Source organism: Pseudopipra pipra, chromosome 2 (genome assembly GCF_036250125.1).
Source record: "Pseudopipra pipra isolate bDixPip1 chromosome 2, bDixPip1.hap1, whole genome shotgun sequence".
Lineage (NCBI taxonomy): Eukaryota > Metazoa > Chordata > Aves > Passeriformes > Pipridae > Pseudopipra > Pseudopipra pipra.
The window spans coordinates 38,285,233-38,573,590 of record NC_087550.1 but is presented as its reverse complement, the minus strand read 5'-3'; the positions used below and the strand labels follow the sequence as shown (position 1 = coordinate 38,573,590).

Here is a 288,358-nt window from a genome sequence, read left to right as displayed (position 1 = left end):
CATCTGCTCTACCCTGCTCACAGTCTTGTCCATACTGATCTGTAGATGTCCTGGCAGCTGAAGCTGGGCCCTTGTTACATATATAATGCAATTACTGAAGGAGTAAACATGACACAAGGATTTTCCAATATAGGGTTTTACAGCCAGAGATTGCTCAAGAAGCATACCCCAAAAGAGGTATGAATTTCTCTTCTGCCACCCTAAATCCATCCATGTCACAGGTGAAGTGAAATACAGGCTTGTTCACAGCCAAAGCAAAGCTTGGCCTAAACAAACCTCACCAGGCAGAGCCAACAACTGGTAGTGTGACCTCTCTAGCTCTGTTGCAATCCAGGCTAATGCTTACAGCTCCCTGGGCGTTCCATGAAAATTAATGAGATTATAATCCCCCCTAGTCTCTGGCAGCAGCACGAAGACTGCATTCCTCAGGAGCTCATGACTTGGCAAGAGAGACACAGCAGTGGCTTCTTGCTGAATGTGCAATTTTGGCAGTAGGAAGGTGTTTGTGTCGCCTCCCAGCTGCACCAGCAGGGATTGGAGGGCGGTAGGGAGCTCCTCAGTGTCCCTCATCTGCTCTCCCATGTCCTGCCAGAAGCTGCAGGGTCCATCTGTATCACAGCAGCCACAATTTGGCTTTGGAGCAGCCCTCTGAGCCCCAGGGTTCACACAGTCGCACACGAGTGCACCTCTGCCCATGTGGGTGAAGTGATGCTCATGTGTCCTCTGCTTTCGAAAACAATTTTGTAGGAGATAGGCAACAAGACAGTTCTCACATTCATAAATTTACAGGGAGATTTTTGAGCCAGTTCTTGACTTTTCTATCCTGCATGTAGATTTATAAGCAAAACAATCACCCATGCATTAAAAAAATTAAGTACAAAATGTTGCTTTTTGAATTAATGGGTTGTCAGTGAAATGTGTATCCATAAGGAAGGAGGGACTACAATCAGAGATATGTGATACTAAGCTCTAACACCTCACAGACACAGACTCCAACAAAAAAAAGCTGGATGGCACCTGGAGAGGTACCAGTCCATCTTCCTGCTGCAAGGCAGGATCAACTGTACCTAAAACCTGGCACATGTCTATACAATCAGTTTACAAAACCCCCCAGGGGTAGGGACTCCACAACCTATCCCGCCAGAAAACTTTTACCCTAATGCCTAATCTGGATTTCTCTTATCCAATTTAAGCAAATTACTTCTTGTTCTGTTTCCAAACTGTGATCTGCTAGAGCGAGAAGCATTTAATTAAACAATTTGCTTATTCACAAGGTCAGCAAACTTGCCTGAACAGTGCCCTTGTCCCAGGGATTAGAAAAATCAAGATGAAGAAGAGCTAAGGCTAAAAAGGGATGATCCAAGCAAATAAATCTGAGTAAAGATGAGTAGGTCTTGGAAAAATATCTACACTAGAAATGTGACTCCAGTTTGAGCAATAGAATTCTATAGTACGAGATTTGAGTGAAAGACTCTTACAGAGATGGAGAACCCACTATCACCTAAGTAGGTTGTTTCAGTGTTCATTACTCTAACTCTTTATTTCAAGCCTGATTTGCTCAGCTGAAGCCCCCAAACACTGCATCTCATTATTTCTTTTTATGTAGTTATATAGCAAAGTTTAATCTGTCTGGGCCGGCCCCGGAAGGCTACAAAGATGATTAAGGGACTGGAGCATCTCTCTTACAAGAAATAGCTGAGGGAGCTGGAGCTGTTCAGCCTCAAGAAGAGACGACTGCGGGTGGACCTCACCAATGTCTATAAGTATCTGAAGAGAGGGGGTCACGAGGATGGAGCCAGGCTCTTCTTGGTTCCAAGCCATAGGAGAAGAGGCAGTAGGCAGAAACTGATGCACAGGAAGTTCCAGCTGAATACGAGAAGAACGTCTTTACTGTCAGGGTCACTGGGCAGATTGCCCAGAGCAATTGGAGCAGATTGCCCAGAGAGGCTGTGGATTCTCCTCACTGGAGATACTTAAGAACCTTCTGGAGGAAATCCTGTGCCATGCATTCTATGATGACCCTGCTTGTGCAGGGAAGTTGGACCAGATGACCTTCTGTGGTCCCTTTTAACCTTATCCATTCTGTGATTCATGCTCATGTGCATGGACTGGAGCTCAACCACCTCTTCACTTTAATTGTTCACAGCAAAGAACAGTTTCTGGGCCCCAGATAAATTCTACAGCTGTTTTCTGAACCCTCTCCAATTATCCAGTCTTCTATCCAAAGCATGGACCAAAAAACACAGTTCCACCAGCAGTCTCCTAAATGACATGTGGCGTTAATGCCACCTACATATTTTTTAATTAAATCCTTCTACTAGTGGGCACTCAGGATAATGCAGATGTACACAGTACACTGTCTTATCTTAATTCAACTTAGTAGCTACTGCTTATTTCTCAAGGCTTGATCTAAAAAGCTGTTAAACTTAATTACATTCTGGTGATAGAAGAAATCTGTGTGGATTTACCAAGCAGTGCATGAGCTAGAGCTCTGTTAACAATAAGTCATTGGATTTGAGTGATATTGTGTTTCCTTCAATATATTCCCAATTATAGTAAAAATCCCTGGTTTAACTTGAAGGTTTAACACTACAGCTATATCTGCTGCATGTGTCAAATTATGACCCAGAAACACTGGATACTGTTGAAAAGTTGCTCTGATTTAGAGATGAAACAGGGTAAAAACAAGGGAAAGGGAGCACAGGCACTTGGGCACATGCCAGCAGCCTCAGATTAACTGCACTTCACCCAAGCTGCCTGATACTGCCTTGAACAATTAAAACATGGCAACTGGGCTAAAATTCATTTGGACTCCCCTTAGAATGAAAAAAACAATTAAAAACTATCAGGTCAACATGGGTTTGTCCAGGCTGAGGGCTCTGTCAGACAAACTCTGGCAAATACTGTTGCGTCACTTTCATATCTGTCACCTCTAAGATCTATCATGTCCCAGGCAGGAGGTTACCCCCTCTGTAACACCTACAGTGCCCCAGGCAGGAAGTTACCACCTCCATAACATCTGCCACGCCCTGGCAGGAGGTTAGGAGCTCTCTAGAGGGGAAGCTTTAATCTCTCTTCCGCTCCGCCAGTCCACAATCCAGGATCCAGCAGAGGTACATTTATGTTGGATGACTAGCCTAAAACCCGGCTACTGCCAAGCTCTCAGAGACAGAGCCCTAAGGCTGCAAACATATTTACTACAACCCAGCAGGCACGAGGTAGATTCTTGCACCACCTGCATGGGAATCGGCATTTATGCTTCTGCCTTCACTAGTGTGTACTCAGCAAGTCAATGTTACCTCCCAACATGACACTGACAGTCTATGGAGCAGACAGGAGCTAAATGTATTTCTTCCCATCCTCTGCATGATGTCATGGCTGTAGGAGCATGTGTTGCCACCTAAAACATTCCGTTATTCAGACATTTTGTAATGAAATGCAAATAGAAAACCTCGAGTTGCCTTTAAGCCAAACAGTGTCAAGTGAATCATGTACAGATTAAAGGTATGCTGCCTCCTGCAGCTGCCCCAAAGGGACTGCCCCAAATACACCAGGGCAGTGAGCAGGCTTTAATCTAACTAACAAAGGAGCAGTTAAATTTAATGTGATCCTCTTCTTGCTGCTGAGTGTATCCACTGGAGGAAAAGGAGTTTTTAAAGTGTTTCTAAATAGGAAGTCAGAATGGTCTAATGATCAGGTACAAAAAGACAATGCCTTCAGGACTTACATATAGTACCATAAATCTTCCAGACTCAAATTAACCATTAGTTAGCCTAACAGGAGGTCTGTCTGCTGGATACCCTGATAGGAAACATTCAAATATCACTGAGGTCAATTCACCCCTTATCTTTCCAAGACAAACAACAGCACCTAAGTTACTTGCACGAGTTTGAGAAAAGCTTTCCCTTCTCCTCACAAGACCCCTTGCATCCATGCACTCAGCAGGATCCCGTGGATTCCCCTTCTGGCCAACCCTGGGGAGGGTGCAGGTGGAAAATGAGGCTCTAAAGCGGAACAGACCTGCCCAAGATTGTGCCAACAGCTTGTGCCAAAACCTGAACCCCTATCAAATCTGCAAGGGTAGAGGTTCACCACTGACCTTTCCCTCACCAGTGACCTGCCCACTCAGATGGTAAAGATTATGTTTCTTTTATTTCCCATAAAACAGTCTCCCTCTTTGTTGGTCCCGTTGACAGACATTTTAGAGCCAAAAAGGCCTGCTTTGACAGTCTTGCCTGGTCTGCTAGAATGCATAGACTTTGAACTAGGTACTAAATCCATACCTCCTGACTGAAGGTCCTTAAGGAATACAATAAATTGAGATATGGTATGATAGGTTCTCTTCAGCTCTCAAATAAAACCTCTAGCTCTCTGTACCTCTAAATCCTGGTCAGTCTGCCCTCAGCCAGATCTTTTAAGATGTAAAGTTACCAAGCCCCGTACTGCTGTGCTGCTGTGCACATCTCAAAAGCCTCCTGGTATTCTTTGGAGAGAAATGGGATGCACCAATATCACATGTCTGTATCACAGTCCCAGGTCAGTTTTTTAATTAGCTTTTTCTGTTAAGTTGTACCATTACCTCAGCCATCAATTAACTAAATGAGTTTGGTCTTGCTCCTGGTTACATGTTGAAGGCTCTGCTCTGGAACCGTCTATGGTTGTGGTCTCCTTTGCTTGCTTGTTTGTCTCAGTATTGTATAACTATGCATTTTCTCTATAAGAGCGCCAATTCAAGCGAAACAGGAAGACCTACCACACTGTGGCTAGAAGAGAATCAGGACTTGGATGGAGAAAGGCCTAATTGCAAGCCACATCTATCCTCAGAGCACAGAAATGTTGTCCATGCCTCACCTCCTCTTCCAGTTTGATGACCTTGGCTTGAGCATTGTTTAGGGCCTGGTCAAGGATTTCAATGTGCCTCCGCTGGTCCTCATTGGCAGAACGCACAGCTGCCAGCTCCATCTCCAACTTTTCCTTCTCCTTCAAGTGCTCTTTGTCTGAAAGAAAGACAAGAACAAGAGCCACTCCATAAGGACAGCTCACAGGCCCAAGATCACATACCAGAGGTAAGCTGCCACCTTCCTAGAAAAGCAAAAATTATGTGAAGCAGCAGCGAGTAGGGCCATTACAACACAAAGCTGAGACACAGCAGGCAAGGAGCTTCTACTGCCAGGGCTTGGCCCCTCAGTGCCCAGCCCTACATGACAACCAGCAGCAGAGACGAGTGGCAGCTTGGGCTGCATCTGCACTAGCAGAGCTTGTGGACGTGAGCACTGCCTCACAGCTTTCCATTCTGCTGAACTGCTAACACGTTGCCCAGCAAATTCTGGCTTGCACCAACTACTCCTTTCCCATACAACACCCAAGCCCTGCCTGAGAACAGCCTACATCAAGGGCTGCTTGTAGCTGTCAGCTTGGATGCTGCTGCCCTTCTGCAACGGGCAAGAAACCTCAGACCCATGGACGTGGGTTGTGCTGTGCCTGGTCCTTTTTATTTGCAAAGACAGAGATCACGACATACAGAAAATGTGGAAAAGCCAAATAATAAACAGCAATCTGTGCTGGACAGCCTGAAAATGTAAAGAGGGGAAAGCAATAAGGAAGAGTAAGATAGAAGGCATCTGTACAGGCTTTCTCTAGGCATGCAGAGAAATGGAGGCTGTGGGAGACATTTCAGCTCCACAGGGGCCCGGGGTAACTTTCCAGATCAGCATGACCTAAGGATCCAGTGATCAGTGCTCCTCTCCTACTAAACACCTTAACACATCACAAGCAAGACTTGTGCCGAAAAATCATCCCTTTTTTGGGTAAGATTTAAAACTATGTTAAAAAAACACAACTGGCTAAATTCAGTCAGCTTTGCTCACATCGTTTTCTTCAGCAACAAACTGCAGGCCCACCACTGACTTCGCTGGCAAGTTGCCTGGGGAAATGCTTGGCTCCATCTGCTTCTGCCCTGACAGTGCTGAGAAGCCATTTCAGGGAACATGAGTGTCACAGGCCAATCACTGGATCCCCCATGTCAGAACACAAACAGTTAATAACTGGAGCAAGCAGGAGATCAAGGTTTCATTCAGGGAAATATGAGATTTCAAAATCTGACCTTCATTCTTAATGACAACAAAAATAGAGCACTTGGAAAGCTTCCAGGAACGAAAATTTCCTCCAAAAATTAATTTGGCATCAATTAAACATTGTTTTGATTTTTGACTTTTAAAACACAGCATTACAGAATTTATTATTTTTTAACTGAAATGAAAAGTTTCTCCTAAAACACTGAAATGTGGAAAATCTGCCCTAAACATCTAGCCTATCCCACCCAAATGTGACCACTCAAGCTGGAAGCCCCAAGCAGGGTCAGAAAACGTCACATGGCCAAACCCAGTCAATTTCAGACCTGAACTACCCCCAGCAAGGCCACATTCTTCCTTAATGTCAGGTGGGATGAGAAGAGATTTAATTTCCACACCATCAGAAGGTGTCTGTAGCAAAGGCAGATGTATATGAGCTGAGCCATGTGGAACAAGGCAAAAGCCACCCAGCCATCTTCCCATTTATCCTTAAAGGAGGAATTCAGCACCTCATAACAAGAAACCCTGGCAGCAACACCGGCATGCTGGTCACTGCAGAGCCCACAAGCAAAGCCCAGTGAGTGCTGCACACACCACGTCACTGACTGCCACCACGGGCTGTCTTGGTAAGACGTGGCCTTGATCTTCCCTTGTTGGAAAGGAATTTTATATATATGCAGACCTCTTCCTTCAATGTAAATACATTTACTTCAATTGGATTGACCAGAAGAAACATTATTATCTATTGTGCAAAAGTGTACATGTGGGCAAATTAACCAGGAGCTAATGTGAGGGTGAGGAAGCTGGAAGATGAATGCTATTTCAGCCCTATGGCACTTCACCATCTCGTGCTGGGATCACACGTGCTCTGCTCCAGATCTGAAACCCATATTTCATATTACAAATGGGGATAACACATAGCAAAACAGGACTTGGGATCTTCACTTTCACTTCCTTTCAGGGAACTTGAAGCACTCAGCCTGCCCTGCTGCATTATGCTTTCTATCCCCCCAAAGGAGGAAAATAATGCTGTACACAAAATAACCACCACTAGAAAGTTGGCAAGAAAAATTTCCTGAACAGCTCCCAACACTTCTCCATGTCAGCTTCAGCCTGCAAAATGCTAGGGGTACATTTTATAAATGCATTACTTGCATTAATTTTTAGTGAAGAAGGAACTTGGCTGAACATACCTTAGGTTCTCTTCAATGCATACAAGGTATCCTTAAAGTCTAAAAATACTGGTTTACTGCACTACCCTTGCATACACCATTTTAACTAAAGGGCTCCAGTTAATAACTGTTTCTATATTCTAGTAGGTCACTGCCACATCCCATTACAGAACAGTTCCCAAGTGGCTTCTCTGCTGCAGTTCACAGTTGTAATCTCACAGTTTTCCACCCACTGCCTCTGCCTGTTGTACCTCCACACACTGTGGACATCTATGTTCTGGCTGCGTAGAAGAAAGGAGATTAAGCAAGAAGCCTGCTTCAGTGCTTCTCAAGTAGGCTTTCTGAGTTGTCAAGCTGGGTAGGTACACCAAAAGTAGATAAGTCTTGACCCTGCTTTGTAGCAGAAACATTAGATAAAAAGATACACTCAATCTGTGTCATCTCTTCCCTATACTCAGATGTGAACTCCAGCTTATTACACATTATATCCGAATATCAACTTATTTGACCAATTTAATGACCATCTCAATACATCCCAAGCTGCCTTTCTCCTTGCTGTGATGTTGCAGAGTGGTAATATGGACATACTTTAAAGACAGTCCTTGTTCATACAAAATGACCACTGTTGGCAGCAGAAAATATATCAAGTTATGGCAGCCAGAGAGTAATTGGGCTGCAGGAGATTTGCTGAAAACAAGACTGGCTTCCATACCACATCCCTTGTGGCACTTCCAATAATTTCTCTTATGCAGGTTTGCATTTTCCAATGGTGGCTCTTCACTTAAGAGTTGCTAATTCCACAGATGCTTTCTGGTGACCGTGCCATTCCTCAGTGAAACCTGAGGGATTTATTTAGCCTTTTGTCAGCCTTGCAACTCCTGACTAGCGCCAGGTCACCAGGTCCAGACATTGAGGTTTCCCTCCAGAGGAGCACCAAAGCCACTGTCTGCCAATCTGTCCACCTGTCCCTCTGCCCAAGCCTCACTCAGCTCTCTGTAGCTGTGGTTTGAAGCTGACTATGCCAGGACAAGGGAGGCCTGGAGCAGCAACACAGATTATTTCCTGATTATTTCCTTTCTTAATACCAAATGGCACTTAGTCTGTCCAAAACCCCACTTCAAAAAACATCTGTTGTGGGCATTTTCTTTGGCTGGATACATTCAATGGGAATATTTATTTGCCTAGGATATTTGAGACAGAGATAGATGCACAAGTTCATAGCACATGAACTGAACATTCCCATGGAGCATGAGGCTCTATCAACACACTGCCAAAACTATCCATGCACCCCCACTAACGGGTGAAGAGCCATGTGGATGGGCATAGACCTCAATCTGTCTCAGACACCCGAAAAAACAGATCCCTGCTCCCAGAGTCCAGAAATCCCACAAAACCACACAGAATTCTCAGATTTCACCAAAACATATTTTCCCATGATATGCTATATCATAAGCTTTCTCTCTGCCCTATACCCTTGAAACCATCTTCAATCTTCCTGTCCCTCCCTTCCCACAGAATCTCTCAGGCTCCTCCCTCCAGTCTCTTCTCTTGTCTGTATTGGCATATATTCCTTCATCAGTTGTTGCTTCATGTCTTTCCTTAAAACAAACTTTTTCCTTGACAAAACATCACATAATTATCAGGAAACTAATATGGTGTGAGTTCTCTCCTACCCAGATACAACAGTAGCATTTCTCTTAGGCACAAATGCCTAGCACTGAATACTTCCAGGCATGTGGCCTGGCTTCACCTATTACTATTATAAAGAATAAGATTTTTTTGTGTCACCTCCAGTCTCCATCTCAGAGCTCGCAACTGCTCTGCACTGTTGCATTGCTAATCGAGAGCTCTGTGAGGAACTGAGAAATGATCCTTGCACATCCTGCTTTGCCAGACTTGTTTTTCAGGGATTTTTTCCTATTACTGGATTTTTACCACATAAAACTTTGTTTTCAGCATTACCAACCTCAAGAATTTTATCTTTCCTTCTTCAATTCATCATGAGAGTGGCTTAAAAATTATAACTTTTAGGAACCTGTCAATGTTGGAGTTTTCTTGTATAACTTGGGTTATACATAGGGACTAGAAATACGCTTTTGCTTCCTAATGAAAATTAAGATTTGCATTTACATACCTGTCTTAATAAGGTGTGACCCTTAGGAAAAAAACAAAAAAAATCAGTTTCATGACAAATTTTTTTCTCTTCTTCTAAAAATGGCTATTTTAATCTCAGTAGACAAGTGTACACATGGCAGACAAAATTCAGTTTTCCAACTCTCCGTTTTCTGCCTGTGTATCCCATTAAAAGATATGAGGAGAGTACAAACTGTGCTTGTGAAAACTCCCATCTTGGCAGTGAGGTGCAACCCAACCTCAGTCATGGTCTGCCCCTGGGGAAGACTCACAATCACTCACAATCATCAGCATATAAATGTAGTCAGCAAGAGGACTTCAAGCAAAACCTTTTAGGGACTCTCAGAAAGGTGTTTTAGGCAGACACCCTGGTATCAAGGTCATTTCTGTGAGAGTCCCAGCAGCCCACAGAACACAACTGAAGAGAACTTGCTTTACACATGCCCATTTTTCTATTCTCGGAAGCACTCTGCATTGCATTGCTAACATTTAGCTCTCTGGCCTAGCCAGGAGACACTCCAAGCATCCAGACTGTCTTATGTGATAGGATCTGGAGAGCTATATTTGTTTGTAAGCTGTGAATTGACTGCAGTAATACGCTGAGTGCACAGCGCAAAGTTTCACTGCTATTTATTTACCAGCAGAAGCACAGAGCATGTTTATGTACTGGAAAGTAACTCCAATTGAGTCCATCTTGGAGATTTAACTCCCCCCTGTAGCCAACAGTATATAGCAACACTACCAGGCTGTCTCTATAAGAAGAGAGAAGATCCCAGTCTCCAATTTCCACTGTGTAGCTTATCCCATTTGAACTCTTCCCAAGGATGACAAGACTTACACAACAATGCTACTTCCTTAACAGATCATCCCCTTGGATTCACAGCAGTATCTACACATCCTTATGCCATCTGCTAATATGGCAAAGCTAACATGTCATGGAAAAGATCACCAGATTCTCTTCTGGTTTGTGCACACATGAACTAAATGATCAGCTGTGCTGGCATCATTGCTGCCAGTGGGAGCCAGGAGAAGGCTCTCCAACACTTGGAGCAGCTGATGGACATTGAAAGGCTGGTGGTGAAGCATTTTGACTAGTATCAAACACTGTACTGCTAATGGAGATGGATGTTCTGCACTGCAGTAGCGGTTCATCTTCCAAGGAAGCTCTTGGTGTGATAAATAAAACAGGTTTAGTTGTATGCAGCATTGAGCTTCAACAGATTTAAGCTCACAAGATACTGCACAGCTCTCAGGTGATCAAGCACTTCTGGATGTGTGCTAAAGATGGTCAGGATACAAAAGAAGTCACACACTGCCACACAGCATCCAGCTGCTTGGGTTTTGGGTTGGATGATCTCACACACATCAGTGCATGGCACGGAAATCTGCAGCACTGTGCCCAGTCATTATGGAAGCCTAAAATTTGTTGGGAACAGATGCTTTCATAGCAGTAGAAGCTGTAAAGCCTTTGTCTCTTCAGTCCTTTGTGAAAGGTATGGTCCAGCTCTGCTCCTTCTCCTGCTGGTTAAACCATGGCACTGATAACTAGTCAGCAGAGGTTGCTCTGGGCTTTTCCCAGCCAAGAGAAGAATTTCGCTTCTCCTAGAAGCAAGCATCTCTAGAGATGACCCTGCAAGCAACACTTCACAATTTCAGATAAATATTTCTCAAAAGTAAGCTAAGTTGTGTTACCATTAACTCACACTGCTTCGTTCTGATGCTCAGAGAGAAAAAAACCCCTACCTACATAATCCAGTCTGCAGCTGAAATAAGAGTATGTGATGAATTAGCTAAGTAAAACCAAGCCACAAGCACAATAACAATTAATAGCTAAGTATTTACCTCCACTTCACCATGTGTATGCTTATAAATACACACATATACATATATGCACCTTCCAAACAGATAGGCACAGTACTCACTCTGAGTGGCATAAAGGCCCTCTGTTGCCTTATCCTCATGCCCATCAAAGTCTCTGCTGGCTAGCTGCCTATTGGCTGTCTCCAGTCGTTCTGCAAAAAACAGGAAATACTTTAAGTATAAATATATGTATATAAAATTGTAGGCCAACCAAGAAAATAAGACGCGTGCCAGCAGAGCAGTATAAATAGACTCTCTGAAGGAGGACATTAAAATGGAGGCTGACACATACATAAAAGATGAAGCCTTTGACCTCTTCCATGAAGCTGTGTCGTTCAGATTTACAGAAACTGGGGGAAAAGCCTCTGCCATTCACAGCAGACATGTCCAGGCAGTTCATCTCTCACACTGTCCAAAATGCAACAAAGCATCTGCAATCTGAATTAACCAGCTTTGCAAGGGGATGGGTGCTTTCCTGCAGTGAAGAGCTGCCCCTGGTGCCTCCTGAGGGAAGGCAGCCCCCACCCCATTAATGCCAATCCTTGGGGATGCCCACAGGAAAGGAGGAGTTTTTTGCAGCCAGGGATAGTTTCCTGGGAAGTTTCCAGGGAAGATCCTGCCTTCAGATTCTTCTCTTCTCCAAAAAGACCATGTGACCCATCTTGCACCATAGCAAAAAGGTAAGTTAGTTTGCAGAAGGCATCTCACTGCATGAGCAGGTACCAAAGTACCCCATCAGGAACCTGGATTGGCAATAACCATCCAACATCCACCTCCTTCCTCAAAAAGATACACCCTCAATATTATGTTTTTAATACAAAAAAGAGATGGCCTTTGATACTCGCTACTGGTCTGGGAAGGCACTGAACTTGGAGATTTATGGGTAGCACACCACTGTTCTACATTGCAATTTGCTCTTCAGCTCATTAGATCTGGACACGACATTGTGACTGGTGGCCTTGCTCTTAAACCCATATTTGCAAGTGCTGAACACAAAGGCACCATCAGGAACTGACTCTCATATTTTGCCAGGCTTTTTTGCCACTAGGGGGGTGACAGCAGTTTTGTCTTATGACAAGGGGCAGGGCCTTATTTCTCATTACATTTATCTAAATAGTGCGTGAAGTCACTGTTTTAAAGCCTGCTGCTCTGGAGCTAGTAAGTGAAACACCATGTCAACCAGAGGAAAAAAAACACACAAGCAACTGTAACGTACCACGGAGATCCCTGTTGAAGTCATGAAGTCTCCTAATTTCTCCTTCAAGTTTGTTTCTCATTGCTTTGTCCAGAGACTCCCTTTTAGTGGTGGTCTTGACCAAGCCCTCGTAAGCTTCTGAAATCCTCTGAATCTCTATTTCAAACTGAAAAGAGAGAGAGGTCCTGTTAAAGCCCTGCAGGATTGTGTTCTGCCCCAAGGTTTGTCCAGTGTGTTTCAATGAGACGTGGGGGTACAGGCCAAGTGTCACACCAGGCACCAACTCTACAAATGACCCATTTCCCTGGCAGAGGATAGTGTGAAGCCCCAACGACGCTGGAGGCTCCTGCAGTAGGGACCCCTGCAAATGGCCTGAGGGGCAGCTCACCATGCCACAACACCCCATTGGACTTGATGGAACTGTTTGGTTGCTTTTCCTCTATGACTGAGGTGGCTGCTTTAATGCCATCCAAGAGGAAAAACAAAGGAAATGGTGTATTTGTGTGGGCTGTATGCTCTCTGAGAAAGGGTTGTAGGAGGCAACATTTATTATTCTGCCAGGTCCCTGATACAAAACTTATCTCTAAGCTGTGTATGCCACCAGAAGATGCTAAGCTCAGCTGTGACCTCATATCAATTTTAAACTATTGTGGTCCATTTCTTTCCATCCTTGACTGAAGACTGCATTATACAAGAAGAAACTCTCTATAACAGACTGAACCAATTGTTTTGGTTTTTCAGTCTTCTTAACTTCATCTCCTCTAAATCTGACAAACTGCAGGCAGAGTATGCAGAGGAAGCCCTTAGCAGTGAACTTGCATCTTAAGACCTGAGCCAAAAAGGCTGACAGGAGATTAGTCCTGGGCAGAGTTTTGCTGTCCAGCTTAATCCATTCAACTAATTTTTTTAATAAGATAATGTCATGTTAAGTGATACAGCTTTGGTAAAATCTTTGCTGCAGGAATGATCAACATTGATGTGGGAATCTGCTCCTGCATGCCTGGCCCTTGTGTTTGTGGAGAAAAGCTTGATAATGTGCACAGGCTGGAAACCACAAGATATATATAGCCTCCCACATACCTTTCTAAATCTGGCACTTTTTTGGCCTCTTGAATCACAGCTGGGACAGATTTGTGATTTCTGAAGCCAGGGTGCGAGCTCATCTCCACTTGCTGTGGTGTTAGGTCCCTCTCATTAAGCTTTAGGTGTGATTTGCCAGGGATGCTGCAGCTGTCACCCCACTGTCTGCGTTGGAACCTGCAGCCAGACTCCAGAAGCTTGGACTTGCACTTTGCATGATGCTGGGGCCACTCTGCCTGGATACGGCCCATGGGCAGGCAGCACCTCCAAACAACACACCAAGGAGAGCCTGGCAGAGCCACAATGGTGAAACCAGGTTATCTTCCCCAATTTCTACTTTCAGCTCACTCATGAGCACAAAAGCTGAAGCAAGTGGGAAGGTTCAAACTGGACATGAGAAAGCATTTCTTTACTGAGAGGGTGGTCAAACCCTGGAACAAGCTTCCTAGAGAGACAGGTGATGCCCCAAGCCTGTCAGAGTTTACAAGGCATTTGAACAGTGCCCTTAACAACATGCTTTAACTTGGCTTGCCCTGATTTGGTCAGGCAGTTGGACTAGATGACCATTGTAGGTTTCTTCCAACTGAAATAGTCTATTCTGGCCTATGACTATGATCTACAATTAAAAGCCTATCTCATGTGAATTTTCCATAATCAAAGCACTTTCCCAAATTGTTAACTACATGATCCCAATCAGACATCATGCTCAGCTGGGTGCCCTGACACTCATCAATTCCCATGCCTCCACTCTCCAAGGTGAGCCACTACATGCAGGAAAAGATGCCTGCTCCCGAGAGCTCCTACCACAGCAAAGCAGACTTGCCAGCACAGCAGTGGGTTTCCGCAGCCCAGCAGTCTGACCCAACACTGCTGGTTACCACAAGGGCTCTGCTTGGCCCTCTATATGCTGTTATTTCCCAAAACACATCACCATGCAAGTCTCCTGCAGCCACAAAGGCAAAAACTTACTGTACGAAAAGAAAGAACCTCCGTCAGCACTGAATAAAATTAAAGGAGAGCAGAACAACAGCCACAAATTGTGTCGGTGTTTCTCAACAGTCTGGGATTTCCTTCTTCTTTTATGGAGAAAAAAACAGTTCAGCCTCTTCTCTGCCTGGTAGCTCCTGGGGCGGACCCACTCAAACAACCCACACACATGGCATGGGGAAGAGCCAGCCCAGCCTGGCAATTAAACTTCAGCAAGATAACACCTCTCAGAAAAGGGAAAATAATACTTTGCTTTTGAAAAAAAAAAAGCTCAAAATGAAATGTGCACAACTCCTCTTCCAACTCCTTTTACGTAAGAAAACCAGGCAACTTGTCAAACAGCACAAGGATCAATCACCACCTTGTACCTCTCTGCAAAAAAGTCTGTTCACACACAACTGAGAATATAACAAGCCTCAGGGCTGATCTGCTCGTCCAAATGCCCAGGGAGCCCTACAAGTCAAGTTGATTTTCTCTAATTTCTTCTATTCTGTTATGAATAAAAGTGATAGGAGGGTGGTCCTACCTAGAATAAAACTGTTATGCACAGACAAACAAGAATTACTCCTCCTGACCCTTCACCTTCCAACAAGAGGGAAGAGTTTTCACACCCAAGGTACGTAATTTAACTCAATCACATTTTCAGAGGTGATGTTCAGCTGAAACTGTGGGAACAGAGGAGCACGTGCCCTGTCCTTGTGTTCAAACACAGAAAAAACAGCATAGGAGGGATACCATGCGTTAAGGATTTGGTTTCCTGAAGAAAGAATGCACTTGAGTATGTGTTTCACTTTAATATTTCGCTTACATTCCCCCAGAGTCAATGGGACTCAAGCCATGCTCTGTTGACTGGAGTGAGACTTCAGCCCGTGCTTGAATACCTTTCTGTTGGTGTCTGATGCAATCGCCTTGCAGTGCATCCAAGATAAAGAGAGAGTTATTTCCAAGAGTGAAAAAGAAAATTGGAATATTTATAGGGCATTGCACTCAAATACCTTTTACTGAACAACGCAGCTTTTGTAAAATTAATAGCTGGAATATTTCTTTTTGCCCGCAAAGGCCACAGGGAAGTTAGCATTAAAGTCTTTGCAGATGTCTTCACAAATAGTTAATGTTGCTGCAAAAATTTTTCAGCTAAGTTTAGGAAAGTCTGTGAATAAACCCAACTCATCTTGTTGCAGAGGAGAAGGCAGAAAAGACAGCAGCTACAAAACAAATGGTCTTTTTTCTAACCCGTTTGACCAGATTGTCACAGATTTTTTCCCCAAGCTGAGGGTGGGACATGGTCTCTCAGAGATGCCTCTTCCCCTGTGAAGGGTGTCTCCAAGAACACCCTGATCTGCACACCATAGAAAAAAATTGAGCTCCTATTTAGATTCCTAAATTCATTGAGAAAAGACCTGCAGCCTAAGCTCCTTGGTGTATAAGTGGTGGGAAAATAGAAATAAAGTAGCAGTGTAGGATCCTAAATAAATTATTTGGTCTGAACCCTTGGGACCCAAAGCCAGCAGACCTGGGGAGCATCTCTGCTTTGCCTTTAGTGAGTCTCAGTTTTAAGCAACTTCTACTTTTTTGATTTGACTCTTCATCTTCTCACCCCAGGCAGTGCTCAAGATATTGCCCTTTTCCACTGAACAAACCTGCATGCATACAGAAAAGAGGGTGCAGGATCTCTTAAAAAAGGGGTTTTGAGCAAAATCTTTACCAAGTGTTCTTTCAGGTAAGGGGGCAGTGCTTTTAAAACCAGCATGTTCAAAGATGGATGTCTAACATCAGTTCTTAAAGACCCACCCAAAGAGCAGTAAGCGAAAGCCTCTAAGACAACGCAGTTAATGCATTTCCAAATAACGAGCAAGCCCATTGATGGCTGCTACACTTCCAAAGGGCGTAGAGGACCACACAAGCTTATTGTGGTGGACAAGACTACTTGGGACTGATGTGCATGTGCTCTTGAAATGGTCCTCTCTTGCAGCTCTAACACCTGTGCAGACAGTGCAGGACCCAGCTGCAACAGGAGCAGACTCTGCCTGTGGGAGACCTCCAGGAAAAGCTTCAGTGAGACCAGCATGGAAGGATGGAAGGGAAAATACCCAGTTGAGAGATATCTGATGAGTTGCCCTGTTTTGCCCTAAAGTCAGGGAAGCCCATAAGCCACAGGATTACAGTTCTGGGAGACCACCATGGAGAGGCAACGGTTATAGATGGCCACTGGTGCATTCCCATTGCAGTGACACAACTATGAAGAACACCTTGGGGAACCCAAAGACATCAAGATGGTTGTTCTGCCCAGGCCCCATCCCCACCTCTCCACGTACCTTCTGCAGCTTGTCTGCCTTCTCATAGTAGCCCTCCAGCTCCTGACGCAGCACGTGGTTCTCCTCGGAGAGCATCTCTACCATCTGCTGTGCCCGCTCCACTATGGCAAAGGCATCAGGTGTCAGCTGCTGGCCCGGCAGTGTCGGAGTCTGGGCAGCAGCAGGGGCCGGCAGCGGGGGCAAGGAGCCCGGGAGCAGAGGGCCTGCAGTGGCCTGTGAGGACATGGGGCTGTGCTGCTGGGCTGGCGGCGGCGGAAAGGGTGGCTGGCATTGTCGGCTGCGGGAAAGCACACACGGACGAGGTGTTAGAGCCGCGCGCCCTCGAAATGCGTGCAGCAGCTTTCACCTAATGATTGCACAGTTTATTAATAGTGTTGTAACTGTGTGGTCATGATTACGGTCTTCAGCCATTCCTAAATACCAACAATCACAGCAGGGACTGGGTAAATTGTCTCCTCGCCTGCCCTTGACAGTGACGTACACATCTGGCATGAACAAAGGAAGCACTGACTCTAAAACAGCATTTTTGCCTAGGTGCACAGCTAATACTTCAGCAGCAGCCAGCCTCTTCCTGCCTCCCCTTGCCACAAACGACACTGCTGAGAAGCAGAAGCCGGCAGGCTTGAAGGAAACACATGGGATGCATTACTCACCCTTCAAACACCACTCCCTGCCAGGAGCAAGCCCAGCTGATTGGCCAAGCTTCGAGGTAAAAGGAAGTGATGTGAGTGACACAGCGTCCCTGAGTGGCTTTAGTAAGTGGCAAAGGGAAGGGCTGGTGGGGAGCTGCTGGAGCCACAACTCTGGTCAATCACGGTGAGCCACAAAACCCGTCTTCCAGTGGGAGACCTCATTGTGTCACTCCCTGACTAAGAGCATCCATCACTCACCAGGCTCATATCAGAGAAGAATAAGAAGTGAGCTGGTGGCAGATCTGCTTGTGACCAAGGATTGCTGATGGGGGAGGGCTCTTTAATCCACCAGAGTCACAATTTGCAATGTCTGGGGCATAACCTAGGAGGATCTCTTAGCAGTGAGGGTAACCCCGCAGCTGGTGGCCAGGTGGAATGGGAGTCACTCCCTTCTGTCCCACATGCCAGCTGTGTAAGCTCAAGAAGGGAGATGACCCCTATTTCAAAAGAAGAAAATTTAGGCAGGGCACAGCTCAAAGCTTGTCTGCTCGAGCAGACATCTCCATCCATTGCACAGGCAGTCTCGGAGTCTCGGCCAGGGTAAGCAGTCCCACGCAGAATCTCACTGTGCACAGGCTGAGCCACTCCTCAGCCCAGAGGCCAAAGCTGTGAAATTTCTACACTGCACTGGTTTAAGAGACTCAGCCCAGACCATGTGGGCCATCGGTGTCAGAGTCCAGTTTGGTTAGAAAATATGCTGCTGGACCCCACCTGAAGTCTGCAATCAAACACATTCTGGAACTTGTATTTTAGCTTAACCACAAGCTATTAGGCTGTAGATATCATTAACTTTATTTCTGTACCCTACACAAAGCACAAGACGTACTGAACAGATGTATTTACCCCACCTGGCCTCAAAGATCCATGAATGCTATTTCTTTGACAGACAATTTTGTGCTATATTAATACATAGTAATTATGGTTACTTGTCTTCAGCACCTATACAGCTTCTTGAAACAGGGCTTTCAAAACCTCTCAGTAACCCACCACTACCTTCAACTGCAGTAGAACAAGCTAAAAAGTGAAGGCAATTTTAAAGTCCTTCCCTAAAAGTGAATAGCGCTGCTTGTCTCCACCAATCCACACAATGGCAAAGAAAGCCAGCAATTTAGTCTTATCTTCTGTCCAAACTAGAGTGAAAGCAAATGAGGCTCTGCAGGCTCCCAGACACAACACACACACAGCCCCATGCTCCCATCCCAGCTTTGCCCAATGCATCACCTGTGGCACTGAAAGGTATTGAAATGGAGTAAAGAGCGTACATATGCACACTGCTAACCTGCCCAGAAGCACAGAGCAGTGCCCTTAGGAAGAAGATTCCATCCAAGCTTCCTGCAGCCAGCATTGAGGAAGCCTGTGCTAAGCTCACTCTGGCCTTGGGATGGCTTTTACTTGCACAGCATAGACATTCCCTAAGGCTGTGTCTCTCCGGGTAAATTAAATATCCATGGAGGTAGCTCAAGAGCACAGGAGAGGCCATTCCCCCTGGGCACCTCCCAGGGCCAGAAGGGTTTGCTCTCAGCCCCAGGAATACCAGTTCTCCAGCAGAGGTGCAGGCTAATAACCAAGGAGCTACATGTCTACTAAAAGTGGATAAAACTTTCACCAAGACAGGAAGTCAAGGAGGTGCTGTATGACACTTCACAACAAAACACATAGGAATTCATAGAATCACAAAATGGTCTGGGTTGGAAGGCATCTTTAAAAATCGTCTAGTCCAACACCCCTGCCATAGGCTGGGGCACCTTCCACTACAACAGGTTGTTCTAAGCCCTATCCAACCTGGCACTGGACACTTCCCATGCTGGGGCATCCACAATTTCCCTGGGCAAACCGTTCCTGTGCCTCATTACCCTCAGCATAAAAAATTTCTTCCTTTTATCTAATGCAAATCTACCCTCTTTCAGTTTAGAACCATTGCCCTTTACCCTGTCACTACAGGCCTTGGTAGAAAGTCTCTCTCCAGCTTTCTTATAAGCCCCCTCTAAGTATTGGAAAGCTGTAGTAAGATCTCCCTGGAGCCTTCTCTTCTCCAGGCTGAACAACCCAACTCTCAGTCTGTCTTCATAGGAGAGGTGCTCCAGCCCTCTGATCATCTCTCTGGCCTCCTCTGGACCTGCTCCCATGGGTCCATCTTATACTGGGGACTCCAGAGCTGGACGCAGTACTCCAGGTGTGGTCCCACGAGAGCAGAGTAGAGGGGGAGAGTGGTCTCCTTCCAGTTACTAGCCATACCATGACACAACTGGCTCTCTGGGCTGCAAGTGCACATTCCTGGCTCCTGTCTAATTTTTCATCCCCAAGTCCTCTGTAGGGCTGCTCTTTATCCCCTTGTTCCCTAGTCTACTGATGATGTGTTTTCCCTGCCCCAGATGGAGTTCCTTGCACTTGGCCTTGTTGAACTTCACGAGGTTCGCACAGGTCCACTTCTGAAGCCTCTCCTGGTCCCTCTGGATGGCATCTCTTCCCTCTAGCAATTCAACCGGCTGCAAAAGGCCTTCCCCTTCAAGGCCGTAGTCTCAAGGTACCCCCAGAGCCTCCAGCTTAATCCACCAGCAATGGATTAAGATACTGCTCCCTGCTCATCTCCTTTTGAAGTGTACTGCCTCTCCAGCCTTATCACTTCTGCCTGCTGCTGAGACCTTGCAGCAGGATGCCCTGGGGGTCACACAGACCTGGAAGGCCTGTTTTACCTTCCTTAGACCAAAATCATGTCTCCTGGCAGTGCTTGGAGACCTGAGGCCATGGGAGCCAGTAAGCCCATGCAGCCTTGTGCCAACCTTCTCTGCAAATCACTAGGACAGCCCACCATAGCTCTCACACCATCCCCACAGTACCCCTTTCCTTCTGATGCTCCAGCATATGAAACATGGCAAGGGACATCATGGCTAGCGTAGGACTTCCATATTTTTTTGCTCAAAAATCTGAACAGTAAATGACATCACGAGTGAGGGATGTCACTCACAACGCGAAAGATGCTCCACAAGCTAATGTGAATACAACCAAGCACGCAGCACCTCCTCAACGCTGCTGACAGCCAGTCTGCACTCACGTGTTTTACCATAGCAATTAATCCAGATCAGCATGAGTTTGTTTGTCTTTACCAAAAAAAAAGGACACAATTGATTTCAAGCAAGAAAAAGCTTGGCTGTTACACCCTACTAAGACACAGATTTGCTGCAGGTAAATATTTGCTCACTTCTTTATGGGAATAGCGGATACCAATAGAATTGAATTGAACTCTGAATCTAAAACAGTAGAGATATCAATTTTTCTCTTTCATTATGAAGCAGAGCAATCTTTGTTCATCGATACACCCTTTAGACCCTTGCAGGAGCTCTTCACACGGCACTTTTGGGAAATCTCAACCTTTCATCAATTTAACATTTTTTCATCACTTTAGTCTGTCTAGCTTTACACTACAGAGGAAGGAAAGATCCCAGGGATCTCCATTTTCTTGAACTGCAAATGACTTCTTGAGCTACTAAAGATTTACACCCTGTAGCAGCAGCCAGCCACCAAAGTCTCAGCAGCCACAGCCGGGATTCTCCAAAGTGTTTTCCAACTTGGAAACTGAACAGGTACAATCAGCTTTATGCCTTTTGAAGCATGACTGTTCAACATAATTAACATGTTTCTTACTTGTAGAAGATTGGTTAGAAATGCGAGGACATATGAACATGGCTAAGGCTATGGATGAGCTGCTAAAGTATAAGACGCAGTCTGACTAGGCCCATGAGAAAGTGTGAGATAGCAGGGCCGTGAGAAAGCAGCAGCGTCCTTGGGTATTCTAAATTGGGCTGAAAAACAGGAGCTAGGCATTACCAAAACAGAGACACTTAACGAGCCACCTGTGTAAACAATGAAAGACAGTTAAGATGATATCACCACCTAACTGAGCACCAATAATGAGCCTAATTTCTGTAATATTCATGAGCCTATTATAGAGTGTATATTAAGCTGTTGTCAATCTACAATAAACGAAGTTCCTGGATTCTCACATTGAGGTGTCTAGAGCTTTCCGTCGCGACAAAATTGGCGCCCGAACAGGGACCAAAGAGGGGTCCCTAGGGGATCAAGTCGGATCTCCTGGGTCGGAGTCAAGTCGGACTCGGAGTCAAGTCGGACTCCCGAGAGCCAAGTCGGGTTCTCGTAGCCACGGTCGGACGTAGGAGTTTTGGTCGGTCTTGCCGTGCAGCACAAGAAGGCGAAAGGGCTGGAAGCAAAAGAGCTCAAAGTTCCGTGCTTCCAGGGACCGGCGCCCGGGACGACTCCTGAAGAAGGAGGCCCGCCGACCAAGCCGCAAAGTCTCGTGGAAAGGGCTGCACAAAGCGTGGTAACACGTTTTTTAGGTAATGGAAAGACAGGCGGCACTATCATTGCTCCAATGCTTTCTGTGAAAGCGGGGAGTTAAGACGACCTGGCTTTGCGGCAGATGCTGCTTTCATGTAAAGGCCAGGGATATGAAGCGAACACTGTAACTGCCTTTACTATCTCTACTTGGAAAGAACTTAGTGATAAACTCTTTACTGCTGCCTATAAGGGAGAAAAAGTTGCTGCTTCCCTCCTTACAATTTGGCGATTGTTATCTGGAACAGTAAAAGGCATTAAAGCACAGTCTGAGGACATTAGGATGCTACTGGATACCATCATACGGAGAAATCGTGTAAAAAGGGAGTCGAGCGGAGTTGAAGGGAGCCGGAGCGGGACCAGAGATCGCGGAGCGGGGCCGGAGACAACGGAGCGGCCCCGCCAACATGAACGCGGTGCTAGCACCTCGGCAGTGCGTATCCAGGACGATCGGAGACGACGGCTGCAGTGTGAAAGTACTGCTGATAGACCAGAGATAAACTTTACGAACACTATGACTGAGTTCCACCTTAAGACATTTCCAGCTTTTCATCTGAACTGTGCAGCGGGACTGCGCTGCGCATTTGTGGCTGTGTTCACGGCGCTGTGTGCTTATGCCGCCGTGTTGAGTGAGCCCGTGCCGGCGCCGGGTCTGTCCGCCTGTGCCGGGTGCCTACGGGGCGGTGCCGAGCAGCGGGGCAGTGGCGGTGGTCGCGCCGCCTGCGCGGCCCCGGCTCGGAGCGGTGCCCCCGCGTGCGTGCACGCCGGCGGCCCCGGGCGCGGCGGGCGGCGGGGGGACTCTGTTTCCCCCGCACTGCTGACAGCCATGGTCCCGGGGGGTGTGCGTTCCCCTTCCCTTCTTTGCAGCGAGTGGTTTTTCCCTGGTGTTGCTCCTCTTCCTAGAGTTAATGACGGTAACAAAAACATTGGGGGGTGCAGTCGGGGGAGGGGGAAAGCTGTTTCTCTTTTTCCCCCGTTACACCAATCACCCCTTCTCTGAAACGTGCCTGTTTGCAGCTGTTCTCTCCCTCTCCTATGTTTTTGTCTTTTCTTAAGCAGACCCTGTGATTAAGTTCCTTCTGCTGATCTCTCTGGGTGAGCCCAGCCCCTCCTTCCCCTCCTTCGTCCTTCGGCAATGAGGAGCGTGGGGGGAGGCAAAGACGGTAAAACACGGAAAAAAGGGAAAAGAGAAAAAACAACTTAAAATTAACAATATCCCAACTTATAAATCAAATAAGATTGCATTGTTTTTACAGCAATAGGTGTTAAGCATGCAGTGTGCTCATGGCATTCTCAAATGTTTTCTTCAAAAACAGAAGGGGAGACTGACGAAAAATCCTTTGAAGTAAGATTAGAAATAACGCGACATCCGTGCTTAGCTTTTGCATATTGCAGAAGGTTGTTAAGAATTTCCTATAGTTTGCCATTTTGCTTCTCTTACATGAAATTTGGCTGTTTCCCCCAGGGGCAGGGTGCAGGTAGAAGATTTGGAGACGGAACGATGAGACAGAAGGGGATATAGTCTTGCCCCCTGCAAAAGTAGCTTTATTGCCTTTATGATAAAATAGCATTGCTCTATAAGAAGGGTTGAAGATTTCCAAGATAATATTCTGTTCTTTCTTGCTGCATTTGTCTTTTACATGGAGAGTTATGCAGGATTTGCAGATTGCTGATGGCAGCTATGCCATAGATTTCCTTTGAATTATGAAACTGACAAGAAGTGCACAGCCAATGACCACTTGAAAATGTGTGTGTGATTGAGGAGCGTGTCTGAGGTGGCCACCTGAATGTTGTGTGAAAGAAAAAAGCTACATGAATGTGTGAATGTGTAAACTTAAAAATACTTTCTGCCGGTGTCAAGATTTTAGAGATGTGTAACGTGATTCTGTTGAACCATAGTGATTCCTTATTCTGAATGGACTCTAACTTATATTAAGGAAGGCCTACGATAGATATTGACAGTTATTGTAATCTTAGTAATAGCTCGTGTTGCCTTTTCTTGTATTACTAGACGTGTAAATACTACGACAAAGAAAGCATTGTTGGCACAAAATAAAAACGGGGGAAATTGTAGAAGATTGGTTAGAAATGCGAGGACATATGAACATGGCTAAGGCTATGGATGAGCTGCTAAAGTATAAGACGCAGTCTGACTAGGCCCATGAGAAAGTGTGAGATAGCAGGGCCGTGAGAAAGCAGCAGCGTCCTTGGGTATTCTAAATTGGGCTGAAAAACAGGAGCTAGGCATTACCAAAACAGAGACACTTAACGAGCCACCTGTGTAAACAATGAAAGACAGTTAAGATGATATCACCACCTAACTGAGCACCAATAATGAGCCTAATTTCTGTAATATTCATGAGCCTATTATAGAGTGTATATTAAGCTGTTGTCAATCTACAATAAACGAAGTTCCTGGATTCTCACATTGAGGTGTCTAGAGCTTTCCGTCGCGACACTTACTTTCCTTTTACTTGTTTAATCTGTCTCAATTTAGTTCTGACTTAACCAACTGCAAAATCTCTGAGTATATATGCAATAAAATCAATACAGCAATTCACATTAACAAATCAACATTTGTAAAAATAGGAGTGTTGTAACATCAGCTTAGTTCCCATCCAACTTCTCACGTAAAGCTCCAAAGAAAAGTAGCAATGAGGATTATCCTGAGCTCCTTCGGGCTTAGTAAAGAATGACATTCTCAAAATGCTTCCACTGTATTTTAAATGCTGATCTTATTCGGCATTACAGCACGTTAGAATCTTTCAGCCAAACACATTCTCATCAAAACTCATCCTTCTTAAAAGCATGAAACTGTGGAACATTATGAGTTTTGGATATCTCTGCAACACCTCAGCTACATTTCTATTAAAAACATTTTTTTTGTTGACATTATTATAGTAGGGCCCCTGAACGCTTCTGCAATGCAATGTAAAGAAGAAAAAAAATAAGGAAACCAGCTTTTTGAAAAGGGAGCACAAGCAGGCAGTGAGGCTTTCAAGGGCTACTGTGCTGAGGTCACCAGGCTCTCTCTCCTTTCAGGAACGTATAGCTTGCAATATATATATAACAGCCTGCTACCTATAGCTTGCAATACAGCATCTTCAGCAAAATACTTCACCATGGACCTCACCTTCATAAGAAATTCCTCAGATTTTGAGGCCACCCAAGACCCCAAATTTAGGTATGGTCTTAATACAGCTCTTATACTGGAAAACCCGGGAGCAAGAACGACCAACATAGAAGAATTTGGGGGGAATTTGTAGCTGTATGTAGGAATAAGAAACCCCAAAATGAAAAGTAATTATAAAGTCCACTTGCTGCTGATGGTCAGGAATACAGAAGAGCTGCTGTTCAATAAAGCCAGGCAGTATAAGGAATAAAATGAAATTGCCTGTGAATATTCTGGAAAGGAAATCCACCTCTGCCCTGCTACAGGTACAGTGAAGCTCTCCTCTATGGAGGGAGGGAGAGGGGTCAGTGGAGAAAGGACTTTGTTTCCAACATACCATGGCATTTACATTCATAATTAAAATGCCCTCCTCTAACCTATTTAGCTCATCTTTCTCTGAATGCTCTGCCTTCCTTTGCCTCTAGGGCAGACTGGCCTATTTCATCTCTCAAAGACTCTCCCAAGGAACTTTATCTCCTAACATGCATCTACTGGGGATGCTCTGGCTGAGTCAGCGAAAAGAAAGAGGCGTTTCTGGGGTGCAGTTTTCAGAAACTGCCTTAGGCTTTTACCTTACAATGCAAGTAAAAAAGTGTGTGAAAGGTGCTTATTCCTGCCCATTGACTGGGAGCATTCAGTCTGTATACTAACCTCAGACTCAGGTGTCTGCCTGACTTCACTATGACTTTTGCAGTCATGAAGCAGACTTCAAATGCTATTCTTTCTCACTGAGAATAACAGAGGAAACTGTTATCACCATGCAGGAAAAAGACAGGATCCTGGGAAAGTCACTAAGCCCAGTCTGATGGTCATGGCGCAAGGAAACACAATTACAAACCCATCATTAAATGTTGCCAAAACTCAAAATGGGATAACATTTACCATAGCTCAGACATGGCCCTCATGGTATATTCTCTGGCTTATGGAACCAGCAATAGTTGCAGCACCTTGTAAACGCAAAGGTTTATTTCACAAACCATTTTGCAGACTTGGATTCACATCTTCTGAATTAACTGTTTTGTTAGTGACATTTGTTAGTGCTGGAAAGATTTGGCCCGGCTTCTTTGGGGCAATTACATAAAGATTTGCAGGGCAAAATGATCATCTGAAAAGACATGCTGTATTAAACACATCCTCCATAGTTAAGAGAGGAACAGGATACTGTATTTCCTCACAGAGATTCACATCCAGAACAGATTCTCTTTCTAAACCCAGCTGATTTTCAGCAAAAGAAAAGTTCTGCACAACTAGAGGAAACAACTGGGATAATAACAGAGAAGGATAAGGAGGAATGACATGGACATCACCCAGGCCGTGGGAATAGCTTCATTTCTTTTTCCTTTATTTTAATGTAAGGCATATTAGAACAGGAGAGGACACAAAACAAAGCTCTTCTGCAGGGCTGCCAGCATCCATGTCAGCTGGAAGTGCAGCCTCCAACCCACGCTGGTGTTTGGGCTATCCTCGCAGAGAAACGCCAGCACAAGTCAGCTTGGGTGTGACATCCCTCGGCTCGGCCACGCTGCCAGCTCACCCGCCTGCCTGGGGTGTCTCAGGGGAAGAAAGGGAGCTCCTTGTAGTCCTGCCAGCAGCCACAGACATGTGGTTGAATTAGTAAATATCAACAGGTTGTCTGAAAACAGCAGGAGTATGTGGGGGGGGGCTAAACACAAATAACCAGAGAAGCCGCAGACTATTCCAGCAGTTAAATATAGGCTTCTACATCCTGGCAGGGTGGAATTTTATGAGGCACATAAAGAAATGGGATGTATTTAAAAACAGCACAGATTTATTCTTTTCATTGATTCTGCATGGTGTCTTTTAAAATGCATGGATTAAATCAGAATTAAAAGCTGCCTCCATGATTGTCTTCTGCATGTAGCCACAAATGAAGCCCCCTCAGTAAGCAGTGGTATTTCCAGCCCAAGGCTTCATTTGCATTATACACGCTTTTTATTAATTAGTGCAGAGAAAGAAATCATTCAGGATAAAAGACATCAGGACCACTGGGACCAATGAAGAGGATTCATTGCACCAAGTGATCTGGATCACTGCTTAAGCAGGACACAGAGAAACAATATGGACTTAAGCAGGTCTAAGTTCATCCACCCAGGAAAAAATACAGCAAGCTACAGTAAAAGGGTGGGAAATACTATCCTGGGCTGTGACAACCCTCACATGCCTGACCGGATAACAAGCTATATGGGGAGATCCTGGGGTGCCAACAGCAAGTGTTAATGAGCTACACAAACAAGGAACATTGAGTCGCATCGCAGAGGTGTTATTACATCTGATTAGCCTCTGGTCCAGCTGGTACTGAAACAGTGTTCAGGTTGGCTTTCCACAATGAAAAAAGGGGTTTTGACAACGGTGAAATAAGTACAGGACTCCAGGCTCCATCTGTTAAATGTATTAAAGGACTGATAACACAGGGCTCCTTGCTGTATCTGACAAAGATATTGCAAAATCCCTGGTAACTAGAAAATACAGACTGAAACTAAGATGCAGATCTATGCCAGAGATGGCAATTAGCTAGTGGAACAAGTCTATAAAGGCCGTGATGAATTCTCCAGACGGAGAGTGTTATAATCACCAGGACTGAATGTTTCACAAACTGGAATTAATTCACGGCATTGTGCAAAAGACTAACTTAGATTAGTTCCAAGCCCATTTACCTAACAAGCTGTAACTTCCTGAACATGCACCTAAGGAAAGATAGCAAAGACACTATTAAGGAATAGCTGCACATCTAGGAAAGGAAAGGGTTTGTAAAGATTATTACACTTGGCCAACTTAAAGCATTCAGAAATTGTGAGTCAAGGCCCCAGGCATCAAGTAACTGGCCTAAAAATATTGGTATTTTAAAAGAAAAAATATTGGTTCATTTTTATTTGCCTTCTGGCTATTTTGTCTTTTGAGCTTCAAGGTTAAAGTTCTGCTCTGCAATTGTGATGTCCATAAAGCAGAAGTCACTAAATCTAATTTATATAAATGCTGAGATTACTGGAGCATCATATGACTTTGGGAGTTCTTCAGGAAAACACCCTTTAGAATAAATTTCAAGATTTCATCCTGATGATTATAAAGGCAATGTTTCCTTTAAAACCAGTCACAGCAAAAAAAACAAAGCCAAGCCAAAAAAGGAAATTAAGCAGCACCTACGGTTATCCCATCTCCTTCGACAGTTCCCTGCCAGTGTTTGCCCATTTCCAGCCACATTTCCTTTGTCAAAGAAGGACTCGGGGGGACCCTATAGGTCTTTTCCATCCCTGGTATCTGTGAGTGCTTCTTCTGGATCAATGCAGCTCTATGCTTCTCTCCTCTCTTTTCTGGAAGGCAGAAGCCTTTCGCATGGTCCCTGTCCAGAAGATGTCAGAAAGGATGGGCTGCGGAACTGATATGATCAAGACAGAGGAATGGAGATACTGGGATACATGAGATTCCCACCTGACCATGGGCAAAGCTGTTTCCATTAGCTTCTTTCCCAGGCCCCCTTGATGAGCTGAAAGCTGGAATTTCACACCTCACTTGCCCTATAAGGAAAAAACAACCCCCACCCCTTCAGTTAACCTTATGAAACCACGTAGTCCCCTACCTCGACATTTTCTATCAAGGTTTTCCATCCCAGCCAGGTGGCTGGCAGGGAGCCTCTCCAGAGCACAGGTAATGGAGGAAGCAGTGAGCAAGGGCAGAGCCACAGGAAGGTCTGTGTTAGGGAGCAACCCAGCATTATAACACAACCCCCATCCCTTCTCCAGCAAGCGCTCAGGGGCTGCCACCCAGCAAGTCATCTAGTAGAGACTGATTTCCCTGGATGTCCCAAGGTTAACCTGTCTTTATCCTCTCCAAAGAGGAATATTTGGAGCAGAGATCACTTTGTGAAATTACATTTTAACCATCCCAGACCTGGGCAAGCCCATCCTGTGATGGAGCCTGACATGCACACAGGGATGCACTGGAGCACAGCTGCTGCAGATGGAGAAATGACAAGTGATGAATGGCAAACAGGGATTACAATTGCTTCCTAAAAGCTTATGTCAGCCAAATCTTCCTGGGTAACAGGACCACAGCAGGAATCCTGCTGACCATCGGGCCAATTATGAGCTGGGATAAGCACAGAAGAAACCAAAACAGTTCATACTGATTGCAAACAAGTCCAGGTAATGTCAGCAACGAATATTTCAGCGCACGCAAGCAACAGGGAAGGTTGACATCCCTGTGTCAAAAAATACAGAAAGAAGCCTGAGATGAGGATGAAGACCACCACTTTGCTGAGACCCAGAGGCTTGCTGTCTGATATCTCCACAGCCAGATTTCCCCCCAGTCACTAACATTGTGCAAAGCAAGGCCTCAAGATACAGTCTGTAAATGAGCAACTGTTCTGCTCGTGCCTCACGGGCAGCCAGCAGGAACACATATGCAGGAAACATCCCCCAAAAATCCAGGCACCATGTGAAAGGAGCCAAGAAGGACCCAAAAATACCCACCTGCACATTAGGACCCAAACTGCCTTAAAGAAAGCATGTAAGAGACCATACACCTTAGAACAAACCTAACTTTGATGAAACAACCCCCACCATGCCAACCTCCTAACCTACATCTGTAAAAGCATGCTGGAGTAGTCAGCAGGAATAAATGCAGAACGAGAGGTATTAAGGCCTTTGCTGAGTTGCAAAAAAGATACCACTAAAGATTGTTTTAATAAGTCTGCAAAACTCAGCAGCTCCCCTCTGCCATGCTGCCAGTCCTCTGCTGCACAGCATATCCCTGCTGCATAGCATATCCCCGCTGGTGCCTCTGCACCTGACTGGAGGGATATTTCTCCACCATCATGCAAAGAAAACAGCACACAGGGGTAGCAGGCATCCTCTCTGCAGTGTGATTTGGGAGTTAAACTGTGCTGGCTTATCAAGAATGAGCAGTGACAACCATCATGAGCTAGTGAGTTACTCCCCATAGCTGCTGGGGTGATCCTGCAGCACCTTGGCAAAGGCTGAGGACTGGCATGGAAGACAGCACTGAAATTAAAGGTTTTCTCAGCATTAACGTTGCTGATCAGGCACCGGGGAAAGGCTCTGGAAGTGGCCACAAAGGGTTTCCCACTTGACATCACAGCTGTTCCAAGTTAGCTGAAGCAGTGTATGTAGCACCTGGGTCTGCTCACTTATATGGACTCAGTAGAACAGACTCTGTGAGTATTGAACCACAGCATTTTCTAAGAGTGATAAAAATACCCAAATAAGTTCATTTGCAGCAGGGATGAATCTGCACGGTGGTGGAGATGTTTGTTGGTACCGCAAATGGCTGCAGGAAAGTACGGCCCCTGTTGCCCTCACATTTGTATAGCTCTTTCTTTGCATAAACAGAATTTTTGCTGAGGTCTTAAAAGTACTGTCTTGCTCTTAAAAAATTGCATAAACTCTGCACATGTTTGATTTGGGAATCAAAACACATGTGTAGCTGAAGGAAGACCAGTGATGCTCAGTGCAGGCACTCCACTTGTTACAGCCACCTTGCAACAGTCACCAAAGCCATGCTCTGAGTTCCTCTCTGTCTTGACACAAAGGCTGTCACTTCTGCAAACATGGAAAGGCAGAGCATTCCCTCCTGCATTTCATGCCTTACATTTTGGAAAGGAAGAGCCAAGTCAGCTGCACCACTTTTTCTATGTGCCTGTGCTGCGGTAAATTTACTGTGTGCAACTTAAGGTGATGCCAACAAAATCTTTGGAGATTCTGGGGTCAGAAAGATCCAATGAGGCAGCTTGCAACATGAAAACTACTCACATTCACACCAAACAACTCCAGCTTTCCAAATCCAGCAAAGTAACTGTCCAGGAGGTCAAAGACACAGCGATGAGACAGAGAAACACTTGCATTCAGGTACTGCAAGGCAAAGGAGCCCTTAATGCAAGGGCTCGCCTCTGAAGGCAGGACCTGCATTGCTTGCAGGGATCAGCGCACAGCCAGCAAACGCTCTGGATTATTTTTAATGCGCTTGGAATAAACCCGTGCTCACGGGGAGGCCTGGCATGAGGGGCCCAGTAGTGTGAAAGCCCCACGTGAGCTCTGTGGGAAGATTTAAGTAGGGCAGAAGTGGCATATAAGCTTTATAGAGCCATCTGGGAGATGTAGGTGCCTCCACCAGCCAGCCCTGCCAGCCCGGCCATGGGATGTTATGTCCCCACCACAGGGTGTGATGTCCACACCACATGGTCTCCACCATGGCTTTGTTTACACAAAGCCCAAGACCCACACATGCTGGCTCCTCCAGCAAGGGCAGGACCAGTTTCCCCTGCAGACCCCCCCACGATGGGCATTACCTGCTGACCCCATACTCTGGGGGAGGCTGGTAGCGGACCAGGGCCAGCTCTGCCCGGGCAGGCTGGGGGTTGGCATAGGCGGCCTTGAGGACGTCCTGTGTCGGCTGCTCGCCATAGAAGAGCCCGTGCTCCTGTGCCTTGCTGCCCGGAGCTGCTGCCTTGGCTTTGTAGGGGTACTCGGGCGGTGGGCCACGTGGGTCTGTGCCCTTGCCAGGTGGTGGGGCTGCCTTGAAGCCCTTCCCGCCTCCCGGGGCTGGAGGGTGCTGCTTAGCCCCATTCCTCTCCAGTGAGAGCTGCATGATCCTTTCGCTCAGCGAGCGGACGTGGCCCTGCTTCAGCTCCTTCAGTGCCTCATCCTTATGAGCCTGCCCACTGTTGGCCCGGTTCACTGTCGGCCTCCCCTCCGTCCTGGACTTCTGGCTGGAGGAGCCATAAAAACCTGAGGTGGCAGTGGTGGCCGGCTGCGGGGGCTGGCCACGGAAAAATTGAGACTGAGCCTTGGCTTCCTCATAAGTGGGGAGCTCCTCGGTGCTGTGCGGAGGCTGTGGGACCCGGGGCTGCTTCTCCATTGCAGCACCGTCCCCCTGGTGCTCCTGCCCCTGTGGTTCCTGCCGCCCTGATGGCTGGACCATTGGCAGGTCTTCGGGAGCAAGGTTTTCTGCGGAGGAGAGAGTGCTGGCAGTGCTGTTGGAGGGGCCGGCGCTGCCCGTCGCCTGGTGCTGTATGGCCAGCAGGTTCATGTTCTCGCTGGGGTTGCCATACCTCAGCCGCTCCTGGATCAGGCGCTGCAGGACGGTGCCGGCTGCCACCTCCTCTGCCCCTCGCATCTCCGTCTCTGGGACCCGGCGGAAGCTGGGTGGACGCAGGGTGCAGAGGGTCTCCTCAGCTGGGCAGGGAGAGAGAGGTTGCCATTAGCTCTGCTGCCCAGGAGTCCAATACCCCCACTCTGTCTTACCTGCTGCCTCCCATGGCTGTGACTCCGTCCCAGATGCACTTCAAGGCCAGTGCCCTGACAGCAGAGGGGGCATGGCTGGAAGCCACCAAAGGAGGCAGGGCCCTCCTCCCTGCTCATCCCCCCAGTCCTAGACCCTAATTCTGTTTGCAGTGAACCCTAAAAATATATTCCAGTCCCCTCCTTGGCCCTCCCTTCAATAATACTCCATGCATCCCATATCCAGAGCTCTGAACTCCCAAGTCAACAAGGGACAGGCCATGTCATAGGGAAATTTGGTATTTTCTAAAATACACATGATAGGATAGGACAGGACAGCATAGGATAAGACAGTTCAATTGGAAGTGACCTACAATGATCATCTCGTCCCACTGCCTGACAATTCAAGGCTGACCAAAAGTTAAAGCATTTTATTAACGGCATTTTCCAAATCTCTCTTTAAACTCTGACAGGCTTGGGGCATCGACTGCCTCTCTTGGAAGCCTGTTCCAGTGGAACAGGAGATACCTGGAGATGCCTTGCATAGCTTAGAGAGGCAGCCTGTATGCCAATACTAAACAAGATGCTGTATTTTTGATGACCAAAGCCATACGTGTACTGCATGCCATAATAAAATAAACCGTAAAATGTGTCACAGAAAAACTGTGAAATGGCACGGAAAATAAAAGGGTCCTAGCAGTCTAAAAAAAGAATAATCTGTGCTTTGGCATATTCCTCTAAAACTGCCATTTCCCTTCTGGCTGATAATGCTGTTTCTAAGGGAGTCAATACTAACTGTTGTAATTTTGCTGGGTCAGCACAAGGAAGACGTTATGGTCGTAGATGTAACACCAGCATTTTCAAAAGAGCAGCTGCACAACCCTAACACAAGCTACTGAAGTAATTCAGAGCCAATGGCACCATCTTTGCACTACAAACACAGTGGAGCTTGCCTAGAGCTAAGCATCTAGAACCATTTGGACAATACTCTCATGCACATGGTGTGATTCTTGGGGTGTCCTGTGTAGGGCCAGGAGTTGGACTCGATGATCCTGACGGGTCTTTTCCAACTCAGCATATCCTATGATTCTATGACATAGGCATGGCTGAGAGGTTTGAAATCCCTCCCTCCTGGAGCCCTCCTTCCACTCCCATCTCAAAAGTGCCGTAAGGTATCTGCCCGAGCAATGTCTGAGCCCAGAGGGATGTTCCTGAAAGACTCCAGTTCAGACAAAAGTGAGAATAAACTCAGCTCCAGAGTCCTCCAATGGCCCTAGGCACGAGGAGGTGGTGTTTCCAGTTCAGTTTTTTGAGATCATTCTTGGTAACTTTCTCTCTCCTGCTGTTTCCAATCCTCACAGGAGTTCATCAGAAGGACTTACATTTGGGTTTTGGCATTTGAAAGTAGTTAAAAAACAAATTTTCTCTTGAGGTCAGGTATATTTCCCTGAGGTTCACCAGTTACTGCACATGCTGTGGGATAAACTACATGCAACCCAGAGGCCAGAGGGAAAGAAAAGCCTTTGACTTGTAACAACGAGAATAGGTCATTGCCACTAACAATTCTGTGGCAAAGCCTTAAAGATGATTGTGGGGCTCAAGAAGGAGAGAAGATTCCCAGACTGCTTCATTACATGCCTGTCCTACAAGATACACCTCTCCTGTTTTCCCTGAAACAACATTATCTGCCTGCCAGCCTGACTCACTGGGGTTGCAGCCCAGTCACCAGCTTTCAGAGGGTCTGTCAGCTCCTTGGAATGGCGTTTGAGCCAGGAAGATACACAGACACACACATCTCCATCAACCTCTGTGCTCAACAGCCAAGTATCCATTTGCTTTATGTATCCCTGCAGTTACAGCAAACTCTTACTGCTTTATTCATGTTATGACAGCACACAGCAGCCTCACCACACTGGACACTTTTGCAGAAAGGCAATAATGTCTCCCTAACATACCAGAAAGCTTACAGTCTAGGTTGTTAGGCAATGCCTGAGACAAGCCTGAGGAAAGTGGATAAAGCCAACATCACGCACTCAAGGCAGCTCTTTATAATACATCAGGATTTCCCCTCCTGTGTTAGTCATGTCAGCATCCTGGGAGATGGACTTTAATTGCCTCTAACTGAGGTCCAAAGGGATCGACTACAGTGAGCTTTCAACAGGGTGCCTGCGGTCCTGCTCCATCAGCAAAAGAGCCGTGGACATTGGTCCAGCTGTGCAGTGAAGAGCAGCTATGCCCTGAAGGACCAGCGGAAATGCTGCACCTCCACAAGCACAGGTGACAAGTTATGATGGGTCATAACACTCTAGTCAAAGGTAACTCCTCTTTGACTCTACCAAGGATTAGAAGCTGGCCTTCAACTCCATAAACGTTATTTGTAAATGGTCTAAACTGCTCAATTTATGCTTTGGGAATTAAATGCAGTAGGTTCATACAGAAGTGTGGCCACGCACTTACCAGCTTTTTCTTTGGCACTGATCACTTCAGCTGTTAGCGGAGAAACGTCATGCCTGCCAGCAAACAACTGGTGATCCTGGTAAAGAAAGCCAGTGTCTTCCAGTACCTGGACGGGGCTGGTAGGCTTGTAACAAACAGATGTGGAGCCTGTAAGAAAAACGAATGGGATGTCAGTAAAGAAACCACTTGAATGATAAAATATGAAGCCACAACTTACGACAGAAATCCAAAAAAATTTTCTTGAGCATGGCTATAGGGGTGGCAAAACCCTTCTGAGGCCATTGAGCAAATCAAGTTTTCTGTCCTTACCTCCCAGATAACACATTAGCTCTGAGGAACAAGAGGCAAACACCAAGTCATCAGTGCTGTTTCATGCACCAAACCAGCCTGATCTTCAAGGTACAAAGCAGGGCTTATAAGAGCTAACAGTGATAAGTCACAAGCTCACAAATCAAGGCATGTCCCCAGAACATGAGGCCAAGAGAGCCAGCATAAAACTGAAAGAGGGAGTGGGTAAAAAGAAGGAAAGGTGAGGACACAGCCACACATTCAATAGGGCTAAAGTCTGTGAAAGGCTTTACCACAAAATCTGCTCATGAGTAATAGTTCAGCAATACAGAAAATTGCTGAGACATAAAATACAACCAGTGCTATCAAGGGAGAGAGTTTATAAATCACTTTGTCCAGATGTTCTTAATAAGGTAAGCAGCGGATGTAGCTGGAGAGCCATGGGAATTCGTCTGGCAGACCAACTGCACAGGAGCTGCATGCCCCAGCTCCAGAATCCCACAGACACTGATGGCTGGACTGCGCTGGTTTTGGTTGGGATAGAGTTAACCTTCTTCTCAGTAGCTTGTGTGGGGCTGTGTTTTGGATTTGTGCTGGAAACAGTGTTGATAACAGAGGGATGTTTTAGTTACTGCTGAGCACTGCTTACATAAAGTCAAGGCCTTTTCTGCTCCTCACTCCACCCCACCAGCAAGGAGTCTGGGGGTGTACAAGGAGTTGGGAGGGGACACAGCTGGGACAGCTGACCCCAGTTGACTACGGGGATATTCCAGACCATATGGCATCACAGTCAGCAATAAAAAGCTGGAGAAGAAGAAGGAAGGGGGGCACTTTCAGAGTGATGGTGTTTGTCTTTCCAAGTCAGTGTTATGCATCATGGAGCATTCCTGTCCTGGGGATGGCTTAACACCTGCCTGCCCAAGGAAAGTCATGAATTAATTCCTTGTTTTGCTCTGCTTGTGCATGTGGCTTTTGCTTTACTTATTAAACTGCCTTTATCTCAACCCACAAGTTTTCTCACTTATACCCTTCCAATTCTCTCCCCCATCCCACCAGGGAGGAGCGAGCAAGTAGCTGCATGGGGCTTGGTTGCTACTGAGTCACTACAGTGCCCCAGCCCCTTCACAATCAGTGAGCAAGAACAAGCCCTCCTGGCAAGGAACAAGGATCATCCTAAATCTGTTCTCAGGGGTACTCTCCAGTGTGCTTGTTTTAACAAGTTGATACAAAATGCATCACAGCAGTGTTAAGCCAAGAATGACATTGGCTTGACCTCATAATTTATGCCACAAATGACATTGGCACAACCCTACAATTCAAGAAAGACACAGACAGGCTGGACAGGGTCCAAAGGAGAGCCACAAAGAGGGCTGTTGAACCTGTCTTATGAGGAGAGGCTGAAGGAGTTAGGTCCTTCCTCCCTAGAGAAGAAGCCTAGAGGGAAGCCCTCATCACAGTGTTCCCGTATTTAAAGGGGACTACAGACAGGACGGAGGCTCTCTCTTCACAAAGAGCCACAAGGAGGAGACAAGGGGCAACAGGTACAAGTTGCTCTATGAGATGTTTTATCTTGCCATAAGAATGAAATTCTTTACAGTGAAAATAATCATTCACTGAACAACCTCCCCAGGGATGTGGCAGACTCTCCATCACTGGAGGTTTTCCAGATGCGACTGGACATTGTCCTGGACAATCTCATCTAAGCTGCTCCCTTTCCTCAAAAGGTTAGACCAGATGATCTGCTGAGGTCCCTTTCAATCTGGGCCGTTTTATGATTCTATTTTTTACTTTCTACTTATTTTTTCTGAGCATTCCCTCGTTTTTGTAAAGAGAAAGTTCTTTGAGGTTCAAATCTCGCAGATGAGCATCTCCTGACCCCAAGAACCTGGCACAGCAGGGATACAGCAAAATCACTTTCCATTTACCCCACTGATTGTCATAGGTTTAGACTAAGGGAATGGCCACTGATCTCTGGCATGGCCACTGCCACTGCCAAGGGACTTGCTTGAGCAGGAGGTGGAGTACTCAAAGTGGCACCAGCAAAGCATCCATCTGTCCCAATGGGGCATCTGTCCACCCCTGTGGGGCAGGAAGCCCACAGACACAGAGACCTGCAGCACCCTACTCTTTAGGAAAAGCAATTGGTCATGAATGACCTGGATTTATTAATCCTGACTGCTTGCTTTGCGCTCAGCTAACTGCATGCTCACTGGCATATATGACGCAGGGAAGCTGCTTTGCTCCCCTCCTTACATACAGGTCATCGCTAACTCCATGCAACTGCATGGAGCAAGGCAGCAGGAGGGTCATGAGGGGGTAGGATCCAGCCTGTCTTTTCTACAGGCACGAAGACACTATTTTCTTCTGTGCCTAGAGGAGAGGAAATAGGCATTTCTGTGAAATGTTAATGAATTCATCACTTTACCATTCATATTATGCATGAATGTTTATGGTAGTTATCTATATTTAGAGAGCAAGAGAGAAAGACTGCTTGCTTGAGTAGATCTAAGCCGAATATGTTTGTGAAAACAAGCATGGTAGACTGGTCTGGAAATTGCGCTGATGCTGACACAGACTCAAGAAAAATCTCAAGAACCCTAATTTCCAAAATTATTGGCCTATTCTGGTAGAGAATAGGATTAAAGACATCCTTCATTGCTTCTCCACATACAGTCCTGCACTGGAACTTGAAATCCTGGATGAAACAAGCGAGTTTTGAACCTGAGCCTGTTTTATGAATAAAAAATAGATTGAGGTGAAACAAAGAAAATCTGCACACCCAAAGAAGATGAGCAGCTTCAAGCATTACAGGCAACCTGAACAGCCTGCAGATACTGGCTTGGCCTCACCACTCACCGAACAGAATTCAAAAGAAATAAACTCTTAGTAAAACTGTATGCTCGCCTTCTGCATTTCGAGTCTGCAGGCACCCTTGAGTCATGGCTTCAAATTTTCCGAGATGGAGAACAAAGACATGCTTTTTCTATAATAAGAGTAGAAATTCTCACCTAAATTTGTCTAAATTGCCTTTGGTTGTTGTGGCAAAGCAATATTCTACCAAAATCAGGACAGGTAAATTCCAGCATTTGCCAAACTGATCGGTTTCTGATCTCTGTTATATCAGAATCAAAATCAAGTAGCTTGAACCCAGCCAAAAACTATCGCACTTTGCTGTACCCATGTTGATGTTTTATCATCATAAAATGATGTCATGATGTTTTATGATGTTAAAAATGATGTAACAATATTTTATGTTCATTCACAGTAGGTTTTAATAAAATGTCAGATGTAACTGGTAAAGAAATGCAGATTTTGTGTAACACAGAAAATAGTCGCCAAAAGATCAGTCCTTGGCACACAGCCACAATCCAGATCATGAGCAATAAGGTACCACTTGCAAGTTTAGTGAAGCCTCGTGAGCCATTTGGAGCACGGCAAAAACCTTTTTTCTTTCCCCCCTTGGTGTCACTGAAGCCTCCCAAATCCCAGCTCCCCTCTCTGAAGGGAAAGGCTTTGCTACACCCAGCTCTATACAGGATGCAAGGTGCCCGTCCCATGCTCAGGCACTTGTTCCTTCCCCAAACGTCCTCATTCCTTCACAATGCTCACCAAAAGAGCAATTTTCATCCCTATAACTGATTCCTGGTGCCAGACCAGTGGTGTCCAGCAGTCATGAGTAAGCAGCCGGTTGAGGGCAACCTAGAATGAAAACCATCATCACTCCAAGGACATGTCCCTGGGGAATGGCTTTCTACCCATATCTAGTCCAAATATCCTAAGACACAAATCACAGCTGCTGCCCCATGTTTTGTGACTGCCACTACCAAAAAGAACTGGCCTCATCATGTCTGTAGGTGCCTGCAGGCAGCTGCCAGCTGTGCTGTGCCCTCTTCCTCTCCCCTCCCAAAGCCAGCCCAGCCCCCCACAGCCCCAGCATGCCAAGACGCAATCCAGTCCATAGACATCACGTCTTCAACTGCCATATATCCAGTGTTCCTTACAGCTAGCTCTGTAAGACATGACCACATCTCTGGCCTAGTTCAGTCCTTTCTAAATTGGGTAGCTGCTCCAGGCCTTCACTTCTGCATCTCTACCAACTCTCCTACATCTAAGTGACTGCCTGACACCAATTCATTTGTTTTCTTTTCCTTTTTCTTTTAGATAAGCATGCATTACACTGTACAGAAGTAGACATATTATCCTGGAGGTTACTGCATAGCAGTAGAATTCATTTGAAGATTCAGAACTATTTAAATGAATCAGTCACTAAGATTAACACCAGACAGTCAGCCAGGACCCAGAGACAGAGGAGCAACACTTAACCATTTCCCATTTCTGATGTGGTTTCAGTCTGGTTTTGAAAAGGATCTAAAGCAAAACCTCATAGGAAGCTCACTGCTGTGACATTAGAGGAAAGCCATGTTTTTAAAGCAATAACAGCATCTCAAGAAACAGATTTATAAAACAGTCAGATAAGATGGTTTTCTTACAGCCAAACTGTACTACTACTCTCGTCTTCAGTAAAACACCAAAAGATGCCCATCGTGCAAAGACAGTTTGCTATTTAGAGGCAACACCTCAAGGCAGAGCCCAGGTAATGAGTTTCTGCGTTTTACCCCACTGCCCACCCAGGTACCATACTGTGGCTGCCTGTAGCACAGCCCATGCTGCCAGCACGTATGGTTCCTTCTCTGCCACATAAAGCCACCCAGCCAAACAAAACCAGAGTTGTGCTCCAAAAAATCCCCTTTCAAGCGGTTCAAAAAAGACTGAGGTATTTCAAACACCATCCAAAGCAATCATCTGAAATTAAAAAGTAAGGCAGCTTTGCACTTTCCTATAAACCCTGCCACAGTTTGTAAGGGAAGTCCAAAAATGACAGAACAAAAATTACATCGTTTCCAAGCCCACATCTGTCCTTCTGTCTCATAGCCAAGCCAAAAAAAGTATAACTACTTTATTCCACATTTAAAATATTTTCTATTCCCTGTTGCCGCATAAAAATCTCAGGTCAACAAAGGAAGATAATTATTTCAGGAAAACAACAAAAGGACAGTCAAAGCATTGCAGAGTTCCAGGGGCTGCATGAAGGCTGTGGCATGAATTGCCAAGGATGGACCCATCAGTCCCTCTGGTGGGTCACAGGGACCTTGTTGAAGCTGGACACCCCAACCTGGCCCGGGAACCTTACTCCCAAGCATTGGCCCAGTCTTAAGAGCAGGGATTGCCATACCTCAGCCACACAGCCATGCCACTCTCCCAAGGCTAGGAGGAAGATCTGAGTTTCCTTTAGCACGGAAAAAAATAACTCATGTGTCCCACTTCTTGGTTTAGGTAAAAAAAATTGGACTTCTAACAACATCACAAGGGATGTTCTTGGTACTTTCAGCAGCTCTCCTTCAGTAGTGCTGCGACTCCTTTGCATCCCCAGCTCCGATGAAGTGCGAAGACTCAGGCAGCCACTGGTGATTGTTTTGCGTCAGCAGGTCCCCAGTCAATGCACAAGTTTTCTAGGTCAGTTCTGGGGCCGACGGTCATTTCTGGGGTGGCTAATTCATTCTCACACCCCAAAATTCTTCTTGTGAACCTCACATCCGCTGCAGGGCTCCCACGCCCTGAGAGGACTAAAAAGTATCACTAATATTATTTTCACAGGAGCAGAGCAACATCTTGCAGGACAGAACTCCAACACATATAATGTACACCAGATGTGAGTGAACAGCACCTCTCATTTCCCACATGAAAGCCGGGAGAAGCTGTAACCCTGTGCCTGGCAGGTCTCACCAGACCAAGCTCCCCCTCCGCAGCTCACCACCCTGGGGAAAGAAATCTTCATCCCAGTATTGGCTCCAGGATCCACATTGTGCTATTCCCTTGCTCAAGAAGAGTTCCTGGAGTCTACCATCCTGGGTACTGTCATTTCACTCTCTAGAAAGTACATCATCCAAGAAAGCACTAGAAAGACTAATAAGAACAGGCAATGGAGGCAGCCAAGCCCCACCTCTCCCAAGGAATCGTGCTAACGCATCCAAATTTAACTGCCTACAAGGATGAACACTTTTCATGAAGCTTCAGCCTCACGTGCTTATTTTCATATGTGCTTCCCCTCAGCAAAAACCAAGGCAGACAAGAAAAAAGGCTACGAGAGAAGCAAAGCAAAAGTGCCTTGCAAGCAGCTCCCAAACCTGGCATGAGATCAGATGGATAAAGGAAAGCAGGGAGCCAAGTCTGCCTGCCCGGGAGATCCTCTTGGATGCCCGCGCTTCTCCGCCCTCCCAATGGAAATCAGGTGCGCGGGCGTGTGGGGGCAAACAGTGCCTATCACTGCTCTTTCATCTCGGACGGTTACAGATTTTATAACATCAGAACAACCCGCTGGATTTTCCCCCGTCTCAGGTTCATCCCAGAGAGGCAGGATGCAGGCAGAGTATTAACATCACACTTCCAGGCACCAAACAGTTATCTGGGTATTAACCCGAAAGAGGAAGGGATGCATATTCCTTAGGCAGCCACGCTAGGCTTTGCACAAATATGTGCATTTTTAAGGTCTCTATGTATTATAAGCTACAAATTTGCCTTTGCAGCTGTAACATTGAGTCTACTGTATGCAGCCAGCCTAAATTTATTCAAAGAATTGAATCAATAATTGAAACTTCTGCTTTGATCAAAGTTGCCAGTGGCACAATGACGACTCATGTCAGTGTTGCTGCTCTGAGATAAAAGGGTAAGTACTACAGAGAGTTGAAAGCAAGGGAAGAAACTGTCAGTAAAAGAGTGAAATACAAAGGCTGAAATGGAGCTCACAAGTGAGACAACGCTTCTGCTACAGCCGCACCACTTGTCAGCACAACGACTGTCTGCAGACATTTTCACTACACCATAAATTCTGATTTCCAAGCAATAAAAAAACCTCCAAGATAAAAATTCATCATGTAAATTCTTAGAGAAGAAATTTTTTCTTCCACTGGGGGGAAAAAAAATCATCAATCAGCTAAAACATACAGACGACAATTGCAGAGCAGGAGTTTAAGCTATGATTAACTTTGCTGTACTTACTGCCTTGAAAAACGATCATGCTACAGAAAAGCACTGGCATGATCCGTGTCACTTGGACATTTAAGCCCTTCCATTAATTAACCAGAAGTGAAATAGGACCTAGGACTGTGGATCATTCAGTCTAGTTCCTTGTTACTTCGAGCAACTACATTATAAAACTCCTTATTTGAATTGAATAAACAGCATCTCGAAGAAGAGGAATTTTTTTCAGCCCATTTGGAGGAGGTTTCAGGATCTCTCTTCCTCAGACACACACAAATATTCCTCTTGCTTCCCACTTGCAGTCACTGACATTGCTCTTTATCCATCTATTTTTTTTGCCAGTGGTGTCCTTTAGGTTAAATAGCTTTCTCCCTGAGTCATTCCCACAAACTTGCAGTGTACAAAGGAGCCTGGGATAAGGACAGAACAAAAATAGTACAAAGACTGTACAGTACTCTCTAACTGAAAAGGCAGACATTGAACTCTATAGTATGGATCTTCAGATTTCTAGAGCTTTTCCATTTTTTTTAACACAAGCAACAAACCATCAGCTAAGGATCCACATTCATCTGATCCGTGTGAAGAATTGCTTGTGATAACCCTACACTGAGTGGAGTCTCTGCACTATCCCTAAGTGTCAAAACTTAAGGCAAAAAGAAATTAGACCTTCTTTCCACCCAATACACATTATGAGTCTTCCCTTAATAAATCATTACATGCAATGTGTACACAGCAACTTTTAAAATGCAGAAATTTAATAAAGGTATTATACGTAGAAATACTAACAAGATAATTGCCTTTAGTTCTTGCTCCCAGATGGCTCAGCTCAGATTTAGAATAGGGAAAATCACAGTAACAGCCAATGACGTGAAGTCATCATCTCAAAAATGGCCCCAAAACGGTGGACATTGCAGGCAGGGGGGACACATCCCAGGTGACAGGACATGTCACTGGCAGGGACTCTCTGTCCATCCCAGGTAGCCATCACGGGGAGGAATGTCCCCTGAGAAGCGCCTCCCTGCTTCTGAGGGACGCAGCAGTCCAGACCAGGTTCTAGGGGAGACCTGGATGCCTCCTGCCCTCCATGCAGTTTGGGGGACCCGCATGTCATACCCTAGCCCAGCAGAGACTTAATTGAAATATCTGCTCACAACATACCAAATAAAGTGGGAGAACAGAGGCATAACAGTTTTTTAATTACTTCAGTTAGTTCGGGTCTTAAATAGAGACTGAATTGCAGTAAAAGCATTTTAATTCATTAAATCATTCATTAAATGAAATTAACAACGGCATTATTTTCCAGCCTGAGACTTGATCACTGGAGTTACCAGTGTGCTAGCCAAATTGGTCAGAGCAGATGAATCCCAAGTATTGCTCAATTATTTAATCCCACGCTGTGTTTTCCTGAGATGTGGCATCCCCCTGTAGAACACCACCCTCCTCAGCAGGTGCTGCCTTGACCTATGCTGGCCATTCCTGCCTGGCTCGCACAAGAATGACACACTACAACTCCAAGATGTGGCACAGACACTCGTCCAGAAAGGCACAGTCACACACCGTGGTGGGACATATCCAAGCTACACAAGGCCACCGAGAGCCAGAAAATGCTGCAGGACCTTCTGCCGCTCACAGGATACACCCTACTGTGTGGCAAAACTCTGTTCTCACATGTGCTGATCCAAATCTGGAGGACCTTCACCAGCTTCTACAGATTTACTCCAAATTTACACTCGCAGAAGCATCTCACCTACTGAAAAAGTCACTAGAAGGACAAAAACAGAAAATATGTAACATTTTAATAGAAAAACTGCCCTAAGATTTTTTTTTTTTAATAGAGGTGATGTTGTTCTTGTTACTATTACTTTTGTTTTCTATCTACTTCCATCTATTTCTACTTCTGCCCTGAGTGAAAGGCAGGCTGCTCCATTTAAAAATTCAGGACACAAATGGGAACCAGATTACATCTATCCCAAAGCTGCCAAAAAGCAATTGCTGTATGAAACCGAAAATCCTCCTGGGATTTTTCTCAAATCCGCAAAATATTCCCGAGCACTAAAGTTTCCACTGGGACTATTACATTAGCAGATATTCTGTGTGTGAAAACCCAAGTATGCAGCCATTCTTCTAATGGTTTCCAGGACAAGGAAGCTGTGCAAGGCACACACTTTCACCTTAATACCAAATATCATATATACCAGATCTAGCCTTTAAAGTGAGTTATACACCTATCAGTGAAAAAAAGAAGGTACTGTGGACTCAGGCTTTCGTTTCCTGAGGAAAGCTGCAATGGTCAGTAGTAACATCTCGGCATAATCCTGAAATTCTGCATGCATACAAAGTCCAATTTTGCCTGTATCCCCTGGGGTTGCTGCTGGGACCCCCATAAACCCTCTTCAGTGTCTCCTCACTGGAGAAATGCAAAGCTTTAGCTCTCTGCTGGTGTTTCCTCACAAAGCAGCTCTTGCACGGAGCACCAGAGCTGTATCTGTGCACCCAACCCTCAATCCAGGATGCAAATGTGCAGAGGGTTTGGTCCAGATCGCTGGGGAGAGGGGGGCAGGAGGACTCAGGAACTGCCCCCATGCTTGTCCACAATGTCACAGGTGGAAATAAAAAGTAAATGAGACCAACCACCAATCCTGCGGATATTTGGGCTTTGGAGAGACAACACTTGCCACTTTGGGTTGAAGCTGCCCTCCTCCAGCAGCTGAGTGCTTTCTAAAAGAAGCAGGAAAACAAAGTTCCCCATGCCAAATGCTGGCAGACATCAGGACTGAGGAGGATGGACATGCAGGTGATGGGGGGGGAGGGTCCCACTGGCCCCACACAGCCTTGGGAAACTGGGAGGCCTAGCCCCAGCAACTGTGGGGCACATATCTCCCTATTTAACAACCTAAAACCAGCTTCCCCGAATTCACCCCCTCACACTGCTGCTCCAGTCAGGGCTGAAGATGAGGAAGGCTGGGCAGGACATGGGGTGGCGGGGCCACAGCTCTTGCCCACCCAATATTCCTTGCCCTCACCACTCCAACATTTCTCAAGAAGGTATTTACAGGACCTTTTGAAGAGCTTTTCTAGCCATTAGCAATGACTACAAATATATGCAAAAATCTATATTATATATAAACATGTATAAAAATAGAAATAAACATAAATATATATTTATGTGGTCTATTATGTGGTCTATTTTTATTTATATATATGTAGCCATATATGACTACATATATAAATATATAAAAATACATAAATATATATCTAAATATATTTTATATATATTTAATATATATATAACTTTGTATCTCCATGTACACCTATGAGCAGGAATGGTGCTGCCAGCTAGCTGTACCCTGGAAAAATCATGGGACTCAGGTTTACAGCCACCCTTCTCTCAGGAAGCTTTTAGGCTTATTTTTATACATAAAAAGACAAAACCTGAGCTCGGTGGATGCTTGAGAAGGGTCTTGCAGACCCCCAGCCACTAGGTCCCGGTCTCAGGCAGCAGCTGCCCACGGCTCTTGGGATGCTCGCACAGCACCAGGAAAGAGAAAAATAACCCCTCTTTCCATCCAAAGAGGAAAAAGCCCAAGCAGTGACCTTCCTGTACTTAAAACTATGAATCACAAAACCTGGCAGAAAGATTTGGGCTAAATTCACGTGTTTTTTTTTTTCTTTCAATGCTGCTTTTTTTTTTTTTAGCCAAAGTTTAGCTTTGCTCGCTGCATGGGTAGGAAGGTGAAGTATAAAAAAGTTCCCTCGCACCATCCCCCTACAACAACGTGAGAAAACGCTCCTCCGGCGTGGGAGGCCCCTCCTGCGTGTCTCCTGTGGCCGGCGCTGCCGCCCCACGCTCCCGCGGACCGAGCAGGACGGGACGGGACGGTGCCGGTCTCCTCGGTGGGTGCTCCCGGCTGGGACGGGCGGTGACAGCCCGGCGCTGGGGACCCACGGGGACGCCGCGATCGCTCCTGCAGGAACGGCAGCGGCCGCTCCGGGTGCCGCTGGAAACATTCCCCGCGGTCCCGGCCGGCGCTTCGCTCTCTTCCCGGGAGCGCCGGGGCGGGGGAGCCTCGGCGCGTTCCTCCTTTAGGATATCCTGCTGACACCCCACTCTGACGAGAGCTGCTCGCCCCGCGCCGCTCTGCCTTCCCGGAGCGGGGAAAATTCACGGGAGTGCCCAGGGAGGACTCCGGGAGCGGAGGAGCAGGAGCGGCTGCGGCCGCCGGGCTGGAGGCTCGGCCCTACCAGTGCGGCGGGGTGGGGAACGACGGGCTCGGCCCCGCTCCCGCACCGCCTGGGGTTTCCACGCATCCCGGGGGCAGCGAGGTGCGCTGGGTCCAGAAGCCGACTGAGGGCTGCCCAGGCCTTCCCGCATCCTCCCGGGGAGCGGCGGGGCACGGTACCGCGCACGGGCGGGTATGAGAAGGGACCTCTCGCACTGGCACTCCCGCACCGCCGGCGTGCTCCCCGGCACACACGCGGACGCGGGCACACGCACCCCCCACGCACCCAAGTCCGCACGGACACCCGTGTGTGCGAGCATGCACGCGCGGACACGTACTCGTGCGCTGACACACGGACACGTACATGGACAGACACACGGACACCACCGCCCTTCCCCGGCGTTACCTCCGGCTCCGCGCCCCGCCGCCCCCGGCAGCACCGCGGCCATCCGCGCCGCTCCCCGTCGCCCCCGGGCGCGCTCCGCCGGCCGCCGCGGGCCGGGCCGGGGCGGGGACAGGCGGGGGCGGGCACAGCCGAGGGGGCGGGCTCGGGGGCGGCCTCGGGGGCGGCCTGGGCACTCCCGGAGCGGGGCGGGGCGGCTGCTCATAGTCGTCCGGGCAGTGACCGCTCTTGCCGGCTCTCCGGGACGGGCAGTGGGGCAAGCGCGCTTGCAGAGAGCTCCGGTCCTCAGGCTGGGCCAAGAGCTCTCTGCTGGAGCCTCGCACCCCCAGACGAGCCACTGAAGACACCTGAGTGCGCCCGGGGTGAGCTTGTGTGGCAGCACGGCCGCCCCGCCTCATGCCTGGTGATGCTCGAGACCTAAATCCCGTCCTCGGTACCACCACAGGCTCCCTGGTCCCTCGCGGGACAGTTGATTGGGGTTACCCCAGGCAAGTGAATCAACCCCGGGCATCCTCCTCGTCTCCTAGGACTTCAGTTGCTCCCTGTGCCTGGAGGAGTGACTGGGCTGTATATCACTGGGGCAGTACCCCCTTCCTAAACCAACCCTGAATTCCTGAGCACAGTCCTTTCCCCTGCTGCCCACTTGCTCCATCACACATGTTCACATGAGCGGCGGGTGCACATCTCCTTCAGTGTCAAAGGATTTACAGCTGATGCCAAACACAAGCACTCTGATAATGGGGACACAGGACATTTGACAGCTCAAGGTGTCTTTGTGGTTTGGCACACCAGCTCCACAGGATAAGTGTTCATTAGGGCTGGAGCAAGCCACTGCTCTGTCTCCTCAGACCACTCCAGCCTTACTGCCAAGGGTCTGATGCAGGGAACATGGAGGGAGAGCTCTTTGGGTGTTGGCACTACACTTTGTTCCTGTCCCTGTAGCCGTGTGGGCACAGACTGGGTTGGGCACTCCCGCCACACCCTTTTCCCAGCACTGCCTCACAGGGTAGGCATCTTTTTGGACAACTGGTGCTGACAGGGCACTCCTTGCGTTTCCCCATCTCAGTGCTTCAACTTCCTTCAGCCCAGCAAGCTGCCCAGTGATCCCAGAATTATCCATTCAATTTGTACTTCTTTCTCCCAAGGGCTGATGGTGGCTTCTGCCCCCTAAATACTGTACCAAAGGGATAAAAGCAGGTAGAAAGAAATGCAGCAACAGGCTGAAAAAGAACACATGAAGTACCGCTACAGCCCTGCAAATAGGCACAGCAGGACAGGAGCTGGCCCAGTGCCATAACCACAGGGCTGGATAGATGCAGAGAGGACTCCCAGCAGCTCCAGGCACTGAGAGAGTGCTATGAATCACAACAACGATGTTTCAGGTGTGAGCTGAGCACCCTCAGATGTGCCCCTCCCTCCATGCTGCCTCACCAAAGTGAGGTGCTGATCTGGTGCTGTCCCTGTGGTGTCCCTGGTGCTGCCTGTGGGTGTCTCTGAAACTGAGGCATCTATTATCTGTCTCCCTGAGGTCACCTACTACAGGCTGGGGTTACACTTAAGCAGGGGACCAGTGAATTGCAAATATGCTGCTGTTTACAGTGAGGGGGTAAGGGGAACCATTGCATCCTTGACCTATTCAGGGGAAAAACTACAGACTAGTAGTGCTTAGGGTACCAGAGTTGGATGAGAGAGGGATGTTCCGTTTCCCTTGTCACCTGCAGATGCCCTGCGTATTTGAGAGTAAGTTAAGCCCAAATTCAGGTTTTTGAATGCCTAAATTCTCTGCAAAAACCTAATGATAATTAGACATCTCCTCTGTCTCCTGGAGGAATTTGCCTTGGATTTTTTAGATTGTATAGCTGGCCTCTCCTAAATTCCCAAGAGATATATGTTGCTTATAGACACAGGTGAACCATGAACCAGCTCAGCTTTTACTGAAAGTGAAATTTTGCCCTTGGCTTGTCAGGTGCCTGTTCACAGCAGTGGATGAAATGGGATGACACAGCTGCTGTCTGAGCCTCGTTCAAAGTAGCAATTCAAGCGCTGCTTTTTGTCATGTTCCGACTTTATCATTAGATTGGGCAAAATGGGACACATTATTTTGATTATTCTGCTTCCCAGTCTCTGTCATGGGGGTACATGTCATCTGGCTGTACTGCCTTTGGCCAAGTGGATCCAGCCTGTTCAAGGGCTTATTTTGTTTCTCATACTGGTCTCAGAGTCTGTACTCTCCTTTCACCTGCTACTGCATGGTGATCAGAGGTTATTTCAATGCTAGAGAAAAAAATATATCAAGAAAAAGGATTATCTGCTGTCTTGTCTTTCAGTAGCATTGCAAGGTCCTGGTGAGCCATGCTGTTACATTTCCAAGGAAAAGATCATTTTTTTTCCTGCTGAAGAACAAGCGTAATTTCAATTTTCTCCCACATTATTCATTTCCTGGTGTGTATTTCCACATGATTTTCAAAATCCTTTTTCCTGTTCAACTCCATTTTGATTCGATAAACTCGTAAGTGGCCACAAAGGACAACAGGCTGGAGAGGGAGTTCTCTAATCTCTTGTGATTTGATACATCTGATAACATCTGGAGAGCTATGTCAGCCCAGGAGGCCAAGGCAACCACCACTCAACCTTCTCCCCTTTGCAGCTCCATTATTTTAATATATTTTTGTATTAATTTATTAATTTGCTTATTTATTTATATATTAAAATATATTGTTTCCCCAATTTGGGAATAGCTCCACTATTTTGATATTTCTTCATCTGTTTGTTTGTTTGATGTGGTTCTTCTAATGAATTTGGGAAAGGAAAGAAATTAAATCTTCCACCCTTTTTGATTCTAACCTGCTCAGCCAGTGCCAGGTGCCACCACAAATCCAGTTGTCAGGTCAGCAGAGTGGAGCTGACAGTGCCATCTCTTTTCACTGCCTCCTTCCTGCTTCTCCCTAGTAGCTATGGATCCGGGAGACACACATCATCCATGCATCCCATGTCTGTTATATTCTGCCTTGGAAAATAAACTCCGCTCATGGATTTCCCAAGCATTTCGGTGAGCTGAATGGGAAGGGAGAAGCATTTCCAGGTGCCACTATAGCTCTGCCATTAGCAGCCCCCTGGATCACTCAGCATCCCTGCACCAACCCAAACACCTGCTGACTGGGGATCTCTCAGTAGTTGCTACTGACAGACTCGGGGCCGGATCCCTGAGGCCCTGCAGAAGGGATGTGCCCATCCCAAACCACGAGTGCATTCGGGTATTGATGCTTGTTACATTTGCAGCCAACCATGCATGTAATCCCACAGATTCCTAATGCTGCAAGCAAACAAATAATTGTCCTGCTCTGCCTGACACTGCGGCAACCCCAAATGCCTGCACACAATTCCACTTCTTGCTGTCACTGCTGCTTTTAACGATGGCTGATGGCCCCGTTAACACCGCTGGTGGGAGGGAACAAATAACTGCCCTGTGATGCTGAGACCACAGCAAGAGCTGAATCAAGAAATACACTGCACAGAAACTTTCACCCAGGTAAATTTAGTAAATAAAAGCCACAAAGCCTTTGACAAGAAAGATGCCCTTACCATTATCTCACGTGGACAATACCCTATCTCTTCTTAGTAGTCATAGGCTTCACCTGCCCCTCAGAGACGCATCTCCCACCCTCACCATCCCCGAAGCATCTCTAACTACTGAGCAGAGGCAGATCCTCTTGCAGCACTGGAGCAGCATTTTCTAAACCACATCTGCAGAAGGTTTTTAAGTAATTTGAAACCTGGAAGCCAGTGAACTTGGTGGTTCGGGGAGCCCCAAAGAAACACATCCTAGTAAATTATTAGCCTCTGTTAAGATTTCTACAACAACAACAACAATGTATATTTATCAGATCTCCTCTGATACACGTTTGACAGGTAGCATTGTATTTGAAGGCAGCAGAAATATATGCACATCTGTTTTTCCAGTTCTGCCAAAGAGCTTTCATTTTTCTCTAATAACTTGACCTCTTTGGTTTCTGGCAGAAGACAGCTAAGCAGAGCACTCGCTCTCTGGATTCTCTCCAATACGGGATGAGGTCAGGACAACAAAGAAAAAGAAACAGCTGGATGGCTACAAAGCAGTGGGAACAAACAGGGCGGGACCAGGGCTTTCTCTTTCCTTCCCTTTTTATTTATCCAATGGGATTTCATTTCTGGGTGTATTTATTCCCCAGGCACACAGTATCACCAAAGCAGTGTTTCCTGCAAGCTGCTATTGTGGGAGCCTCCTCCAGCAGGCTCACCATGCTGAGGGTGAACATATAAGTAGCACAGCCAGCTAATCCCTCCTCTGGTCGGCTGCCGGGAAACGTGAGGCGCAGGTCCTAGGGGTTCCCACTGAGATATTGCATCTCCTACACAAGCATTTTCATCTCGATTTTGGCAGGATGAGGTTCATGCCTTCCCCTCCCACTTTATTATTTTGATTAATCACATTCTCATTACTCTACCCAAGGCTTTCTGGGCTGGGGGCCTTCACCTTGCATTTTTCAATCATTCTTTCTTTTTTCTGATATTCGGTCAAATCATCTTAAAACAGCAAGCAGAAAAATTGCCAGTGGTGTGGGAAGGAGGTGAAAAAGAGGGGAGGGATGAGGGAATGGAAGATGGGGAGAAGACATGCCAAGCACGGGAGAGAGACAGAAAAGCAGTCTGCACATGTTCCCCTCTTGGGAGAGTTTTTCTCTCCCTGACATCACTTTATCCACAGTCAGAAATTCCACCTCAGGATTTGCCAAGGAGACAACACAGCGTTTCTCTGCTGGGCCACAGAGCAAGTGTGAAATGTTCTGTTTTAATGATTCACAGAAAAAAAGGAACACAACAGTCACCATCTGATTCATATCTTCTGAAATCCAGCAGCCAAAGCTGTGGGAAAGGAGAGACAAATGAAAAAAGGAAAGGAAGAGAAGGTGTGGGTTTGTACGGTTTTTTCTTCTTGTTGGACACTGTGGACCTAAGGAAATACAAGAAGGACCACGTTGGACTATTGCAAAGTTTAAGAGCTCCTAGCGTCCTCTGTCTGATGTGGCCTCCAGTAGATGACTGCAGAGAAAATACAAGGAACATTGCAAGTGCTGTTTCCTCTAGTACATGATCCCATTTCCTTTCCTGAGCCAGAGATTTTAGCCACATCATCAAATCTGAGAGCCCTTCATAGACCTTTCTTCTGAAATGTTTTCTAATCACTTTTTGAGCCCATTCATACTTTTGGCATCCTAGGCATTCTGTGGCAGCGAGCTGCACAATGGAATTTTGCACTGCATGAAAATGTACTTCCTTTGGGTTGTTTCAAGCCTTTCCTTATTCCACAGAATCTTGGACTGGTTCAGGTCAGAAGGGGCCTCTGGAGGTCCTCTGGTCTAACCCCCTTGCTCAAGCAAGGCCACCTAGAGCCTGTTTCCTAGGACTATGTCCAGGCGGCTTTGGAATATCTCCAAGAATGGAGAGTCCACAACCTCCCTGGGCAACCCGTGCCAGTGCTTGGTCACCCTTACAGCAAAAAAGTGTTTCCTGATGTTCAAAGGGAACATGCTGTGTTTCTGTTTGTGCTCTTTGCCTCTGGTCCTAGCACTGGACACCAGGGAAAAGAGTCTGATCCTGACCTCTTTACAACCTCCCTAAAAGTTATTTATAGACATTGATGAGATCCCTCAGAGCCATCCCTTCTCTATGCTGATGAGACCCTGATCTTTCAGCCTTTTCCAAGAGGAGGGGTGTCCCAGTCCCCTCACCATCCTTGTGGCTCTTTGCTAAACTATCTCCACTATGCCCATATCTCACCTGCACTTATTTACTTCTATACCATTCATATATCTTGTACTTCTACTGTATCTTCCTTCAAGTATCTCTTTTCTGCAACATCCAGTTGTAGTTTATTCAGTGTCTGTTTTGGAGAAGCTGCTCTCTCCCTCACTCCCCTTTGCCTCCCTACCTGGTACTTCTCCAGGTAACCTCAGAAATGTGCACACTGCTCAAGGTACAGGTGAACCATGCTCTGACTTACACAGCAGCAGCAGACCACAGAGAAGTTTCCAAAGGTTGGGCAGGGCAAGCCAATCTTTAAGACAAGGACAGAAAGAAGAGTTAAGAAATGATTTCTCAGTCTTCTGTCGTTGGAAGTTTCATAATTACCAAAATTTTTGCAAACATGTAGAAAAGGAGAGTATGAATAACATCCTGCACAGATTCAGCAAGAACAGAGCTAGACAGACTCATCTGATCATCTGCAATGAGGTGATAAACCTTGCAGATGAGCAAAGGTGCAGATGCTGTACATGTTGATGTGTAAGTAAGGCTTGTGATACTGTGTCATATGGTATCATTATAAGCAAGAGAGGAACACCTGGACTACAACAAAATATGAAAAGATGGGTGCATGACTGGTCAAAACTTTTTTGACAGGTTAGTTACCCACGTTAGGATGTGACACAAAAGCCCTGGTCCCGATCAGCATTTCCATAAAGGACACAAAATCCAAGCACATCGTTTTACATTTGCAGGGTATAGCAAGCTGGGAGAAGCTACCAGAAAGCTGGACACAGGACTAGAGGTCAAGGAAGACATGAGCAGGAAAAAGGGATACAATTCACTAATCCTCCATTGGATTCCCTTTCAGTGCCTCCAAAATAGGCAAGAAACCCTCAGTATGACCCGTGGAAGGCCTTTTCTCTGCTTACTCCTGCCTTTGGCTTAAATTACAGAAGTCTATTTGAACACTGAGGAAACACTTTCAGTGCAGTGAAGCACTGGGGTGGCTTGCCTGGGAAGGCTGCTAAGACAGGGACACATTGGTCTTCCACACAAGGTGATGAATGAACAAGAGGCAATAGCCCTGCCTTCAGGCAGGAGGGTAGTGTAGCTGTCTTCCTGAAGTCTTGCTCAGACCTGCCTTTCTGTGATTTTTATCCTGATGATCCTTTCTTACAATATTGATGTTTTGTCTCCAGATGTTGTTATTATAATACTCCTTTATTCTCTGCTCCTCTGCTCCTGTTGCTCAGATGGCTGGTTTGACCAAGGGTGTGTATTTTTGACCTGGTATTCTCTGACTACACAATCATTTCAACACAGCATAAATCCAAGCTGCTACTAGGGTGGCGTTATCCTCTTCCCCTCCAAAATGTGCTTGCTCTTACTGCCTGGCTTGCCTGGCACCACAGACCAGTCAGCTGTGCCTGACTTGGGTCAGGGAGACTGATCCAGCTGAAAACTCACCAGCTGGGAGGGAGGCAAGTGGAGAGATCAGTTTTCCATTACTTGTTCTGCTATCTCACATCCTTTATCTGTCTTGTCTACCTTGGATGGAGCAATTACATCTTGTGCTATGTTTGGAAAGCAGAGTGGAAATGTAAGGTGATACAAACACTGGTTTGAATAATCTTTTCCAGATTGAGGGATATCTAAATTGCTGAGCAGAGGAAAGTGGTGTCCAAGGAGATCCTCCTGCCCCTGAGATGGGAGCAGGGCTGTGCAGAAGCCCTGGGAGATGCCAATCACCACCTCAGAAGGCAATGGATCATACTGCATGGCACAGACTATTTCGCTGTTAACACAAGGAGGATGCCAGCAACCAATTGTCCCATGTGTCAGCCCTGATCCCTACCCCTCCAGGGTCCTGTCCCTTGACCAGGGATCACCTCATTTTGTACATCTAAATCATCTGTCTAGCTGCTACTGCATTTATTTGCTACTCAACTAAAATCAACCAAATCTTGATATTTGGGAGAGGGAACTTTTTCTTTGTCACTAAATATATTTGCTAAGACCTGGAGGGTTTGTTAAGGTTAGGAGAAATGAACACATGTCACTGAGGAAAGGGACTGTTCAAGGGATAAGACAAGGAAGATCGAGAGGAAAAAAAGGAGCTGGTGTAAGTTCTGTCACAGAAAATGCATTTTAAAGTTACTTGACTTGTTTTAACCACAGTCAGGTAATGAATGAGGTGCCCAAGGGAAGGCTCTTGGCTTTATTCCCATTCCCTGTAAAGACACTCCTCTGGGTGAATGCATGTCAGAGTAGTCTCTATCCTGACACCAAGTGGAGAGAGTTCACACAGACTCCTTTAAAATACCATCAAGTGTATGGAACTGCCAGTTAGGACAACACAGGATGTGCCACCATTCTAGCACCAGCGAGGCATCATGCGGTTTTTGTATTTATAGGATTTTCTTTCAAGAATCTGTCTCCTAGCAGCAGAAATAGACATTGAGATAGTTATACATGACAAAAATCACTCTCTGGGCTCTTGCGGTTTTACCCTCCTATCCCAAGTTTCCACCAGTGTCATATGTGGTGAGCATCCCAGTAGGTGCATGTGGATCATCTTTACTGGGGACAAAGTGGGTTTCAAGAGTGGTAGGGAAGTCACAGTATCACAGATGGGTTGAGGTTAGCAGGGACCTCTGGAGTTCACCTGATCCAACCCCCTGATCAAGCAGGGCCGCCTAGACCCCGTTTCCCAGGTCCATGTCCAGGCAGCTTTGGAATATCTCCAAGTATGGAGAATTCACTGCCCTGAAAGTGAAGCAGAAGGTGTCTTTTATTTGGGAGGAAGTGCTAGTGCTTGGTCACGTTATGGTGATGGACATTGTGGTGTGCCACAGTGGTCCCACCAGGCTGCTCCATCTCTAGCCTTACCAATTTCCTCAGGAGGGCCTGGGGGCTTGTCTGGTTCTGGACTACTCAGTACAAGAGAGACATGGAGCTCCTGGAGCAGGTCCATTTGAGGGCTATGAAGAGGATTAAGAATCTGGGATATCTCTCTTACAAGGACTGGCTAAAGGAGCCGGACCTGTTCAGCCTCAAGAAGAATGATGGGGGAACCTCACTGATGTCTAGAATTATCTGAAGGGAGAGTATCAAGAGGATGGAACCAGGCTCTTTTCAGTGGTGCCAAGCAATAGGACTAGAGACAATGGGTAGAAACTATGTACAGAAATTTCCACCTGAATATGAGAAAGATCCTCTTTACTGTGCTGGTGACTGAGCACTGGAACAGACTGCCCAGAGAGGTTGTGGAGTCTCCCTCCCTGAAGATATTCCATTCCATCTATATGCAATCCTGTGCAATTGACTGTTCTTGAGCAGGAAGGTTGGACTAGATGACCCCAGTCTGATCCTTTCCAACCTTACACATTCTGTGGTTCTGTGACTTTGCCCTTTCCTTGCACGTCAGAATTCCAGGGCTGAGTGACCAGAAGCCATTCTTCAGAAGCTTCCCATCCTGCAGTTCAAGTCCTCACCCCCACCTTACCTCGAACACCTGTAACATATCCTGAAAAATCTCTTGACTTCGGCCCTGGGATTAGATGGAGATCACTGCCAGGTGGGGTTCCACCATGGATTCAGCTCTGAAGCCTTCAGCTTCCCTTGCCCATCTGAGATTGTTTTCTCCTTGAATGTCTTACTCTTCACTCTTGCTTTGCACACCTCTACTTCTGCCTCCTGGGGTTAAAAAAATCCCTCATCATTTTGCAAGGTGCCAGAAAGTCACAGAAGCTCCAGTGCCAGCTATGGGCTAAGCTCAAACCCCCAGAAAAGAAGCAACACCATCCTATAGTGCTCTGCATCAGAAAGGTGGGAGCTTTTTTCCCAGGGGAAGAAACCTTGCATCAATTTAATGCAGAAAGGTATTAAACATATCTAGCATTGAGCTGTTCCATCCCTCTGATGGATGGCATTCAAAAGCAACACAGAAAGGAGGCACCAGTGCTGATAAATTTATGCAGCAAAAAGTATTCAGCAGCTGCCCTGTTTAAGTCATCTTTTAATTACTCAACATAGAAAAAAACTGGGAGAGGAAAATGTATCATGTATGGACTTACCCAGCTGATCCAGAGCAAAGAGGGCTGGAGCACCTTCGGAGAGCTCATTGTCTGAGGGAAGAAGAACAAATGCTCGGAAAGGTCAGCTGAGAGATAGATGGGGAGAGCTGGGGTGAAAACACTGTTTTAACCACACTGCAGATAAGCTCAGCCTGCTTCCAGTTACCCTGACAGCTTCCATGTATGTGTTGCGGGTTTTCTTTTAAATCTGTTACTGAAAAACCGCAGAATCAGGTCAAGACAGAGGCTTGTCAGGATGAACCCTTATGCCCTTTCTAGCATCACTGAAGAGCAAGAGCACCTCTGCCCTCACTGGGATCCCCAGCAGTGCTCCTCTTTTTGCCATGCCGCAGCTCTCTGCTCCCTTTCTCTAGTTCATCTGGCACTCAGGGCATGGCCAGGAGCATCCTGCCCACAGCAAAGCTTTCCTGCATGCTACGGTCTACTCCAACAACAGCAGCTGGAGCAGGTTTAACCAGCAGGCGCAGGAAAATGCCCTGGCCAGAATTTTTCAGAGGCTGAGCAAACCCTTGAGTCATCTGATAATAGCACTGCTGTAACTCAGTGCCTGTGGCAGGTTAGACCACAGGCTCTGAAAAGCCTTGAGCTGGTGACATTTCTCACCAAAAGCTTGCACAAGATTATTTTGGATCCCAAGACCAATCCCATAATGAGCCTACTCATTCTTGTCTGCTCTCAGCTGCAGAGAACAGCACACACTGATCTCTCACTGCCAGAAAGATCTGTAGCCACAGAGGAATATGTGGCCAAATGTAGAATGCCATTTGTGCCTTGGAGTTGGTGGGAAATTTGTTATTTTCAAACATTTCTTTCCATGTGAAAAATTATGCTAAATTGCAAAAACTCAATGCAAATTAAAAAAAAATAAAAATTGCAGAGGGTGGGGTCTTTTCTGTTGATTTTTGAGGGGGTTGATGTTTCGGGGTTTTTTCTCCTTTATGGCTCATGACATTTTTTCAATGCATGGACCAGATTTAAAAACCTTTTGGTCTGGAATCTGTGGACCCCTATGTTCCTAGGGGTTCCAGGAGAATGTTTAAGAAGGAAAGGTGCATATACCATACAGCAATGCATACTTAAGAGTTCTTGCCCCATGCTATAAAATGCTCATAGGCCCACCAGTTAGAAAAAGCTGTAAGCCACTAGTTTAGGAGAGCAATGGGCTGCATACACCAACAGCCAATGTATATCCAACAGCTAATGTATATCTATCTGTTTTGGATTTTTATAAACTCCTGGTGGCAGTGACTCTGCCATCGTCTGCCTTTACACACACAAGGACAGTGCAATTCTGCATTCAACAGGTATTTAACCACTACATCTATAAACAGTAACACAGACCACGCACTTAGCAAAGATTTATAAGAAATAACAGAAGCAGAGATTGTTCTAATGGGGGGAAAGGGTGGACTGCAGTGGACTGTGCTGGTCCCTTGCAAGTAGCCTGCATAGGGTACCTGCAGAAGCAGAAGATGTGCTATCATAAGGTTGCTGCCCAGTGGTGCTTGTCTGGGGGAGATTGAACCCAGGACTCAACCACATAAATCTACTTTATGGGTTCAAAAGCATAAAGCTACTTTTCTAATTCAGTTCTCGTGGAAAAGGAGACGATGCCACATTTTGGATGATCCCTTTCCCCTTCCCCCAGCATCTGGGCTATCAGCAGGAAGCCAAAGGAAACAGATGGAGATAAGCAAGCACTTTGCCAAAGCAAAATGTTTCCGTTCCCAAGGTGCTGCCATCTGGAAGTCTGTGGTTATTTTGGTTTTAGTCCGGGGCACAACACATTCCAGACAAAAAAAGGAGCTTTGCCCATGGAGGGGCAGTTTGTGCTGGCCCAAGGGACGGGGACCTCTGGTGATAAAAATGAACTGGGGCTGAGCAGGGAGCATTTCTGGCTGCTCCTGCCAAATGTTCAAACAGGGATTAAAAAGCAAATAAAAGCAGCTGGCTGGAAATTAGGTAGAAAGTAATCAGTAGAGGAAATAGGTCTGCTGGCTACTTCCCATTGTATCTGCCCCGAAGAGCTTTCCTGAGACTGGCAGTTTCTGGAGAGCAATAAACCCTAACCTTGAGCTTGGAGGTCTTGTGCCATGCTGAGGTGAGCTGAAATCTTGAATGGTCCTGCACAGGAAGCACCAGTTAGGACAGCCCTCAGTCCCCTTGTCACTGCTGGGACAGCGTGTATCCCTGCAGCCATCCTAAATTGTCCCACACAAATATGACTAAAGAGAGAAGAGAGCATTTTATCAGCTCTCCTGTCACTCTTCCCCAACCACAATCATCTACAGTCCTGCTTGTGGAGAGTGAGGGTGGTCACATCCAGCACAAGAGGCATATTAACTTGCCAAAAGATGGATGATGGGACCTTTTTTTTTTTTTCCTGGTAAATGGCCACTCCAGAAAAGGAAAACAAGCCACAGATCAAGTGTCTGTGTCAATGTGACTGGACCAGAGGTTTCCCACTTTCATACCTAGTACTGCCTTGCTCTGGACATAGCCCAGCAAAACCTCTGGGACCATTGGAAGCACAGTGCATGGTAGCAGCACATTGAGAAGGCTCTCAGCACTGTCACCGGGTGGATTAAAAATCAGCAATTATATCCTACCTCCTTTCACACTGGAAAAGGGGTGGATCCCACCATGAGACAACCAGTTTGTTTCATCCAGCTTCCAGTTTTCACCAAGGTCCATCTCTGATCCACAGCACCACAGATCTGCTTGGAAGGCCTCCTGCTGCTCTCTCTGGGGAATAACCAGAAGATACTCTGAGTGTCTGTCATGCTGCTAGACCATGGTCAGCTGTGAGAACCTTACCTCAACAGAGGAAAATGTCAATATTACAGGAAAAAAAGAAAATTAATAAAAAAATTTGAGAAAAAATCCACGTGCCTTGCAGGGAACTCTTGAATCTGCCAACCCTCAACTTATCACCTTGACAAGTCTCCCTGCTGTGTCAGAAAGCCAACAATGATTGGACCTCTTGCATTTTCTCTTATTGGTCTGACCAACACTTAGAAATTCCTAATCCATTATGATACTTGCAGGGATGGGGGTTTATTTCTGAGCAGGGTGATGTTTCATGAGGGCATCCATCGGGGATGTGGGTCTTGGCTTTACATGCCCAGCCATCAGGTCCTGACCAGCGAAGGGAGTGAGCAGGAGTGGTGGTCCTTGCTCCCACATCCCAGCCCCTCCATGGACAGGAGTTGCAGGCTGGGAGTTATGATCAGTTACACATTACAAGCCAGTGCTACTGCTGGCCATTGGCTCTCACAGCTGCCCCAACCCTGGAGTGGTGCTGTAAGCTATTAGGGAGCAATGGAGATTATTGAGCAGTTTAAGATGGAGATCCCTACCCTAAAACATTCCTTTCTGGTGTATATACTGAATTATTTTCCCAACTATCAGTCATTCAGTGCAACCTACAGGTTTGCTGCACTTGGGAATCCACATGGAGACATTTTTCCTCCCTTAACTCTTTGGACCTGTGCATCTGGGAAATCCCAGACGTGAGTAGAGACTGGGAGAATAACTCATTGAGAACAGCCCTGCAGAAAAGGACTTGGGGGTTCTCCTGGATGAAAAGCTGGACATGAGCCAACAGTGTGTGCTTGTAGCCCAGCAAGAAAACTGCATCCTGGGCTGCAACAGAAGCAGTGTGACCAGCAGGTTGAGGGAGGTGATTCTGCCCCTCTATGCTGCCCTCATGAGACCCCAACCAGAGTGTGTGCTCTGTTCTGCTGTGTTCTGCTCTGGGGTCCTTGGCAGAAGAAAGATGTGGATCTGTTGGAGAGTGTCCATGCTAGAGCATCTCATTTATGAAGATAGACTGAAAGACCTGGGGTTGTTCAGCCTGGAGAACAAAAGGCTCTGGGGACACCTCATTGCAGCCTTCCTGTACCAAAAAGAGGCTTATAAAAAAAAGAGTGACTTTTTACCTGGGCAGATGATGATAGGCCAAGAGAGAATGGTTTTAAACTAAAAGAGGAGAGATTTGGATTGGATGTTAGGGAGAAATTCTTTACTCACAGAGTAGTGAGGCACTAGCAGATGTTGCCCACAGAAGCTGTGGCTGCCCATCCCTGGAAGTGTTCAAGGCCTGGATGGGGTCCTGAGCAACCTGATCTAGTGAGTGGCATCCCTGCTCATGGCAGTGGGGTTGGAACTGGATGATCTTTAAGATACTTTCCAACCCAAGCCTTTCTATGTTTCTATGGTTCTATGATCCCTGCTGGGGTAAGCACACAGGGGCATTTAATGCATCCCTGGATCTTCAGGATTACATGGGTCTGGGAGGCAAGAGAGTCCTTTCAGCATCAGGAAGAACACAACGGTGTTGGGATGCAACAACAGGTTACTATAAAACACTTCTGCCTCTGTGATAAGATATGAAAAGGAGGTTGCAACAAGGACTTTCCCTGGCACTATCTGAAGCAAACCAAGACCCCAAATGGCACCAATAGAGCTGCTCTCATGGTGAGGTGAGTCCAATGAGACTCACCACACTAGCAGCCAGTCATCTCAGCCTCTGATCTTCTTCATCACCTGTTCTAGGAATTATTTTGTAATTTAATGCTGTCACCCTAATTCAAGGCACTCCTGGGAGGGACAGGCAGATATTGATGAAGGGACATCATCACACCAGCACCATCTCCTTGGCAAATGAGGCAAAGAAAGAGATGCACTGGGGCCCTATCTCCACAAGGAAGCAAAGCATGGCTGAGCCATGCCACTGCGTTTCCCAAGCACTGATACCTCCTAGCTACAACCCTGTTGGGGGGAGATGCTGCACCTGGTGGGGTGGGGGGAAGAGCCTGCAGGAAGGGACAGCAGCCCCACATGGAGAGATTGCCCCAATGGCTCCCGGTACGGCACAGCCCAAGCCCTCCCTCAGCCCACTGCCAACTCCCACCAGCGTGAACCATGACTGTGCCAGTGCTTCCCTGGTTGGCCAGACCTACAACAGGTCATTTCATACAGTCTCTTGCTCAACACCTTAATTAAGCAGAATTAAATACTTGTCTGTATGTGTTTGCTGAGCAGCAAGCAGGACAGGTCACTACGTGTGCAGACAGAGCTGGACTGGAGTTTTTTTGATGTAGTAAATTCACCTGAAGTGCAATTAAGAGGTACTGAGACTCCAGGCAAATTCAAGGTGGATATATAATTAGTTTTAGCTGAAAGAGAATAAAAAGAATTCTGAGAAGAGCAGCAAGGCTCCATTTTGACATTTAAAAAATAAAACTTTTTTTTGTAGTTCTTTCAAATGCCATTTTTGGTTTGAAAGTGACCTAGTTTGTTTTTTTTTTCTTTTTTCTTCTATTTTTTTAAGTTATGAAAAGCAGTAAATAATCTCAAACCAGAATGTCTCATGCAATGCTTTTGAAAAGAAATCAAAGAAGAAAAGAAACATTCTCCTTCAGGGGGTGACCCAAACCAAAAAGTATTTTCAATTTTTCCCTTCAGCCACTGAAATGAAAAACCTATTATTTGTACAGTTACACTACTGAAAAGCATCTCATCAATGTGTACTGCTGGCAATTTCTTCTTTTTACCTGCCAAGGGAGGGATTTGTCTGAGAATTCAATATAAGAGAGAAAGAAGTAAAGGGCAATTTAACAACGTAGCATAGAAGAAAAAAATGGCTTTTCCATATCTATTCCTTTCTCTGAAAGAATGAAAAAGCAGACCTACAGACCTCAGCTCTCTGCCTGCTGTCCCACTCTGCTCAGAACCATATAGACATGAAACTCTGTAGACACAGGTCCTGAGCTCCCATCACACAGAAAATTATTTGCAAATGTAAAACCTTCCGACTTCACTGACACATAAGGTCCAACCAATATTAGAGAAAGCAAAGGTCAAAATTTTTGGGGGGCAGTAACACCGGCAATGAGAAACACCTAAAAGACCATAAACCTTGGTCGTTGTTGTTGTTTTGGGGCATCCATCACTTCATTTCACAGCAGAGCCTGGTGCCAGCAGAGCCTGGTGGTGTCAGGTCTTCATAGCCAGCATCACAGGATCAGGGATGGGTTTGTGGTCCCTGTCTCACCACAGAGCATCCATCGTGCCCACCCTCTGCTGTGGCTGCCCAACAGGATGGGATGGGAGGCAAAGGGATGGGTATAAACATGGAATAGGGCCCACTAGCTGCATTGACGTTCATGCAATAGACCTCTCAGTAAAATGCAGAACTGAAGAGGATGCATCACCACTCAACGTGGTGTCTCAAAAGGGCTGGGACATGAGCAGCTCCAGCTGCTTGAAGGGCTTGGCCTTGCTGCATTCGATAATCAACACCTGTTACCTCCGTCTTTCAAAAAGAAGAAAAGTCAAATGTGAGATTTTGACAAAAGGTCTGCATGAAGGTTCTCAGTCTCCTCCTAAGGCAAGGGGGGCTCATTTTACACACCTACAGCTTCCATCAGTCCTCTGAGGAAAAACAAGGTGAGAAAAGACTCACATTCCTGCTCTATGTCATATCATGATACAATATAGAAAGAAAAAAAGGGGGCTGAATGAGTTAAGATCCCTTTCATTCCACAGTTTTTACTATACCTAAATAACACCCATGCAGATAACAAAGCACTGTCCATTTTCAACCTAACCTCAAATCTCTTCCAAACCACAGAAAAAAATTGCATAATATTGTAATGACCATTTCAGCAAAGTTTTACAAGCCCTCTAATCTGACAGAAGTGGCTGTCGGAGCACAAACCCCAGTTAAGCTCCTTTGCTGCAGCATTTCCATTTCAAGACAATCTGCCATGCGGCTCCTCTGGACACTCACCAGCTTCACAGGGAAATTCTTTTTTAATACCATAAACTGCAGAATTCACATGGCCAGAACAGCAGGAAAATAAAAGGTAATCACCTGAGACTAACCCAGAGAGACAAGACATTAAAGTGTCAAACCCTCAATGCTACAGCACGCAGGGGCTTGATCTGGAGGACAAGTAAAGGCTGGCAGTGTTTGCACAAGCACTGCCCTCAAAATTGGCTTCATCCACGTGGCTCACCAAAATCAGGTGAGTTGAGTGGTGCTGAGTGGTGTTGCAGATGCTGTACAAAGGATATCCCATTTCTTCGAGTTGTCGTTTCTCCTTGCATATGGCTCAGCTGTAGAGATTTAATGGCATCCACCTGCTTGACTAGGGGTAAAATTCAGTGGCATCTTCTAGAAGACACAGACTCAGCTACTTCTCCTCTTCTCCATGAGGAACAAAGTAGGGCACAGTTTCACGAGATGCTCAGTCCAGTCTGATCCAGACATTGCTAGAGCTGGTGACCAGCTGGAGGTGGTGATCACTTAGGACTGGTGATACTTACACACCACCTTGCTGGTCTGAGCCCTCTGAGTAGCACATTGGAGCCCTTTGCACTCAGTGATTTATTTGTTTAGATGAACAACCTTTCCAACACCTTGTAGCACCTAGGAAGAGATCATATATAAACCTTTCCGAGCAGAATCTGTCCTGAGCGAGCCTGGCATTGTGGGGTGTACACAGTTGGCTCCTGGGACCATGGCAGCCCCAAGCAACACCACCACATTGCTTGGTGGCCAGGCCAGGGCAAGTGACTGCAGAGCCACCATCAGTCTGTTCCAGTCTGGTGTAAGATTGAGCATTGGCAGGGAATGTGACAAGAAAAAAGGATACACAACAGCTGAGGTGGTCACAAGCCACAGAAGATCTGGCAGATGGGCAGCAGGGAGGACACTGAGGAGAGTGGGTTTGGGTATCAGTTTGGTGAGGAGGCTGGGACAGGAGAAAAAAATCTGTTTCTGTTCATGTTGCAAACCCTACGGTGGGGACTGGCATTGCTAGTGTGTTCTCCAACAAGAGAGGGCACTGACCCTAACCTGTGCCTCTGAGCAATTTGTGGGGTTTGGGATGGATACTAACCACACCAAAGGGACAAGGTGGGCAGCCATGGCAGGACTGAGGCTGAGAGAGGAAGCAGGGACTGAAGAAAAGAGCTTTGTCCACCTAGAGGAGAGGGAGAGAGCTTGGTCAGACCGCGGGAGAAGGACTGGGGCAACAGCCTTTCAACAGCCATATGTGGGATGAAATGCTACCAGAGATCACTTTCCCTGGGATGTTTCCAGTACCCTGCAATAATACAGGGACAGCAACATAGCCTTCTTCTCATCAGGCACGAGCTGGGAATGTCCATCCCCGCAGTCACCAAAGTGATATAGATGTCCTTATGGCACCTACACAATGATCCAGATTCTTCCTACTCACAATGAGTCCAGAGAAGTCAAAGTATCCCCTGATCCACAGTTTTGCTCAGAGTAAAACCTTTGTGTCAAAAAGGCTGTGCGTGCCAAACGTGGGAGCAGTGTTGAGAGGAAGTCACATCACCTGGGCAAGCAGCAGCTGCTCTTGAGCAGGTACGGCTGCCCTGGGAAGGCACTGCCTTCCTGCAGCTGCTCATCTGCCCGAGGGCAACAAGAGCGGGAATGAAAAGGTCTGACAAGCCTTACAGAGCTGAGCAGGGCAGGATCAGGCCTTTGAGGGGACATTACAAATTCATTTAACCTGGAGCACAATGATCACAGCAAAAGGCACAGTGATAAACGGCTTCCCCCATACCCCAGACCTCAGCCTGATGGCTGCCTTTAATCACCCACAGCTGTTCTTTATGCCTTGGATGTGCTCCCCTTTAATTAGCCCAAAAGGTGACTAATGAACTATTTGTTAATGTCATCAATCAAAAAGCTCTATTTGTAGTTAGTCTGAAAGACCGTGTTTTTTTTAAAGCATCAAGTTTCAGCCAACTGGCACAGAGCATGATCACAAGCTAATTACATGATCTCATGGCAGTTATCTCGAACTAATACATCATTAATCTGATTTTACAACAGCTAAAGGAGAAGCCCAGAGTCAAGAAGCACTTGAAGGCTCCACAGTCCCCAGGACCGGAGCCCTTTTTATAAAAGCTGTGGGTTTACACACAGCAGGCACTTGTCAGGGCAAGCTGTAAGTTGTATTGCTCCCCTTGCCCTGACAAACAAAAACATTTAGGATCTGGGAAATACATAGTCTCCTCCAAAGGTAGATTTCCCCAAAGCATAGTCACTGTCCCCCTGCCTTGGTTCAGGCCTATAAGGATGACCAGAGCAGGAAGGGGCTCGGAGTCAGAATCCCAGCATTGCTCAGGAACCCCAAGGCATTTTTTATAAGCTTTCTGTTTGACAAAGCCCTTTCGAAGGACTTGTCCCAGTCTGGTCTCAAGGGGCAAGTGGGTAGTTTCAAATCACCTGCAGTGCTGGGGATGGGTGCTAGAAGCTCCTCTCTATTCTCTATATCTTTTTTGATATAGAGGTAGGAGGCAAATCAATAAATACATTCCTATTTACATGTCATGATTTACTTTGACTAGCTCATCGCTAGCTAGGAACAACCATCTACACACATAACCAGGAACCAGACAAAATCTTGAAAACCTTGGAAAATACTATCTTTCATTTCAGCCAAGCCCTTTCTCTCACCCCTGAGCAAGTGTACCCCCTGAAATGGTCCCAAAGGAGTTCACGAACTTGTCCCAGCCATCCCACAGGTATGGCAGGATGCCAGGGTCTACCTTGCAGTGCTCCAGGACCACTGCTCTGATTACAAAGCACAGGAGGTGCTGGGTGTGCATATCTACGCAGATTTGGGGTGGGTTTAAGATGCTCCAAGTCACCACATGGAATAAAATTTCTTTTTTTATTTCTCTGGTTTTCTTCCAAAATCAGTGAATTGAATTGCAACTCAACAATTCAAACATTAAAGTGCCTGAAGTGAAGCCTGTGTCTCCCTTTGTGTCTATTGCAGAGCTGGCTGTGCTAAACTAATAGCTCCAAACACCACCACACCTCAGCTGTGCCAGTTATCTTCTCAAGCAATTAGCTGCCAGGTTATTTTAGCCATAACAATCACTTATCTACTTAAGAGAGAATAATTTCTCTGTGCTGTTCCCATGACCTCTCAGAAAATACACAACTGCCTTTTTTTTGCAGTCCTAAGAGAAAATGTTCCTGTTCCAGCCTCAGTTCAGACAAGATCTTTAAAGAAATGGTAAAGTAGAAATGGTAAATCTTACCTGACAAAACACCCGTGATTTCTCTGGTAACAAAAAGTGTCTGTGCCTCGGTGCTGCAAGACCAAAGCTTTCCCGGGAAATGTTTGTCCTCTGTTGAGTAAGAGCTCCACAAAAACTATGCAGCCATTGCCTGGACTTGCTTTGGTTTGGGCAGGTAAGTTACGGGAATTCAGCTGCTCCTGTGTGTTCAAAGAGCTTCAAAATGCTGTACACCACCTATCGCATTATGGTTCCCACAAGTATGCAAGGTATGCATCTGTCTTCCTGAGTCACGTAATTATCTTTGGGAAAGTAGCCTGCAGAAGAACGGCAGAGGGAAAAACCCACAAGCAGCCATATAAATCCCTCAATGGTCATCAGTAGCCCTGCAAGAAGATGTCCTCGAACAGAGGCGTTGCTAATCCCTATGTCCCCAATGCCAAGCTAGCGGAGATGCTAGGCTGTCCACTTCCTGCCTTCCTCAGCAGTTTGCAGCACGACATGCAAGAAGTATCAAGGAAAAGGAGCAGCACAGTCTCAAAAGCAACCACAGCACTGGAAGAGTCAATCCAAAGTTCATTGTGCTGCACAGGTTATGGGGTGGCCTCTAGCCAGGAGGAAATGTAGGGTGAAATAGTCCCTGATGACTGCTGTTAATGAAGACTGAGTCATCGGTGACACAGAATGAAAAAATGATGTGATGCAGCAGTGTCTGGGCTAGTTACATCTTGATAAGGATGGTGGGTGTCTTCCTGGGTTTTCTGTTGAGTCAGAAGCACCTGGGGAAAGTGATACCAGGAAAGGAATATCTGCCATGATCATATGCCACCTCAGGCAGTCTCAGAAGGGGAATAAATAACATGAGAGAATGGAATACCACGTAGGTGAGTTTTCCAAAGAAGGCCCTTGTACTAAGCATAAGGAAGGAAATAAGGCCAAAAATGAAGAGCAAACAGTGAAGGGAGCCTTGATTACACCACCTTCTCACAAGGAAAAGCATGGTCTTAGCATGGTGAGAATGGATCTAGCAGATGTTCAACTTCTGCAATGTTTTTTCAGAGTTGCCAGTTTTCCTAGATGACTTACAACAAGGACATCTCAGGAGTAAAGCTCTTAAATCCTACATGACAGCAGCAAGCCCACTTGACCGTAGGCAGCCACGCATTTCTGGCAGATGTGAACAGATCTTGGTTTTTGCTCTATCTCCTGAAAGACCAGCTCCATTTATCATCTCTCCTGGTGACTTATGGTACTCAGGAACTTATTTCAAAATTTTGAGCTCAGCTGTTAAGTACTTCCAGCTACCAGGTTAGACAGAAAACCTCACACCTGGGAGTCAAACAGCTCCCATTCCCAGGGCCAAGGGGGCTTCAAGCACCGATGTGCACTGAATGACAAAGAGAAATGTACTGTGCAGCATTTGAGCCAACTCTGGGGCTTGGTTTTATCACCCTACTCCAGCTTTGGCCAGCACTGCTTAATGCCTCCGTCAGTATCTGGTGAGGGAAGGTTGGGATGCTGCCAGGCATGAGGTGGATTGCAGTCTGCCTCTGTATTCAGGAAGCCAGCAGGTCCAGGAGCAGCAGATATCAGCTGGGTTAACAAAGACCATCAGATATCCTGCATTCCTATACCTCCTCTAAAAGCATATCTCAGCTCTGGCCACGAAGGAAAAAGCATTCAAACTCTTACCAAGAGGCATTTTGGGTACTGCCAGCATGCTGTGGCAGCAGACAATTTGTGGAGCAGTGAAAGATTCTGGCTGTGCTGCCACCTGTGCACAGGTGAGGAGCTGAGAGGAGCCCTGGCTGTGCTGGTATGTCCCAAGGCCATTTTCACATCCAGGCTCACTCCCTGCAGCTGCAAAGCAGCAGGAGCAGCCCTGGCAGTGTCAAAGCTCTCCCACCAAGCCTCTGAGGTGCTGGTGCACTAAGCTGCATCCTGAGGATGGGGATGCCACAAGGCTTCAACTCCATAGTGAGAGAAACTTGGAGAAACCGCTCTGCTTGGGCAGAAGTCAACTGATGGACATTTGTGTAGTGGACACTTTGGGCTAGGCTTGTTTTTTCAAAAAAATTCCTACATAGTGGGCTTGCAATTACAGTAACACCAAGTCCTGATGGCTTTTGCAGGCCTGCTGAATCGGGGCATGCACTTACCCTCCTCCCAGCATGTCTGTGCAGGGCTGTGGTCACCCCACCATGGCACAGGCTCATCTGCTCCTGCGCAAACATCCCAGGGAGCCAAAACTTCCTTCAGAAAGGTGAGCAGCTGACGCCACATAATTCACGGCGCTCCATGGCTCTTATGCTGTGAGTCACGAGCTTCCCAGCAGATTTACAGCCAGTGGCACCGATCTGCCTCAAAGACAAATGGAGTGGATATTTTCAGCCCAAGCAAAGCTCCCAGGTGAGTCGAGGCGAGGCAAAGATGAGCAGTCATTCTCCAGTGTTGCATCTGCTGCAGAAGGGTTTACCCACAAAAGGGGTGCCTTTTCTCTCTTCCTGTCCTGTGCTGAGGACAGGGGATGGTGCTGGATATCACCAGCCTCCTGCTCTTTCTCCAGCCACATCACCCGAACTTGGCACCTGGTGTCCATGTAAAAACTCCCATCCCTCACACCTCATCCTGCTCACCAGTGCTTCTGAACTGATGGGGGAAAGGTCTTCAGAACAGGGTCTGTCTTCTGCTACACATCTGCCCAGATGCAAACACAGCACTCCCCCACAAAAGAGTGGAGCAAATGGAAACAGATGAGAGAGGACATCCTACTGTTGCTGACAAATTCTATCTGAAAACAGATACTTTTTCCTAGGAAAACCTTTCTGGGCTTCACCTCACAGGGCAGCTCAGGGATGAGGCTAGGAGATTGCCCATATCCTGAACACTGGTGGGCTCCTGCACTGCTGCTTCTTGAATAGCAGCAGAGTCTCTTGGCTGAGGGCTGGTTTGTCTCCTGTCCCCATGCCCAGACCATGCCATGCATATAATGCTATTTCATTCAGAAATACTTGCTGGGTTATCTTTGCCAAGACAGGAAGAGAAGGGAAGGATGACTGGTGGTTGGAAGGAGATAAGTTCCAGGCCAACCTCAGGCAGCAGAGAGTCTGAGGTTACTTGTGGGGCAGGCAGAGATGGGCAGCACTTGTGTTACTCAGTGGTGGGAGTCAGAGAGGAGTTCTGTCTCATTGATACCCTGATGGAGAACACAGCCATAATCAGTGTCATTTTCTCCCTGGTGAAGGACAGGGCAGGCTGAGGAAACTTCTTTGCTCCAAAACACAAGTACATCCTTCAATGCAATGGAGGCTCATGCAGGATCTCTGCTGGCAGGTGTGAAACACTTAAACTTCTTGTTTAAGCTGCAGTATTTTTCAGAAGACTGAATTAGACATAAAACATTTACAGCTCTCTCTTCAGAGAAAGCTGCTTTTGGGGCTGTCATTCTGTGGTAAACAAAATCAGAGCTCTGAAAGGAAAAATATAGAGGGAATCCAATAGCATCTCAACGAATCGCTTCCCCAGGATCAGACAAGAGCAGAAAAGGGGTTGGTAAGGTGGTGGTGATACTGGTAGACTGTGGGAAGAATTAATGACCAAACCACACCTCAGTGGCCTGTGTAAATGACACCTTATCCTTCCTTCCTTGTCTGACTTCTTGTAGGGGTTATGGCATCCCACGCTTGGTCTGGCTCCTAATTTTTCCTCTTTCAGTTCAGGGCTGCTTTGGAACCTTTGCTTCCTGCAGCTTCCTGTGTCTCACCCATGCACAGCCCTGATCTCCCCCAGCCCCATATTTTTCCATCCAAGGGCAAGCCCATGCTCAATTCCAGCTCATCCAGCACCTGCATGCCTCTCCTGGCTGCAGGAGCCCAACACTGGACACCCCAATCCCAGCTCCGTCAGCGAAAGATGCTGGCTTTCGGGAGGTGCTGGTGTGGAGGCCCTGGGTCCTGGCTGATTGTCTAGCTGGCCTCATGGTACACGTTTTGGGACAGACACACAGATGGATGTTCACTGATGGTTTCACATAGGTGAAAGAGGAAAAATCAAGTCATGCTTTGGTGGGCTGGAATATTTAAAAAGCAGACCAAATGGGACCCCAATATAACAGTAAGTTGCAAGCTTGCTCACTTCTACCACATTAAATAGAATGTGAAAGTCTTTCTGTGGTGGTGGGGAGAAGAAAAAAAAATCTCTTTTGTCTCCTTACACCCAAGAGTCTGGTGCTGATTTATGAGGGTGTGATCTCTGCCTCTGGAGTCAATCATGGCACAGGCACCTAACATCTTCCAGTGGGATCAAAGAAATGCGGCCACCAACTGTTTTCTCTCAATTTTCTCCTGGCTGCCTGCCCTTCTCCCCAGTATGTGCAGTGGGATGCTGTGGTCACCTTCCACCCCACATCCTCTTCAGGTCTCTCCTCTAGTTGCAGAAGGACCTGGATGCATCCAGGGCTCAGCCCCACCTGATTCAGGGTCCCCTCTGCCCACTGGCACAGGTGAGCCAGGACTGCTCACTGGGCATGAGGATGGTGCAATTATAACCCCCACCACTAATCACACTGAGCAAGGGTTTGGCCAACAGTCTTAGGTACAGCATGGTGGTGGCTCAGTCCCTATCACCAAGCCCCTGCCTCATTCTATTTAGTTCTTGTGAAAAACTGGAAAAGATCTTGGTTTTGTTCCACATCACAACAAACTCAAAAGCTGAAACTTCTAAATAGCTCACAAAAGAGAAATGCCATTTTCCAGCCAGGTCTACTTGCTGCTTAGGAAAAAAATCCTGTTGCCACTGGAAAAATATCAACATTGCAGTAGCATTTGTTCCAGCTGTCATCTCCTTTTCTTTCACATTACTACTTGAGTATTTGTTAGACTTGTGTTTTGCAGAAGTAATGAGCTTCTGGGTTGTGCATATTACTTAAACTTTCATCAAGGAAGCAAAGTAACAACTATCCACCCCATGGCCTGATGATTCACAAGAGACTCTGATGAACACACTGATGCCGTGTAACCAATATGAACTATCGGTGAGGAACAACCATAAACATTGTCTGCTCAGGTCAATTATGGAAGAACAGTGGGTAACAGGATGTGTCCAGCTGCATCCTGGAGACTAAGACACCAGGTGACTTAATCATCCCCTGAGGTAGTGTTACTTTCACATGCATATTACTGAAAAATTCATTAGCAATCCAACAGTGATGGTAGAAATTCTCAAATGGAAACAGCTTCAGGTTTGGGGCAAAGAGAGACCTTGTCAAGTCAATGATGTTCTCCCTGTTGACTTTAAGAGATGATGGACCAAAGTAAGTGGATGGGAATAGCTCTTTCTTTTTACTATATGGTACACAGCAACTGCCCTACACTTCTTAATAGCCAAGAAGACACCTCCATTAGCACTGACATGTTTGTGATGTTGCCAATAAACTAAAAAAGCTTCCTGTGGCTTTACCAGGCACTTCACTCTAACAGTCAGTCCTACCCACATTGGTCACTATAATTCTCTAATCAGAAATATTGTAGATGTGAATTCTTTTCAGAGAGCTGTTTAGGGTTTTCTTTTGCTACCACTCTTAAATGAAGAATAAACTTTAAATTCTATTAAATATATTAATTTTTGCTTGACTCCCTCTCCCTCAAAGAAAGAAATTGCTCTCATGCCTTTTTCTGTTCTTTCTGCAACCCACATGCTGGAAGCATTCTTGGTAGGTCTGAGCAAATTGGAGGTATTTTTCTTCTAGGGTATGGATCAATTCCATGACTCTTCTCCAAAAGATGGTGTGACAGAGGCTGCCCTTTCCCTTTTCCTTCCTTCCAGTAGCCACTTAACTCAAGCTCCCCCCAAGAAATTACGGAAGTCCTTGTTTCCATCCATATCTCAGCCTTGTCTCTCTCCAACAAGCAGACAGGGCCCCTTGCAAGCCCACCTTCTCCTCCCCTCTGGGGACACTGAACCACATTGAATGTACAGCTTGGGTTATCTGCAACACCAAGACTTAGGCTTTTTCTTTAAGATTTTTTCATGAAGGATGAAACTTTACATACATGCTGTGTATGGAGACTGAAGGAAACCAAATCTACCTCTTTTCCCCCATGGGCAAGCTGTAACATCTCATTCTTGGCTGTCTGTGGCTTGGGCCATGCCAGTGGGGTTTCCACTGCTATTTTTTTCCCAGGCACTGTAGCCTGCACACGTCTCTGAAGTTTTCCAAAGGGCTGTCATTTGTGTCCACAACGGCCAGGACCCACAGAGGCCACAGGGATGCTCCCTGCCCATGGAAGAGCCTTGTCGACCTAACACTTGCACACATGGGGGTCAGCAGCAGCTCCTGCAGCCTCTGTGCCCACCCCACGGCCTTCCAATTGCCAGAGAAATCAATATTTCCCTGGAAAATATCAACTGATCTCTTTTTTTTCCTTGTTCCTCATTTCAGGAATGTACTACTTTCAACAAAACTTTTGCCAGGAAAAGTTTCTTAGGCTGGAATTTTTAGTTCATGTGTGGAAAAACCACCTGGGAGGCAGCAGCAATCAGCACCTTAACCCTTTGGTTATGATCTTAAATTCTAAGTCTTTTTCTAGCAAAATCAATAAATTAAAAAATACAAAGATGAGGTTTGGTCCTCCTGTGAAGTTGAGGGGAACAAAAGCTACATAAAGCTAGAAGTGTTTTTTCCCAGCCATAACATGGACTGTTTTACTCCTGGGGGAAGTTCTCCATGCATTTTCCATGATTTGCATGTCCAAGGCCAGGACTGCACCATCCAGCCTCTCTGCCGCTCAGCTCTGGGAGACGAGAAGGGCTCCAGGCTCCAGCGGATGTTTAACAGTTTGCGGCCAAACTGAAATGCAGAGGTGATGGATGTTCTTTGCTGACTTGTCTCAGCCCTTCTGTCCACCCACATTCTGCCTAGGCAGCAAAACAGCACACATGGCTATGACTGCTTTTCCCTACCGGTGCCGAGTGAGTCCATCCTCACAAATGAAAATGCACCACTGAAACACCTTCAGGACAAAACTCCTGTTCCTCACAGCTTGTCCTTCTTACCAGTTCTTCTTAACTGGTGGGGGAAAGGTCTTCTGCTAAACATCTGCCCAGCTGCAAGCACTGCACTCCCCCAAAAAAGCAGACAAATGGAGAAAGAGGGTCTCATTAGGCAATGGGATGAAAAAGGCCAGCCCACTGTGGTTGGCATATTCTGTCTGAAAACAGACACTTTTTCCTAGCAAAGCCTTTCTGGACTTCACTTCATGGGGCAGCTCAAGGAGGAGATGGATGGGAGCTAGTCCTTACCCTGAGCACTGGTGGGGTGCTGCACTGCTGCCTCTTGGGCATAGGAAGAGAAGGAGAGGGACAGATGAGAAGCTGCAGGGGGTGGGGAGGGGGGGAAGGGTTGCCACCTTTCCAGTACTGCTGTGAAATGAGCCTTTTATTTCCCTTGTTTTCCTTTACCTGCCACCCATCCAACATTTTGTTTTGAACAGAACTTTCTATTCTTTACTTTGTCATTTTACTGACAAAACCACCACTACCAAAAAGTAACATCGATTTAGATACCTATCAGAGTGTGTTTCCTTTCCTCCTTCAATTTGTTGGTTCAGCAGCAAAACCAAACACAGCCATCCGCATGCCTGCTCTCTGGCCACCACTGGATCAATAAATAAAAGCACTCCATTTCCAGCTTACCTCTAGAGGTCTCTTCTTGCACTGGCAGTTGTATCCAGCTCTCCTGCTGTGAGTCTTCCCATCCCCAGCATCTCCTTACCCCCAACTGTGGGGCTGATCCACCTGCACAGGAAAGGCTCAGGAGACCCTGTTACAAAACTGGACATTGGGTTCCATCGCTTGAGATAGGATTAAAATCTATGTGGTGGTGGAGTTATTCCTGGCTCACGTTGGCATGTGTGGGCACAGGACTTGGTGCAGGGAGCTAACATGAGCCTTTGACATCACTGGTTAAATTTAGGGAATTAGCACAGACCTAAAATGCTCTGGAGGGAAGCTAGTGCTAAGCTGACAGGAGAGAGACAACATCCTGCAACCACCTCTCACCCAAGCACACGGTACGGGATGGAGCCAGGAGTTTCTGCACCAGTTCCACTGCTATGTTGCATCACTCCTTCAAAAATAACCCCCCATCAAGGTACACTGTGCTTTGCTGCAGAACAGAAGCAGACACCCTTCCCGGGCATGCCCATGATGTGGCCAAAGGGACCCATCCTGAAATCCCACAGCCCCATGGAGCTGCTTGTCCTTGCTCTGCTAGTCCAGGTGGAAGGCTGTGGGGTGACAGAGAAGCCCCCTACATGGTGATAATGTGGGAGGGGAAGTAACTCGAAACAGGTTCCAGTTCATGGACTCCCCAACAGCCTTGTGCAGCTGTCATGTTCCCCCCCCCCGGGGGTGCTGCAGCTCCCCCTGGCCAGACCAGCCATGACAGGAAAGCACCTCCAAAGAAAAGGAAGGTAGAAAAGTCACAAAAGAGGCAGCTCCCTCCAACAGATGAAGAGAAAATTCTAAAATCCAAGAGTAGTCTCTGAATCCCAAGTCTGTCTGAAGTTTGTAGAGATGGGTGGAAGATGTAGCTGTGTAATTGCAATGCCAGTTGGTTTTGGCAGCCTAGGTCCTTACAGAGGATGGCTTCTGCAGTTCATGGACACTACTTTTCTCTTGATTCTTTGCTGATTCTTGCAAAGCCCTCTCTAATCTCTGTTTGAAGAACATCCCAGGAAGCTATTGCAATAATACCTTTGAATTTTCACGACTTTTGTATGGAGACCATGAGACACCCAAGTGTGACATGATGAGAAGCAGCTCTCTGTTTCTGAGTGTACCACCTTGCACGAGCAACTGCCTTGTTTTGCTGCAGTCCTGTGGCACCTGAATAATGGACACTGGGGTATTTTGGGTGCGAGGAAAGAACCATCTGTTTGCTTTCTGGAAGCAGTAGCTCTGCAGCCACCAAACAGCTAGTGAAATAGCAGTCACAGGAAGCACCTAATTCCAAGCCAGACCATGAGAAAGAAGAGAACCCTTGATTGCTTTCTCAGTACTTGTCCCTAGCCCGTGGTAAGAGCAAAAGGCAGTGGAGCTGAGCAGGCTGATGGCCCTCAAGTCCAGCCTCTTGTTTCTGACATTAATGATGCCTGAGAGTACGCTAATATAATCTGTAGAGTTTACTGTAATATAATGCAATTTTCTTCAGCTTTTAATGACATTTATTGGATATGTGGAAGGACTGCTGACAGCATTTCCAAATTTCTCTGTCTTGAGGAAAATCTTCACCATAGCTTCAGCCTGTGAAGCTGCTCCATGCCTTTGGGATGTGGGAGGTTCAAGTCCAGGGTGTTCCCTCCACAGCAAATCCCACATGGGCCCTTATTAGCACTGTGCAGGAGAATAGTATGCTCATTGCATCACAGGAGGGTGATGTGTTTCTCATAATTGTGGAATAATTTTCATTGCAAAATTCAAATATTTTTCAATTTAAATTTAAATATTTACTCTTGGGGTATAAACACCTGACGTCTTCAAGAATCAGGTACCATCACTTTCATTTTCTTTCCAGCATTGCCACTTGTGCATCTAGACATTAATTTACCTGTTTCACAACCACTTTTCACTTTATGTCATCTCCCACGCTTTCAAAGTCTGTGATCGCTGAGGACATTTGGTGTAATTTGACTTTCCAACTAACAAGAAAGACGCAGTATATTTCTCAGATCAGTCATTCTTCTGCCCTCTTTTGTTCTCCCTTTGATTAATGTGTCTTCTTTGATGCTGCTCAGGGACACGTTACAAGCACTTTCATCTTCCCACATCCCAGAGAAGTCACTGCAGGTCATCAACGATTTCCACCAACCCAATTATCTCTGCTGAAGGGCACCTGGTTCTAGCTCACAGCTTTCATGTCCAAATGCTTGAACATAATGAGCTCAGTGGTGATTACTGTGGATCCAAGCATGCCTTGTGAAGAACTGTGGTGGTTATTTACATAAAGAGTACTTATTATGTTATTCTAGAACCAGAAGATGCTGGAGCAGAATTCCTGGGTCATCATACTGAACTGCTGTATGCCACAAGGAATCACGTCATAAGATTGTGCTAAACCAACTGAGGTACATTTCACAGCTAGTTACATCCTGTGTGTCTCTTTTTACTCTTAGAAGGATGTTTTCACCTTCTGATGGTCAAGAACATTCTTCTAATTTCCAGTCTAGATACATTCATCGGCGGTTTATGTCCATTTGTTCTCAAGCCTATGTTCTCTTTTTGTTTAAATAGTTCAGTTCTCTCCCCTTTTCTAACCCAGGAATCTATTTTTAAAAGAGAAATTGTAACCAGCATATACAGCACTGAGTTGTTTTATACATTTTGACTGGTATATATAGGCCCCTTAAGGCTCCAACATGCAAACATTCATCTGCTTAATTTTATTCTAGCATGTAGGCCTATTAAAATTAAAGAGACTACTCAGAAATAAATGAAACATAACTTTGCAAGAAAGTTGTATAATTAGCTGCATCTATGTGTGTTCTGCATCCAAAAATATGTTCTTCTTTCAAAAGTATCACATTATGTATTTGCTGTCAGTAGAAATGAATATCCTTTAATTTGTCTTCTTTCCTTATGAAATTACAGAGCGCTATGACAACTTAATACAATTACTTCGGTTTAAAAGATGTCATACGCATATCTGAAGCTGTAGTGCTGTCTCGCTAATATTGTGTTAAGAGTAATACAAAAGCAAACTCAGAACACTTCCAATCCAGCAAAACTCTTCATCCAGCAAGGTGTTGAGTGTGAAACACTCTTTCATTTCTTGTTGCTATTTATGGATTTTGCACACAATTTAATAATGAAAAGCTAGGAAAACTTTGGCCAAGTTAACACCACATTACCCAAGCATACACCATTTTTACCTACACATGAGTTAGCATGTAGCTAACAAAAATGTATTTATTGAGTGATAAGGCAACCAGCACTCCCCACCAGCTACACCTACACAGTACCTGGGCACAAAACTGAATTATTATGCCACATTCCAATGAACTTCTGGTAGAGAAATATCTGTTTCAGATAAAACTGCTTTGCTGTTTTACCAACATAAATTCCAAAATCTGGAGTGCACAAGCACAGACAGCCTGTAGTAACTGGAAATATGAATTACTCATGGTGCAGCATGTCAGCTTCTCCTCCCATCCACCAGCCCAGTGGTTTCAGTGAGAAAATTAGTTTGTCTCGTGCAACCATAATGATTTTTTTGCTCTTCGAACTTGTATGCTGGAGCAAAAAGTGCTGAGCTTCAGCAGGTCCTTCCATGCTAGTCCATTTGAATTCTCTCTATGTATATGTATATACAGAAATCTCTATCATTCTCTCTCTCTCTCCACCCTCCAAGAGCTCGACAGCCAGCTCCTAGGCAGACATCTTAACTCAGGTGTCAGTCCTGTGAAGTTGTATCAAATGTCCACTGCTGCACAAATACCCTGATTGGACAGTGTTTGAAGTCCCATCTGCAGGGACTGCTCTGGGAGTCACACTCATTATTTTTTCCAAGATCAAAGAACTTGTGGGATTTTATTTGCTTGGCACATATGTAAGTCAGCTTTGGGCTCACCTCCTTTGGGCTCACCAGCTTTGGGCACTTCTGTCCAATGCTTTTAGCAGTGCAACTGCGACTACTGAATCAACCCTAGGCTCTCCACCTGCTAGCAAACCCTTGCATTTCTAGCTCATAAAATAGTCTCTGTATTTCCAAAAGCATTTTTTTTCTTATTTTTGTTAGCAGTGACCTGCCTTTTCATAAGACGTGTGTAGAAAAGCAAGATTCAGGATGGGTACAGTTCCAGGCATGGAGAAAAGCATACAGCAATTGGCAGGACATTCATATGGACTTTCACAACTGCACATGCCCATGCTTGCCATGAGTTTGCCTGCTGCCTGCTTCCCCCACTCCTCTCCTTTTTGCCCGTGTCCGATTCCGGTTTGTCTCCCTGCTTGTCTCCGCCCGATGTTCTGGCCCTTTCGGCTCCTGAGCTGACAAAAAGAGTGTGTGCACGCCTGAATAAAGGATTCTGCTTGCACCCTTCCTCGTGTCCTGTCCCCTCCTCCCTTCGGACCACGACAGACATGAGCATTTCCAGAGGATGATTCAGCCAAGCAGCCTACCAGCTCTCCTAAAATGTCTCCCACCAGAGGTGCCCATTCTCCTCCACCGATGACAAAGGAACCCCGAAGCAACTACTTCAAGCTTGGATATCTGATTTCTGAGTGTCCTAAAGATGGGAGATGATTGCCACCCAAAATGCATTTACGATTGCAGGCTGCTTTCAAAGCTTTCTAATTGGGAAGAGTTACAAAGATGAGGTTAGGTTCACCTGTTTTAAGCTCTAAAACTCATCCCACGAGAATGGAGGAGCCTGCTTTCAGGTTTAATGACACTAATCAATGTCAGATTAATGACACTAAATTCCTGACTTAGAATGGTTTGATTCACCTCAAAAGCTGCATCCCTCTCTCATGTCGCTGACACCAGTAGAGACGAACCATAGCTGGGAGAAGGCGGCCACCCCCTGCAGTTCCTGTGTTCCAAGGGGGCTGGAGCTGGGGCACCTACAGTCAGTTTTGGTTTGTATTTCTTATGTTTAAAGGTTGTGATCTTCGAAATTCTTTCAATGTCTTAAACTTTAGGTAAGTTTCCATTCCAATGCCCGGTGACATACTTGCAAAACTAAATTAGACATGATCCTCCCGTGCCTGCTAGTTGAGGCGTGCTGATGAGCTATGAAGGTTTTCCCAGGAAGAGATGGTGTTCTGCAAACCGTGATTTCTCCTGGCATTTTTAGATGCTCTGTGGTTTCCCTTTGGGTGTTTCCTCAGTCTGTTTCTGCTGCTGGTGTGTTCAGGCAGACTGATGTGTCAGCGAGCATGTCAGAGAGATGCTCCATGTGGTAGCTGCATCTACACAAGGCAGCAGCCAGCTCCAGAGAAATGCTTCCCTCTAGAGTGGCATAATAGAAAAACAATGTTCCTTTGCCTACCATTAAACCAAAAATATCATATTTCGATTGAGTCACCCACAAACCTCTAGGAAAACAAGTAGGAGACTATGGCTATTCTCTGGACTGCAGGTGATTTTAATAAACCTGAAGTCATCAAATCATAGAATCACAGAATGGTTTGAATTCAAAGGGACCTTAAAGATAATCTAGTGCCAACCCCACTGCCATGGGAAGGGACACCTTTCTCTACACCAGATTTCTCAGGGTCCCATCCAACCTGGCCTTGAACACTTCCAGGCATGGGGCATCCTCAACTTCTCTGGGCAACCTGTGCCAGAGCCTTACCACACTCAGCATAAAAAATGTCTTCCTTACATTCAATCTAAACCTACTCTCTGTCGGTTAAAATCCATTCCCCTTTGTTCTATCACTGTCTGCCCATGTAAAAAGTGGTCTGCTAATGATGGATCAGGTGGAAGACAGAATTTCTTTCCATAGCATAGTCATGTCTCTGTCTCTCTCTTACACACACACACATACACGTACACATATGCACACACTTGCACATGCATTTTGTTGTCTTTTTGCATCCTCCAATTCTTTTTCTTTAGCACTTTACAGTGACTTCAGTTCCAGTTCAACGACAAGTCACACTTTCTCTGCTTCAGAGTTGATTTTTGCTTTACAGCTCCACGACTGCAGGGACCATACTGGTTTTTCCCAAGACGTTACTTTGGAGCTGCAAACAAGGACCTGCAGTTTTGTAGCTCATCTGCAAAAGATAACTTCCTCCAGAGAAACTGTGTGGCTGAGCGCCCTGCTCTGAGCACAGCTTCCTGCATCTTCAACCAGGACCTGCAGGCAGATGTTCTCAGCTACTTGAACCAAAACAGGTCAAATTGGCAAAGCTTTACTATTTGACCCCCAAGTTACATGGCAGCCATTTTTGTCAGAGGTATGCACACCCAGGGTTGTGCTACTTTAATTAAACCAGTGTAATGTTGCATGTTTAAGCAGATGCATCTTTAAGTTTAGTGCTGAACATTTGACATGTCATAGCTGGGTCCATACTCAGTTTAACAGAGTCAAAACCAGACCACTCTTGTAAAATTTAGAGTAAATATCATGGACCTTCTTCTCTTCTGTTTTACTCTGGTAGTTATATCCCAGTAGTGACTCCACTGACTTCAGTCACACTTCTCAACCTTAAGGGGAAGGGAAGAGGACTCACACAAGCTTTGTTTTTTGTCTGGCTGAAGTTACAATTGCTAAAGAAAAATTGGTTCGTGTTTTGATTTCCCAGAACTCATAAAAACAAAGTGACCAGCTGAGGTTGGCATGATAAGTTAGAGAGGCAAATCATTCAGAAATGGTGCAGAACATTAAGAGTAATTTGGTATTATTATGATATTCATTGCTTTCTGGAGAATCTGAGATGAAAACCTGAAGAAATCAGCCTGAATTCTTCTACCTTGCTGCTTGACACAGGAAAAATTCCTACTGACTAGAAATGGGCACGAAGAAATTATCTTTTTATTAAGTGTCTATACACTTGCTGCTTTTGGAAATCGAAAGCATTTTACCTTAACCATTCATATGTGCAAAAAAACCACGAGCAGAAAGCCAACACACCATGTTCTAATGCAAAATGAAATATGACCTTTTAAAGAACCTTAACTTCTGAAGAGTAAATGTTAAATCTATATATAATTCAAAATTTATTGGCTAAATTCAATTGCTGAATTCAAACCTGTCCTGAATAAAACCATTCTCACATTTGTTTTTTGGCTTCATTTATTCTCTATGGTTAACAGAAAGGCTTTTGGAATTTTACTGTTATTAATGAATTTACTGAGGAAACCTGCTTTCAGAAGCAGAGTGGCTGCCGCGCCCATGCCCATATGCAGCTCCAATATCTGAAGTGCTCAAGGGCTTGACCCAGGAAGGAATGAGGGTTCCCAGAAGTCAGAAGCTGCTGGACTCAGCCCTTGTCCTGGAATTGCCAGGCCAGAGTCTGGATCAGGTCACCAATAAAATGCAAAGTGAGATATTGCAAATTGATGTTCATTTCCTAGTCCTCACCATCTCTGTGAGTGAGCTGTTTGCTGCAAAGGTAAGTTATTTCAATAAAAATATAAAGTATTGGATACTGATGCATGAAGATCCCATAGCTTTCCTTGACCCACAAATTATTCTGCTGCACTGTTATCAGGGAATGAAAACATTGAGCCAAACCCAATTTTATCCTGTTAAAACTCCCACTCTCATTTTTAAATTAAATTACTTATTTGAAAAGAATTTGAAAAGTGCAAGTGCAAGTATTGCCTTTGCAGGAAGTGTATGCATTTAATAGCCCCATCACACTAATTTAAAGTCTGATCCAACTGGGTATGGCAAGATAGTGAGAATTGAACTAAATTTGGATATTGAGAGTTCTCTTATTGATATATGAATAACGACAGGTACTCCTTGGCCTTGACAATTCACCCTGCCCTCAAATAAACTCATTAGATCACTTCCCCTTCGCTCCTTTTTGAAAATATTTTCCAGAAAGTTTGCTTACCATTTAAAAGCATGTTAGCTGTTCATGTGCCAGTAATTAAACTCACAGTCACATATGGCTCAGTTTTCCTATAACCACCTTGTGGATAATAACTGAGGAAAGATCCTGGACCAGCACGTGGACAAGACACAGAGATTGACAAATACAGGAAACAGTAGAGGTAGACAAATACTGGATGCCAATATCAGCCAAACCATCTGTAAACGAAATTACCAACTTCTTAGCTTCCTAATACTTGAAATATAAACAGGAAATGCACAAAATACTACCATCTGAAATGTGTGACATGATCTTTTTATCTCCTTGAATTCATCAGCTGAATAGCAATGCTTATAGTACAGAAAATCCAAACCACAGTAGTGTTATTCAGAGCCTCATTTGCACAGCCAAAGGCTGTGCTTTAGATGGGGAAACAGTTTGGATGGGCACACACTGGTGTCCGTCAAGGCTAGACTGGAAATTTATAAACTCCTTGCAGAAAAGGCTCAGTCCTAATTTATAACTACAATTTATGTGTTTTGGGAGCCAAATCTGTACAGCAGGCACTGTCTGAGCACAGCCCTCCTTCAGGTCACCATGGCAGGGAAACAGCAAGAATATAATGACTCTTGAGTTGCACAGACTGAGACCAGAGCAAGACTTTCCTCTGTTTCCAGCCCATGTGTCAGTGGGTGTTACTGTGTTCGTCTATTCCTACACTGTACTGCATCAATATCAGTGTTCATTTTCCAAAACATCTTGCCAGCGTCTATTTCCTTACCTAGGTTACCTCAGTATGCAAATTAACAACAGAATGAGTTTAGAAAAAGTTTCAACATAATATATTTTAGTAATTCAATGTTCATATTATGTATCAAAAATATTCCTGTGATGCAATGAAACTTTATTTCTTAAGAACTGTTTGAAATCTCTTGTAAAGAGACAGTAAATAAATTCTGTAAATAGAGAAGTGACCTCGAAAAGGAACCCAGAAGCCAAATGTATGTGCCTGTGAAGCAAGACATGGTCTATTTATGCCCCAAGTCTCAAGGCATTAGTGATGGGTTTGCCCCTGAACACCAGAATTTGTACTTAAATATCATAGTTCCTGATGCTGTGCTAATCTGGGCATACAAAGTCCTCAGCTGTCCTAATTCAGATAACAGATTATTTCTCACTTTAAATATAAAACCAGATGCTTTCCCCTCATTAATGTGAGAGAGATTTGGAGCAAAAGTGTACTGGCAGTCTTGAAATTCCAATGAGATTTCTGAAAATAATTTTTTCAATATGAGGTTATCCCCTTCACTAGACAGAGAAGCCGATCAAGCAGCTCCAGGCTTGGCTCCCCAGGGTTGCTCTGTCTCCCCATTCATGGTTATGGGATACTCACAGGCCAACCAGACCCTGCAAAAGTAACATCTGAGAAAAGTAAGTGGACATTTCTTATCTGCACCACTGCTACTTCTTTTTCTTTTTTTCTGTATACAGTGCTGTCATAGAACTATTCTCCCCATCGCTGGTGGGCATAGGCCTCCCAAGGTCACATTCTAGATGTTCAGCCAGAGGCTCAATTTCACAATGAAAACTGTATTTTTTCATATTTAATATATATAGTTGGTGAAAGCCATTTTTTACCATTTTTGGACTAAACATGCAGAAAGCTCCTTGAAAATCAGCTGAGGAGCAGCCATGATGCCTTCAGACTCCTCTTTCCACTAACACAACAGTTGGATGCTCTTGGAGGCTGCTGCTTCTCCCTTCCTGAGGCCTTGCTCATCACACTCAGGCTAACCTGTGCTGCCTGCCTAAGAAACGGCCCTGCCTTCCTCATCCATCTGCCCCCACTAGGCTCAAAGAGCAGGGCTGGCAGCAAAGTGCCACCCTGTTGTGGTTCCTGCTGTAATGGCCTAGTAAGATGATGTGGAGTGATGCCTGGTGAGATGCCAGCTCCCATGCCTGCTGACATGAACTGGTGGGTTGCCTGCAGTGATGCTTGCTGTGCTACTAGGATGATGCCTGGTGGGATATCTGCTGTGATGCACAATGGTGCACCATGGTTGGATGGCTGTTGTCATGCCTTCCACGTTTAGTCATCTTTCAAGACAAGTGAGACTAAGCATTTAAATATTTATAATTTTTTTCTTTCACCAGACTACCTGAGTATGTGTGCTGTGTGCAGATATGCAAATACATTTAAATTTTTGTTTTTACAGGCTCTCTTGTTCTGGAAGGAATGTTCCAAATGACCCAGTTTCCAAAGGTGTGCTTCCAGCCTAGCCCTCACCATAGCTTTCAGTCTCCCCTGAACACTAGCAGAGAAAGAGAAGCAGTTACCTTAGGTCCTCTCTTGCAAATACCAGTGATGCTGTTCACACCCAGCAGCCCTTCACAGGCACACTAACAGGTTCAGACCACAGGCACATTCCACAGTTTTTCAGCAGGGAAGACTTTGCAGCACTTGCTAATGCCTCCTTTCCCTGTGTCCACTGCCGTCCTGGGCAGATCATCCTGACCCATATACCCCAAATGAACCCTTTGATTCACCAGGAACCACATGAAGAAAGTTGCATCTTGCTCAGCTCCCCCAAGGCTCCCTTGGACCCTATGGACTTCAGCAAGGAGCTTCTGGGCAGGCAGCACTGTTCGTGCCCACCAAACCTGCACTGCAGGAGGTGGAGGACCATTTGTGCACATGAACACGAAGTCGCTCAGATGCAGAGACTGCACCCACAGTGAAGGGTCACAATGTCACACTCACAGAGTGCCTCTGTCTCTGCTGTTGGCTCCACATTCACGTCCTCTGTCTCCTGGCTTGGAGCTCAGACACCTATATGAGGTGTGCGGCAACCCTCTTGTGTATATTCTAGGTTAGTCTTTCTTCTCCGGGATACCTTCATTTCTGATTTTAAATGTTATGAAATATCTAAATGCACACTTCTTCCGTGCATGATTTCACAAGCTGTTGCAATACCTATTTAATACAGTTTCTTGGCCATCAATGTTGTTATTACACTTCACTCTAAAATTGTACTGGCAGCAGGGCAGAACTGCTGTGAGAAATTGTGGAATCAGATTTATGTGAATTACTTTAAGAGAAATTCTGCAGTAATAATTTTCTCTTCCAGGAGGAACATGTATTAGAAATTGCCTTTAAAATCTAAGACTGTATGTGCAAAATTGTTCTATACACAATGTCTTCTATTTTTAATGAACTGTGATCATCCTAAAGCAATAAAAAAGTTAATATGGAATGCTATGCACCCTTTGCAATGCAATTAATGACTCTGTCAGCAAATTCCATATTAGAATTTTAATTTATATTTATAGATTTAAAAATATGACAATTTCTGTAAAATAATTAAGGCAAGATGAGTTTTATGAGATGAAGAAATGCTAAAAATAGTCACGCAGTGCTTCATTTGGTCCAGGTATATGGTCTGGTTTTGAATTTAATATTTTCTCAAAATGCTGAGTGATGGCAGATACCGTCTGAACCATGTTACTCCCCTTTAGCTTGACTATCTGCACTGGGCTCTATACAGATGCCAAACATTTGCTCATTGTGGTGTAAATCTCTCCTTGCCATTCCGGGTGCATGCAAGGAACCAAGGGAAGCATTTCTCCAAGACCACAGCTGTGACACCTTGGGTTAGAAATCTCAGGTGGCCTGAAACATCTGATTCCCAGGTAGGGCTCTATTCCTGGATCCCATAACTTCTAGATGAGTCATTTCTTGTGACTTTGCTTATCCATCTGTGCTTCCCAAAACCCATTCACACCTCATCTGACGGTGCCTGACAATTGATAGCTGACAGTTATTGTATCAATAGCCAGTGAGTGGTTTAGGTCCCTTAAGGAATCACTGTCAAAGGTATTAGCAAAAGAAGTTTAATATGAATTTATAAAAGTGGGACAAAGTTCAATGGCAAGTTTCACTCCACTAGTGAAACTTCATCCATATAGATGAAGCACACCAAGGATAATCAGTCAAGAATCAATCTAGAATGATTTACGCAGGGACACCAAAGGGTAAGGGTGCAAAAGGGTAAGAGAGGCTCCTCCATAGACTCACAAGGTTCAGAGAGGACCCCCATGCTTTTTAAACACCTGATGGAGCCTACATGTGGCTTAGTCCAGACTTAGCACCAGACGTGGTCAGTGGTTTGTGTCTTAAAAGATTTAATAGCAGCTAATAATTGACTAATTTAACATTTACAAAATGATTCAGTAGAATTTACTGTAAACACAGCAGTAACATAACTATAAATCCAATATGACAACATTCATACTTGCTGCACAATGTTTAAATCTATTCTCACGCACATGAACACAGAACAAAGAAGTATGTACAAAGAGATACACCTTTGACTTGAGAAAGCCTCCTCCAGTTCAGGGAGATACTCATGTCAGATGCCTTGGCATTTTTTAATGGGTGAGATGTGAGCCTCTAGGAGTGCGGGTGTCAGCCCAAGCCCCATTGTCAGCTTTGGTCCTCCAGATATCACAAACTTGAGAGCTGGCGAGCTCTGAGAGATGTCTCACTCAGAGGGAGATGCTGGCACAGACATTGTGGTCCAGGAGTGCTCAAAGGGTCCCACTTGGGACCTGTCTGACACATCTGTCAATTTTCACCTTGGCCATAGTCAGAGACAGTAGTTGCCGGAATTTTCCTTGTAAGTCCAGTAAAAAAAAATATTGTTCCACTTGGGTTATGATTCAGCTAAATAATATTCCAAGGCTATCCATTAGAAAACAGGAGTTTGGTAGGCAAGAGAAGTTCCTGGGAGCAGACAGTGTTCCTGATAAGTTCAAGAGGAGCTTACCGGCACAGGAAGTCATCATTCAAAGCCAAGGCTTAATGAGCATTCTTGAGAATATAAACTGTCCTGGAAGAGTGGGGGAGGATGTACCACTGCAATCCACCCCATTACTAATATCAATTTGTTGTGTTCCACAGAGTGGCAGTGTAGTTGTCTGTAGCCTCTGTGCCTACAAAAAAAGTAATACTATATTCTGGTTGTGAATGGAGGTAAACTTCTGATCAAGTTACCTAATTACTAATATTTTGTTAAACACGATTGAGCAATATTACATATGTGAGGAAGACTTTGCAACAATGTCACATATAGAATAATGTTCAATAACAAGCATAATGCAACAGAAATTACGAAAATTATAACGGAATGCAGCATTGCATTTGGAGTTCCTGTTGCTGTCAGAGACCATCTCAATCATATGTCCCACGGTGATGTTCTCCATCTTCCGTCACTCATTCCAAGACACTGTGTTTCTCTTCTGTATCATTATAAATAGTGATTAGAGTTCCATGTCCATGGTTTTGGATCATAGAATCATAGAAAGGCTTGGGTTGGAAGGAACTTTAAAGATTAGTTCCATCCCTGCCCGGCCACAGGCAGGGATGCCACCTGCTAGATCAGGTTGCTCAAAGCCTCATCCAACCTGGCCTTGAACATTTTCAGGGGTGGGGCATCCACAACTTCTCTGGGCAACCTGTTATTAGGCATTCTAGTAGTTGATGCAGGGTCATGGTGTTGCAGTAATTTCTTCACCAACGTAAGATTCATTGGGGGTAGGCAATAAATCTTGATAGGATGTGTAGTTAAATTGTAAGAATTAGTGGGTTGTGAGAGGACCATCACACAAGGTAGATTAAAATGTAAATTCACTTTTTAAAATCCTAAACCTCTTGAAAAATGGTGCCCAGGGCTGCAAAGACCAGTGTTACCATGAGGAATCATGCTCCGTGTACTGCTGGTCCTCAGCACATGCTCTTAAAATCAAACCATTACCTTCCCTTGCTCATCCTTCTGTCTCATAAAAATGCTGGGCAGTCCATTAATTAACATTTAAATGCATTTAAACCTCTTGATGAAAACTGCTCTATGAAGTGGAGTATATCTTGAGTGCCAGCTAAACATGCCAAGAACAAAGTATGTGTGTTTTCTACTGTAACCTCACATTAAGTTTACATTATTTGAAATATAGGTTAAGCCTGTGACTGTCAATTAATTGCAGCACAGTAATGCTCATATGTGGCTTTCATCAAAAGTGCTTCACATTTTGTGAATTACAGAGAGATGAGTAATGAAATGCTGCATTTTAGTGAATCATTATCTGTATCTGACAGTTGCAAAAAGTGAAGCATGAAAAGCTAGACTGTCTGTGTGACCAAGACATGGGAACTAAATGTAATTTAAGCTGCTTCTTGATGATGGAGGCATTTACATTTTTACAGTAAGACTAAGTATTTTGCTGAATCTCTGTCCAAGAAACTAATAGATTACCAGAGACAAACTTGTGGTTTTGTGCCAGGCTCTCAATTGCAGCTCTGTGTGCCTTCCCTGGGTCGCACTAGACCAGGGGACAAGGTCAGCACCAGCTGCTCAGGTTCACCCATTCAACCACCACAGCTTGCATCAGGTGGGGTAAGGGACTCTCCTGAATGTGCCCTCCTTTAAGGTAGATAATATCTGCCAAATAAGCATATTTGATTTAAAGATGAATCATAGCAGAGGACTGATGAAAACCAACCCATAGCAATTTTTTCCAAAAATCAAATATTGTATTAAAATGATTTATTAGTGATTATTAATGACCGCTCTTCTGAATCTATCTAACTTTGACTTCAGCCACTGGATTTTTTTGCAATTTTATCTGATACACTGAAAACTCCACAATCCAATTTGTTCCTCAAATAAATAGGGACAGGGATCAAAGCTGACTCTCAATCCTCACTTCATTAAGCTAAGTACCTGACCTCTTTAAGAGTCTCACAACAAAGGCACTTTTCCCAATACTTCATTAAATCTGTGACTCACCCCCAAACTGTCCCAGTGTTAGATGGTTACCGAAACCATCACACTCAAGAACTACCACAACACTGCCAAATGAGGAGGTGCACTAGCTCATCTAGTCCTACTTGATATTTTCCCGTGTGCCTGCATTACCCCTGGTAACATTAGGCTTTCCTGCAGTATGAGAGGAAAATTCAGGTTGAAAGGGACCTCTGGAGGTCATCTCCAAGATCAGCCTCAGGTGCTCAGAGCTTCATTCACTTGGGTCTTGAAAGCCTCCAAGGAGGGGGGCTGCAGAGCCTCTCTGGGAGGAGGGGTGGGTTTCTTCATAGGGAAAAGGTTTCTCCTTATGTCCATCCAAACCTCTTATATTTTAGCTTTTGCCCATTGCCTCTCATACTCCTGCCTTACACTGTGTATTGGGTCTGGCTGAGCTGGAGTTCATTTCCCCACAGTAGGCCTCACAGTGCTGTGCTTTGCACTAGCAGCTAGAAGGGTGTTGATAACACACCAGTGTTTTGGCTGCTGCTGAGCACAGCACCAACACTGTAACATTCCTTCCTCAGCTGAGGGCAAGATCCTGGGAGGGGACTCAAGTAGGCCAGCTGACCCAAACTGACCAAAGGAATATTCCATACCATATGATGTCAGCTCAGATATAAAAGCTAAGGCAAGGAGCAGGAGGGTGGGCATTCCTTGTCTAATGGCTGCCTGCTGAGAAACCGTCACGTGTGCCGCAGCCCTGCTTCGCGGGAGCGGCCAACCATTGCTGCTCATGGGAAGTAGAGAATAAAACCTGCTATCCTTCCCTTCTGAGAGCGCAAGCTTCGCTTTGCTTTTTTGCTTTAAATAAACTATCTTAACTCACGAGTTGTCTTTTTTTTTTTTCCCTTTTCCACCTTGCTCTCTCCCTTGTCCCTCTGGGAAAGGGAGTGATAGAGCGGCTGGGTGGGCACCTGGCATCCAGCCAAGGTCAACCCACCACACATTGCCACGCAGAGCCTGGCTTGTGCTCCTCTGTGCCCTCTCTATAGGCTCTGGGGCTGTCCTTGGCTCCTTCTCAAAGTCACACACTTTCGAGAAGGATCAAAGCCCCAAGCTGTATAACCAGGCTGACAGGATGAGTCACCACCTCCTGCTCTTCAGCAAGAATTTGTCCACGGCTGGAGGTAGCCTGGGCATCCACAGGTTCTGCTCCCTCTTCTTCTACCCATTTCCTGAAGTTTGGGTCAGCAGGGAGTGTTACAGTAAGGATTTTGCCATCTTCCACTTCAGTGATGATCCGATTTGTCTGAGGCAGACTGCCCTAATAAGGAAGGCAGACATGGCAATAATAGCAGCAGTGTTAGAAAAGCCTTACCTCATGATGCTGGATTTGGGGTGGGCCATCAAGCCCATTACCCAGCATTCTGCACTGGTGGGGTCTTTACCAGCATTAATCACTAGGAGAGATGTGAAATGTGAAATAACATCTTTAAATTTGGAGTGATTTAGTGATAAGTGGTTTTTATTGGCTGCTAATGCATATTAGATTTTCTACATTATGATCTTTATAGTGCCTGATGCCACTTCCTGCACCTTGCACAACCTTTAAGTGCTGATGGAGGCTCTGAAGGAAATAATTTGGCTTACGGCTATAATGAAGAATCTTGCCAGTACTGGAGTTGGCCCCTGACATCCCCATGCACAGAAGTGCAAATAGGCAGATTTCAATAATGAAGCCAACACTGAGTGATGAGTCACTTCAAATCAAAGCTGTGACCCAATAATACTGCTCTTTGGACTTCTACAGCACTGACAAACCTTTTTGAAATAGTTAATATGGGGGAGAAAAAAGAGCAGAGAAAGACTGATTTCCTGTTGATATGTCAGTAACATAGGGACAAACTTTTCCTATTATTAGCACACTGATAAAATGTACAATATCACAATACAAATAATTGTCTAATTGTCTAACTAAACCATCTGTTTATTTTTGAAGATCAAGAAACATTTTAATGTAGGCTTAATCCACCCTCAAATGACTGCTTAGGAAAGGAGATAGCATTAACTTCTGATCTATTGGTGAATGAAAAAAGCTAATTAGTTTTACAGTGTCCTCTCTCAGCTACTTCACATGACCTTTCTGAAACACCCCACACATGACCACTTCTGACTTCAAGGTCTGCAGTGCCAGCAGAACAAGAAGTGACCCCACAGGACACTCTCTCACTGGTTTTAGTACCACACCAGGGGCAAGTCTGCCTGTTAAAACCTCCTACATCACTTGGCAGACCTCCATGCTTCTGGAACCTAACTGAAGAAAAGGCTAAAATATTTCCAGCATCCAGTTTGCAGAGGGAGAGGTTGTCTCTGACTTGGTCTTCCTACATCCACAGGAGGACAACGTCCCTGGCCAGGCAGTCCCGGGGATGACACTGCCTGCTCTCTGCTCTTGCCCCTGCCATGTGCCTTTCCTACCCATTACATAGATAGTCTCAGATGCCTTTGTATTTATTATTTAAGCCATATTATAATTAAATCTGGCTATAACAAAACCCATGTCCCTCCCCAAGAGACATGGAGGTGGTGGTGTAGTGCTCCACTTCCACACATCTACTTATGAGGAGGTTTTTCCACTACTTTAAACACATACACAGTATTTCTCATGAAATGGGAAGGATTTATGAATTCTGACTGATCTGGTTATCCTGTAAATTTCTTTTTCATACAAGATGACAGCTGGAAAATAAGATCCATATAGCAGAGCTGAAGATATCTGCCCAAATTGACCATGCTGAATAAACGGGTGACTCAGCTCCAGACCAAATCCTGTCAGGATCAAACAAGCTGCAGCACTGGAGGGGAGACCTCTGTGATGGCAGTGCTTCCAAGACAGGGAGAAAAGGCAGCATGCTCACTTTAATCCTGTTCAGGGGGGAAAATAAAGCAAATACACTTCATTAGAAGTGCAGCAGGACATAGTGTCCCTGTAGCTGCTGCCCCTGCACCTACTGCACTTCCATCCCACTCCCTCCTCAGCCTCTTCATATCTACACTAAAAAATAAAGAAATGATTGTACCGTGCACAAATATGATGTATATAGCTTTCAATCAGCTACTCCAAAACCAGTCACAGCCCAGCCATGGGAGCAAACCTCCAGTGCAGGTAGCAGGGCAAAACAGTAGCCTCACTCCCTTGTAGTCATGCCGGTACCAGCATCCAAAATAACTGCTCTAAGGTTTCTGATCTCTGCACTGTCAACCCTCACTTCCCTCTCTATCTCTCCTCCCTGAGGGCCAGGAGTCAGGCTGCATTTTCTTCAAATGCAAAAATCTGGTTGCCTTAGTAAACAAAGGCAGTAACCCCAGCTACTCATCAAATTCAAGTGCTGCTGCCTTGCCCACAGGAATGCCACCCTACACTCAGGCACTTGTAACAAAATCATATGCAATAAACACATCAGCCATGCACTGATGCAAATGTCAGTTTGCTGCTCATCCTCCAAGATGAGGACCAGTCACCCGTGTGATACCACATCTACCAAGTATAATTCTCAGAAATGTCCCAGTTTTGTGGTTGTTTGGGCGGGGTTCTTGTAAAATCTGAATTTTTGGGGTAATTAGTTCAATTGCTTCCAAAATGAGTCTATAAAGGATGCTGCAGTAATACCCGCATGCTGTAGTGTACACAACAGCAGCTTCTTGAGGTGTCAGCAGTCACTTTGGCCATTGTGACCCTGTAAAATGAGCCTCTGCAGACATACATGCCTCACTCAAACATATATCTGTGGAAGTGAGGTCAGAGGAGGGAACACCTCTACTATGAGAACAGACTGAAAGAGTTGGGGTTGTTCAGTCTGGAGAAGAGAAGGTTCTGGGGATACCTTACAGTATCTTCCAGTACCTGAAGGGGGTTTACAAGAGAGCTGGAGAGGGACTTTTCACACAGATATGCAGTGATATAATACGGGGGATGGTTTTAAACTGACAGAGGGTAGGTCTAGATTAGATATTAGGAAGAAATTCTTTACTGTAAGGGAAGTGAGGCACTAGCACAGGCTGTCCAGAGAAGTTGTGGATGCCTGATTCCTGAAAGTTCAGGGCCAGGTTGAATGGGGCTTTGGGTAACCTGATCTAGGGAATGTATCTCTGCCCATGGTGGGGGGTTAGACCTAGATGATCTTTAAGGTTCCTTTGAATCCAAACCATTCTGTGATTCTTTGGTCAAAAGCAGTTACCCCAAACAAGCCCAGCTCTAGCACGAGCTGAATCTAGGAAACGTGGTCGGTAACAAGCACTAGCAAAGCAGAGAGATGCCAGAACAACAGCTGTGGGTGCAGGACCTGTGCAAGCCTCCATCCAGCTCCCTGCAGCTGGGACAGTAACAAGCTCTGCACCCAGCCCTGCCATCTCAGCTCTCCTCTGGGCATGATTGTAACTTTTCAAGGAAACTGAGGTGTCATAGAGCTGTGTAAAATCCGTGGGGCAGTTCACAGAGCCACTCATGATCATCTTGAAGGTGGCCATGCAGTCAGCACCAAACTGCCTGTCAGTATCACTGCCAAGGGACACCCATCTCTGCACCCACCTCCCGCCCAGCAGGAGCTAATGGCATGTTCAGAGAGGAGTAGGCAAGTGAATCATGGAGCAAAGACTCACATTCCAGTTTCAGCTCAAAAGACCAAGAAGCTAAACATGGCAATCAATAAAAGCATGTTTCAAGAGAACTCCTGTGATGTTCTTGCTGGGGGGTGCATGCAGATGTCCAGAACAGTGATCCCTGAGGACAGGGAGCTCATAGCTGGAACAAAACCAGCTCTCCAGACTGCATGTTTTCATTCTGATGGAGGCACAAAGGCAATGCCAGCTGCTGGCAGAGGCTGGCTTAGAGATACCACCAGCTCCACCACACTCCAGCAACTGCAGCAGAGCATTTCATTGGAGACCATCTCCAGTGCACATAAAGCCATGAACACTGGATTGGGAAACCCAAAAACAGTGTCAGATCTTCTTTTCTTTTCTAGTTTAATTTCTTTTCCGCTTTTATTTGTTTTCCTATTTCCAAACACATGGCAGGAGTTCAGGTGCTGAAAAAAAGATGCCCAGGATCAGTCCCATTTCGCTCCTTCTCAAGTCAGCTCCAGATGAGCTCTGAGCACCAGGGTATTGGGACATAAAGACACTTCACCTGCAGCTGCTGTCACCCTTGCTTTGTCATTTAAAGCATGCACACAAGCCAGAGACCTCTCTGACAGTGCTCAGATCACCTGGTTTGAGGCAAGGAAAGCATTTAACCATGTGTAATAGGGATGTGCTGTGCAGCTTGCCCTCAGAGGCAGGGAGAACCCTGGCCCATTTTTACCTATTAGCCCTTGAGGAGCTTCACTGGCATTCTGAGAGCCCAGGAGAATTTTTTTCACAAAAATTAGCTTTCCCTATTTCATTATCAAAAGATAGAACAGATTGAGGAAGTTGTCTCTGCCTTACTGCCTACTGATGCTACTCATTCACCTCTCCATACTTCCACAATTAGCACAGTTTCTCTTCAGACATAGCCAAGTCATCGTGTTGCAAAACACATGCTACACCATAGCCTGTCCGGGGTGACAGCGGGTCTGTCAGCACCTTGGCACATACTGACGAAGCAATAGATGTTGACCAGATCAAAGTATACCCCTAAGATGGACTGAAAAGAGAGGACTGAAAATGGAGGCCCTTACTTTCTGCTCTTCTATTAAGATTTGTCATCTGCAAGAGCTTGTTCACTCACAGAAATTTAGCTCACAAGCTTTGAGGGCAGATATAAACAGCCTCTGTTTCTGCAGAAGCATTTTATTTGATATAAAAGACAAGAATTTAAGGGCACGTTAACATAATTGAGAAATAGCTACCAAAAAAGCAAGAATATGGTTGTATTTCACACTATTGCTTGAGAAAAGCAGCCCAGTACTGGCTAGTAAGATTGGGTAGCATCTGCCAAAATGATGTGACCAAAGACCCTCTTAGGATATTGCCAGTTTTATCAGCTGGTCCCTTCAAAGCGCAGATCAGGCAACAGGAGGTAGCAGAGAATTACAGTGCTCTAACACCACCTGGAGGACTGAGCCGTGGCTCAGCTCGTGGAGAGGCATGTGCAGCTGGCAGCCCAGTGTTAGCTGAGAAGTGTGCTGCTTTTAAATAAGAAAGGACTTGTCGAGCCCCAAACCCCCACTTTCTCTGCCTTTTCCATATTTCTCATTTGTCACACAGCTCTTAAACCTTATTTTACCTTCAATACACGTGTTACACTCTTTCTTTTTTTTTAGTTTTCATGTAATTTTACCACTTGTTCTACTCTAGTCTTCGCTTCCCTGCTTGTTGCCCCCAATAAGTACCGATTATATATAAACCTAAGTATGTGCTTTACAAATTCAAATACTTCATGGGGGATTAGACTGGTTAAACATGATTGAAACAAACATTATTTTAAAAAACACCAGTAAACCCATGAATGTGGAACAATTTGCTACAAGAAAAAAAGCAAAAGCAAACCTGACTTTGAAAAGAAACATTCACCTTCTGTTCAAGATTAGCACTGAGGAGCACAGTGCATCTCCCTCTTTCTTCTGTTTATCCTAGACTTTACTGAGTGCTGTTGCAGACAAAGTCCTCAGTTTTAGATGTATGGGCACTGTGGGTCCCACAGTTTCTGAAAAAGGAAGAATTATGAAATGGTTTGTGTTGGGAGGGGCACTCAGGCCCAGAAAGTGTAATATTTAAGGTGCTCACAAAGCAAATAAACAACTTCTTTTTTTCTTTTTGCCAAACACACATGCAAAACTGCATGCCTACCTCCACAGGGTTAAAAGCTTCTAGCTTTTGTGACAGTAAAAGGGCAGCACCACTGGAGCCTCCAGTTTTCCCATTAAATTCTTCAATGCTGTAAAGCCAAGAAAGTAGCAGGCACTTCAAATCAAATTTTGAGTCTATCTTTACATGGTATTGATAGAATTGCAGCCTCCTTAGCAAACCTTTACTATAGAGGCTTATGTCTGCTTTCCCTTCAATTCCGCTACAGAAGTCAGTTTTAAATGAAAAAATTGTTTTAAGCCATTGTTGGCAGAAATACCTTAGTTCTTATTAATTTGTGATAACAGTGTCTTCTCTGGTGAAGCATAAGAAAATTTAAGAAGCCTGAAGTAAGAATACAAAAATTATTTTTCCACTATCAATATTTACTACCTTGCAGAAATTATGAAGACAGCAACAATAAGGAAAGAAATAAAAAATTAACTCTAAACCCACAATTAAATACAGGAATTGACACCGAGTCAACATTCAGGGGGTCTTCTGAAGGACTATGGAAACAAGACTCAGAATCAAGAACCGACTGCACTGAAAGCAAAACCAAAGAGCCCTGCAAATCTCGGTCACAGGAAGCAGATGCCCATAAAACACTTATTGTCACGTTGTTAAAATATGACAGAGAACTGGGGCTGGACTGAAGCATTTAACACAGAACCCAAATTCCCACTGACGGGCACTGTAACGAGCACACATTGTCACATGGCACGACCTTTTATAGCTCCAACCATAATGGGCTTGCTGCAACAAAGCAGCGTCTTTTGAGTAAAAATACTACTTTGCATTTCAGCATCATCCTATGGCAAATCTCATAGCAGCGGATTACATCAACCAATGCCCCTTAGGAAGCACAATGCCATAATCCCCGGAGTAAGGATTAGGAGAGGCGCAGAGGAGACATCCCATCCAAACAGCTCCTAGTGGAAAGTCAGCAACAAAACACAGCCTGATGTGCTTCCTTACAGGATCCCACTGCACCCCACTGTGATTTTTAGCGCTATCTCCCTGCAAAGATCTAAACCAAAATGTCCTTCAGTTAACCACTGACAGGAGCAATGGGCCCTACATTTTCCTACATTTACATGAAAAAAACCCAACCGGTAGTCTTTCTAGAGATAACCAAATAATTTGAGCAGATTTAAAACCCGTTACAAGAGACAAACAAGATGATGTTCATAGTGAACAGAACACAGGGAACAAACGGCAGCAAGCATCTGCTTTTAAGGAGCAAAGAGGCTGCTGATAAGCTAACAGGTAGGGGTGCCTGAGGAATCTGGGAGGTGCCTGGTGTTTGCCAGGGAAAGGTGGGTGACACACAGGGGATCAATCACTTTGATGCTGCAGGTCTGTGTAATCCTAGTACCTCATTCTTATTTTGAGCAATGCTAGGAGAGAACCAAGATGACATGCAGCTGTGAATGTAAATTAAAAAAAAAATATTTAAATTTGTACTTAAAACCTGTATTTAAAAAATACAAATAATATTTGCTCCAAAAAAATAGAAAGCTTTCTCTACCACTTTCTAAGCAGGATTTTGCCCTTGCTGGACTTACTAATATCTTGAATCAAAAAAATTGCAAATGCTTGATACAACTGTCTTGTCAGGAAGGAGTTGAAGAATGGAAAGAAAACTGGGTTGTCAAAACCCAGACATCTCAAAATATTCACTTGGCAGAGGAAAACTCCTACACATGTTCTGAGCACACTCTCAGAGGTAATGATTTTGCACAAGACATGAGGACTTTGCACAAGGTTGTTTTTGTGTTTTCAAGTGCTAATTTAAAGCTTCAGCCTTATGAGTCACTAATGGGAAAAACAGTGAGGTCCCCTCCTTCCAATGCTCAGCCACTGTCTAAACCCTGTCCCACAAATGCAGGGTAATGCAATAAAAAACTCTATTCTACCTGGCTTATGATCTCCAACATCTGATATTTTCTCCCTGGTATTTATTTCTCAGTCCTGAGCCCTCCTCCCCTTCTTTGCTGTTGTGAATCTCCTCTCTCCTGCGGCATAAAAAAAGGGCATGGAGAAAACAGAAATACAGAGAAAAATCTAAAATTATTTTTTCTTATTGAGTCCAGTGGGATCAATGCAGTTTAGATGCAACTAGTATTGCTATATTCTGTTTCTTCTGGGTTTGCAAAATAAATAGCAAATCTGAGGGTTTGTTATAGTTAATTGGTTTTTATTTGCCCAGCAGAGTACTCAGCATCGGAATGCAAAGTTAATCTTACTAAACTTATGCCAATCAGTTTAACGACTAGTATGGCATTAAAATCTATTAATTCTTTTTTCAAAAATGCAAAAGACAAATTACTTTACAAAACACAACAAAATTTTACAAAATAAGAGAAAATAATAAATTATTTTATAAACAAAGGTAAATTATTTTGCAAAACAAAAAGTATTTCATTTGTGTGTACATTAAAATTAATTTATTTACAGCATTCTGTGCCTAAAGCTCATAAATACCATTAACTTTGGTCAGAAAATTATACATTTCACCAATCCTGCAATATGCTTAATAACAGCATTATTATCTCTACTATGACAGTATAGGAAAAAAGGCAGAGAACAAGACAGAGAACAAAAGAGAAGTTCCCTGCCCTAATGAGCTTATATTGTTGTTTATCATTCATTTGTATGGGCAGAGCGGGCAGGCTGGTTGCACACTCCCATTCTGGAGCCAAGTTTGATGCTTTCCTGTGGGCAGCCCAGGTGAAAGCTCCTTTCTCAGGCTGCAGAGCTTGAGCAGCCACTGGTTCAGCACATCCAGTGATCTTGCAAGATGCTGTTAATCCATCTGTGAAACCACGAATAACCACCGGCCACGTCTGTGCTTTACGACGCACAACCTCCTGCCAGCACCATCCCAGCACTCTGCACCTGGTGTTTCCCCCATGTGAGCTCCTCCAGGACACAGCCTTGCTGTGGACTCATCTGCCTCATCCCACCTCTGACCAGCTCTGAAGAGGAATGCTGGTGCTGCAGACACCTCATCTCTGCAGTGGTCCCCAACTGCGACAAGAGCCCAGAGGGATGCAAACAAGCCCTCCGAGCAACTTCAGCTTACTTCAGCACAGATGTCTGAAAAAGGTCACAAAAGAGTTTGAGAAACGTTGTTTCTTCTGCTGGGGGTGGGAAGGCTTGCTGCTGGCAAGATGATGGGCAAGGAGAACCCTGATACCGGTACCTGCACACCACCCGCTGCAGACAAGAGATGCCAAAGCACCCACCTCAGCAAACCACAACTGTGGAGATCTTTGGATGGGTTACTTTATCACCTACAATTCTTTCTACCCTTCAGCTTTTTCTATCCAAACTGTGAAACTAAATTAAGGAAGAGTACAACAAAAATGGGTACAAAAGATACCTGCATCTAAGACGGTCATTTTAGACTCCTTTTATAGCCACTGGGATGGTTCATCTCATCCTAAAAATAACTGGCTGGAAAGGCATGGTTAAATGATGCTAAAGGATTAGAAATATCCATTCTTCATATACATTTTTGTTCAGTCTAGAAAAAAACACAGTATTCATTGTATATTCAGTATGGTAATGTTCTCCAGGAGTTGCAAGAAAAGTGAGTATTCCATAAATTAATACAACTATTTTCATTTTTTTGCAGTTAGAGGAGTATAGAGTGGGCCTTTTCACAATATCAGTGTCTAAATAGAGGGACTGTCATTTTTATGTATTTACACCATCTTAATTCATATTGTTCTTGCTTTATCTATGTGGATCTGTCTTTTGCTGTAGCAGAGAGAAGCAGGGGAGCAGAGCTGGCTCTGCTGTCTCCTTCTGCTAATACACATGAGCATTGATTCCATCCTCCCATCCAGACTCCCACACTCTAGTTTATACAAACAGGACACTAAAGAAGCAATGCACAAGAAGACCATCAAAGTCCAGCTTTATCTTGCTCTTCACTGCAAGCATTAATACCCCAAAACCAAGACAGTGTAAAAGCACTGCCATGAAAGAGGCAACAAAACAGAACAGATATTCAATACACACCTCTTCAGCTAAACCAGCAAGCTCGAAGAGGGGAAATAAGTAATAAGAGCAAAGAGGTTAAAACCTCTTCTCCTGCCTGTCCACAGCTGCTTACAGACATTAACTACTACTTGCAGGATGCCAAGCTGCACTTGCAGATGCTTGTTGAACCCAATGTCCCTACCCAGTCCCACCTGCTCCTTTACGCAAGACAACACAGGCTTCTCTACGAGTAGCAATCTTAGCACCCTACTACATGCAGCCTGGTGACTCTCCCTTCACAGGATCCTATAGACACACTTGTAGGCACACAGAACACCAGGCTGGATCACAGGAATTTGTAGCATCATTGTGCTGCACAAAATTCCAGATCCCGTACTCTGTACCAATAGTGTGCAGATTAGGAGATGAAGCTTGGGCTGTTTTCTACTGAACCTGAAATGCCTGAAATTTGAGGTCTCTGAGCCATTTTGGTAGATTTACAGTAGAGAACATGCTGCTGTAGCAGCTCTGGCAGGTGCTAGCCGAGGGGATTTTGCAATTTGACATTGGAAATCAGTTCTTCACCTTATAAAAGTAAAATGACTCAAATCTTATAACATCCACACCCTTCTGCTGTGCTCAGCTCTGTTGTTGGGCTTTTAAGGACAACTGAACAATCTGAGCTCAGTAATGAAAGGTTGCTTTAATTATGGGTTTTTTTTTTTCTCATTTTAGGTTTCAGGAAGTCTGGATGGCTTCTTTTTTGACACATTCTTAACAGAGGTGAGACACAGGCAGTCCTAGATGAATCCTTTGCTCTTTTTATAACTCTTAATGGACAGATAACATAGAGGGCTTCAAAGTACGAGAATCAGCTTGTACTAGTTTCAGTTAGGATAGTTGATTTTCTTCCTAGTAGCTGGTAAAGTGCTGTGTTTTGGATTTAGGATGAGAATAATATTGATAATAATGTTGATAACACGCTGATGTTTTAGTTGTTGCTAAGTAGTGCTTACCCTAAATCAAGGACTTCAGCTGCTCACACTACCCTGCCAGCAAGGAGGCTGAGAGTGCAAAAGAAGATAGGAGGGGATACAGCCAAGGACAGCTGACCCCAGTTGGCCAAAGGGATATTCCATACCACATGGCATCATGTTGAACAATACAAGTGGGGAAGCTGGCTAGGAGGGGCCAATCACTGCTCAGGGACTGACTGGGCATTGATCAGCAAGTGGTGAGCAACTGCAGTGAACATCACTTGTTTTGCATATTCTTTTATCATTATTATTTTCTCTTCCTTTTCTGTCTTATTAGACTGTCTTTATCTCAGTCCACTAGTTTTACCTTCATTCTGATTCTCTCCACATCCCACCACGGGGAGTGAGCAAACAGCTGGGACATGTTTAGCTGCTTGCTGGTTTAAACCAAGCACAGCTACACTGCTAGAGAACTGATAAGCAAGTGAAGTGCATTTATTGATACACACAGAGGAGAGAAGCCATACCTTTTCGCTCTTAATAGAGACCATTCTGTTTTCAAGAGCATGTACACTCCAGCTGTCCTCGCTGGTGTGAGAGTGAGAGGAAAAATAACTCTGCTGCTAATACACAAGAAAATGTTTTCCAAACTAAGGAAATCAATATTTCTGTGTATCTATCCATGGGCATACATCCTATTTGGAGTAAAACACTAATGCAGTTAACTGCATGTATGGCTGTCTCCATTTAGGAGCTTAGCACTTTAATTAAGCTGAAATATGGGAGGCTAGATGAAGATTTGGCAAAGAAAAGGCCCCTGCTGTCAAGCCTTTTGATCTCAGTCTCTTTGTGCATGTTCTAAGGAAAACAGGTAGTCAGTAAACAGTGATCTGATTATTAGCTCCTTGTCCCACCAAGGAAGGGCAGTGGAACAAAGGATTCAGTGTTCAGATGTGTCCTGGCCTTGGGTGAGAGCTACCTGGCAATGCCTTAACAAGGACTGGGATAGTCTACCTCATTTCTGGAAAGGAACTAGAAGTAAAAGTGACAAGTTATATCCATGTAACTAACTGGTGGGACTCAACTGCCATTTGTAATACAAGTGCATAACAAAACAGAAGTACTATGGTAGCCTGACCTGCTCCTGGAAAAGGAGGTGTGCTCAGTGTACGTAGGCATTTTTCCAACCATGCCTTTTTCTATGCAGGCTTTGTTTCAGTTATCTGTGTTTGTCTTACCTTGGGACTGGATTACAGCAACAGAAGGCAATATGTGGCCAGACCAGAAAAATTGTTCTCAGGCCAACAGTATGAAAACCTGGTCAACTGAGATCTAGGGTGGTAACAAAACTTCTTCCAAGGTGACTCCATGGCTCTGAATTTCACTTCTATAATTGAATGGCACCCGTGTCTTTGACCCTTCTATCCTAGGAGACACTGACAATTTCAAATCTCAGATAAAATCCAAGAGACTAATTTTTATTCAAAACCCAGATTGGTCTTTGGTACCTGGCATGGGCTACCAAAGAGCCTGTGATTCTTCTTGTTCAGTGCTGTCTTATTTAAAATTGGCGGTAGCTTTTGAACTAGAAGCCCACTCTTCCTATAAAAGGACATTGCCAGCAGTGAGCTCCATTAGCTAGTACATGAACTACTCTTCAGGGCACTTTTGTCTCCAAAGCTGGTCTGAGGATCAAGAAAAGTTGTCCTGTACTTTGTAGGTCATGTTTCTTCTGTTCACTTTAGCCTATTATTTTTAGGTTCTACTCTGGATACCATGGATGTGAGAGCAAATTAATTTTCTATTAACCTTTGAAGAGAATATGGAATACCCCCTTCAAAGATGAAGAAAATCACTTCATTTTACCCAAAATATGTGGTAGCCTGGCCAAGGATGGATGTCGTCGGCTGCCACCGTCACCATTGCTGTTTGCTCCAAGAGGCAATGGTCCAGTGTTCTGATACAGCACCTCCTCTTCCATGTGGCCACTGAGATGGTATATGCTTTGCTATGTGCAGACACAAATACATTCCCCATTGCCAATGTGCGTCTCCAGGGTGGCAACTGAAATGCAGCAGATGACATCAGGTCATCAGGTAATTGAATGACATCAGGTCATTTAAAATGTTGGTATGTCCCCTGAAAATAAAAATATGATGAGATATGACCAACCAACACCTCTTCTTTATAGTAAAGAAGTGTATTTACGTAGCGAAGAATGGAAACCTGTGTTTTGCTCTGGGGCTAGGGGATTTTCTGGCTCTTTGAACTTCTTTGCTTCATTAATCCAAAGGAAAATTCCCTAAAATTTTGCTAAGAACCTATGCTGACATATAGAATCATAGAATCCTATAATGGTTTGGAATGGATCTTAAAAATCATCTAGTTTCAACTCCTCTGCCATGAGAAGAGACTTTCCAGCAGGCCAGGTTGCTCAAAGCATCATCTATATATTGCTTCTGCTAATAATCAGCTTGAGGTATTGAAGAAAAGTTGCCTTTTAAAGGCAGAACAAAGCTTATTTTACAGCCCAGAATCCTGCAATATTGCATTTAGGATGCTAAGTACTTTGACTACATTTTTCATGGTTCAAAGTTTACCTAAAATACCTTGCCACATGTCCTTTGTAGGACATTCCACCAAAAAATAGCAGAGACTGGGTTTTTTACTGGTTTATTCCGTGGTACTCATTTCTCAACACACCCAAGGTTCTTATATTGTAGACCCATCTGAAACACAGCCCATGATGTTATGCTCACTGCAAACAAAGGCACAAAACACACCATTATTTCTTGCAGACCCTGTTCTGTTTGTGCTGTAGCTTGTGGGATTGCAAAGATCAAAGAGACGCAAAGCACCAGGGGCACGGAAATATATTAATACATTAATACAGTGTAAACAGTGCACATGGAAAGAACAGTTTGACTTTGTTTCACTTTCCGCTGCTTCCAGAACAAACATCACGTCAGTGTGGTCACTGATTGGTGTTGGAGCAGTCTTGTTGCTGCGTTCCCTGTGATAATTTCTATGGCCATGTAGGCAAAGACAGCACTTACACATAGGGTGATACACCAGGAAAGTCCCTAGAGAGATTTCTCTTGGGCTTTGGTGAGACATGGGTGATTAGACACTTTTAGCTTAACCAGGTTAAGCTTGCAGGGAAGCACTGACACAATGGAGACATTTCCATCTCCATTGTGTTACAACTTGCCTCTCAAACACAAAATGCAGGGAATGGGGATGGTAGCACTGCACTGACAGGTCAGAAGTGACAACTCCAACCAAACCTCAGCGTAGCAAAGAAGCATGTGACTTATCCCAGCAGAGGACACAAATCCAGGCTGCTTTAATATAGCAGACTTTTCATCTTATTGACTGCCATGCACTCCTTTATTCTCTAGAGCCAGCTCCTTCACATCACCATGGTACCTTTTTCTTAGTAGAACCCAAAGCACTTTATTAATGGGGAAAAATATCTCACAATCCCTCTAAGAAGTAAGGTAACTATTAGGTTTATTTATGAATGGAGGTATTCTTAGTAGCTTACTATGATCAAAGTGAGGGGAAAATAAGAACAAGGAATGGTCTGGGCAAGTCCAGTCTTACTTCACTATAGCGTTCCCAGGGTGAAGAACCAGGCTCTCCCAAACATACCAGCACCCCACCACCATTAACTACTACCATCTCTGAGCCCAGATAAGAACTGATCATGAGTGACATCTGCCTATTTTGAGCACGGTTTTGTCTGAAGGACCATTGTAAGTATGCACATGGATCTGAAGTGTAAGGCTGAGTGGAGATCCTCACCACCACAAGTCACACACTGGGCCATCAACTGAAGGAGGAGGTAAGTACAGGGAAAGTATCATCCTAGCAACTAGCACTGCTGTCTCCAGGAAAGTCAGACATGAGTGACTTTCAAAGAATTAGGAATATGTAAGATTTCAGAAAAGGATGAAATCTGCTTGTGCCTCCTGGACTACCCCTGACAGGACACTCTCTTCAAAAAGGAATATAGAGTCATAGAATATCTAGAATATGGTCCTAAGAGTCAAGGTCAGAAAAGATGTCATGGCTGGTCACAGGATTTAGAACCCTTGAGATACCTCTCTCTTGATTTTGTGGAAGCTGAAACAAAGATAAATTTCTGTGACATTTTCATTAAAGCCCAGATGTTCTTTTAGCTGAATTTTAATGTCGAGTTTTCATCATATAAACCACGCAAGATACAATTGAAAATCTTTTCCGTTAGCAGAATGGAGAAGTACCTGTAAAATCAGATGATTGACAACCCTGGAAATTAAATTGTGTAGGTTGTCTCCCTGATGTCTCTTATCCTGCTCCGGTGAAACCGGACATGTGAGATACCACGGAAACAAATGGATACTTTTCTTTTGATGCAGCAGCATTTCAGAAGGATCAATACAGAAGGCTTTAATGTGCTGTAAACACCATGAGAAACAAGATGAACCAAACAGGTACTACATGGTCAGACCCCTCAGTGAGAACAAAGCCAGTGTTTCCTTGTGATGATGTCTTGGGTCAGATTCAGGCTCGGACAACCAAACAGATATTTTTTGTTCTGTTACTCACCTTTTTTTCACCCAGGCCATATTCCTTCAGCATTTATTTGTGCACAGGTTCATCTAGATTGCAAGTCCAAGAGAGGACTTCAGTATTCCTGAGAGTACCCTGGTGAATGCAGTAGGAATGCATGGAGACAGGACTTGAAGCAGATACTTCTATTCTAAATACGGATTCCTACAGACGTGCAAACTAGGTTTAATTTCAGTATCAGGTGAAACGTCCAAGCCCTTCTGGGTCCAAGCCTTAACGGTATAGCAGTCTGCTTTGCCTGTGGCATCTTTGATGCTGAAGCATTTTGCACCAAACACAGATTTGTAAAAATTATATCCACGTTACTCTTCCATAACAAACTTCAAACTGAAGCCAGTAGTTAAGCCATGAGGAATCAACATATGCATCAATATGACACACTAAAACTGCAAATAAATAAGCACTGGTTAGGATCTCTGGTTTCACACGAAGAACAGCAAAAGCAAGCTAGCAAACACAAAACCTCATAACCTCACCAGAGACATACCTGGCATCCAGCCTAAAAAGTGATGACAAGTAACAGGCAACTACAGGGTAATGATGAAATTTGTTGTCCACCTCTCACTTGTATTCTGTTAAACCAGCCCTGCCTTAGAATATGGGCTCTCATCCAGTCTATCTTGAAGCTGAAAAGGTCATATTGAGACTTCTAAGTGGAAGTGACAGTAGGCTCACTCATACGTAAGACAGCAGGTTCCCAGACTCAAAGCCACCTTTTATTTATATAACTTCAGATAAACCAATTGAAATTATCCCTTTCATTTTTCAATTTTAACATAATGGTTATAAAGGGATAGTTTCATCTGAACTGATGAAATCTGTTCTATTTCTTTGCTCATTTGCACTTATTTTTGTGGCAGAATTAAAGCTAGACCATGCCAGATATGCAAAAGCAGCAGAGCATGGTATACCAGTGCAGTAATTGTACTCTTCCAGCATGATTTGAAACACAAATCCCAATCCAGACCAAGAGAGATGGACATGATGTAGAAAAATTTATCTATTTTTTAAAGACTTGCCCAAATTTCTGGCTTTGTAGCATATATTGTGGTCTAGACCGATAACAAGCAGGAATTTCCCAAAGAGCTGATGACAGTTTATATACTCCAAAATCACTTGAGAAATCCATGGAATACATGGATGTTGATAGCACAATACAAGCAGCATGTGGCTCAACAATATCCCAAGCAGCCAGAAGTTTCTGGCAGCCTGCCCATGCTCCAGCAGTTAACATCAGGGGAAAAAAAAAGCAAACGATTTTCTCTTTGGACAGTACAACACTCTGCCTTCTTAAAGTAGTATTTGCAAAATAAATGAGGTTATTCATGAGCAAGAAAACAGGAAATGGCCTAAATGATATAGTCTTTCTGATGTATGTGGTGCCTCATAAAGGGGGTACCTAGACATAGCTGTGCTAGTTTGTGAGTTTGGCTTGTGGGTTTGATTAAGGATATGGGGCCAAGATATGCTCTGCTATTGCATTCACAGCTTTTCCGTGCAGAGCCAGCATACTCACAAGTAACACTGCTCAAGTATTTAGACAGGCTACAAGAAGCAGGGTCATAGGGAGACCTGGGAGGAGCAGGTGTCTCATGAAGCTGAATGGTACTGTCAGGTCTGTCTCTGCACCCTCTAGGTAGATGTGAACATGAGATCAGAGCCACCAGCACTCCCACACAGAGCTCACTGCCCCCTCTGAGCCCTTTGCATCTGCCAGAGGAAAGCAGATGGCCTCAAGGACAGGTTAAAACAGTCCAGATTCCCCTGTGGTTCAGCAGGATCAAGCAGGTGAACAAGTTACTGGAAGCAGAATGAGATGAGGGAGTGGTCTGAGGCAGTCAAGGATCAAACTTAAATGTGTAGAGAAGCAGGTATTCAGAGAGAAAGAAACAGAGACTTCTGTATCGCCATTTCTGCTCCTGTCATGGGAACATTACAGAGCAAATACAGAGAGTTTCTTCAATTTGGCATTTAGGGATACTTGCCTCCTAGAAGCTCTTCTGTTCTTTGGGTATGATTAGCTTTGGTTAAAGCTCATTTTTTGTCTCTTCCCAAAACTTGGTATCTCCTCAGCCTGACTATCCACAATCCCAAAAGGCCACCAAAATAGAAAAACACATACACACCTGTTGTTTGTTGAGTATCACTGCCAACCAGACTAGATTAACCTGCCCAAGCAGCTGAGCTGGCCAGCAGTCCACCAAGAGGGAAATTAGAGCAAGATATGGAATCTGGCCCACAGCAGAAATGTAATAGATAAGTGCACAGGGAGACACATCAATCACTAGAGCAAAAGGAAGAAAGCCTTTGTAAAAAGCTTATTCAAATGCCTAAATAGCATGTCTAGCTGTACCACAGCCAGCAGACACTGTTTAAAGAGTCCACAGCTTAGCCAGCTGGACAGGTTGGACAGATGTTGAGAGCTTGTCAAGTTCTAAGACTGCTGGATATTTAAAAAGGTTGGTTAAAGTCACTTCTCCCCTTGAGACAACGTTGGGAAGAAGATCTTTCCCACAATATGTCACAAGTCAGTAACCAGTGCGAGGAAAGTGGCCTATGCTTCTGTGCCTCATGCACCTACAAAACAAAGAGTGAGATTCATCTTTCTTCTGAAACACTGGAGATGCACCTTGACTTGTTCCCCAATGCCTCATGGTCTTATTGATGACACTCAACCCAGTGGCAGAGTGGATCATATATTTTGCTTCTATGCTCAGGGTAAAATTACTCCCAGATGTGATATCCAAAAGGAACCCTCCCCCAGCCCCTGCCCTGGTCAGGTCACTGAGGCTGCCAGTCAGCCTCCCATGCTGCTGCCAACTTTTCATCTAATACATTTCTTTTACAGCCTTTGTGATGTCCTTGCCCTCTCCTGCTCTCTTCCAGCTGTTGCACATGGGAAAAAGCTTATAGGGCCTTTACAGTTTGTTTCTGCAGCTTTTAGCCATGGGAACATGCTGAGACTATGGAAAAGTCTGTGCCTGTGAGCAAAAGGGTCTCCTCTTGTGTTCTGTTGTGAAGTTCCTTGCATTTCTCAAATGCTTTAGGCAATGGGGTTCAAAGTACTTTAGTAACTTTGGAAAAAAAAAAAACAACACTTCAGCGACATTTGTTCATCTTCTTCATCTCATGCATGGAGTCAGTCCCAGGTCTGCCGCTCATTCATGCTACCTACAGTGATGGTGCCTTGAGGGCTGCTCCAGAATGACCTAAGCCAGTGGTCTAGAAGCAACCAAAGATGTCCCAAGATGCCCCAAGATATAAAGCTATTAGACATAAAGCTATTAGGGAGTGTCCAAAGGAGGGCAACGAAGATGGTGAAGAGCCTTGAGGGGAAGCCACATGAGGAGTGACTGAGGTCACTTGGTCTGTTCAGCCTGGAGGAGACTGAGGGGAGACCTCATTGCAGTCTACAGCTTCCTTGTGAGGGGAAGAGGAGGGGCAGGCACTCTTCTCTGTGGTGACCAGTGACAGGACTCAAGGGAATGGCCTGAAAATGTGTTAAGGGAGGTTTAGGCTGAATATTAGAGAAAGGTTCTTCACCCAGAGGGTGATTGGGCACTGGAACAGGCTTCTCAGGAAGTGGTCACAGAATCAATCCTGACAGAGTTCAGAAAGCATAAGGATCACACTCTCAGGAACATGGTGTGATTCTTGGGGTATCCTGTGCAGGGCCAGGAGATGGACTTTAATGATCCTTGTGGATCCCTTCCAATTCAAGATATTTTATGATTCTATGCCTTCAGCATCTGCCTATTTACTGCATGGACAAAAGTGCAAACCAGAATCCTCCCATCACTCTGTCCCACCTGTCCCAGCTGCCATCCAGTAGAGAGCAAACTGAGATGACACCTCCAAAGCCTTGCACAACATTGCTTCAAGGGCTGGGCAGGATTTGTCAGCAACTTAAGAGGGTAAGAAGACAATTTTGTGGTGTGCATTGGACTTCAAACCACTTCTGACAAACCAGTTGATCATGGTATCCTATTATTGCTTCTCAGTGATCTGCAACCCACCATGAAGCAGAGCTACAATAAGAACATGGGTCTTCCTCACTCCTTGAGTCTGAGCAAGAAGGTAGATTTCATCTCCTCTGTTTCAGTAGTCCCATAAAAAAATTGTTTACAAAGAAATCAACAGCTCCTGTGGATTACTCCGACTTTAATAACTGCTTCATTAGTAGAAACAGAAATTACTAAACTGTACAGAGAGCACAGAAAATATTCCTCACCACAAATACTGTAAGAGACAAGGTGGTGAACTGGGTTTTTTTCATTAATGATTTGTGTTAATACGCTTTATCAGAGCCTGAACTCAGGACAAATTCTGCTCTAATTAACCTAACACATTTTTTCACAGCACGGACATACTGAATGAAATCGCTGTGTTCATAGTCCATCTCTGTGATTCTGTGATTCTGAGATAATAGAGCAGTGGGACTATTTGGGAATACCTGACATAATAATCTTCATCACTAAATAGAAAACTCACAGCATAAAGTCTCAGCCTTAAAATCTAATGAGATGTTTCACTCCAGGCTGGGGTGTCCAACAAGATACTGCCATAAAACGTGCTTCTCTGTTTTGTATTCAGCCTCTATTGTTTACTTGTATTTACCCCAGGACTTTTGCAAAATACAACCAAAATTCTCAGCAAACATCCATATATTATTTCTTCTTAGCTCTGCTTCTCCAAAGGGAGAAGCCATCAAAGCCACAGGTTTGTGCATGTTTAAGGAGCAACATGTTAATGAAAAGGAAACTAGCAATAAGCCAAGTAAAATGTAGGTTTGGGACTGGAAGGGAAATAAAAACGTTCAGAGCTCTGCCACAATCTCAGGGGGCCATTCCTGAAACAGATGTAAGCATGAGCACAAGCATGACTCCGAACCTATATTCTCTGGTTTGAATTGAGGCTAGAGTCAGCATTTCCAAGGAAATTTGTTTGCTCCCAGTTAACAATTTAAAGTGTGTATCCATGCTTTCCTGCAATTGCATGCCTTTTTTCTTCTTTTTTTTAAATGCAATTTTCGTATCATTTTTCCATTTAAAATCCAAATTTGCCTTTAGGATAATTATTTTGCTGTATTTCATGTAGTCCTTTAGTGCTTGCTTCAAATAAATCAATCATCTTTAATACTGCACAAAGTAATTTGGCAGCATTATGAATGCACCAAAATATATTCACAATCCGATAATCTATGCTTTCTATTTGCAATCATCTTTCTGCCTTCTGCTCAAAACCAAGACGGCCAATTTCCAGTCATGGGCACTCATGTGATCAGGATCTCAAAGCCATGGCATGCCACAGCTTGGGCATTGCTAGTGCTCTGTGTCTTCCTGGACTGAGCTTCTCATAATCCGAAATACCTACAGCATCTTTTACATCAGTGGCAAATTCAAGGCTGCAAATGCAGAATTTTCTTCCATGATGCATACAGCCAATCTGTGGGCTGATTAACTTCAAAAGATGGTTTAATAAATAGAGAAAACTTCAAATTACAAATTCGGGACCATCTTTTCACAGTTATTAAAAGAATATTATTAAAATATTGAGCATTACTGAAATAAAGTCCAGTTTTAACTCTGTTGCAAAAATTAAACCCATGCAAGGACCTAAAATCACTGAAGGATTTCAGAAAAGTATGTACTCCTTAAGAGAAAAATTTTCTATTAAAATGGGCTCATAGCTCCAGGATGCTTTTTGAACACACTGAGCACTTTACTGCTGGCAGTTCGAAATCCCTGCAGCTCTCAAAGTGCTCCTGAAAAACAGGCTTTGACTTGTTCCTCTCAGATACTTTTTGGGATGAGACTCTCAGGAACAGCTGCCACTGTGTGAAATTTAGCCTTAAGTAATTTAGCTCAAGATCACAAAGCAAAAAACATCTGCAGAATATAGAGAAGATATAGATACTCTGGCCTCAGGTTTCATTTTTAAAATGACCATACAAAAGAAAATATAGAATTATACAAATTTTTAGACCAAGTTAGTTACATAAACTGAGCTGGTTGCAAGTGACACCTGAGTTACTTGAATAATTTTTTTTTTTTTTTTACTGATTAGAAACAGGCTGTTATACTTGGATCCTGATTTATCTTTAGTTAAATACCACTTAAATCCACATTAAGTCATTGTGTTCTAGTCAACAGATTTTAGAATGAGTCAGCTCTATGCTCCCTACAAAGGGCTATTTACACTCTTAAAACAAACACAATTTTATATGACTGTTGGATAGAGAGCTGTGTGAGCGAGTTTAATCAGGCATAACTCACCTAAGAGTCACCAAACAATCTTGAACTAATGGTACCCAGTGTTTGGCAGAAAAATATTTACACCAGTTTGCCTAACCCAGTGTTCGGTCACATCTGGAAAATGAGCAAAAAAAATCTCCCATCTCAGGCAGGAGTAAGCAAGCAGTCAGTTTAAGCTCTGCTTACAAAAGTTAATTGGGATGATGATGCAACATCAATCCCTTAAGGGAAAAAAGTGAGGACTGTAGCACTGACCTCATCAAGGCTGGGCAGGAAGTTTCAGAAATGTTGAAATTTCTCAATACTGTGCACCAAGCAATACAGAAGACACATGAAGCGAGAGGTGAACATCAACTGTATCACAATTTGTATCACAAAGTATTGACAAAGGCTTAGGGTCCTCGGTCTTTTGTTGCTCAGTTGAAGACAATGATGAACGATCACGAAAAAAGTGGCAGCTAAAAGGGCAGATGTAGCACTACATGCTGAGTACCAAAATAAACATAGTCTCATTGTGAAATTTAAGGAGGAAAAAAAGAATCTAGCCACATTCAAATTCTCTGTAGGTCACAGGACAGTTTGTTTTTTGATTTTGTTTAAAATTATGTTTTTCCAACAGACACCCAACTTCAATAAATGCTCCTTTTCATATGGAAAATAACTTAGCACAGACTCTCCTACGAAAATATTTTTCTCCTGGCACAACCAGGTTTCATGACTAACCTCAAATGGTCTGACTACTTTGAGAACAATCAGCCACTTTTATTGATTAAACAAACATGAAAATACATTCATTCTCTTTAAAAAGCAGTTTTCCACAGCTTTTGTAACACAGAAGACAAATAAAAAATAGGGTCATTTTGCACTACTTCCTTTCATTAATTTTATTGAATGTAAATCTATATAATTAAAATTAATACAAATACAAAGTAACTTCATTCTATGAAGATCAAGACACCTTACAGTATAAAATTCCCTGAGACACAATATGCAGCTTGAAGGATCACATAATTCTCTATTCCATTTACATTATTATCAAAAAGTAATGTTATTTCTTTCCCTTATAAAATCCAGAAGATAACAATCTTCCTTTCTCTCCCTTCACCCCAATATTTTAAGGCATGGAATAAAACACTCTTTCAAAATGTATTCAAAAAGACTTTTCTACTTAAAAGAGAAAATAACTTTGCTTAATTTTTACAGATGGATTGTATACATCATCTGCAATGTCCTGTGGAGTCTGGTATCTGATCTATGGTCCAATTTGCTCAGGCAAACTTTATCATTCAACTGGAGCTTGACAAAGTGAACTACAAAGGCAGTCCCTAGCCTGTAACAGTAGACTATTAGCCAGTGCAGTGGATGAGCCAAAAATCTGAGATTTATAGAGATGTTGTAATACTGACTTCATCAGCTGTAGGCCTGGGCTGAGTTTCCTTCCAAATGTAAAGGGGAAAATGTTCATCACTAATGTGAGAATGATGAAACTAGAAAAGGCTTCTCTTCTCCCAGTGCAAGTGCTCTGCAATAATTACTAAAAAACTACAGTTTTCACTATACAAGTCTTGAAAATACTCAGTGTATAACTTACAAATACTGTGCAATTGTGATCACTTTATTCAAACATGATGCTTTAACTGTTACATAGCTCTTTTCTGAATTTTACGAAATTCTAATTCCTCAAAGATTTCAACTGTTTTTCTTAGAGAGACTGAGAAATATAATTAACATTTGCAATCTCTGGAAATTTCCATTCCCCTGTAGCCTGATCTTCTGCTTGTGGCGTTATTAATGATTACACGAAAGAACTGTGTACCCGGAAACTTTCAGAAAATGCTAAAAAAATGAGGACTGAAAAAAATGCACTGTTTTCAGCAGATTGATAAAAAGGAGTGCAATCTTAAATATTAGTTCACCACTTTTGAGATTGGGCTCTTGTCTACATTTATATGAACTGTGATTAAAAAGTTAACAGAAAAAAGAAATTATAAATTCAAAGGGAGAGAGATGCTGTCATCCCAACACTTAGCTATTACTGTTAATGCTATACTTATGTCAGATTTTTTAAAATATTAAAAACAATGTTATGGGAGTAGCAACCACTGGTAGAGAAACAGATGAGCGTACCGTGAAGAACATGCTTTTACTTTAAACAATCACTTTAGACCTGTTGAAGTAAAAGTGCAGCATTAGGTACCATCCCTACTACATCCCACATTGTGTAGACCGTCTTCTTTCCTCTCCCAGTAAATATTCTACAATAACTCTGGCATTAACAACAGAAAGCTTCATGGAGTACTTTCAGCCATCCTTCCTTGCACAAAAGCAGAAGGGAATAAACACAGAAGCCTGCAAGATCTGATCTGGTAAACTTATGCAAATTATTAATGAACTTCATTATTATTATTATTATTAGTTCTTTTTCCAGTAATCCTTGGCTCCATGCTTACCTAATCATGGGAAACATCTAATTTAAAATAAATTACAGGAGACTCATAAATCTTAAAAGCACTCACCTAACATCCCATACTGCTTAAGTCAAATCTAATCCTTTTCTAAGCTTAATATGACTCACAAATGCCAGTAAATTCACCTGTTCTTATGCCAATCTCTTATTTGCAACTGACTTTCTTCTTTCCCCATGTGTTTTGTGCCCATGATTTTATTCTGAATGAAATCTCTGAGGAACTCCATGAATACCTTAATTGTTTGGGCAGGACCCTTGTGGGTGACCATTTTTTTCCTACCAAACTTTATAGTTGCAAAGGGCATGGGGGGGCTCAGTTTCCCAAGGATGAGTAATTGTAACTGAAGTTTCTTGCTGGATTTCACCGACATTACATGTAACCAAAAAATAACCACAAACCAACTACTAAGATGACTCCAGCAAAACATCAGTCTAAAAGTGAATAACTACTATAAATGTTCCCAACAGGCACGGAGAGACGAAGTTCTATCTTAAGAACCTATTTATCCATTAAAAATTTGAGCTAGAAAAAAACCCTCAAAACCAAAGGGAAAAAAAATTGTGAATGCTTCCTATTTGATATTCTTTCTTCACACAATCTGTATTTTACCAACAGTCTAGATCTTACACTCTACAGTAATTTTCTTTGAAAGGGAGAGATTTGAGAGTTCTGGAAGGGTTTTTGGTAATTATTATTTTACAAACAGCAAAGCAGCATTCTGAGTAGTCCGTCACCCAGCATTTTTAAAAATGCATGCCATAAACCTAAACAGTTGCTACACAACAGCACTGTCTATTGATACTAGAGAAATAAGTTAGCCTTTCTGTATATATATTCAATATAGTAATAAAAACCCTGCCATTCTCAGCCTTTCCCTGCATTTTCTGCATGGCAATAAGTTTGCAGAGAAAAACATGGAAATTCCTGTAAACATTTTCTAATTCCTGAATAAAGGGGAGGTGGAACTGTACCGACTTTTTTTCCTACAGTCCCTCTTTTCCTGTACTTGAAGTTCTACTCTATTTTCATACAGGATAAATGTGCCCATGGTTTCAGTAGGCAGTGGAAGAAATACTTTACATCATCTGAGCTGTTTGTCCACTCAGCTTCAGTCTCCTCCCATACACTTTTTCCTAAATGGAACAATTATTTGGTTCGAAGCATTATTAGCTGACTGCTGCAACTTTAAACATTGCTAAAAGGTGCTGTTGTATCATTACATTCTTACATTCAAAACCTGTGGGTCAGAATTGTCTGCAAATAGCTTTCACACACATAAAAATCAGTTAAAAACATTCACTTTTGTCTTAGGACTACAGAAAGCCAGCACTGATCATGTATCCCCTGCAAGCAGAGGAAAGTTTCACAGTCCAGGAAGTTGTCATAGCCGACAAAATTAGTTTCAGCTGTACAGCTGAAGAACTTGGCATCAGATATTCATGTCGAGCTGTGCATAACTTTAAAAAGTTTCAGGTCTGTGGGACTTTTCAGAATTTAACTTGGCTCTTTAAAAATCATCTGGCACAACACTCTCCTGTCCTTTCATAATTTTCCCTTTAATAAAAATCTTACTTTTGTAGGCTTTTCACAACTTGTTTTCCTGTACCTGTATATTTCTCTCACTGATGACAGGCATCTGTGTACTACCTTGGCTAATGATTTCTGTTAGGCCCATTCTTCCCTGTATCTTGATGCTGGCCCAGGCTGTTTCCCAGCAAGCCTCGCCAGCCAGGAACATCAGCTTTCAAACCAGGTGGCCAGATTTTGCACAATCTTGATTTGATTCCCAGCTGCTCTAACGGCCTCGCAGACCTTGCAGAAATGCTCGTCCCAGAACGAGGTGACGTGGACTTCGTACTTCTTCCTCCAGGCAAAGTACCGCCTGTAGTTCGGTTTGTTTTTATCGAGGAATTTCAGATAGGTGGCCAGCAGCCGGGGGCTGGGGAAGTCGTCGACGTGGATGAAGGAGTCGGGGGGGATGAAACGCTCGTAGTTGGCCCTGCGGGGTCCGAGGACGACGGGCACGGCGCTGGCGGAGAAGGCGTTTCTCCAGAGCTTCTCGGTGATGTAGTCGGTGTGCTGGGAGTTCTCGAAGGCCAGGTAGAACTTGTAGGCTGAGACGGTCTCCACCACGCCGCCCTCGGCCAGCGCCAGCCCCCGCGCCCCGTACACGTCGATGGGCAGGTGCTCCTTCAGCTGGCGGTAGTAGCGCACCCGGGCGTGCTCCTCGTTCCAGTTGCTGATCACCCAGGCCACCAGCCGCGTCTTGCGGGGCAGCACGAAGGGCCGGGGCGCCGGCGGGGCGTAGAGGTACCCGTAGGGCACGAACACGTCGGAGTCGCGGCGGTAGGACATGGTCCAGTTGAAGAGCCCAGACAGCCCCCGCAGGCCGGGCGAGTGCGAGGGCGACTCGAAGTTCATCCAGACCCAGCGCTGGCGCGGGGGCCGCGGCGGGGACCCTCGGGGCAGCCCCCCGGGGCCGTGCCGCGCCAGGTCGCGGTGGTGGAAGAGTACCGCCTGCGCCTCGGCGAACCGGCTGCGGTCGGCGCTGAGCCGGCAGCCGCTGATGTTGTAGTGCCGCCGGCAGTCGGCCAAGCGCCGCGGGCGGCCAAAGGGCTCCCACCACAGCAGCACGGTCACCGCCTCGCCGCCCGCCCGCGCCGGCTCCCGCAGCGCGGCGAACAGGGCGAGCGCGGCGGCGGCGCCCAGCAGCCCGGCCGCCAGCGCCCAGCGCCGCCAGCGCCGCCGCCAGCGCCGCCGGCAGCCGCCGGGGCAGCGCCGCGGGGTCGCCTCCATCTCCGCCGCCCGCTGCCGCCGCTCTGCCCCTCGCAGGGCAGCGCCGGCGCCGGGGCCGGGCAGCGCATCGCGGGGCTGGGGCAGCTGCCGCCGCCGCCGCTCAGCCCCCACCCCCGGCCCCGGCGGCGGGGAGGTGCTGCGGCCGCCGCCCCTCCCGGCCATGCCGGCCTGTCCTCCCCACCGCGCCTCCCGGTCCTGGTGCCGCCTCGCCCCGCCCGCGCTCGGCCGCGGCCGCAACGCCCACGGGGAGAGCGGAGCTCGGGCTCACGGCGGGGCTCCGCCGCCTCACCGCCTCCCCCGTGCGGCTGCTCCGCCACGGCAGCAGAGCGGCTGCAGAGCAGTGACAGCGGCCCCGGCTCCCCGGGCTGCTCGGGTGCTCATCGGCCAGCTCGGCGCTGCAGAGGGAATTTGTGTCCCCGCAGTCGGGAGGGGTCTCCCCGGGCAGAGCCGGGACCCCAGCACGCACAGGAAGGGTCGTGGGGACGCTCACAGGGGGCTCAGAGCATCCGAACCTTGGGACCTGTGCTGGATTGACCGTGGCTGGATGCCGGGTGCTTATCACAGGCACTATATCACTGCACTCGTCAGCTGGACTGGGGAGAGAAAATATAACTAAAGGTTCGTGGGACGAGGTATGGACAGGGAGAGATCACTCACCAGTTACTGTCATGGGCAAAACAGACCCGACATGGAGAAATTAATTTATTGCCAGTCAAATCAGAGTAGGATAATGAGAGATTAAACAAAACTGAAAAGCACCTTCCTCCACACCTCTCCCTTCTTCCTGGGCTTAGCTTCACTCACGATTTCTCTACCTCCTCCTCGACAGCAGCACAGGGAGATGGGGAACAGGTGCTGCAGTCAGTTCACCACATGTTTTCTCTGCTGCTCCTTCCTCCTCAGGGGAAGGACTCCTCACAGTCTTCCCCTGTTCCAGTGTAGGTCTCCACAGCTCACATTCAGCTTGATGTTCATGTAGGCCCTGGGTCATTTCCAGCATAATTCTTTATCAGCCGGCCAGTTCCCTGCATGTACAGTGATGGGAGTGTTCTGCTCTGCATGCAGAACTTGTTCTTTCTGCTTGCCAAACTTCTCAAGGTTTCTGTTGGCTCACTCCAAGTTTATTAAGGCCTCTCTGAATTGAAGTGTTACAAACCAAGACATCAAACCAAATAGTGAGATAGTTAATATTAGCTGAAAGTCTCTTTGGGCCATAAATGTAGCATCTGTCTTGACAAATAACACTGATTTTAGTCACAAAATGGGAATATGGGAAAGTTACTTTACCACAGTAGAAAAATGCAAACAAATACAGAAATACAATGCTAAGGGAGAGTAAAATCCTCTGAGGCCTTGAGCTGTACCTAGATTCAATCTAGAGCACATCCAATACAATGAACGTTACCTAAAAGGAACACAATCCCTAGTCAGCCTTAATTAAAGATTCAAAGTGGTCCAAAACCTCTTCTGTTAGTAATTTTGTGTATTTAGACATTTTTGCAGATTATACGAGAAATTTGGGGCTCATTAAAGCGAGCAGGAGATCTCAATTGACTTCTGTGGAGTTCTGATTCACTCAATAAATTTGATCATATCAGCTACAATGACAGTTCTTATTTTCTTTCAGGAACTTTCAGCACTGATATGTGATTTTGGAGGAGTCTTTGTCTAGTCATGTTTTCATTTCCATTCCTTGAAGATTTGCTGCTAAGCCATTCCACACCCAAAGCCTAACCAGTTACACTGATGATGCAAAGCCTGATCCTGCATATGGTAAGTCAATAAAAATGTTGGCATTAATTTAGCATTTAAGAAATGTTTCAGGACAACTCAATATGGAAATCTTTATAGGCCGAGTGGTGACAAATTTGAAAGAAAAAAAATATGTTTTCCTTGTGAGGATTCATAGCAAGAGTTGCCTAGATACTTTTGGTTTTTTGCAGTCTCACAGTGAAACTTCAGTATGACGTTCAGCTGCACTGCAGTGGCATCCATATTAAGACTATTGTCATACAGAAACAAATCTGCTGAATTATTTAGCCTGAGATCAAAACAAGGCTTTCTGTATTCCTCAACACAACATCAGCTAAAGCTCTATATGAAAGAAAGCTGAAAGCTATTACTGAAATCCATACTTAGTTGAGATTGTATATATAGCATGAACACCTGGTATTAAAATAATTCCTATTTGTTTTATTATGATAATTAAGAATTATGTCAATTCAAGATGAGAAGACAGTAGCCTAAAATATTTCTATGGGTAATATTATCACCTTAAGTTAATTTTCATGTTACACCTGCCTCTGTGAAAAATAAATACGTGCTTACATTTATATTTACATGTTGTACATAATTCACTAGTTCAAAAATCTTTATAGAATTTATATGGAGAGTATGATAAAACCTATACTTAAGGCATATTTTAGAATTTTTACAAATTACAGATCTGACTGTTTTTGTTGCTGCTGTCGTCAAACCCCTCACAATATGGGAAACAGAAGAAATATATTTCAATTATTCATCACAGTCACTACTGATAGATGTGCCTTCATCTACAAGTCTAGCAGCCTCCTCGAAATTTTGGTGTACTAAGCTTAAAAGCCAGATGTGATGTGTTGCTGTAGAGTGACCTCACTGTCAGGACCAAGATTAGAAGTTAGGTGTCCCCAGATGTGAGTGTAGGTGTGGAGTTTCTGTTGATTTTTTAATGTCTCATTTCTCTTCTAGAGAATAAATACCAGCCTGGCAGCAACACACATCAGCTCCAGTTTGCCTCTTTTCTGCCATAATACACAGCACATCTGTGGCAAAATCACATCAGTTACTCTGTGCTGGTAGGGTTTTTTCAAGCAGTTTTTTTCTCGGTCTGACTCAGGAAAAACTCCACAGACATCACTGAGAAGTACAACATGATGAAGGTTGAGTAGCATTGCCAGAAGCTTGAAGACCTCCCCCAGGGAACACATCTGGTTTTGTCTGCTTTGGAGATAAACCAGTCCAGGAGATAGCCCCATGTACTGAGGACCACACAGACTCCTTGGCACTGTGTACACAACTTGAAGAACTGTGCTTTAACTGCTCTGTGGAAACCACAGTAAGTTCTCATGTTGCTGATAGTCAGGAATTAAAAATAAAATGCTGTCTGTTAGTAATGAAGCTGTTGCAAAATAAAAAAAATATTTTGCTTAATGAAGGTTAAATATTTGCCATTTCTAACAGCAGTAAATGTTTTCACCCCGAGCTTCCTAACTGGCTTCCTCTTCTACTCTGACTCACTCTGTTTTGTCACACTTCAGAAATATTTAAGCCTAGAAAAGTCTTTGAAGTTATTTGTCAACTGTCTTACAAATGCAGTTTAAAAGGGACTGCAACACATGGTTGTGTTTTCAGCTACAGCTATCAATCCAGACATTCTCTCAACCAGGGAAACCTTGTGGAGTTTTTCATCTTAAGAAAATATGATCAGCTTCAAAGAGTAGCAGGATGCTATCTGGTACCAAAATGACACTAAGAATGACTTTGAAGTCTCTTCTTCATAAATAGTCCCCATGGTTTCAATGCAAGTTTTTGCCAAGTAAGAATCTAAATCCTGTATGAGAGTGATATAAGTTCTGTTTTGTATAAATTGCACCCAGCATAAAGTTTAAATGCCTGTAATTTGGTTACCTAGTGTTTCATGTTCAGGAGTATGATCTTTCTGCTTGGAAGGATAAAATTCTGAAATATGAACAGAGATAAAAAAGTCAGTTGAAAGCTGGTGCCTGTCTTGTTTGAATGAACAGCTTCTGGTCAGACAAACTCACATTACTGCACATGCAGCAAATGTAATGTTAAATATTCTGCCTCACTATAGTTCCACTTGTGACTGTGAGCAGGGTTGGATTAAAACTATGTGAAGTTGACATTTCCAGATCAAGGCACAGGCAGGAACAAATGTGCTGTGCACACTGTGAATGGAGGATCTTGTCCAGAACACTCTTCAATCTTCCATTGAAGCACACGGCTTTGTGGTTCGCCAGTGTAGACCAGAGCCAAAATCAGAGCAGAAAATTTTCCTACCAAACCCCCATGATCTTCAGACACTTTGACACAAATGTGGGTACCAGCAAGCCAGAAGCTGTCTCTATGGATATGTGTTAGTAGATATCATTAATTTCAATCTTCCTTGGTATTTTTGAGCACTAGACTGTGTCTTACGCATCTTACAGGGATGTGCAACCAGCACTGATGCGCTCTCATTTTACCCAGTGAGCCTCCCCCAAGCCAGAGAGCAAGATTTGTTGTAAAGCTTCTCTTCAAACGTCTTTGAACCTCAAGCACTGAGGTCATGTTTCAGTCTAGAAGACAAAACTAGCCCTAATTTGAAGTAAATCTCCTAAACCACATACAATCTAGTTATGGTTCTCTCAATACCAATTGCTTTAATAACTTGACCTCCTCCTATTGTGCTTCATTACTTAATAATGTAGATGTAGCCTTTGAAAAATGTAAATGTTTAAATACTGGTATTAATACATGCAATGATATTGTGATATAAGCAATGATTACAATTGTCCTTCAAAACACTAGTGTTTAGTTTGGCAATGAAATAATAAAATTAAAAATAGAAAAGGTGAGCTGAACAGTTAGTTCACTAAAAAGTCACTATGATAAAATGTGAGTACAGTTAATTTAAATTAACCAACACCCTGTTTAATGAAGTATTATAAATATAGTAATATTAATAACATTACTGTAATATTATGCAATGTTATATTTAAACAAATTGCTTTGTTTTATTCAACTAAAAGAGGAGACACATAAAAAGGTCACAAATATGAATATATCAGACTAGGTAAGAATTACCTAAGCCTCATAATTGAAGTAATATATTCAGTAGAAAAGACCTAACAGGCATTTCTCTGTTGTACAAGGTTGCATAAAAAGGGGAAGAGAGAAAAGGAGTAAATGAGATTCACAAATCTGCTTTTGTTGCAGCAAAACTGAGCTAGTGCAGGAATCCAAGATAGAACCAGAAAGTCTTTTCATTTGGAAAATTTTAAAACAAGACCATGAAGAAGAATGACAAAGCAAGGAGAGGGAAGTAGGATAAAAACAAAACAAGGAGCAGAAGCAAGATGCAACAAGCTTAATTAAGGCCTCTGTCTGAAAACCCAGTGCTTTTCAAACATTTTTGTGTGATTCATGATCAAATTGGTATCTGAAAAGTGAGAATAATGTTTTCAAAAGCAGCTACTCCTCTAGTGCCTCAGGTACAATTTTCAGTGCCAATAATTTTTTTCATTTAGCTATCAAGTGGAAATGCTGGAAAGAGTTGGCTTGGAGCCAAGTGAGTAGTTGGTTTGGGTTTGGGGTTTTTTTCCCCTTCTCACTGATACAAAAATAAAAACGAACTTTTAACATCAGAAGAATTCCAGACAATTAAAGAACAAACATCCAGTTTCATTCACAGATAATTGTAAAAAAAGCAGCAGAAAACAAAGTCTAGCTTCACAAAGTTGTCATTGAGACTTCCTTTTTAAAATATTCAGTGTGGTTTACATACTTCCTGAGGATCTGAGAGCCCCAGAAACAAATACCATCTCCACCTCTTAGGCAAGGGGTTGGTAGCAGGAGGTTGACTACAAGGGTGGCTTCTGTGAGAAGCTTCTAGAAGCTTCCCCTGTGTTTGACATAGTCAGTGCCAGCAGACTCCAAGATGGACCCACTGCTGGCCAAGGCTGAGCCCTTCAGTGACGGTGGCAGCACCTCTGGGATAACAAATTTTAGAAGGAAAAAAAAGCTAATGCACAGAAGCAGCTGCAGCTAGAGAAGAGAGGAGTGAGAATATGTGACAGAAACAGCCCTGCAGACCCCAAGATCAGTGCAAAAGGAGGGAGAGTAGGTGCTCCAGACACCAGAGCAGAGATTCCCCTGCAGCCCATGGTGCAGAGAATGGTGAGGCAGGTGTGCTCCTGGAGCCAATGGAAGTCTATGGGGGAGCAGAGATCCACCTGAAGCCCCTGGAGGAACCCCTGCTGGAGCAGGTGGATGCCTGAAGGAGGCTGTGATGGCTTTGGTGGGCACATGGTGTCCAGCCAAGGTCAAACCACCACACACACCTTAAGACAGATGTGAATTATCAGTCTGAGATATAGCTGGGAATAAGTAGCTCCTTTATTTTAAATTATCCATCCATCCTAGTTAATCTTTTCATTGTAATCTAAAATTCACTGGAATTTTTCCAAATTCTCTCCTTTAGAAAGTCAGTAACACTTGTTTATCCCACAAATGTGCTGGAGAGTTGTCTAGGAAGAATTCTGGGAATGGAGATTGTAAGATAAGTGCTAAGTATTATTGATTTGGGAATGTGCTGCAATTATTCTAATAATATGGCAAAGACCAATCATTAAGTTGGACTGTCATGCTTGCCAAACTTCATGTCTCCCCTGGGAGCATCACTGGTGACCACATGGAGGGGCAGCAGGGAGTAAAAGTCCAAAGCCCAGACAAGGCTCAGCATGCTCTCCACTCTGGATCCCTTTCCCCCCATGGCGTGGGTCAGCCCAGTTCTAGTTCCATTTCCATCTGAAGAACCATTCCGACGTCTTGAAGGATAGGGAAAGGGAACTCCAGCATCAGGGGTTTCTTCAGGCCCTGAGCCTGAAGGTGCCCTCCCCTCCTCCACCCACCCACGTGGTTCCATGACCCACTTGGAGACAGCACACCCGGCATGGAGAGGAGGCAAGAGAGAGTTTATTGTTGGGGATGTTACATTTATAGGGTTTAGGAGGATTTACAGAGTAACCAATTAGAAGTCTCAAGGGGCTTACAGGAACACCCAATCACAGGAAGGGGTTAACAAGGACCAATGAGAAACACCTCAGGACACCTTCCCAGGACATTCCTGCATGGGAGATTACAGTTGCTGTGGGGGGCGTTGGGAAGAAGAAGCATGTGTTTGCAAAGAGACCACAAAAAGCCATTTTAAGACATGCCCAAACAAGTTTCTCATCAGATTAACTGCTACACTCCACATCATCTCAGGTCTGTCCCACAGTATACCTTGCCAGACAGGATGTTGTGGTAACAAATGGGAGCTTCCTTCTCCCACAGCAGGGAGTCTCCAACTTCTATCACTCTTCACTTCCTCCTGCATGGATTAGGCTCTGCAAGCTCCGATGCTTTGCTGGAGAGAGCTTTCAGCCTCTCACCTGGTACCAAAGCATTGAAGCTATTAAAGAGCTACAAGGGCCACTCTTGTCTCTGATACACCCTCCAGTCACCCATGACCTTTCAAACTATCTTTTGTTCTGGTTTTATACAGTATCTATAAGGATCCACATTTGTTTCGTAAGTGGTATGATAATACAGAACAAACTCATGATCATTTGGTGTTACCTTGCTGTAATAAAAGTTTAAGAGTGAGAGTAAGTGGCAAGTTATTTCAGGTTTCATGCTGCCTCTGTGGTTCTTTGATACTATGATAACTCTTATATAGAGAGGCTTATTTATGTTAAACTTCCATTAAATCAGGCTAGATACCAAATCACAAACTTGCCATCTGAAATGCTCAGTTTAATGGATGAATTCAGCCTAAAGCATTATGAGGCCTGTTCAATTACATTACAATCCTGTGCTGAAACTGAGAATTCCTTTCCAACAGAGAAGACTACGAAAATATCGAGCTTCACGGTTGCACTTTTGCCAGCAAGAACATTTTGTAATCTTTGGATTGTGGCATCTTCATTGCTGGCTGAAATATGGATCAGATTTGGCTACTTAAAACAACAGACTGAAAATCACTATAAGTATATGAGTAAAACAAAAAAGAAGGAATAGCTCCATATTCAAGCAGAATTTTATTCAAAATCCTGGAAGTACAGAGCTACATTTCCAAAGGTAGCTAGTCATTCTGATGTTTGATTTGACACATCAAAGCAGACGCAAGTCTTCATAGCAGTAAAGTTCAGCAATCTGTAAAAAACCAGGATCTGCTCTCAGGATGGATGAGACATTACATAGTGAGCCCCCCAAACCAGTAGTCACTTTTAGGGAAAGACAGCAAAAGGGAGAAACAAAAATGCATATCCTTCAGTAATTTCAGCAATGTGGATATATGTTTTGTCCTTTTTCTCTCTTCTATTTATTTCTCCTACATCTTTTCCCTGCATTTCTTACAGTTTCTATCTCTGTTTTCCTGAACTGTGTTCTCTTCAGTTCCCTTCGGGAATTCCTGACCTCCTGTTCTATGTCTCCCCTTTCATTCCCCTTGTAAGTGCTGCTTCTTTTTCCTTTTCCTAGTTCCTCTCCTTCTGGCACTAAACACAGTGGGCTCACCTCTAGAAACACCTGTTCCTTTTTGTCCATTTCCATAACCACTACCTACTGCATCTCACAACTAGTATATTACTCCCTCATTTCTTCCCCAGACCCTTACACAGAAGGGGGAGTGTGAATGGAGATGGTTTGGTGAATATAGGAGCTTAAGCTAGATTGCTCCTAATTTTTCTCCTGTCATATATCTTCTCTGTCACCTCTTCTCTCATGATACCTTCCTGTTCAGAACACCGACTATAGCTAGTGAAGAGAGAACCACTTGTCTCTAGCAGCAGTCCCCCGAGAAGGTGCATCTAAATTCCCAAAGGAAAACCAACAGATCCCATAAATTTCAGCACCTACATCAATTTGAGTAAACTGCTTTGTTCTAAAGCTGTTCCTTCTTCATGGATTTTAATAGGAAATGGAGGAGATCATGATCTTTGAAAACTGTGACTGCCTTCGCTAGAAGCCTCAGTTTAACATGAACTTGAAAATTATGCCAACATCTCAAAACTCTGAGTTATTTTTTAGTTGTATTTTAGGCCTACTCTATAACCAAAATGTTCCTACAAGTAGTAACTCTAAAGTGAAGGAGCATGTCAGAAGGCTATACTGCTTAAACAGTTCTTATACCAGAAATGACTTAATTCATGCTACTGTTGTAACTAAGATGCCACTGTCTCCAGACCTCACAAGATCAAGATCAGAAGTGCTAGTCAAGGAGATACCTGTATTTTTACATCACCAACCCCTAGGAACATGGGAAGGAGCTTCATTTAATGGCAAAATATGCTGAGTTCATATATTCTGCAAGGTCAAGGCACTAAAAATATTCCTCTTACAAAGCTAACAAACTCTGTTTCCTTAGGGTTGGAAGCTTTCCCCTTCTACTACGAAGTTCATACATTTCACTGAAGCAGAGAAGGTAGGCCCATTTAGAAGACTATGCTAAAATCTACCAGCTTATAAGGAACAGGTTTGCTCCACAAAAGCCACGCTCCACAGACTGTAAAGAAATACATTCCCCAGGGCACTAGCTGACCATTGCAGGCAAATACTAAAATACCTGAAAGGTTACCTAGATCAAGCTCTTTTCAGGAGACACTGTTAGTACAACTGAACAAACAACTGAATTTGTTAAGGTTGGGTGTTAAGAACAGCAAGGAAGGTTCATTACGAACATGAAACCAACACTCACCACCTATCAGTAGGAAGCAAGTGATTATTCCACACATTTACAAAAGGTTTCAGAATATGGAATAAGGTGACTCAACATAGCAGTCCTAAACAGATTTCTTAAGCAGAGATTTCAAGTCTGTTAGCTACTTATTAAAGGAAGAGGTGAGTTAGTTCTGCAGAAAGATGCCCTGCAAGTTAAAAATGAGTTGTTATAATGAACGTTTCTTGTTATCGACTCTTACTTTTTATTCTTGCATGTCTTGAGTAGAATTGAGGCTGTAAAGGTAAACTGCTTCTGTTCGGTGACACTGCTTTCAGGCTTCTAATGGAGAAATTGTTTCTCACATCCCAAACTCCTTCTAGAGCCACTGTTAATAATTTGGCAAAACAATAGCATTATAACTGATTACTTCAACTTGTTCTAGAATTAATGAAATAATACACCACAATATTCTTCCATAGTTAATGAAAATAGATTGACATCTTCAGAGAGCAATTCAGATTGCTAAAGGCATGCAACGCTCTCTACTGCCTGTAGAACAGATTAAGACTATAAAGCTCCTAACTGAAGAACAATATAGCTTGGCTATACTATATAAGAAGCAGCAGTAATATCACTGATGCATCCAGCATCATTTTTTGGCCATACTGGAATATCAAATGCCCTCATAAAAAGACAGAAGAAAATACCCCTCCCCCTCCAAAAAAACCCAAAACATGAAAATAAAAACCCAACAAAACCCAAACAAACCAAAACAAAGCCAACACCACCAGAATTAAATAAAAAGCTAATTTATTTTGTGGAAAGGTTACAACTTACTAGCCATCTAATTTATGTAAAACAATACCTTTTCATAATCTAAACGGTGTAAATCAGTAACTATCCAACCTGGCAACTATTGCTTATCAGAGCCCAGGCCACTTAGGGAGCATGTCTAATTCTCCAAATGAAACAGATGAAAAAGGAACTCAGTACTCACTGAATAATCTGTACACCACCATCCATCTGACTGTATTTATTATTCATAGCATTGTTGTATTATGCCTACAACAGTATGCTATAATATCATTTCTATGCTGAACATATAGTACCATTTCTATACTGTGCGTGTTATAGATGCCTATTATTCGTTCCTGTAATAAATATTTTTGTAATGTTTCTATGTTATCTTTAGTACTTTAAGCCCTTTGTAACGTACCTTTCACTGGGAGACTCCTCAGAATTCATGAGAACATATAAGGTAGCGTCCAATTATACAATCAGACTGAAATATTGCAGACAATTTTAATTCACTGGCAGATGGAGACAGCAAAATAGTTGTGTTCAGCTCCTAGTAACGTTAGGAACATGAGCAGATTGAGCAGACCAATGTTAACATCTGCAATTCAGCTACATGTTCAGGTAGCTGAACAGGTTTCAAAGTGCCTTTTTCTCTTCGTTTACTATAAACAGAACCTACAGAAGTCAGTTGTTTGCAGGTGTTTGCTGTAATTGCCTAACAACCCTAATCACAAAAATACAGGTGCAGGCTCATATGGTCTTTACATCTGATACCTAATTTAAGTACATTTTTGTCTGTGAATCCAACAGTTTTAAATTCATTTTGACTGAGTTTAGAATTGGGTCTCTCAATCCTACACAAGAGAAACTCTTCCAATAATTACAGCACTTCTTTCGAAAGAAAAAGGTAATAAAACCTCTTCCTACTGCTTGGCATTTGTTTCAGCTTTATTAAACTGATAGATCACATGGAATTATCCATGTTCTCTGTGGTCCCATAATTTCTGACAAAAAAGAAAAAAATAATAAAGACTATATTCAACTCTTGTGTTTCTAAATGTTCCCAAGGATATCACATAAATGTTCTGGGTTGCTTTTTTTTTTAAATAATAATTTTGCCACAGTTCCTCAAAACAACCATTTGTCCTGACAAACACTTGCCCTTTGCTGATAAGGAGGATTACCTGCAGCTGGATGTTTAACATCGCATTCTTCTTTCTGAAAATGAACGTGCTCCTCAGGTATTTCTTTAACTCTCCTAGGTGGCTCAACATATACACATTTCTTCCCTGCTAGTAAAACATATTACAAAAGAAACAGTTATTACAAATCCCCTGAAAGCTGACATGCTTTGCTGAACACAACGTCAAATTATGCCGCTCTGCTTCTGTCTTTAATACACTGTCATTTTAATACATCGTAACTTTAATACAGTGTAAGGCAAATCATTTACAAATATATAATAGTGTTCAGCCAGCCTCTGCTCCCCAGCACTGAGTGAATCCTCAGGATAGGAGGATGGTACAGGACAGGACCCTGGTGGGTACATCCATGTGGGGTGTCCTTATAGTCAAGGCCACCCAGGGCACTAGGGGAGACACGGCCACTGTGCCTCCCACCCACAGACATTCCAAGGCAGGGCCGTGCATGAATTCCAGTGCATGAACGAGCACCCAAGGAGATGTCCTCCCTGAAAGAGGTCTCCAAGGAGCTGAAGAGGGATACAGGCACCTCACGGCGGCAGGGGAGTCTCTGCCTGACAGGGCACTGCCCGCGCCAGGGCTGCAGTGCCAGGGGCAGCGAGTGGCCGCCGAGGTGCCCGGGGGGCATCAGTGAGGAGGCTGAAATATGGATCAGATTTGGCTACTTAAAACAACAGATTGAAAATCAGTATGAATATATGAATAAAACAGAAAAGAAGAAATAGCTCCATATTCAAGCAGAATTTTATTCAAAATCCTGGAAGTACAGAGCTACATTTCCAAAGGTAGCTAGTCATTCTGATGTTTGATTTGACACATCAAAGCAGACGCAAGTCTTCATAGCAGTAAAGTTCAGCAATCTGTAAAAAACCAGGATCTGCTCTCAGGATGGATGAGACATTACACAGTGAGCCCCCCAAACCAGTAGTCACTTTTAGGGAAAGACAGCAAAAGGGAAAAACAAAAATGCATATCCTTCAGTAAATTCAGCAATGTGGATATATGTTTTGTTCTTTTTCTCTCTTCTATTTATTTCTCCTACATCTTTTCCCTGAATTTCTTACAGTTTCTATCTCTGTTTTCCTGAACTGTGTTCTCTTCAGTTCCCTTCAGGAATTCCTGACCTCCTGTTCCATGTCTCCCCTTGTCAGTGCTGCTTCTTTTTCCTTTTGCTAGTTCCTCTCCTTCTGGCACTAAACACAGTGGGCTCACCTCTAGAAACACCTGTTCCTTTTTGTCCATTTCCATAACCACTACCTACTGCATCTCACAACTAGTATATTACTCCCTCATTTCTTCCCCAGACCCTTACACAGAAGGGGAGGTGTGAATGGAGATGGTTGGTGAATATAGGAGCTTAAGCTAGATTGCTCCTAATTTTTCTCCTGTCCTATATCTTCTCTGTCACCTCTTCTCTCATGATACCTTCCTGTTCAGAACACGGACTATAGCTAGTGAAGAGAGAACCACTTGTCTCTAGCAGCAGTCCCCCGAGAAGGTGCATCTAAATTCCCAAGGGAAAACCAACAGATCCCATAAATTTCAGCACCTACATCAATTTGAATAAACTGCTTTGTTCTAAAGCTGTTCCTTCTTCATGGATTTTAATAGGAAATGGAGGAGATCATGATCTTTGAAAACTGTGACTGCCTTCGCTAGAAGCCTCAGTTTAACATGAACTTGAAAATTATGCCAACATCTCAAAACTCTGAGTAAGTTTTTAGTTGTATTTTAGGCCTACTCTATAACCAAAATGTTCCTACAAGTAGTAACTCTAAAGTAAAGGAGCATGTCAGAAGGCTATACTGCTTAAACAGTTCTTATACCAGAAATGACTTAATTCATGCTACTGTTGTAACTAAGATGCCACTGTCTCCAGACCTCACAAGATCAAGATCAGAAGTGCTAGTCAAGGAGCTACCTGTATTTTTACATCACCAACCCCTAGGAACGTGGGAAGGAGCTTCATTTAATGGCAAAATATGCTGAGTTCATATATTCTGCAAGGTCATGGCACTAAAAATATTCCTCTTGCAAAGCTAACAAACTCTGTTTCCTTAGGGTTGGAAGCTTTCCCCTTCTACTACGAAGTTCATACATTTCACTGAAGCAGAGAAGGCAGGCACATTTAGAAGACTATGCTAAAATCTACCAGCTTATAAGGAACAGATTTGCTCCACAAAAGCCACACTCCACAGACTGTAAAGAAATACATTCCCCAGGGCACTAGCTGACCATTGCAGGCAAATACTAAAATACCTGAAAGGTTACCTAGATCAAGCTCTTTTCAGGAGACACGTTGGAAGAGAGCTTTTCCAAACAACTGAATTTGTTAAGGTTGGGTGTTAAGAACAGCAAGGAAGGTTCATTACGAACATGAAACCAACACTCACCACCTATCAGTAGGAAGCAAGTGATTATTCCACACATTTACAAAAGGTTTCAGAATATGAAATAAGGTGACTCAACATAGCAGTCCTAAACAGATTTCTTAAGCAAAGATTTCTAGTCTGTTAGCTACTTATTAAAGGAAGAGGTGAGTTAGTTCTGCAGAAAGATGCCCTGCAAGTTAAAAATGAGTTGTTATAATGAACGTTTCTTGTTATCGACTCTTACTTTTTATTCTTGCATGTCTTGAGTAGAATTGAGGCTGTAAAAGTAAACTGCTTCTGTTCGGTGACACTGCTTTCAGGCTTCTAATGGAGAAATTGTTTTTCACATCCCAAACTCCTTCTAGAGCCACTGTTAATAATTTGGCAAAACAATAGCATTATAACTGATTACTTCAACTTGTTCTAGAATTAATGAAATAATACACCACAATATTCTTCCATAGTTAATGAAAATAGATTGACATCTTCAGAGAGCAATTCAGATTGCTAAAGGCATGCAACGCTCTCTACTGCCTGTAGAACAGATTAAGACTACTAAAGCTCCTAACTGAAGAACAATATAGCTTGGCTATACTATATAAGAAGCAGCAGTAATATCACTGATGCATCCAGCATCATTTTTTGGCCATACTGGAATATCAAATGCCCTCATAAAAAGACAGAAGAAAATACCCCTCCCCCTCCAAAAAAAACCAAAACATGAAAATAAAAACCCAACAAAACCCAAACAAACCAAAACAAAGCCAACACCACCAGAATTAAATAAAAAGCTAATTTATTTTGTGGAAAGGTTACAACTTACTAGCCATCTAATTTATGTAAAACAATACATTTTCATAATCTAAACGGTGTAAATCAGTAACTATCCAACCTGGCAACTATTGCTTATCAGAGCCCAGGCCACTTAGGGAGCATGTCTAATTCTCCAAATGAAACAGATGAAAAAGGAACTCAGTACTCACTGAATAATCTGTACACCACCATCCATCTGACTGTATTTATTATTCATAGCATTGTTGTATTATGCCTACAACATTATGCTATAATATCATTTCTATACTGAACATATAATACCATTTCTATACTGAGCGTGTTATAGATGCATATTATTCGTTCCTGTAATAAATATTTTTGTAATGTTTCTATGTTATCTTTAGTACTTTATGCCCTTTGTAACGTACCTTTCACTGGGAGACTCCTCAGAATTCATGAGAACATATAAGGTAGCATCCAATTATACAATCAGACTGAAATATTGCAGACAATTTTAATTCACTGGCAGATGGAGACAGCAAAATAGTTGTGTTCAGCTCCTAGTAACGTTAGGAACATGAGCAGATTGAGCAGACCAATGTTAACATCTGCAATTCAGCTACATGTTCAGGTAGCTGAACAGGTTTCAAAGTGCCTTTTTCTCTTCGTTTACTATAAACAGAACCTACAGAAGTCAGTCGTTTGCAGGTGTTTGCTGTAATTGCCTAACAAGCCTAATCACAAAAATACAGGTGCAGGCTCATATGGTCTTTACATCTGATACCTAATTATAGTACATTTTTGTCTGTGAATCCAACAGTTTTAAATTCATTTTGACTGAGTTTAGAATTGGGTCTCTCAATCTTACACAAGAGAAACTCTTCCAATAATTACAGCACTTCTTTCGAAAGAAAAAGGTAATAAAACCTCTTCCTACTGCTTGGCATTTGTTTCAGCTTTATTAAACTGATAGATCACATGGAATTATCCATGTTCTCTGTGGTCCCATAATTTCTGACAAAAAAGAAAAAAATAATAAAGACTATATTCAACTCTTGTGTTTCTAAATGTTCCCAAGGATATCACATAAATGTTCTGGGTTGCTTTTTTTTTTAAATAATAATTTTGCCACAGTTCCTCAAAACAACCATTTGTCCTGACAAACACTTGCCCTTTGCTGATAAGGAGGATTACCTGCAGCTGGATGTTTAACATCGCATTCTTCTTTCTGAAAATGAACGTGCTCCTCAGGTATTTCTTTAACTCTCCTAGGTGGCTCAACATATACACATTTCTTCCCTGCTAGTAAAACATATTACAAAAGAAACAGTTATTACAAATCCCCTGAAAGCTGACATGCTTTGCTGAACACAATGTCAAATTATGCCGCTCTGCTTCTGTCTTTAATACACTGTCATTTTAATACATCGTAACTTTAATACAGTGTAAGGCAAATCATTTACAAATATATAATAGTGTTCAGCCAGCCTCTGCTCCCCAGCACTGAGTGAATCCTCAGGATAGGAGGATGGTACAGGACAGGACCCTGGTGGGTACATCCATGTGGGGTGTGCTTATAGTCAAGGCCACCCAGGGCACTCGGGGAGACACGGCCACTGTGCCTCCCACCCACAGACATTCCAAGGCAGGGCCGTGCATGAATTCCAGTGCATGAACGAGCACCCAAGGAGATGTCCTCCCTGAAAGAGGTCTCCAAGGAGCTGAAGAGGGATACAGGCACCTCACGGCGGCAGGGGAGTCTCTGCCTGACAGGGCACTGCCCGCGCCAGGGCTGCAGTGCCAGGGGCGGCGAGTGACCGCTGAGGTGCCCGGGGGGCATCAGTGAGGAGGCTGAAATATGGATCAGATTTGGCTACTTAAAACAACAGATTGAAAATCAGTATGAATATATGAATAAAACAAAAAAGAAGAAATAGCTCCATATTCAAGCAGAATTTTATTCAAAATCCTGGAAGTACAGAGCTACATTTCCAAAGGTAGCTAGTCATTCTGATGTTTGATTTGACACATCAAAGCAGACGCAAGTCTTCATAGCAGTAAAGTTCAGCAATCTGTAAAAAACCAGGATCTGCTCTCAGGATGGATGAGACATTACACAGTGAGCCCCCCAAACCAGTAGTCACTTTTAGGGAAAGACAGCAAAAGGGAAAAACAAAAATGCATATCCTTCAGTAATTTCAGCAATGTGGATATATGTTTTGTCCTTTTTCTCTCTTCTATTTATTTCTCCTACATCTTTTCCCTGCATTTCTTACAGTTTCTATCCCTGTTTTCCTGAACTGTGTTCTCTTCAGTTCCCTTCGGGAATTCCTGACCTCCTGTTCCATGTCTCCCCTTTCATTCCCCTTGTCAGTGCTGCTTCTTTTTCCTTTTGCTAGTTCCTCTCCTTCTGGCACTAAACACAGTGGGCTCACCTCTAGAAACACCTGTTCCTTTTTGTCCATTTCCATAACCACTACCTACTGCATCTCCCAACTAGTATATTACTCCCTCATTTCTTCCCCAGACCCTTACACAGAAGGGGGAGTGTGAATGGAGATGGTTTGGTGAATATAGGAGCTTAAGCTAGACTAATTTTTCTCCTGTCATATATCTTCTCTGTCACCTCTTCTCTCATGATACCTTCCTGTTCAGAACACGGACTATAGCTAGTGAAGAGAGAACCACTTGTCTCTAGCAGCAGTCCCCTGAGAAGGTGCATCTAAATTCCCAAGGGAAAACCAACAGATCCCATAAATTTCAGCACCTACATCAATTTGAATAAACTGCTTTGTTCTAAAGCTGTTCCTTCTTCATGGATTTTAATAGGAAATGGAGGAGACCATGGTCTTTGAAAACTATGATTGCCTTCGCTAGAAGCCTCAGTTTAACATGAACTTGAAAATTATGCCAACATCTCAAAATTCTAAGTTAGTTTTTAGTTGTATTTTAGGCCTACTCTATAACCAAAATGTTCCTACAAGTAGTAACTCTAAAGTAAAGGAGCATGTCAGAAGGCTATACTGCTTAAACAGTTCTTATACCAGTAATGACTTAATTCATGCTACTGTTGTAACTAAGATGCCACTGTCTCCAGACCTCACAAGATCAAGATCAGAAGTGCTAGTCAAGGAGCTACCTGTATTTTTACATCACCAACCCCTAGGAACGTGGGAAGGAGCTTCATTTAATGGCAAAATATGTTGAGTTCATATATTCTGCAAGGTCATGGCACTAAAAATATTCCTCTTACAAAGCTAACAAACTCTGTTTCCTTAGGGTTGGAAGCTTTCCCCTTCTACTACAAAGTTCATACATTTCACTGAAGCAGAGAAGGTAGGCCCATTTAGAAGACTATGCTAAAATCTACCAGCTTATAAGGAACAGGTTTGCTCCACAAAAGCCACACTCCACAGACTGTAAAGAAATACATTCCCCAGGGCACTAGCTGACCATTGCAGGCAAATACTAAAATACCTGAAAGGTTACCTAGATCAAGCTCTTTTCAGGAGACACGTTGGAAGAGAGCTTTTCCAAACAACTGAATTTGTTAAGGTTGGGTGTTAAGAACAGCAAGGAAGGTTCATTATGAACATGAAACCAACACTCACCACCTATCAGTAGGAAGCAAGTGATTATTCCACACATTTACAAAAGGTTTCAAAATATGGAATAAGGTGACTCAACATAGCAGTTCTAAACAGATTTCTTACGCAGAGATTTCAAGTCTGTTAGCTACTTATTAAAGGAAGAGGTGAGTTAGTTCTGCAGAAAGATGCCCTGCAAGTTAAAAATGAGTTGTTATAATGAACGTTTCTTGTTATCGACTCTTACTTTTTATTCTTGCATGTCTTGAGTAGAATTGAGGCTGTAAAAGTAAACTGCTTCTGTTCGGTGACACTGCTTTCAGGCTTCTAATGGAGAAATTGTTTCTCACATCCCAAACTCCTTCTAGAGCCACTGTTAATAATTTGGCAAAACAATAGCATTATAACTGATTACTTCAACTTGTTCTAGAATTAATGAAATAATACACCACAATATTCTTCCATAGTTAATGAAAATAGATTGACATCTTCAGAGAGCAATTCAGATTGCTAAAGGCATGCAACGCTCTCTACTGCCTGTAGAACAGATTAAGACTACTAAAGCTCCTAACTGAAGAACAATATAGCTTGGCTATACTATATAAGAAGCAGCAGTAATATCACTGATGCATCCAGCATCGTTTTTTGGTCATACTGTAATATCAAATGCCCTCATAAAAAGACAGAAGAAAATACCCCTCCCCCTCCAAAAAAAACCAAAACATGAAAATAAAAACCCAACAAAGCCCAAACAAACCAAAACAAAGCCAACACCACCAGAATTAAATAAAAAGCTAATTTATTTTGTGGAAAGGTTACAACTTACTAGCCATCTAATTTATGTAAAACAATACATTTTCATAATCTAAACGGTGTAAATCAGTAACTATCCAATCTAGCAACTATTGCTTATCAGAGCCCAGGCCACTTAGGGAGCATGTCTAATTCTCCAAATGAAACAGATGAAAAAGGAACTCAGTACTCACTGAATAATCTGTACACCACCATCCATCTGACTGTATTTATTATTCATAGCATTGTTGTATTATGCCTACAACAGTATGCTATAATATCATTTCTATACTGAACATATAATACCATTTCTATATATAAGGAGGATTACCTGCAGCTGGATGTTTAACATCGCATTCTTCTTTCTGAAAATGAACGTGCTCCTCAAGTATTTCTTTAACTCTCCTAGGTGGCTCAACATATACACATTTCTTCCCTGCTAGTAAAACATATTACAAAAGAAACAGTTATTACGAATCCCCTGAAAGCTGACATGCTTTGCTGAACACAACGTCAAATTATGCCGCTCTGCTTCTGTCTTTAATACACTGTCATTTTAGTACATCGTAACTTTAATACAGTGTAAGACAAATCATTTACAAATATATAATAGTGTTCAGCCAGCCTCTGCTCCCCAGCACTGAGTGAATCCTCAGGATAGGAGGATGGTACAGGACAGGACCCTGGTGGGTACATCCATGTGGGGTGTGCTTATAGTCAAGGCCACCCAGGGCACTCGGGGAGACACGGCCACTGTGCCTCCCACCCACAGACATTCCAAGGCAGGGCCGTGCATGCACGAGCACCCAAGGAGATGTCCTCCCTGAAAGAGGTCTCCAAGGAGCTGAAGAGGGATACAGGCACCTCACGGCGGCAGGGGAGTCTCTGCCTGACAGGGCACTGCCCGCGCCAGGGCTGCAGTGCCAGGGGCGGCGAGTGGCCGCCGAGGTGCCCGGGGGGCATCAGTGAGGAGCCGCGGGTGGCTGGCTTGGCTTCCCGAGGGGACACGGCGGGGCAGGCCCGGAATGGGGCAGGGGCGGCCGGGGACGGGGACCGCTGTGCTCACGGGGCTGCTCGCCGCGGGCATCGCTGCCCGGCTCCTCGGCCGCCGCCGCCGGCAGTTCCCGGCCCGCCGCCCTCATGGCCGCCGTGCCCGGGCGTTGGAGTCGGGCTGTTGCCACGGGAGGTTGCCGGGCCGCTCGCGCAGGCGGGGCCGTCACGTCGGGTGCGAGTTCCCGAGGGATGGAGCCCAGAGCCTCGGGCAGCCCTGTGCCCGGGGACGGCGGACCGGGTCCCACATTTTCGGTCACAGCGGGGTGTTCTACCCCTTCCACAGGCCAGGGATAAGCGCGGGGGTGCCCCCCGAGGCCCGGCGCGGCCAGCTGCCATCCCCAGAGGACAGCAGACCGTGGCCACCTCATGCCTGCTTGGGGCACGGGTGGGTGGCAGCTCTCGGAGCCATTAACAGCTACTCCTTTTTGTCACTCAGCATGACCCAACGCAGGAGCGGGGCACGCACATCACCGGGTACCCCCGTGGGGTGTCACCACTGGCCTGCCTCATGGAAGGATGCCTTGTCATCCTCACTCAAGGCAATGGCAGACTGACAGGAGTAACGAGAGAAGAGTCCTGTTTAACTGACGTAGATCTACTGATACTCAAAAGTACTAGTTTGGTTGTAAAATAAGGCATTTTGAGACGTTGTTTATAGGTCTGAAGTATACTTGACTCTCCTTGTTTTGCCACAGTTACAGTTTTGAGTAAGAGGTACAGCTGCCATTTACAGTAGTCAATGGATGATGCTGCCAGCAGGCACACAGGGAAGCTGTCCTGCTCACCTGGCTGAAAGATTTCCTCCATAGCAGCTTCCTTGAAACCAACTCTTTGGATATGGTAGTGAGAATGTATAAGGTACAAACCAAGTCTGGTTACACAAATGCATGATGTAATCCTTGTCTGTATTACTCCTTGACACATTTCAAAGCATATTCATTTTCCACTGATGTCCGGAAACCAAATTTTCAAAAATAATAAGCATTAAAATCATCTTATACCATTCATAGTTCAGAGGCTGTTCTTCATTTTCTAACAGAAGTGCTGCACATTACACACTCCTTCTAAAAGATGGGTGATGGAAATGCCCTCCAAAGTCACTTGACGAGAGCACCAAATGTGGGCCAACATACCCCAATCCTGCTGCTGCTGCTGTGACAATCGTGCTTCAGCTGTGTTAGTGGTGTCTGGAAAGAGCATGGGATCACTCAGTAAGAAACCTGCATGGGACAATAAAGTGTTTTGTTACAGCTCTCATACTGAGAAAAACCTGACAGAACTTCAGGTCTTACATTCAAGTTTCAGTTCAATTTGTTTAGCAGAGAGAAGCAAGTTTCTCCACTTCTAAATTACAGATGGCAAAGTTGAAGCTGAAAATCATGCAGCATGCCAGTACCGTGGGAAAATCTTTAATGTACGTCTCAGTTTAAAGAGACAGAAGTGTTTGCTAAGGAGGGCGGGATACGAGAAAAACCAAGCTCCTCCTTCTGAGTAATCATAACTTTGAAACTAAGAGGCTCCAGTCGAAAAGGTGTGGAAAAGAAAATAACAGCTACTTACTAAAGAAGAGAGAGAGAGAGAGAGAGAGCACAAACAAACAAGCAATACTCCCGCAACCAAACTCCCCCCGAAAACAATTCAGTACTTTTTGTCTCTCGGCGCAGTTAAAACCATCCCCAGCAGGGGGCGCTGGCGCCTCGGGAGGGGGCTGCAGTGCCCCACCGGTGGCCGGCAGGGGGCGCTGCTGGGCTCTGGCGCCCGTTGGGCCCCGCGCGGGGGCGGCCGGGTCGGAGCAAGGCGCGGGAAGGGAGAAGGGAAAGGGCGGCTCCTCCTGCGCACTCACGCTGCCAAAGGCTGGCTCTGGCTGGGGATCTCCTTCTTCGTCAATGGGTGCCGGCTGCTGCCAACACGGGGAAAGAGGGAGGGAAGGGCGGCCCTTCCCCCCCAAAGACTACTCCGCAGATGGCACTGGCTTTCCGATGAATTCCAGGCAAGTCCAGGCAGTGGGCAGAGCAGAGCAGAGCAGAGCAGAGCAGAGCGTGAGGACTCAGATGTGAACTGGGACCTCCCTCGGGGCCAGAAGCCAAATAATGACCCGGCCGAAAGAAAAACGAACCCCGGACCCCTTCTCTTCACACACCCTCTCCGAGTCCGGGCAGAAGCCAAGTCCCACCTCCCAAGGAAAAAAAAAAAAACCAATAAAAATAAAAAGCTGCCCCTACGCTCAGCTGAGGCTACAGGAGGATGGGGGTTCTCCTTTACCAATTTAGCTGGTGTGCCGAGGTTATTTAGAATTTCAATGAAGCAGTCGTTAAGTCCAGGGCTCGAAGAGTTCTACCTTGCTGGCAAGGAGCTGTTGGTGTGGGAAAATTTACTAGGAAAAAGTAACAAAATATAAAACTGTAACAATGTACTAACTCAAAGTGGAAGAGAAACACTAAATTACCTGTAACTAAATCAGCTGTAACTAATCAGACAAAACAGTATGCTTGCTGTTTATCCTCACAGAGTTGAGGCTCATTTGTTCCAACCAATGCCATGTCCCTAACCTTAAATGTTTAAGCAATTTAATTTTGTGAGGGAAAAGTAAACAGGATCTTGATAGAAAGTCGTTGCCTTGAAAAGTAACAGGAAAAATAAACCAAAACTCCTTTCTCACCCTATGGATAATACTTAGTATTTATGAACAGGCACTTGCATTGATAAATGAGCTTTCAATTAAACATATGACAAAGCACTTGAGGTTAAATATTTTATTTTATAATAAGCCTTATACCAAAATCATAAAATATTTTGTGTATCACCCAAATAAGTTACATTCATTCTGAGCTTTCATGCAGTTTTAAAAAAGTTAAAATTTCTCAAAAAATTCATTTTAAAGTGAGTTGCAATAAACTCTGCCTAAACAAGCCAGAATTCTTTCATATCAAGTAAATATTCCAGTTTTCTTTACTGCTATGACACTACAGACCAATTAGACAGACCCCTCCAAATTTGCACTAATTAAATGGCAACAAACAGAAACTACTGAGACTTTGTGAATACCTTCAGTAACAGTAGTAACACTTCAAAGCATGAGTGAGACAACTGAGCTGAATTGCAAGAAGTGACATTTTGCCTGGGAGAACAATAAAGTATCTTACATTACATTACATTTACCTTGTTGCAAAGAGACAGACCACCACTGATGAGCATGCAGAACACAAACAAGAAAGTGGCAGCAAACCCCACATTCATAAGCTTAATCACAGCTTTTAAGGGGACACGGCATTTATGCAGTCTTCTACTATTTCAAAAAGGTAGTGATACATATCAGTCCTCCTAGCAATGTCAAGGGCAGTTTCATCCAAGCTGTTTTTCAGGTCTGGTTTCACATAACGATTCATCAGCAAGAGTTCGAGGGTTTCTCTGCTGTTTTTGTTTCCTGCAGCGATATGCAGTGGGGTCAGCAAACCATTCGTCTGTGCGTTGATGTCTGCGCCTTGCTGCAGCAGGAACGCGGCCACTCTTGTGTTGTTCCACTTGCAGGCGCTGTGAAGGGGTGTCCAGCCGTCCACGGTCTGCGCGTGAATGTCAGCCCCCTGTGCCACCAATTCGTGTGCAATGTCCAAGTGCCCCCTGTAGGCAGCTCGGTGGAGAGGAGTGTACTGGTCTTCATCACGAGCATTTACTGGAGCCAGCTTTTCAGACAGGAGCCTCTTTACTGTACTCAGCTGTTTAAATAAAACAGGTAATTTCATGTGATTCCGTGAAACAGGATGTATGGCTTTTCCTGTCTGGAAGTTTAGTGGAAAACCAATTTCTGTCAGTGTCAAAAAACGCTTAAGTGCAACAGCAGATTTTAAAATGAAACCAGCTATTGTTACTAGGGTTCGGGGATTTTGTGGGGGTTTTGTTTGTTTGTTTTCCGTGGGTTGTTCTGTTTTCAAAGAGCTAAAACATGAATATTAGTTGCAATGCCTTAAGACTACCTTAACCTTACACCTTCTCCCCATTCACTGTGAAGACATAAGTACCTTCACAGAACTGCAGAGGGGAGTTTTTGTGTGTAAGAAAGGCAACTAATGAAAATAAGTGTACACAAGGGTATAATAACACAACAGGAATCTTGGTTGTCTCTCCCTCACTTCCAAAAATAAAGTTGGATTTCTTTTCCATAAAAATATACAAAAACAGTCACCTGTTATCTGCATATAGAGCTTCAGAAACAATAAAATTTCAGATACATCCTCTCCACTCCAGTTAAAAGGCTTATTTGCCAGGAAGAAAGGGCCTGGTATGCTTTCCGTTTATATAAGTTAAAGAGAAGTGCTGTTACTTGAACTTTCAACTGAAATCAAAGCTTGCTTTCTGAAAGCTAATGGATCCAGAGACTTTTCAGTGGGCGTGGGCTACAAAGGGAGATGTTTTACATGCAGTGGCTTGCAAAACCAGATCAAAATAGCTCAGAGAAAGACAGGAAAGTGTAAGTAAATTTTTGTTTGTGGATGAGTTGTTAGATATGTGATTAAAATAACATTCTTCTAAGTGCTACATATGAACAGAACAAGTGCCTTACCCGATTGTTTTCAGCTGCCCAGAGTAGCAATGTCTCTGGATTTTTTTCCATTTTCTTCTCTTGCATTTCATACCATTCCTCACTTCTTTCTTGCTCATCATCGTCATCATCGGATTGTCCTGACCAACAGCTCTGAGTCCCCACAGGAATCAAATGCCTGTGAGTCTCCAGCAGTTCAAGCTGATTAAAATGCTCTGTGAAGTCTTCAAACAACTCACTATCATCGTCGTCCTCATCGACTTGCTCTTCTTTATTCATTTTCAGTCAGCATCTGTGAGCAGCAAATGTACAATCTTGTTGTTGTACAATACAAATGGATGATGTGGACATCGACAAATAAGAAAATTAAAGAGCAAACTCAAAGTTCCTCCACTAACCCGGCCCTTGTTAGCTCTGCCAGAACTCCCAGACAATATCCACGCTGGAAAAGCACCACGTTACCCCGGTCCCGAAACGGCACCACTTTGGGACGGGCAGCGAGAAGCAGCGCGAGGGTTTGCAGAGCGCACCCGGAGCGCTGCCCGTTTTCTTAACAAAGAGGCCGGAGCAGTCCGGATAGTAGGGCAGAGTCTCTGCGAGGCCCCGCGGCGCCTGTCCGGCCCCGGCCCAGCCCGCAGCCCCGGCCCTCCTCCGCTCCGCTCCGCACCCCCCGGACGGGCCCTCGCGCCACAGAAGGACGCTCCCCCGCTCCCCGCCGGCTGGGCCGGGCCGGTACCGCCCATGCCTCCCCTCTGCCCCGGCCGTGCCGCGGGCTGCCGGCAGCCAGACCCCGCTCTAATCCCGTCCCACGGGTCTCCCATCCGCGCCGAGCACCCCCGGCCCGGCCCAGCTCCGCCCGCGGTACCTGCGGCCCCAGCACGGCCGGGCGCTCCGGGGCGGGGCCCAGAGGCGCTTCCGGGCCGCGGCCCGGACGTGACGTGCTGGGCCGAGGCAGCGGCGGGAGGGGGGACTGATCCAGCGGCGTGAGGGATCGTTCGCTGTGCCTACCTGCTAACCCAGCGTCTGTCCTGTCTCTTACGTTTCACACACCGCCTATGACGAGAGAAGCTGACTCCCTGACCTGAACAGCCTTGGCACGAAGATGAGCACCGTCAACTCACAGTAAGCTCCCGTTGTCTGCGACGCCGTGCCGTCCTGTCACATCAGACAGCGAGTGTTTTGTATGTTTGGGATGAGTTAAGGAGAGCTCGGATCATCATTTGTGTTTTCCCTCAGGTCCTTATGATCATCATGCTTGCCGTCACATACACGCAGATTACCAGTGCAGGGAGAGAAGTTGAATGTTTGTTCAACAAGTATTTTTAAAGGCAGGAAATATACTGAGGATTCCTTAGTTTTTCGTTAGGTACTGCAGAGAGGTGGTTGCAGCCCTTCACTAGAGTAGAATGACTGGGATGAACCTAGCAACTGGTTGGTTTGGTGATGTAACATTTGCAGTAAAATTAGCGAAATATTTTAAGAACATTACAGGAATGACATTTGGCAGAGTTTTATGGCAGATCTCCTGTGTATTTTGTGACTTTGGACAGACCAGCTTACCTTAATAAAGACTGTGTTGAAATTCCCTATGTGTGTTGCTCTGTGACACAAGTTTTTCTGTCTTATGTAGGGATGATGAAGACACCTTTAAAATACTTGTTGCTACTGATATTCATCTTGGCTATTTGGAGAAAGATCCAGTTCGTGGAAATGATACATTTGTAACTTTTAATGAAATTCTGGACCATGCTCAAAAAAATGAAGTAAGTGCTACTTTTTGGAAAAGGAAGGAGTGAGGCTGTTGAAAATACATTCGTATCTGCCAAAAGCTGTACAGCTTAGTCCTAGTACAATCTATAGTAATATGAAATCAAATGACTAAGCTATTTATTGCAAGCAGTTTCATTTCTGTTTTAGTAAAAGGAATGCCTATTCTTCTGAGAGAGCATTCAAGCTATTCATTGCAACCAGTTTCGTTTCTGTTTTAGTGAAAGGAGTGCCTATTCTTTTGAGAGAGCATTCGTGTTAAATTATGACCCTGGTTGCATTAACTGTGTTTTTGGATTGCCTGCACCAGTTTCACTGGTATTTGCAGAGAGTTTGTCAATTCAAGGAGGGAAAATAGTAGGGGAGAGTGTGAGGTTGATGATGCACAGTCTTCAAATCTTCAAATCAGAAAGTAGAGAAAATGTTAGAAGCTTTTGAAGTGTTTGTTAGAGTGTTGAGTTGCTGAGGTGACCAGCCCTGGTGCCGGCACAGTCAGCAGCAGAATCCTCTAGAGTGGTGCAGAGGGGAGTTTCCCGAACCAGGGCAACCTTATGAGGAGCTGTGAGCTGCTGCCAGGAGCCTGCATCTCGAACAACAGCAACTGATGGGACCCAAGCAGGGCCAGGAGCAGTGGCAGCCAACTACCTCCCCACCTGTAAAAGAAGCCCAGGGGGACCAGCAGCAAACAGGTGCACCACAAACATGACAGGCAGACATGCTGTGGCATAACATTTCATGCAGGAAGGGTGCTGAAGCCCTGCCAGCTCCACCCAGGGAGCTGTGGTATCCATCTGACAGAAAGCTGTGGCCTCTCTCACCGCTGCATCCACCACAACTGACACAGCTGCCCAGACAGAGCTTCAGTGGGAACTGAATGCCACTCCAACATCAGCTGCAGGGTGGGCTCTGCTGTTCCACCAGTGCTGACTGACAGCAGTGAGCACAGCTGTGGGAGGCGCACCTGGCTAGGGGAATTCCACTTAGGGACAGAGCACCGGGAGAGGGTGAGGAGGTGGAGGAGTATCAGGGAGCGGGTGTGGGTGTGAGAGAAACACTACTGGAATCACACTATGCCTTCCCTGTGATCAGCCTGAAAGGCAGACAGGGCACATGATACAGAAGATTTCCTGTCCTCTCTCCCACTGGATGAACTCACTGAATTAAGGGACAGGTGGCAAAGGTAACATATTCCAGCCTGGTGCAGCAGGCGCATCTCCTCTGTGACTGCCCCACCTTCCCAGGTAGCCTGGCATAACGGGTGTGAGGCTGCATCCCTAGGGCCCAGTTTGATTGACATGAGCCAGTAGTGTGCCCAGGAGGCCAGGAAGGCCAATGGCATCCTGGCCTGTATCAGCACTAGTATGGCCAGCAGGACAAGGGCAGTGATTGTCCCCCTGTATTCAGCACTGGTGAGGCCATGCTTCAAATCCCATGTTCAGTTCTGGGCCCTTCACTGCAAGAAAGATATTGGAAAGCTGGACCATGTCCAGAGAAGGGCAGCAGAGCTGGGGAAGGGTCTGGAGCACAAGTCTGACGAGGAGTGGTTGAGGGAGCTGGGTTATTTGTTTTGGAGAAAAGGAGGCTCAAGGGGGACCTTATTACTCACAACAACTACCTGAAAGGATGTTGTAGCCAGAGGAAGGTCAGTCTCCTAAGGAACAAGCAATAGGGCAAGAGCAAATGGCCTCAATTTGTGACAGAAGAGATTTAGTCCGGATATTAGGAAAGGTTTCTTCCCTGAAAGGGTTGTCAAGCAATGGAACAGGCTTCCCAGGGTAGTGGTGGAGTCAACATCTCTGAAGGTATTTAAAAGATGTGTGGATGGGGCATTTAGGGACGTGGTTTAGTGGTGGACTTGGCAGTGCTGGGTTAACATTTGGACTCGATGATCTTAGGGGTGTTTTCCAACCTAACAATTCTGTAATTCAGTTTTTAAAGAATTAATCTTTATTGTTCAAATTATTTGTAATTTTGATGAGGTTTTATCCTAATGCTTTTTCAAAAGCTAAATATATACAGTATATGTGGAAACCACGACTAGTACCTTCTCAAAATAATGTGGTGATAGCTACTGATTTCTTCCCACTAGCTACCGCAGCGATAAAAAAATAATGTATCTCTTCATGCCTGTCAAAAAAAATGTTCAGGAGCCAATTTGGTGGCCCTTATTAAAATACTTCACCTTCACTGATACTTTTTTTTTTAACACTGTCAGTTTTTTTGTCCTATGGCTCTTGATAAATGGATCTTTTGGGGTTTGATTTTGTTTTAAATAGTAATTTAATTACTTTTTTTCATGAGGAAGTTAAATTTTGTGTCTGCTACTACTAACTCCTTTTACCTAGGAGTATACTTCCTCAGATATGAGGAAATATGTGGAATTCCCTAGAAGAAATAATCTAAACAATTTTATTGGAAGTCTTTCAAGGTAATACGAAGTGTTGTATTAAAATAATAAAGCTTTTTGTTACATACAGGTGGACTTTATTTTATTAGGTGGGGACCTTTTTCATGACAACAAACCTTCCAGAAAAACAGTACACTCTTGTTTGGAGTCGCTAAGAAAATACTGCATGGGTGATCGTCCTGTTCAGTTTGAAATTTTGAGTGATCAGGCAGTTAATTTTCATCACAGCAAGTAAGTACATTCCTATAAATTATCATGTAAGGCTTGGTTTGCATATTGGGTGAGTGTGTTGTGATTTTTAATTTATATCCTCTGTGACTAGAACCTTGAAGTTTTAGGCCTCTCTTTGTGGGACAGTCTACAGGATAACTTCACTTACCTAAGTCTATAAAGGAATGTGTACAGTATTTTGAGAAACTTTTGAATGTGCTGTGACACTTGATACCTTTATGTAATCTAGTTTCTATCTTGCAAGTACAATACAAGTAAACCAATTTAGATGAATTGCTGTGGTAGAATCAACAGAGGTCTTTGTGTGTAAGCAAGGGTTATACAGCTTAGTCTGCTGCTACCACACAATATGTTGTACAATTCTTTTCATAGACTTGTTCTAAAAGAATAGGTCCTTTTTGCTACCCTATTCCCAGTTGGAAGTGCCATTCCAGTCCATGAATAAGAATCTTCTTATGCTGTGCAGTTTAAGCTTATTCATAGCCCCTTTGTACTCATTCATGTAGCTGCTGTGATCTGTCTGTGATGGTGTTAATTTGAAGAGAATATTGATCATCCACAAATTTGCAGATGTAGTTTTAACTTCCTTTCCTCTTCTTGTTCAGATTTCCATGGGTGAATTATCAGGATGAAAATCTCAACATTTCTATTCCAGTTTTTAGTATTCATGGCAATCATGATGATCCCACAGGGGTAATTATTATCATAATTGTACTATGCTGTTACATTACAAAGATATTATAGAAGTAGAGACTTGTATAGAAATACAGTTCTTGGAGATCACCTAGTTTTAGTCAGTTGCTCCAATATTTGTGTAAATATTTTGTATAACTTTAGGAATGTTAATAAATGACAACAAGTAAAGGGTAAGCGTGACATTAAAAAAGCAAATGGAAAGAAGAGACTCATATGAACTACATTTAATTTCTTAATTTATGTAGGTTTCTGTCATTGAGAACAGGTTCACAGTGACAGTCTTTCAGAAGGTTTCTAAAACATTCTATCTATAGAAACTGAAAGCTTTTTTTCTTAAAGGAAGAGAATTTTGGTATTTTGACTTGTGCATATGCAATTGATATGCATCTTGCATTTTCAGGGAAGATAATCCAATAGTGATGAAATGCTAGCTTAAAAATAAGCTACTAAAAGTAAGCAGGAAATGGACATTTAGAAAGCATTAAAGTCTGTGTGTTGAATTAATAATTTTGCATTTTATATCAAAAAGCAGTATATCATGGAGATTAGGGTTTTAGCAGAAGTTTAACTTTGGACTTATTATGAGGTAGTTAGCTTAACCAGATAATTTTTGTAGTAGTTTAGAGACTGTCTATTTGGGGGTTTTTTTATGTTTTTGTTTTTCTGAATGATTTAATGTTTAATTTCACATTGTTCAAATTAAGTAGGACTTGTAAGGAAAAGGGATTTGCTTCTGTACCCATGAACACTTAAAAAAAAAGCTAATATATGTGGTGGGGTGTTTCAACTGCAGAAGTTACTTAAGGAAAGATACTCTCTCTCCCTTTTGAGACTTTCACTTAGATATTAAAGACTAGATGTTTTGTTCAAAGTTTTTATATTTGTTTCTTAATATTTTTTGCAGGCAGATGCACTGTGTGCATTGGATATTTTAAGCTGTGCAGGATTGCTGAATCACTTTGGACGTTCAACTTCTGTGGAGAAAATAGATATTAGTCCCATTTTATTACGTAAGGGTAGAACAAAAATTGCTCTGTATGGCTTGGGTGAGTATTAGTCTGTCAGACTCTTCATGTGTTACTGAAGCTCAATAGGTCTAAATAAAGTTGTAACAAACTTAAAAGGCTACAACAAACATGAAGGTCTAAGTAATTCTATATTAAAGCATATCAATTCTATGGCAGTGTTGGTTTTCTCTTCCTGCTGTGTTGTCGCTGGCTGACAGGCTTTTTCTTTGCTTTTTTTCATTTAGAATAAATTCTTCAATACTTTGATTTTTGTACTTTTTTTGGTCTTAAATGAACCCTGCTTAAGTTAGCCATAAATAGCGTCTGTGTATCTAGTCAGAGTAATCACACTCGTAAATTCTCTCAGTTGTGTACTAAGCTTACTTCATCCTGTTTAGGTAAAACTTAAACACTGTTATGTTCATGTGCCATTTTGGTTTTATTCAAAAACGAACTATCTGAGCAGAAACCTAATGTCTTTCATGCCTGTCTGAAGTGGTTCACAGGTAATATCTGTCACAGGTAACCTCAGTTTCTTTAAATAAACTTATGAGGAGTTTCATACTTCAAAGGTGTTCAGTGCTAGGTTTTCAGCTTCAGCTTTGTCCCTTTCTGTTTTCTCCACCAGATTCCCCTCTACTCTTACTTCTTACTAAGAACGGTTATTTTTGACTGCTCTCTGTCTAGAGAAGCTAAGTATTAATATCTTAATTTTTTCCCTTATTTTGTGTCTAGGCATGAGTGCTTAAACACTTATGTCTAAGCAACTTTTATAGCTAAAAGTTAAGTCCTAGATGGCCATGATTTCCTGTATTTAATGAGATACTTTGCAAAGGTTAGTAGTGAAGGTTCTAATACCACAATATAAGTTTTCAATACCCAAAATGGTTGCTGGGAAATGCAACAACTTTCTAAAGTACACATGTTGCTGCATGAAAATGTTCGTGAGATGTTTCTTTGAGATTGTGCCGGGATTATATGTACTTTCTTGACTTTTTCTGATTTAGAGAGCATTCTTTGTTAAACAAAATAAGTAAACTCCATATGGGATTTTACTGAAATGCATCATGAACCCTGACTATGAATGGTTTGAGTTTTTTTACTTATTAAAAACATCAGGGAAATAATCGGCAACAAACAGTTCAGAAGTTCAGCAGACTTTTCCCTGCTCTATGACAAAACACAGACTTTGTAGAACTCATAGTTTATTTCTTGTTTTGTATAGCGTTTTGAAGTATGTTTAAGAACTCCATCTCTACTAAGTATCTGTTTTTAAATTCCATATTACAATAAAATATGCTTCTTAGTGTGTCGATAAGAAACAAAAACAGCCTTTCTGTTATTTTTAATTCTGCCTATAGTCAGTTGTTTGGCACAGACAATTAGCAAAAGGTCTTAAACCAGATGTACTTTGTGAAGCTACTTTAAGCAGTAGCTTTAAGACAGATTTCATGTTAAAATGTCTTCTTTTCAGAGGTCTATCTAGTAAAGTAGCCATATTTTGATCTGTTCATAATCATGCCTCAGACTTCAAAGGTCATGAAAATCATAGAATCGTGGAATCACAGAACGGTTTGGGTTGGAAGGGACATTAAAGATCATCTAGGTCCAACACCTTGCCATGGGCAGGGACACCTTCTGTTTGACCACTTTAATCAAAGCCCCATCCAACCTGGCCTTGAACACTTCCAGACATGGGGCATCCACAACTTCTCTAGACAACCTGTTTCAGTGCCTCACCACCATTACAGTAAAGAACTTCTTCCTAAACTCTAACCTAAATCTATCCTCTTACAGTTTAAAGCCATTCCCCCTTGTCCTATCACTGCTTTCCCTGGTAAAAAGTACCTCTGCACCTTTCTTGTAAGTCCTCTTTAGGTATTGAAAGGCTGCTATATTTTTTCTCTGTGCTGTTTTTAATAGAGGTACTAATAAAAATGCTATAAAATACAGAGTTGGTTTACCACAAAAAATTATTTAGTTTTTTTTTGTTTGTCCACTCCAGGAGCTATTCCAGATGAGAGGTTGTATCGTATGTTTGTCAATAAACAAGTAACCATGCTGAGACCAAAGGAAGATGAAGATAGTTGGTTTAACTTGTTTGTGATTCATCAAAATAGGTAACGGTATTGAATGAATTACAGTGACTTTTAAACTTACTGTGTTACTTCATTAAACTGTCTCACAAAGGATAGGTGAGAAAGCCAGATGCATTTTAGTTGGTGCTTCCTGTGAGTAGCTGGTTTCTTAAGATTTTCCCAGAAGAAAACTTTCTTTTACAACTCTTTCTGCAGAAGAATCATAAAGGAAAAGGGTTGAAATAAATGAATTAGTAATGTTGGGAAATCTCTTCCCAAACTTTTATAGTTAGGGGCAGTGGGGGTTTGTAGTGTAATATGCATATAATTAAGTCTTGTCTGCTTGTTAAAGCTGGAAGAACATTAAACTTCATATTGTATTTTCTATACTTGTTTAAACTATAATTCAACAATCTATCTTACCTTGCACTGCAATGCTTTACAGATATTCTGTCTGTCTACACACTTCTCCCAGCAGTGGTAGTAGGAGCAGGCAGAGTTCTTTTCTAAATCTTTTCTTCTCATTTTTCCTGAGAAAGAGGGTAATCCTTATGTTCAAGTAGTGGTGAGGCAGACGTAAACAAATATAGCTCAGATAACCCTGTCCTGATCTCTGTCCAGTAGGCTGAAGGAACTCACTTCACTCCTCCTTCACATCCTGTGCCTTCTGGAAAGGGATTGGGGGTGGCAATCTGTTTATTTCATGTCTGTTTATTTCAGTGGGTTTTACCCCACCATTTAAAAACAAAACAAAGAACCAAACAAAAACAATGGCCATGAGGTGCTATAAAAGCATTCATATAGAAAAAAAATAAAGTCTTGCAAGCCAGGTAAGAAGAAAAGAGAGACCCAAATAAAAGGAGTGGAGCAGAAGACAGTGAGCTGTGTAAAACAGTGAGCTGTGTAAGTTGCCTTTTTGTTTAACCAAACATTACACAATTGTGTAAGGAATAAATGTGAAGAGGACCTCACATGTATGTCAGATATTATTGCTGCAGTTTCTGTATTGCTTTAAATCACACTGATATTTTTCTCCTCCTTCACTCCCCCTTGCCCACCCATTATTTTTCTCTTCTCTTGAACAGGAGCAAACATGGAGCTACCAACTACATTCCAGAGCAGTTTTTAGATGACTTTATTAATCTTGTTGTGTGGGGTCACGAACATGAGTGTAAAATAGCTCCATTCCAAAATGAACAACAACGTTTTTATGTTTGTCAGCCAGGAAGTTCAGTGGTGACATCTCTGTCCCCTGGAGAAGCTGTGAAGAAGTGCGTGAGCTTTTCTTTTTGTTCTTGTTTATCACTTGTCTTATGTCTCTCAGGTATTGTGATGAGAACAGAAAAACACTTGTATTAAGTATGAAAGGACTTATGGAGTGGATTAGCTTTGGAGTGTGATATAATAAAGTAGATGGAATCGGTGCCTAGTAGAATTTTTGCTTTGCTTACTATTTAACATTTGAAGCAAATGGAAATTACCTAAGAGGAGTTACACCCTGATAAATTGGAATACAAGCAAATGAGTACATGTGCTTGTGTATGGAACAAGCACAATCTAAATATAATAAAACTGATGTTTGACAGGTCCAACTCTGAAATACAGATCCATGAACTTCCTATAGCTTTTAAAATTTTGCCCCTGAAAAGTAGACATGAATTTAAAACAAATCTTTATACCATAGTTCTCTTAAGTTTATCTTTTAGTAAGTTACCTTTCTCCTTCTAGACACATTGGTTTGCTGCATGTTAAAGGGAAAAATATGAAAATGCAGAAGATTGCTCTAGAGACAGTGCGAACTTTCCACATAGAGGATATTGTTCTAGCTGATCATCCAGATCTTTTTAATCCTGACAATCCTAATGTTACTCAGGCAATACAAGCATTCTGCACGGAAAAGGTAACTTGTAATGCTAATAGTTTATAGATAACAGTGTACGGACAGGGGATGGGATCTGTGACTGATTTTGAGACTGGAAGATGAGAAGTATTTTGTCTTGCCCTATATTATTTGAGATGAACTTAGGCAGTGTTTCCATAGAGAGCTAATTACATGCCATTCACTCTGCAGCCTTGGCTTCCAGATTCCTTGACTGGGATGACCTATTAAAGCAGGCTGGAACTGCTTTATGGGTGTCCATATCATCTTTGTACAAAAACTTGCCCCCTAAGAGTGGGGCAGTGTTGGATGTGTGCTTTGGAACCTGCATAAATACGCCGACCTAAACCCTGAAAGCTCGGCTGCGCAGTGTGAAGTGGCAGAAGTAACTAAGTAGGTTAATTAGTTGCTCTTGCTTCTTAGGTTTGTATAAGTCTCTTCCTGCTTTTTCCTTGGAACTAGAAATTTAGCAAAGCATAATGGCTATAAAGTAAAGTAGTGTGAGCGATCAGGGGTGTAGATACTGCTGGACTACACTAGATCTGAAGAATGAGCCTTCCGTTGTGATGTTTTTCTCAGTCATTTTATGGCTTTTGGCTGGATACTTATACATATGTGTTCAGGAATGAGAGCAGATCCTATAATTATTTATTTTTATAGCTCCTCTTGCAACTGGATGTATTTTAAATTAAACTTGAAACATTTGGGCATCTGTAAGAGAAAGTGGAACTGAATTTCTGATTCTCCTTCACAGGTTGAATTGATGCTGGACAACGCAGAAAGAGAACGCTTGGGAAATCCACGCCAACCAGAGAAGCCTCTCATAAGATTACGAGTAAGAAACTGTTCCGTTTATGTTGCTTTGTTCTGAAAGGTCACTTTGAAAAGATTCAAAGCAAAGTCATGCTTTTTGTGTAAACACGTAATATATAAGTCTTTCTTAAGTCATATTATCCTGCATGTGTTCCTAACCTAATTTATGGAAACTTCCCCTAAGGCTAGTAAGTGAAACAAATTAGAATCAAGTTATGAATCTGAGCTGTTATTAGCTATTCTGTTGATATTATTATTAGCTATTTTTAGCCATTTACTATTCGACAGAGTAAGGCATTCAATTTAGGTTGACTTATTTTTTACTTTAATTTTTCCTCAGCTGGATTTGCGTGGCTTCTCCATTTCTATTTGTTTCATATTTAAATTTTTCCTTTTCTCTCTTAGGTTGATTATGCAGGTGGCTTTGAACCATTCAGTGTCCATCGTTTTAGCCAGAAGTACATGCATAGGGTGGCTAACCCAAAAGACATCATACACTTTTTCAGGCATCGTGAACAAAAACAGAAAAATGGTAACTATGAAGAAAGGAATAATTGGCTTGCCTTGGTTTTCCTTCTTCTTTAATTTGTTGTCCAGCACTTGCAAAAGCTTGGTGTCTACCTTCCAATGTGTTATAGGAGTAAAAATGCATTGTCTCATTTAAGCGTATATATTACGCAAGTACTTTTGTTCTATTTCTGGGTTTGTCTAAAATTCTGATATTTATCACAGCATCTGCTGACAGTTATTCATAAACAGTTCCTTCTTATTTTGGCCTCAAACCTTATTGAGTTGCCTACAGTAATACATATAGCCCCATACCAGACTGAATTACTCTGATTCTGTGATAATTACCATGAAAGGGATTAATCAGCTCGCTCCTGAGACTTCTTAGAATGAGATGGTTGGTTTAGATCACTCTGCAGGAAAACAGATGAGTGTAGTGCTTTTTCCCTTTGTCTTTTAATTTTATTGCTTTAGGAGTTCATTTGTTTATCCCTAAAATAGTAATGGAGGGAGTGGGCTTGAGAGATGTTTTTATATTTTAAAAAAAGGTCCATATGTATGACAGCATTTTGTTTGCCCTGATTAATCATGTGTATGAGGTGCTCTTGGCTTGTCTGTTCCAGGTATGTCTCTATTCAAGCATTTGTGCAAAAAAAATAATAGCTATTACTATTGCAGCATTTCTCACTGTGCCTAGAATTTTTTTATAAATGGTTAACAGATGTTGCCCAAATACTGGATTTGTAATGGTCTCTAATGAAGATGCAGCTTGTGCAAGAACATAATGTGCTAAAGCACTGTTAATAGTTCACATTAGTGCATTGTAAGTACTCCAATTTCATTGACAGTTTTTATGAACACTGTCAGTTCTGTAAAGTTCAAAACATCGTTTAGTGAAAAAACTACTTTTTGTTAGGATTTTTAAAATTATACCATATTGATCTTGGTTTACTGTGCTTTGGGGTTTTTTTTCATAGTTGTGCAATCTCAAGCTTTTTGGAATACACAGCTTCAGTAATTCAGAAGTTGTTAATGTTTCTCTTGTCATAGCTGCTTATATAACCAGGCTAACAAAACCACACTGTTTTGTGCTTTCATGTGGCAGTTGTCTTAAAGCAGTCTGTAGTCACTTTATATTACTTTGTGTGGTATATGCTAATCTCAGGTGATTATCCCTTTCATTCTTGTGCCATTTCTACCTTGCTACCGGAGAATGGGGCAGCTTTAATGAGCTATGGGCATTTTCTACTGAAAATCAGTCAGCGTGCTTTGGAGGAAAATTTCTTCTCTAATAAATGAGTTACTTATAAAAAACCTTCATGCTTTGATGGCTTCTTTGATTTTCTTCCATTTGTGATCTTCTAGAGTTTAGTTTTATTAACCTTCAGGATATAATGTTCAATATGTAGTTCCAGACGTGGTAGTTAGAAGAACCCTATGTCTGCTAGAGGTGAAGTTGTCTGTACAGTTCTTGCATCCATTATGTTTAACTGTGTTTCCAGACAATAGACTCTACAGTTAGAAGAAAAAGCTTTACATATAAAAAGGACCCACAGTTCTTAAGAGGCCTGTGTTAACCTTTTTTCCTATTACTATGAGTGGGATGATAATAATTAAGAGCTGCAAATGTGTATGATGGTGCCACTGGGCTTTTGTATTCTAGACATTGATCTTAACTTTGGAAAATTGGTTAGCAGACCTGCTGAGGGGATAACACTGAGGGTGGAAGACCTTGTAAAGCAGTATTTCCAGACAGCGGAGAAGGTATTTTTCTATCTTTTATGATTTTTTAATATAGTATAATATTTTTTTCTTTTTTTTTTTTCCTTGGCTTTCTTAGTGGAAGTAGTAGTGCACCCTGAAAACACTCTGACATTGACTGAGAAGTGAATTTATTTCCCATATAACTGTGTGTGAATTACCACATGAAGTATGTGTCTTAGATTAACAAGTAATTGTTGTGTATAGGTTGTACAGGTATGTGAACACATGCTGGTTTGAGAACATTATGATAATTCTTCACAGGAACCTGCAGTGTCTACCCTGTACTAAATGATGTGTCATATTTAGGTAAGGAGGAAAATGTGAGGCAGCATGCTCTGAGGGAGAAGCTACCTTAATTTACTAGAGGACCAATGTGAGACTGTAGCATTTACCATTACCAGCTGACTTGGAGTAACTTGTTACTTTGCAGTATATTTGTGCCCTCAGATGTAGTGCAATTTCACATTATATTTAGAGCAGAGCAGGGAGAAGAAAGAGAGACCCCAACAGTTTGCTTTCTTCCCACCCTGACGTTAGATCTGATATATTTCCCTTTCCCAACACGCTGGCAGAAACATCTCACAGGTAAAAAAATAGTGACTCAGGTGCCCAAATGCTTGATCAAGATGATCAAGCATAACTTGCAGAAGCTACTTCAGAACATGCTTTACAGAAGGTCTTTAGAGCAAGGATTCTTTAGGTAAAGATCCCCCGAATTATATCATCTGGCCTAACTTGGACACATGCTAGCTGTCAGGACAGCATAAATCCTATGCTTTTGACATACTTATCTTATTTTTTTATAAATGTCGTCTTTTATAATAGCTGTAAAGTTTATTCTGTTGGGCAGCATTGTTTCATAGAATTTTTTGTTTTAGATATGACTAGCAATGTAGTTTCTTTTCTGTTTGTGAAGCTTTTTTCTTTGAGGAGTCTGGAAAGTACTATTTTAAGTAAAGGTGACATGCTAGTAGCAAGAGAGTTGTAACTATATTAGGACAAGTAACATGTTTGCTTATTGCTGTGTTTTTCTCTGAAATATTCAGTGCACATTACCGTTTTTGCAACCAACTTAATGTAATACTTATCTGAAACAGCAGGAATATTACTTGCTTTCTTCAGTGGCATATGCTTCTTAACAAAATATTTTCCCCAATTCTAAAGAAAGTACAGCTTTCACTTCTGACTGAAAGAGGAATGGGAGAAGCAGTGCAGGAGTTTGTGGACAAAGAGGAAAAAGATGCCATAGAAGAACTGGTGAAATTTCAACTAGAAAAAACACAGAAGTTTCTTAGGGAGCGTCGCACTGATGCAGAGGAAGAAAAAATAGATGAGGAGGTAATATTCTGTTGTTGTTAATTCCTCAAGAGAGGTCAAGACAGTAGAAAAATCAGTGTTCAAACGTGGTTTAATAGATTTGCCTATCTGTGGAGCATGTGTAACACTTGCCTCTGTTCTTTTTCTGCAATTAGTAAATATGGTGATGAAGCTTCAAATACATGGTTTTAAAGCTTGTATTGAAAATGGGGTTTAGGTTGCACATGCATGCATAGAAAAGATCTGTTGCTCTAATATACATAGAACTATATATTTACCACTACTGTGAGAAAGGTGGTAGATATAATCTCATATTAGCTTTTTCATTTTGGCTTTGGGAAGAGTACAAGAATAGGGCAAACATAAAGGAAACTTACCCTTCAGGTGCTCTACTGGCTTGTATCTGCTTGCAGCTCAGGGTATCCCAGAGACAAGCCCAGTTTATGTGTGTCAAGTAACTCTTATTAGATGTTTCTGTCAACTTGCTGAGTTTCCACATGAGCCCATGTATTCAGCTGTAATATTCAAGAATTGTATGACAAGTTGTTTTGCAGCTTATCTTTTCAGTGTGTAAAGAAAAATTTGGTGGGGGAAGGAAGGTTTCATCTACCCATTTTCATGCTGATTGCTTTAATTCATGAGGGGTTGAAAGAGACATAAAAAAATCAGTGCTTGCAGGTTTTCTGTGCCCCTATTTGGTTTTTTGTTATTGTTGTTGTTTTTTGTCTTTAGAACTAATATTTTTCCCTCCCACCTCATATCTTTTTCCATACTTGTCAAGTTGAGCTTCCATAGTTGTACATGTACTGCGACATTCATCTCTTCTCAGTACAGTTGTTTTCTATCCTGCTTCTTCATCTCTACCCCTTTTTTCCTGTTATTCATTTTTCAATGTCCCTTATTGTCAAAATTATGTACACTCTCCTTCTCTTGAACATAGTATCTCCTACTTTTCATTATGTCTCAAGCCTTTTTCTCCCCAGTGATGTAGCTTCAGTTATTAATAGAATGTGAGACTCTTAAACTATAGGACAGCATGAAAGGGTTCTAATCAAACTGTTTAATTATTCTTGAACTCTTAATTTCTGACATGAGCTTGACTTAATAATTCAGTGATCAAAACTTCTCACTTATTGTGTTTTGATTATTGTATGACATGAACCGTTATTTTGATGGCAAGTCTTTTTTTATTCAGGTGCGAAAATTTAGGGAGAATAGAAAAAAGAATGCTGAAGAAGAGGATAAGGAAGTCCGTGAGGTAATTCCTTTGAATTTTGAACATAAGCTGAAAAATGGCATGGTGACTTCTGCATATGAAGGAAGTCACTTAGCAATCCTTCAGCAATACTTAAACATTGTCCTTGCCAAAAAGTGCCTGTCTGCCTTGGAAGCTTACTAACTTCTTTTAAAATATAATATGTGCCTGAGCTATTACTCAGTTTGGCTTTTGAGATCTCTTTTCTTGTACAAATTTGTGAACCTGAATGTTCATTTGTTCTTGCTTTTAACTGAGGTTAGACCAGGCAGGTGACCTTCAAAGATGTGTCAGCTTAAGCTACTTGTGATCCCACTACCAGTGGACATGTGGGTGAACTGTGTTGAGTGTTGTTACTGGTAGTAGGATTGGTAAGCCTTTAGGTACTGCATCCTTATCAGCAATCTTAAATCTTAGAGTCTTAGATCTCCCACAGACTCATATCTAGATTACTTATGTTTTTCCAAAGAGAATTGCCAACTACTGACAGCATTGGGGCTCCTTTGTCCTTACAAGCTATGTGGGACTGAAATGAAATTTGGAAAAAAAGGACACCTGGAGTGAGATTCACGTCTCCTGATCTGGGATATTTTCACAGGAACTAGTTGTCTTAAGCACCCACTGACAAGTCGGTGGAGCCCAGAAGGTGCTTCCTCTGACCAGGTGTATGTGGCTGACGCAAGATGACCTGACCTGTCCACCAAACTCCACCGATAATGTATCATATTTACTAGCTTCATTCTGTTATCAGAGCTTAGCTAACTACTCTACATGTACACATCTAATTAAATAGACTAAGTACTGTCCCTGCTTTTTCACAGACATCCTTTCCTTCCACAATGCTGAGGATTTGGGTCTTCTAAACTTCAGTGGTTTAGAACTGTATATCACAACTAGGGTGCATTTCAATCATTTAAGATTCTTTTTCATGTAATACTTACTGTTCCATGTAAGGCAATGGCCAGGGCTAAAGCCAACAGATCTGAGGATGCAGTTCTTGTTGCGGCCTCCAGTGATGAAGATTCCATGGATATGGAGATGATAGGCATTGGTGATCCAAATGAAGGCCTTTCTGCAATGCTGAGCCGAGGAAGGGGTCGGGCAAGAGGTAGGGCAAGAGGTGCAAAAGGACAAAATTCAACAGCAAGAGGTTCATCTCGCAGGGGAAGAGGTAAGAAAAACCTCACACTTTATACTGCAGTTACTGACTTTTTTTTCTTTAAAACGTGACTATTTTCTGATGCTTCCATCAAGTGGAAATTTACTGCTTAAGGACTCCTACTGGAAAAAAAATTCTTCTCAAATACTTGGGGTATCCTATTACATACAGTTGACTGCCTTACAAAACTTAAGTTGTAATTTTTTCACACTGTGCTTAGAAGAAAAATATCTTGCTTCCCAGCTGTGAAAACATAGTAGCCTCTTAAAAAGGTGCATTATTGGGAATGTCTGTACAGTGAAGTGCATGGATAAACCTTTGTTACTGCTGATGGTAATGCATTTGATCAGTATAGGGAGGAGGTACAGCTTGTCTCTATTATAATGTAGTTTACAAGAGACTTCAATGTTTCTAGTGACTGAGAAAATGGGGAGTGTTTCCTAAGAAAAGTGAGTTGACTAGCTCCTCGGCTATGTGCCTGTGCACTTTACGTGGATAGTGGTACTTCCTTTATAGATATACTTCTGGTTTATATATATATATATATATATATAAATAAAATAGAAAAGATGGGGTCTTGCAGCAATATACTGCTTTGAGTTATCTCACTAACACATCTCAGAGCAGGATGAGTTGAAACAAAGACTATCATCTTGGGCCTGATTTGGTTGATGCTTTTAAACTAGTTCTGTGAGCCTGTGCTCCAACACTGTTCTGATCCCAGCAGAGCAGGGCCCTGTGTGTTAGAGGGTGTATCTGTGGACTTTGAACACTTGACCCAGAGCAGTTCTTCTGCATGTAAGGAGGGCCTTTGATTCCAGGAAGAAAGTGAGGAGTAAAGAGGAATGTAGATTTTTTTTATGTGACTTCCCACTCAGTAATGATAGACTAAAGGGGGAAAAAACCCCAACCGAACAGATTTCCATTTTTTTTGTTATCTCTACAGGAAGCACTAGCCAAGAGTCAGCTTCTAGCAGCAGAATCTACAAGCCTGTATCTGTGCCTGCCAAGAATATGTCCATCATTGATGGTAGGCTTTTGATCTGTCCATTACTCTAATCAGCTCTCTCCAGGTGTTTGTTTAATGATGAAGTGCTTTAATTGCTTTTATTTCTATTAGTCCAATTCAGCTGTGAGAGATTCTTTCAGCTCTAATGAAATAAAATAACAGTGATGAGAGAAAGCAAAAAGAAAGGGAAAACAGAATATCACTATTCTTCTGTCATGGTGTAAAATGAAATGTGTCAGGAACTTATGGCTAGAACTGGAAATAGGGAACATATTACTGTGTGCATTTCCTGAAGAAATAAGCATAGAAAGACTGTGACTTAATAGCATTATTTTATGAAGACTATTCCTCAGGGGATAAAAAATTTTTAAACTTGGCTGATGTTTACAAGGTAGTAAGCTTTAATGCAAATCCTTTTAGTCTTACATTGTAATGAGTTTTAGAAATACCAGTTTTTACTAGGGAAGAAAAATTTATCTGCAATATAAGCCACCTGCATATGTAAGAGTAGCTCTTGCTTGCTATGGAGGACAGGCTCTGAGGAAACAGCATAGGTAATCTGAGTATTAAAGAAAAAGATACTGCTCACAAATCTGTACCTGAATCCCACACAAAATGCCCAAAGGTAGAGCGAGTTTTAATCAGCAAATTGCCCCGATTTTAAATTGGTCAGCAAATGACCTAAAATACTGCAGAGAAATAAATTTTAGCAGTTGTGTTGATGTCTAAACTGCTAGACATACAGGAATATCAATTATGTTAATATTTTTCTCTTCTGAACCAAAGTTCCTGATAGTTTTTCAGCCAGACTGGGAAGCACCTGCAGCTGCACAGAGGGTTATATCCCTGGGTTGTCAGGCTCCAGCAAAGGCTTAATTATTTCTTGGTTTTGCTTGTTTGTTTTACAGGGTATTTTGCAGAGACCATGCATGCTAAGCAGGTCTCAAATAAAAAGAATGATGTAATGTTGTTTGTACTTATTTGTGTAAGCATTTTAAAAATACTCCATGTTTTATTCTAGCCTTTAGGCCTCTGAAACCAAACCCCTCCTTGAATTCATCTCAGGCTTACTCTGAGGTAAGCATCTTCTTATATGAGTGAAGTTGTGCTGCCTTTTGCCATTGATTTGAAAAATAAATACAAGGTCAAAACATTAGCCTAAATGAGCAGATGTTCCCAAGCTATCAGTTCCAGCAGTAGGTTTCTGCATTTTAATTCATAGACCTTTTATATCACCTGTATGGTGCTTGTCTGAGAAAAACTTGTATTTGTGGCCATAGTCTAAGATACATAAGTGTATATACATGAGTATTTTGGGGGTTCTGCAAGATCAAAGATCTGAAGAGCAAACTTGTGCTATATTTGCAAATTTGTCCAGTTCTAGCCTGGAGCCCTGTCAATTGTGTACTATTGTAACTAAGTAGGTGTGTAGTTGGAAAAAAACCCAAAGGTTCTGTGCTATAGTACTGAAGCATTATGCACTCTATCTCTAAAAATACATTCCGTGGAAAAGCTTTATAATTATTTTTTTTCAGGATATTATAGATGTTGACTCTGATCCAGAAGACACTTCTTTTTTTCCTTCTTCCAAAGGAAATCAAAGGTCAGTATGTTTGCTTCATGAATATTACCATAAGTGCCTTATTTCTGACTGGCAATCAGCAGAGTCCAGGGATTTGATCCACTACGTGAAAAAACAGATTTTTAAGAAAGTCATAAGAAACACTACTTAGAGAATATATATAAATTTTTACTTGTTAAAGTGGGTTATCTTTCTGTAACAAAAGAATTAGTCTACTGATTCAGGTAATCTAGATCAGAACTTTAGAATTAATATGTTAGTTTGAGAATTTTTATTATTCTACTTATTTCTATTTATTTATTTATTCTTATTATTGGTGGTCCAACTCTAATTTGAAGGGAAAGTTATTGGAATTTCTGGTAATTGAGAACATGTTGACGCTGTGTTTTTTTTTCTCCTTGTGTGTTTCAAGGTTGTCAACTACATCTTCACTTAGTAAAAGAGGTTCACAAAGCCAAACATCTAGAGGAGTTGATTTTGAGTCAGATGAGGTATGGTATATAGTAGTATTATTTTAGTTTTATTTCATATAAGTTTCTATAGCTTACAGCTATTTGAATAAAGCATTTTAGAGTGAAATTGAATTTACTGTTTTTTTCACTAACAGGTCTAGATTATTGCAACCAACTTTAATTAGACTATATTCATAATTGTCAAAAATAAGGCTAGGAGGGACCTCAGGAAAATAATCCAGTCTTTTTTCCCTTCAGTTCTTAATCGGTGAATTGTCATTGCTGAAATGTGTGCCTGCAATTGCCTGGGATATAAAGTAATCATAATCTCCTTTAATGCTTGGCTGTATCCTTTCATTTGTTTATGTATTTTATTCTTGTAAGAAGCAAGATTTTCTTTTTCTGCATCTAAAATGGCTATTTTCTGGGGCACTTTATTGTTTCTTGTCACAAATTATGTAAACACACTTTTTAAAAAAAATTAAAACACTATCTTTTCAAGTCTAAGGTGTCTGTTCTTGCAGTACATCTTTGAACTGGTAGGAAATGGTTCCATCAATAATTAAACAAGTAGGACTCTACACACAGCTTTGCACTGAATAGAATACACATTATACTGTCAAGCACTGTGCAGTTTGTTTTCACAGACTGCCATGCATGGTCAGGATGCATTCCTTAACAATGTCAGAGATTGACCACTTCAGAGAAGACATTACATTATTGTCTCTTCTCCCTATTGTGCTATTTCTTCTTCTATCTGAAATACAAAACTACGTTTGCCTGAACATGCAAAAAGAAACAGTATTTTTGATTCATGCAAATCTCAGTAAATTATGATGTATGATATTTATATGGACGTAATTTTATTTGGGTATGTGCTGCTCATAGTAATAACAACTGAAATATAAATTGTTTCTCATTCCAGAGTAGCTGTTCTGATCATATTGACAAAAACTTGGTTTTTATTCTCTGCACATTTGTGACCTGGACATTTTAATCAATAGATAATCTCTTTCATATCAAAACCAACAAAACCAGGTCTGTCAGGAAGCATGAAATATTGTGACCAGGCTTTCTAGTTTAACCTAAAGGTGACTTTGCTTTTTATGACTTGGAATGCATGCTAGTCCTAGTAATGCATATCTGTTTGCCAATTGCAGGATGATGCATTCATGAGCCCTGCAACATCAAGAAGAACTAAGTGATTTCTGATTCACTATGCAAGAGAGACTGTGGAAGTTGCTGAAGAAAATGGAGAGCAGTTTGCAAGGCATTTCTCTATATGATATTGCTCTGTAAATGGTGGCTTGCATTCAATTTTCACTTCTATGAAATGGTTTGTTTTTTTTTTCCAGCGGCACCAGATTTGGTATCATTTCTGTGTTACACTGCTTGATGCATTAGACTAGAGGGTCTAATATTCTGAAGTACTGCCTGAAGCTGCAAGTTCTTTCTAAAACATGAAACTTTGTTTTCTTTCTGGGATGATAATAAAAATAACGGTTATATCTTTTATAGAAAACTCCATCTCTTTGGTTTGAATTTTGCAGATAAGTAAATTTACAGTTTGAAAGTATGAATATGGACACAGACTGAGTCAGCACAATGAAACTTCTACTTACTCGCAATTTGCTACGGATGCAGTTGAAAACTCTGAAGAGTAGTTGTTGGACACAAAAATACAGTTTTCAGTATTGAAACTGGAAAACATCCTAGTGCTTTCAACTCTACTAGGAGAACTAAACCACGAATTGCACTGTTATTAGTTATAGTGTGTGGGAATGAATTCTGCCTTGTAATTCAAGAAGTACCAAGCAGGACTAGTCTAATGTTATACACACATCTTAGCAAAGATTTTAGTAAAGTATAGATTATTAATAGGAATTGTGTCAAAGGTTCTTTTGCTCTTTTTGATGACTTTTTTTTTTTAATTACCTGAGTTCATGATCCATCCATATAGCTTTATTTCAAACATTACTTTTAACCTCAGAAATTGCATCATTTCACAGATACCTTTTACAAAATCCAGATATAGCATACCAAATCCTGACATTCCTGTGCAGCTGCTTCCTTTGCTGTCAGTGGGTGTTGGGAATTGTGGAGCAAGGGAGAAGTTGGGAGGAGCAGGTACCAAGCTGCCAAATCTACGACAGCCTGTTCTCTAGTAACAACCACCCATAGGTGAGCTGTTTAGACAGCTAATACTGGGGAATGTTTAAATACAAACTAAATCAGAATGACGTGAAACAGAGAAGGGCACACCAGCAACATGGCAGAGTTCTGACACAGGGAGCTTCCACTGGGCTTCTTCCATGACCCTTTGTGGGTATTTCTGGATAGCTTGCACGGTGTGTGGTTGGACCATCTCCTTTGGATCACAAGCTCAGAGGAGGGTGGGCTTGAGCTCAGTGGGAGGAGATTCCCATCCTCCTGCCAGCAGCCAGGAGGTGAGAAGACCTCCTGCTCTCCTGGATGTACCTGGTCTTCAAAGCGAATGGCAGCTCTGGTAACACATGCAAGGGTACTCTGCTAGAAATGAAGAATTAGGTCAAGGAAGGTAAATAGACAAAAGTAAACATTTTTGCTGGAATATGAGTTATAGTACGTGGGAACAGGATCTGATAGATGTGGAACAGTAAGAGCTGGAGTTTTGAGTGTCAGAAGGCAGAATGCCCTTATGCACTGACCAACAGCAATTAAAAGGAGGGGTACTTGGGAGCTACTGGAGCAGCCCAGCAAGAAGGGGGGCATATGCCACCAACCCCTCTTTTCTTATCCCAGAACCATACGAGAACACTGCCCTGTCCCACTGTCTTCCATTTTCTTGGGCCTTTATGTGAGACTGGGATCTCCTGACCACTTCTGAGTGGGACACATATTTATTTCTTCTATCTGAATGGCCAGAGGTCACTGCCACATTATCAGGTCCAGCAGGTTCACTGGAAAGCTTCCTCTGAGACAGGCAAACTGCCAAAAGAGCTCGAACTGAACAGTTCTGTGGAAGAAATAGGCCCTGGCAGCAGTTTGCAGAGGAGCACTGTGGGCTGGCCATTCCGCCTGTCCTGCTGTGTACAACTCCTGTGATGAAGAGAAAGCAGCCTGAGCTGTTCACTGGGGGAATCACAGACATCTTCTGGAAGTGTTATTTTCACCAGTGAGTGACCAGCTTATAATACAAGCTTTTCAGATAATGGTCTTCTAATTAGTGATTAAATAAAGTCTCTTATGTACAAAACTTGCTCTGGCTGGAGTTAGTGACACCACCCAAGCAGATCTGTCCCCAGCAGCAGGGTAGCACCCTACATATGCGCTTGGGAAGTGGCACATCTTTCTATGCTGTGTAGGATTTGTGGTTCTTGGTCTCCTGGTACTGATTTTCTATTTCCTACTATGTTTTGGGAGGAAGGCAGAGGGAACACACATGCTGCCATCTCGTCAGTGCTTGTGTTCAGTGTACAGGTGCCTGTTGCTTTGGATACTGAATTCCCTGGGCTAAGACATCCATTCCTGTCCTCTGTCCCATATAATCACTTCTTTGTAACTACTCTTAGTTACTCTAAGTAGTTACAAACCCTAGAAAAGAGTTTCACATCAAACTTTCATTCCCTTGGCCAAGAGGAAATACCAGCCAAGGGAAAACTTCAGTATTTCTCTATCTCTCTGAGGGGAAAAAAGGTCTTTGGAAAAATACAGTAGGTACATTAAGCCAGCTTGTTATTCACAGGTCATCTCTTACCCCCCATTCTATGCTTTTCTATTCTATATAAGTGTCATGCTGTGAAATAGGCTGAAAACTTCCTGCCAGACCTTTAAACCAGCTCAGATTTGACCTGTCCTGGAAGTTAGCAGAGCTGGCACATACGCAGCTGGTGTATAAACAGCACAGAATTTCCATGAGCTGGGCCACTGGTAAAGAAAGATTCCGACAGCTGAAGAGATTGATTTTGCCTTTCCCACAGATGTACTTGCCTTGGAGTAGCGCCTGGGGGAGTGCAACTGCATGGAAAAGCAGCACGTCAGAGCAGAAATGCCATGCAGCCCAATGACTGCAGAAGATCGCGGCTCGGAGCTCGCCCGGGGGTATAAAGCTGGCTGAAAGAGCAAAAGTAGAGGCGAGCTGAGCAGGAGAAGCAGGCTGTGGAAGACAGGAGCATCCACCTGCTCCAGCTGCTCGTGTGCCGTGTTTGCAGCCTCCGAGCGCTCGGGCTGAGCGAGGGGAGAGCGGCTCTGCCCTCTTGCAAATGAGCTGTTTCCGAAGCTGTTTCCGAATTGGAGGAGCAGAGCGACGTTTCAGAGATGTTGTCCTGCTTCGTCTGGCTCACCCTTCCCAGCGTGGTTAACGCCTTTGTGATCCCAGGGAAGTTGCCCCTCAATGGGAGCCTGGAGAAGACTTTTGTAATCCGGAACATCTCGGGTTTCTTTTCCTGGGATAATGACAGCCTGGCCAACTGGCAGAGACAGGAGCCGGTACGGAGCAGAGTCACAGAGCATCACGGTGAAAGCCCTGCTCATTGTGGCGTACTTGCTCATCGTCTTCCCTCTTTGGCAACATCCTGGTCTGTCACGTTGTCACAAGACGAAGCGTATGCACTCTGCCACCAGCTTGTTCATTGTCAGCCTGGCTGAAGCTGATATCATGATCACCCTCCTCAACACACCTTTAACACTGGTAAGACTGGGGCAGAGTTGCCAAAAAAGCACTTCCGTGGCCTTTTCCTCTTTACACTGCATTAAAGCAGTGAGTAGATGTTCTGCAGATACCTGTCCACTCCAAATTACAGTCGTTGGAGTTGCCTTTGGAAAATTGCACATGTATTTTTTTTGTCTTAATTCCTGTTATCTAGTTGAAGATCTGAAATTATTCATTTATTAAAAGTGGCCTTGATAGTACTTGAACAATAGTAACCTTGCAGTGATTACTTAGTACTTTGTACTTTCTCTTCTCTGAAGTATTTCCAAGGTAATAAATACTATGAATCTCTTGGGAAAAAAGTAAAATGCTCACCATCATTTTACAAGCTGTGTTGAAAAGCTGTAGTTTGCATTGAAGTGAAATAGGATGTACAGGTCAGCCCTAGTCTGTAAGGAGGGCTTAAAAGAACTTAAAATGTATTGACTCAATAGTTAGGCTGCAGAAGGATACACTGTGAATAAAACAGAACAAACATCTTTGGTACCATGCTGCTATATTGTCCTGGAGGATATTGCCAAGCCACTGAGCAGCACTAACCTGCCTCTTCAGAGTTCAGAAGGCAGAAAATTATACAATTATACAAAGAACTTGCTATCTCAAAAGTGTCTTTTACAGAGCACAAGAAATTATGTAATGGGCGTGTATCTGTAAGCAGTTGTGGGAGTGCACAAAACTAATGATCTTCTGGTTTCAGGGTCGTTTTGTGAACAGTACTTGGGTATTTGGGAAGGGGATGTGCCATGTCAGTAGGTTTGTGCAGCACTGCTCCCTCCATGTCTCTGCCTTGACCCTCACAGCCATTGCTGTGGACAGGCCCCAGGTGAGAGCTCTCTGAAGCCACGACGGAAAGCTTGAGAGGGCATAAGTAAACAGAGAAAGGATGATTCCATATCTTTTCCTTCTCAGCTCCCAGGACAGGGGGACAGTCCTTGCTATCAGATGGAGAGAATAGTTTCGAGCCTGCAGCAAGGTGGGAGGTGGGAGGTATCCATTGCCTTGCGATTGCTTCCAGCGGGGTAAAGGGAGCTTTTGTGTGATAGATAATCCAGTAGCTCTCAAACAAGGAGAAAGTTGAAGATCCTGTTAGGAATTCACATGGACAGCTCTCCTCTGGGGTAGTTTGTCCAGTAGCATGGCTGTAGGGACATCCCAGTTAGCTTTCTCAGCTCCATCTCCTACTGCTCTGGGATGTCTCACCCCTTGTTACTCTGAATACTGGAGAGCTGACTGTAGCACACTGCTGTTTGTCACAAGCAGGGCTGTGGCTTGCTGTTAATAATGGGCTCAAAACTGGGGACAGTTGGGCATTATCAGTTTGGAGTCACCTCACAACTACACAAAACAGTTGACAGTTGGCATTTTCTGCTAGAAAGATTGTTTCCCAGGGAGGTCTGGTTAAGTCACAAGCCTTTGGTTCTTTGGGTCACTAATACTGAAGAGTCTGGGACTTTTTTTCTCCTCTGTTTTTTTGTTTGTTTTTTTTTTTACTATAAAATAAACTGAACCTGGAAATGAACATGTGTCAAGACTTGGTACTGCTGGTACCCAGTCCTTCTCATCTAGATGCAAATACTGAAATTTGAGAGTTGGACTGGGATCTCACTTGACCCATATTCATGCAGGAAAAATTCAAGTTTTTATGTACAGTTTATAGTCAATGGGAGCTGTGTGAAGACTCTACTGCATGCATGCTGAATTTCCACATTAAGTAATAGATTAAAGGCTGGAAGATTGTATGAAAAAAAAATTTATTTTTTCCTGAAGTGTAATAAGCCTGAATTTTGGTTTTATTTTGCACAGGTTATAATGCACCCACTGAAACCTCGCATATCTACTGGAAAAGGTGTTATTTACATCTCTGTAATCTGGATCATGGCAGCTTGTTTTTCCTTACCACATGCTATCTACCAAAAGCTCTTTACCTTTGAATACGAGTAAGGAAGTGCTTTGCTTTCCTCCAAACTCTCCCTTGGAGGCCAAACTCTCAGCGGTCTTCCTTTGGGATCTTCTATTGAAAGCCTTTGAGCATATGTCAAGGTCAGCCAAATATGGATCTAGTCTATAATTTTCATCTGGTTCTTTTTGCTGTGTCTGATATCCTGCCCTTTCCATTTTTAATTATTTTATCTTTATTATGTCACACTAATCACATGAAACAGGCTAAAAGTTAAAGGGTCTGGCCTGGACCCATTACCATTATGCATTGGCATTTTACACCATATATCAATCTGACTTATTTGGGCAGACCAGACATGGGAATAAAAAAAAACCTTAAAACCCAACAGGTTTTAATCTACTCTTTAGCCCTGGGAAAGTAGAAAAATCTGCCTCAGCTGCTTGTTCCATAAAATGCTGTCAAGAGCCTTAATATTTGGAAAGCGCTTTAATGAGGGAAAGGTCCCTAATATGTGCAGAGACTGTGTTGCTGTTTGCCAAAGAACAGAAAATAAAAACCTGCTTATGTGCAGCTTGAAATTTTGTAATTGATGAAATTCATAATATTATTTTAAGGTCATGAATGCCCGTGAGAAATTACCACCACATTGCTCACTGGCTGCTCTATGGCTCAGATCCTTGGACAGCAGAGCTCTGCTTAGCTCTGACAGATATCACAGATAAACAAAGGATTTGCTTCCAGGCTTTATGGCAGGAGCCCTTTCCCACTTACCTCCTTGTTTCTGATGTACTTCTCCCATCGTGCCCAGCCGTATGTCCTCTCATCCCCTGTCCCATATCTCCATTTGCAGTGAGGAAGTTACCCAGTGCCTGTGTCTGCCAGATTTCCCTGAGCCTGCTGACCTCTTTTGGAAGTACCTTGACTTAACAACCTTCATTTTTCTCTATGTCCTGCCCCTTCTGATCATCTCTGCTGCCTACATGACAGTGGCAAAGAAACTCTGGCTGCGCAATGTCTTCGGGGATGTCACCACTAAACAATATTTTGTCCTCTGCAAAAAGAATAAGAAGACCATCAAGATGCTGATGCTTGTTGTCATGGTCTTTGCAGTTTGCTGTTTTCCCTTGAATTGTTATGTCGTCCTCCTCTCCAGCCAGACCATCCACACCAACAATGCCCTGTACTTTGTCTTCCACTGGTTTGCAATGAGCAGCACCTGCTACAACCCCTTCACCTACTGCTGGCTCAATGACAGCTTCCAATCAGAACTGAAGGCTTTGCTCAGCATGTGCAGAAAACCTCCCAGGCCCACAGAACAGAGGCTTCCCTCCACAGTCCCATCCTACCAACTGGCTTGGCCAGAAAGTGGCAACTTCAAGAGGTTGCAGGTCTCCCATATCCTTCCAACATCCAGTCAGGAAAGACAGACATCTCTGCAGTGGAGCCAATAGTAGCTGTGAGTTAAACAGTGGCCCTGGGAAATCTGTAAGGGCTGCACATAGATTTGGCAAGAGCTAAAATGGTGGAAAGATGTGGAGCCCTGTCCTACTTACGGACTGTGCAACCACATGTGATAAAACCAAGAAGGAGGTTAAGGTTCTGCAGGAAGCAGTATGAAAGAGCTGCATGTTTGATGCAGGCTGATGACAAAAGCGTGGAGCCCCTAACTGGAACTCTTCCCAGGAAGGAACTCTCTTTGTCAAGGTGACTTTGGACTGGCTTGCAGTATGGGACTGTCTGCATGTATGTCACTGTTATCTGCATGACTAAGCCGTTTTACCACCAGGATTATGTGTGTGTTTTGCTGGTACTTAAACACTAAAGAAACAATCTAATCACATCAGGCCTCTCTTCTCTTTTCTAAGTCTCTTCCTAGCAACATGAAAATGAGATATAGACCTTTAGGATGCTGGCTTAGATCAAGTGCAACTGGTTAGGAAAGTATCCTTTCTGAACCAAGGTCTGAAAAGTCAGTATCTGTTCAGAATGAACAAACAGCTGTACTTCACAAGTTCTTTTTTTTTTTTTTTTTTTTGGTGGAAATACCCTTAAAGAAGTGGAGGATATGATGGACATTAACGAATAGAGGGGTCTCTTACATCACAGGCACTTTGTCTAAGGTAAATTTGAGGAAAAATGGATGCCTAGTCTTTGCTTAAGTAGATGGCTTTTCTTCTAATAGATAACTAAACCCAAAAAAAGCTACTTTGGAGAAAGCTGGACATATCATCCACAGTCGGAGAATGGATAATTAAATGCTTCTGTGAGTTTGGACTAGGACCTTTTGATCAGAACATCTTTGCATTAATGTCAAATGTCAGCTAAAGGATCCCACAGTTCTACTTCTTTGCTTTTGAATGTTACTCTCTTATCCTGTAAAGCACCTGTATACTTGTCAGTTCAGACATTTGGGACATTTCATCTCAACTAAGATGTTAGCTCTCTGAAATCAGTTTATAAATGAGTGGCTTTGAGAGAAGGGATGATATCTCTGATAGCAAGTAATGAAAGTGGAACATTTCTCTGCAAGTTATCCTCTGGTGATTGCACAATTTTGGTGCATTTAAAGATAACTGAGATGTGTCCTTTCTTGGGTGGCTAAGAAAATTCACACGACTGCAACTGTCTGAAGTAGTTTGCAGAACCTAATGTTCTTAGTAGAAGAAAATATGGGTTTGAATAACAAAAAACATGGTGGTCCAAAAAACTCTACCTTATATTGCACAGAAAAGCAATAACTCCCTGTGCTGTGGAAATTAGTTTGAACATCACACCAGGGTGCCCCATTCAACTTGCAGCAGTCAGCAATGACGTGATAAAAATCTTTTATAAATGAAAAAAAAAAGAGAAAATGTTTTTTCCCTAATTCCTGTAATAACGTTACATTTCTGAAATCATTTTAAGCCTTGTGGAGGACTTTCACACCTGCATATTTAAAGACACTGAAATAGCAACCACTCCTTGCACCTAACCAGTCTTTTCACAAGGTGTTATCAATCTCTCACTGTGAATCCAGTGCTATTTTACTGCCCTTTATCAAGGCCCCCAGAGTTCAGAGTACTTTGTATCACTGATCTGCAGAATCAAACCTTTCCTCCTGCCTTCTTTGAACCCTTATGCCAAATCCCATTTCCTCCCTTAGCATTTGCAACGCATCAGCCCTGAACTGGTCAGGGATTTAGATTAGATGGTCATTGTAGGTCCCTTCCAACTGAACTATTCTATTCTATTCTATTCTATTCTATTCTATTTCCCAAATGTGCACAGCCCACAAACAATGCTCCCCATTCCAGTGATAGCAGATCCCAGCTCTTTACTAGCAAATAAATCTTTAGGAGTGCTGAATACCTCAGTAAGATGTTCTTTCTGAAGCCGAAGAAAACACCTTAAGACTCATCATTTTTGAATGCAGTTATCACCCTTCGAACTGCTACACATGCAAGAACCTTGCTGTAACTCCAGTAGGCAAAATCCTCAGATGCCCACTCAAATAGTCTAGGTGGGTCTGAGCGGGGCTACTGCAGTTACAGCTCTGGATCCTGCACCACTGTACCTGGTGGCAAATCCTTCTCCTCCAGCCTCTGCTCACAGCTTTAAAATAGCTGTTTCCCAAGAGACTGAGAATAACTATTATTTGCATTTGACTTATTCATAAATCTCTTGAGTGCTGGTGAGAGAGACCGTAGCCAGCTCTGCTGCTGACACAGTCTGCCAGCCTTGCATCGAAGCCATGGGGGTGTGAACAGTCTGCCCCTGCGAAGGTACCTATGTAATCTAGCAGCTCTCAGAGGCTTGGCTGAGGGAGAGGTCATATCTCCCCATAGCCTCTGGGTCTGGTACATTAGGACTGGGTAGCTTGTTCTCTTATTTCCTGATCTTTGTGCCACCAAAGGGGGATTAGGATGGGATCCTCCCCTGCTCTACCCATTCTGCACAGCCCAGCAGAAGGGCAGCCCCTGCTCCTTTCTGGGGGTGACACAGGGGCCTGGGGAGAAGGTTTGAATTGGCATTAATGACACAGAAACAGGGAAATTCTTCAGCCCATTCTTTCTTCTTCTGGGAACCATGTCCCCCCTCAGCCTGTCCTCTGGTTTGCAGGATTGAAGGGATTTCTGTGAGTCCTGGTGCCGTGAAACCTCCCACCCCTTGCCTTAGGCTCAAAGCCTTTTAATGGTACTTAGAGAGGCAGGGGTGAAACCAGTCATCATTACCTCTCTGATCAGGAGAAAAACTGCCTTTATCCACAAAACAAATCAGCACCTCCTGGCCAACTGCCCATAGTTTATAAACTGGGCATGGCATTCTATTGTATGGAATATCCCTTTGGCTAGTTCGGGTCAGCTGTCCCAGCCATGCTTCCTCCAGCTTCTTGTGTACCTTCTGCAGAGCATGGGAAACTGAAAAGTCCTTGTCTTAGGGTAAGCACTGCTCAGCAACAACCAAAACATCAGTGGGTTATCAACATTATTCTCATACTGAGTCCAAAACTGTGCCAGCTACTAAGAAAAAAGTAACTGTATCCCAGACAAAACCAGGACACCAATTAAATAACTAAAGGCCTACAAATGATTTCTAGCTCTAAGGTGTCAACCCACTCATTTCCATAGCATGTAGGGCTAGCTCCATCTACAGCAGACCAGGTATGACTCCGAGCCCCTAAGGTCACAGGGATATGGAGATTTTAAGACATGATAATTATATTTCTTGTATGCTTTTTCAGTTAAAACCACCATAAAGTGACAGGTTGGTTAGAGGTCACCAGTTTTTAATAGTATGAAGCTAAAGATGTATCAGATGTCCTAAAAGCATGTCATCAGAGTCTCTGAAGGTACAAAACTTAGTGGGGTTTGTTGGCAGGATATGTGGTAGGAACCAGCTTGTTATGGTCACATCCCTACTGCCTCCTGGGAGCTGCTCTAGAAGTGAACTGTTCCCAGTGCCTTGCCCAGAATTTGTTTTGAAGAAGCCCAAGACAGGGCTCAGGAATGATCTGACACTTGAACAATGTGGACAGCAGACACTAAACCCTTCTGTTGGGTCCCTGGTATTTCTGTTTGGCACTGCAAACACATTCCTAGACGTCAAACAGACAAGCAGTTTGAGGCTCTGTTTCTCATCCTGCAGTTCAGACTCCCAGTACAGATGTGCTGTTCTGAACTATGCAACAGAATGTATTTCTATCATCCCAATTTAGCCCAAATAAGAAGGAAAAAGCAAACAAAACCACAATTCTTTTGTTGCTGGTTGAAAAATTCCATTTCTGTTAGTTTAGGTTCATGAAGTTTGTAAGTGTGCAAGAGCTAAAGCATTTCAAAATGTAGCACAGACAGAGTGAGCCCAGGCTATTTTCATCCCTGGACTGGTTACCCATTCAAATGCTTTCAAAGGCACCTACCACTTTCCCTGGACTTCGTGGGGAAGCAAGAATGTGACTTAAGAGGACTAATTCAGCAGGTCCCTGAGTTGGATGGGAGTTCATTTGTAGGCAAGGAATTTCGTTTGCATGAAGGTGTTTGGTTAATCTCAATGGTTATAGAAAGTTTGACATAACTTATCAAAAAATCTGAATAAGCAAAAGAGAGGATGTCAACTTTACCATCTAAAAAGATTAAATAGTGTTATAATGGGAGTTCTGTGTCACAGTCCTTCAGGGGAGAGTTGATAACATGAAAATGTTTTGAAGCAAATAAATTTTTGAATACTTAATGATATAAAGCCATAATAGATTTACTATTTTCATTACATTGTCACTTCAGAAATATATTTTTTAGTGTTTAATAAAAGTAACTACTTTTTATTATTATACTAGTAATTTAGTATATTAAGTCAAATATTCCATTATGAGGAAAACGCTCTTCCAGAGCTTCCAGCCATGCAGCCTGCAGGACAGTAAACCACAAATTATCCCTAACATACAGCTAAATTTTGATTTGTGCCACTCTTATGTGGTCTGTGCAAAGTGGTGCTCAAAGAAAAGATTTCTGAAAAAGTTTACTCCAATGACACAGCTCTGATTCCTACCCCCTTCTGTGACAAACTCATCTCTTTTTTACTGAACTATCCCACTGACATGGCTACTGGGACACAATCTGTTATTTGTCTGTCAGCAGTATTTTATTCATCCAGCAGCTCCACTTTTTTCTGTGAATCAGGGATTATTTTGCAAACACGGGTGTGCAGGAAGCCAGCGTGCCAGGCTGTGTGCAGTGCTGCTCCATGAGCTGTTGGATGCAATATGGTCAAGTTGCAAAAGGGTGATAAAGGACAGAGCAGTCAGAGACTAGTGATCCAGCTCAGTCCCCCATGTTCGTATGACACAGCATTCCTGTATTCCCACATACACCTTTATGCTCCTACAGGATCTCCCAGCTCATGGGCAAGGTGGTGGGGTTGAGCTGCCTCACTCTGGGCTTTACAGATGTCCCTTCCAGAGCAGGTGGCTGTACATGGCTTCAGTGACATTCTCCCTTCAGGCAATCTAAAAATCCAACCAGTATTCAGCATCATAAAACCAGCTTACATTTCTTAATGGGAACTCATTGAAGAAGAATAATGAATTATGAGCTTCCTGTGGGCTGTGCACACTGTGGAGGAAGTTCAGCTAATTAGTCCATAGGGCACAATAATTTATTTTGATTATTCATATCAGCGACATGACATTCATTATTGAAAAATAAAGTTTTACCCAAGTGGCTTCCTTCTTCCAAAGCTTTAACTCAGATAGACAGAAGCCACCAGAGACAGCAGACAGTGGTGGTGGTGGAGGTGGGGATTAAATCCTTCCTAGCACCTCCATCTTCAAAAAACCACTCATGACCTGATTTCTGTCTTCCTGTTCACAAAGTGCAGCCAGGACATCCTTTGTTCATAGGCTCTTTTAATGCTCATTTAATGGGGCTCCAGGCTTGGGCACTAAACTAGTCATCAAAGCTCCTACTAAAACAACACCCACTGTTCCCAGTAAGTAAAAAAAAAAAAAAAAGGCCTAAAATATACTTTTTATTCTAAAAGTGACTGGCAACATCCACATGAGGAAAAACAGCGGGATACAGCTGCTTTTAGAGGCACACCATCTGCTAATGAAATAAACATTTTTACCGTCTCTCCGCATTTTAAATCACAAGTTTTAAATCACAAGTTTTAAATCTCACAAGGAAGCTAAGAGCCATTATAAGGCAAAGAGCATGCAGAGGCACTAGTTGCAACTCTCGTGCATTTGGAGGACAATTAATATCCAAGTGATGGAGAGATAAGGGTCAAAAAAGGATGGCATGGACCAAAGCTGAATCTTAACATTGCCATTTTACTTTCTGGCGTATTTACAACAGGACAGATGCATGTAGCTGTTTCCAGAAAAAGTGTAGTGACAAAGAGGCTGAAGATGGACTCTTTTCCTTAAGACCTAGATTGGAATTAAGCCCAGCTTTTGAAAATGGCAAAACACAGCAGGCATAGGGCCACTAAAATGTAAGTAGAATTGAGCTAGGCAGTTCAGAAACACATCTGAAAACAGAAAGATACAGCTGAAAAGTGCAATGCTGAAACTGTGGCCAATTATTAGACAGTAACTCACACAATGGGTAGTCTATTTATCATGTGCTGACATTTTCTCAATAGTTTTTAAAGGTTAAATAGATTTTGAACCTATTCATGTTGCTCTGACAATTTTATGAGAATACAGAATTTTAACTACTGTCCAAATATTTGCTCAGGCTTTAGCATCAGATCACATGTTTTGTACTACATGTTTTCAGATGGTGACACATGACTGTTCCTGGAACCTTCAGTCACTTATGCTGCTGTAGTTCACAGAACTGATTTATTTAAATAACCAAGGAGAATTTATATGTATTTTATTGAGCACTTTAGGAGACAACAAGAGATTCACTGCAGCAAGTCATATTTTTAAATACAAAAGGGGAATTAGTAAAAAGTTAAGTACATATCCAACTTGAAACATGAACACATGGCTTTCAGGAGCTTTGAATTTTAAAGACTGAGAACTCTACTTACATCGAACAGTTCAAATACATCCACATCACAAAATCTTATTATTGCACTATAGCTCCTTGTCCAAAACACACAATGCACAACGTGCACTTGCATTGCCCATTTATGAAGGACCATCAGCAACACATCAGCACAGCCACAAAGAATCTAGAAAAGGTCAGAGGGGTTGTAGGTTTGCTGTCAGAAGTATGGCAAAAAAATTCAGCAGTTTGGACCACCACTATCCAACACAAGCCCTGTTTCTTGCTGGTAATGCAACAGACATTAGGATTGCAGCTGTGCTGCTCTCCTGTGCAGAGGTAGCATAATACTATGGCTTTAAAGATTTATTTTAAAATAAGGCTTGTCTTAGCTAAAAGTCATATAATAACTGAAAAGTTCTTGTATTGCTAGCCCAAAGTATAGTATGGCAGCACTTTTGGATCCACTTGTTCAACAACAGCTGCTGAATTCAAGTAGGTGCACTCTCTTTGAAAGAGTTTTGTGCAAAAATGGTAACACCAATCACTTCTGCTTTTCCCTCATCCACAGCCACATGCAGAATGCTAACAGACAAAATCACAACAGTGGGTGACACAGAGGAACTGGAACAGGGACATCCTATCTAGCTATAAAAGAAGTCCTACTTCTGGGCAGGTTAAAAAGACAACTTGGAAGAGGTGAAAGGCAAATAATTTCAGTTACATGGACAATACAGAAAAACAAATCAGCATATAACATTTGTGAAACATACACACTACTGCAGTGCTTCACCCCCCATCTACCTTATCTTGTATCTAAAATTTCAAGCCAAAGGTCATTTTAATACTCATTGAAGGTTGAGGTCCTGGGCCCAAGGGACAACATTAAAGCTGAATACTGCTTTCTCCAAAGAGTTCAATAACAAACCAGGAGAGTTTTCCAGTGTAAAAACACTCCCCCTTGTCTGTTCCAATCCACTTCAGCATCTTATCTTTAATACAGTCACATGGTGTGTGGGGAGAACCACCTTTCATCGTATTTACATCTACCTCACCATGGCTATCAAGTGTTTGGCTCTGCTGAGGCATTCAGGTGCTACTGTAATACAAGTAAGTCTGTCTTCTCAAGCATGGCTTGGAAAACAACAAAACTAATATTGCATTTGATACTACAAACATGTCGAAAAAGCTTCCACGCATAAAACCTCTACAAAACAACTTCAACAAAGCATTACAACAATGGAACCAACTTCACTGATCTTCGGTCCAAAACGCCAAGGCAGATTTGTTAGACACTAAGACCAAAACAACTAAGAGAGAGAAATTAAACTAATGTTTAGCTTACATATCAGTACATTTTGTAAAAAAAGGTGTTAAGACATTATTAATTTATTAACGCATGGAAAATTCAAAATCTCTAATGTTTACAGTACTCCCTTATTCTAAGCCTGTTTGTAGTTTCTTTTCCACCAGTGCCACGTACTTAATACCAGACATGAATGTTGGTATGACTAACCAAGACATCTCAGGCTGCAGAGCAACCTCTACTTTTTCCATGAAGACACAGCCAATATCAGTGGCCAGCCACCACCTGGTACAGATTAACTAGACTCACTAAAAAACCCCATCTCCCAACCCCCTTTTCCAGGGCAGAGAGCCCAAAGTTACCTTACTTAAACCCCAGAACTGAGATGGCCACTCCCAGCAGACCAACACTTCAGGATGCAACGTGGCCATCTCTTTTTGTTACATGCAGGGTTACGTTTGCCATCCCTGTACAGTGTGGTGTGAGCTTTTTCCAGCTGCCAGCTTCGACTGCATTCAATGCACGTCACTTGTCACTCAGGAGAGAAATCTTTTATTCTTATTGCTCCTTGGGTGTGGTTTGTTTAGGGTCTTTTTTAATAAACAATGAAAGTCTACAACCTGCTTTTTCAGGCATATGACTCCTGAATATATATCAAGTAGTCTGTAAACCAGTTTGGCCTCTGGGGAACTGTCAGGCGATGGAGACGGTCGCATTCAAAGAGCAGCACCTTGTGTTGAGCACAGCAGAGGCAGAGGAGGAGCCTTCCCGCAGAACAGAGCTCCTGCCTCCTGCAGCAGGGAAGCATCAGCATGAAGAATCTATAAGTCTCTGGCGAAGTCTTTTGTCTTCTCTCGGATTCACATTGCCACTTGCATTATGGTCTGTCAAAACTACAGAGAAAGTAAAACTTTAGAAGTGAATGAGCTATAAAACCACTCAAGATCTTCTTGTGTACAAAGGAACTGCCACCAAGCTCGTCCTGCACTGCTGGCTGTCCAGTGCTGCCTTCAGCTGCCCCTGGCTGTCTCGATGCGGCACCCAGCTGCAGGATGCCCTGTACATCTCTAGCCCAGAGAGTATCTACCACTCTTTTGTTAAAACTGTTTTGTTGATTACTAATTAAAACATGCTGATGCCACAGAAGAAAATCTGATGAGCCACGGGTGAAGCCTTGATGATGGGTGGTGAAGCCTGCAGCTGCCCCCAGGCAGAAGAAGGCTGCACTAGCTGGTCATGAAACAGCAGCTTCTTTCTGCAATGCATTTTAACAGAGCTACAAGCACGAGTTTGTTCTGTTCTGGACAAAAGTCTTACAAGTGTTTTTTGTGAGATGAAAATGGTCTCAAAAGTTCTGCTTTCAGCTAAAATTGAGTAGGATTTTCTATTAACTTTCTCAGTTCCTTGAGCAGAGACCTCCACCTTGGGCTCTTACATTCTCCTACCAAAACCCACCCACCTTTCATAAAGGGACACATTTACAAGAAAAACTATACACTGTCAGAATTACTCCCAACTGCTGTACTAGTGCTGGTTGCCAGAAATGCTTCTTCTGGTTCGAAAATAATTCTGCTTATATAAATTGACTTCTCCTCCAGATCTCAGCCTACCAGATCTCAGCCTACCATAACTTCTTGACCTAAGTACAGAGGAGAAGTCAGCACCTGAGTACTGCTGCTTATTTTTTATTAAGTACAGGGCAGACTTTCTCAAGAGAAAACAGATTTTTTTCCTGCCTTTGAAACAGCTCTTTAATTTGCCCCCAGCATTATGCTCACCTACTCAGGTCAGCCGCCAAACATTTAAGGCATAATCACTTCAAGGAGTGAAGGACTTTGTAAAACCTTTTGGTTTTTGCCTCTCCCTAGATATTTGGCTTCTCTAATTCTGCACTTGAGGATGGAACTGGAATCACAATTAAGATATGCCACACTTTTTAGGACAGAATCCTAGACTATATCTTATATAGGAGTGATTGCTCAGAGCCTATCGTGTCTGTGAACTGGTGGGATATTCAGAAAATCTTTGCATCAATTCAGATTGACTCTGACCATTTTGGCAAAAATCACTTTACATGCAGTATTCCTCGCTCTCTGTGTAAGACAGAACAGGAGCGTGTTCACTGGCCACAGTCCCACTTCCCTTCTTTTGTCATCTCTTCCTCTGCCAGCAGCATTTCTGAGCATCAGAATTATTTTTACATTCACCTAAGACTTCTGCCAAAGCCTGAATGAGAAGCAGAAGCAGCAGTTACTACACTTCGGAGCTAATTTCTGAAAAAAAAAAAAAAAAAAGTCCTGAAACCACCAACTTTCTTACTGGAGCTTCTTCAAGCACAACCTACTGTAGACCAATCTAGTGCTCTTCTACTGTACAGGGGGTTGTAAGAAGTTCAAGTTCAGACAGCTGAAGCCTCTTGGTGCTCGAGCAGATGTGTTAGCAAGGACCAACAACCTAACAGACACTTCAGGGTCTAGCCTGTGTCACTGACTTGCAACACCACAATCTTCTGGCACAGACATGAGGTTATAGCAGTTATACTGCAGACAATATAGCAAGGACTAGGTGGGTCCATTGTCTTACAGAATATTTTAAAATGTTTTTGGTAGGAATACATATCTAGATCAGCTTACCTTGTAGCTCTGTTGCATCTTTTTCCAGCTCTTCTGTAGTTGTTTCCTCAGGCTTCTCCAACTCAGCTGTCCCTGGCTTCCCATCTATGGTATCAGTCTTAATAGTACCAAGGTTTACCAAAAGCTGCATGATATCAAACTTCTCAGAAACTGCAATGTTCTCCAGCACTTTGAGGCATTTAAATGATTTAAGTTCACTCACATTTTCCTCAAGAAAGAGGAGGTAAAGGCTTAAGTCATCAAAACACTTTGACTTAAGTTTCAGAACATCAAAAGTTGGCAGGATTTCATACACTTTGAGAATACCTGAATTCCACCTCCATGGGACAAACATTGCATACACTACCAGTGGCATCACTAGCAGATAGACTATCAGGTTAATATAGCTGAGTACCTTGAAGACACCAACAGCAATAAGCTTGCACTGAACCACTTCTGGAACAGTTGTGTCATTCTTTAAGATCCCAGTTTTGATAGTGCAGAGAAACTCATCACTCAGAGAGGAGAGACTAATGTAGTAGCCCAGGTAGAGACATGCAATGAAAATAATTACTAGTGTGAGTAAACGGCAGGTAATATATTTAATTATTAAACATCTGGAATTCTTCTTCGTCTTCAGGTACTGCTCCACAATTGGGTATTTGAAGTAGCTTTCAGATATTTCCCACAAACTGGAAAAGAGAGAAAAAAACACCAAATCATATAGAGCAGATGCTGCAGCATTCACCTACCTCAAACATCAATAAAATCTAGTAATCTAAAATAAACACAAGATTGAAATCCCTCTTAAAATCATAGAATCACAGAATGGTTTGGGTTGGAAGAGTTCTTTAGAAATCATACACTTCCAGCCAAGCCTCACCCCCTTGCCATGGGCAGGGACACCTTCCATTACACCAGGTTGCTTGAAGCCTCATCCAACCTGGCCTTGAGCACTTCCAGAGATGGGGCATCCACAACTTCTCTGGGCAACATGTGCCAGCCTCACCACTCTCACAGGGTTTTTCACAGGTTTCTCACAGAATTTTTTCCCAATATCTAATCTAAACCTGCCTTCTTTCCTTTTAAAGACATTCTGCCTCATCTTGTCACTACATACCCTTCAAAAAACTCCCTCTCCAGCATTTTTGTAGATCCCCTCTAGGTACTGGAAGGTTGCAATGTGCTCTCTCCAGATCCTTCTTTTCTCCAGGTAGAACAACCCCAGCTTTCTCAGCTTGTCTTTATAGGAGAGGTGTTCCAGCCCTCTAATCATCTTGGTGACCCTCTCTGGACCTGCTCCAACAGGTCTGCATCCTCTTTTGGGGTAAATCAAGGGTAGTTTTATTCAAGTCAGTAGAAGACCAACAGAATAGTAAATAATTGAAGAATATTGTCACTCTAATACAGAAAAGTCACTTAAGAGTCAAAAGAGCTCAAACATTAGAAAATTGAAAAAGAGTATAGACTTCATGGCAAAAAAAAATTTTTGTTCTTTTCCAATACAAAACAAGTCTAGTAAGCAAATCAGTGAGGAAAATCAGACTTCCCAAGCACTTGTTCAATAACAGAACACTGGAAGGCTTCTCACTTGTTAAGATCTAACTCCACACTTTAAAGAATGGACCTAAGTCCCTAGTATAACCCCCATACGCAGAGAGAAACAGGTACCCTGATGTAGAAGGAAGCAGAAACTGCATCTGATCAGAACAGAGCACCAATGTGATCAGAGAGGGGAGAGGTTGCTTTTGGTATTTAGTTTTTATTGTTTTTTAATTTGATCAGAAGCTTTGCAGACCTAGATCTTAAAGGACCGGAGATGACAAGTAACTGACTCACAGTGTGCAAGAACATTAAGAACTGAGGACTGCAGCATCTCTGTTTTCTTACACTGTGGTGGGTAAAACTACTTAACACCTACTACAACTAAAGAAATCAGAACATTTCAGGTAGTTAGTAATCTGAAAAGCTCATTACATGTTTTCCTTGAAAAAAAAAAGTTATAAGCTCCAGCTCCGAGTGCCCACAGTAATCATTTCAGGTATCTTCTTTTTTTTTTAACCAAATTTAAGTATGTCAGGTCACCATTCAAACCTTTGCAATAAATTTCTAAGACAGTACAGACGTCACATCTGTTAAGAACTTGAGGAAAAGAGCAAAGAAAGCTAAGCCCCAACATCTTACCTCTGTGTCAAGTTCTCATTAACAGCTGGAACCAAGTCAGTAGGATCCCTGGGGTCTCCACTGCGAATGCTGTTAGCAGCTTTGATTGCCCTGTTATAGGCTTTGTCAAGTTCTTCCATAATAAATTTCAGGTCTGAGGAAAGGTGAGGTGCTGCAGTGAAGCGCCAGAACAAACATGGTAGATACAGCAGGATAGCAACGAGCAGCAGGATGTATGGGAAGAACTGAAGGGAGAAAAAAAATCCTCATTAAGCTTCACCTGTATACAAAATAAGTCAGCCAATCATTCCCTATAAGTATTAAGTTCCCTATAAGCCTATTAAATTCCTTACATTTTATTTAAATCCTTCTAGTAAAACCCACTTTTGCAGGTTTTGGGATATGCAGGGAAGCAAAATCTCTTTCCAGACAGCTCCAGTGACCTTGCTGCTGCTTAGAGTTCCCCCCCCACAAAAAGCAGACAAACAAAAAACCACAACAAACAAACACACAAACATATTCAGAACTGCACTACTCAAGCTGACATTGAGAAACACAGCACTAACCTGGGCAACAAGAAACAGCAAAGCAAAGCAGTTATCACAGAGGCTGACTGGAAGAAGAGGATAGTGTCACACCCCCTCCCAGACATGTCATTACTGTTCATAGCAATTAGAATGCTCCAAACACCAGCAAAATCTCTCCTGCTTTCCATTAGCTGTCAGGAGGTTAATGAATAGACCCATAATAGCTCTGCATCTGCCTGCAAACACGTCTGTTTAGAGTGCATGATGTACAATAACTGTAAAGGATGTAAGTTTGGCTGCAATATTTCAGAGTATTTCTTTTCAGGTAACTCCTAAATGGAAACCAACATACAGCACCAGAATCATCTGGTGTTAATGCAGCACTGAGAAGTCAGCCTTTACACAGTCCCCATTGCTTAGGGAAAGGGCTGAAGCAGGTATAAAATACAACAGTTTTAAGTCTTTCCATCTTCCTTCTACTCATAAGCAAGTAGGAGGTTTTTATCATGAGATTTTAACTCTAGTTCCCTCCAGATGCTGGAAAGATGGTATTTTCTATCTACTCTGACATTAAATTCAAGGTGTACAATCATACATAACATTACCCTTACAGAGACATGATGTAAGATCTGGTTAGACAAGCAGTTAGTTAATGAAATGTACTGCAAATTCGGCCAAACTCTAATTCATTACATTCAGCTTTTGATAACAAGCACACTGAACTCAAATCTAGCATGAGTTCTGAATGAATTTTAAATTAGTTCTGGTGAATAAATGTGAAACAGATGTAAGGCATCTTAAGTGTTATAGCCATGTGCACATGCACAGTCATTGAAAAAGCCAGTGGAGAATTTTAGAGGAAACTTGGACTGAAGTCATTAATCAGTGCCAGCGGAAAAGCTCCACTTACATTTGTAGGTATTTAACAAGATGAGAATCTGAACCTAATATTACTGTGTTAACTTGTATTTGCATTAATGAAGAAAGATTAAAGTTTTGCATGCACAAAATAGGTAATTTTATGTTACTGAACATTTTATTCAGGAAAGTTACTTCTAATATAATCTACCATTAAAGCTAAATCCTGTGTTATTATTGATAGTAGGAATGCATGTGATGTATTAGATCATAAATAAAAACTGACTTCTCCTAGCCCCAGCAGCCCATAAAAACTGTCCAGAGCTCTGCCCCCACTACCACCTCTCTTTCCTCTTTGCACACAGCAGATAACCTCAGATCATTTTCTTTTTTTCCAGGTCTAGCCTTTCCAATTGAGATGTAAAGCTCTGGCACGTCCAGCATGTTTTTATAAACATCTCATCAATTCAAGCCCAACAGCACAAGAATCTGCTCTCCTTATTTATCCCTGTGGACAATGCCACCAGGTCTCAGAGGTCTGAGTCCTGGATGCCTTGGCCTACCCACAGCTTTATGGTTGCATGTCCAGGCTCTGTCAGTTCTCTGAATTCTGTATTATGTAGAAATTGCTGCAAAGCCTGTTTGACTACACTTACTTCTGTGTCATACACCTCTGAGCTCCCTTCCACTGGTACCAGGTAGGGAAAGAAACAATGAAGAAACATGTGACTTGGTAAGGAGCAACCAAAGCCCCTTACATTGGTTTATACCACCTGGCTTTACTACTCACTCACTTAAAATTTTACAGGCATAGGAGATTTATGAATTTCATTTCTGATCCTCAAAAGTGGAAATGCCACTAGTGGTATCCCATTCATCCTTGAGACTTCTTTACCCCAAGTCCTACAAGACATGTGGCAAGAGGCAAGACAGTTGACACACTGAGGTCACAGCCCCAAACCTCCATTGTCCCAGTCTCCATCTCTTCCTTTATACCTTGAAAGACTGTGGGTACACTCTGCACTTGTGTAGCAAATTGGCATCAGCCCTCTTGTTCTGCCCTAGATCTCCTTCAGTCCCCCCATCTCCCCTACCTCATTGGGCTGTTGCCTTAAGAAAACCTGCCTCTGCCATCTTCTCTTGCACATCCTCCTCTCCCCAACTCCTTCACCACTGCCTCCTCACCTAGAAGCATCACACCACTGGGGCAAAGGCACATTTGCCATGCATTTGCTGGGTTTCCCGTTGCCAGGTTCTCATCACTCCCAAAGCTGTAGCTTATGGCAGCATGAGAAAACACTATGCAGCTCTGTTCTGAATGGTCTCAAAACCAGAGCAGCAGCGTGACCATTAGTCCAGCTCTTTTTGTTTGGAAACAAAAGCCTGTATTTGTCAGCCCTTCCACAGCACTTGACGCACGACTCCATCCTTCTCGGATTCTGGCTTTTTTGAAAATGAAAGATACGCTTGTTCTATTTGTTAACAGTAGGCTTAGATAACTAGCAAATTGTTTTGAATCATTAAAAACTAAGGCCTTGAACCAACAGGCAGAAGTGAAAATGCAAAGTTATCTGGCACGAGTCCTAGGTTTCAGAGCAACAGACTCAGATTATCCAGCTCGTCTGACTACATTTTACAGTCACACATAATGACTTGCCATTTTAAGAAGAGGACTCCATGGAATTCATGCACAGATGACCATATGCCACCCACTTTTCTTTTATGGTTTATAGTTTTAAGGTTTATTTGCTTCCAAGGCACCAAATACACAAGGAGAAAAAGCTACTTCAATCCTGGCTAGTTTGCAGGATTGAAGTTAAATGGGAAGTGCCACCAACCAAGTACTGTGTGGTCAAAGACATGACAAAGAAAGATACTGGCTTAGAAGTAAAACTCAGTTTTTCCTTTGCTGTGTAGTTATCAAGTTCCTTTTCAACAGAAAGTTCACAATGGTATGAGACTGCATAACTGAAGAAAGGTCCTCTGAAAGCAGATTACAACAGACACATTAGAATAGATAAAACATCAAATGCCTCAAAATGATCCTTTCTGAACTTCATTAGTGAAAGTACATTGAGGGCTACAACACATCTTCAACTTGGATGTTCAGTCTTCACTGCCACCCAGCTGCAAGGAGAAAAGGACAGGCAAGAGCCCATTGAGCTTGGTGCTCAAAAACACAGTAGCAAAGCTTCAACTAAGCTAATCTGAGATTCTGGAAGGTACCAGATACAGCTATTGTTTGATTAACATTCAGTATGAGACAGACAAAATGAGTGGCACACATACCAGGGACTTGAATGGCAGTCCCCCGTGTTTTCTGGTAAGTATTGCTGAGCTCCTGAAAGCTAAAGATGATGGAAGCAGGTTCTCCTGCCTTGCTTGACCCTTAGTCTGACAGCACACTGGGTGGGACAGCAGGTTCCCAAGGAAGCAGAACACTAGGAAGCCAAGAGGTTTGCTGCCCCTTATTCTGTACTGCTGCAGTTCATTTCACAAGCCTTTGAGCTGAGTGTACATTATAGGCAGTTTAAGTAAATTTGTTAGTAACCAGCTCACTGTTCAGCCAGAACATATGCATGGGTATAGAAGAAGTGTTCCAGTAATCTGTTTGCTTAAGCACACAAGATGTTGGAATCACAAAACTGTCTTTTAAAGATGCATTGGGCACCACACTCTCCTGAAGGTGAAAAATAAAATCAGACTAAAACACAAAACAGCCTATTACATAACATCACCAGCTTCAACTGTTCTAAAACACAGTATATATGCAGCAAATAAGTTAAAAGGGCATTTAAATAACTTCTTTGTAACTTCAAATACACTTTTATCATCCAGAAAAAATATAGCGGGTGTTGATGGACTGACATAAAAGGCATTTTCAAGGACCAAGTCTGCAGAAAGCTTGCCAAGGTCTGGATAAAGATGGCTGGCAGAAGATGAAAACCACTTTAATGGCATTTAGAAAACTACAGTTTTCTAATTTTACTGCATCTTCAGTCCTTATTTCCTCTTGGCAAACACCATACAAGCTGATTGCAAGCATTCTGACTTCTACCATATCTGACCACAGTCAAAGACTAACAATAGCACAAGTACAATAGCACAAAGCTTTAAGCTGCACAGGTCTGGATAACAGGTTTGAGAAAATTAATTTGCAGATAGTATTCAACAAAGAAGGAAGCACTGAAGTGTCTTCCCTCACCTGACATTACAATATTTCTCATTAAAATATATGAACATGGTGAAGTGTCTGCCTCCCTCTTCAGTTCCAAATTTCTGTCACTGGGAAGAGCCTAAGCAAAGGCTTCTCCAAACAGGCCAATGATGGCAATTACATGTTTCCAGAAGCAAAGGTATTAAACTCCCTCTGGATACAAACCTATTCCTGTTTGCAGCAATGGGAGACGTCTCATTGGTGTTCAGAAGAAACAGCTATAAATGACTCATCATTCTGATTGAGATCCTATCCTGTCTTCAAACCTACTAGTGAATCTCAAACCACACCATATCCCACCTGTTAAATACTTTCTGTTTTGATATAGCCGAAAAACTGTATTTCACCAGTTTCAATTAGCTCAAGCCATACTCAACAGTGTAGGCTGTGATGGCTGCATCCAGCTTATTCTGGACTTTGGTGGACAGATGGCAACTTGGTAGTCAAGGGCTGTCTGGAACGGTGACCCAGACCTCTTGCTGGTATACAGATTGACTAAAAGTCAATTATCAAACTCTATATCAGTGAGCAGCCCAGGGCCTGCTGAGCTTTCCTGAATGGCTGCAGGCTGCCTACCTTGAGTACGGATACCTCTCAAGGTTACTCCTCAAGGCTGGGAGATTCCTTGCCATAACACATTGTCAGTAAGTGACCAAAAGCATGCTAAACCTTGAAATCTTAGCTAAGTGATATAAAGGATTGACTGTGCACACACAATCCTTTAGAAATAAACTGTTGCAGAAGTCTGGGACTAAGTCTGAATCTAGCAACTAAGTCTGAACTCCCCTCTGAAGAGGAGTTTAGAACACAAGGGGGTCCTTTCTGAACCTCATGACTCAACAGGAGGATCCCCCTACAGTTCTGTCTGATTCTATCCTCCACGCACTAAATAATGAAGTGTATCTTCCCACCAAATCTTATTAAACCACTGTCTCATTTCCCATTGAACTATATTAACTCACTCTTTTACATCAACAGATTGCTGCTTCTCTCTTACGAGTAAAGTGCATGACTGCAACAGATTGAAGTAGCTCTAACACTACACTCTCAAAGAATTGTTCATAAACACATCTGCATTCAGACTTCCTTACTCTGACAGCCCTTAATCCCTCTGGGTAGGGTTTATAGGTGAAACACAAGGAGTCCTCAGTCAACTAAGAAGCTGTACAAACACTAACTAGAACAATCATGATTATAACTATACCATGAATATAATAATCTTGAGGGGTTTTTTGGTGTATTCACAGACAAGTAATTCAAAGAACAAGGTTCATTGTAAATCTTCTTTTACAAAAAGTAAGGGTTTTTGACAACTTAAGTTTCACAACAGACCCACTCTATGTATGCAATGCTTTCAGCAGGTCCCACAGCACTTGCCCTGCACTTCGAGAGAGATCTGAGCCAGATGACTGACCTCTCCTAGCTGTGCCATGTGTGAAGACCTCTTCTCTCTGTTGTCAGTCACATGAACTGTTTGCCTGCACAGTACAAATTGCTGCCTTCTGAACAACTCTCTATTCCCTTTACCTCTACTTTGCTTACCTTTATCTTCCTCTTTGTCATTAACTAATAACAGACTAGAAAATAGAGTAATTAAAAAAATCATAGAATCATAGAATCAATCAGGTTGGAAAAGACCACTAAGATCATCACATCCAAGTCTTGATCCAACACCGCCATGGTTACTAGGCCATCGCACTAAGTGCCACATACAGTCTCATCTTAAAAACCTCCAGGGATGGTGAATCCACCACTTCCCTGGGCAGCCCCTTCCAATGTCTGATTATTCTCTCTGTAAAAAATTTCTTCCTAATATCCAACCTAAACCTCCCCTGGCAGAGCTTAAGACCATGAAGATCTATCCCTAGAAGACTCTTGATCATAGGCAGCTCCACCCTAGCAATCCAGATTTCAGGGCTATAAAGAGGTCATCGCTCAGTGTTCAACTACCTCTCAACTTGCTTGGTTGCTGTCATGTCTAGCGGCTATCAAGACCCAGTAAGATGATGCTCACTGTTCTCCTGCGTGAGTTTTATAAATTTTTCTGTGCACTATGGATTAAAAAGGCTTCATAGTGCAGTCTCCTCCACCACTAGACTGCCCACACACAATGGCCAAAAGTTTGTCTATATTCCAGTTAAGGATCAAGACAAGTTTTACTAAAACAAATTGTCAAGTGCAGCACTCACCTTTGGAGACAATAAGCGAACTATCTGCACAGGAACAAACACATATCTCCTCTATCCCACCTCACCACTGTCTGTCTCTATTTACTACTCATCTTTAGAAACCAGTATGTCTGTTTTGACACTTCCGACAGACACAAGAAACATCTAAGGGAATTAAGCCTGAATGGACAATCCCAGAAGAAAACAGAGACAACAGAAGAGTGAAGCCTGATCACAGTAGGTTTCATCAATGACAAACCTGAAGAGGAGTCTTGTCAGAGGACTCAACCATATAATCATTCTGACAGCTCTTTCACTGACAAAGAGGAGGAAATCTTAGCGTTAAACCAAGAATATGGGCACAACCTACCACAGTCTCTTCTTTACATTTATCTACCTGCAGGTATTTTGTTTAATGAATTGTGCATTTGAGTACACAACTAATTTTGCTTTCTCCTCAGGGTTATCCAGTATGAAGAGTTATTCCAGGATCACTGGAAATTTCAGAACTCCTGTCCTGCATAGAGAGAGGTCCTGGGCACCCTCTAGGAGCACACGGATCTCTGGAGAGTCAAGGAACCCAGAAAGTTGCAGTGTGCTCCTCCTCTCCACTCCAAAACAAGTTTCTAAACTGATAAATTCAACCACTGGGAGAGATCTCCCAGAGCAGAAAGGACAACCAGTAAAGGTACCAAGCTTTGGGGATTGCCCAGAACTCAAACGTACATTTTACTGTTTAAGAAACCAAAAATCCCAGTGCAAACTTGTACTCTGAAATAGGAGGAAAATGGGAAGTTTTCAGCTTCTCTGTAATTTAACCTGGGTTTGAACCTTCAACCTTCCAGGCAATCAGATGCTTAAAACAGAAGCAGGGCAGGTTGTTATGATTTGGCTTCTTCACTAAAGAACTCTCTATACCACCCTGAGCACTGCCCTGACAGGCAAACCTTTGACAGCACTTCTGACAGAGCACAGAGAACACAGCATAAGAAAATCCATCCATTTTAATCAGGAATTGGCGCCTACAATCTCATTCTCCCAAAACTGCATAATGCCTCCTTAAGTACTTTTCATGGAGCTCTTCCAGCATGCCAATACAGTGAGATACTGAGTCAGAGTATTGGAAAGAACCTGAGATGCTCTGTAAATAAAAGCCCTGCTGTCCAGAAATCAGAAAGAGTTTTAAGTGTTGCCTTAAGAAGAACTGGGCCTAACGATTCCTGCTGTCCCTCTGTGTGCACCCCTGCCCTGGCACTGCAGAGTCAGGTCTCCACTGACCTGAGCATAGGAAGGCTCCCTTTTCTCATTAACATCACTGTGCTCCCCAAAAGGCTCTGCTCTGCCCATTTTTAAATTCATTATCTAGCCAAAATCTGCAGAGCAAGGAGCTTGCATGTACCTTGCAGTGCAAGATTTGGGAGACAACCCAAGCAAGCCCAGTCTTCATGCCTAAGTGATCCCATGTCATGCAGCACCTGTCAGCCTTGGATGCAAAGAACAACCAGACACCTTCAGATACCACACTGGGAACCAAAGTTCACTGTTAATAGCTGTAACCACTCCTTCCCTGTAAACTTGTAAAGCATGGAAGCTGAGGAACAACCACTAGAAGGATATTAATTAATACTGCCCTCCAAACAGCATCTGCAGCTCCCAATGCCTGAATTAGGAGGGTGGGTGGCTAATCATAGATCTAGGAGGTTAAGACAAGGTGCCCAGCCTCTGCTACAGCCTCTTACTCTGCTGTTCACACGTACTTCCTGCAGGCAGTCTGCAGGGTATTTACAAGGAAACATCACAAACCACTAAGCTGTCACTAAGGAATTGCAACAATTCCCGAGACAGTACTACTCAGCAAAATAACATGGGCTGCATCGTAACAGTATGACTGCCTAAGCTATTTGTCATGGCTGGCAAACTTGGAGCTGTCAGCAGGTGACTGTCACATAAAACTCAACATTTGCTGGGGCAAGTAATAAAAGGTCTGGGGAAGGCAGCACACAAATTTGCAGAGCCCCAGAAGCACTTCTTACTTTGGCATTGGCACTGCCCGAGCCAGCCAATGCTGCCTCTTGAGCTGAGTCAGCTCCAGGCATTGGCATGGCCCTGACTTTGTTTGTAACTCCTGCCAAAGCTCAGCTAACTGCTTTGAGCCAGCTCAGGTATCTTAGTACCCACTGCACTTTTTACCCATAAAATAAGTCTCTTTCTGTGCATTCAGTATGATGCTGATTTACCTGAAGCAGTGAAAGCCAGCTCACAGTTTGAAAGGGAACAGCCTGCAGACATGCAGAAGAGCACACTGCAGACAGGGGTTAGACTTGTTGGTACCAGTGATTAACTTTATCTCTCCCAAAATGCCTATCTGCCACAAGTCCGTCTCCATGCAAAATTGGCCAAGTGTAACACAATAAAAATATAAAATGTTTTTACTACCCTGTTCTCCTAAAATAAGCTTTTGATACTAGCATTAAGGCAGTTGTTGTGTCCTGTGTTCCAGTTTTAAAATAGTTCCTGGCTAAAGCCAGGTAAAGCATTCAGCTCCAGGCAACACAGCAACCCTAACATTACTCTTGTGTCAGATAACTGGTGACCCTTTATTTAAAAGCAGAAAATACCTTCTCCACTACTACCATCTTTGGAAGTAAGGGGAAAAAAAAGTTCTAAAAATAGAGTCAAGTCAAAGCCAAGGACTACAGCAGAGCAGAGAAGTAAGAAAAGTGAGGCAAAGGTAGATTTCTATGTTGGAATAACTTTTCTAGGAGATGGAGATCTATACATACTTTATGCAGCCACAGGGGTATGTTTTCTAAGTTGTTCTGGGATGGTTGCTTCTGCTGCACAGCTGCCCAGCAGTAGGAGTCCACATAAGCAGCTTGTCGCCAGGAGAAAGAGCTGGGTGCAAAACAGCTTATCTGAGCACCTGGTAAAACAAAGCAAAGGTTATCACATCCTCAAAAGATTATAAAAAAAGAAGAAAAGTTTAGGAAGAAAAGCATACACTCCAGATTTTATGGTATCCTAAGTTATTAGGTTAAGCAACTGGACATAACACAGCAGCTCTGAGGGAGGAGGGTCACTAAGTTCCCACTGCATCCAAAGGGTATAACTCCCACAGGGACTCTCTGATGTCTCCTAAGGGTTGAGATAGAACATTAGAAGCACCTATCTTTCAGGCCTATTTCCATAAGTTTTGCGAGCAATGTGGTCTCGAAGACCTGTCTCACTTGCACTTAACTGAGGCTGGCCAAAGGGGAACGAGCAGATACAAAGTGTGACCAGATGAGGCTGGTTTCCTGAGGCAACAGCTGCCATCACATACCATCGTGCCCAAAAGCACAACCTACAGGTCACACATCTACTGAAACAAGACCTCAAACACCTTTCTTGCAACCTGGCAGTCCTTGCAGTGATGGAAGGGCAAGTTTGGCCGAGGGTGCTGCCACTTCTCCTGCCTCTGAGGCTGTGAATTATTTTGAGGGGTTCAAGTTATATCTGTGAAAACAAGGATTTCCTCCTGTAACTTCTGGCAGAGAAACTGTAGCCTCAGATATCTCCAAAGGATGCCAGACCCCTCCTCACCAGTGCAGTGATGTGCTGTGCCCAAGGTCACACATAACACTGTCATCCCCATTCATTTCCAGGACCTCTCCAGCTGCTCAGAACTTCAAATTAAGATCAGAGGATTAATTGACAGCAAGAGCAGCTATTTAGCCAGCATCAGCCTTAGGGTCAAATTCTGCTCTGATCAGGTCCAGGCACCAGGTGACACTTCCTGCAGCATATCTCAACAAGGAAGAGTGGTTACTGAACATGAAGTATCAGTGGCTCCTCAGATTAAGCCAGCAAAACAGAATGAGGGGATTCAATTTTCCTTCTGAAGCTCTGATAGTGAAAGCAAATGCCCCCACACACATTTCCAGTAGACTTTCATAAATGTTCAAATAAGAAATCATTTCATCAAATGATTACACAAAGTGGAGATGGCTCTTTCATGAGTAACTCTTCAAAGAGTTCAACTTCCAATATTTTCACAAATATTGAAAGACTAACAGGGGGAAAAGATTGCTACCTTTTTTTCCCCTCAATATATCCATCAAAATTTGCACTAATGGCATTGCTGTGTGCTTTATGGGAATTGATATTATACAAGATTGTATCATTTGCCATGTCTTTTCACTAGTTCAGAGAATAAGAACTTCTTTTGGAAAAGGAGCCAACCACACTCACTTGTAACTTGTACAGCCTCTTTACAGTGTAGTGTAGTCAAGGAGCTCTATGAATAAAAGCCTTTCCATATGAGTCACTATTATAATTCTTTCTTAAGCTGTAGTATCATAAGGGCATGGTTTGATCATCATGATTTGACCTGTCACAAGCCTCCTTTATGGAAAACAAGTTACTGTTTATGAGAGCAGAGTTCATGTGACTTAGCAGAGTTGGCACCAAACAAACACTTGCTCTCTCCCAAAGCTTTGGGATTTCCATTAGTTGTGGAAGCTCAAGAAATAATACACTCCAGAATAAAAACAAAAAAAAAAAAAAAGGAGGGAGAAAAAGAAAATAAAAAAGCAGGCAATTAGAGTGTCTCCTCTCGACTGCATAGGGACCGTTTATGCCCTGCTCTCGTCATTTAACCAACCTCCAGCTGCTGGCTGTGCCCAGTGCAAAGCAGCAAACAAGTGACCCTTTCAAAGGGAGAGCAATGGAGTGTTGCTTTGTCTTATTCATGTCTGTGTATCTACAACAAGAAACACATTCCATGTGTTCATTCTCCTTAACGGGTGAGACACCACTGAAAGTGATGGAGTGTTTAAAAGGCAGGACTGAGGAAAATGGCAAACAGCACCTTTCTCCAAAATTAGTGATGAAAAAGGCAGCCAGCTTTCTTCTCCATAACGTCATGTGCACAACTTCATACCACAATAGCTCCAGCGATGCCAGTGCTGCAGCAGAGCAGTTAACATCACTCTCCTAAACTCTGGTGTTTCAGCATGGAGGTTGGAAACCTTTGGCAACTTGACCCGGGAGCCAAGCAGATAGAGCTCCACATCAAGCAGAAGCTGGGGACACTCCAGCTGTTGTACTGGTTTTTAATTAACTAGATGCAGTCTTGTTTGTAAACACTTGTTAATGTAAATTACAACTTTGCAGTAATAGTGGTAATGGTTAAGACTTTAAAACAGAGAATACGTTTTTGTGCATAATACACAGAACACAGTTCATTAAATGTCTCTGAACATGGTCAAAATTTTCCATCTTTTTTTCCTTCCTTCTCCCCTCCAAAGGAATAATAGCAATAGATCTATACTGATAATTAACTTAATGTTGGGCTATTCTAGAGGAAGTTAAAAAGAAAATCTGTAGTTTTCATTAGAGAAGAAATTAGGCAAAGGGCCAAATGCCTTCCACAGACACACTGTGCACAGTCATGCACACAGCTAGTTTATGAAAGGCTATTAGTCCTCTACTATCAAAGGAAAAATGTCCTAGCTTGGTGACATGAAGCCATTCCCATTTTTGCTCCCACATGTAATAGATGGGGAAAGAGAAAAGCAGCAGACAAGTTCATAATAACAACAGAGATATAAAATACACAGCAAGAAGGATGAGGAATAACAAATGACTGCATTGTTTAAGCAGTTGTCAAAGCAGTCTTTGGCCAATTTATCATTATACTTGGCAATCCCTGGTCCTAAATCAGCTTTGGAGGGGGAGCAACTGATTTATACTTTTGCAAACAAATGAGGATTAAAAAAATGCCACTTACTATGGTATCCTAAAGAGACACCACCCAAAAGAGCTGCAGAAACCTAAGACAGCAACAGGTGTGCAGCCACATGTAATAAAATGTCACTTTTATAAGTGTGATAAGATTGCCACATGGAGCTGCTTGCTGGCAGCAAGGATTACTTGCAGGCATGCAACCAAGTGCAGAGTACAAGTCTGAGTCACTGCAGCCAGCGCGCACTGAGGACGAGCTGTCGCCCCACCCAGCTGTGGCACGTCTTCGTGGGTGCTCTGCCAACAAACCTCCAGCTATTTCCTCCATATCTGTACCAGGACAACCCTCTTCTTCTGCAGCTGGCTCCTCTGCAGCTCCTATACAGCACTGTAAAAGCCAGCATGACTACAGGTGGAGATCCTTTGCCCTGGGATAACACCTTTGCATCCACTTTGCCTAACTTTTGCAAGTTCATTTGGAAAGGATCCTCCATCAGGTGCCTAAAAGAAAATGTCGCAGCCCCAGCTAGGACTTCTCAGAATTGATATGCAAGCAGTGGACCTACTCTGGCTCCTTTTGCCCAGTGGAGGTGGAAATTTTGCTATCAATGCTAAATGAGCAGGATACAAGACACATCTGTGATTCCCACCCTACTGCCCCGTAGGTGTTTTCTGAAAAAAGGAAAACTACCTACAAAAATAAACTCTTAGAATCCCAAGGAAAAATCTCAAATCTGAAGGACAGTACCTGTTCAATATTTGACTGCTTTGCTGAGGTGCAAGGCAGGATGAGCCAAGGGCTCAGCATTCTCTGGCTGCATCCTTCACCAAAGAGAGCGCAAAATCAGCAAGCCAGACTGGTTTCCTCTCCAGTGGCTCATCATCTCTCTGCTGACTTGCCCATCTAATTAACAAAGTTAACTCTCTGCAATAGAGTACTTCCAAGAATCCATGTTAATCAGATGCTGAATTATTTTTCCTGAACCAGGATCAGATGGTTGTAGTTGACAGGACTAAGCCTTCAGTAATTATTTGTTTCCTAATACACTGTAAAAAAGATTTGCATAAGCTTGGAGGAAAACCTAGCCATTAATTATTGCTGTAATTTTCCAAAAGGCAAAATGAACTAGCCATGATACCCAAACATCTGATTTTATCTAGCAAGAATTATGCACTTGAGTAGCCACTAAAGAAAAACCCAAACAAGAAAAACAAGGCACACATAGACAATGTACAGACTGCCAGGCACCATCCAAAGTTACATCCTCCACAACAATATTAAAAAATATTTTAAAATTTGACAAAAGATATCTCAATGCATGCCAAAGAAGAATGAAATTTATGTGTGGGAGTACACACACACATTAAGAGCAAACCAGTAGGAATGATTCTATTAGATTATAGATGCTTCTCATAGACCAAAAGTGGCAGGTTGGGTGAAACAGAATAGACACCACGTTGAAGAAGGAAGTATGGAGAGACACAAATGGGTGCACTGGAGAAAAGAACTTGTTCCCTAAGGTTTACTTTGGCAATGGAGTAGTAGCAGAATGTAACACTCATGTGATGCAATGCGTAAGCGGAGTGGGTTGGAGAAGCCAGCAAGTATCTTTCCCTCTCCATGAGGCTGCCAGTTTTCTCTCAAAGGAGTCTCAAAACCATGCAGTGATAAAAGATCTGGGTGTTTATCAAGGATTGCCTTCAGAGTGATAGGTTTTTTGATTTGTGGGGAAAAAAACCTTGTGAATTAAATTCACTCCAGTGAGACTTAAGGAAAAAGAAAAAACTTTCCCTTCATCTGCAGGAGAAACCTCTCAAGATGGTGGCGATGACCATCTAGCTTCACTGCCAACACTGGTGATACCCCAAATCTCAAGCAACATCAGAGGCCCATGATGCTTTTTTAATTTACTCTGGCACCAAAAGCAGCTTACCATCATTCCCATAGGAAACGTAAAGCTGGCTCTGCAGGAGCTAAACAGAAAAAAATTTTACCAACAGTTGAAGATGTTCACCCAATGACAATTTAAATTTGATTAAAGTAAATGCTTTTACAAGTTTGTCCTGGCTCCCCAGGCAGACCTGTGCCTGATGCTGGAACTTCTAGTCTGTCCTGAGCACTCCTTATATGCCAAAGAGCAGCACATGCTTCTGGGGTCTGCATATCTGATGACAGAAGTTCACAGCCTTTCTGGTTGCTCCAGACTGAGGCTACTCACACACTTGTTGACTCAGTTCTGTCATTAAGGCCCTGGGTTTCAGAGCATCCTGCTGAATTAAATGCAAGGTGTGCAAACATCAACTATTAGCATAGAGCCTGCTTCAGCAGCACTGGGAGGTGTTTTTCAAGCTCTCAGCCAGCAGCTGCCATAGTAATAGTCTTTTGCCTAATTAAAACTGAACCCAGCCTTAACCCCCGGCTCTTACAGAAGTCACAAGATAGGATTATTTCCCAAAAGCCTCCCCAACTTGTGAACGTGAAGGGGAAGGGACATAGCAGAGAGGGCCAGTGAGGGGGTAGCAGGAGAGAAAAGGAGCCTAATTCAAGAGTTAAGACTGTTTTTTCTTGTGTATTAGTTGTGATTTAGTGTCTCAATTTTCTTCTTTTATACATTTTATTCTTATGACTGTTTGAGAAATATGACTAACCTGTGTCGAGAGACAGCTGGACACGCAATAGGGGTTATTGCAGATGGGCACTGCTGCCATCGTAGCACCCACAGAAGCTGTTGGGATGCAGCACCCAGAGTTCCCCACTGACACCCTCCATTTCCTGCTGGCCAAAGCACCTCAAATCCCACAGGCAGCCAACCACAGGGATGTGAACTAAAAAAAACAAAGTGTGGGAAAAAATGCCCAGAAATTAGGTGGAAATTGAGCAGGGTAAGCAAGGATTGTCACCACTGGGAAAGCCCAAAGTGGTCAATGGGGACATTAACCCTGTGGTGTGTAGAGGGTAGGGCAAGGCTACACATTCCCACCTTTGAGCACCCTCCAGCAGGATAGGATGCACCAGAGACCATCAGTGGGATATGAGATGCTTTTAGTGCAGCAAATCTTCATTTTGACATTTTGACAGATTCATGCAGATGCTGTGGGTTGGTCCATGGCCAGGCACTTCCTAACCCAACATTCTGCCACAACTGATAAGCCAGTAGCACTACCCAAGCCTTCATGATGACTATAACCAAGTTTCTTAGATGTCTTCACTCAACATGTGATGGTTTATGTGTCCTGGAAAAGGTTTCCAAGGTGTTTTCTTATATGATAAAACAAACAGAGATGCTAAAACACAAGGATTACTTCATCCCAGCTATGTATGAGCCATGCACAACCAACACCCAAATCAAACATAGTAAAGGCTGCTTTTTGTGTCCACCACAAAATTCCCTTCCTCTCCCCTCTCCAGTTGTCTCCCTCCCTCCTCTTATCCCTTCCCAGCTATCACCTCCCATGCAAAGCTGCAGTGAAAGCAGCCAGCACACACTGCCCACTGCACAGCAGTGCCTGAAAGCTGTTGAATACAAAAGGTCAAACAACATCATTTGGTGATAAGCACAGATGAGCAATTCCCAATTGCCTTCCTATGGGAAAAGATGCAAATGTTGAGTGGACAGCTCTCACATCTGCTTTTCTTTCAGCTTCAACCCAAGACAGCCAGATACTTTTCCCAAAACTAACTTAGAAACAGCTGCCAAAATTAAGCAGCTTGTTTCCATTTCTTGTCTGCTCGTCTGACTACCTGCTTAGGGCTGTGGTATCCTGCTCCAAACAGTGCCTTGGGAATAAATATCTATGTTTTCAACCAAGCTGTTTACAGTAAGAAAGCACATCTCACAATATACACAGAGTTCAAAAACTGGAATCTCAATCCTGACTCAGACCTATTCTTATTAAAAACATGATTTAGCTTCATTTAGATGGTTTCTGTTACAATAATACCAGCTCATCTGTAGTATGTTTACCCAAGAACTGCCAAATAATATAAGGAAATAATATCAAGCCATAACTTAAGGAATATAAGCATGTACAACACAATACTCACAATTCTATTGTTATTTCCATTTTCACATTTCCAGTATATATAAAATTACAAAAATTGTATAAAACAAGGCCTAGCTGCAAAGAGATAGCAGGTAAAGGATTTCAAGCAGCAAAGATTCCCACGGCAAGCAGAGAATGGCTCAATCACAGCTAAGCACTACCAGAACCAGCTTACAATGCTCACAAATCTGGGTTTCTAAAATATAGCCAAAAGTAAACTCAGGTTAGATCTCTTCCTGCCCCTGAAGGGTGCTGAAGCGGGGTATGGGCACTAACCTCGGAAGTTTCCTCAGTGCTCCCTGGCTGGGCGTAGCAGCTGGGTTTTCCATGCCCCTGGCAGAGAAATCCTCTGCAATTCAGCTGGAATCTCATTTATTTCCTGAAACTTCTATCAAAACTAAAAGTTACTTCATGGCTTCAGAAAACCTCCATGGCCTTTGTAAACATTTTAATCACTTTTCACAATTAAGAGCAACTGGGTGGGGGAGGAAAATTACTGGTAGCTAATACCACACTGCAATGGAAAGGAAAGCAGAGAGGGAAGGAAAGGTGACAGGATGAGATGCCAAGAGAATCTGAGGTGGGAAGAATACAATTATCCCAACAGAAATAGGAGCTGAGCATTCATTTTTGGAAAGGGTATTCAGTTTTTGTACCCGGAGGCAGGTGTTTCCACCAAACACTTTCATATCCACCTCTGAGTTGCTCTTTTTCAGACCTAAAAATGGACCCTGACATTTTCTCTCAGTTTAGCACTCCTGAGCTTTTTCAAAGCATGATTACATCAGGAAGTGTTTGAAACCAATTGTTGCTCTCTTATTTTATCCTTGGCTGAACACCAGAACTCACAGAACTGGGCATATCCAGACCCCAAGACCCTCTCTGTTTCCCCAAAAGCCTTAATGGAAACAGCTTTGGGATGTCTCATAAGCAGCCAGCCTGCTAAGCTGTGAGGACTGTGTGGGAAATAGGCAACAGCCATAACAGCAGCATGGCCGATATACTATCACTTTCTGTATGGAAACCACGTGGTGCAGTTTCACCCACTCCAGGGGCTGGATGTATTTCTCATACTTTCATATTTATTTTTCAACTAAAAGAGCTCAGTTTTTAACCCCATGTTTTCTTCTAACAGGTTCTCAGCATTATAAGCAAAATAAAGCACAAGCAAGATGTAGCACACATTTTAATTCTTGTTTTATGAATCTACTGCAGTCACAGATTCAATTTGAAGTAGTTGAATATTGAAATAATTGAAAGATGAGAACTTAATTCATCTGAAAGAAAGGCACATTTTACTGAGCTATGCAGTTCAACTGTGTGTTCACTCCTTATGTAAGGAAAGAAAATGAAAGAAATAAAAGAAACTCTGACATACAGGCATTATTTCAAACTGGATCTAGCACTTTTAGAGTAGAAGCAGAAAGAAGAACTAAAGGGCCCATATACAAGCTAGTATATGGAAGTGCAAACCTTCTTTTTCATTGCTTTAAGAGGAAGAAATGTGCAGAGGAGGAAATCAGTAGCAGATTTAAAACTAAAAGCAGCCAGTTAGAGTACAGAATACGGCTGTATACATCCAGTTTCTGAACGACCAAAGGAGCCGGGGGGCTCAGATCTGGTCTTAGTATTCCCAGCCTGGTTGTCCTTTATTCTCTTGTGCAGATATTGTAGGCCACAGTGCTCTGGGTCAAACCCACATCTACTGCAACACATGTGTAGCTAAATGTGAATACAGCAGTCTGAGGCATCTTATCTCTTTAGCAGTCTGGTATCTGATTAATGCTATGCACAGATTCATCACTAATTTGCAGCCCTATTCCAGTTTCCATTCTTCTGATATTCACTTGACTCAATCCTAGAGACGGTGTAGATCAGCTATACAACACTGAATGCCAATCAACAGGTACATGCAGCAAATCAAACTATTTCTGAAAGGGTGGAAGTCCTGTGATTCACACCTGTATCAAAATGGACAGTAATGCTTATTCACTTTTGAAATTTTCATTCATATAGTGCTATTTAAATGCAGAGTAATTCTTATAGAATCACAGAAAGGCTTGGGTTGGAAAGGACCTTAAAGATCATCTAGTTCCACTCCCCACACCAAGGGCTGCTGCACAAGTACTTCTGTAACTTGGGAATAGGGGTAAAAAAAAGAAAGATAGCAAAATAATTAGGAATTTGGCCCTTTTCCTGTAAAGCACAGCTTCATTTACCGAGTCCCACAAGAAGTTGAATTGGAACAGTTGCAGAAGGGCAGCAGAGCAAGGGAAAGCTTTGGAGAGCTCTCCCAGTGCCCGTCCTGCCGGTGACCAGCCTCACGGTACCGCTGTGCCCCCGCAGTGCAAATGCAGAGGTCCGACAGCCCTTCTCCGTGCCACCTGTCCCTGACAGCTGCTGAACGACCTCGAGATCTGACTGCAAAATACCCCGAGGGCCGGGACGGCAGTAGACGGGGCACATCCCGGCTCGCCGCTCCCGCTCCAGGCTGAACTGCGCTCGGAAACAAAGGGCAGCGCGGCTCCACCGCTCCCCAATGCTCCCACGGGCGAAGATGCGGTGGCTGGGCTGATAGGGCTCCTGCTCGGGAGATGCTGGAGCACGGCAGCGGCCAGGGAATGCCCCAGGGAGGAGGAGGGCACCAGGAAGCGCGGGGAGGGCTGGCTGGGAAGCCCAGCACACCTGGGTGAGCCGCACGGAGGCACCGCCTGCTGCCACGGATGCTCCCCGGGAAGGCAGCTCTCCTCCCCGCGGCTCAAAGGCGCCCTTCGCCCTGCCCCGAGCGGGAACCCCTGGAGCGCTGTCCCCCCGCCCCGAGCTCCGCTCCGCCGCCCCCCGCCCGCCGAGCCCTTTGTCTGCCGCGGGCCGGGAGAGGGGCTGCCGGGGTTACCGATGGAGACCTCCTGAGCGAAGGCAAGGGAGATGAGGAGCAGCGGCAGCCCCACGGCGATGCAGGTGACGATCTTGTCCAGCGCCAGCTCCAGCCGCAGCCCCTTGAAGCGCGTCTCCGGCGGCTCCTTCAGCAGGAAGTCAGAGAAGACGTACTCGGTGGCGATGTGCGCGATGGCCATGGCGGCCACGGCGTGGCCAGGCTCAGCTCAGCACGGCCCTGCCTGGCCCGGCACGCCGCGGCTGTGCTGCGCTGGGCAGTGCTAGGCTAGGCTAGGCTAGGCTAGGCTGGGCTGGGCTGGGCTGGGCTGGGCTGGGCTCCGCCCGGAGCGGCTCCGCAGCGCCCCCGCAGCCTGGACCGGTCCCGCCCGGGCATGGCGAGGCTGGGGATGCTGTGCCCGGGCTGGGCCGCGCCTCTTGGCGGGAACTGGGATCGTGCGGCCCTCCCAACTCGGAGCAGGGGATCTGGGCCATGCCGGGCGCCGTGGGGTGTCCCCAGGGGTCACAGAATAACAGAATAGTTTGGGTTGGAAGGGACCTTAAAGATCATCTAGTTCCAATCCCCTGCCGTGAGCGGGGACACCTCCCACTAGACCAAGTTGCCCAGAGCTCGGTCCAGCCTGGCCTTGAACACTTCCAGGGATGGGACATCCACAGCTTCTCTGGGGAACCTGTGCTAGTGCCTCACCACCCTCATAGTAAAGAATTTCTTCCTAATAGCTAATCTAAACCTGTCCTTGTTCAGTTTAAAGCCATTCCCCAAGTCCTACCACTGCATATCCTTGTAAAACATTGCTGTCCCTCTCTTTTTTAAGCCCCATTTAAGTACTAGAAGGCCATAGTGAGGTCTCTGTGGAGTCTTCTCTACTCTGGGCTGAACAATTCCAAATCTCTCAGTCTGTATTCTAGCAGAGGTGCTCCAGCCCTCACTCAGATCATCTTTGTGGCCTCCTCTGAATGTGCTCTAACATGTCTGTGTCCTTACGCTGGGGACCCAGAGCTGGATGCAGTACTTCAGGTGGTGTCTCGTGAGAGCAGAGTAGAGGGATAGTGTCACCTGCCTTGCCCTGCTGGCAACACTGCTTTTGATGCAGCTCAGGATGCAGTTGACCTTCTGGGCTGTGAGTGCACACTGTTGGCTCATGTCCAGCTTTTTATCCATGAGAACTTCCAGTTAGGAGACTCACTCAATGAGCTCTTCTCCCAGTCTGTACTCATATCTGTGATTGCCTTGACCCAGGTGCAGCATTTGGATGGAGACTTCTTGTGTCACAGTTTGTGCCCATCTGCTCAGGTCCTCTCACAAGGCACCACCAAGAAGAACCTGGCTCCACCCATGCTATGCTCCCATCAACTGTTTGCACACACTGTGAAGATCCACTGGGCCACTTTCTCCAGGCTGATGAGCCCCAACTGTCTCAGCACACAATTCCCCACCCCAGTTAGACAGATGCTCCAAGCCCTTAACCTACCACCATGTGCTATGGTGTTTTCCCCACCCAAACTCTTTGATCACCAGTTCTGAGGTCACTTTTTGGGAGAGTCAGTCAGAAAATTAATAACTTTAATTTTCACCCTTGTATTTTTCCTGTTGGTTTCTGGACCTCTGTAAACCTGGAGTATCTTCAGCCCTCTCAGCCCAGGAGTCACAGTGGTGGCTGTCTGCCCCATGAAGAGTTAACTCCTGTTCTGTGCTTTCATGCAACGCTCTGCCAGCTCATTGCTTCTGCCAAAAAGGACAAACTGCTCCCTTCTCCACTCAACTGTCACTTTACAAACCCACCATCCTATCTGTTTTCAATTTTCCTTTCTATTTTTTCCAAGCCATAATCCAAGGAAATCATACCTCATGTGGAAACTCTTCTACAACACTGATTCCCTTTCTTGTTCATTCTGTGCTGGTCTTGTGCTGCTGTCTGGATGTGGTTGGGGATTTGACCCACTCTACATTCAAGATGCAGGTGCCTCAGATATTTATGTAATGGTACTAAGTGTTTTTCTGGTTTGCTGTGTTAATTCTTAGTGATTCCTAGTATTGAATTGCCCTTCTACCCACTAAAAAACACTGGACATAATGTTGCCATTAAACTACTACAAATAAGATCCTATTTCTGAGATGCTTAGACAGTATGATGCACATAAGGCTAGGTTTGCCTTTTTCCACAAAGTAATATTGTAAATGTATCGGTACTAAGTTTTGTCTTTTTATCACTTATTTTTTCATGCTACATTTACTTAAGATTCTCCCTCAACTTGGCCACCCTTTTTCACAACAATTACAGAAAATACTGAAGAGCAAGGGTACTTGTAGCACTCCATGAGTAACTTTCAACATGAAATCTGACCACTTTTCACTGCCTTTTAACCAGTTAATTAACCTCCATGGACTCTTCATCTCTACTCATTGTGATTTCATTTCCTTAAGAAGCTTTAACTAAAGACCTTCTCAAACATCTTATGGAAATGTAAGCAGGTTATATTCTTCCAAGTCTCTTATCTATGCACTGAGTCCTTCAAAAACCTTCCCAAGGCACAATTTTCTCTAGTAAAAAAACCAAAGTTTAAATTCTTCCATGTTCTCTTTTGTTCCCTTGGCCACTTTTCTGTTTGTTTTTTGGGTTTGGTTTTTTTTTAGAATGGTTTCAGCCCAGTTCGTGTTGTGGGACTGATAGAGCTGCCTATTGTTCTGGAAACTTTTCGGTTCTAGGACAGTTCCCAACGGCTATCCGAGTTCATAATCCAGATCTTTCATACTTGAGGGCCTGTAGCAATATGTGGAGAACATGCCTGCTCTAGTGACTTGATCTTTTGTTCATTTTGTTTCTTAACTCTGTTCCTGCTGGTGCTTCAGACCAACAGAAATGCTGTCCTTCATCACAAGTGTTAGGGCACAGCTGGCACAGGGCTGCCTGCACCAGGCAGGCCATGGTAAACTCAGTGCTTTAAGCTTTCTGTGATGCTTCATGATCTCTGTGGCAGGCTGTGTCACTGGTCCAGCAGTGGTTACGTCCTGGGGCCCTTCGGAGGCTTCGTTCTTGTTTCATGGCCACCATCCAGCTGAGAATTGTGCCAGGAGGTCCATACAAATAACTGGATTTTTTATTATCATTGTAATCACTTTGGCTGGCTCGTTTCTACAGTCAAAAGATATTTATAACTCTGTTTCTAGAACATCAGGTGCATTAGCTACTCAAGAAGGGAAGTACCAAATAATTTTCTTTCTTAACATCGCATGTTTAAGTGAAAGGCTTTAATTTTATATGTAAACAGAGAACAAATGTTCTGCATAGACAGACAGTCTTTTTGCACAGAACAGGAGACCCCAATTTTAATGCTTACAAAACAAGAAGATAGAAGGGCTTAGAGTATCTGGTTTTGCCAGCTCAAATGGAAGATTTTGAGAAGGATTTTGTAAGTGTTTGTTGTTATGATATAAATTCTATTACAGCTCAGTCCTGCAGTTCTGCCTCACATGTGTGCTCTTAAATGACTGAGGAGAAAAAGAATCAAGAAATAACTGAGAAACATCTGAGAAACATCCAAGAAACGTCAACACGTTATTTGACTGGACATCAGTGCAGGACACCATTAAGCTACAGCAGGAGTGAAACACAGCTAAGCTTCCTGCATTTGAATATACTTCAAAATACAGAAGCAGAAAAAATAAAATAAAATAAAAAAAAAAAACCAGCAACTTGAATTTACATTCAAAATCAAATTTGGATAGACAGTTTCACAAAGGCATTTGTTGTGGAGTTCCTCTGCAAGACTTATAGCTGGCATGAGCAGGCAAGAATGAGCACTGTCTAACTAAAAATGAGCTATAAACATTCAAGTATCACTAAACATGGCCTGATTCTGCCTGTCTCCCTCGCAGAGCACAAAGGTCAGCCTCCTGATGGCTTCTTTACAGGTAGGGAGTGAGGTGCTGCTTGGTGCAAAGAAGAGATACAGAATCAGGACCACAACAAGCAGCAATTATAAAGTCAACTAACTTTCTTGGAGGTTGCTCAGGGCTAGATTTTTAAAGAGATTAATAAAAGCTGTTAGAAGCTATCAACAGGGGCACTGCTGAACCCATCAGGTGCTAAAATACGTTGGTAGGTCCCTAAACGCCTTCAAAAATCTGTCCCACTGCAGAGTTTCCTCATTTGACAGGGAAGAAAAAGAAGGGAGAATCACTTAAATGTTGGTGAAATCACTGAGCCAGACTTTGGGAAACTGCAGGGACTTTACTACTAACACCTGTTCCTTCAGAAGCCAACAACTTAAAACAGTGCCTGGTGGTGTTTTTTTCCCAGTGTGAGCCCCATGTTTCTGCACAGAGTGCATGAATGCCCTGCTGCTTGCTCCTTACTCCTGTGGAAATCCTGTGTAGCCAATGTGGATGCCAAGAGGTGTGCTGCTCTGCTCATCTGCTGGATTGGATCTCAGACAAAGCTCAACTGAACTCCAGAGAACTGGAAGTGGTGGTGGGTGGTAAGTGGCCCTACAGCTCATGTTCACTTTTGTGAGTGATGGCTATGGGGTAGGACTATCAGCATATGCCTTGCTCCAGTTTCATTAGCAGCATGTCACCTGGCAGTATTAGGTTAATGGTTGGACTCAGTAATCTTAGAGGTATTTTCCCACACTAATGATTTTATGATTCTATGTTGTGAAATCCAGTGTGGCCCTGTGAATGATATTAAAAGCGGGCATTTACAAGGAATCTGTCAGAAGTGCACTTTTGTCATGCAGAGCCATGTAATGGATCCTGTTTCCTTGACGGGTGACGAGGCAGAAGAAGATTAATGCCGTTGACAGCAGAACAAGTCCAATGAAAAAAAAAACTGCAAGTATCAGGCTGGTTTCTCCAGGACTCAGAGTTTTGCCAAAAAAATTGCCCCCCTTGCTGTCATCATCTGTTAAAAGAGAAGTTGTTAATAAGAAAGCTATGCATGAATCTGAAGAATTTGAAATGACAATTTAAAAAATCCTTACCCTTTTCAGTGATTCTATTTGTTGCAGTAGTTGTATTGTATGCTTCAGTTGTGAGTCCTCCTTCTGATGGAACTTTCCACTCTGTGCAGGGAGAAGAAAAGCGTAGTTAAGTTGAAAGCCTTACTAAATAATTTTTTCTCTTTCGAAAAAAAGTAATGCTGATTTTATTTAATTATTTCTACCTAGTTGATCTGAACAGAAATCATGATTAGATCAGCACAGCTGTTGCTCTGGGCAGCTCCATGGGCAACATCCCCCTTCTCTATAGGCATCTCTGTTACTTCACTGTTTACTGTGGTGATAAGACAAGGAGTAGCTGCTTTAAACTGAAAGAGGGTAGGTTTAGCTTTGACATAAGAAATAATTTTTTTATGATGAGGGTGGTGAGGCACTGTCACAGGTTGCCAGAGAACATGTGGATGCCCCATCCCTGGCAGTGTTCAAGGCCTAATGAAAGGTGTTCCTGTTCACGGTGGAGGGGTTGGAACTAGATGAGGCATCTTCCAATCCAAACCATTCCATGATTCAGTTCTGCACTTGCTTGTTTGAAATTTCACAGCCCACAGGAATACGTGGTATAAAATAAACTCACCTTATCCAAGGGAGGAATATTTTGGACACATTTGGCCATTACATTTTTCATCCTGCTGCTACGTGGTTATAGGTATGAGTGCCTGCTGGCACTGTTACAACCCCTGCAGAGGAGTGTAGACAGCACAGGGGGGACCCAGGCAGGACGTGCTGGATCCCGATGTTTAGTGAAGTTATGTGATGCAGAGAGGCTCACAGAGTACTTTTGGCTTCACTCACTCACATGTGGTGGAAGGGACCAGCACCACTCAAAGGGTTTGCCAACTTTTCTTAGTCAAGGGATCGCCTATTTCTTGGACAAGATGAACAATCACTTTCTGGAGCATCTTTTATCTCAGCTGGTCTCTGCCTGTGTGAGTCAGCAGTGATCACAAGGAGGAACCAGAGTCATGCTAGTCTGTAGGCCCTCCCACACACTGTGTGGCAAAAAGGGCTGAAAACCAGCTTTGCAGATGTTTTCTGCACCACCTGTGGATGACTAATGGTCCACAGACTGCCACTGTGTCAGAAGGGCACTTGTGAAGCACCAACTGTTTTTAAGTTGCAGAGTGCAGCAAAGATTACTGTCTTTGCCATGTCATTGGGGGGGTGTGTGCAGGGTGCAGCAGTGACATTGGATCTCCTCCTTTCTTCCCTGCCTTCCATTCATCCAAATGTGCTGCAATACCATCTCTGAGTCCTAGGAAGTTCCTGATACTGCACCTGATTTATTGATGGTGTAGGTTGTCTCCATGCCAGCATGGATGTGATCAGCTACGTGGCAGTGCAGAAGCCATGTTCCAGGGTTTTCTGCTAAGAGTTCAACTGTCTGAAAAGTCCCAGGGAAAAGGTCATATACATCTCCTCTGTGGTCCTTATCTGTCTGTGGCAAGGAAAAAGCGGAGAGTTGCCTCAAATAACCTCACAAGCACTGAAATATTCCAGTTAAACTTCCAGCTCCTCAAGGGAGATGAAATGCTGCTTCTTCTACATTTCTAAGAGAGTCTCATCCAGGGAAACTGCGGTCTGTGGACACCTCTCATTTAATCCACTAAATAACAACAGGAGACTCCTCCTGATGACTACAGATACTGGATAAGCAGAGGTGTTTCTTTGAAAGGCAGATTTTTTTAGGTAGTCCTGCCTGCAAGCTATCACAACATAAAACTGTACTCTAAGCAGGTGTAGCTCTAATTTTGTCCCTGTATCTTCCCTTATACCCATGGGTAAACACGTATTTTAACCCACTTAACCATGTCCTCTAATAGTGCCCTGTATTCCTGTTTCATAACATGAATATGCCTCAGAGTTATAGAAGCTTTGCAAGAATATAATTCATTTTCTATTTCCTTCACATCAAAACTCCCACCAACCTCAGCATCAGCCCAGGGCTCCGTGCCCAAGCTACAAAACAAGGTTGGAACCTGGTTTGGTTTGGTTTGGTTTGGTTTTTTTCAGAAATTTCCCATCACACTATAAAAGTTTTACTTTGATTTATTTTACTAACCTTGAAGATGAAGGTCTGTGCATGGAAGTGAACTGTATGGACATCCACTTCATTGCCCATTCCTATCAAATACCAGTTTGTCTTGTCACCTTCATTCATTGTTAGACCCAAGAGACTGTTATAAATCTTTCCATTGATTGCTGGAAGAATGACAAAATAGAGATGATTAATAACTGACCATCTTATGGATGATGATAACCTGCATAACCTGCACTTTGGACTTTTGGGGAAGAAGGAGTGGCCAGGCAGAGAGGGGACAGGCATGTATGGTCAGGGCAAGGGCTCTCCATAGTGACCCACTGCCACTGCGGGGAAACAGTCATGCTTTTGTTTCAGCATGTTTCGAAATCATGTAAGTATACATCAGCAAACATTGTCTTGAAAAGCATCAAATCAGTTTTTTACTGGTTGAGATTGAACTCCTGAACAAACAGGATTTTTGCTGAGAAGCTACATGGAAAAAAAGGAAAATAGAATTGTTGCCCAAAATGGGTACCACCTGTAGAAAGATGTTTGCTTTGCCAGGGCCGTTCATGTCCCCATCCAGTCTGTTCTGCCTGGCTCCTGGGCTGGTTGCTACTACAACCACAGTTTTAAAATATCATCCTTACACTCCTACACAACAAGCCTGCGAAGAACATGGCTCCCAAATAGCAAGAGAAGTCTGGCAGGCCAGCCTCTTCCCGAGTGTATACAACTAAACCATCTTGTTAGAAAAATATCTTGGCTGGGCCTCAGGAAATCTTTTTGTTTCCAGCATTGCAGTTTATGAAGTTCTCACATGGTTGAGTAACTGCAGTCTGAGTCCAATGTTTTCCTAAAAATAAACCTCTGTCCTCTTGGCTGCAGCCACTGAGTCCTACATACCGTGCATGCTGTTGCCTTCTACAAAGTTCTCAGTGGAATTAAAATCATCGGGATTCTTATGAAGGTATGTTTCAATATTTGCTTTCAAATACCAGGATTCATTTTCATCAAACACCATAAACAGAAGAGTAAATTCGCGATCAATGTCTTTCCTTAGACCTCTTTCATCTAGAGTTCCTTTTCTGCAAATTACAAGAGGCCCAATCAGACCACTGTATGTGTCCTGAAATAAAACAAAGATATGTATTACAGATTCTCAGTTCCTCCGGTCATGGAATAGATAAAGATTAATTAAAGATTAAATTTCTTTTCCCTATCAGATGAGAAAAAGAAACAGTACTCTGATTAAAAATTTCTTTCTCAACATGTCTCTGTGTTAATTTACCAAAGCAATGACCTCCAGGGGTCCCTTCCAACCCTACCCATTCTGTGATTCTGTGATTTTGTGTAATGTTTTGCCTTCACCCAAAATCCCTTCAATTATTCTTTAAGGAGGAAATCACAATACCATGGTGTATCCCTTGGGATTTCAGTAGATGAAATTACCCAGGTATGTGCAACTGTTATCAAAGAGGACAAAGCATCTAGCTCTCTAATGGCCTCTTCTGGCCTGTGATCCTCTCCACAATGAGAAACAGAATCTTTTCAGAAACATTATGCAAGGCAGGATGCTTTAGCCAAAGTAATGTAAGCTTTAAGGGCCGTTTCTTGGTTACCTTTACAAAATTTGCCGTTGAATAATAAACCCAAGTGATACAGTTTGGATCTGTTTTGCCAGGACCAGATCGTTCTGGGACATTCCACCTGTAAGTGTTTATTTCCCCTGAAACAGAGAGAACAATTTTACCATGAGCAGCTGGCTGTCAGAGGCTTTGAAGAGTATGTAACTCAGATCTGCTACTCTCCTCATCGAAAAATGATCTGCATCAAAACTATCTGTGGAAGCATGCGGTAATGGGATAGGAATATGATTCTGCCTTCCAGGAGGTCAATGAAGTTCCAGTGGTGTAAATGAAGGTATATTGCCCCAGAAAAGATCTGCAAATGATACTTACAAACAGTGGCATCCCACAGAGGGAAGCTTATAGACAGGACTCTTCATCTTCCTCCTTGGCAAAACCTGTAGCAGTTCAATTATCTTGGCTGCTGATGCTTAAGATCAGTTGAAGATGTTGGGAGCCAAGCTTTCTTTGACTTTTTCAATTGAAAAGGGCAAAAAGATGTGGCAGTTGCCACTGGGATTTTGCAGAAGGTGCTGCAGCAGTATAGCAGCTGGGAGCCTGAGGAGAGCTAAATATGAACAACCTGCTGACTGGGAGCAGCAGGGGGCTCCTGTCCTCTACCAGATAAGCCTCTGCTCCACAGCAATTACCAAAACCTCCGTCCCTTTCCCAAAGTGATCACATCTGCCACATCCTCCATGAGCAGAAATTCCCTGACCTCTGATTTAAAAAGAAGCAGAACAAACTGATGAGGAAATTATCTATTTGGGTGTGGATCAGTTCTCTACACTGAACACAAATATCTGTGTTCAGATGAGCTGTCTGTGCTGTGTGTCTCTTCATTTTTTTTATTTTTTTTTTTTTTTTTTTTGCTGGTACTGCAGAAAAGAGTAGGAGACCAAGATGTGGTAAACACCTTGCCATGTTAAGTGGTGGAGAGATGTTGAACCAGGCAACGTCAGACCCAAAAATCTTCCAGGGTGACAACAGCCAAGAGCATCTTGGGACATGTTATGAGTCAGGGTAAAACAAGGAAATCATAGGACTCTTGACCATGGTCTTACAGCCACAACCCAACAGCTGCTAACAGCTGTGGGCATCAAGACATGGAGAGTTTCTAAGCCTAAATAGTTGTGAAGTGACTTAGCCTAGATCTGTGTCACTGAGCCACTACATTGTTTTGATAGATCATGCAGTAGTGGGTTTTATTGCACAGAGAGATAACAAAAAAAAAAAAAAAAAGGTGTCTCTCAACTGTCATACAATATGAGATGGGTCTCATCAAGTATTGCAGTGCCTTTTTACCTTACAGGACAAGCACCTTCTGTTCATTACAGCATGGGTTTACACACCTCAGCAGAGATCAGAAAGGCTTACAAGACACAGCACTAGACTAATAGGACAAAAAACACTAACAAGAAAGCCCTCAGTCTCCAGACCATTCATGTCATGGAGACATAAACCAGGGAAGAGTTTGTCATCCACTTGTATCTAACCCACTTGTCATCACCTCTTTTTAGAGGGTATGATGTGAGAAGGGAGGCAGGTCATGGTCCCCCACAGCTTCCTTACTTTTTACTCCCCACTTCAGGATGTTTGGAGGCTGCAGATGGAAAAAATTTTGACTCTACTTAAAACTTGAGACAATTCAGAAGGCATTGAAGAGCCATCTTTAAAGAGTAAATAAAGCATAACCCCTGAAAAGACTGATAAACATGAGGAAAATGGATGTTTTCTCCCTTTTTGCTGCTGGGTAAATGGAAGAATGGCCAGGGAGAGGACAAAGCTGTGGCAGCTGGAAGCTGTTTTGGCTTAGCCTGCTGTGAATCTACTCTCTGCATCTATTTACCATGCCCTCCACAGTCTGTTTGGGAACTGGGAGTGCTCTCAGGAGCACAATTTATCAGGATATAAATCTGTCTGATGACTGACTTAAGAGAATTAGAGGGACTCTGGCAAGCTTGGGGTGAGCAGTCCAGCCTGGCCTAGGAAGACAGAGAGCGATGATTTCTAGATGATAGTGGTAGGGACTGAAGTGCCCAGGAATTATTCTTGTTTTGAGGGATTTGTTTTCTGTGTTAACTGTTTCTTCCAAACGCCTAAGGAGAAGTCTGTCCTTAGATCTGACTGAAGAATCCTTTTGGCTTACTCTCACAGACTCCTTCCCTCGTCTAACTCATCTCAAGCCTGCTCCCATGTGGACACAGGAGACACGACAGTAGTGTTCCCAGCGTTATACCTCAACTGTCGGCACCACCATCATGGAGCAAATAACAAACAAAAGGAATCATATAAATCAGCTGTATTTTTTTCTCCCTATGTATTAACCACAGGTATTCGTTTATGAAAATCCAGCAAGGCAGATGTTGGCTCCCATCTGGCCGTGAGTTTCTGTGTGATTATACTGTACTGGTACAGCTGCTTACAGGAAAGAAATTTCAGCTTACAAAGAGGTTTATTACATCAGAATTTCTTTTCACTCAGTTTCACACTGAAACTCACAAATACTATGAAAAAAATTGCATGGGTGTTGGAAAGCAAAGGTATATACATTTTGGATTGACTATAATGCCTGGGTTTGAGTTTAATTTCCTACTAGAATGTAAAAACCAACATAAAAGTTGAAGTTCAAAAAGTTTAACGGGAATTTTTCTATATAAAAAATTTCAGTGCTGTGAGAATTATTTTCTACTATTTTCCTCACTAGCAACTGAGGCATATTTGGTACCCTTCTTCAAAGATTTTTAATTCATATGACAGCTACGTTTTGTATTTTGTATTTGCTCTGAATGCAAATACCAATTCTGTATAGCTTAATAGAGAGGCAGAGTAAATGTTGCCATGTTGAACTACCACTGAGTTTGAAAGTTTTTAAAATATTGTTAGAGTGTCAGTCTGGAGGCAAATGAAGCAGTGGCTTACACTTCTCTTGCCATGATTATGGTCCTGCTTCTGGTTTTTTTGGAAGTTTTCCAGTAATATTACATTCCTTTTTCTATCCCTGATAGGAACAAAGGTTCAGTCTCTGCCCAAATATGCTCACTTGATCAGGAACCTACATGTATAACAACTCAGAATCATAGCTGAGTAAACATTCAGTGTATTATGCCTGGGTCAACATGTGGATGTGTGCAAGCTTGAAAAAGGGATTATCATTCATATGTTTAAATACTTTTATATACAGCCTTTCTAGCTCAAAGAAAAGAGATTAAAAAGAAATAAAAAAGAAGAGGCTTACCAGGGAGGGTAATTGGTGTCTCAGGCTGTTCTTCACAACCCACTTCTTCTACACCATGTGCACTTATCGAATAAGGTCTGCTGGCTTTGTTCTTAAATACAATCAGTACAGAGTCACCAACCTCAGCATGGAGTAATGGCCCTAAATTCAAACAGACAATGCTTGTGATTAATGCTGCTTTTCTGATTTCAATAAACTTTCAAGAGGTTGGTCTAGGAGTGGAGCCAAGGTCTTTATCAAAACTCTTGGGCTTTTCTACTCTTTCAGCAAAGCCATCAAAATTAGTTAGTTATCTCAGCTCCTGGAAAGCTCCATATATACAAATAATCACTTTTCTTTTTAGTCAATGAAGAGTAATGTTCACTCTTGAGGCAGGTTTTTGGACAGCTTGTTTTTAAAGAAAATTCTTGTGGATGGTTTGTGTATTTTTTAATATTTTATTTCTTAAGCTGGTAACTGCCTTTTTTTTAACTTTTTTTTTTTACTTCAAGGAAAAAGGAAACATCAAATACATGCCTAGGGAGTGTTGTCCCCAGGAAACAGTATGGAGCTGTGTCAGGGGAGGTTTAGGTTTAAATATAAGGAAAAGGTTCTTCACCCAGAGGGTGGTTGGGCACTGGAACAGACTCCCCAGAGATGTTGTCACAGCACCAAGCCTGACAGAGTGCAAGAAGTATTTGGACAATGCTCTCAGGCACATGGTGTGACTCTTGGGGCTGTCTTGTGCAGGGCCAGGACTTGGACTTCAATGATCTTCCAACTCAGGATATTCTATGATTCTATGACTACTTTATGACCAGTTGTTGCCCACTTCTCACCCCATAAAAAACTAGCTGATGGCCATTTTATGACATGTAAAATATGTCTTGCCCAATGCAGACACAAATCCAGCCCCTTTATATTGTCTTAATCTGCCTACGAGAGTCCCCCCTATGTTACAAGCTCTGAAGCTAAGGTGAATCCTGGAATTGCCATTTTAGCTTCCTCCCTGTATGTACTCCTTAGGAAACTCCTTATTCATGCTCAAGACTGAATTCTTTAGTTTGGAAAGCATCTTTAAACTCAGCAATTATATAAATTGTCTGTAAAATCATTGATAATCTGTGCTGCTTGTTTTCCATCTTAAAAAAGATGGAAAAACTCTTAGTTTTTGGAAAACAATCCTCTCACTGACCAGGCTTGGTCTGAGAGACGTGAGAGCTACTTGCCCAGGATTTCCAAGTGTTCCTCCTCTTCTGTCCTCACTTTGCGATGTGTGAAGTTGCCATTTGTGTACTCCCTGTAAACCACCTTCTTGTATTTTGAACCAATCAGATCTTCTGCTTGGCTCAGAAAAATGTGCCCATAGCTGCAAAATAAAAAGGCAATAAACCCACTAAACTTTACACATCTAAAAGCTATTAACTATTGTGTTATTCACAAAAGATTTGAAAAGCATATACACCTTGATGCAATGTAATGATTGATGTGAAGCCCTTGAGTACTGCAAGAGATTTTAAACAGCAAATAATAAGAGTGATAATCCTCACTAAATGCACACCTTCTTCAAACAGGTAAAGCTGAGGATAAATTGCACTCACCACAAACTTTTGGGAGTTCCTTCACCAGAGCTGTGAGAGCAGAGGTGAGGTTCAAGATAAGATTGGGTTCAGCCACTGTCTCCAGCTGCATTCTTCTTTCCAATAAAAGATACTGCCTGCCCCTGAAAACCTGAATCCTTTTATCACGATGGCTGCTTTCACTACCTTGGCTATTAATCAGCCACAGGAAGATGATAACCAAAGCTTGATCTTTGAAAGCAAATGCCACCATCTGAGATAAGAGGGAGCTGCTTTACTCTGGCCTTTGCTGCTGTATTCTGTGCAGGGCTGGATGCTTTCCCAGCATGACAATAAAGTGAGAAATGTATTTTCCCTTCTGCACCTAGTAGAGGATGCTTTTTTTGTGCCCTCCAGGTTTACACATTCGCCCACAGTTTGTTGTTGCTCCCATGGTATCCTAGAGGGCTGACTCGCTGGCAGAGGACACTTGCCATCCACTGTGCAGCAGAGCATTCACCCTCTTCTGAGAGCAGCTATGTCTCCTAGCAGCTCATCTCCAAGGTGCCCCTGGCAGGGGAGTTGCAAGGTTGGCTCACAACATGCTAAATGAAATGAAAAAATGCCCCAGGGATACTGCTTACTGTAGTAATGGACTGTGTTGCAACAGCAGCCTTTGACACTTCTGGAGTTAATATTTTCTTTAAACTCGCTTCACCACCTGCAATTCTTCAGGTATATTTTTTACAGAACCCTCTTCCCCTTTACAGGGAGAAGTTTCCCAGAAGGTTTATTTTTGAAATATGTTTCTTGTTCCTTTTCGCTTTCACAGAAGTGTCCTCAAGGACCAGCCTAAGCAATATGATCTAGAACAGGTATTTTCTGCACAGGATTTTTATTCCTTAGCACAGTGCAGTGTAGAGGTCATCTGCTTGCAGGGGTTACTATGTTCTGACCTTTTCAGGGGAGCCAGGGGTTACTACCCTGCAGAGAAGCAGGCTCAACACCTCCCTCATGCATCTGCACTGCCTACAGGGGCTCATGTCTGGGAGGGGTACCTGGGTTTTTCCTGTGTCAAAACTAGACCACTGTAATGGGGAGACTGGGAAAAGTAAGGGAGAGGAGAGTGTTGGGGGGCATCACTGTAAGGTTGAGCCAGGGTTGAAACACGCACATGGATTTAGGGAGTTGGAAGCCTTCTTAAGTTCAACAGCATTACAAGACACACTGAGATGAAAACATTTGAAACTGGTGCCTATGGACTAGTCTAGTCTGAGAGGCTACGACTTTATAAATATGTTTTCTGTTATTTTGTTCTGCAAAGAGTTCCTCCTAAAAAGTACAAGGCTAGCTTTGTGAAATGATGTTTCAAAGTTTCCCCTCCACTATGAGTGTGTCCCATGCCCACAAGGGTTTTTTGCTTTGAGTACCTTTCCTCATTGCTGCTGATGTTGTAAATCTTTGGTGCTGAGCTCTTATTTGAGGCATAGTCCCACTCAACCTCCTCCGCAGCAATGTAGTAAAGCCGCATGGCTCCGTACTGCTGCTGGGCTTGGGTGGTATTGTGGCAGCTGCTGACCTCGTAGAGATGTTTCATCCCACCAACGAAGTGATCAAAAGTCCTGCAAACCACTTTGAATGTGCCTGGAAAAAAAAAAAAGCACACGAGATTTAATCAGTTAAAAAAAAATAAAAAGAAGCTTGGCAAATTAGGCCCTGTGTACATCTCTGATCTGTCCCCAGACAAACCTAATCTGTGATACTGTATGGAAAGTTAAACAAGGGGATGTTTACACAGAATCATAGAATATTTTAGGTTGGAAAAGACCTCCCTGATCATTGAGCCAACCATTAACCCTGCACTGTCAATTCTACCACTATACCAAGTCCCTAAGCACCACATCTATAGTCTTTTAAATACCTCCAGAGATGGTGACTCCACCACTTGCCTGGGCAGCAAGTTTCAGTGTTTCAGTGTTCCACCGTTTCAGTGCTTGACAACCCCTTCTGTGAAGAAACTTTTTCCTAGTATCTAATCTAAACCTTCCCTGACACAACTTGAGGCTGTTTTCCTCTTGTTCTATTGCTTGTTCCTTGGGAGAAGAGACTGGCCCCCACCTCACTACAGTCTGCTTTCAGGTAGTTGTGGAGAGTGATAAGGTTCCCCCTGAGCCTTCTTTTGTTCAGACTAAACACCCCCAGCTCCCTCAGACCCTCCTCATCAAACTTGTTCTCCAGATTCTTCCCCAGCTCCGTTGCCCTTATCTGGACATGCTCCAGCACCTCAATGTCTCTCTTGTAGTGAGGGGCCCAAAACCAAACACGGGATTTAAGGTGCAGCCTCACCAGTGTCAAGTACAGGGGGACGATCACTGCCCTGTTCCTGCTGGCCACACTATTGCTGACACAGGCCAGGGTGCCATTGGCCTTCTTGGCCACCTGGACTCACTGCTGGCTCATGTTCAGCCACTGTTGATCAGCACCCCCAGGTCCTTTTCTGAGAGTTTTCCAGCCAGTCTTCCACGAGCCGGTGACCCACGTGGAGGACTTGGCAGAACATGGCCTTATTTTGCTCCATGTGAACCACTAGCCTGCTCCATCTTTGCTCAAAAATCACCCTAAACTACCTCTAACAATTTGAGTTAGATTAGCTTAGCCAAGAGACTCTAAAAAGCAATTGATTAGATATCTGGCAGCAGGAATAGGATTGCCAGTGAGCCTTCACCAATGCTGCCCATGTTGCAGACATATCCACAAGGAACATGAGAAGACGTAGGAGGAAGCATTCATTGCAAAACTCAATAAAGGCATAGAGAAACAAGGGGTGTGTTTCAGAGATGCTGTTTCCTTGTTCTTGAGTACAGAGCCACTGTATCAGCCTTTGCTGCAAGATACTTCCCACTCAGACCCTGCAGTTGTTCGGTGTAATCAGGCTAATGGAGGCCTCTTTGCAATACAGACACAGACACACTGTACAATAATGCTTGCTTATAACCATTTCTGGATATGCACCTATATGGTGTAAAAACAATTGAGCTAAACTCCACAAAAGGCCAAGCCACCATAGGCCTTTCAGGTTTTTTTGGTAGCTCTGATGGTCAAAGGCTACAGTGATAGTGAGAGCATTTTTGGCATATCCATAGGCAGATTTTAATATTTATACTCTCCTTCTCTCTTTCCCATTTGCTCAAGCATAAGCTGACCACTGTGTTATCCTACACAGCTCCACCTGCTAGCACTTTGTGAAGGAGGAAAGCACTTTCACAGCTGGTCTGCATGTGAGTCAGTGATGGAACCAAAATTAGAAACATAGCTCTGTCCAGTCTGGATCTCAATCCGTTCCTTGTGATTCTAGGGCAAAAGTGATGAAAAAGATAAAATAACATGCAGTTAAATAAAATCACATACATTGGTGATTGTAGAGATCTGATAATCAATTCAATTTCCATTATTGCCAGTAGAAGGTTAGCTGGCAAAAATTAATAATCTCTTAGAATAGTTGTTTTGTGTGAGTCCTGCAATGCAGTTTCATGACAGATGGTGGAAATGTTTGGGATATGCATAAGAAAAGTATCTTTTGTCTTACAGACACCTGCACCAGAGATCTCACCTGGCATGTATGCAACACCAGCATACCAACTCTCAGGTGCTGCGGCCAAGGACGGCCCTTGGCATAGCCTTGCACAACTCTGATGACTCTCTTGATTTAAATAGAGTTGCACCAATGTAAAACAAAGTAATGTTGCGGTTTTGGTTATGAAACTTATTTGCTAAGTCTCCCACAAACAATTCACCCCTTCTTAATTTGAAGTATGAAATACTGGATTACCCATGAGAATTAAAAGTGTCTTTAATGTGTTTGCTTCTGAAGAAACTCCTAAAGACTGACTATTATTGGAAAGTTATTGCTGAAGTCCTAAAATGCTTTAAACGATGCTGACTGTCCACATAACAGTGAATTTGCTCTTCTAAAAATGCCTGTTTTAAGAATTATAGAAATTCTGTGAGCTATCTCTCTGCCTGCTGCTCTTCCCATCCCAAGGTCATTGAAGCCTCCACTCTTTGATGCAAATGGATATTTGATTTATAGCACCTTCCCAGAAAAGTAACCCAGACTGAATTCTCAGCTATGCCAGGTCTCCACAGTCTCCATGCTTTCAGGCTCCTTATGCAGAGCATCTCATCTCACCAACTGTTATTTTGGCTGACTGGTATCTGCAAGTGCCACACCACCAAAATCAATTCATGAACATACCCACATGATCTGGCTGCATCAGTGCTGTCCCCGATAAATGAGGAAACAAGGCCAGTCCATCCCTTGTTGTCCCTCTGAGGTCAATGGTGTTCCCTTGAAAATGAACCCCGTGCATGTCATAGTGACTGCCCAGCCCGATGAGGTGCCAGGACACTTTGTCATTCTTGCACATGGTCAGGCCTGGCAGATTACCATACAAGAAGCCGTTGACAGCTGGAAGAGAAGGAAAGATCCCAGTTAGCAACAAGTCCACAGAAACTCAACACAGAGCCTCCTGACACCTTCCTGGCAAGAGATTCATGGCGCAGCAAGTCACAGCATTAAAGGGGTATTTTGTGAAGCAAAGGTAGTGTTGGAGGACACCAAATTAATATATAAGTGCTATTCCTATAACCTCTGACCTTCTACCTTTTTGATTTTAGCCTGTAAAATCTTGTAATAGCCTTTTGCAGTAATGTAGCACTCCTCTTCCAAGCTTTTCAGCATATCTTCCAGACACCAGTTAAGTGTATAAATTAGGTACCTCCTTTCAGCTGGAAGAATGTATAACTGTGTCATCAAGGCTATGGAGAGAGTCACAAAGACTCTTGGTTATAATTTCAGTTCTGATGGAGCCCTTTTAAGTTGTTTCGATCTTTGACTTCCACTTTTACTTCTTAAATGTATCCATTTCTTTTACAATGGTGGTATGAGGCTAAATCCCCTAATCCTCAAATGTTTGCTGAGATCAGTGTGTGAAAGATGCTGTAACAGAACAAAACTTTAGTATGAGATCCACATAATAATGGAAGAATAAAATAGATGGGTCCAGAAGGCCCTAGGGTTTTGTAACCATATGTAGTCTCAGTGCTCTTCAGAAAACTAAAGCAAAGACCGGTTATGCGATCTGCTCAAGTCTGTCATGTCGGGGTTACCTTGGAGGAGATCCATACTGAAATCAGATACTTACATACAGAGATGATGTTTTAAATATTATTGGCCATTCCACTAGTCTTTGCCTCTCCTCTCCCAGAGGTGGTCACTGCCCAAGTGGGAGATGGCAGAGAAGAGCAGGTGGACCTTTATTGTCTGAATCAGTGCCAAGGCCATCAGAGAAATTTAAAACTAGTGTACATTGGCTTCTTCTGAAGTTGATGCCTGTTTCTGGCATTATGTCTTTCTATAGACCTAAGTATTGTATCTGAAAACTACACTCTATTCTCTTTCTCCAGGTATAGTTGGTAGGTGGATGCATTCATTGGTATTATGACTAGGGTTTCAACATGTACTCCAAGGGCATCAGGAGCTGACCATAAGCTGATTGACAGCTTTCCCCCTCACTCTCCAGTGCACTGCAGTTGGCTATGAATGATGATAAAACCTACCAACTCATCTTCCTATTATGATTGAAGAAAAGGTATCATTAACAGATATTAGGCATTTCATACCGTGCATTTTGTTGGATTCCTTGAAATTAGCATCATTTTCATCTACTTTTGAAGGGTCTCCAGTAAATGCTTCAATATTCTTGTTCAGATACCAGCTGTCATTCTCATCAAAGATTGAAAAGAGGAGGTAAAATTCTCTATCGATTCCTTTCTGTAGCCAAAAAACAAGCCAAGACTTTTAAAAAGTATGTTCAATCAGAATGAATTTCTTTTTTTAACAATTTTTTTTTTCCCTAAAAATCTGAAGCTGCCTTCTTACTAAGTCTGTGTAGAGACAGTGATTGTCATTCTTCCATCAGCCAGAAGGATAAATAAATTGTCCATTACTTGGGGTGAAAAAAGGCATTCATTGCATGAAAAAGATGGAAAAACTAGGGACAAGCCAGGATATTAAGGAATGACAGTTTCATCTTCTTAACATTCCCCTGAGGTCAGCTTTTACCCTGAGGACTGACCTTTGTTTAATCTCTGCAAACTGAATGGGGAACTGGGCAAATAGCCCATATGGGAACCCCCCCCAGTGCTATGGGAACCACCCTCCTGTTAGGGACAAGCAGATGTTCACATTCGGCACCTGTGTCCCATCATGATTCAGTGTGTTCTTCCGACACACCAGCAGAGGCCCCACGAGGCCGGCGTTGGTGTCCTTGACGGCATCAGTGGCTGAGTAGTACAGATAGGTCAGGCATGGTGGGTCACTCTCTGTTGGACCTCCATTTTCAGGCACCCTCCATTTGTACGTGAAGGTTTCACCTGGTTTAACATGGGCTCCTGGCTTCAGATAGCCTGCAGAGAGAAAATTGAGATGCAATAAGATTACAGGAAGGTTTTGTCTTTCTGACTACAAGGAGTCAGGAAGACATAGCTGCTGATTTCTGTGGAGAAGCTCCCACTTTCAACCACAGCTCAAGCACCATCCTGATGTCTCTGCAGTTATGCCATGGGGACGTTTCACCTGAGTCCTGTACCATGGGGACAACCAAGCCCATTCCCCGAAGAACAAGTTTAGCTGCTTCACCCAGACACCTTCCGACGCTACTGTGGATTATCTGGATTCAATCAGACAATACAGCAGACCTCATCCTGGTGCTTAAATGGCTTCCTCTAATGTTTGTAGCTTACCTGCCCTATCATGAGATTTATCTGCGGCACAAACTCAGACTCTGGCACTTCATTAAGCACCAACAAAGCAATTACATTAGCGAGCAGAGCTGTAGCTGTGGGTCTTTAGAAATTCTAAACAAATCTGATCCTGATAATTGTTTCTTTTTGATTTTGAAGCAATGCACAGGATCCTTTGTCAGCATCTGCACAGAGTGGCAGATGTTACTTTTTTTGAAGGCTACTTTTAAAGGATTTGGGCCATTGTCTGTTACCATGCAAAGGGTGGATGTAGCACCTCTCATGTAATTTAGCCACTGTAAAAGAGTGTTCGTATTCACTCAGAGAGAACTTACAAAAGGGACTTGAAAGTCAGAAAAAGGGATCACCCCTGCAACCTTTGTAGAAAAAAAAATGCAGAGTAACTTTTCTGGTCTTTGCTATGAGGAAGATCAAATCAGAAATTTTGTTTAACACTTAAGCATCCATTGGCTAGATTTTCTCATCATAGTCAGATGAGTCAGGCAGCAGCACACCGCATTGATCTAATACTCCTCTCTAATATTGCAAGAGAATCCTCTTAAAAACTTAGACACAAGTGAAAACAACAGTATTAATTTTGAAGACATACTATTTACTGCAAATTGCAACACAGAGTACTGATTCAACAGTATCTTATACTACTGTACTCATTCTGCAACAATGCTTAATAAGGAAAACATTGATTTGGAGTCAAAAAGCCTCTGAGACTAGACAAGTGTCAAACACAGCATGGAAGGGTGTTTCCTGAGGGCAGAACTGAAAAAACCTGTGTCTGCAAACATCTGTAGATATCTGCAGGTACGTTTATATACGGTATTTTCCCATGAATAGGCTGCACTCAGACAATGCACAGCCTTTGAAAAATCATTTATCTGTGTAAACCTACAGCTCCTGTGAGACTTCTACACTTGTAGATAGATATAATGGAAATCAAAGGCACAATGGTTAAAGGAGAGAAGGAGGAATGGAAATATTATTGTTGAATCTGGAGTCAGGGTCCTCTCCAAACACCCAGAGGTGTGCAGATCACACAGCTGCTGAATTGCAGGGTTTTGTTTGATTTTGCACCAGGCCAAAGTGTGCAATGTTGGAGGGCAAGAGAGTGCTAAATTATAGCACGACAGGAGTGACAGCAGAGGGAAGCTGCTCTTCTGTTGGGGAACTACCTCAGACATGGGTGGCATTAGGATCTGTGCAGATAACTTCAAGGCTGAACTCAAGCCAGTTGGGTTTTTTTGTGATTTGCCTGCTGGCAAATTTGTTGAGTTCCAAGGTCAGCAACTAGACATGACGATTTAATAAAGCCTTTTGCATTGATTTTATTTTATGATGAGTTTTACATGTTGACCTGGTTCTCTTAGTAGTTTTCAAAGGAGGGATTATGTTCCACGAGTTTCTTTTTGATGTATTGTGGTGGAAACAAAGCAATTTAAGCAACAAGAAAACTACCTTTCTTTTCAGTGCTGCAAATGCAGCAAAAACTTTTTCAGAGATCACAACATTATCTCTAGGCTATGGATGGAATTCAGCTCACCTTAATCGAGCCATCTCAAACTCAATCCCTAATCCAAACTCTAGACTTCTGTAGCTGATAGAGACAGAATCATATCTCCAGAGGGTGAACTACTGTCTCCTAAAATAAGTGTTTTAAATGTAAATGGGACTCATCACTCTCTGAAGGATTTGTTTCCTGTCACTGACTGTAAAAAATGCCTGTTGATTAAACATGCCATTTAACATTTAATAGTTAAATTTAAGGAATAAATTTCCCGTCCTTTCATAAAATTAGAGGAAGACTTTCTCAAATGCTCCATTTCAGTGTTTATCTATTTATGGGAGTTAATAAGGATTATCACTGTTTCACATTTCAGGGCAATCAGATAAAAATTGGCTTTGACACTGCCTATCCCAACAGTAAAGCAAGAGCAATGCTGGCCTGGATTAGAGAATAGTGGATAGCTATATCTAAAGACTCAGCAGGGCCATCATGCCAGATCCTAAGATTCATAATTCTGGAGTATGTCCAGAGGAGATCCACTGATTGCAATGGAGTAATATTAGATTAGAACTAATATAAATTGGATTGTGCTTGTGACTTCTGTTCAACATGGACCTCAGCTAGTGTTAGACATCTTGTCTGGCACATATCCAAGGGGAAGAACACATTCACACACTGTGGAGTCCCATGGATTGTGACAGGTATGGTAGAAACAAACTTAATAAAATCATCCCTTCCATGCCTTAGTACCCACAAAAAGGACAAAACTGCAGAGCAGCAGCAGATTTTTAAACTCAGGTATTCTAGATGTGATGATACAGTAGTACAGTCTAAACTTACCATCTAGGTAGGGAGCACCTTCCGACAGCTTGCTGAAGCTTACACCATGGGCCATAATGCTGTAGCTTCTTCTGGCTTTGTTGGCAAAAGTAACCAGCACTGTATCTCCTACTTCAGCTTTTATAACAGGACCTTAAAAAAGAGAGTGAGGGAAGCTATTAGAAGAACTACTCTCCAACATATTTCCACCAAAAAAAGAGGGAACTGCAAGCATTAAATTTCCCTCTGGATCCAAATGGTTCTGCATTCAAACCTGATATAGTGACAGGAGGGGAAAATATTCACTATACCAAGTATTCCCAGGTGCTTCATGTCCTCTGACCAAGTCTTCTTACTGAATGTTGCATCAGTGTATTCCACATAGCGAACTTTCCAATATTGTCCTCCTATTCTGTCAGTCCCTTGTGTGAAATAAGTTGCAGATTCACTGTGGAATTAGCAAATCAGACTGATTAAATAATTGGAGGTTCAGACGGAACCCTTCATTTCAGATAAAGTTATTACTCCAGACACAGGAGACATGACCCCAGAAGTTACTAGTTTGCATACACTTTTCTAGCAGACAAAGAGAGATATTACCAGTTAGAATTAGTTAACAAATGATCATTCATTGTGCATTAGACTTTAATGTTTAACCCCAATTTACTTAGGGAGATGTCTGTATCGACTTACCTTAGGGCAAGAACTGTGCACAGTGTGTCTCTAATCCTTGTTGGCTTTTCTGGGAGACACTGTAATGCAGTTTGTCTTCATCAGTAATAGCAGAGGGGAAAATTCTACCGTTATGGTGCCTCTGAAATGCACTGACTGTAGGTGTGAAAGCTGCCTGAGTAGTCTTGACAAAGGGTCATTAACTCTGTTGAACTTGGTGTGCCTCACTGGGGTCACTTTCTTCATGTACTTAATGGAGCAAGATAAGTGTTTCCAGAAAGCAACTACAAGCATCACAGTTACAAATCTAACTTCCTGGCAAGGCTGTGTAAATCCATTCTTCCCTGCCCCTTTCAATTAAAATTAATAACAGTGCGGGTCCTAGCCCTGGTGAATCACTGGGGAAGTCTCACACAGACTCCTGAAATTAAAGCACAACAGGAGAGGACAAGAAAACTCACCTGCCAGTGGCATTCAAACCCTGCCCAGTGAATTTATCATAACCATCAGGTCCGTAATTCCAGAGCACTTCTTCAGCAGCAATATAGTATCTTCTCATATGACTGATTGGTGAAGGGTGAGACAGGTTTTTTTGGCAGATCTGAACATCATATAGTGCCTCCATGCCACCTGGGAGGAGAAAGAGTCTGGAGACAGTCCCTGACCAGCTGCAGTGTCAGCAATCTCATGGATACAAATGCACATTCAAAACTCTCTGGGAGCTACATGGATTGAAAATAACTACCAGAGTAAATTTTTGTTTTAAAAGACTTTCTCTGCCTACACTGGGCCAGATGCCAGCGTCCTTCTTTTGCAAGGTGGTGCTTTATACCATGGGTGAAACACACTGACAACAGTGGTACTCATTAGTTGGCTTATTTACTCAATTTCTTAATCAGTGTAAGGCTGGTAGAATGATTTGGGGCACCAGAGTGCCTCCAGAAGTCTGCAAAATGGCATCATCTCCCCTTGACTTTCATTGAAATAGAGGCTGGGTATTTCCACTGAAGGTATTTGTTGCTTGCCAGAATCAAGTCTGTTTTGCCTGATGCAAATCCCACTGAAATCAATGTACAAGCTCACAGAAGTAAAAATTCTCCCAGCTCATCTCTGCTATGATAATTATACATTGCCCACTGCTGTGAGACCTACTTTATGATATGTGCTTTTGGGGTCTCGCACCACACAAGTATCACAACATCACCATCAAATTCCTTCAGCTGGCATGGATTTTTAATATGCAAGTACTTGTCTACAACAAAAAGTGGTGACAAAGGCTCCTCTCATTGCTCATAAAAATCTCCTGTTTATGTAGAAAGCGTGGTGACAGTGCTGAGTCTAGCAAGCCTTCCTCATATGAGTTACACAACCAAGTCACTCATACTAGCTAAAGATTTGGGGCAACGTGTATAATTTCCACTGGTGACTAAACTCATATTCATGATGTTTATCTGATGAAGTAGTTCCAAAGTGCTTCAAAGTCACAAAAAAAGTGTCAAACCCTGCTTTTCCTGGAAACATCCCTCAGTTTTCTTTTCCGAACATAATAGAGTCTGGAACTTCTGAAAGGATGAGGGGGATCTATAGCAGCATACCTCGTAAGTGCTCATTAACCTGGCACGTTATCAGCCACCTCCCAGGGCTCCCAGGAGTCATCTCCGCTGTGATGAACGTTGCTGGGAACAGGCCGACGACATCTGCTCTCTGGTCTCTATTAGTGAACGTGTGGCCGTAGAAATAAGCAGCATGGATATCTATCTCGCTTCCCATGCCAAACAAGTGCCAGGACATGGAAGTGTCAGCACACATCTCCAAGCCGGGGAGATTGCCATAAATATAACCGTTAATAGCTAAAAACAAAAGTATGAGACTTTATGAGAGGTGAAAGAAAAGTGCCAAGCGCCTTTGATCCCATTTCTAAGGATGATTCTTTCCTAGCCCAGAAAAGAAACTGCCTGAATGTTCACACTGAATAAGGCCCTCACAGGCTCCTCGATGAAGAGTAACAGTTTGAACTCTACAGCTTACAGCTCTAGATGATCAAATGCCCCAAAATCTCTGTCTGTGTCTGTGAAAAACTTCCTGGGTAATACCAAGATGTTACAAAGGCTGAGTCACAATCAAAAAGGTCAGATAATGAAGTTAACTTGTTCTGCAGCTATTTAGCATGGCTGAAATCTATTTGCTCTTATGCTGAGTCATAAATATGCCATTATATGCCAGGCTTAAGCAATTCAGATTTGAAAATTATGATATCAGTCAAATCAGTCTAGTCAGCTTTCTCTTCCTCAGCTTCCACATCTGACAATGTATCAGGACACTCAGAGAACGAGACTCATATTTTGCAAAATATTTTAGCTCCTAGACTCCTTGGAACAACCAAAATATACTGAACTATCTGGAATTAACTTCTTACACCAGATGTCCAAATGGCACAAAGCACTAATGGCCAATGGATCTCTGAAGTGCAAGAGTGGTTGTACCACTCACAAGTCCTTTGAGAACTCTTCCAATACACACATCTCTAAGTACTCTGCAGCTTTCTTTTCTCTTTTCACAGTTGGACAAACAAATGGCTTAAATCTGTTGCCTAAGATAAAATGCTAAACAAATGGCAGAGCTGGGCATGAAAGCCAAATCTCCTTTCTGCAAACCAGTGTGTCATGCTTTATTTAGGGAGAGGTTTTTATCAACACAGTACTTCAACATCCTGACTCATTTCTTGCTGCCACAGATAAAGGAGAGACATCACAGGGGACAGAAAGCTCTACTGAAGTGAAGAGCCTGCTGACTGCTGTAGGTCACCATTTGCTCAAGAGTCCTTCTCACCATGCATTCGGTTGCTGGTCTGGAAACCTTCATCCTCTTTGTCCACTGTGTCTGGTTCTAAGCAGAAGGTGTTTATATTCTCATCGAGGTACCAGCTGAAGTTTTCATCTACAATGCTAAACATCAGGGCAAAAGCATTAGCAGCACCAGTCCCTTCTATTGTGGTGTCATCTGCAGTTCCTAAATTGCAAACAAAAAGGAAAGTGATAAAAAAAGCCTTGGAGGGGATTGAATTTAAAAGTGAAGATAACCTTGGAGCACTCAAGGAAATACAGTGTGCTGCCCATGTTCTGCAGGGCAGGATGAGTCTCCTAATTTTGCTCTTCTAGGACATCTTGACTCCCCTCCAACAGACTTTGAACAGATGAGTGCCTCCAGAAGGCAGTTCATCTTGTCTACCTCAAGCTGATATTTCAGTACCTCTTTGTTTTGACATAAGCACAAGTACCTGTCAATATTTGTTGTCCCATTTCCCCCTCTTTGGCTTGCTGCACCCAACCCTGCCCTTCAGTCAGTGTTAGTTAGCATCTGTGCACAGTGAGCCAGTTTGTGGGCCTGATCTAGCCAGAAAGCAGGGAGGGTTCTTTTTGACTGGGAATTAAGGATAGGAGAGTGGTAGCCTGCATTTCTGTTGCATTGAAGCGACTGCTGAATCATACCACCAGAAAGGCCATTTAAATGTGGCTTACTCTCCACGGACTAATGAGGAATCCTTGCAAATTATCTAGGACTAGATACTTAAATTAAAAACGCTGAAGGCAGGATGAATAGAATCTATTCCAGGTAAATTCAATACAATTATCCAAAGGATCACTTGGCAAACAACCTGAGACTATAGGAGTGGCCATATCAAGGAGTCTTATTATCCGTTGGCAGCTGTAAACTTCATCTAATTGTCCAATCTGGCTCTGAGCCCATAAAAACCTTTGCTTCTCCTGCCTTCTACAGGAGAGAGCTCAGAGACTTGCTGTCAGTCTTGTGTCCACCACTGCTGTGTGGATGAGTAGAGCAGTAACATTATGTAGATATCCACCTTGATGAATTCAACAGCAAACATGCAGATAACACTGGCCTTTCAGGCTAGGATTGTTTAGAATGTGCTATCTCCTAGCTTCATGTATTGTTGTGTAGTTATCAGCTCAGTTTCACATATTCAGGCAGTTCTGCAGATTTCAAAGGAAATTTCCAAGAGAATAGAAGTCAGAAACATTTTAATTGTGTGAGTTAAGCTGGAGACAGGGCCTGTCCTTTCCACATTGAAGTCTTTCTCTTCTTCATATGTAAAACCTGCTTCACTTAGATGTTCTGTACATAAAATCTGGGCTGATTTTGTACTATGGGAGTTACTGGAAAGAAGGGACATAGTTATACGTGCCCAGAGACAGAGGTGGCAATGGCTCAGCTGATCAAGGGGAGAGGGCTGGTAGATGATGTCTCCAGCAAAACATTAGCAGGCTATAACGTACACAGGACAGGCTGTTCAGTGCACACCCCCCTATGGTTATAAGATACAACTTCTGAGCAAAAATAAACATATGATTTGTGTGGGGAAATAATTACAAATACTGGGCTTTCAAGTATGTAAACACTGTTGTCAAAGTCATCTGCCCAGCTCTAATTTCATTTCCAGAGCAATGAGTCCTTTGTTCTTCCTGAAATTACCCCAGTTTGGGAACATTTATAGTTGGTCTCAGCCACGACAGGATGGTCACAGAGCATGCTGCAGTCCCTCCACCAGCTGAGGTAAATCTCTCATGAAGCCAAAGGGGAGCAGGAAGGGGGTTGTCCCAGAGCTACAATACCTACCCTGGGATGCTGCTGGAATGGCCCATCTATTCCTTGCCCCTTTTTATGGGCTATGTAGGGATAGACTCTAGACCATCATGATTATACCTGTAAGCAAAAATGACTGTTAAGATGCCAAGCTTGGCAGAGGGGCTTGCTCTATCAGTGTTTCTAGCTCAGTACCTTTTTTACACACCAGCAGAGGCCCAATTAAACCAGATGCAATATCTCTTGGTGTGTCAATGTGAGAATGGTAAATCCAAGTCAAGCAGTTTGAGTCTGCCAAAGTTGGGGAATAATCTTTCCTTACTGGCCATGTGTATGTGTAATTTCCACCAGGAACAACAAAGTCGTCCTCCTTGCTTTTACCACCGGTTCCATCAGGGTAAAGTGCTCCTAATACATAAAAAGAAAAAAGGAAGCTTTTAGCCCCTCCTTAACTGATTTTGTTAAATAAATGTGTAATTTATTCTATTTTAACACTTGTTTATAAAATAATAACAGCACTCAAACACAGAATCACTGAGACATTGTGAAAAAACTCAATATTCCTGGCAATCTCATCACAAAAATATTGAGAGTTAAAATCCGTGTTTTATCAGTAGAAAAAGCTTTAAAAATGCTCTGTTTTTTTCTTGTTTCTTTATTTGCATCAGTCATCTGCACATTTTGTCAGCTAACATTATGTATCTTCTCACGGAAAACTGATGAGGGTACTGAATGTAGGCAAATCCACACAATCCTCTAACAAAGATATACATACATAGGTTTGGGATTCTGAAAACCATATCATGCCTGTTATAACCCAAAAGAGAGGAAAACATTTAGTTGCAAGAACTCCATGCATTCAGATAGACTAAATATGTAAAAGGAAGGAGGGAAGATGTTTTGGTTACCTACAATTCAGAAAAATAATTCCGGAACAAAGACCCATCTAACCTGTTTCAGTACTGGATTTATCCCAAATATCGAAAGTTTGTGCTAAAAAGTTTTAAGAGATGAGGCTGTTCCTGGTTTTAGTGATCTCAAGTACTCTGATGTCAATGTCCATAACAAGAAATACTTAAACAGACTTTTAGCCATGATACAAGTTACTCCAGGAGGAAAAGAGAGGAAAAGGCAAACGAGCTTTTACCTTCAGACTCCTTGTCATAGAAGACCCCATGTGGATGCACAGAGTATGGGCGGGAAGCAAAGTTTTTTAGATGGATGATAAAGACATCCTCTTCTTCTGCCTTCAGGACTGGCCCAAGGAATCCCAGCCATGCTGCTTTGGGGATCTCTTGGGAGTAAGTGTCATCTGTGAATTGCCTAAAAATAGCCTTTTTGTACACACGTCCTATTCGGTTGGCTCCTCTTGTCGCATACACACTTGCAAACCTAGTGTTGGGAAGAGAAAATAATTTAGAGACAATAAACCTCACTTAAGAATTGATCAAATAACTGGTGCTTACAGTGGGATAAATGGTTCCCTGCACAGGTCACACAGCTGGTGGAATTAGAGCTAAGGAGTAAATCTGAACAGGACTAGCAGGGTCCAAGCCCCTTTCTGTACAATAACAACCATCTACTTGCAGGTCTGGTCTTTAGCACAGTTGCTACAAGTCTTCATTGAGGACTGGCCACTCAAGCCCTTCTGTACAGTTTTAGCAGCTTCTCCCTCTTTTGAAGGTTTGAAACCTCACCTCTGAAAGCATGACTGTTCAATAGGAAAAGAAACCCAAATTAAGTTTTTTCAAAAGTCAATAAGAGCAATTCTAATCAGATAGTTTGACTCCCTAGAAGAATAACATTAAATGTGTTTTGCATGAAACGCATAATTTCTGCATTCCAGAGTCTGTGTTTATAGCAACTTCAAGTGATGGAGAACCCACCATATGGTCAGTGGTTAACATATTATAGCTTTTAAAAACCTGCTTCCTTAGAAACCTGAATTGTATTTGCAGTCTAATATCATCCAGCTCCACACTCCAACTGGTTTCCATCAAGCCCTCTCTCAGATCAAAAGAGCCACATGCCATCAAGAACTTCTTTTCTATGCAGACACCTGCATAAGTTTTAATTAATTGACTAAATTGCCTCCTACCTTTCTTCTGGACAAACCAAGTACACTGACATTCTTTATGCCACAAATCTTTCCCAAAGCTCTTTTTTGAAAACCAGTATTTCCCTATCTCTTTTGAAGTCTAAACATAAGAACTCACACAATAGGTACATAATGTTCCAGCTAGGGCCAGAGGTGTTCCCAGTCAATATTTCTCACACAGCTGGGAAATAGTTTTTCCTTTTAATTATAGCATCATACTCGCAACCCATGTTCATCCCGTGATGATATAAAATCCATTTTTTGCTTCTCTCCAGGTTACAGTTGATAATCCCTAATTATCCCACACAATGAGGGCAGAAATGAAATGCTTTGCTACACAACCAGCAGCGGATTGTATAACCAACTTCACCATAGTTGACTGCTCCATGAGCTTTTTCATTCCCTGAAGATTTTTTGAACTTTCATGGTTCCTAACAAACTCATAAAAAAAGCTGAACTAAATTTTCCTGAAGTATCACTGGCAGAAGTACAGCAATTTTATATTCATTGTGAGTTTTTGAGACTGGTCAGTTCACCTGCTTAACCAATTTTTTTTAGATGCTTTTGTGAAGTGCCAGTAACCTAAGTGGTGGATATTGCATGAGTTGAAAGGTATGATTTGCTGTAAGCTCTTCACCATAAGATACACTACTCCCGCTACCAAAACCATTCTATGATTCTATGATTTCTAGGACACCATAACTCACAACATCCCCCATGTGGTCACTGCATCTCCATTGTCACTGTCTAAAACAGGCCCTTGAATTGATTCAGATATAAAAGCCTCCAAAAAGAATATTTTTTCATTTAAAACATGAGTTTTATAACAAGCCACAAGCTTTGGCACAAATTGAAACACTGCCAATGATACTGCTGTGGCAGAAACAGTCGGTGGGGATGGCAGGGAAGGGACAGAAGCTTCTCAGTCTGCCTCTTCACAGGAAAACATACGTCAGATAAATACACCCCAAAAGCACAGTTAAGGAACGAGTTGCCAAGAAATCTGGATTTTCAGTGAACTAGCAGGTCTGTGGTAACTGTCTGTGCGCATAGCAAGACCTGGCAAGTCACACTGCATTCATCAAGGAGAAGATACCTTCCACTGCCTGGGGGGAAGAGCTACTACAAGAGTCTTTACCATAGAGTAGTAAATAGTGTCAGTAGGAGTTCAGTGTAAATGCACATGCCTCCTTACCTCATGGCAACATATTCATGTGGCTATGCCTTAATTTGAATTATGAATTGATTTTTTTAGCCATTTATAGGAAATTTTCTTTAGAAAAATATCTAATAGATTTTTTTGAAAAGTCCCTATTTTCAGGAGAGATTTTTTTTAAAATTTCATCAGCCACCAATATTTTAATGAGGTGCTGCAATGGCACCATACTTTCCCCATGGTGACAGTGTCTTTATGCCCTTGGCTTTCATGCCAGACAATTTCGCACACTCTCCCATAACACACCTGGGATACATTGTCTCTCCTGAAGAAGGAGAATCGTACCCCAGAAAAATGCACTGCTTGATGAGGCTTTGTTTGATGCTTGACAAAATGAGGCTTTGTTTGATGCTTAAGCCTGAGAAAATCCTCTAGGCTTAAGCACTGGAGACTTTCTCATATAAAGCCATGCTATAATATCTGGATCTTTGCTTGCCTCCTACTTAAAGTCATCTAGGAGGCAGGAAAAGAAGCCTTTTTAGTGGCAGTTTTCTGAAAGGGGCCTATTCAAACGATCCCCTTGTTTGGAGCTGCAGAGCCCACTGTCAGTGCAATAGGTATCAGCTGCAGCACTCACAGTGTAGGTGATGCTCTGTATGCACAGAGACATGTATTTTCAGCAGATCCATTTGTTTCCCCTTAGTACCTGAGAACAGGGCTCACCAGTGGTTGTTAGTCCCGCTCTAGGTGCCCAGGCTACCCCATTTCATCCAGGAGGATTTTGGGTGCCCACCTCAGCATTGCAAGTAGCTGGTAGCTCTGTGCTTCTTTACAGGTATATTGTGCTGCACATTACAGTGCTTAAAGTCCTTTGCAGAATCAGAGAATCACAGAATATTCTGAGTTGGAAGAGACCTGCAAAGATCACTGGAATACCCACGTTGGAGCTTGTGCCAAAAGGTTTCTTATCTGTAATTCCTCTCTTGTCACAAGAAGACAAACCTCCCTCCCTCTTCATACTTCTGTGCTCACTGCAAACTGTTTCATCCTCCCGGTGATTTTGTGATATCACTGCCTGAACCACTTCCATCTTTCTGGTCTTGTGCAGATGTAAGAACTGCTGCTCTAAATTTTAACTATCTCCCTCCAACTCAGTTGTCAGCCTGCACATAATGCTCTGCCAGCTCCACTCCCGATAGCAAAGGGCAATACTCCATCCTCTGGGGCTGTACCCATGAAAGTTTCCTGAATTCCCTCCTTCATCTCCTCTAGTCAGGGCAGTCTTGAGGTTACATACAGAGATAAGCAGGCTTGCAAATTAGGGCATAAAAAATCTTGTTCAAACTAAGAAAGCCGTGCAATCCTACCTTTATTTTTGTGCCTGGTTTCATTTTGCTGCCTGACCACTCTCAGTATTTCCTAACATCCAAGGAAAGTTGGCAACGCAAATGAATGGAACAGTGAGTTATTAATATGAAATTAACTCTAATTCCTTAAAATAAGTGTTAACATAATTACAGACATCCATGTCCCTGCAATGATGAACAGTAAGTCTCTTTCAAATGAGAGAAGGAGTAAAACAAGAGTGTCACATAGATTCTACTTCAAGACTAGAAACGCAGACAATCTACTGTGTCCAGTAAGGATCATGATTTAGGACAGGATCACGAGTGAAGTGTAATTTCTCCACTTATTTCTTTTACCACACAGAAGAAGTGCTTTGCCATGATTTTTACCATGTTTATGTTATCTTTGATCTTAAGGTTACAGCCTAACAGATGTTATGTTTTCCAAGAGGTGCTTACACCAGTACTGTGTTATAGTGTGCATGGCCAAGTAAATAGCTCCCTAGTAGCCTGGAGACAGATCCTCTCTAATAGAATTTTGAAGGCTTCTGAGTTTGTTTGCTGCTGTAATCACCACTGAGTGTCAAAAAATCAGCATTCAGAATAACTAGTAGATATGGACTTCCAAATTTTTTCCTGTAGTTAACATTGCCAATAGCTGCTGTACAGTCCTGGGTGAAACTGTAGGCAAATGAAAACTTCCTTTTATTTTTATTGTTCCACTAAAGTTCCATAGATTTTACACTGGGAAACATTTAAACAAGCATCTTCATGGGTTTATTCCCTAAAATCTGTTGGTGGTGAAACCTTCCTTACTCTCTATCCTCTTCATATACTCAATGACAGAGTTTATAACATCTTTTTTACCTCAGAGTTCAAGATTTTTCCTGTGGTTGAAGTAAGCAGGGATAGTGCCCATGGCTCCAGACTGCCCCTACCATTTTAAGCCCTGGGTCATATAATCTGTTTAGGGTAACTCTCTGCCAAACCATGACTCCCCCGCTAAGGCCAGTGCAGTGTCTGTTCTTGAGGAATAGCCAGTGGAGGGGGACTAGTGGTGCCAACTCACCTTTGTAGATGGTGCCCTGGCCGCAAAGCATCAAACAACAAAGTAAGTTGTGTGTCCTCAAAAGAGAGAGATACAAAGTCCTCAAAGAATATTTTAGGCTTTTTCTGACCCACGCGAGCCGTGGAAAAGGTCAATCAAATTCATAAAATCTCAGATGAAGCTCTGAGGTGACACTGGTGTGGGATGATGGCTTCTCTCCTACAATAAACTTGTACTTCCCCTGAAGTCAATAATAAAAGTCATCTCAGGCTTCATTAGAGCCAGGATTTCACCTCCAATGCCCTTTTGATGTTGACCCTTCCCACAATGATCATCTCTGCTGTTGCAATTGGGTTATTTGGCCACATAATGACTCAGCCATTAGTTTAGCATCTGTGACGACAGTTTCACCGTCATTTGTCTGGGTGGGATCTCCTCATAGGCAAATTGCTCAAAACATGTTTGATGCTGTGGTAACAAAAAACACCCGTTAGTGTTGGTACCTGCAAGACTTGGCCCAAATAAATGTAGAATTGGTGTTCTAAAGAAAAGGGGTGAGCTGTTACATCAGGCAAATCTTACTAACCTCTACCACCAGCAGAGCAAGATTTAAGTGTCCATAGTATAAACTAGTATCAAATTAATTTAAAGAGATTATCAACTAAACTTTAATCCTGAAGGCCGAGCTACAGTAGGGAGAGAATGACTCATGCATGTCAAGACACAACACCTGGGTGTATTTTCCTTTTGAAAGGTCGTTTCCCATGTGACCATTAAAGGGAACAGGTAACATCCAGGCTCACCCTCCTACTGCAGTAATACCCATGCCCTAACTCACAAAGTCTGCAGCACATCCAGCAGCACTGACAACACCTTGTACCTTGTGTGTCCAGTCCAGCATGGTTTAATGATGCCAACTCTTTAACCAGTTATATCAGGTGGGAAGGGATGCTGAACACCTTCTTAGCTCACCTATGCCCAGTGGCCATAATTAGGATCTCCAACTTCCAAAGGCCCTTGTGCTTCAGAAAGTGTAAATTTAATTTTGAAGGGATAACAGAGAATGAAATTTCTTTGTTTCATTCATAACACTCCAAATTATGAGAATTAGCAGAACAGCTTAAGGCCTCAATTAGACAAAACAAAAGGAAGAGGTGAACAGTCTCATTATTCTCTTTACATAAAAAGTACTGATGTGCAGCAAGATACTTGTGATACTTGTTCTGTGCAAGCAGTAGACTGGCCCTTGAGCACTGCAGTAAGACAAGGCATAATAAAAATTATCATCCAAGCAGAATAGTTATGCTAACACAGGGTTGGGTTTGGGCTAATCAGCTCTGGGGAGAGGCAGCCTTTTCAGCTCACACCCATGGAGGTTCTGATGCAGCACTAGGATTCCTGGCTCCAGAGGCAGCTCACTCAGCACCAGCACAGCAGGAACTGAGTGGCATAGCTGTGTTTGGTGCCAGAATCAGCTCACTTGATTTCCAGCCCCATGCCTCAGCTACTGAAGCCTCCTTTATCCTCTTTATTCCTAAATACTGAAGGCTGAGGAAGGTATTATTGACTTTGGCATAACAACATTGAAAATCATCTCTTAAATGTCACTATCTGATCCAGGTAACGTAACACTTTCCATTGCAGACTTGCTAATTCAGGATTTTCATTAAGTACTGAAGAATAAGTGGTTTTGATTATATCTCTGTGGCCTAGCTAGGGAATCAAAGGGTGCATTCCTTTATGTGTATGCACCAATTCTTTTAAAGATAATCAGTTTGTCTGCAACCTCTTTATCTTCACTTGCCTCACGATAAAGCTGGGATAGTGCCCCATCAGATGGGTGCTATGAGGATGCATCACAAGGTAAGAAGTGCTAGGCTCAGCGAGCACAGTGTTGCTGCCTGCAGAACACAGCTGGCTTAAAATGTATCCCTGTCAGTACCTGGGAAATAATCTTTAAACTTTGCTTATAGAACTACATTTTTTATAACATCCATAGGAACCAATTAATTAGCTGAAAAGTAGCCCATTAGTATACTGCTTTAAATTTACATTAGAGGTTATCCTAAAGAACTGAATAGTCAAAATAGTTATTACTGGTTCAGTATTTAACCCACATGCTTATGCAGACACACTATTATTCCAGAATAAAGCACTTCATTCTGGCTCAAGTCAATACAATTTGAAAATGGAATAAAATAATAACAAGAATCACTTAATTATTCTGCATGAAGGGAGTTCATGGCAAACAGCTCCTCAGCCTTGAATGTGTACTCCACATTAAAATCCTCTGTGGGTAAATCCTTTGGAATTAGCATTCTGTAATTATTACATTACAGTGATGACTGAAGACACAAGCTATCTTCCCTCCCTGTCTTGCCATTTTGTGAAAGGCATTGCATTTGTGTCACAGACTTAAAAGTAAATGTGCTACTTGATGTTCAGGGAACACAAAGTGCAGACAACCTCAGAAATACAATTTACAGAACAAGTTCCAATCTGTCTAGTGTATTTGAGTGGATTTACTATTATATAATGAGAGGTCTTCTGGTTTAGTGAGTGGAGAAAGTTACCCTCTGCTATAAAGAGTAGGAAAGTGAGAAATTCAAGAATTTAACACAAATGAGGAATAACCTTGCCAGAAATGCTTGTTTTCATGGGCTTGGAACAAACTATTCTCCTGAATTCTCCCTATAAAGGTTAACACTTACTGACTTGGACCTTTATTTATTAAAAGTATAATCATAAACTTGTGTTGAAAAATAAAACTCTTTATTACCTCCTGCTTGTGGCAAAATAATTTTCTTTATGAAATACAGCTGAGAGTGATTCAAAAATTATTGGCCAGTAGAGAAAAGTCCAGCATTGCTTGAGATTTCCTGAAAAGTCAGAAAGGACATTTCCATTTCTAACTCCTGGAGTGCACCATCCAGCTCCCAGTGTGCTTCCAGATCTGGTATGGGCACCAGGAACTCCCCACTCACTCACAGTTCCCACCTCAATCCCAAGTCTAGATTCAGAGGAAGGACCTCCAAACTATATCTATCATGTCGAAGATATCAATGAAATATTACAAATATTCCCACACATGCTTGAAACCCATGCTGTACAAGGTAATGGTTTTAAACTAAAAGAGAGTCAATTTAGATTAGATATAAGGAAAAAGTTTTTCTCAATGAGGGTGGTAAAACACTGGCACACACTGCCCAAAGAGGTGGTGGATGCCCTATCCCTGGAAACATTTAAGGTCAGGTTGGAAATGGCTCTGAGCAATCTTATCTAGTTGAAGGTGTCTCTGATCATGGCAGGGGACATGGACTAAATGACCTTTAAAGGTCCCTTCCACCCCAAATTATTCTTTAGAGAGACACCAAGGATCAGTTCTACCTCCATCTAATGTCCAGGTGTAGGAGGAACACACAGCCAACCCCAGAAGTACAGACATAAGAGCAGACACCTGTTTCCCACTGGCCAAGGCACAGTTCATCACAGTGCTTACCTAGGCTCTCCATTTTCAGTTCTGGTGATCACCAGGAATTCTGTCTGACCATTCACTGTTGTATATATAAGCATTTATCAAATAGATTTTCTAAATGGAGGTCCCCAAAGCTGTATACATTTCAGGGATATAGGGACTTGTATCTCATTCACAGGTACTGTACACATTTCACAATATCATACCAAGTTCCCCAAATGTTATCATCTCACAGGGAGAAAACTTAGAATCTTTTGGCAGTTAAACAGACTTTTGTGTCTTATTGGAAGATGCTGTGTTTGATTATAGCAAAGTTGAGGTTTGCTTTTGGATATCCCAGAAATACCTGCCTCTTCATGAAAGACACACAGGGGATTTTAAGCCCACTATTTGATGCTTTCTTGACAAATATCAGTTCCTTAACATCCCCTTCAAATGCACATTTACTATCACCTTGCTTAATCAACCATGATGGAAGAGAAGTCTATCAAAGTCTACTCTTGCCTCAAAGCTGAAATCCCAACTATGACAACGTCATTAGAATAAAACCAAGAAAAAAAGCCATCTTACAACATTTTCAGCAATATTAACCATGTTAACCAATTTTGTTTAAAGCTGCTGATACACCTTCAGCTTATCAAAGCCTCCAGTCACTTACTTGTCCTCTAAGAGGCTTTGTCCAGTGATCAGATTTTTCCCAGATGGTGCATAGTCCCAGTTCTCTTCCACAATTCCCAAGTAGTATGTTCTGGTCTTTGCTTCTACCGCCGCAAGCAGCCAGAGGAACCCCAGGGTGCAGAGGCAGCCACCACGCTGCTCAGGAGACATTTGTGGTGGTGACTGCGAGGTTGGCAGCGGGCAGGCAGCAGCAGGATGCACCACAGAGAGCTCACCCCTCCCTCCCTCCCAGCTCTCAACAAGTTATAAGTAAGGAAGGGACAGAGCAAAGCTCCTCCTTTTCAGCAGGTTAGGACTCGGATAGGTAGAGAGCTCGGCTATGCAGAGCAGGGCTAGGCAGGAGCTTGCTGTCATGGCAGGACCTTTGCCAATGCTTTGGTGAGTGCATAAATTGCTCACTTACCTGCCCAAGCTAGAGCCAGTCGCTGGTTTTTAGAAGTTTGGATGCTCTTTTGTCCTCTTTTCTAGACTAGATGATGTGGCATATTGAGGCAGATCGTGGTTTTGACACCCCTGTAAAAACCCTTTTTAAAAAAATTTTATTTTAACTTCTTTATCATGTCTGATATTTCTAAAGCTAGCATTTTGCCACCTTCATTGTTTGGGGTTTTTTTCAATGGCATAACACTAAGCTGTAATCCATCATTATCGGAGAGAGAAAAAGCATTGGCCAGTACTTCTCCAATTTCTAGGATTTTCTGATCCATTTATTAAGATTGCAAGTGATCTGAATATATTCCATTTAGGCCAAAATGAGGCCTCTTTTTACAAACATTTCTGGAAATTAGAGCTCTTATAAAGTCTTTTCATTTGGACACCTAAGAATTGAGGCACACAAAGATCACCCCTTTATTAACCTTGGCAATTAACATGCACATGTAGTTGTCTAGAAAATCAGTCCCTCCCTTTATAGTTTAACTTCCTGTAAGAGGATATCTGTGTTACTGTCTTGGCAAAGCCCAGTGTAAACCTATACTTGATGGGATAGGATATTCTAAACCACTTAGGAAACATCCCAAAAAATATCACCTAGGTGGCAAGACATTTTGCAAAATCATACCGCTCTCTTTCTAATTTTTAACTAAATAAAGGCATAAAAAACTTGCAGGTTTGGAATACAGTTCTCGAGACTCATTGCAAGCTTTAACAATTGTGAAATTCCCCTTTCAGCTCCAGAACTATCTGACCTCATCCTCTTAAATGGTAACTCATGGCTAGGGGTTCAAGAGGCTTCACAAATGGATTTGGTAGTCACAGGTTTAATGCTGTCAGCTAAGACATAGCTCAGTGATGTGAATGAGGTTTTATGTGGCAGTCGTGTGAGGTTCACCTCCTGGCATGCAACAGCCATGCCTACATGTGCAGTCAGCTGTGCTGAACACCTCTCTCCATTACTGGTGTGCAGGTGTCTCTGAAGTCACACAGAGAATAACTCAAAAAACAGGTGAGGTTCACAGCAGCCCAGTCTTCAGCCATGATAGATCTCATCTACATTAAGAGACAAGGCACACAGACACACAGAGTATTTTGCTAAAGAAGCTTTTGGTTGTTTCAGGCATCTCTTGAGCTATGAGGACTGAAAGCCCAGTATGCATGGGTAAGGATACAGTCGGACAATTGCAAATGCTCGGCTTGACACAGCTGAAAGCTTCTCTCCTTGACACATCATCCTTAATTCATTTTCTCATGTCAGCTAATTGATGAACAATGAGAAGGAGGAGAGGTGATAGGACAATATAGATGTTGTACAGAGTTCCTGATCCTCTGCATCTGCAATCTTCCTGATAGTCTTGCATACCTTGCTTGTCTCTTTACTCTTCGGCTGCAAACCACATGCTACCCAGCTTCTTGGCTTCTCATAGATACAGTCTGTATCTTCTCTTCCAAAACACTGATACTTAGAAACTGTCTTTCATCTCTAATGCTTTGTTGTGTCACTTTGTTGTGTTACTCGAAGGATAACAACTAAAAGTACTGTGATTCTAAAAGGCAGAATTAGAAAGCAAAAGAAAAGACAATGACTTCAGGACAGGCAGAGCTTTTCCAGCTGGTGGCATAGACATCAAACGTGGCTCTGGTTGGGACACACAGGGCAGCTGGTGGGCTAGGAAGCTGTGAAAAAGTCAAGGTGATGCTTGAAGGTTAACAGGACCCCATTGTTGTCTTTGCACAGGACCTGGGACCCTCCAACAGAGAATACTTCCACTGCCCGGAGTAGCTATCCTGAGCTCAGGGAAGCTACAGACTTCATGTCCTGTCACTCTAGCACCTGAGTTTACAGAACTCAGAACAGGGTGCCTGTGTTATGCAAATATTCATTGTCATAAAGTAGTAAGCATTTTTGCATTTGAATAGAAATTATGTTTATTTATAGGGTAAAGTGCACTTTGAACAATATTGTATGGAGTTCAATTGCTTAAATCAGCCACTCACATGGCAGTAGAGATATTTAAGGACTAATGTACAGGGCAATTTCATCCAGACCATTTTGTTGTCACCTCCTGTCTGCTTTTGTGTAACTAAAGAATTTTTTATATGTTTAACTAAATTTCTGTATATATGGACTCATGTAACTCAAGAGCATCAAGCTGTAGGGGACTAGGAAGGGGGAGTGTTCAATTCTGAGCTGGCACTTGACTGCATTATAGTAATTTAAATAATAATAGTGCTATGTCCTAGTTTTTCTATTGCTTCTCATGCACGCAGGATTGGGTCCTGGTAGCTTTCTTCTTAGAATAACTATTTAAAATTCAAATATGAAGTTAATTTATTTGTCTATTACTATAAAATTTATTTATGTAACTGAAATAATGTGCGGGCATTACCACCCTATATCAGTAATATGTTGTAAATCTGGTAAACGCCTTAGCTTGGCTTTGGTACTTACTAGATCTGGCAACTTGTATACCCTTTGTGTCCACACAGTAACACTTAATTACCTTGTCACATCATTAAACCCAGGCACATTTACATTCCGGAGAGGTGCTGTGGGCGTGACTCAGAAAAAGATGAAAGAATAGCTGTTCTGCCCTTGCATTAGGAAAATTTCTGGGAAGCTCCCCTCCAGCGGTGAGGTAATGGGATTAAGTTTGTCACTTTGTTCCGGATCCTTTCAGCAAAGGGGTTGGGTACTGGTTCCTCTTTCTGTCCCTCTGAAGGCTAAAATTAGAGTATGGCTGGGTTTCAAAATTTTGTAATGAGAAGCAATGCTCATAGGTCTGAAGGGTGAACATTTTGAGTACCAGTTTGTGAATGAGCCCTGAAACATCACCAATAGACCTCTCTTTTCAAGTACAATAGGAATGATTGAAACAATTATCTTAAGTTAATGCACTAAAGACCAGACTTGTGCCAACTAATGTTAGTGATTTAACTACAATACTTAAGGTAACCTTGTGATTGCCAAAAAATTTATAAAGAGAGATTCTAGATAAGCTGATCTTGATCAGTTCCTTGAAATCAGGCAGCTCACAAAAGACTGCCTACTACTGAAGCCCAGCTTGCATTCTCCGTTGAATAGAGTATGAGTTGATGTTCATGCAGACTGTTTACTCTGTTCCCTCTGCTTCTTCTTGATAGCATTAGAATTCCCAGTCATAGGTGTCCCTTCCTGGTCCCTCTGCTGTGTTGGTTTGTGTCTCCATTGCAATCCAGGCTTGGGAATTTGTCTGTTTCCAGTATAAAATTGCCCTCAGCTGGTATTGCCACCAATCCTGGAGCTGTGCCTGTAGTGACCATCCCAAGGTGACAAAGAGTGCCCGTGGTACATCTGGGAACTCAGCTGTACCCTCATAAATTTCACATCACTCTTTTAATCAAGACATCCTCTTCCTTCATCAGTTTTCCTATGCTGTCCAGTCATGAACAGATACTAAATACAAAAGTCTCATAGTACGCTGATGAAAAACACTTTCTATTGCACTTTCTAATAATTTTCTGAGTTGCAGCAGTAGTGAGAGAATGTAAATCCCATGTTACCTTGGGTAGTCACACAAGGTGTATCTGAGTGACTTAAATCTTTTGAGTTCACACTGGTAGGTTGGAAATCTCAAAAACCATCTGCCCTCCAAGACACGAACAACTTCTATTTACAATTCTGGATAGGACTTTGGTGAGAAAGGCTCCCTTGGCATATACAACACCTCCCAGGAACACTCCAAGTTTAAGCACTGAAACTGTTGGAGGCAGAAAGACAAAAAAGCTGCTGGAACTCCAAGAATAACAAGGATCTCTGATCAGTGAGGAGAAGGACAGCTGTAATCCATATTCCACGTGACACAGTGAACCTGACTCATATCTGCCCAGAAGTCTCTGTGACAGGACAGAGACTGAACCCATCCCTCCAGATTCCCCTGTCAGAGCCCACATGGCTCCATGGCATTGCCTTCCAGCCACTTGGGCTCAGTCCATGTACCCAGCTCAGGGACACAACTGGACATTTACCACAGTGGTTGTCTGGAGATCATTAGAGCAGAATAATTTTCTCTGTATATCTCTGAGCAGATGTTTTCCTTGCAGAACACCTGCTTTGGCACATTACCAGTTGTGGACAAATGTTAAGTCAAGGTGTGAAATGGGGAAAAGGGCTTCTGTTATATCAGAAGCAGCACACAGATTCTTCTCAAAGTTTTGAACCACATCCAGTATGCACCACAATGACAACAAAGGACAATATCATAGCTGAATTTAGACTTTAGAGAAACCAATTATACATTGGGAAAAAACCTGAAGATATTTAAATTTGAGAAATGTAAGTGAATGCAGTGATGAGAAGGAAGGCATTTACCAGTGTACTGAAAGAAGCTGCAAGTTTGAAGAGATTACAATAAACTGCCAAATAGGCTGGACAAGTGAAATGTGCTTATCCTCAAAAGCCATTAAAACAAAGCTAAAAAAAAGAACGTTTTGATCCTAATTAAGAGAAGCTTCTTGCATGTGGTAACTCATGTAATATCTGCACTGTTAAAACAAGGTTAATACCTCAACAGAACTTCAAGGTACATTTTTTATGGGTTTCTATGGTGCTGCCCATTGTAGCACTTAGCAAACATGAAAGAGCTTAATATTACGTCAGCACTGTGGGACAGAGCAGGCTTATTAACCCTATTATACACATAAGACACTCAGGCAGTAAGGCAGCCTGATCTCTTGACTCCCTGTCCAGAGCTGGGAGCAAGGCAACAGCCCCTCTGCCCCATAACCTTTCACCTGAGCACGAGAGTGGTGGAGACCAGGGTCTCACTGGACTTTCACTGTTTGTGGAAGTGATGCTGTGACTGGTTGCATGTTGAAACCCTTTCACACCCACCTTTGCTGCCTGCCAGAAGAAGGGCCAGTGCCAAGGTCCACTTCACATCTCCCTCAAGTAGCTCCTCTGCCTGCCTAGCCTCTCTAGATGCCCCATGGGTACTAGGGGATCCTCTTCCATCACGTCTCACAGCACTGACCTACTTACTAGAGGAAATGTGGCCCTTTTGTTTCTCTCCAGTGAGATCATTGCCTCATTTTCTCTGTGGGCAAATAGGGGAGCTGCGTTAATAAACCCCAGCACTGGAAACGCAGCCAGGCTATTTAAAGCAGGTAGCAGAAAAGAAGGTATCGAGCACTGTGAGCAGAAATGGAAGAATTTATGTGATTGCATCTGTACAAGTGGCTTCCAAACTGCTGCAAACTCAACTCTGCCAGGCAAGACACCTCCAAGAGTGCTATTAACCTGCACACTCCCAGCAGGCTTTTGACACTTTGCTTGGAGTCTGCTGATTAAATGGGAGGGTGTTGTGTGTGGTGGAGTTCACTTACATTTCTGAAATCAGGACCAGCTTAGACAGAGGCACCCTGGCTTTGCCAACATGCTGTCAGCAGAGCTTCCTCCTTTCCCAGGCCAGGTCAATAGTTAGAATGGGAAACTCCATGAACAATAGTGCCTGACATGCTTCCTCCAGCTCATGCAGGACTTGGGGCAGATCACACGGGTCCATCCACAGTCTGTATGTTTTGGAAGGAAAAAACTGAACATCAAACCCCACCTTTGGTCACCTCAGAAAACAGCCAGAGCCTCAGAAGTGCTGAGCAAGTTCCCCCAATGGAGGAAACACAGTTTCAGCTGACTAACTGTAAGCCCTCAGTTAGTCTTAGCTTCTCCTTCTGTGTGCTCATCCGAAAAGTGGAGATGATTATATCTGACTCCCTCTCCAGGTATTTGGAAGCTAATTTAGTTAATGCTTGTCAAGCACTTTCAGGTCTTCAGATGAAAGGAGCCGCAGATAGGCAAAGCATTGCTATTATTATTAATTATTTCTATTGTGCAAGCAGACATGAAAGCAGCAAGAGTGATGATTACTTCCTTTACAAGTGTCAGGACACAGTGCAAATACACAGACAGGGATCCTCCCTGCCCTGCAGTGCTCCTAATCTTACCAGCCAGATCAACGAGACAAGGAGAGGGGAAATGAGCACAAACGCAGACAAATGCAGTGCATGTAGTGACTTACTGCACACGGGTTGGTTTTTGCAACAGCTGCTTTTTAAAAGTGTCCTGTTAGTCAAAAAAAACACAATGTCACTGTTCTGAGGTATTTAAAAATCCCAAGTTGGGCTCTCAAAAAAGGAAAAGTTTTTTACAAAAGCTAGTAAATGCTAATTCTCCTTATTTGGCCTCTGATTTTTGAGCAAATCAAGTTTTGAAGTTTTTCTCTGCAGCCACAAGTACTGAAAATATTTCAGTCCAAAACCAATTTAAAATATTTGGATAGGTAAGACAAATTCCTGGTAGTAACAGGTTGCTGTCAATCAGCGCTCAGCAGGAAGGAGATGAGCATGGGCTTGGTGGCAGCTCATCCTTCTTCCCTCCCAGGCACCCAATGAGTCTCTCACAATTAGTTTTCATTCTCTTCAAAGTACCAAGGGCTGAGTGCACACCACACAGGAGTCTACATGCAGTGATGAGATGCTCCGTAGTCATTTGTTCCTTTATCTAACACCTGATTAGAGAGGCAGACAGACAGAGACGTGAAAAATCAAGTGGATCTGAGCCAGATGCTGGAAACTCATGCACCACTGCAAAAGGGCTGGTGCTGGCTCAGATTAGGGAGTGGGAAGCATGACCAAGACCAGTAGCACAGCAGGACTGGGATGTACCAGTCTGAGACATCTCACCTTTCTTTCAGGGTGTAAAGTGTCCCAGAGGTAGATCTTGGGTCAGGGAGTACCAGGCTAGCCTGGCAATCAGGCATCTGCATCCCTCACCTCCTTCAGGATCTGTTTCTGCCCATCTGTGGAAGGAGTGGATCTGCAATGTCCTGGGTGAATCTGACTGCTGTATGAATCCAAATGGTTTCCTTGTTAGCTTTTTCCCAAATAAGTCATCCAGCTGATTTAATAATAGCTAGTGAACATGCTTTCAACAATATCAGCTGCGTTTTTTTGGTGAACTATTCATGGGATGAGGATGCCTGATGGAAACTACCACCAGACATGCATTGTAATTAAACTCTTGAACTACTCTTAAAAGAATCCCAGCCTCTTTCAAAAAACAATTCTTTCAAGGAAGAAGCTGCAGTATTTCTGGGAGGTGTGTCCTTATCTCATTAAGCATCTCAAGGATATTACAAATAGGTTTAAAATGCTGAACCAGTTGTTCTGCACGCAACCTTTCTTCTTTCCAGGGCTGCATTTTATCCTTGGGCTCTCACCAAGCTCCCTCTAATGGTCACAGACATTGTGGGTCATTGTCTCTGTGTGTGCACCACATGGGCAAGACACAGGCACGAAGCCCCAGCGTTGCACAGGGCGAGATGTGCCTAAAAAGGACGCCCTCCAGGTTCTTGTTTTATTAATACCTGTGGGTTCATCTCTCGCCTAGCTCTTTTATGATCTTGTCTCCACCCAGTATCTGTCGTCTTAATACTTCCTCAGGTTCTTGCCTTTCTCCCCAGCCACTGGAGGCATTCCATCACTGCAGAGTTAATGGATGCCTTGCCCTTTAGCTCAATTCAGGCCCACACCTACTATAAAGAATGGAGTACACCACTGAGGAATGACAAGAGCATACACTGGACAGTTTGTTCAAGTCCAGTTTTTAAGTCTAGTTTTTTGAGGTCTTCCTCCTGCTGGCTCAAACAGGGGCACCTGAAGCTGGCTGCCCAGAACTGTGCCCAGATGGCTTTTGAATATTTCCAAGGATGGAGATGCTATATCTCAAGAACGGAGACAGTTCACAGCTTTTCAGAAAGGACCTATAATTATGTCTTCCCAATTTTAGACACAAACAAAAATGCCTGCAGTCTACCTCAACATCCCCTCACCCTCCAAAAAGTGAGAGTGAATCTGCCTTCTAGTGGACCTAGGAGCAGGAAAGAATAAATAATTTGAAGATGGACATTGCTTCATTTCTGGGAAGAAGTTGTGATGTGGCTGTCTGTGCAAGCAGAGAACCCTTTTTAGAAACTCATGCAGTGCTAAGACATGCCCAGAGGCACTTCCCACTTTGGGAAATATTGACTTAATTGCCTCAGACCCTTCTACTACACATGTAGAGATTTCCAATACTATCCTGTCCCACAGTGGGCCCAAACTAACAACTTCAGGGTCAGCAAAGGGATGCATTGTCCTGTCTTCAACAGCCAACATCAGCTGGGAAAAAAACAGACAAACCTCAGATCTGAAGACTAGCTGTATTTCCTAAGACTTATACAATTTTTCCACATATATCTGTTTCTCTGATACAGTCAAAGTAAGCAGTAAGTGCTTTCACTAGCAAGCAATAATTCCAGCTACAAACCTGACCTCGTGTGTGATGTTCAAAACATCACAGTTAGGCACACAGAGCTAGTATTGATTTTCCTTTTTTTTTCCTTCTGGCACAAAACCAGATGGAGATGGTGAACGAGAGGACAGTCCCCCTTGCAATAACAAAACACTTAATGATCACTTCTGACCTCCTGGCTGTTTCCCTCCTCTTTCATTCTGATGGGAGTTGCTGCCCCAGGTGCCTCAGCCTTGCACAGAAATTTTTAATCTCTTTCAAGTTACCTGGACAAGCTACGAGTCTCAGTCTGACCAAAACCACCACTCTGGACTACAAAAACCTTACCTCCTGACAGTGTCAAACAGCTCTAAAAAGTGCAATGAGCGTGTTTTGAGAAACATGAGAAATATAGTGTTTCTTCACTATATTCCCAATATTTGCTTTCATTTCTGAAGGGTTCCTGAGTGACCCAGAGGCAAGACAGGAAGGGAGGAGAAGGATCATCGGAAGCAATAACATTTCTCCTATTTGCTCAGGTAAAAGGAGCATTTTCCAGTGGGTACTGCTTTTAGCTCCTAATTCACCTGCACTCTGAGCACATACTTGGACAAACCCCAGTGTCAAAACACAGGCATGAGAAATGCCCTTCAGCCAAAACCAGAAAGAAGTGTTGCACGAAACCAGCAAAATGAAAGCACAAACCTCTAATTATTTTAATATTGGATTGTGACAGTGTTGTTCTCTGTTGGGAACACAAACAACCCTTGGCCACAGGTCATGGTTCATTGCTATTTTAGAAAACATTGGGATTGGCACAGTGCTGTCCCTGGACAAACCACTCAGGTAATTAAATAAAATGAGCTTTGCAATAAATCAGATGAACAAAATACACACAAGCAAGCAGTGGGTAATACTTCAGTGGACGGGCAGAACTCACTGGGTGTTGCCTCAGGACCGTTCCCCCTCACTCCAGAAGGTGTAGAGGGTACTCTGTGCAACCTTAGGGTGCCCTGGGCTCACAGAGTCACTGATAACCATGGGGTTTGTTTCCAAAGGGTCCCTTGACAGTGACTCTAGTGTCCCCAGAGGCAATGATGTGTGTGCTACCACTGAAAGGGGAAACCTATGCTTAGCAGGATGTCATCTCAGGGACCAGAAAGAGTCTAAGTAGGTAGGAAAGGGGATTATGCATAAAAGGAGAGACAAGTGAAAAGAAAGAAAGGGGAAAAAAGGAAAAATAGGTAAAACAGAAGAGAAAGAAAGATCCATTCATATGACATTTAAGCTGTTGTTGCTGTGAAGTGCATGTCCAGCAAATGCTGTGTCTTAGGACCTCCAGTGCATGATGGTACCCTGCAGTCAATATATTCCCAAAGACTGAGGAGAGCCTATTTCAAACTTTGTCCAGACTAACTTCCATTCCACCCCTTCAGATTCATATATATTCTTAATATAAGCACCATAACTTGCACCACTCAATTATTTAATGTTATTTTTTTCTAGTTATCTCTGACCTGATCCAAATTGAGCTTTTTTCCATTGAGCTGCTCCTCAGCTTCCTTGATGTTCTTGCCATGCAATCAGCTCATTGTTGCCTGGGTCATGTGGGTCTGGGATACTCCATAAAAAAGAAAACCTGAATAATGTTGGTAGTACCATTTCCATCTTGCTGTTTCTACCTGAAGAGAGCATCTGCATGCTCCTGGATACAGGCAGGCATGTTAACCTGGGTACCTGCTGGGGCTCTGGCCTAGGTGACCTGCAGTGCCTAAACTCATGAACATTCACAGAGCCAGCTCTTCTTGGAAAAAGCTTCTTAAGAGCAGTTTGATTCCTGATTCTTCCTCAGAAAAATCAACCTCCCTTCCTCGCAGTTGAAGGAAGGGAACATTAACAGCAAAGTGTCATAGGAAACAGCAGCAAGAGATAATTTGTGTCACGGTGTCAAAGTGTAATAAATTAAATTGAGTGGAGTGTCACCGTGCATTGGAGTAAAGCTTTGACTTCAGAGGAGTCACGTAAGATGAGAATAGATGAGAGCAGAGCTGCCTGGTTCCTTTTTCCACAGTGTATCAACAGCAAAAAGGGCATTTTTCCTTAGTGTGCAGCAGCTACACTCCAAATGGGGCAGATCTATTAATAGAGTAAGTGGGCAGTCAGATATGCCCTTCAAAAACCTGCACAAGGCTATAATTCTTCAGTTTCTAGCTCTCACACTATACCACCCAGGGAAATGGTGGGGCTGGAATGGTTTTCATTTCTAGCATAATGAACAGGATTTTTCACATATTTACAATTCTTCTCTCAGTACCCATGCACTACTTGTAATTGGAAAATTAATAAAGAGTTTATGGCTAAAAGGGTAGAAATAAAAGGAGGACCAGAGCTGCTGTACAGTAAGTCAATATAATCAGGAGGCATTGATCAGTGGAACACAAAATGCTTTCATTGCCTTTAAAAGCCAATACTGCAGGGGGAAAAATAGATGTACAAAATCGTATACACCCATCTTAGCCACTAAACGTTTCACAGACAAAGTTCGGTGTTTCTAGGTGGTTTAGGGCTTGCTTTCTTTAATTTCTTTTGGATGAGTCTGTCACTTCAGAAAAACGGGTAGGAATCAGGCTGTCTGGTGCTAATACATATTTTTATTATGTTCTTCTTTTTGGCATTCCTTCTGTATCTCACAATGAGCAGTATTTAGTTCAGATCTCATCATAGTCTGAATATAGATATTACTCAATAATCAGAAAATTTAAATATATTCTTGAAGCAGTAAGAGAATTGTGTTTAAAATATCTTACTAGTATTTCATTTTTTCTCTAATGGCTAGAAGTACTCATCTTTGGTTAAGCCCCTGAATGCAAAATGTTGAACAAACATAGATGAAAACACTAAACTTGCCCCAAACAGTTTAAAATCTACATAGTAGGTAGAAGCTTTGGAAAGTGCAGAGAAGAAAATTAAAAAGGTCAGTAAAAAAAATGTGTAGTGCTGGGGACATAGTATAGGTGAGAAACTGCAGAGGTGAGGTTTGCACATTACCCTGGAGGGCTATGAACCAGGCAAACCAGAATCAAAATCAAGGATGCTGAGGCTAACTGAGGGTATAAAGTATATAAGGATGGGAAAGGTGCTGCCTTAGAGATATTACAGAGTAGGACTGTATAAAAACTCCAAGCAACCAGGATATGAAATTTAGGGAGAGGACTCGTCTTGAGTATCATTATGAAATTTCCTTACCTGCTTCTTAACCATCTACATAAGCTGGCAGATCCCCCCGGCTGCCCCAGCTGTCAGTGCGAATTGCTGATGGTCTTCAAGTTGTTCTAAATTTAATTCTTTAACTGCTTTAAATGGTATTAGGCCTTGCACCTTTGTCCTGTTGGAAGATTGTCTGAGACTTACTTTGTTCCTTTACCTTGGGGTCAAAATACCATCCCAAAAATCATGGTGAAAGGCTGTTGCTGCTGATGTCTGTTGAAGTTTGGGGCATTGGATTCAGTGAGTTTGCTCTGTTTTCCTCCTTGTTGCCCTCTGTATTGTAATGAAGGTTCTTTACCTGACTCCACTCTGAGGTCAATAGAGATTTTCACTGTCTGTGAGTCAGTGATGAAGACAACCTTATTTAATATTATTTTATATTATTATTTATATTAAATATGCAATCCGGGGACTGAAGTCCCTGTGTCTTGCAGTCACCCTGCCATGCTGGTAGTCCTCATGGATGCAATTCATCCGACCACAGATTCTGACATCTAAATCTGAAAAGGTGGTGAGATTCTTTCATCATTAATGACTTACTGTAGCCCTACTCCTACAGGAGATCTCGTGATTCTTTTCCTTGGAATTGTCTGTTTCTCTCACTAAGAATAAATGCAGCTTAGGGTGACGGCTACCTCATGGACACCTAAAGTCACAGGAGATGAATTCCACCTTAGAACAATCTTTCATAGAGGATTTAGAGGATGAAGGTGAGAGAGAGCAGAGAGTGAAATTTTCTGCATCTTTGCTTTCACTCACATGTCCCTTTCACAGATGTTTTTGTGATCATGTCATCCTTCCATCTGAATGTTGAGAACAAGGCAACAGGAGGGCCCTGTCAGAGAGCAGATGTTTCCAGTGGAAGAGAGGAATCTGAGCATATTCCCAGCATGACTGGGCCAAATCTGACCTACTGAGTAACATATATGTTTATATGTTTTAGCATTTGGATGTATTTTAGTGGTTATTATTATCACATTTTCTACAAAAGAAACTCCCTTTTTCCTAGGTATGAGTCTTCTCCCAGTTTATTTTTAATGTTTTTTTAATACTTTACTGTGTGTTACATTTCTTGTCCCATGTCTAGTGTCTCTTTTACCTTTTTTCTTCTGCCAAAGCAAAATTCAGTTTCCCTTCCGTATTCCCACTCTCTCCTCCTTGGAATAGTGTGGGTTTTTTGTTTGCTTGCTTCCCCCTTTGGTTACATCTCTCCCTTCTCTCCAGCCTTTCTGTCCTTCTTCCTATTTTTTCTCCTGGCTTGCTGTGAATTTTCTTTCCTTCCCTTCCCATCTCCACTCTCCTCATCTAGCTCTCCCAGCAGCATCCTTTGGAGCACAACCAGTACTGAATTTTAACAGCCACAACTTGTTGTGCAAAAGACAACAACACACCAGTGGCCAGACTTTGCTGGGCCACCACCTTGTGCTTCAATCACATTTTCTGCCAAGCACTCATTGTTTCTCTGCTATCCCCTTCTTTTCCTCTTCTCCCAAACTGCACATGGTTGAAACGGCTGCAGCTGTAAAAAGGTCTCCACTGTTCCAATCTGCGTGTCCTGGGGGCTGAGGCATTGACCACTGGAACACTGCCCTTAAAATAATCAATAACCCTGGGTGACACGCCAACCTTGTGCTGGCCAACCAGGGATAACTTGGGGTATTTCCTCATTCTCCAAAGAGAAACAGCTATTTGTTTAATAGAGGCCGTCACCCAAAAACATCTCTGAGCCTCCCTCAGACCGCCACACTCCAGGAGAGAGGAGCTGGAAAGCCCGAAGCCAGCTGAGGGGAACTCTGGAGCCTTGAGGTCATCTTAGCTCTGTCTAGAAGGTAACCAAAAGTATTTACAGTGCTTTCCTTAGCATTAAAAAGCAAAACTTTCTACAACCCTCATTAAAAATTAGAAGCTTGCTCTAGCCACCTTGCTTAACAAAGCTGCAGAATGTGCTTTTGTTTGGTGAATTAATAATGTTTTTTAAGTGCTTCTGGCAGTCCAGAGTGTTTTCCTAAACTGTAATAACACAGTCAGATCCTCTGTTGTGCACAGGTAGCAAAGTGGCATTGATTTTGGTGGCAGAGGCTCTCGCTACGCCTGGTGATTGTTGTTTAGATAAGTTCTCCCTGCAGTTTGAAGTGGTACTGAGATAGGTCAGAGAGAACAGGCTCTTGCCCCCTATTCTTCCAGCCAAAGCAGTGTCATGTTGCTCTGCACTGGATGACAGTCGGGCCCTCCAATGTTGTATGAAAGGTGCAGAAGAGGATTTATAACTCAACTACAAGACTTAGCTTTTGTAAGAGGCCAGGCAATGCCTGTGCTTGTTTGCTTCTCTCTGGGGAGGGGAAGTACGTGAGGCTGGGAAAACATGGAAAAGCTAAAGTTGGAATGAGATGGGAAAGCAGACAGGCAAAAGTCAATGTAGAAAATAACCTACACATTAGTTATTTCAAAGACAGGTGAAATATGCAATATTTTTCCCATGTCCCTTTACTCCTTCCCCACTTCATCTTTCACTTGCGCATTGTTTTTCTGTTTAGATTTTTACCTCTTTGAGCTGGGGCTTTTTCCAGGGGCTTGCAAAATTCCTTGTCAAATTTTGAGCACTATATAAACAATAGGTAATGACCATAAACAAAGAAGTATCTCTGTTAAAAATCTTCCCCTCTGGAATAGTTTAATTCCAGTTAACTTGTTTTAAAACTAGATTAAAAAGTACAACATGATTGCAAAGTGCTCAGAAGAAAAGGCAGGGAAGCACAGTTCTCTTATTGAACTCACAGCGGCAGAGAATGATGCAAATTTTTTGCTATAAAAATGCAAACTCAGAAGTCTCTGGCAGTCACAGCTGCCTCACAGCAATATATGGTACCTGATAAAGTCTTTCTGTTTTCCTTTTCAGTTACAGAGGTCTGAGGACATTGTCTGTCCTCATGCCTTACCTTACCTCTTCGCTGTCTTTGTTTTGTCAGCAAAGTCTGTTTTAGTCTGCCTCTGTCTTTCTCAAACGTCTTCATATTATCTTTCACCTGGGCCTTTTTTTGCTTGGGAACCCAAACTTGACTGATTTCTGTGCTCCTAGCCTGCTTAATACCTTCTCAACACCAACCTGTGTTATAAAACTTTAAGGATTAGCCACTGCATATGACCAAATTGAGGGACATTTCATGTTTACTGTCTCAGTTATCACAATAACCATTTGCACGTAGCAAGTGTAGGCATCTGCGCGTGCTTGGCTACAGGTGTGTGTACTGCAACAGAGTGTGACCAGATCCTTTTCCTTCTCTTGCATTTGGTAACTTGCTCACAGGAGAGCAAAGCCCTCTTTGTCATAAACTGCCAGTTCTCTCTGAGGAAAGAAACCCACAGATTGGTATTTTGTATTTTCATGCATATTTTATACCTTTATGCATTTGAAAGCCTTGAGCTGGAGTGAAGCTATGATAAAACATCATGAAGAACTTGTGATCCGTCTGTGTCATAAAGTTCAATAATCTCTGCCTTAGTGGTTTGAAATTTCCAAGCTGACATGGAGAAATATCTGTGGATCCAATTTTGTACTGATCAGTCTTTTCTCCTTGGCTATAGATCACAACATGTGCACAGAATGAGCTGAGATTGTAGACTTTGGTGAAGAGGGATCTAATAGCAGCCTACAACAAACTTGGGGGTGACAGAGGTGGTGGAGTGGTGGGAGAGGATGTAATGAGGAGCAATAGCCCCATTTACAGATTGGGAGATTCAGGTTGGACACGAGAAAACATTTTTCACCCAGAGAGGTGGTTGTGGTTCCATCCTTGGGGGTTTTCAAAGCTCAGCTACATAAAGCCAAGGCCGACACAGTGACCTAGCGCTGTTGATAGTCCTGCTTTCAGCAGAAGGTTGGACTGGAGACCTGCAGAGATCTCTTTCAACCAGTACTTCATTTATGTTGATTCTTTTATTTTAAAATAAGAACCCAAATGCTGTGAAGTACTAAGCAGCTGTTTTATATGTTATGGCAGATCTCTGAAAATGAGGTGGGATGGCTTTTTGACCCGTCCTTAGCAAATAGCCACAGGATTAGACAGGTTTATAGTTTTTCAGGTATTTTAGCATGGATGCCAAACAAACCCACAACTCAGTCTTATCTATTCTTAACTGCAGAATAAGAATATCACAGAAAACAGTAATGAACATTACAAATTCTTGCTGACAGTGTATTTTTGACTGAAATAGTGGAAATGCAGCTGGTAGGGGTCCCTGTGAGGCTTCTCTGTTTTCCAAAGCGCCAAGGCAGGGTTGTACATTCCTATGGCATTCTTGGTAGCCATTTCCTGCTCTTCTAGACCTTCAGTACAAGACATTTCAAACCATCTTCCCAAGACAGTGGTCCCAGACAACCCAGTACATCCATCTCCCCTTTCACTCAAGGCCTTAGCCCCACCATGAAGACTGCCAGCCAGGGTATCTGTGTGGTCATGGGTTTGTTACTTATGTTCCCAATGGACGGACAATTGTACATTAACAATTAAAATGAAACTCTCTGTTAATTTCATAGCAACACAGGTTTAGTCCTATAATTTTAAATAAATCCAATTAAACATTCCAGTTTTGAGTAATTCAATTTTAAATAAAGTCACTGAAGGGAACAGGGTCTGTAGAATAGGATTATCTGTGTAAGTTTTACCTGGAACATTTCTTTCTTCAAAACTGATTCTTCTTTAAAGATTCTTTGTTTAAGAAAAAAACTGCTGAAATCCTGTGTTACCTGCGCTGCAGTAACCCAAACCTCCCTGTGTCTTTCCTGAGCAGAGAGCTGCCATGTGCACGGGGAAGTGTTCAAAGTGCATTGGGATTACCCTGTTCCCACTGGCGACGTGTGCCATCGTCTCCAACATTCTCCTGTACTTCCCCAACGGACAAGTTCTGCAGCTCAGCGAGATAACCGATCTGGTCTGGTATTTCCATGGCATTCTAGGAGCTGGGATACTGGTAAGAGAGGTGTTTCTAATGTTTCTTAGGGGTTTTGTTCTGTTTTCTTTTAAATTCAGGGCCAAGAAAACCTCCATTAACAGAAAAAGTTATAGAAATGTGTTTTGCATAAACTTATGAACAGCTTAACCGGGAAGCTGGGTAACGTGACTGAGAAAATGTATTTAGGACAAAAAAGTGGCTAATGAAGGTATTCCTGAAATACTTAACAGGACTCCAAGACAGAAAGAAGCACTAAGACTGACTGCTCACTCTGAGGAGGGTTACATGGGTGTTCATTCTCCATGAGTCAAAGCAAAGCTGAGGTCCTAAGATTAGCTGGAGGTCACTGTTGTCTGCACGGCCTCGTTATTCCTCTAACTGATTTTATGCACACGTAATTCTCGAAAACTTTAAGGGCAAAACTGAAACGTTTCAGTAGGTGTTAGTTCAAAACCCAACTAACACTCCACAAATGTGGAGCTGCAAATGCCTTAAACCCTGAACACCTCATGTTCCCACACTCCCACCTACATCTTCTTGGGTTTGATCTGGTTTGAATGTGCTCTTCTATAACTAATTCTCCATTCCAGGTCTCAGGAAAGATCGCTTTTATATAAATATCCATGGCTGGAAGGGAACATGTTGGGGAATAGTTATCTTTCCAGTTCATCAGAAAACCTGCTCCCTTTGTGCTCTTCCAATATCTAACCAAGTGTAGTTAAAAAGCTGAGAGAGTACTGTACATATGACCAGCATACTAGCTGCTATGCAGCCTAGGCAAATGGTAAACTGGCACAGAGCTAACTACCTGCATGCCAAAAAAAAAAATGAACGTTTAAGAATTAACTTAGAAATAAAGCAAATCTCATTCACAGTCAGGCTATGATGCAGCTGCCACTTAAGACTACGGAAAACCTGCAGTGGATGTGGTTCAGACTCATATATCCCAAAGCAGAGACATGGTATAAGATCATTCAATAAATTGTTCTCTACCAGCAGCTTGCCTGCTTCTTCTTCCAGCTACTGCTTGGGCCTATTACTCATGCTGAGCTTGAACGTAAGCATGAGTCTGTAAAAGGAAGAAGTGGAACTACATGAGAGACCTGTGGAAAATTCATATCACTGCAAGCCCAGGAGTCATTGGCGTTCAATGAAAGAAAAGGCAGATATTAGACATAAGAGCATCACTGGCTCATTGAAAATGAGCTCTCTTTTAAGGCTTCCACACTGACTTGCCTGTGGCCAGCACCACATACATCAAAAATGAGAACGGTAAGTAAGAGGAGAGGAAAAATTTGCATTGAGCTTCAAAACACAGCATTAGGAGTAATTATTGATCCACAAGCAATGCTATTGGGTGTACAGGTTTTCCAGAAAACAGCATGAGAAATGCCCACAGGTGAAGAAAAGGGTAAAGAAAGCATTGTTATCAGCTCTGTGTTCTAGGTGCTGGAAGCATGGAAAATTGAGGATTGACTTCTGGGCCTCCTAAAGAGTTAAACAGGGGGATGAATGTCCCATGACTGGAGTCTGGTCCATATCCTGGCTCTACGGATGAGGTTGCAATACCCCATGCACCTCTCTGTTTCCTTATTTCAGACATTTAGGGTGTAAAGAGAGGCTCTGTGTGTCATTGTAACATCTCTCCTCAGGGAAAGCTTATGTGCAACACTGGGAAGTGCCTGACTGAGCCATGGCTCATGCACAGCTCCTGTTTTACTGACAACAGCCAAATCTAGCAAATTCTCATTCCCATGTCAAAAGGCCAGTGTTTAAAATCAGGCACTGCATAAAAAGAAAGCTGCCAAGTAAACCCTTCATCCTGAGCCAGGCTAAGAGATGACAAAAAGGTCTTTGCAGCTTAGATGGAAAACCTCGAAAGAAAGAAGACAGCCCTGGAGGAAAGGAAGTGTTGGCTTGATGGGCAGAGGTATTAACTCTTCTTCTGAGTGCCAGACAGTAGCACACTGGGGCTGATGCTGCCTTGGGGTCCACTTGTGATTGTTTAAGAGCTGACTTCTTTCCAGGAAGAGGAACGCCTTTTTAACCTCAATACTCTACTTCTTCAGGCTTCCAGCTGTGGTCCAGTCACCACTGCAGGTGCTATAGGTTGCCTCTGGGGTGTGCATAAAAGGCAACGGAGAATAAATCCTTTGAAAAATATTTGGGGGCCTGCATATCTAAGCAGGTTTCATAACCCTGTCCTACACAGTCTAACAGAGATATTCACACTGCACACATAAATTCAAAAAAAACCCAGCAATACCCTGCTGAAAAGAAGCAGTATAGCTTCAGCAACCAGAATTAATGTACCAGCTATTTGCCAGACAGCTCTAGCTGTAATCCCACACTTATTTCAAAATAACTCTTCAGCAGCACCAACATCTAAGCAGGTGTAACTCACAGAGAAGAGATGGAAGGTGGTTTGCATTTGAGGAACATGATGCCCCAGCTCTCAGAATTTAAAAACCATCCCAGCAAAAGTGCTGCACACCAATTCAGTCTGTGCTTTTCTCACAGGTTATTTTGCTGGCATTCATGATGCTGGGAGCAGGAGGAGCAGGATGTTGCGCTAACAGATGTGGGGTAAGTGGATATTTATGTGTTGAAATGGCACTACAGAGTTTGTGCAATAGCTCCTAAACGGCTGCTCAGCAGGTGGAAATGTGCAGTCACAAACCATCACGCCACCTTCAACAGCCATGTCAGGGAAACATAGAAGGGGAGCTTGATCTACAGCGTCCCTGGGCTGGGGCTGAGAGCTCAGTTAAGCCAACAAGAATGTTACAATATTGCAGCTGCTGGTATAATGGAAATCAGCCAGGGATGATATTGGAGCACTAAGGCACAAAGCTGAGGGCAGAGGGGTACTACATAAAGTAAAACGTGGGTCCAGCTTCCTCTGCTAAAGGCAATACTAAAGGCTGAGACAGCTACCTATCCCTTCTGCTTCCACCAGGCCCTATTTCCTCCATACCCTTCCATGGCAATTTGTTTTTCCACAGGTTCATTCCTGCTTTCCTCTGTATAGGAAGGTCCTATTCCTCCAATAGGTCCCCTATTGGCAGGTCCATGCTAAAAGCCTGAGCTGCTGCATCTGGCCCTAAGGAGCCCACACTGCTTCCCACAGTTTGGACTAGTAGCCTGTATTTGCCCAAATGTTATGCACATGAAACATGCAAATGCAATTTAGGCTGTCATCTAAAGAACGGTTAGAAAGACTTTTTTCCTTGATAATTAAGAATATTATAAAGCAACACACTATACAGACATCTCCGTTATTTCTCAAGCCCTGAGCACAGACTTCTGTGTGGCTATCATGATTGGCAAGAATAAACTGACGTAGAAATATTTTTTTAGTCTGCATCCTTCCCAGAAGCAACCTGGAATGAGAGATTCTATACAATCAAGCATGTATCTTCTCTAGTCTTCAACTAATATTTAGTTTGATCCATGAGAAGATCTTTATCTCTTCAAGATGCTTTACTTAAATTAATTCATTATTCATAATACCAAAATAGCATTCTTCATTAGGATATAAGCAAGTACGTCCCAAGGGACGTGCCATTACATTGATTTTACCAAATGTCACAAGCAGATAGGATGCTAATGATGGCCAAGCAGGCCAGTTGCAGAGCTGGGGTGTGAGCCCAAGCACCCTGAACCCAGTGCCTGAGCCAGCTGCTTCGCCTGACCTTGTGTGATGTAGAAAGCAGTGGTGAAAAAGAGCCATACTGTGGTGGTTCTCCCAGTCTGCTGAATGTGGTGAGTTATGAGGGGAAATCCAGCTGAACTGGGTTGAGTTTACACATCTTAGATGTTCCTTCCCCATCCTTCATTCCAACACTAAATATTACAGAGCCAAGAGTCGAACTTTCCCAGATTGGCTGGGTTCACTCCCCAGCCCAACCATAAAGGTTGTTAGACAGTGTCATTCAGTAGCCCACATCCACAGACCTCCCACTATCCTCCATTCCCCTCCACCAACCCTTCACAGTCTGAGACATTCCTAGCAGCAGTATATGAATGCCAGATATACCGTCTGCACCTTCCAATCACTGATCAGTAACCTACAAGCTGTTCCTCCTCTTTTTTGTTTTTACTTACAGAGAATACAATAGATGTTGACAAAGTAGTTTCAGTATGCATGATGATATTTTATAGAATCAGGAGACTCATTGAATTTTTATGGTTGGAAAAGATCTTCAAGATCATTCAGACCAACCTTCAAAGAAATACCACCATACCCACTAACCCTTATTACAAAGTGGTAAATATTCATATGAAGAGAGCTAGCTGATGGCCAGGTGATGAAGCTATCCAGAGCAAACTAAGGAATAGTCTCAGTGAGGACAGCATATCAATTAAAATGCTGTTTTCTGGGACTATGGGAGTCACACACCTCTGTGAGGTGAAAAGGGTGAAGGTCTACACCCTATGTTTTAAACAGAATGTGGTTCAAAGTAGAGATGAGAAGGGGACATGAGCAAAGAGTGAGTGGCTATGAATGGCATTAAAAACAACAGTTTCCCCTGCACAGCTCCAGGGGAAGAGTGATTTCCAAGCATGCAAAAACAAGTGAGTATTGCAGGGAGATCTGAAGGCCAATGATATGCTTCTTCAATAGAAGGAAGCTCAAGGAAAATTTGCTTTGGGGATAGTGGAAGAAAATGCAGAGACATCCACAGCAGGGTTGCTTAGATGTCCTGAACATACAGGCTGCATATCCAAGGCAGGGGATGGTGTGAGGCTGTGGAGAGCAAAGGACCCCTGGGATCCATTCAAACATGCATAAAGGCAGCAACTTCCCAAAGTACCAGAAGTCCTTGTGAGGTAGATCTGGGTGGACCTGATAAGGGGTTCCCAGCTCTTGTCCACCAGCTTCCACCTACTGCCAGGGAAATAGCCCTCACTGGAGCTACTCAGGAGCATCTGTAAATCAAAGGCTAGTTTGGGCACCTTTCTGCTTTGGAGATCTTAGGTATAAACCGACAATCTACACTGAATACTCAGCATCGGTTTACACAAGGAAAAAAAAAAGGTTAAAGCACTATTATTGATCAGAATTATCATTCAATCAGAACATAACATTTTTCCTCAGGGAAGGGACTCTATCCTATTGTATTTTGTGCAATTTCTGGTTTAATAGTTTCAGACTTCATCAGAGACTTTACACACTGCCAAAGTATCTACAACAGTAATAATTACTATATTTCTCATACTTTTTAGTCACCTTATTGACTTCTTCAGTTCACAGTGATTATGTGCTGCATCAAGTTTTTTCATTAATACAATTTAAATTATTACTTTCAGACATGCATAAATGGCTTCTTGTCCTTGCATTATGGAGTAATGATTTTGAAAAGTGATAGATTTAGAAAGCTTTGCAGCTTAGCATATGCACATCTAAAAGCATCCACTGCACTAGCATGATGAGGAAAAAAGGCCCACCCAAAATACAGCTTCTCTCATTGCATCAGCACACATACTCCAGTATTTCTCTCCAAGCCTTCCTTAAGAATTACCAGTAGAACAAGAATAGCCATAGCAGCTTTCCAGAAAAAAAGACCTAGAAAAGCAAAGATATCTGGATAACCAGACAGCATAACAACTCCAGAAAAAAAACCACCCACCCACCCAACCAACTAAAAAAAAACCAAACCACTCCACACCTACAGAGAAACAGAGAAGAAAGAAATGTGCATGAAACAAGAACCAGGGCAATAAAGAGCAACACAAGCTAGGACAGGAGGAACTTGGTAACTTCACCAAAGCAGTTGATGCAAATTCTCAGAGAACAAATGCTAAAAGTCTTCATCATCTCACCAGGGGCAATCCAATTGTGTGAAGAATAAAGCAGGGAAAACATTAAAAGAAAATCAGCAAAAAAAGAAGCAAAACCTTTGTGAGAAGTAGAGAACAGGTCAACACCACAGGAAACTAATTTCAACAAACTCAAGCATACCAGTTTACACCTTGTGTTGCAACCAAGGACACAAATGAGGAAATAAAAATTTCAATGAAAAGTTCATTCATTCATGGCTGGGCTTCGCAAATGAAGATTTAGGAAGGCTCTATCCACGTTTGTTACAAGCACGCTGGTGGCTTATGAGGCCAATACGAGATAGACATATCAGGTTGCAAAAGGCACAGCAGAAAGACTCCTTAGGTGGTATATTCTGCAAGACACGATTCTTTCTGCGTTGTCTTTTCTCCTCGAGAGTGATCCTGCGGGCGTTCTCAAAGGAAACAGCAGTGTTATAGATAGTGTGTCTCCAGGCCTCCAGATTTGAGGCCAGAGTAGATCAGTGATGATGACCAATATGGCCAAGGCTGAGATGTTTCAGGGAGTCCTTGTATCTTTTCTTCGGGGCTCCTCTCTTGCAGTAGCCAGTGGCAAGTTCACCATAAAGCAAGATCTTAGGGAGGCGGTGGTCCTTCATCCTGGAGACGTGCCCTGCCCAATGCAGCTGTGTTCTAAGTAACATGGCCTCAATGCTTGTGACTACTGCTTGTTCTAGAACAGATGTATTGGTCACATAATCTGACCAGTGGATGTTTAGGATTGTATGGAGGCAGCGTTGACGGAAGTCAATGAAAAGTAAAAGTAGGGAAAATACTGAAAATTTGAGATCATGAATTAGTTAATAAAATTCTTGGATTTCTACAGATTATGAGGCAAACCTTCAGAGAAGTGTCCAGAACAGTACATATAACTGGAAAATACCACTACATGTCACAAATCTCCAACATGGATGGTGGGCATTTTCATTTGATTATGTAATGCAGAGATCTGTGGAGCAACTGGCTCTAGGAGAAGGTTTCTACCTGCCTTGTGGACTGTTATGTTTCACTGGTATTTGCTGGCAACAGGGAAATGCGACCTGAGGTATTTTTGGCTTCAAACCCAAGTCATGGATGAAAGTATTTCCTGTGTGCTTCCTCAGCCATGTCTCTATCTTGACTCCCAGGCCGGCTTGCTGCCTTGTCCTTGCACCAGGTCTTCCCCTGGCTCTATCAGTCTGCTCCAGATTTTTTTCTCCTTCTTGGCAGTGTTGTGAACAACCACAAGCAGTGACTCTTAGCAAGACTAGTGTAAAGCCTGTCCCAGATTAAACACCAGTAGCAGCTCCTAGTATTCTTGTTTCTATATACAAACAGCAACCAGATGCATCCCATCCACTAAGAGAAAACTACCCCAAAATGGAGGAAAGGTAATGTTTCTGTGGGAGTGGCTGATGCAAAACATATAGGTGCATTACATACAATCCAAAGTCACCACTGGTTTGTTGCCACACACAGAACAATTAGATTTCTCAACACGACAGAGGTTATCATGTGTCATGGTGCTGCAAAATGAAGGACAGTAGCAATAAGAAAGGCTTTTTTGCATTCCATCAATTAGCAAAAACAATTAATGCATCTTCTGTTACTTTCATACCTGGTTTGGTGGTTGCTTTCTAGTTTCTGTTGGTGCAAGGGCCAAGAAAGGTGAAGAATTGGAAATGCCAAGGCACATGATATGGAACACATCAAGCCAGGACTGGCTTCTTACTGGCTTTTGAAAGAAGACTCACCAGATTTTTCATAACTGATAGTTCAAGTATAAAACTCTGAATAAGTAAAGCTCTGGGCTTGCAACCTTTTAAAAGCTAAACAAATAAGTCCTTTAACATCTAGAATAGCTATAACAGTCAGAAAAAGTCAACTATATTTTGTTCCCACAAATTTATTATTAATAGTAGTAGAAAAAGTAGTAGTAGTAGTTTCATCATATAGTAAGAAACAAATAAAGAGAATTTTTTCCCATTCAGTGTAAGCTCTCTGTCATTTGAAAAGGGGGGGTTTATCCAATCCTTAATGTGGAGAGATTTTCTCAACCCTTAGTGATTTATTTGTCTGTCAGTGCCCCAGAGAAGCTGAAACCCTTATACCTGACTAGTCTGTCAGCATCTCACAAGGGGACCCTTCACTGAACAGATTCACTGGATCAGAGGGTAATTCGACTGCCCTTTTCAGGGGGCTAAGCCACCAGCATGGAGACCCCTCAGTGGGTCTTACCAATGTGTTATCTGTTGCTGTCAACTGCTAGCACCTGTAAAGGACTCACTCTAACAGTTTATGGAATAACACTCTTTATTAATACAAATTGTGACAGGTTAATAAGGTTTGAGGGTTGCCAGTGATAGTATCTGACTGCAAAAACATGTTTGAAACAATCTGCTACACTATAAAGCAAGCTCTAATCCTAATATCAGTATTTAATGCACGTGAAGTATGATTCTTACCCAACAGATGTCCCTATAGGGGGGTAGACAGGTTCAGCATGTTGACTCGTCCCAGAAGTTTCGGTGGAGTCTTCCTCGATTTTCCCTTATTCTCAACTGACTTTTATACTATTTCTTTATATTTAGGTAGAACTTGAGTGACTTGACTCATAAATCCTTTTATTTCTTACTGGTGTAAAATTCTCTCACTTCACTTCTCATGCCTAATGGAAGGTGGAAGTATTTTGGCATTTAAGAAGTGGGATTTCAACAGTTGTTGCTCAGCAGCAGAACATCTTCATCTATCTCCCTTGGTTGAGAAGTGCCATACAGTCTTAGGAACAACAAAGTACCACTGTGCTCCCCCTCCCTGCAGGGGTTTCTATGGAGGGAGGCCGCAGCATCTCCATTTTGCTCCATGCTCCGTTCCATCCCCCATAGCAGGTGTTTATTGCTGTATAGGGAACTCTCAAGGGGCATGTCAACCGTGTTCCATCCATTGAGTAGCAGGTGCATTTTATCTTGTAATTCTTAGTCTCCTCTAATTTTTTAACCCCAGTCATCTTCCCACACTCTCCATGCCACTCAAACCTCTGTGCATGCAATGTTGAAGGTCTTTTCCCTTCCAGATGCTGCTGTCAGTGATTCTGGCTGTGCTGGGATTTGCAGGAGGAGCATATTGTGTGGTCATCTCCTCACTGGGGCTGATTGGGGGTCCTCTGTGTGACACAGGTGATGGAGAATACCTCTACCCTTTCAGGAATGACACTCTGAAGTGAGTATGGCTTACAGGCTCCTCCAACTTCGCTTTCCCTGATCTCTCCCCCATCTTTTTATAGCAAACTTGAATTTTTCCAAAATTAATTGATGGACCACCCTGTGTATGACTAAACTCACATTTCTCTGAATAGCATGTTCCAGCTGGTCACCTCTTTGACCAAGGAATCATCCTTTGGCAAATTGCCTGAGTTTCTTCTGTTGTGCTTGTCATGGGCCCCTTGTGCAATTTGCATCATGCTTTTAAAATGCTGGTGAGCTGGGACTCCCAAAGGAGTCAAAGGGAAATGTTTGATTACTGTGCCACATTAATCTGTTAAATCATCAAGAATTGAGCCTGCTCTACTTACTTCTGAAAAGCAAAGAAAAAATCTCTGAATCTTTAAAGTTAACCTTGGCAATCATGCTCTTCAAGTCAGAGCTAGAGATGGGCTGAGATACCACAGCAGGAATGGAGAATATGGAGACACATCTTAAACCATTACAGACCTTTCTCTTTGGCTATTAACACAAAATAACTAATACAATTCAGCCACAGAACAAAGAGGAGCTTCTTGTGTATGCAACAAAGTACAGATGTGGTTCTATTCACTAGTTATCAATTGCATCTGTGCAAAGAGAATTCTGAAGAGAATCACCAGCTTTTACCAACTAGTAGAATTTGAGACTCACTTTGTGCAATCAAGCTCAGAAAAGGTAATGCCAGAAAACACAGAAAGCATTCTGCAGTTTTTATTTTCTAATACCTTGTCAATTATTTTTCTCTAACACAGAGACAATTACTTGTTCAACCAGACAACATGGAGTATTTGCAAAGAACCTGAAAACATCATCCTTTGGAATATTGTTCTCTTCTCTATTCTCCTGGCCATCGGTGTGATTGAAGCTATTCTTTGTTTTATTCAAGTCATCAGTGGACTTACTGGTTTCATATGTGGCACATGTATGAGGAGAAGAAAGGTTGGTATGCAGTAGAAGATATCAGAGTGCTTTACATTCCTACCAATTTTATTTTTCAGGCTCTGTAATGGTACATGAGCTGACAGATGTGCACAGCCCCTGAACAAGCTCCTCGGGGGAGCTGAGACTGTACAGATTTTATTTGCACACACACTTGCTCTCTCTCCATCACATTGCAGTCAGGGATAACCCGGCCCTCAGATATTTCTCAACAGCAGAACAGTATGACATACTGACATACTCACTTGCATGGTTGTGTTCCTATTCAAGACGCCTTTTTGATAAAGTGTAATGACCCTTCCTAGCATCTGTAAGAGAGCGACAAAAAGTAGATATGTTTTAAATAGGTCAACAGCAGTTAAATTGTTATTTTATAAAATGGAAGAAAAACTCTTTCAAGTTTCATTTATCACTACTGTTTCCTTTTAATTGTTTCTTTTCATTGTACAAGATATTTGCAGTAAGCCTAAGATCCCCCTGGAATATTAATTAATCGTCTTTCATTCATTGCCTTACAGACAAATATTTCTGGGATGTGAATGACCTACAGGGAATGCCAGGACAAGCCCCGAGCTGCCGATTCACATACAATAAGGATAGTGCACTGTACTGTATTTATGGGGGAACAACAAACTAAAAACAAAATGTTCAGGAGTTTTTGGGGGCAAAACGAATTTTTTGTAAAAGACGTCAGGGTGGAAAAGGGCTAGATCATTTAGATCTGAGACTCCACATTTTCATCTCTGTAACTATACCTGCTAAACCTCAGGTACTGGCAAAAAGGTTATTCTACCTGCTCCTGACTTGCATATTTAAGCACAACAATCTTCAGATAAAAGATCACCACTTGCCCTCTTGTGTATGTGGGAGATGGAACTGTTGTTAATGTATATATTTATCAACTGCATGAAGCAGGCGCTTTCTGGCTGATGTAAATAATGTCCCATCCTCCCCAGATCCCACTGTGGCTCACCTGTCCATTCCTATTAACTTGCTAACTGGGCACTCACAGATTTGAATTAGGATGAGCAGAGAATATATCAAGCAGTTTTTGAGACACTGCAGAGGCAACTGAAGAACACAGTTTTCAGCATCCTTCAGCCACCCTGGAGCCAAATCCCCTTGGGCCATTCAGTAGCTTGCTCTCATGTTTGACAAAGTCCAGTGCACTTCTAAATCGGTTCTTCAGGAGTATCTGAGAGATGTGGGAGCCTTTGAGGGGCATTTGGGTCAATACAGACAGCAGGGTTTGGAGCAAGAGTTTAGAAACGTCTGGTTTAACACAGGGGTGAAAACCATTTTGCCCTCATGAGACTACATAGGAATTTCACTAACTTCCACACAGGTCTGTAGGGCTGCTCTAGAATAGATCATATGGCCAAACCAATTGACTAGCTAAAGATAACCAAAGATAAAGGTAGCAATTATGTTCAGCTTAGTAAAAAACAAAAGAGATAATCTGAAGGCAACAAACTGCATCAGTTTTAGTGTTATAGTAACAGTTATCCCAACCAGGATCTGCATAATCACAAAAGCCCTTGATCTTGAGCTAAAGTCCGTGACTGGGAAATTTCAGAAAACCCATCATTTCAGTGACTTCCTCAAAGGTTAATTCTTGGACATGAACTGTCTTCCCTCAGTCAGCCTTTTAATCAATCTTTACCTGTGCTGAACATATGTACACAGCTATGAAAACCTGAATATATTTAAAGTACTTGGAACCTATTTTCAAAGAGAGACATTTGTGTTTTCTCAGTCATAGTTGTTAATATTTCTGCATTGGAGTAAGCTATTTGAACACAGTGATTGCAGACACACACTGTTTGTGCTGTCCTCCAATGTAGTATACAAAATGCTTCATATAAATGTCTCCTTTATACAAAAATGGGGAAGAAGTTGCCTAGATGAGGAGCATATGTACTTTGGAGCACAGTTTTACCTCTAGAAGCAGGAAATTTGACCCATAAAACTTAAAAGCACCTTCTGTAAAAAATAAAGCATAAGACTTGTCCAAGTTTGTAATCATCACTAGGAGCATCCAAGCCTGCTAGGTGGCTTAAAAAGCTCATGTTCATTGTCAGCAGTGAAGCCTGGACAGTGCTACCACATAAAGGAGACATCAAACAAGGAAAAGAGTCAAGGAGGCAGCTAGAAATATTCACATGTAGTCAGGTGGAGAGAGACTCTTTCACCAGCAGAGGGGCTCTATGAACTCTTCACAGTCCCTGCCCTCATCCCTTAGCTTTGACTCCCTGACTTTCACCTCTCTGATAAAGCCAATTTGGGCTGTGCCAGCACCAGGAGAGGGAGATACCCACTGGCACACTTCCAGCACAGAAAATTAAGTGCACTGTACTGCTGCCATCTGCTTGTTCCAAGCTGTCCCACTCTGGAGATATTTAGTGCCATGTCTCTGTGCTCCTGAGGACACCCTCTGTCCTGCCAACGTGATCACTGGCCTCACTAATATATGTAAATATTAAATATTGTTCTTCTGAAGTTATTTTCTGGCTTGATTTGTGCGACGTAAAGGACTTGTGACTTCAAAGTACCTCCAGTAGGAAGAGAAATGGAATAACATAGAAAGCAGAGTTAAATTGCCACTCCAGGTGGCAAGGGTCTCTCCCATGTCCTCTGTCACACCTGAGAGCCACTCACAGATGTCTAGAGACCTAAGTGTCTCAGATGGAGTTAGCAACACAGAAGTGTGGGTGACCAAAGCAAACACCTGTCTCTATGCTAAGAATTCATTTAACCAAGATACCTAAGGGGGTTAAAATTAGATTAAATCATTTCAGCTCCCCAAATCACCTTTTATGTGAATCAAAGCCTGACCTCTCAGAAGTGTCATCAGGGCCTTCTCAAGGAGTTGGCCAGCACATTGCAACAGAGGCAGCTCCTCATGACGAGCACTGCAGGGAGACCTGCAAACCCAAGCTCTTCTGATGGGCAAGGCTTCAAAAGAAAATCATAGAATCAGTCAGGTTGGAAGGGACCTCTGAGATCATCAAGTCCAACCCTTGATCCACTCCCGCCATGGTTACTAGACCATGGCACTAAGTGCCACATCCAGTCTCATCTTAAAAACCTTCAGAGAGGAAGAATCCACCACTTCTCTGAGCAGCCCATTCCAATGTCTGATCACCCTCTCTGTAAAGAATTTCTTCCTAATATCTAGCCTAAACCTCCCCTGGCACAGCTTAAGACCATGCCCTCTTGTCTTCCTGATAGCTGCCTGGGAGAAGAGACCAACCCCCACCTGGCTACAACCTCCTTTCAGGGAGTTGTAGAGAGTGACGAGGTCTCCCCTGAGCCTCCTCTTCTCCAGGCTGAACAGCCCCAGCTCCCTCAGCCTCTCCTCATAGGACTTGTGATCGAGTCCCTTCACCAGCCTTGTTGCTCTTCTCTGGACCTGCTCCAGCACCTCAATATCCTTCCTGAACTGAGGGGCCCAGAACTGGACACAGTACTCAAGGTGTGGCCTCACCAGCACTGAGTACAGGGGAAGAATCACTTCCCTGGACCTGTTGGCCACACTGTTCCTGATACAACATCTACATAATACTAAATATAATAAAAACTTTGATTTGAACAGAGAGTTGGCTTGACTACAGATAAGATATCATGCTTTATAATTGAGATTACTATCGATTTTAAGTTGTTGAGGGTTTTTTTCCCAAAATGAAAAGAGTTATTTCAGGGAAATCTCCTTAAAAAAAGAGGAATTTTGTCCCTGAAATTTGTTATGTATTGTACATGTGAAGAATTTAGTAAAACTAAGGAACTCATAATATTCTTCTATATCTCTTTTCTCTCTATTGATCTTTCTCTCTACCTATTAATCTGTCTTCTCTGTACCTATGATCTTTAATTAATGGTCAAAAACTTACACAGACGTAATGAAAAAAGTGTTTAATTTTGATATTTATTATTTACCATGCAGTTGCACCACCCAAGCACTTATAGAAGGATTAAAAATATGTTATTTTCTCATCAAATTATCCCCATTTTCTGCATTTGAAACTCGTGCAGGAGATCAGCCACTTGTAAATCTGCTGGTTGAAAAAGTATTCCTGGGATTGACTTGGGATACGAATTAAACTTTAGACCAAGGACACCATTTGAAAATTTGTAAATGTTTCAAAACCAGTGTTTCATCTGTCAGGATCAAGGACACAATCCAAATGCCTGTGTTGTAAACCGCAGACTAGTTCATAACATCTCATTTCAAGAGGAACTGTCAGTTCATTTTGATGCAAATGGCTCAGACACCTCAGGCCCCAGTGCTCCGTTTTTGTTGGCACTCACAGCAAAGCAAACCAGTGAGAGGTTGGTCCCCGCAGACCTCTGAGTGCCATAGCCTCTGCTTTACTGTCCCAGTCCTGTGCCTCTCCTCCCAGGCAACCTCTTCTGTGTAAACAAACTTTAAAAAAATCCCAAAGGAGATTAAGAAAAAACCCAAATCTTTCCAGACTCTCAGACTACTTTATTTTGTCTCTTACAGAGCTCCAGCTTGGCCCTTTCCAGAGGAGTGACAGGGGACAGTCACCCTTCAGAAATGCCATTCCCTGCAGAACCTCTCTTACCCCAAAGCACCCCTTTTATCCTGAGCCCAAGGGTCACAGAGAGCCATCTAAAGCCCATCAGCCATATTGTAGTACATTTAACCCATAAACGCAGGGCAAAGACTTTGTTTTAGGCCCAGAGGCCACTGCTTTGTCCCTCTTTATTTCTTCCTGTCAGTTAGATTCAAAGCCAAGTAGATGTTAGTGCTCACTATGGTGCAGGTCATTTCCATCAGAGATAGAAAGCTTCACTGGTACATAGCACTTCTCGCTTTCTTTCAGGCATTCCTCTACTTTTACCAACAGCCCATAGTTTGTTCTATCAAGGTCAACTGATAAAGAGTAAGAGTAAGAACTCAGCTGAGTATTACAGAATTACAGAATGGCTTGAGTTGGAAGAGATCTTAAAGATCATCTAGTTCCAATGCCCTACCATGGACAGGGACACCTCCCACTAGACCAGGTTGCTTAAATCCCCATTCAATCTGGCCTTGAGCACTTCCAGGGATGGGACATCCACAACTTCTCTGGGCAACCTGTTCAGGTGCCTCACCACCTCATAGTAAAGAATTTCTTTGTAATATCTAATCAAAACCCACCTTCTTTCAGTTTAAAGCCCTTACCTCATGTCCTATCACTACAGCCCCTTGTAAAAAGTCCCTCGTCATCTTTCCTGTAGCCCCTTCAGGTACTGACAGGAACCTGTATCCTGCAAGTAAGTTCTCAGAACCATTGGAGATACACCAGAATATCCCAGTTGCTGTTCCAGAGGGGCATGCGTCTCCCACAGGGACTGTGAAACATCAACTTGCCCATGTGGACATCTCAGTGGCTTTAGAGCATCTCAGGTGACACAAGCTCATTTCTATGTGAAAATTCAAATCAAGCTCTGAAACATCTAATGTGTATAGTGACACTGCTCTTAAAAGCAGCCCTGAGTTCAGCAATCTGAGACCTGCCCTCACCCTGTCCTGCCTCACAAGACCTAAACAGGTCAGTAAATCACGCCCTAAAATTGCATATTTCTCCCCATGGGTTACTCAAAGAGCATGAAGCAAGCAGTGCAGCAGCTGGCATAATAAGCTGCAGCCCCCCATCATGAGCAGGAAGGTGAAGCCCACCTCAAAAAACTCTTAACTGATGAGATTTCTTCATTTTTTTCCTTATCGGAGAGTCATTTAATGGTAAAAGAGTACAACAACAGATTCATCAAGGAACTGGTCTTGTTGGTATAAGCCTGTGCTTTTTTAATCCTTCCAAGCACTGTATATCACCAAAAACATTCCAGATTCAGATGAATTACCTCACACATCCTTTTTCTCTAAGTCTCCTTCATCCCATTGTGCAATGTTTTTACTTACATTTTGTCCCACTACATCTGCCCTCCACCCCCCTGGTCTTTAAATAAAGTTTCCCTGCCTGCCACTATTTTTTTTTTTTTCCCCCCAAGATATGAAAAAAACCCAGACAATCTTTGCAGATGTCAAAGAACAAATTCAAATCTTGCTTTGGACATGTTGAATTTAGTAGACCCCCACATGAGGGGTGCAATGTCAGGTATGTCCTCCTAGGAGTGGCTGACTGCAGAGCAGGCCGAGACCTGGCTGAGTGCACCTTCAGCCACATGCACTCTCAGTCCTATCCTTTGCCTCCCTAGGAAATATGCTGTAAAACATTTGCTCATAGAAGAAAAGCTTAGCATGTGTCTGTGTGTAAACAATGTTTTAAAAGTTTTTGAAATGTCCATTTTGATAAAGGAAGGTAGACCAGAGAAACCAATTATTCCATTGCCACCGACAGATGCAGTTTCTAGGACCTCGTAGCAGGTTCATTTAGGGTGGAAGGGAGTGTTTCTAATTACCACCCAGAAAAATGTACCTTTAAAATGCACAGTGTCCCTTTTTGTACTTAGATAATTGGGTCAATGTTAAAAACCATTACTCAGTTAAAATAGCATTTGGTTATAAATATAAAGGAATATTTCTCGTAAGGCAGGATAAATAAGGTTGCCAGGCTTTTTCATGTCTTTTAATTTTCTCTTCTCTGTAAACACTTCCAACCAGACCACTGCATAATCTTACCAAAACCCTCATTTCCCCTTGTACAGAAAGGTGTCACAGACACCATGGGGTTCCTGCACTTTTCCTCATTTCTCACAGCCATCACCGATGTGCCTGCATGTTCCTACCATGTCCTGCTCATGAGACATGCTTAGCCTTTGCCACTGACATTTCTATGCACAGCTACTCCTGGATGTCTGCAGGAGATCACACACTGCAAAAAGCCTTTCTAAAGGTTTGGCCTTTCACTCAGAGTGCGTCTGTGAAGAAGAAATCTGTGATGTCCCCCACTCCACAGGTGAATGCAGGTATCCAGAAAAGCCATACATGTGTCCTAAATACGGCAGGTTTTACATAGAATTGGTTATGAAGAACTATACTTTGACAGATAATAATGGTTCACAGAGCAACTAAAAGGATATTGGTATGGCTACTCTATAACAAATGTAACTAATTTAATTCCTTAATGCACATGTGACGCTTTTTTTCAGAATTATGTCTGTTTGAAGGGAGCTTCAAAAAGTAGTTTAAAAGTCTGTACCCTTCCTATAGCTTCACTGGGGAGTACAACATCACCTTGCTTTCTTACTGGTTTCCAGCAAAGGAATGATAACATGCTTGCTTTGAGTATCAGCATGCAGCTCCTTCCATTGGTCAGTGGTAAATTGTTTACTGTTTCCTAGGTTTATTTACTGAGACTGTAGTTCACTCAACTTTAAACAGATAAATTCTTAGCCCTAACTTCTTCGTCAGCCTTGTGCCTAGAACCTAGAGAAATATGCATTATTTTCATACAATACAAAACATAGCATTTCCCCCACTTTAAGACAGGCTATTATTAACCCTCACATCAGTGTTCCACTACTTTTATAAACACTAATTACTATGCTCTTAACTCTGCTCCCAACAACATAAGATTGCATATCTTGTGAAGAAGGGGGAAGACTGCAGAACTGTCAATACTCCTCCAAAGACAGAGACACTGCATCAAGTTCTCAGGACTTTAGGGCTTATTGCTCCGTTTCATACTGCATCTTCCTTTGCAAAGTACAGCAAATACTCAGCAGTTTCTTTACAAGGCAGCACTATTCTTATTGACTTTTTTCTATATTTTTCTGATTGTGGACTCAAAGAATATTATCATCATGACATTATTCCTCTCTCTGATATAAATTAAGTAACAGAAAATGCCTCTAAATATACCAGGCTGAGTATCTACGAGTGGTTTTTTTATATTAACTTTAGCTGCTGGAATTTGGGCTTCTTGGAAAAGCAAAAAGGATCAGCAGAACAGGAACACAACAGAAATGGCCATAGTTGGAGGCCAGAATATAAATGTTTTCACTGGATTTTTTACTGCAACTGGTAAGTTTTCTTTTCTTTTCAGATTTCTTCTTAAAGCACTTGTATTATATAGAACTGGGTGACTTCTCTTTCAAAGCAAGTTAACTTCTTTAATGTCAGGGAAGATTTTACCTAAGTGTGACTTTGAAAGGCTACAGCTTCATGAATCATTTTGGGATGGATTCTTCCAAACCTTTTCGCACTGAGCAGAACCTAATGTTTATGTAGATGCTTTTAAATTAAAGAGATTCATTTAAGAGTTTAGTTAAGAGTTAAAGAGTTTAATTTAAGAGTGACTGAAGAATATGACACTTTTCATTAAGGACAACTGTGGTCTTATTCTTGAACCAGTTTCTGTTATCCAGCATTACAGAACAATATTACTCCTGGAACAGTCTAGGTATGTGTGGAATAAATTGCCACTCCTGGTGACCATTGGACTCTATCCTAAAGAAAAAATGTTTCCCCACTGACTGCTGCCCTCTGCTCCCCTTTACTCTCTTTGCTGCATGGCGTCATCTGAAATTTGCTTCCCTGACCTGCTTTTTTGTGAAGGCATTCCCAAATGGTATTTGTCTAAAACACTTCAGCCAGTGTTGTAGGTTTGTTTTCTGACTGCAATGTCTGCTTGTCCATTTTCTTAGACCATGTAAGTGATGCTCATGAAGGATGATCAATCAGTCATGGTAGAATAACAAAGGCAATTCTGTTTGCTGTAGCAAAAGCTTTCCTCTGAGAAAAAAAAATTAAATTAAATTAAAAATTAATATATTCAAATTGCCTCTAAATGTTTAAACTCAGCAGCACATCTCAGCATGAGAGAAAAAAAAAAGAAAATAGAAGTGTGATTAAATATTTGTATGAGAAAAAGGTTTACAAGCTCTCACTTTGTTCTACAAGACTAGTTGAGAATATGTGCTGCCATTCTCATCTTCTCATCTTCCACATTTACAGCCACCCAGGTTGGAGGAGCATATATCAATGGCACAGCTGAAATCATCTACCTGCCTTCAAAAAGATTATTGTGGGTCCAGGTACCTGTGGGATTTTCCTTGTCCCTTGTTGTTGGTAAATAATTCATGCAGTTAGGACGCATAAGCTTTAAAAATATATCATATGAGTATATTAAGATATCTAAGAGAGTATAAAGTACATTTTAAAGGTGGTTTTGATTCTTCAGTTTCCCATAGAGCCAGAATAAGCATTTATAATGCTATCCACGTAGGGATCTACTGTTCTCAAACCTTGCCAGAAAAGAAGAGAGCGAGGTCTCTCCAATCGGCTTATTTATACCTCAGGTTATGTAAAGGAATAACATGGAATACTTCCTTGGTCACTTTCCTAGTTCCTTCCTGGTTACAAGCTGGTTTCCAGGAAGGCCTAGGGTGAAAACTATCACAAATGTGTAGTGCATCCAGCTTATCCCACTTCACAGCTGGTCACTACTGTGTTGTAACTAAGTTAAATGTGCAGTGTTCTATATCTGAGTTGCCGTTTCTAACTCTGAGAATTATTGAACTCACACTGAGGTTCAGCTGTCTTGCAAGAATAAAGTTTCTTCCAGGCCACACTGTGTTATACCATAACTCTCTAGGGACACAGTATGATGAAAGCAAGGAGACCTGTGCGGACCTTACATAGGAATTTCTAAAATAACAATGACCTTTATTCTCAAGTCAAAGAAAGGAGTCCAACTGACGTGAATATGAATCAGGCTTGGAAATATATTGCAAGCATTGCTAATGTGAGTAATTCTTACTAATGAAATTGAGGAGTGCAGGTCTGATCCTGCAATCTTTGCTCAGGTCAGCAGTGCCCAGACAAGCAGTCCCGTTGGCTTCAGGGTTAGGCACTATACGTATTCTTTGGTTTAAATGAGATGGCTGCACATCTGAAGTCTAATATTTAGATGAAGGTGGGTGGGACTCAGCTCAATGCACAGATTAAAACAATATAGTTCTGGGAAAAGGCAATGAAGCCACCAAAACGAAAATGTAATCAGAAAAGGAACATATATCAACATGCTGCCTCACATGGCCAAGGACAAAAGTTTGTCTCTTTTTTAGCCAAATATGAGTCTCTGCCTAACGACGATTTCCACAGAATGCAGTTCAGAAAACTTTATGTCTCATGTTGAGAGGTCATTGGGGATGGGGTTATATGTGGGTATCCTCTGAGCTAAGTTCCTGTTACAGTCACACAGGTATCTTATGCCATTTGGGGTGCCCTGGAGGGTCCTACCAGGCCTCCAGAAAGATGTAGATGTGCCAAAGTGGATGGTTGTATCTGTCAGCTGTAAGCGGATATCTTTATAATCTGGGACTCCCAGATGGACAAACCCTCATGTTTAGGCAAGTGAATTTAGGCCCTGGTGTCTAGTTGGCTGCATCATTCTCTAAGGTCCATTATATATGAATTCCACACTCACTATATGGGTCTGATACACAAATACCATATCATTCTTACTTTTTTTTCCTGGAATATAAAACATGTCATCACTTCTGATAGGTGGTTACTTCTTTGTAAATCCAATGAGATCCAAGAATTACGTGACAGTGATGGACCCCATACAAGAAACTTATGGGAACATGATGGGAAGCTTACTCTTCATTCCACCAGTGCTAAGAAAGGTGTTCTGGTTTGCAGCTATCCACTTTCCTGTTATATTTGTTAGTGTGGCACAACTGCCAGAGTATAAAACACATTTGGGAATTATGTCGGATTAAGCTGTGGAAAGTTGTGCTTCATGTCTCCTTTTGTGAGAGAAACAATCATTTCTTATTCCTGGAAAATATATTTTTAAGTTTAAAACAAATGACAGTAGTATATATTCGTTATATTATAATAGAGAGGTCTGGCAATACGAGTTTGCACCTTCTTCTTGCCTGTGGGAGAGCAGACAAAAAAAGGCAAAGTGCCTTGGCAAACGCCACGCAGCAATGTACCAGCAAGAGCAGAAAGGGAACATGAGCTCTCACGAGCTCTCACTCATTGCACTCTCTGTAGACCGCCTTTCTTATGTAGTGTGGTGTGCTGGCATCAAAAGAATAACATAACCATATTTATTCTGTATTCTGCACATATTAAATCTGTCTTAAAATACTTGACTGCCGTTCTTCTCTGCACGAGCAACAATGAGGGTCATCTTGGATATTGAAGGCTCTTTGACTATCATTGTCTCAGCATGCACTGTCATACTTTAGTGATATGGGAGGTCTCTACTCTGTTTTTCATTTTAGAGTATAATCTAGCTAAGTTTGTGTAGATTTATTTACAAAAGTGGCATTCCTGAAAAAAATTCACTTTCCCTTCTTCTGTGCCTGATTCACTATTCCAAGCACCTGATTTCACTATTGCAAGCAACCTATTTTTCAGCTTTCTCAGTCTGCCAAACCATTAACCTGTTTTCATTAAAATTTTACATTCATCACAATGAAAACAAAAGAAAAGGACATCCTCAACCATAAGAAATACCATCCTCAAGAGTTAGAGCTGGGCAACATTTATGCATTTGAAATTAAAATTTTATAACACTAAAGATTATTATCCATCTGGATGGATGGATGATGCCCTACAGCCTGGTGAGTACCACTGGTAACATCTGAATATTTCAGGTGCTTGGAAGTATCCCATGGCAAACCCACTTCCAAAGGGTGCTCTCTGCTGCCTCGACAGGACAGACAAGGCTCATCTCCTACATCCCAGGATTCAGGTGCTTTGCAACGGCCATCCTCTCTGTGCTCATTGGTGCAGTCGCAGCATCAACAGGTAAAACTAATTGTTGTCTCTGAGTAATTAACATGCTTTTGTCAAAAGTGATTAAAATGGGATCCAAAGAAGTCGTGATTTAGACTTCAAGTTACCCAGTCCTGTGCCCCTGGCCACCAAGATGAGTGATCTCTACCAGAAATATGGAGCCCTCTGAGGTTCAGTGCACAACTACCTAAAGACATTTTAACAGCCCCAAGACCTGTTTAAAGCTATTTCATTATAATGATATGATTTTCATGGACTTTGTGTTAAGTTGTAAAACCCTGTATAATCCTATTTTAGAAGAAAGTTTATGCTTCCTTCTGTTAATGCCTTTTGCACGTAAGACCCAGCAATATTACTACAGATTGTTAACAAGATTCTGAAGAAAACTCGCTTGAAGGAAGCAAGAAGTTCAGTCCTATAAACTCACAGCCTCCACCCAGGGGATCAGTCCTGTGTTGGTGAGCAAGGGTTGAAGAGCAGACATATCGCTGAACATTTAAGGAAACCAGTTGAAGTCACAAGTTCATCTGTCACTAGAGGTATCAGAGCAAAACACCCTTCTCCTGTGAGCCGGGTTTAGAGGCTGACCTTTAACTATCCCAATTCTGGAAACACACAAAGCACAGTTGTAACTAGAGATGATGCAAAGGAAAAGGAAAATCTTTGATCTAGTGAGAGCTGCAGTATGCTAAGGGGAATCCCAAGAGATCACAAAAGAACCAAAAAAATTAATCTGAGTCCTAAAATACCAAGTAGGTCTCAGTTCTTAGCCCTGCTGTGACTGGTCCCTGTGATAAGGCAACTTCAAAGGCAGCAGAAATGTCCATGAAGGATTTATTGTGACTTTTCCTTGTTTTGTTTAAAAGACTGGAATCAGATAAGCTGTAATCTTCCAAGTCTGAGAGACGGGAATCGGCAATGATACTACCACTTGTTTTGCACTATCTCTGCCCAGCATATATCTCCATTGCTGGCTTGGGAGCCATTGCTGCTGCCACAATGTCTTCTGCAGATTCAGCTCTTCTCTCTGCTGGCTCCATGTTCGCTCACAATATCTACAGGAAAATCCTGAGGAAAAAGGTACTTGGTTCCAGCATTCAGCAGTTTTGGTGTCAGGAAAGACAGTCTTGTTTCAAGACTATTTCTAATCCAGTCCATGATTGAAGGTATCAGTCCTTCAGCTGCTGAACTAATTCCTGGAGCTAGAGCTCCAAGCGTAAGTCAAGGGTGTTCATATCCTTGGTAGGGGTACCAATATCCATACTGGTGAGCTTTGCCCATTCTAATATGACTGGTATAAAATTTGGATTAACATCTTAAAGGAAAAAGCATAAAACGAGGACCCTTAAAAGTCCAGAGGGCAGCTCCATCTCCAGGGGTGCCTGCCTTGGGTGGCTGCTGGTAGCAAGTAGTGCCTGAAAGCATCAAGGGCTTGGTGAACACCAGCCCAGGACAGGGCAGTGCTGGCCATCCCACCAGTAAATGTCATGACTTTAATGCTACAATCTCTGTTTTACAGGCTACAGAGATAGAGGTGTTATGGGCTATGAGGACCTCCATGTTGGTGTTTGGTGCTGGGGCTGTCAGTCTGGCTTTTTACTCCATCTCTGTCCACGACCTCTGGTTCCTCAGCAGGGAGCTGGTGCATGCCCTCCTCTTCCCCCAGTTCTGCTGTGCCCTCTTCGCTCCCAGCAACAAAACCTAAGGCTCAGCTGCTGGATTCTTGGTTGGGCTCCTGCTGAGGCTACTATCAGGGGAGCCTGCCCTGAGCATCTCCCCTGTCATCTGCTACCAGTCTGCTCCCTGGTGAACGGGATCTACAGCCAGGTCTTCCCTTTTAAAACATTCACCATGCTTCTCACCTTCAGCACGATCCTTGCTGTTTCATACCTGGCCAAGGTTTTATTTCAGAGAAACCTCCTTCCCCACTGGTGGGATGTTTGCAATATCATAGGGGGAACCGGCACCCTCATCCTCCTGCAGCAGATGGAGAAACAGAGGGGTTCACCAATCGTTGTACTAGAAGAGAACCGTGGCTAAATGTGGGGCTTCATTTGAAAGGCCACTGTGCATTCAGCAGTTAGAGTATGGCACAAACAGCATAGCTCTTCCCTTTGCTCTCTCTGGTATGAATTATTTAAAGTCCTCACAGAGCAATAAAACCAAATTCTGTTTACATGTGAGCTTGAAGTCTGCAGTGATTAAAGTCACATGGTGATGGAGCACAATCCTGTGGTGGTGACCACAGGGCGGGCACCTTGGGCCCCAGCAGTGGTTGCTTCGAGGTGCTCCGGGTACCCCACCTGAAAGCAAAGCTATAAATCATCTTCCGACATTTAGGGCATTCCCAAGTCACATACTTTTCTCATCACAAAGGAGACAAATTAATGTTTAATAGATTGGACATTCTTGATTTAAAAAAAAAGGTGGGCAAACCTGTTTCCATTACACATTTAGAGATTTAGCATAACCATCCCTGGGGAGAATATCAGACCTGTAAAAACACAGATTACTGAAAGCAGTGCAACCACCACAGTAGTCCAGCAGTAATATCAGCTCTGCACCATTCCTTGTATGCTTTACAAAGCTTTCCTTGATACAGCAAAAACTTTTGCTTACGCCTGTCCCCACTGTGGTACCAGGCCACACAGCCAGTGTGGATCCCACAGCCTGGGGATGTGTGAGACGTCATCTCTCATATGACCTGAAAAGGCAGAAGCAGATGTGCAAGACGAAGCAACAGCCCTTAATTAATCAATAAGCCACTATCTCAAAAATTTAATCTGTAGCTGTAAAATTAAGTACTTTATTAGAAATTGTTAGCCATAGAATTTATGTATTTTAGACTAAGCATTTTAAAAGGAGAGTGTTAGCCTTAGAATTCATGTATCTTAGTAAGGGTAGTTCTCAAGGGAAAGTGCGTAGTTCGTAATTTCTTGTGAAGATTCGTTACAGGCAAGAATTCCAATAAAACAGAGATGGTTCCTTGCACCTGTGAAGAGACTGATAAAAGTAAGAAAGAAGATGAAACAGGATTTAGGCCTTGAACCAGGTCCAGAAGGCAGGAAACCATGCCAGAACCAAGGAGTCAAGAGAAAAACAAGTGATTCGAGGGGGGTGTACTGGGGGGGGAAAATGAGGTGGGACGGGTGAGGTAATCCTTGAATCTGTAATTAGAGGATGGTATAAAGTTATAAAATCTGTGTGATTTGTGGTGCGTTCTTTGGGATTTTTTTCGATGCACCCGGTGCTGCAATAAACGTGTGTGCTTTTTCTATACTCTAAATGAGTCTAGAGACTCATTGACTTCTTCAATTTTTTGGCATCAAACCAGATGGAAAAAATAGAGGTGCCAGAGAGACTCTCGGATAAGTTTTCTCTAAAACACCTGGTAAATCACTCATGTGAAGGTGTTACTCTAGCACAGTGATAGGATGGCAAGGGACACACACACAGACTGCTGCGTGAGAACTCAAAGGACTGTGATGACAGAAAGGCGCTAGAAACTAATCCTGAACCTTTCTGCAGAGACATGAAATCCCAAGGACAAGATCCCAAAAGATTCAAGCCACAGGTCAGTACAAAAAGCCCCTGATACCTTGTTTGCATAAATTCTCAATGGCTCGGAAGAGAAGGAACTCAGCTAAGTAGTGAGTTTGGCCTCTACTCTGAAGTCTGATGGACTAAGAACATCCCACAGCAGGATAGGCCATTAAGATGTGAGATGAATTAAAGATTCAGGAGGATCCTGCAGCAGCTGCTCACAGACAGCTGTCATTTTATACTTCCCTCAGCAGCTGTGCAGCAGCTCACCAGGGATCAGTTGCAATCAGTCAGCAAGAATCATGCTCACAATACCCTTCACAAGTGGTTGTGGAAGCTGCTGTGCATGGAAACACCTGCACTGTTGGAGGGAAGATATTTACTGGCATAACCAAAATACCCTACAGCAGAGCAACCCTCACAGCCAACTGAGCTGCTGAGGGTGAAAACAATATGCTGTTCCATGAATTGCTTCCAGCATGTGTATGCACAAGGAGAGAAACTCCACTGGTGCCACGACGCACAGCCGCACCAAGTTCAGAGAGGAGCCACAAGTCACTCTGAACTATACCAAGGCAAGTGTTATGGCTCAGGAGGAGGACTGACAGCTCTTCGCTGTAGATATGGCTTTGATGACTCTGCTCCCCATGGGGAGCATTCATCTCCTTTAAAATATTCATCCTCAGTAAGGTAGAGGTTCTGCTCCCCATCAGATAAATATCACACAACCTTATGCTTTGCCCTAGTGTTAGTGAACACCTGGAAACACTTAGCTCCCCATGCACAGCAGTCTTGTTTATATGCTTTATTAAACCAAGACCAGAAATTCTTTCCTATGTCTCTAGAGACTGCCATGAAATATTAATTATAATGTGTCTAGAAAATGGGAAAAAAACTTGTTTTGAAAATTAAAAGCATTATCATTTACTATGGCCCTAGGTGGTCACCCACTGAAATCTTTCACACCCCAGTGATTTGAGTGGGAGCATGTGAGGGTGTGCTTAGCTAAGGGAGACACCAAAGCTATCGTTATCTTAGCACCAGAAGAACAGGGCTCTTCTTAAATCGCAGTTGCTGTATGGTGATTCAATCATACTCCCCTGTAAGATATAGGGCTGACCTAGTCTAGGGACCTATACCTCCCCCTGCATGGAGCAGACCAAAGCTGACATACTGAACTTGAACCAGGGCACAGATTTGCTGCATGGCCCAGCTGAGAGTGAAACTGATGTCCTCGTGCCAAGGTGAGCATCCTGCTCCCTGACCACAGAATCATACTATGGTTAGGGTTGGAAGGGATCTTAAAGATCATCTAGTTCCAATCCTCCTGCCATAAGCAGGGACACCTGCCACAAGACCAGGTTGCTCAAAGCCCCATCCAACCTGGCCTTGGACACTTCCAGAGATGGGGCAGCCACAGCTGGGCAACTTCTTCCAGTGCCTCACTGCCCACTGAGTAAAGAATTTCTTCCTAATATCTAACATAAACATACCCTCTTCCAGTTTAAAAACATTGTCCCTTGTCCTGTCACTATCCGCCCACATAAAAAAATCCCTCTCCCTCCTTTTTACAAGCCCTCTTTAGGTACTGGAAGGCCACAATAACATCTCTCTGGAGCCTTCTCTTTTCCAGGCTGAACAACCCCAACTCTCTCAGTCTGTCTTCATAGGAGAGGTGTTCCAATCCTCTGGTCATCTTTGTGGCCTCCTCTGAACCCACTTCAACAGGTCCGTGTCCTACCTGAGCTGACAACCCCAGACCAGGATGCAGCACTCCAGGTAGGGTCTCACAAAAACAGAGTAGAGGAGCAGAATCACCTCCCTTGACCTTCTGGCAACATCTCTTTTGATGCAGCCCAGGAGCCATCCCACACAGCAGCTCTGAAAGGCAAATGCCTACATCTTGAGATACTTTTTCTCTACACTGTTGTGCTCAACTTCGGCTGCTTCCCCACAGAGTCCTAAAGTTTGACATTAAAGCCTTTCTGTGCTAACATGCTTGGCGTGGTGGACAGTAGATCCACAGCTTCCCGAGAGAGTGTCAAAGGACACTGCTGAAGAGCGTCACCACCACCACCATGTTACCACCCAGCGTCACCACAGAAACTCACAGAGACTTCAAATAGGAACATCTCAGCACTGTAAGGGGGCATACTCAGCCATACTCTGCCCTTTCAAAGCCTCCCTAAATTTCATACCACTAAAAATGCTCGGCTTTGTGTGAAGAGAGGAAAATGGCAAATACACAATTACTGTAGCTCTCCTGAATGTTTACCATTTTCTATCCTTTTATGACTCCCTCCTCAGAACATCCCCCATCAAGCTTAAAAAGAAAACATTAATCAAGGTCAGACAAAGTTTTGAAAGCAATTAGCTGCAAGTAAAATAAATATAAAAGTAATTCTAACCTATACTTAATGACCAAATGCCTAGTTGTTCCAGTCCAGCACACCCAAAGTCCTTGAGGTGTTGGATGGGGGAAAACAACCCAGCTCCCAGGAAAGTCTTCCTCTCATAGGAACTGCATCCAGTTCAGTATTCCTTTATTTTTCTTTCTCCCTCTTTATAAAAAATTCATTTGGTCACTGGAGGGCCTCAGTTTACTTCTCCACATATGGATTTATCTCCTTTGACCCTTAGATGTGTCCATGCCAGTTTCTCTATTCAGTTTCAGTTTTCATAAACTTTCCTCAGCCTAGACAGCTGCTACCTGGTTTTGGCATTTTTGATGTTTTCTGACTTTAATAATACCCTATCTGTCATGTTTAACTAAAAAAAAAAACAAACAAAAGCAACAACAAAACAAACAAAAAAACCCAACAACCAAAAACCAACCAAACAAATCCAACCAAACCAAAACAAAAACCAACCCAACCTGCAATTTTGGAAGCATTTGGTTTACTATGAGTTCCTGCCATCTCATCAGATCCTCACCAGGCATCTTCAGATGTCTTATTTATGTAGACAAAAAAATCAGGAAGATAACACTACTGAAGGGAAATCTGCATCTCTTCCCTTTTTCACTTATTAATTTTTAGGATTTCCTAAATGTGTCCTCAATGGAATAACAATTGCATTCAGCAAGAAAGCAAACAAACACATGTAGGTTTGCCAGACATTTCTAGCACTGCCAGGGAGATACTTCCAGGTGAACTATGAGCTGCATGGGGCCAGGATGAACCTCTCATTGTTTCCAAATTCTGTGGCTTTTCCCCACATGCCACACACCAGTCTTGCCTTGCAGTTCTTAGACTTTGCTACAACCTCTGCTGCAGAAAACATCACCTCAGTTAGCAAAGGTTTTTAGTCTTCTAATAACTTTTCCTGCTCTAGACTACCACTGACTTTTGTGCTCTTCTAAGAAAAGAAGAATTGGAAGGCATTAATCTCCCACAGCAAAGCAATTGTAAATATGTTAAAAAAAAACAGATTTCTTTGCTTATCCTTAAAACTTCAAGATGATTCATCATCCCCAGGGATGGGAATGCTGCTGCATGGCTTTCTCTGCCCCCAAGTAGGGACAGGATCACCTCTGTGTCTAGAATTTGGGCTGTCTGGAATAACCAAAAGAAGTAGAATAACATGAACTAGAGTAAGGTTTATACTATCAGACACAAAAGCATGAACATCCCAAAAGATATACAGATAAAGTTTTCCTGAATTCTGCTGGGAAATGTCTTTCTTCAACATTAAACAACCTCAAGAACAAACAGTCTCAGTTCTTCGGCCAAAAGGGCAAATGGTTTTGTTTTTTTTTTTAAATTTTTTTGGCAGATCTCTTGCAGTACCTGTCTTGGCAGAGGTGTCCATTTTCCTCCTTCCCTCCTCAGTTTTCCTCCACCAGCTGTCTTACCTGACCCTGAGGTACTGTTGCACGAGTTCGACTTCACAGATCTCCTTTAAGCAACACACTTGATTGACTCGTGCTTTGCTTACCCAGTCCCTTGAAGAGGGACAGCATTTTAATTCATTCTGAGAAGGATTTTGAGATCTTTGGAAGAATGCTCTGCTACATATGGTGAACAGTCTTTTTGCATCATGTGAGAATTTCTGTCCAGAGCTGGAGGGCAGTTTTCCCCGTCAGTTTAATTCCCACACTAGACCAGTAGAAGTTATTTATCTTTACTTTAGCAAGACTTTTAACACTGTCTCTAACAAAATCTTCAAAGGCAAGCTGATAAATTACAGGTTAGATAAGTGGACAGTGAGGTGGACTGAAAAGTGGCTGAACTGCCAGGCTCAGAGATCTGTGATCTACAGCAATGGTTTTGGATGCCAAAACCTAGTGTGACCCAGGGTTTAATGCTGGGCCCACTACTGTTTAGCATCTTCACTAATGGCCTCAGTGTTGGGGCACAGCAGACTCAGTGAGTTTGCAGATCATACAAAACAAGGATGAGTGGCTGATACAAGAAATGGATGTGCTGCCATCCACAGGAACCTGAACAGGCTGGAGAAACTGATTGACAGGAACCTCATGAATTGCAGCAAAGTTAAGTGCCAAGTCCTGCAGCTGGGGAGGAACCAACCAGGCACTAAGGCTGGGAGACAAGCTAGCAATGTGTTCTAGTGAGAAAAAACACCAACAGCCTCCTGGGCTGCATAAGGCAGAGCACTGCCAGCAGGAGATGACTCTTCCCCTCTGCTCAGCCCTGGTGAGAGAGTTGAGTGAAGGACTACAGAGGTCATTAAGGATTCGGACCATATGTCATACAATGAGAGGCTGAGAGAGCTGGGACTGCTCAGCCTGGAGAAGAAAAGGCTCAGGCAGATCTTACTAATGCACTTAAATTTCTGGGGGGTGCAGGGAGGCAGGGCTGGGGGAAGAAAAGCCAGACTGTTCTCTGTGGTGCCCAGTGAGAGGACAAGAGGCAATGGGCACAAACTGAAAACCAGGATAATCCATAAGAAATGCCTTTTTCACTATAAGTGTGGTCAGGCACTGGAAGAGGTCACTCAGAGAGTCTGAGCCGTCTCCACCCTTGGAGATATCCAAAGTCAACTGGACACAAGTCTGAGCAACCTACTTTCATTGACCCTGCTCTGAACAGGAGGTTGGACTAAAGAATCTCCAGAGATGCCTTCTCACCTCAGTCTTTGTGTGATTTTGTGACCCTGGAAGAATACAATGACAGTCTCGTGGTACAATGTAAATGCCTTCAGCGGCAGCATCCCTTTGGTGGGCTGGGATGACTTTTAGATATGTTCTCACTTTAGCCACTGGCAATAACAAACAGTTCCATCTTTGAAAGGTTTTATTTAAAGTTATCGTAAAGCTATTTTTTTTTATTGTCATACAGTGGTCTGGACCTAAAATTGTCCACAATAACACAAGTCTAGCTTAGCTGGCTGTATGAAAAACTAACAAAAGCTGGGATAAAAAGGCCAGAAAGGTCTGGAGCATTTCTGTGGATATAGGTGTGATAAGAACTCTTCAATGCTTCTAGTGCCATTGTAGTTTATGCATGACAATGAGGAGAAAGATTCTAAAAATGGGGAAAAGATGCTTCCAGACTAAAAGAGTGTTTGGACTGGATTTTAGTCTGCTACCTCAAACAAGATGAAAAGCCTCTTGGACACTGCTTGGACAGGGTCACTCCATGAGGCAGGGAGAGAACCCAGTGGACTCAAAGGTTATGTCTACATGACTAAATGCTTCTGCATGATAGAGCATCCCTGGCCCTAAGCGAAATTGTAGAGTTAATGTAATCAGGTGGGGATGCAAAGTCTGCTGGAATAGAAGTGGAAGATTATAGAAGCTGGAGGAACCAAATCTTGTCCAGTCTATGTTCTCTGGAATCATCTGAGGTGAACTGTCTCCAGAATAGCAGTTGAGTTTTCATTTCAAGTAAACCAGTTGGTTCACTCAAAAAAGGTCCAGAGAATGCACTAACATTCACACAAAATGGACAGTGAATGGTCTGGGACCTGGGACTGAACTGAAAGGATTAAATATTTGCAGTAGACAGACTTAAAGCACCAAACACCAGCATCTGTGCAGCATTCTGTTGTTGCCTGGGCTGGCAGGATCCACCGAGTTACCCTGAGGCTTCCATTGTCTTGGTTTTCCTCGACATTTTTATAGTTCATCTGCGGAGCATCTGAGATGGTATCAGACAGAAATTTGATTATGAAAGAAAAACAAAACCAAATCAATGCCATGTACATTAGGTAGATTAACAACTGGCTGACAGGTTTGAAATGTAATTACAAGTAGGAAATTATCATCCAGTATCTGAACCTCTAGCGAGGTTGGTTCTTGGCATCGTGCAATTTTAGTGCACTTAACCAGTGACTGGGTAGGCAATGAGGACCAGTCCACACTGTGTGCTCAGCTGGTCAAATGAGCTGCAGGTCAGTATGGGCTCACGCACAATCTAATGCAAGTGTCTATAGACAGGTCAGGTGTATCACAGTCTAAACCCAGCTATTGGCTGTGTTGTTCTAAAAAGAAGGTCCAAGTGACTCTATGCACTGTAATGTGGAGATTCAAAGGAGATCAATCTTACCCAGAGCATGCTTCTGCTACTTTATCTTTTTTTTTTTTTTCTCACAGGCAGGGCTTATGACAACATCCAGTGCCTGGATGTTAAAACTAGACAAATTCAGACTACAAACAAGGCTCAGCATCTTAAATGTAAGATCCATTAAATGTTAGAACAATTTGCCAAGGACTGAGCTAGATTCTTCATCACTGAAAATCCCTGGCACAACTTGCTGGGCAATGCAAAAACCTGGGCAATGCAAAACCCTGATTTACATGACAAGAAAGGAGAAAGAAGTTTCTTGGGAAGTTGGAAGAAATAGGACTAGTAGGAGACACAGGGGAAATAGGACAGAGGCTGAGCTCACTGCTCCCCCAGTTACACTTTATAGGCAAGAGAATGCATAAGCCACTGTTCGGTTTGTGCATTTTTATTTGGACTGTATCATTCTAAATATTGCTGTGGTGAGAACATATCCAGAATTATAGTGGATAAAACCTG

At 43.1% G+C, this 288,358-nt stretch overlaps 10 protein-coding genes and 2 long non-coding RNA genes across 21 annotated transcripts in view; 4 read left to right on the top strand and 8 right to left on the bottom strand.

Moving 5' to 3' along the window:
- The window catches only part of AMOTL1 (angiomotin like 1), a 59,137-nt gene extending 12,371 nt beyond the window's left edge, over positions 1-46,766 (bottom strand). Inside the window, exons 1-7 of the mRNA XM_064645101.1 lie at positions 46,690-46,766; positions 34,738-34,884; positions 31,350-32,235; positions 16,814-17,090; positions 12,453-12,597; positions 11,299-11,388; positions 4,852-4,997 (exon numbers count right to left, since the gene is read on the bottom strand). Coding sequence (XP_064501171.1) covers positions 4,852-4,997; positions 11,299-11,388; positions 12,453-12,597; positions 16,814-17,090; positions 31,350-32,235; positions 34,738-34,884; positions 46,690-46,732 — 1,734 coding nt within the window. The 5' untranslated portion in view covers positions 46,733-46,766. The remainder of the gene's footprint in view (positions 1-4,851; positions 4,998-11,298; positions 11,389-12,452; positions 12,598-16,813; positions 17,091-31,349; positions 32,236-34,737; positions 34,885-46,689) is intronic.
- A 4,543-nt stretch (positions 46,767-51,309) lies between these two features.
- Positions 51,310-74,527, bottom strand: LOC135409493 (uncharacterized). The gene is made up of 4 exons (XR_010428234.1): positions 74,334-74,527; positions 59,177-59,312; positions 56,547-56,597; positions 51,310-51,588 (listed from the first exon to the last, which is right to left on the bottom strand). It is a non-coding gene; the product is annotated as an uncharacterized LOC135409493 (long non-coding RNA).
- A 37,873-nt stretch (positions 74,528-112,400) lies between these two features.
- FUT4 (fucosyltransferase 4) lies at positions 112,401-117,416 on the bottom strand. The gene has a single exon (XM_064645100.1). The coding sequence runs from the start codon at positions 117,086-117,088 to the stop codon at positions 115,868-115,870; it is 1,221 nt and encodes a 406-aa protein (XP_064501170.1). The 5' UTR covers positions 117,089-117,416; the 3' UTR covers positions 112,401-115,867.
- A 7,332-nt stretch (positions 117,417-124,748) lies between these two features.
- LOC135409490 (uncharacterized) lies at positions 124,749-126,941 on the bottom strand. Its single transcript, XR_010428233.1, has 2 exons — positions 126,649-126,941; positions 124,749-124,882 (listed from the first exon to the last, which is right to left on the bottom strand). It is a non-coding gene; the product is annotated as an uncharacterized LOC135409490 (long non-coding RNA).
- A 579-nt stretch (positions 126,942-127,520) lies between these two features.
- C2H11orf97 (chromosome 2 C11orf97 homolog) lies at positions 127,521-137,350 on the bottom strand. Of its 6 annotated transcripts, XM_064645097.1 has the most exons (7): positions 136,981-137,350; positions 136,246-136,353; positions 135,370-135,495; positions 132,730-132,837; positions 131,006-131,131; positions 128,372-128,479; positions 127,521-127,737 (listed from the first exon to the last, which is right to left on the bottom strand). In XM_064645097.1, the coding sequence occupies exons 1-7, from the start codon at positions 137,333-137,335 to the stop codon at positions 127,697-127,699; spliced, it is 972 nt and encodes a 323-aa protein (XP_064501167.1). In that variant the 5' UTR covers positions 137,336-137,350; the 3' UTR covers positions 127,521-127,696. The 6 variants fall into 6 exon arrangements, with proteins under 6 accessions (XP_064501167.1, XP_064501162.1, XP_064501166.1 ...); XM_064645092.1 differs by having other exon boundaries at positions 127,521-128,479; XM_064645096.1 differs by having other exon boundaries at positions 127,521-128,476.
- A 2,355-nt stretch (positions 137,351-139,705) lies between these two features.
- On the bottom strand, positions 139,706-142,457 carry ANKRD49 (ankyrin repeat domain 49). Its single transcript, XM_064645099.1, has 3 exons — positions 142,370-142,457; positions 141,526-141,796; positions 139,706-140,680 (listed from the first exon to the last, which is right to left on the bottom strand). The coding sequence occupies exons 2-3, from the start codon at positions 141,781-141,783 to the stop codon at positions 140,222-140,224; spliced, it is 717 nt and encodes a 238-aa protein (XP_064501169.1). The 5' UTR covers positions 141,784-141,796; positions 142,370-142,457; the 3' UTR covers positions 139,706-140,221.
- A 1-nt stretch (position 142,458) lies between these two features.
- On the top strand, positions 142,459-162,949 carry MRE11 (MRE11 homolog, double strand break repair nuclease). Of its 4 annotated transcripts, none has more exons than XM_064645089.1 (19): positions 142,459-142,626; positions 143,135-143,267; positions 145,768-145,909; positions 146,515-146,602; positions 147,510-147,651; positions 149,618-149,732; positions 150,776-150,961; positions 151,419-151,590; positions 152,324-152,404; positions 152,788-152,914; positions 154,553-154,653; positions 155,818-155,991; positions 157,166-157,228; positions 158,180-158,396; positions 159,331-159,414; positions 160,415-160,470; positions 160,929-160,996; positions 161,388-161,466; positions 162,588-162,949. In XM_064645089.1, exons 3-19 carry the CDS (start codon positions 145,845-145,847, stop codon positions 162,630-162,632), a joined length of 1,863 nt encoding a protein of 620 aa, XP_064501159.1. In that variant the 5' UTR covers positions 142,459-142,626; positions 143,135-143,267; positions 145,768-145,844; the 3' UTR covers positions 162,633-162,949. The 4 variants fall into 4 exon arrangements, with proteins under 4 accessions (XP_064501159.1, XP_064501160.1, XP_064501157.1 ...); XM_064645087.1 differs by having other exon boundaries at positions 142,492-142,626; positions 145,749-145,909; XM_064645088.1 differs by lacking the exon at positions 142,459-142,626 and adding an exon at positions 142,636-142,740 and having other exon boundaries at positions 145,749-145,909.
- Positions 162,950-163,122: 173 nt separating this feature from the next.
- Positions 163,123-169,857, top strand: GPR83 (G protein-coupled receptor 83). Its single transcript, XM_064645091.1, is given in 8 exon segments — positions 163,123-165,881; positions 165,883-165,960; positions 165,962-165,996; positions 165,999-166,096; positions 166,815-166,940; positions 167,921-168,054; positions 168,868-169,415; positions 169,418-169,857. Coding segments are annotated over 8 exon segments (1,242 nt in total). The 5' UTR covers positions 163,123-165,723; the 3' UTR covers positions 169,483-169,857.
- A 5,996-nt stretch (positions 169,858-175,853) lies between these two features.
- PANX1 (pannexin 1) lies at positions 175,854-201,801 on the bottom strand. The gene is made up of 5 exons (XM_064645085.1): positions 201,500-201,801; positions 191,622-191,761; positions 182,090-182,313; positions 179,927-180,597; positions 175,854-178,186 (listed from the first exon to the last, which is right to left on the bottom strand). Exons 1-5 carry the CDS (start codon positions 201,678-201,680, stop codon positions 178,101-178,103), a joined length of 1,302 nt encoding a protein of 433 aa, XP_064501155.1. The 5' UTR covers positions 201,681-201,801; the 3' UTR covers positions 175,854-178,100.
- Positions 201,802-206,121: 4,320 nt separating this feature from the next.
- HEPHL1 (hephaestin like 1) lies at positions 206,122-239,355 on the bottom strand. Of its 2 annotated transcripts, XM_064645084.1 has the most exons (20): positions 239,121-239,355; positions 230,487-230,731; positions 229,535-229,747; positions 227,567-227,746; positions 226,333-226,587; positions 225,199-225,367; positions 224,377-224,513; positions 224,087-224,218; positions 221,180-221,391; positions 220,606-220,756; positions 219,179-219,391; positions 216,354-216,567; positions 214,594-214,733; positions 213,386-213,526; positions 210,142-210,248; positions 209,426-209,648; positions 208,559-208,698; positions 207,775-207,934; positions 206,482-206,562; positions 206,122-206,402 (listed from the first exon to the last, which is right to left on the bottom strand). In XM_064645084.1, exons 1-20 carry the CDS (start codon positions 239,288-239,290, stop codon positions 206,200-206,202), a joined length of 3,486 nt encoding a protein of 1,161 aa, XP_064501154.1. In that variant the 5' UTR covers positions 239,291-239,355; the 3' UTR covers positions 206,122-206,199. The 2 variants fall into 2 exon arrangements, with proteins under 2 accessions (XP_064501154.1, XP_064501153.1); XM_064645083.1 differs by lacking the exon at positions 239,121-239,355 and having other exon boundaries at positions 230,487-230,726.
- Positions 239,356-252,826: 13,471 nt separating this feature from the next.
- LOC135409483 (transmembrane 4 L6 family member 1-like) lies at positions 252,827-268,603 on the top strand. Its single transcript, XM_064645082.1, has 6 exons — positions 252,827-252,979; positions 255,939-256,118; positions 258,621-258,686; positions 264,997-265,142; positions 265,918-266,104; positions 266,623-268,603. The coding sequence occupies exons 2-6, from the start codon at positions 255,948-255,950 to the stop codon at positions 266,641-266,643; spliced, it is 591 nt and encodes a 196-aa protein (XP_064501152.1). The 5' UTR covers positions 252,827-252,979; positions 255,939-255,947; the 3' UTR covers positions 266,644-268,603.
- A 5,313-nt stretch (positions 268,604-273,916) lies between these two features.
- LOC135409686 (high affinity choline transporter 1-like) lies at positions 273,917-280,664 on the top strand. The gene is given in 10 exon segments (XM_064645574.1): positions 273,917-274,094; positions 275,028-275,141; positions 276,582-276,725; positions 277,188-277,269; positions 277,271-277,313; positions 277,682-277,841; positions 278,696-278,725; positions 278,728-278,909; positions 279,349-279,613; positions 279,616-280,664. Coding segments are annotated over 10 exon segments (1,452 nt in total). The 3' UTR covers positions 279,870-280,664.
- Positions 280,665-288,358: the final 7,694 nt, after the last annotated feature.

Excerpts from the sequence above, each read along its gene's own strand:
- ANKRD49 (XM_064645099.1), bottom strand. The coding sequence starts at position 141,783 with ATGAATAAAGAAGAGCAAGTCGATGAGGACGACGATGATAGTGAGTTG. Across the intron at positions 140,681-141,525 it reads GGGCAGCTGAAAACAATCGG|CTGAGTACAGTAAAGAGGCT; the intron begins GTAAGGCACTTG and ends TTATTTAAACAG.
- HEPHL1 (XM_064645084.1), bottom strand. The coding sequence starts at position 239,290 with ATGTCTCCTGAGCAGCGTGGTGGCTGCCTCTGCACCCTGGGGTTCCTC. Across the intron at positions 221,392-224,086 it reads AGGTGCTCCCTACCTAGATG|GCTATCTGAAGCCAGGAGCC; the intron begins GTAAGTTTAGAC and ends TTCTCTCTGCAG. Across the intron at positions 213,527-214,593 it reads GGAACACTTGGAAATCCTGG|GGCCATTACTCCATGCTGAG; the intron begins GCAAGTAGCTCT and ends GTTTGAATTTAG.
- FUT4 (XM_064645100.1), bottom strand. The coding sequence starts at position 117,088 with ATGGCCGGGAGGGGCGGCGGCCGCAGCACCTCCCCGCCGCCGGGGCCG.
- LOC135409483 (XM_064645082.1), top strand. The coding sequence starts at position 255,948 with ATGTGCACGGGGAAGTGTTCAAAGTGCATTGGGATTACCCTGTTCCCA. Across the intron at positions 256,119-258,620 it reads TTCTAGGAGCTGGGATACTG|GTTATTTTGCTGGCATTCAT; the intron begins GTAAGAGAGGTG and ends CTTTTCTCACAG. Across the intron at positions 266,105-266,622 it reads CATGTATGAGGAGAAGAAAG|ACAAATATTTCTGGGATGTG; the intron begins GTTGGTATGCAG and ends ATTGCCTTACAG.
- MRE11 (XM_064645087.1), top strand. The coding sequence starts at position 142,607 with ATGAGCACCGTCAACTCACA. Across the intron at positions 158,397-159,330 it reads TTCATCTCGCAGGGGAAGAG|GAAGCACTAGCCAAGAGTCA; the intron begins GTAAGAAAAACC and ends TTATCTCTACAG. Across the intron at positions 160,997-161,387 it reads TCTTCCAAAGGAAATCAAAG|GTTGTCAACTACATCTTCAC; the intron begins GTCAGTATGTTT and ends GTGTGTTTCAAG.
- C2H11orf97 (XM_064645092.1), bottom strand. The coding sequence starts at position 137,335 with ATGAGGTGGCCACGGTCTGCTGTCCTCTGGGGATGGCAGCTGGCCGCG. Across the intron at positions 136,354-136,980 it reads TGCCCGCGGCGAGCAGCCCC|CAGGGAAGAAATGTGTATAT; the intron begins GTGAGCACAGCG and ends ATGTTTTACTAG. Across the intron at positions 132,838-135,369 it reads AAGACATGCAAGAATAAAAA|CAGGGAAGAAATGTGTATAT; the intron begins GTAAGAGTCGAT and ends ATGTTTTACTAG.
- PANX1 (XM_064645085.1), bottom strand. The coding sequence starts at position 201,680 with ATGGCCATCGCGCACATCGCCACCGAGTACGTCTTCTCTGACTTCCTG. Across the intron at positions 191,762-201,499 it reads CGCTCAGGAGGTCTCCATCG|GTGCTCAGATAAGCTGTTTT; the intron begins GTAACCCCGGCA and ends TTGTTTTACCAG. Across the intron at positions 180,598-182,089 it reads AATGAGAACTTGACACAGAG|TTTGTGGGAAATATCTGAAA; the intron begins GTAAGATGTTGG and ends TCTCTTTTCCAG.